The sequence below is a fragment of the Copadichromis virginalis genome, linkage group LG10, assembly GCF_057382275.1.
Source record: "Copadichromis virginalis isolate Kocher_CV1m ecotype Utaka linkage group LG10, C_Virginalis_male_GT1.1, whole genome shotgun sequence".
Lineage (NCBI taxonomy): Eukaryota > Metazoa > Chordata > Actinopteri > Cichliformes > Cichlidae > Copadichromis > Copadichromis virginalis.
In genome coordinates, this window is record NC_140627.1 from 28,695,608 (window position 1) to 28,981,886 (window position 286,279).

The 286,279-nt window shown below is 40.5% G+C and overlaps 10 protein-coding genes across 13 annotated transcripts in view; 4 read left to right on the plus strand and 6 right to left on the minus strand.

Moving 5' to 3' along the window:
• The first annotated feature begins 9,844 nt into the window (after positions 1 to 9,844).
• Positions 9,845 to 61,003, plus strand: myo7ab (myosin VIIAb). The gene is made up of 48 exons (XM_085470962.1): positions 9,845 to 9,933; positions 15,160 to 15,228; positions 17,687 to 17,800; positions 18,862 to 19,014; positions 19,506 to 19,690; positions 19,905 to 20,026; positions 20,135 to 20,277; positions 21,358 to 21,471; positions 22,207 to 22,360; positions 22,454 to 22,530; positions 22,672 to 22,791; positions 23,492 to 23,634; positions 23,725 to 23,935; positions 24,026 to 24,161; positions 29,083 to 29,189; positions 30,669 to 30,806; positions 32,593 to 32,751; positions 33,472 to 33,564; positions 34,258 to 34,352; positions 34,572 to 34,656; positions 35,058 to 35,276; positions 39,005 to 39,322; positions 42,477 to 42,686; positions 43,338 to 43,514; positions 43,600 to 43,689; positions 44,714 to 44,841; positions 45,995 to 46,121; positions 47,210 to 47,329; positions 48,492 to 48,665; positions 48,952 to 49,179; positions 49,956 to 50,126; positions 50,208 to 50,325; positions 50,425 to 50,551; positions 51,558 to 51,727; positions 51,808 to 51,998; positions 54,286 to 54,410; positions 54,498 to 54,655; positions 55,224 to 55,377; positions 55,878 to 56,033; positions 56,317 to 56,422; positions 56,711 to 56,824; positions 57,752 to 57,839; positions 57,948 to 58,054; positions 58,270 to 58,455; positions 59,352 to 59,468; positions 59,623 to 59,706; positions 60,138 to 60,257; positions 60,738 to 61,003. Exons 2-48 carry the CDS (start codon positions 15,211 to 15,213, stop codon positions 60,828 to 60,830), a joined length of 6,543 nt encoding a protein of 2,180 aa, XP_085327088.1. The 5' UTR covers positions 9,845 to 9,933; positions 15,160 to 15,210; the 3' UTR covers positions 60,831 to 61,003.
• A 2,355-nt stretch (positions 61,004 to 63,358) lies between these two features.
• On the minus strand, positions 63,359 to 80,735 carry gdpd4b (glycerophosphodiester phosphodiesterase domain containing 4b). Of its 3 annotated transcripts, XM_085470963.1 has the most exons (17): positions 80,642 to 80,735; positions 79,441 to 79,627; positions 77,719 to 77,822; positions 77,446 to 77,539; positions 75,541 to 75,600; positions 74,216 to 74,314; positions 74,012 to 74,105; positions 73,674 to 73,763; positions 73,401 to 73,546; positions 72,899 to 72,981; positions 71,213 to 71,363; positions 70,349 to 70,573; positions 70,055 to 70,212; positions 69,818 to 69,965; positions 68,769 to 68,851; positions 68,574 to 68,653; positions 63,359 to 64,361 (listed from the first exon to the last, which is right to left on the minus strand). In XM_085470963.1, the coding sequence occupies exons 2-17, from the start codon at positions 79,594 to 79,596 to the stop codon at positions 64,270 to 64,272; spliced, it is 1,863 nt and encodes a 620-aa protein (XP_085327089.1). In that variant the 5' UTR covers positions 79,597 to 79,627; positions 80,642 to 80,735; the 3' UTR covers positions 63,359 to 64,269. The 3 variants fall into 3 exon arrangements, with proteins under 3 accessions (XP_085327089.1, XP_085327090.1, XP_085327091.1); XM_085470964.1 differs by lacking the exon at positions 73,674 to 73,763 and having other exon boundaries at positions 64,199 to 64,361; positions 80,642 to 80,734; XM_085470965.1 differs by lacking the exons at positions 63,359 to 64,361; positions 68,574 to 68,653; positions 68,769 to 68,851 and adding an exon at positions 68,863 to 69,124.
• Positions 80,736 to 90,075: 9,340 nt separating this feature from the next.
• On the plus strand, positions 90,076 to 93,458 carry LOC146700738 (aquaporin-11-like). Its single transcript, XM_085470966.1, has 3 exons — positions 90,076 to 90,741; positions 91,206 to 91,322; positions 91,595 to 93,458. Exons 1-3 carry the CDS (start codon positions 90,153 to 90,155, stop codon positions 91,699 to 91,701), a joined length of 813 nt encoding a protein of 270 aa, XP_085327092.1. The 5' UTR covers positions 90,076 to 90,152; the 3' UTR covers positions 91,702 to 93,458.
• A 4,491-nt stretch (positions 93,459 to 97,949) lies between these two features.
• On the minus strand, positions 97,950 to 117,441 carry rsf1b.1 (remodeling and spacing factor 1b, tandem duplicate 1). Of its 2 annotated transcripts, XM_085470968.1 has the most exons (17): positions 117,274 to 117,441; positions 114,905 to 114,996; positions 112,200 to 112,292; positions 111,274 to 111,479; positions 111,093 to 111,184; positions 105,679 to 107,933; positions 105,315 to 105,362; positions 104,926 to 105,207; positions 104,298 to 104,402; positions 103,917 to 103,996; positions 102,884 to 102,938; positions 102,671 to 102,783; positions 101,411 to 101,478; positions 100,993 to 101,206; positions 100,675 to 100,895; positions 99,936 to 100,115; positions 97,950 to 98,677 (listed from the first exon to the last, which is right to left on the minus strand). In XM_085470968.1, the coding sequence occupies exons 1-17, from the start codon at positions 117,425 to 117,427 to the stop codon at positions 98,112 to 98,114; spliced, it is 4,824 nt and encodes a 1,607-aa protein (XP_085327094.1). In that variant the 5' UTR covers positions 117,428 to 117,441; the 3' UTR covers positions 97,950 to 98,111. The 2 variants fall into 2 exon arrangements, with proteins under 2 accessions (XP_085327094.1, XP_085327093.1); XM_085470967.1 differs by lacking the exon at positions 105,315 to 105,362.
• Positions 117,442 to 129,239: 11,798 nt separating this feature from the next.
• Positions 129,240 to 130,163, minus strand: LOC146700740 (uncharacterized). The gene has a single exon (XM_085471424.1). It carries the CDS (start codon positions 130,024 to 130,026, stop codon positions 129,388 to 129,390), a length of 639 nt encoding a protein of 212 aa, XP_085327550.1. The 5' UTR covers positions 130,027 to 130,163; the 3' UTR covers positions 129,240 to 129,387.
• A 1,172-nt stretch (positions 130,164 to 131,335) lies between these two features.
• On the minus strand, positions 131,336 to 176,142 carry LOC146700741 (F-BAR and double SH3 domains protein 2-like). Its single transcript, XM_085470970.1, has 20 exons — positions 175,916 to 176,142; positions 172,417 to 172,514; positions 167,353 to 167,398; positions 158,393 to 158,463; positions 156,355 to 156,499; positions 153,542 to 153,675; positions 150,728 to 150,782; positions 150,517 to 150,645; positions 150,313 to 150,435; positions 145,207 to 145,302; positions 140,991 to 141,107; positions 138,995 to 139,093; positions 138,552 to 138,704; positions 138,321 to 138,455; positions 136,957 to 137,040; positions 135,282 to 135,465; positions 134,974 to 135,197; positions 134,526 to 134,736; positions 134,374 to 134,438; positions 131,336 to 134,291 (listed from the first exon to the last, which is right to left on the minus strand). The coding sequence occupies exons 1-20, from the start codon at positions 175,934 to 175,936 to the stop codon at positions 134,208 to 134,210; spliced, it is 2,274 nt and encodes a 757-aa protein (XP_085327096.1). The 5' UTR covers positions 175,937 to 176,142; the 3' UTR covers positions 131,336 to 134,207.
• Positions 176,143 to 180,296: 4,154 nt separating this feature from the next.
• Positions 180,297 to 194,569, plus strand: foxred1 (FAD-dependent oxidoreductase domain containing 1). The gene is made up of 11 exons (XM_085470971.1): positions 180,297 to 180,574; positions 180,986 to 181,206; positions 181,406 to 181,516; positions 181,792 to 181,910; positions 182,263 to 182,357; positions 183,291 to 183,392; positions 188,249 to 188,325; positions 189,991 to 190,151; positions 191,537 to 191,666; positions 192,240 to 192,344; positions 192,575 to 194,569. Exons 1-11 carry the CDS (start codon positions 180,415 to 180,417, stop codon positions 192,827 to 192,829), a joined length of 1,536 nt encoding a protein of 511 aa, XP_085327097.1. The 5' UTR covers positions 180,297 to 180,414; the 3' UTR covers positions 192,830 to 194,569.
• Positions 194,570 to 198,734: 4,165 nt separating this feature from the next.
• Positions 198,735 to 202,884, plus strand: kcnj1b (potassium inwardly rectifying channel subfamily J member 1b). Its single transcript, XM_085471425.1, has 2 exons — positions 198,735 to 199,024; positions 201,077 to 202,884. Exons 1-2 carry the CDS (start codon positions 199,008 to 199,010, stop codon positions 202,230 to 202,232), a joined length of 1,173 nt encoding a protein of 390 aa, XP_085327551.1. The 5' UTR covers positions 198,735 to 199,007; the 3' UTR covers positions 202,233 to 202,884.
• A 9,483-nt stretch (positions 202,885 to 212,367) lies between these two features.
• vps37d (VPS37D subunit of ESCRT-I) lies at positions 212,368 to 261,490 on the minus strand. Its single transcript, XM_085470972.1, has 4 exons — positions 261,261 to 261,490; positions 252,157 to 252,328; positions 232,862 to 232,944; positions 212,368 to 217,198 (listed from the first exon to the last, which is right to left on the minus strand). The coding sequence occupies exons 1-4, from the start codon at positions 261,381 to 261,383 to the stop codon at positions 216,662 to 216,664; spliced, it is 915 nt and encodes a 304-aa protein (XP_085327098.1). The 5' UTR covers positions 261,384 to 261,490; the 3' UTR covers positions 212,368 to 216,661.
• A 9,537-nt stretch (positions 261,491 to 271,027) lies between these two features.
• The window catches only part of scimp (SLP adaptor and CSK interacting membrane protein), a 19,921-nt gene continuing 4,669 nt past the window's right edge, over positions 271,028 to 286,279 (minus strand). The window contains exons 3-5 of the mRNA XM_085470973.1: positions 283,724 to 283,772; positions 280,429 to 280,505; positions 271,028 to 275,122 (exon numbers count right to left, since the gene is read on the minus strand). Of these exons, the coding sequence (XP_085327099.1) occupies positions 274,410 to 275,122; positions 280,429 to 280,505; positions 283,724 to 283,772 (839 nt within the window). The 3' untranslated portion in view covers positions 271,028 to 274,409. The remainder of the gene's footprint in view (positions 275,123 to 280,428; positions 280,506 to 283,723; positions 283,773 to 286,279) is intronic.

Genomic DNA, 286,279 nt, shown 5'->3' on the forward strand with positions numbered 1-286,279 from the left:
AGAGGAGACGTCCTGCCAAACAACCTGTGCCATCGCCTTGTTCCTGGCTTTGCCTCCACAGCAGGAAAACAACTCGGACGAACTGTTGAATTCAGATGGTTTTGAATATTGAACCAACTCTGGTACAGTTTAATCTTTTCTCTGATGACATTTCTCGCGTAGATCATGTGGCCATCCGATCTGACCTTTTACCATCCAGTCGGCTTCTTGTGACAGAAAATAACAGCCTGTGTTTTTTGTTTCTCTTCAAAAGTGCAATCCAAGTTTTATAAACTTTTGGTTATTATGTTTTTCCCCTTAAAATTTGAAAAATGTAACTTATGGTTATTTTTAAGACCTTTCCTTTGAATGTAAACCATTAGTGGACTAATCTCTCAGACAAAATATCAAGCCCCACCCCTTTTTTTTCAGTGCCCTTTTCCATGACTTGAACTGTCACTCATGGCATTTAAGTGGTCACACATGTTTGTGTACAGCATCTTTATAAATGTGTCTTGCATGGGTTATTTTTCCAAGATATCCACAGCCTTGTATTGTACTGTTCAATTGTTACTCTATATATTTATTCTTTCTATCTCAGAAGTCTTGGAAATGCTAGTTTTGAGCAGTGAGCATGTCTACACTTAAATGCACCTCATGTCAGTCTGATCATGTCAGTCTGTTTGAAGCAGTTGTGTCTTGTACTACAGTGATGCATTCATAATGCCTCTAGCATCTGTGAACATTAGCAGCAGTTGTCAACAACTATTTAGGTGCTATTTATCTTCTTCTTTGTGGTCTTTTTGTTGGTTTCACTCAGAGAGAAAGTGAACGTCATGTAACATGAGACTGAATCTGAAGCGTGTTAACAGTGCAAACAGCCAGTGTTGGAGACTGTAAGTGCAGAGCAGTGTGAGATTAGACAGCCTGCCGGTTTTTATTTGCAGAGTATTTCCTCTTTATTCTGCCAATCAGTTCCATGCACTTCTCTGAAAACAGGCAAGCTCTGCAACATAAAATTGATCCTGAAGTTGGAACCTGTGACTATGGGAAGAGCAGAGGTTACTCCAGCTTTCACCACTTTATGTTTGGCTCCTGAACTTGTTTAAATAAAGGCAGGCTCTTCAGTGGTATCGATGCAGAGTTCCCTCCTAACCAACACCTACTGTGAAAAAGAGGTGTTTGGGTAAACAAAGAAGGCTTTCCCCCTCCCTCACACAGAGTGGCCTACTGCAAGGCAGTGAAGTCCCAGCTGTGGTTAATTTAGTTTGGTTAAAATGAGTTTCTCTTTGTCCAAAACAGTGTAAAGATCATTTTTGTCTATGTGCTAAAAAAAATCAGACAGCTCAGATAAATGAATTTATTGCGGAAGATTATCAGTGCCAAATGTGTGCACGGGTGTTGTGATACAGAGCTTTTATTTTTCCTGAAAAAGAAGTATCTTTTGATCTTTTGGGTATTTTCTGAATCCTTAAAGTATTTTCTAACCACCAAATATTGTTTTTCCCACACGATAAAAATTTTCAACCTTTAAGTTGCAGATGTAAATTAGAAAAAAAGCATTAAGGCAAAAACTGCATTTCATATATCGGCCACTTGGGGCTCCAAAACGAGTCATTGTGCTCTGTTAAAAATGCCCAGGTTTACAGAGTTAAAAAAGAAAGTGTGTATAGTCCAGAACACGATTTCTGTCTTCATATCGAATGAATGCGAGGTGAATGTTCAACTCACCTGTTTGGATTTGGTAATGCTTAAAATTTAGGGATGTGGTCGCTTTGTTTGCAGACAACAGCTGTAGTCAGCAGCTGTCTGACTTCACCGCCACCAAACTAAATCACTCGACCTTGTTTTTGCTCTTGGTGCCTTTTGATGCATTTTAATGGGTTATCCAAAAGCTCCCCTCCATCGTCTTTTCTAAATTCTGGCTCCAATAAAATACCATAGTCGTGGCCAAAACTCTGATGTGAAGGCTTCAAAAATGCTGAATCTACAAACTAAACCGTGTCCATTTCCATCTTTATATACAGACTATGTAAATGACCTGCATCCTTCTTAAATAAATGCAAAATTAACCAGACTTCATAAGAAACTATGCTGATGCTGAGTAACAAAATTGGCAAGGCTTCACGAAAGAAAATAGCTTGAAAGTAATTTTTTATTGTTCTTTTACTGTGCAGGAGACTAAAAATCTTTTGTTGAAATGGTTCGAGATGTGAGGATTCTGGAAATGCTTTTGCAACCTCAAATGTCAGTGTTCTGGGTCTTAAATTTTTTGCTTGGGATTTATTTTTCAGAAAACACAGCCTCTTCTCTATGAGTGAAATGTAGTTGTCAGATATGAAAGATATAAGATACAAAGATATAAGCTGGAATCAGACAAATACCCTCTTCCTGGTAAACATGTCGCTGTGACGGGCTGTAGTTTTGGTGTTTTAACCAATGAGGTTGCTTACAGACAAATCACATGGGACTCAATTAGCCCATATGGTCCCCCTCCCCCTCTCCAATCATCAGTCTGTTTACTGCAGGTTACACGAAATGCATTGCTTGTTGCCCAGCAGTGTTCCTTATCTATGATTCCTATTTCTTTGGCATTTCTTGCACAAATGTGTATGTTAAATGGGAAATGGATGACTGTGGATGTGTTTGGAAGACAAGAAATGACCAAACCAGATTCTCTCCTACTCTTATGTCTAATTCCTAAAAATGCCTGAGCTCCTCAGCGTGTCTGTAGATTCCTGGCACTTTTCAGAGGAAGTTCATTCCTACCACTTGTATACATAGGCGAGGGTAGAAACACAAATCGATCAGTAAATGAATACCCTCAGGTCTGTCTTTACTGCGACAGACTGCTCTGCTTTTCTCCAACTTGTGAATAGGACCACAAGATACTTAAGCTCCACCACTTCCTGGAGTAGTACTCCGCCCTTTTCCATCATGGCCTGAGACTGGGGGATGCTAATTTTCACCCTGTCTGTTAGCATTCATGAATGGCGTGAGTGGCAGTCAGTCTTTGTTAACCCTGCGATGGACCTGCCATCTGTCCAGAGTGTCCCTCGCTTCTCACCTAGTGAGAGCTGGGATTCGGATAATCAGTTAGGAAAAATGGATGGATAGATATGGCCCTTATTTTTTTGTTGTTGAGTATAACAGCAGATAAGTGAAGGGAGATTATTTTTCATCAACTCTGACAGGGACTGAACAGGACATTATTTTTATTCAGAAGTACAAGCTTCCCATCAGCCAACCTGGATTTTATTTCCCTCTGAGTGTCCCTTCAGGTGATGCCAGTTCTGTACTATGAGGTTTCCAATCAATGGTTCGCGGCTCCGGCTGTTTCTTTATTCATACAGAAGTGATGCAGAAATATAACGGCTAACACTGAAGTTGACAGCTGCGACACATGTGAGTATTTAGGCACTAGATTTAGCAATCATAAGAGTACGGAGTCCGAGCCCCAACTCATGTGCCAAAAAAAAAGGTGTTTTATTTTGAAGAGATGCATTGTGGGTGATGGAGTGTTTGAGTTGGACAAATGCTTTTGTTCCTCACTACATGCTCAGTTTTGTTTCTGCCTTTTGTCACCGTGTCGATCATTGTAATTGTTGCACATTGTAATCCTTTTGCCAAAAGTGTTTAATGGCTTTCACTGTTAACCACCACACAGACACACGCACACACAAACACAAGCACACACTTACACAGACCAGGCTTTGTTGGAGTGTCTGGACCTTTTTTTTGACAGTTGCTGTAAAGCGTATCAGTCTTCTGTGTAGATTTTCTGCATGGCCACGCCAAAGCAGGTTTGAAGAAACTGTTTGAATGAAGCCGAATTAGTCACAGCGGCGGCGACTTTTGTACGAATCCAAAAATGCCAGTGCATGTAGCAAAAACACTTCAGATCTGCTCGCGCCACCACGAATCACAGAGTGTTCATTTTCAGTTCTCAGAGTGCCGTAAAAACCCACTTGCTACTTTGATAAACATACTGTGTGAAGTAAAAGGCTTGTGTTGCACACTTGCATGCATGGAAACAGTAACCAGTTTTCTAATATTTTGTATTTAGTATCCAGCAGTATACAGTATGTATATAAAAGTAGCAGGAACTTATTAGTTTTTATCATGAGATCCATCTTTCTGGTGGATGCTTATATCCTAGACACTCATTTCAAGTGAATGCACTTTGTGTTCACAACCTCTAGTGATCAGCTAGAATGTGTAAAGGAATCCGATTGTTTCCCTTATTCCTTCTCCCATAATGCCTTGTGTGAGTTACAGTTAGATCCATAAGTATTCGGATCTTGTTTCTTTACTTCTGTACACCACCAAAGTGGATTTAAAATCAAGCAAACAAGGTGTGATTGAAGTGCAGACTTTAAGCTTTAGTTCAAGAGTTTTAACAACAGAATTGCATTATTTCAGAAACTTTTCTTACTCTTGGGGTTTGCTTTGAGCCATTATCCATTCGTGCAGAGACTATATCATCCTGCTACTTCTATCAGCAGTCCCATCATCAATAAACTACAGGGCCTCGATTCTTCTGGAAGTCAGACATGCCCACTGCACAGTAGTTTTACCAACACGTTTAGGATTAAAAAATATGAATGTAGCTTCTGTGATGTGATGATCACCCACTGGTTTCTGAAGTCATGTTTTGATAGGTTAAAAAAAAGAAGTAGTGACAAAAAAATGTGGGTCTGATTGAATCCTAAGTTTGGAGGTTCTTAGGATGTTTTATCTGCTTGATTTGTCATGAAAAACCACAGAACAGCTCATCAATCAACTGTTCTATTACTTTTGAGCCTCTGAAATGAGGAACTATGTATAAAAATGTCCTGAACAGTTAATACAGCCCTTTTAGTAAAGTCTGTACTTTAGTCACATCTTGATTATTTGATGTAGAAATTCACTGAGGTGGTGTAGAGAAACAAAATTACAAAATCTGTGTCATTGTCCAAGTGCCAGTCACCTGCCTCTAATAGGGGCATAAGAAACTTATGACATAGATTGATTGGGGACTTCAAGCAGTTTGCAGGTGTTTTGTGAAATTGAAAAGACTACACAATGATCAAGCACACCTTTCATACATGCAGAAAGGGAACAATCCAGAGATAAAGAAGGTTTAGGAGAGCATAGATGCAAGGCGGAGAGAGGGAAAATGAAGATGAGAGGTCAGGACTGCTGATGGTTCAGCACAAAAGAGCCTGAGTGAGCCTCATCTCTTAAGTCATCCTTCGCTTCTTCTCTGGTATGAATAAGCAGTTAAGGCTCCCAAATCTTTAAGAAGAGCGAAGACATCTGCAGTCATGATGCACACAAGGTTCAATGGAAGTAGGAATCAAGTGAAAACATGTTGGATTTAGAGCGCTTATCATTTCTAGACAGAACGACTGCTTGCGTGCTGATCTTACAGCCTCGTCAGCTTGCTGCATGAGTCTAAATTGGAGTCGAGAAGCGGCTGCACCAGATATCACGTTCATCCTAACGACAGCATCATGTAGGCCGTACCGAATTTGACACTCTGACATTTTTAATCTGAGCTCGAAGTCTTGTCCACTCAAGGAATGAGCTTGTGATTCTTGTATTTTTCTGCTGTTTATTAACTGGAGACTGGAATACCTACTGCATGGTGACTCTTCTAGAAAATGCTATGGTCTTTATAACAAGTATCTTTTATCAGTATTTTATAACCTTGTTAATTTTATATATCCACTCCCAACTACCGTGTTTACTGATAGCTAGGTATCAGAGAGCCGTGCTGTATGTTCTGTACTGTGTGCTTGTCTGTGTCTTCTTTTTCAGCGTGAGCTTTACTTTTTGTTCTGTTTTTTTTAACACTTGTTCGTTTTAATTTGGTTCTCGGTTACACTGTGGTTATTTTATAGCTAAGATCTGAAATTATTATTTTTTCTTTTGTATTTAATGTCAACTTGTGGCATGACTTTGAAATAAAACGGGAAAACTTATTCTGGGTCTGTCATAATTTTTGCAATTTTTGCAAATTTAACTCAAAGGTGAGTACTTCTTCTTTTTTCTTTTTTGTTTACAGCATTTAAAAATTCAGTTTAGTACAACAAATAGACACGGGCAGTGTTGGGGAGTAACGGAATACATGTACCGGCGTTACGTATTTACACTTACCATTTAAAAAGGTGGTATTCAGAATACAGTTACGTTGTTGAAACTGATAGATTATACAGCGGTCTTTTCCTGTTTCATATGGTAGGCTATGCCCTGTCTATTTTTGGTAATTTCACGCTGGTCTAAACCCAAACGAAACACGCATTTAGAGGCTAATAATGCCTGTGTCTCAATCTCGCAGCCCATGTCACCCCTACTTCACGCATAATGACGTGAAGAAACATTTTTTTTTAAATGATTATTCAACAAATGACCTACTAGAAAGGGGAGACGGAAGAATGTAAATATAATAATAACCACTGCAGCCAAAAAGAGTGCCTGACGAGCCCAGTTGTAAGTAAGACTCGACTGTACGCTGTGTTCGTGTTTTCCTCCGAAACAATAAGCAGCCTTTGTCTCTCGCTAGCAAAGTTGACCCAGACAAAGTAAAGCTAGTTTTCGGCTACAAACCCAACACCAAATCGTATTAGCCAGAGGTCCCTTTACCACAGCAATAGTGCATTCATGTAGTTGTAAAAAGCATGATAAAATATTAAGCAATCCAAAGTATTCACAATATGTTACTCTCATTGAGTAACGTAACGGAATACAATTGTAATTTTGTAAATTTTATAGATTTTCCGAATGATAAAGACCTCCATCACATTACACCAATTTAATTAGAAAAAAGAGGCAGATAGGAAGCCACTATAAAAACAAAACCTGCTCTGGAGAATAAAATACGAAAAAGATTACAGCCTTAAGTAAAGAAAATCTGTTGTAAAGAACGTGTGAATGCATGGGGGGATCGATGCTTGCACAAACAGAGCTGCCTTTTCATGAAAAAAGAGCAATGTCTATACTAAAAAGACCAAACTAAAGCATCGATCCTGTTCCTCTAATATCGATCCAACACAATACTGACACTGATATCTACACTACTGATACAGTGGATTATTCAGTCCTTTGAACACTGAGTCATAGTTTCTTAGTTTAGGGTCCTTTCAGACACTCTGTATCAGCTGTTGCTGATTCCTGAAATCATCACACAGCAGAAGTTTTGCTGAAATATATTTAAACTATTAAAATAAATCTAAATAAACGGTGAAGTTGTGACACATGATCATTTAAGGAGGTCTCTCTGCTAAGAAACACAAAAGTGGCCTGATATCAGCTCGGCGCACTCTGACACACTCAGGCAAACGGGGAAGAAGACAAGAAAACTTGGACCTATGTTATGAATAATTAATAACAAAATCTGTGAATAATCAATTGAACTTCACTGTGTTATATAAAAGTATAGGCTGAGCTCTCACCCGGTGCCTGATTTTTGTTCTCCATGACAGAAATTAAAAAATGAGTTTTCAGAACAGGAAATTTAAAAAGCCAGATATTTTCAGATTAAAATATGATGGAATCCCTTCATACAGTTACGTGTAACAATGTTACTCTATGTATCAGGGATGTCAAATTCATGTTACATCGTGGGCCACATACGGCCCACTTTGACCTTAAGGTGGGCGGACTAGTGAAACTCCACTTTATGCCAGTGTGCAGAAATTTAACTAAACATTTAATCCTTGAAATATCTTAATATGAGTGAATTAAGTACAATTTCAACAGTGTGCCTCTGCTACATGATGTGTAAAATGCCCACACTGGCCTGTATTTATAATCTTTTTTTTTCTTTTTTTCCTATGGTAGAAATTACCTATTTAGCATTTTCTGTCATTTAATTGTTTGTCCATCATGTACCTGTTTGGTGATGAAAATTCTGTAAATCTTAAGAAAATATAGTTCAAAGTGCAAAATCCATGTACTTCATATTTTCCAAAGCCTTCCAGTGGGCCAGATCGGAGTTTTTGCTGAGCTGATTCTGGCCCTGGACTTTGTTTGACACCCCTGCCATATATAATATATTTATTAAGAGCTGAATTAAAGCAGTGTTATTTGCATGCATGCATCTGTCATGGAGCACTGAGATTCATTACAAACCTGAAAGACCTCACCCACCACTGTGTGTTGCACCCTCGGGTTAGATGAATGGGTCTAAACAGTATACAAAGGGACACAGGGGAGGTTCTGATCATAAACAAGACACAAAAAGGCAGATAATCTACACAATTTAAAACCTGCGCATCAGACGATCTGCATTCCCTTTAAAATTCATTCCAGAACCAGAACTTGGAAATCATGACCTGGTTCACCTCCCTCTTCACCTCCTTCCCCCAGCTGATCCCTGTACAGTATGTGCCACCAACAGGCTCCACCCTCCCAGCTAATCAGGATCAGCAGCCATGAATGAGACGCAGCAAGAGAGTCTCGAGAGCCCTGTTACTGTCCCAGACATCAGACTGTGAGAGGGCTGCAAGCCACCTGCAGGAGGCTGCGACCACAACGCAACCAGAAGAGCAGAAGTCTGTTGGAAAGATCTAAGAAAACGACAGGAGCAGAGAAAACTACTTAATTCTCCAGTTTCTTCTCCAGCCCTTCTTCAGCCATCCTGTTAACTTTGGGCAGAAGACAACAGAGGATAGAAGAGAAGAATAGTGGATCTTATGAATTGTGCTGAGAGGTAAGTGGGGCAGACGAACATGGGTCGAGGCCTGAGGGCTTATTAGGCCAGAGGGCCGCTGCTCTGCTATAGCTTTAGACCAAAGCCTCTTATTGCTCACTTTGTCCTGTGCCAGCACTTAAAGCAGCCATTGTGTTTCCCTCAAAATAAATAGATCTGGCTGCACTGTGTATTTATTCCATGAAGTCTGGATGGTTTCTTCTAAATTAGATTAGAGATCACCTCTTGTCACATAGGAACGTTTTTAAGTGTCTCTTTGAGAGCAAAAACCAATGAAAGCGGCACAGAGGAACATCATTCATGCATTACAGCAGGTTAGAGAGGAGCAGTGAATACAAACGTCAAACGCTGAGAGCTTTTCAAACTCAATTATGGCAGCAGGAGGTTCTCCCATTGAAGAAGAGAGAATGGCATTTTTAATTTGATAATCCCCAAACTTATTAATTGATTGTTTCAGCTCTTTACTCAAGGTGCTCCTTTTCTAGCACATTTTGGATGGTTTTCAACCACAAGTGTAGATATTCTGAGTTGGGGGGGATTTAACAGCTGTTTCAGAGCTCAATAATTTAATTTTTATGCAAAATCAAGATGGGATACGTGAGGAAAACACCAAGAAGTTGCAAAGTTGAACCAGCGAGTCTGCCTGTGATCCAAGAGAGCAAACATATCTAACACTATTATATGAAAAAAAATAATTTTTTATTAGCAAACCAAAGGGTTGGGCCTTTACAACTTCATTGTAAAGAGTTTAAATAGCTTTAGATTTAGGTCAGTTTAAATATGAAGTTAGAAGACCAGCGGCAGACGGGTGACCTCTCTAGGGTGAACCGTACCTGTCACCCTGTGACCCAACGGTGGGTTGGATTGGGCCATGCTTGAATGCATTACCACATAAATCATTTGTGCACACATACAACACACATGAGCCTTCTCAGAGATTGCAGTCTTTAGAGAACTATATGATTGCGGTTTGTCAAATTGGCACCAATGTACACAGTTTAATCAATTTTATTGGCTCACCATATGTTTGACATATAAAAGGTAGATCCTAGAAGTAGGGAAACAGCTGAGTAAAAAGTACCTTTAGATGTTGCTGACGTGCCCCGTTTGAGTATTTTTATTGACTTTTGAGGTTCTCCTATGTTGTGTTTTGCAGACACTGAAGCACTTGACCTCATGGAAATGAGTCTCCTGAACTCTCTTGATCAATGATGAACGTTGCGCGCCCCTGTGCGCCGGAGCCTGTGAATCCCTGCCATGTGAGTCACAGCGGACGCATGTGCTGTGCAAACACTTGTTCGAATAGCTTTAGAGGCCACACACACAGATTAGCAGCCGGGGACTTAAAGATTTCTCTCAGCCGTTACATGAAAATCTCAGACCAGAGTGACTCTGGGTCTCGTAAGAAGAAGAGGTTGAAGAAATAGTTGTTAGGCAGAAAAACAGCAGGAAAGTTAATATGTTATGTGCAATTTCTATTAGTAAACTTTTTTAGATTTTGGCAAGTGGAAAAAAAAGAGAAAAAATTGCCCAGTGACAGCTGATTATAAGACTAAGACACAAACAACACCTGGCAGGTGCTTAATTATTCAATCAAGATCTGTCAGCCTTTTGTGGCCTATCAGCCGGTTTGTAGCCTCATTAACTACGACGCTAATGTTGGTTTTCTATTCAGTGCCCTGATTTCATGCAGATTAGAATATCTCAACATTGGCATTGAATTTTTAAGCGTTTTCCTCTGAAGCCACAAACATGAGCTTCGTGTTTTTAGTTTTAGTTAAATATCCTAGCATCTATCAGCAAGGCTGTGGGAAGGTGGGATGCCGCAGTACTCCCTATCACAAAAGGCAGACATCACAGGACGGTCAAACGCTCCCAAATATAGACAACAAAACTTATAAACAAAAAAACCCACATCTTTATTGGGGCAAGAGTCCAAAACTCCAGACTGCAGATGAGGGGAAAACTCACCGGCAGATAAAAAGCTCAGACAGTCAGTGTTACAGAATAAGAACACAAGCAGTTTGAGGGTTTAATTATACAAAAGGGAAGATGGGAAACATCAGGGGAACACAGCTGAAGGTAATCATGGAAGAGAAGTCGAGGGACTATCAAAAAGAAAAGTCAAGAACAAACTCGGCAGAAAATGTATAATAATAAACAAAAGAACAGATAAGAGCGTTTACATTTTTTATACACTATTGCTGATGTCATTTATTTAAGAAGTAGTGATTTTGTTTTTCACCAGCATCATGGTGAAATGATGTTATCCAGTAGTAACCAGTAGTTAAAAATGGTGCATTTTTTAAAATGAGCGATCAGCGGAGATCTATCACAACCCATAAGAGTAATACAAAAACATGATTTTTTTATTTTTTTAGCACATTAAACTCTTAGAATTGTCACACGATGCATGATGGACACACCTTTCCCCAATGATTGTTATACGCTATGCAACTTCGGCTTTTGATCTGGTAAAATATATCAACAATGAGGGTTGTTATGTTTTGTTTTGTTTGTTTCTTAAGAGGCTGTAGTTTCAAGACTGGCCTACTTTTTCATGGTTTCATGATCAATTTTCTCACCTGTTTATGAGCCTAATGTTTGCAGGTTGAACAGTTTGCAGACAAAGTTAGGGAAGGACTGCTGAGATGGTTTGGACATGTACAGAGTTGGGAGAGTGGATATGTCGGTCAAAGGATGGATTTATGGATGTAGTGAAGGAGCACATGCAGAGGGTTTGTGTGAGGCAGGGGTGAGGTGGAGGCAGATGATCTGCTGTGGTGACCCCAACAGGGAGCAAATGAAAGAAGAAGAATTTAATGATACGGATTTAAGTGGTGTTGTAAAATTTCTTGTACTCTTGTGAACAAAATCTGTTGAACTACTAAAGTATTTCATATACCTGGCTGACCTCTAAGCTCCACAGCACTTTTATCTTCTCTTTTATTTCTCCCTATAAATGATTTAGGTTCTACTTTAGGAACTTTTTGTACTTATTTTTTCCCTCCTATTTTCAGTGTTACCCCAATATATCAGTATTATGTCTCGCTCATAAATATGTTCAGGTTCTGGTGAATTGAGACAACTTTTGCGCTGTTTCTGCACAGAAATTCAAAGTCAGGCAGTTTCCTTACATGATGTTGCTTATCCTTTGCTGCTATCAGAATAAATGGGGATTACCTCCAACAGATCACATTGTGTCACAGCATCCTCTTCATAAGCAGCTCAATGCAAAAGCATGTCAGTTACATAGGTTACTGTGATAATGGTTTGGATCCTTTATTATATTATTATTACTTTTTTATTAAACAAGGCAGTGTTAGTAAGCAGGCAAAAAATATTGAATTATATATTGCTTTTTACACCCAGGAATTGCAAAGTACATTTAAACAAAGCAGCATTTTAAAAAGAAAACAGGACATAAAAGTTCACAAAATTTGACGTACAAGTCTTTTGGAGTAAAGTTACAATAGAACACAGAAAATAAAATTGGTGGTTAATATTTGTGCAAGAGTTGAAAACCTGAAAAGTAAATGTCATAAAAGCAGGACTGCTGCAAACACTTGATTAAATTGTCAGAGTAAACAGGGATGTCTTTCGCTGCCTTTTCACAGATCAACCTCAGAGGTTTTAGAAACGTAAGCGGAAAACTAAACTAAAAACTAAAACTGAGTGAGGAAAATATTTTAGCGAACTGGAATATTAGTAAAAACATAAACAGTGTGTGTACTTACAAAATTTAAATAACATAAAAATACACAAGAAATTTATTTGGTTTCTTTATTTTTTTTGTCAACATATGTCAACAGAAATCAGCCTGTTAATGCTTTTAGTGTATAAGTAGCTTTAAATGTTGTATAACTTCAGGTATTTCACAGGAAAGGAAACAAATTAATCTGGGAGTAATTTAAGTACTCTTTCATTTTGAGGTAATTTTGCAGTAAAACAAACAATTTCTTCATCTTACATTGTAAATACACTGCATTTTTCAGGACAGTTGAATAATAGAACATCCGTCACGCACAATAACATAATGAATACTAAATAAAGATGTAAAAAAAAAAAAGGGGGAAATAGTGTTTGTTCTTCTGCAAAAATAACATGAAATTGCATGTGCATTACTTAAAACAACTTGCACAGTACTTACATTTACATAACAGTCTAGTAATTTCCTTTTTCCTGTAAAAACTTCACTAAGGACCCCTTTATTCTAGTTTGCCTACTTTTCAGGAGCTATAATCACATGTAACTTCAAATAAAATGCATTGAAATTCGTCTGATTACAGTGGGATTACGCCCTTAGTTGCTGGCTGTATTATAAAGTGAGACTAATTTTTACAATGGAAGAGTCACCTTCTCCATGACATTACATCATAGTTTTCCCAAATGTACCTTTGCATTACTTACTGTACCTTATTTATTTTCTTTTTATTGTTTAATTGTATTTATATCTTTACTAAGTCCCGTTCCTGTTTTTTATTACATTTTTTCTCTTTCACTCTTAAAAAAGAGAGAAAAGGTGTTTGAATAAATACTTATAATTAAAATAAAATTTAAATAAAAACTCCAGTCCACATTGTAAAGTCAGGTGGAGAGCTAAGTGTCTGTGTTTGGGACAGTTGCCAGATTGGCACCCTGTGGTTCTGGATTAGAAGCTCTGTCTTGGTCTAAGCTGAACATATTGTGACTGGTAATTACTTGTATATCAACTCTATTGCCCTTCAGTAGCTTCACTTCACCACATGAAGCTTATTTTTTATGTGCATATAATCAGACTTTAATACAGTTTTCTTTGCAGTCTAAATAAATGTTAATAGATTTATTAGTGCTCCAATGGGTATTTAGTAGATTTAGCCCCTCCCCCGTGACATGGTTTATCTTCATCACTCATATCCTCTGGGTCATTGTGTTTCTTCTCTGGCCACACAGGCTATTTATATTACTAACGTGTTTGTTTCTCCTCAGAATGAATTAGCAGAGAAGCAGTCATCTTAGTTTTATTTCTCCATTCGCCCACCTCATTCATCCTGCCTTTATTAATTCAAACCAATCTATTTGTTTTCTAACAGCTCCAAACCTCGCCTTGTTTAATTACCTTGTGTCACTCATACTCTAGTAGTTTTTCTGTGTGTGCTATAGTCAGTACAAAATACAAACCTTTAAAGACTAACAATTCCTCTTCTATAGTTCCTTAAACAAAAAGGCCACTATAAACACGTATCCCACTATATGTAACAGCCACATCACCTTTAATATAAATGAGTACAAAAACAGTAAGACAGCCTCATGTGGAAGGAAAATCATAGCTGCAACAACTACCGGTATGCCTCGTACTTAAGCGATGGGATTAGCCCCAGGAATCCCAGTAAGCCTTTAACAGCCCCTATCAGACCCTTTAAACTCTGCACCCGCCCCCTGTTTCCTTCACTGGTTGAACCACAGGACTGTGTGTCTCGGCTCTGAAAGGACTGATGGTGATCAGACTTTTTGTTCACCTCCTCATATTAGATCTCAGACCTCTTACGGCTCCTAAAACCCATCACGAACTATAGCACGTCTCTGATCTAGTTTATTTAAGTGTGCAATACGAAATGTGTCTGGTGTACACAGTCTCTGCAACTTTTGTAGTGATTTTATGGCACACAGCTCTACCACAAATGCAGTCCATTGCCCTTTGAGATCAGTGGAGCTTTTTGAAGCTATAGACTGACATGTTTTCATTAGGAATGGGTGGAGGCTCAAACAAAGCTAAAACAGAGTCTACAATTCAACATGAATCTAAAAGAATGATAATAATGATAATACTGCTCTGTATTGGTGGGAGTTAGCCAAAAATGTTCACCATAACAGCTTTGTAGGTGATAAGAAGCTGTTTGTGTCAGGACAGCTTAGATTTGCTCCTAAATGCTCCAAATATAAATGAACGCAGTCATAACTTCAATCTTACGCACCTGTAAAAATACTGTAGATGGTTTGTAATAAATTGGGGTTGATGATGGCAGCACAGGCTGACAACAATATAAACTTAGATATCTTTTGTGTACATTGCTAATGCTGACATACTCTCGTGTTGGCAACTGTTAGTCTTCAAAAATCATCCATGTTTCAGCTCGTTTCAGACTGGGGGAAGCAGCAAATCAAAGGAAAGCTGGCTTAAAATGAGAGGAAGTGCCTATTTTGAGTAGAGTTAATAGTATAGAGGTGGAAAAAAGCATAATATATCATAATGAATTAAAAGTAGACGTTGTTTTTTCTTGGTCTCAACCCCACGTGGCAAAGAACATGAAAAACTTGTGTATCCTGTTTTTTTCCCCCCTCATCTGTTCTCTCATCTCGTTATCCAAAAAAACCTGTTGAACAGTCTTTGTTTTGGTGACTTTCCCTCAAACTGTGTGTATAAAAATGTGTAATTCATACATACGAAGTAGATGCAGTCTGTTGTCTCAAAGTTAATGTGATGTCTGTGACTGGTTTCATTTTAGAGCCCTCATATGGTGACTTCTGATGACCTGGAATCAACACGAGGCTGAACCATGGTCATTCTGCAACAGGTGGGTCCTGTACCAAATGGTTCTGAATGTCTTCCAACCTCTTTGTCCTGTCCGTGTATTAAAAGTAAGTTCTTAAGTTCGTTTCTGTACAAACGTTCTGTGGGAATTATGGATGGACATTAATGTAAAAAGTCAGGTAATATTTTTTCCTTTGCTGATATTTATTATTTTTAAACTTAGGTGGAGTTTCTGTTGGTGTCCATGTTGTAATGGGACCTGGTTAGACATTGACATCAGCAGTTTATTTGTTGTAGCAGAGAGGCACAGATTTTACTTTGAAGGAAATGAGTCTCAGTTTCTGGTTTGCATCATACTTTTTGCAGTTTCCCTACCTCTCTGCGAGTATTTGGAGAGTATTTGCACCCAAGTTGATAACAAAAAATATATTGGAGAACAAAGCAATTACAAGGAACTTTTCAATGCATTACTCGCCAAAAGATTTTTACGTAGCGACCAGTGGACCAGTGTTTTTGCCAGTGGAGAAATTTTTTTTTGCATGGATCCATAAGTCAAAAGTTTGGGTTACTATCTCAAAATTTTGAGAAAATAATTTGAAATTTCAAGTTATTTCATATCAGATGCTTTAATTGTCTGAGGTCTAAGTCTTCTTAGATGCTGACTCTACCATAATATTATTTTTTAGAGAAAGGCTAAACAGACTAGTGTTTTTAATTCTTTTTGTTTGTCATTGATTTTATTTTTTGTCTAATCGCAGAGACTCAGGAGAAGTTATTTTTGCTGAGGGTTAGAGTTGAGGTTAGGGTGATCACGCTTCAGTGCATTTGTATTATGATGGTTTCTTTTGATTTTCCACTGAGGTACAGAGCTTTCCCTAATGACTTAAGCCTCTGCCATAACCACAAACTTGATACACAGTATTCTGTGTTTGATTATTTAAGAAGGGAAAATTAAACTCAATTTTGTAAGGGCTCAGAAGTCAGTAGGTGAATATCTGAGCACGGCAGCACTTTTTTACTGTCTGTCTGAAGGATCATTTGGGATTTATTGAAGGAGGGCGGAAGGTTACTGAACTCGTTCATTTTCTTCTTCCATATTATTATTATGAGAGGCCATAATCGTTACATCAACCTTGCCAGTGCCTCTGTTCATAAAAGATCGGCTTAAAATCCAGATTGTGGCTCTACTACTTTAACACAAAAAGCATAGTTTAGGTCTCTTTAGCATCAACTCATGCAAGTAGGTCAGTTTAACCTGACATTTTAGTGTCTTATGGGAATGTTTGTTTGTTATGGTGGGCCAGCCAGCAGGTTTAATGATTTTAAATTAAATTAAAATGTAAAAAGAAACAACCGAAAATCAAATTGTGAGCAAGAATGATTTATTCAGCATGAGCTCCACAGTCCTGACACACTAAATATAGAAAAAGCTGGGCAGTTACCTCATATCAGGCCATCAATAGTTTCCCTTTCAATAACTAGATGCCAGTGCCTTTCTCCCCCGAGAGTCCTGCAGGGCACGACTCAGACACTCCTGCACCGTTTCAATCTCAGCTCAGAGCCACGGCTATGAATCTCATTCGAGTGGGAGACATCTGGATGTTGTTAAATGGAAGCAAAAATAGCATCTTTAAGGTCACAGTCTAGACTGTGGGGATGAACGCTGAGCATCGTGCTGCAGTGTTATGATGAGGTTTATACCAGCTCCCCTTCTGATTTACATCTAAATGACACCTCGTGTTTGTCATTCATTGGCAAAACACAAAATGACCTCTGTGCTGACACGTCTAAGATGATAAATGCACTTTTTTAGGGTCGGCTGTGTTCATCTCCAGGGGGCTTGCTTTTCATAGTATGTCTAATGGCACAGTCAGTGCCATGATTGGTTGACTGTTTTGTAGATTTTTAATACCTCCTGTAGCAACCTGCTCAGTCATGGTTTTTGCTAAGTGTTGGTTCCACCTCAGGAAAATTAAGCCTTATTTGTTGTTACGTAGGGTTACCTAAGTCTCAGTGTTACATCATGGCCTTCCTGGTGGATGTGGTCAAGTTTAAATCCTTTTTTCAGGCTAAATCCTCAAAAATGTAACTAGTTGGCAGCTGAAAAACTGGGTAACTGGGTGTGTGGTGCAACTGATATTTCCTGGTTATCCAACATGTATATTCAAATAGTTGAATGCAGACAAGGAGACCATAACAAATGTCATGTACAGCTAAAGCACATGCAGCTCATCAGGTTTTGCAGCTGTTACGGGGAAAAGCTGATGTTTTCTGCTCAAATTTCAAAATAACATCTAGGAATAAAAAGAGTTAAAGTATAAGTATGAGATAAGAAATTATATGATTACAAACAGTTGACATCTTTGGTTACAGATTTTTTTTAACAAGTGCTCTGAACTTCCCCAGGGAGATAAAAAAAATCATTCAGCTTCAGTTTACTCTGATATTATGATGTTATTCTATTACTTCCTGCAGTCTTTAACTAAAGTTTTGTAATCCAGGGGGACTATGTGTGGTTGGATCTTAAAACGGGCCGGGAGTTTGACGTCCCCGTGGGAGCCGTGGTCAAACTGTGTGACTCTGGACAGATCCAGGTTCTGGATGATGAAGGCCGGGTAAGTTTGCAGAAAAGCAGGAAGGACCTGAAAGCAGTACTCCAAGGTAGACTACATAAACAAGAGAAACTAGAATTTAGGTTTTTCAAATATGAAAACAAGGGAGACTGCGTAGATACTGTGATAAGGACTGAAAGTGGACTGACGCTATATACACACACAGAGTATAATCAGCGAGGACTTGATGACAGGAACTAAAGGCCAAAAAGGCCAAAAACAGAGGAAAAAAATCTGAAATTTATAAACTAAGAGCTCTAAACGCACAAGCTTAGATTCTAAATAAATCAAGAATAGTTAACAATAGACCTGAATTCAGAGTCCAAAACTCAGACTGTGTTTTGCTGTTGCACACTTGTATTGTATTAGACCATTAAACCTAATCTGCGTCCAATAATTTGTAATGCTTTTCATGGTCATGGGTTTTAAATGGTTTGAACTTTTTTGAGTATTTGCTTCATTCTTAGTTCACTTATTACTTTCGTTTTTCTTCATGTGTTCCCTTAGTATTTTGAGCCCTTGTTTCTTAGTTCGAGCTTCTGTTTGTATTAGTTTGATCCATCAGTGTCTCGCTTCATGTTCAGTGTTTCTATTTAGTTTGTGTTTTACTAAGTCTCCCATGCATTGTCTCTAGTTTTAGTTTCTGTCATTTAACTTAATTGTGTTCAGTTGCGTTTAGTTCCCCTTCTGTTTCCACTTACCTCCTTGTGTCATGTGTATTTTTAGCCTCAGTTTGCCTGTGTTCTTTGTTACGTTGTACTGTGTTCTGATCTCTTGTTTCTAGTGTGTTTCCGATATGGTTTCCTTTGGCTTTTGAACTTTGTTTTGTCTTTTTTTAAGTTTTTTTTGTTTTGTTTTTTTTGTTTTTTCATTCCCCGTCTAAACATCACTGTACCCTGAATCTGTTTAGACGACAGGTAGCATACAGATATTTTTGTCCTTTTAAAATGACACAAAACTGCCAATTAATTGTTTCCATCAAAGAAGGATGAGTCAGTGTGACTTCATGTGGCTTTTGAGGCCTTTGTTCCTCTAATCTGCTTCCTCATTCCTCACCAATGCAGGAGCACTGGATTTCCCCTCAAAATGCCACCAACATCAAACCCATGCACCCAACCTCCATACATGGGGTGGAGGACATGATCCGTCTGGGTGACCTCAATGAAGCTGGCATCCTCCGTAACCTGCTAATCCGCTATAATGAATGCGTCATCTACGTAAGTTTCCCTTTGTGGCACCAACGCAGCTGCATTTACGATCGCCTGAGGTGCAATTAGTTTCTGTAACTTCCAGGCCTTTTACTCGCGTGTTCAGCAAAGCAGTAACCACTGGCTTTGGCCCAGTTAAGGTCTTATTCAGGTTAATCTGTTTACTTGTATCTTAAGCGCCCAGCAACAGCAGCATTTACTTGTTGCTATAAATAAAACAGAACGTCCCTTCCTTGCTGTTTGACCGGAGGTTCACCAATAGAAACAGGCATTTGTACTTGTAAAACACCCAATCTTAGAAATGCTAGTAAGTCAAAGTTAAGACCACTAAATAGGAATAATAGAGACATTATTTTTATAATCATCTCATATATTTTGGAGAGCATAAAATTTTGTTTTATACCCTGTCAGTAGTGTTTGATTCACATATTTTGTCCCTGAGTTTTTGATCTATCTCATGTTTAAAACATCGACTTTCGTCTGTCTTTGGGTGTCTGCAGACGTATACAGGCTCAATACTGGTAGCAGTCAACCCTTACCAGCTGCTGCCCATCTATACTCCAGACCAGATCCGCCTCTACACCAATAAGAAGATCGGCGAGATGCCGCCGCACATATTCGCCATCGCAGACAACTGTTACTTCAACATGCAGCGGAACAACAAGGACCAGTGCTGCATCATCAGGTTTGTGCTTGATCATTTCATAAGAACTCAAAGTGATGGACGTGCGCCATTTCTAAACAGGAAAAACTCTGCAGTTAATCTGCAAGCCTCTGTTGGTTAAAAAGGCTGGTCATAGTTAGTATCCTTTGTGTGCTGCTGCTGTTTGAATAGTTTATTTGTAATGAAATCATCATGTTTATTGCATGACTGTGTCACTGTTTTCTTTATGAGGCAGCGGTGAGTCTGGAGCTGGGAAGACTGAGAGCACAAAGCTGATTCTGCAGTTCCTCGCTGCCATCAGCGGGCAGCACTCCTGGATAGAGCAGCAAGTCCTAGAAGCCACGCCTATCCTCGAAGGTAAGCATTAAACTCCAAAAAAGATCACCTTCAGTCCACGAATGGACAGTGAACATGGAAGAAAGTGTCATGGGTCACCTTCATCGTCTGGTTTGTCAATTTCTTCAGCTTTCGGCAATGCCAAGACAATTCGAAATGACAACTCCAGTCGCTTTGGGAAGTACATAGATATCCACTTCAACAAGCGAGGGGCCATTGAAGGAGCCAAAATAGAGCAGTACCTGCTGGAGAAGTCCCGCGTGTGTCGACAGGTGAGAAACCAGATCCAGATTAAATATGTTAAATCTTTCACAACTCCAACCACAATTAGTCAACATTTGTAGACAGATGGATGGTAAGCAATGATCTAGACCTGAGAATGCAGTTTGGGATGGGGCTGAGTGAAGATTGATGGCTGCTCCTGGGTAGAGGTTATCTGACAGCGAGTCTAGCAGTTGTGATCCTGCTTCTAAACCTTAGATAAATACAGTTTAATATTTTTTTACAAAATCAAAAGTCTGACATCAATGACAGACATACAGTCTCAAGTTTATATGATGACTGTTTTTACTACTAAAATAAATGACACATTAGCCAAATAATAAACAAATAGAGAAGATATTGTGCACATATTTGCAATAAATATTGAAGAATTAAATTATTAATTTAACTAAAACTGCAAGACGTTGGATGGTGATTTTGTTTGTTTGGGTTTGTGATTATTTTCAATTTATTTAAATTCAGTTTTATTAATATAGCTCCAAAGCACAGCAACCGTTGCCTAAGTTGTTGTAAGGTAGTAAGATAAAGACCCTACGATAGTAGAAAGAAAACACAAACAATCAGACAATCAGAAAAACTCCCTTTTAACAGGAGGGAGTCTCACCTGTCTTAATGTTTTACTAGTTTGTCATTTATTATTTGTTTATACAGCAGCTGCCTTCACTTTGGTGCTCACAGGAGTTGTTATATTTAATGGTAAATGGCCTGTATTTGTATAGCGCTTTTACTAGTCCTGCCTAGGGACCCCAAAGCGCTTTACACACCCAATCATCCACCCATTCACACACACATTCACACACTGGTGGAGGCAAGCTACAATCAAACTCTTCACAGCTGAATCAAAGTGTGTAATTAGTCATTTATTTATCATTAATTAAACAGGGGCAGATGAACTATTCAGTCTCCCTGCATATGTGGACATATTACATACAAAAAAAATAAATACTGGTCCAAGATTAATAATATATACTCTTTATGATACGTAAACAGTATCACGTAGATGCTGCTTACATGTGCATAGCATATTGTGTGTCGGACATACGGGGTTTGCTTCTTTCTTGCTCCTGCAGGCTCCAGATGAGAGAAACTACCATATTTTCTACTGCATGTTGAAGGGCATGGCTCCTGAAATGAAGTCAAAGCTGGGCCTGGGCCTTGCCACAGACTACTCCTACCTCACTATGGTGAGTCTCGCCAGTTAATTACTCATTTTTAGTGATAAAAATGAGTAATTAAGAAATCGATGTACCCATCATACAGCTGAGTTTAGCACTTTGAACATCACTGTGTTGTTTGTTTATAACAGGGTGGACTACTGCAGTGCTCTGCTATCTGCTCTATTAAAAATGTTTTTAATTAACCTCAATATATTTCAAACCTCTACAGTCTGAGTGTTTACTGGGCCTGGAAGGAGAGAACACACTGGTGCCTTTCAGCTTACATGTTGCTTTTAAAATCACTCTCTTGTCTTTAAAGCTCTTTATGTTCTTGCTCCAGTATGTAGTGCACCCTCTCCGGTCCTCCACAACCAAAGGATTAACAAAGTGTTATTTTAGTAAAAGAAAAAATTACCAATCATAATAAAGTATGTCTCAATTAATGCATGAGGTTACAATAAAAACAGTGAGTGGAAAAAGACTGTGCCCTTGTGTCCTGATGGTAAGATGAAGCTAAAGTACAGAAACATAAATGGTGCAGTAAATGTTGTGCACAAAGCTTCAGGGATCATAAGTAATATAATAATAATGTAAAGTTAATTTACCGTTTCCGATAAAGAGCAGCACGTAGCTGCTTCCCAGAGCATTTCACTCGGAGCTGTCAGGTGAAACCCATTAAGCCACATTGCAGTTACCTGGAGCCGCTGGCCTGGTTCTGCTCATAAACAGCAGACCTGAAGTTGGATTTCTTTTATATCACAGGGTAGCTGCACAAAGTGTGACGGTCGTAACGACCTGAGTGATTATTCCAGCATCCTGTCAGCCATGAAGGTTCTCATGTTCACCGAGACAGAAACCTGGGAGATTTCCAAGCTTCTGGCTGCCATCCTGCATATGGGAAACCTGCGATTCGAGGGTGCGTGAATACACAAATCTGAAGCATCAATCAGAAAATTTGCAAACTTTACAAACCTGTGAAGAAAACGATGTTCTGTCTTGCTTCCCTCAGCTCGTACCTATGATAATTTAGACGCCTGTGTGGTTGTGAGATCTCCTGACTTGGTGACCGCTGCGTCGCTTATGGAGGTCTGTAACTGTTCTCACACACATGATTGACACACAACCATTTTACTGTTCTTCCTTAGAAAAGAGTGGCTTTAAATCTCTTTCAAATTGATATCTGGCAGTTTTTTTGGTGATGCTTTTGTTGGTCGTTGTGAACCGTAGGTGGAGCCTAAAGATGTGATGGTGTGTTTGACGACACGAACCCTCATCACACGTGGTGAAAGTGTTGTCACCCCTCTAAGTGTGGAGCAAGGCCTGGATGTCAGGGACGCCTTTGTTAAGGTACCGATTTTGTCCTGTTTTAGAGGTAATACACGTAATCACCAAGTCTTTCACAGATCATGTTGTGATTGTCCTCCAGACAATCCAACTTCTTCTTTCTACGAGTCTGTCTTTCTGCAGACACACTCTACAGCTATAGCTGGTAACAGAGTCCTTGACTTACTCTCCAGGAGATCTGCTGTGAGCTAAAGAGCCAATTTAGCCATTACCTGCAAGTTGGAGAGCTCGTTCATGTACAACTATGCAAGACTCACTTATTCTGCAGAGCAGGCGAGAATTTAAGACCCTAGATAATATTACAAGGCATGGACATTTGTTGTCACTGTCATGATGGTTTTATGGAGCTTGGTTAGGAGAGCCTGCACAGGTGCGATACACACACAGACCTGGAAGGTGCTGGCTTACCTTAAAATGTGTCCCTCCACTTACCCCCCTATGCTGGTGGATGGGACACTGCTTGTTATTTCTACACCTTTGGTGGTAATTGTGTAACATTTTCCCATTCCTAATAACTATGAAGTATTTATGTTGGAGTGAAGTCTGGGAAAGGGTCTGTGGGAAAATATTTTTGGGAGTCTCCGAACCTTAATGACGCTAATGACGTTGCCGTACAACGAAGACAATGATGGTGATGAAGAAGCACACTTAGGAGGCGGTGAGCGAGTCTGCTTCAGCAAAGTTCATGAATTCTGTCATCCAGGGGATCTACGGGAGGTTGTTTATCTGGATAGTGGATAAGATTAATGCTGCCATATACCGACCTCCTTCCTGCGAGAGTACCATCATCCGAAGATCCATCGGTTTGCTGGACATCTTTGGCTTTGAGAACTTTATCGTCAACAGGTGAGAAGTTGTGTAAAAGAGTGTTTTTGTAGATCATTTATGCTACTTTATTAGTTTAACGCTGTCATCTTTTTTTTTTTTCCACTGTAGTTTTGAGCAGCTGTGCATCAACTTCGCCAACGAGAACTTGCAGCAATTCTTTGTCCGCCACGTCTTTAAACTGGAGCAGGAAGAATACAACCTGGAGGACATCAGCTGGCAGCACATTGAGTTCACAGACAACCAGGATGCATTGGACATGATCGCCAACAAACCCATGAACATCATCTCCCTCATAGATGAAGAGAGCAAGTTTCCCAAGGTGCAACAGATATTTAGTAGATACTTGTAAAGATAAGTCTTACTGAATTTGGCTTTGATTGATGTGCGTTTTTTTTTTTTTTCTTTTCAGGGAACTGATGCTACGATGCTGTATAAGCTCAACTCTCAGCACAAGCTCAACTCCAACTACATTCCTCCTAAAAACTGCTACGAAACCCAGTTTGGTATCCAGCACTTTGCAGGAGTGGTACATTACGAGACCAGAGGTACGTCCCTGTTCATCAGATTTTTTCTGTTTGTGTTGGTTTGTCTGATTTAAACTTATATTGAAGCAATGATTTTTATTCTCTCACTGATACGTTTAAAAATGCCAGCAGGAATCGACTGTACTGAACAGACCAGTCACAAAAGTTGCATAGACCTGACGTGTAGTTACATTTCTAGGGAGGTGCACATCAGGTTACAACGTTGATTTCCCGCTGAAGCATAAATTTCCAGTAACTCCAGACCCTAATTTGGCCTTTGAAGGTTGTTTTCCCGAGTCTTTCAATCAAGTGGGTGAAATAAACATTCTATCAAAAGGTCATTCAGAAAAGTTAGCAGCAGGCACACTGAGAGGATATTGATTCTGAAATCAACCTGTCCTGACAGGATTTTTCTTGTTTCCTCAAAACAAATGTGTTCTTCCCGAGTTATTACTTTTAAAAGGTCAGTAGGGAAAGTTACCAGCAGGCACATTAAGATCATATTGATTAAAAAATAACTTTGGTCTGAAGAAGTTTTTTCTGAGGAAGCACAGACAGTTCGGATGAGGGTCTCATGGAGGGTGTTTGGCCACAGCAGTCTTAATAGATGCTTCATCACATCTGACCAGAGCTCTCACCTCTCAGGCTCTTACAGCTGCTGGAGAAACTAATCATTATCACATACTCTGAGCTGGTCCAAAAATGAACACTTTGTTTCACAAGATTCACTCAGAATTACATTAAAGAGGATATTAAGGATAAATATCGGTTTCAATCAGAAATTCTTCATCTGCAAAAATCAAAGCAAGAATTTAGAGTTTAGATGCCAGAAGAATAGTTACAAAGAAATCATTTAAGCCAGATGTTCCGGTCTTAAGGGATATCGACACAGGAAGCGATTCACTCATCGTGCATCGTTTTGATGCTGGGAGTCGGCTCTGGTTGCCTGGTAACCATCTAACATGTCTACCAACTTGTCATAAGTTAATGTCATATCCTTCACACTCATTGGTAGTTGAGAAAAGTTTAAAAGGGCATCCACACAGGAAGTGACTAGCAGCAATGTAGCGTCCAGAGTAGGGATGGGTATCGTTTAGGTTTTATCCGATACTGGTGCCAAACCGGTACTTTTGAAACGTTGCCGGTGCTTAAACGGTGCTCGAACCGGTGCTCGAACCGGTGCTTAAAGAATGGAAAACACAAACTTGTCCAAAAACCTCTTATGTTTAGCTGTTTGTTTGTAAAAAAATAACAATGTTAGCCTTTTCTGCAGCTATAGGTCATATATGGTATCACTCTTGGCTGGAAGCAGTGATTAAACAATGGAAAAAACATACTTTGTCCAAAAACCTCTCATTTTTAGCTGTTTTCCACTTTTTCTTTGGTAATTTTAGCCTTATTGGCCAGGGTGAAGGGAGTATTTGCCATCAAACAAGAAGACAGCCGCATGTAACTACGATGGTGTTTGCTAGTTCACCTTATGTGCATTATTTTAATAACGTGATTAGCCTACTCAACATAAATTACACACGAACAACATTAAGCTACTGACCCAGAGAAGAACGGCTGCTGCTGCCGTCATCATTTCTGCTACACTGGCAGGGCTAGGGGCCAGGACTCTCCTCTTCGGGTTCTTGGGGGGATGTTGCTAACTCCGGTTCCGATAACAGGCACCACACCGGCAGTAGATGTGCCGGTGTGAGGTCTCACAGCAAGCTATCAAATACGGTGCATTTCTCGGCTTAAAAAAAACCTGCTATGCGTCACCAGGTGTTTCATCAGATTCGAGGTGTTACCTCCTTTGCACAGTATCAGCTTAAAGCACTTGTTGCAGGCTGCTGAGTTTGCATCTTTTGCTGTGGAGTACAGCCAGAATTTTGACTGCTTCGCCTTGGGCATTTTTAAGCTGTAGTTCTGCTCTAAAAGAATGTACGTACCTGGGCCCGCCTACTATCCTTGGAAAGGTAAAATGATTGGCTAGAATCCAAAGTGTATCACATCTCAGGGAAAAAAGCACTGAAATGTGCGCTGCTTTTCGGTCTGGTTACTACCGTTTATGTCAGAACCGGTGCCAACAATGGCAGGGCTACAGACGAAAGGTAAAAGCAGCATTACCTTAGAGGGGTTTACCTCTGACAAACATCTGGCAGACAGTCTTAACAGTTTTTACCTTCGTTTTGAGAACTATGATTGTTCTAGGCAGACCAGCACACTGAGGGAAAAGACCATCACTCCCCCATCTATTTGTATTGATGAGACAGGGGTAGCTAATCTTTTTAGACATACCAAAAGCAAGAGTCCTGGACCTGACAACATCTGTGGACAGGTACTGAGAACTTGTGCTGATCAGCTGAGTGGGATTTTTCACTATATCTTCTCACTTTCTTTAGAGCTACAGACAGTACCTAAAATTTGGAAACATGCGATCATTGTCCCTGTTGCTAAGGGCAGTTCTCCTAAGGAACTGAATGATTTTAGGCCTGTGGCTCTGACTTCTTTAGTGATGAAGACATTTGAGAAGATAATTAAGAAGGAGATTTTAATGCATGTTGAACACCATCTTGACCCCTTCCAGTTTGCCTATAGAGCAGGGAGAGGTGTGGAGGATGCTGTTGTCACACTCCTGCATCTCTTGTATAAGCATCTTGAGGCCCCCCACACCCATGCAAGATTATTATTTGCTGACTTTTCATCTGCATTTAATACAATTCAACCCCTCTTACTTGCTGACAGGCTTTACAATCATTTCAAGCTTGACACTAGTCTGGTCGGCTGGGTGACAGACTTTCTGACTAATAGGTCACAATGTGTGAGGGTAAATCATGTCTTTTCTGATGTGCTCTCCTCCTCTACTGGATCACCCCAGGGTTGTTGCCTCTCTCCCCTTCTGTTCATTCTGTACACAAATGAGTGTCGCAGCAATTTCACAAACAGACACATCCTGAAGTTTGCTGATGACACAGTGATCGTCAGTCTTCTAGTGGGGGACGAGTCAGGCCATGGACAGGTTGTAGATGATTTTGTGAATTGGTGCGATGAGTCCTTCCTTTCACTTAATGTGTCAAAAACTAAAGACATGATTATTGATTTTAGGAAGTCCTCTTATAGCTCATCACCCACTATCATTAAAACTGCCGATATTGGGATCGTTGAGAGTTATAAATATCTAGGTGTGGTACTTGACCATAAACTGTGTTTTGAATCTCATGCTGATGCCACTACTAAAAAAGTTCAACAAAGACTGTTCTTTTTAAGGAAAATGAGATCTTTTAACGTCTCATCTGAGATGTTGTCCTTGTTTTATAGAAGTTTTATCGAATCTGTGATGTCTTTTTGTATCGCTGCCTGGTTTGGTAACCTAACGGTGAAGAACAAGAATCGGTTGGGACTTCTGGTAAAAACTGCTAGCAAAATTTCAGGGCGCTGGCAAGATGGACTTTTGGCCATTTACAATAGAAATGTGCTTAGAAAGGCTCATTCTATTATTAATTGTGTGAACCATCCACTTCACAGTGAGTTTGAGTTGTTGCCTTCCGGCCGCCGTTTTAGAGTACCTCCGAGGAGGACTAAAAGACTCCAGGTCTCTTTTATCCCTACTGCGTCTTGTCTCCTTAATGGCAAATAATTGTCCTTGAATTTTTTATCATTATTGTTATTATTGTTTTATAGTATTGTTCTGTTTGTTCTTATCCTCCTGCTGCTAAACTAATTTCCCCTTGTGGGACAATAAAGAAATTGAATTGAATTGAATTGAATTGAATTGAATTGAATTGAATGATACCGGTACCCATCCCTAGTCCAGAAGCCACTGAAAGTCAATTACATTCAGCGACTTTAAGTGACTACGGGCACTACGGGGACCCGCCCATTGGCCTCTCAACTTCAAGACAAGACACTGAAGCCACAACACATGAGAGTGAAGGATAGTGTTGACTGACGTATGAGACCATGGTAAATACATAGGGTTACCTAGACAACCACAGCCTGGAATGTCCACTAGTGGCTGATCATCAGTTTCAACACACTCCTTAACTCAGGACCAGCCCCATTCCCAGTGTTTATTTGTCCTGTGTGGCTGGTTCCGGTGTGGATTAACTATTTTTTTAATTTTAACCTCCTAGGACCTGGCGTCCACATATGTGGACATCCCATTTTGGGTTATTTAGACCAAAATACTCAATTTTGCTCTACAAGGGCCTGATATCCACTTACGAGGACATTATATGCTACTGTTCTATCGAAATTTTAAATGAATATCCTCATACGTGGCTCTCATTTTTCTTAGAAACAAAAATCAGGTAAAAAAAAAAAATCTGGTAATTCTTTGTTTTTACATTCATTGGTTCCCAATATGCCCAAATATCAATGAGAAATGAAAAATGCATGCCGTGGAAGAGTTCGGGTCCTAGGAGGTTAAGTTTAACAACTTAACCTCACTTTGTTTAATGTCTCTAAGCTACAACATGCAGACCAGCTTTGAACAGAATTCACTAACATGTCGTTTCATCCTCAGGAAAATATCCCTTGGTTTGTTTGAGTTTGTTTGGAAATTGATGTGAATGCAAAACCTAAACTTCTCTTAAATACATGTATTGCAACTTGAGGTGACTGTTGTGATTTGGTGCTATATAAATAAAATTTAATTGAATATTGCTCATGCACGATACTGTGCTGCTGTGTGAAGTTTAGCTTGTTCCTTTAAAATCATTGCATTCTCATTTAATCTGAAAAGGTCATTCAAGCAAGTTAGCAGTTGTCACACTCACAGAAGATATTGATTAAAACGTTTCAGTTCAATTTAGTGTTGAAAACATGACCAAGATATAGTGATATTTTTTTGTAAATAAATTTCTGTGCAAAAATCAGTGCAGTAAAAATGTTGATTCAAATAAGATATAATCAGTCCTCTGTCTTGCTTTTTCTCATTACGCCCTCCTTTCAGGCTTCCTGGAGAAAAACCGAGACAGCCTCCACACTGACATCATTCAGCTCGTCCACTCGTCCAAGAATAAGTTCATCAAGCAGATCTTCCAGGCTGATGTTGCCATGGTGAGACCAACAAATGCATTAAAATCATGACACTGTATGTTGTATCTTTTTTCTGTTTTGTTATTTGGTTATTTGGGTTGGTAAATAATCGATATTCACTTTATTTATTATTTTGGCTTTGAGCTGGAAGAAATTATTACTTTCTTGGATTAATTTTCACTGCAAACTTATGAAGGCTTTTACAGCAGCGCACCTTCACGCCTCTCGAAGAGTTCAGCCTCACCGATTGTTTGTTCAGCTTGAGCTACAATGACAGAAAGAGAGCCTTTGGTCAAGAGCAGTAGGTAGAAGAAGTAAAAGACATTAAGCCTGAGCAGCTGCCTTTGTTTTACCCGGCCCCTGTCAGCAACATGAGACTGTGGCTTTCCATCACTCTCCCACTGCACAGATCTCCCACGATGTGCACATCTGCCACCCCCTGTCTTTGGTGTGGCTGCAGCTTTGCAGGGACTGTGAGTTGCCCTTGTGAGGCAAGCTTAAAGGTCCTAGCTCCCTACCTGATGACCCGATGTCCCACACCGCATCCACCTCTCTCTTTATTAATTTGTTTTAAAGATTTATAAATTGCATGATGTTTAAGCTTGTAAGTAATTAGATTAACCATGTACTTATGAAATTACAATATTGATCAAAATGATCATGAATATGTTTTTTACCATAGCCGAGCAACCCTACTTTAACACATTGCATCATTTTCAGTTTCTTTCTGAAGCGTTTTAAATCTGTAGACCGGTGTTGTTAACATCGTGCGTGTCTTCTGCCTTCCTTCGGCTTCTCTCCTAATGACAAACACCTCCTCTCACTCTGCTCTCTTTTCTCTTTCCTCTTTCTTTTCCTCCTGAAATCAGTTTCTATGTGGCTATCAGCAGCCCAGCACACCTGCTCCCAAGGTAATCACCAGCCTTTAGCCACATGTGGTCCCTCCAACCCCGTGTGTGTTCTCTTAAGCCGAGTCCGTCCAATTATCCATGACGTGCTTAGCAGCATCCCTCTGCTCCCTCTCAGCCCTTCTTTTTATTTCACAGGTGTGCCAAAAGCAGAGGGGAACATTGTGCTGATGAGGGGAAATTTGGCGTGAAGTTAATGAAAAATAATCTTTCAAACTCTCTGACACAGTAGGCAGTTCTGCATACAGACGAAAACTCCTGCATGCTTTTAAAATGTTTAAATCTAATTTTGTTTTGGCTTTACTCACAGGATCACAGTGACAACTGGTGTCAGAGATTTTGTGTTGTCTCCTCTTTTAATTGTCCGTCGTGTGCAATAGAAATAACGTGAGAGCAATCTGTGTTTGCTTTGTGGATCTTAAGAGTTTGAAGCCACTGGTTGTTTATGGTTGTAGAGGTTCAAAATTAAATTCCCATTTAGGGTGTTTTATATACCATTGTGATGTCCCATTACAGCAGCATCAATAGCATGTCTTTACCTGCAGTGCAAACATTCTGAAACTATCTGTTTTGTATGTGTTTGCGTTCGTAGGGCGTTGAGACGAGGAAGCGCTCCCCGACTCTGAGCAGTCAATTCAAACGATCTCTGGAGCTGCTGATGAGGACGCTCAGTGTGTGTCAGCCGTTCTTCGTTCGCTGTATAAAACCCAACGAACTTAAAAAACCCATGGTGAGCGTGATTTATTACTATGTATGCGCTTCTGTGTTGCGATGCCCCAGAGTACAGAGATATGTTCAGAGTAGGGTGACCATATTTTGATTTCCAAAAAAAGAGGACACTTAGCTCAGTCATGAAGAACTTGCTTAAAGAAACATATTTAACATATTTAAACGATGCCTTCTCTGTGTGGTTAATTAATTGTGAAATAAAATATGTCATATAGGCTTTTACAAGTCAACAAGTGCAAAAAAAAATAACTTAAAAACCTCTGGAATTAAATAATGGTACAGAAATAATGCCTCATCTGCATAAAAAGAATTACCAGTACTGGGTCGGTATGAGGGCTGGACTGGGACAAAAACTTGACCAGGGCATTTTGACTAGAGACCGGCCCACCAGGTATTATAGGAAAAGCCATAAAGCCTTTGAATGAAAACGAACACTGTTGTGACAGTGATGTACAGTCTTGTTGGTATATGTATGATTTCTATACATTTTACATCAGATAAGAACTTTGTTTGTAAGATTCAGATAATTATTTAATAAAAGTGAGACATTTTAAATGAGAATAAGAAAGAAAAGTATTTCCTTGTGCCCCCTCTCCCTGTTAATGCCCTACCTGCCCCCTGGCAAAACTTTGCTAGACCCGCCCCTGACACAGTTACCAGCTGTCAGCTACATAGAAAAGGATCCTGGTGTTATTTGTCTCTCAGAAACAGTTCAGAACTTCCCTTCAACTCATTCATGTCACCTAAAAGGTAAACCTGTTTCTCCATCACCTGTTTAGCTCTGATGATTCAGTAAGGACATCTCCTGGTTTCATCTTCATGTTTCCATCTCGCCACATATCCAAACCGATATCATATCACTATCAGTAACATAGCACCCACCCAGCTGTATAGAAACTCCGTCATGCTAGCTAGCACGCAGTACGAGTTATTGTAACTGACTGTAAAATGTCAGCACAACGAAAATAAACTCCACCTAAACTTGGTTTATATCTGACCCAGATAGACTGCAGGTCATAACTTCTTATGTTATGACTTATATAACTTCTTAAATCCCCCCGGACAGAATGTGAAAAGTGGACATGTCCGGGGGAAAAGAGTTGGTCACCCTAGTTCAGAGTGCAGCCACGGCATAGCACCGCCCCCTTGTGAAAACAGACTGTCTCTGTTATATAGTAAAGTTTTCTTTACTATATATATATACTATATACACTATATACTATATATATATATATATATATATATATATTAAACTTTCTCATAGTTGTGGAGTTAAATGAGAAAACTGATGATGCTAAATTAGCTTAGCATATACCCGGCATAAAAGCTTATTACAGCATGAAAACGCTGGCTCTATCTGAAGGTAAACTCATGAAAAACTCAACACTCGTAATGCTGAACATACAGTCATAAAAAGTCATAAAAAGTATTATTGCAGTAACATAAGACTATCAGTAGGACTATATTTTTGCTGGGAAAACTATCTTCCTGAAACGTAGTTAGCTGCGATAAGCTAACTAACGCTCCTGAAATTATAGAAATGGTCTAAAACACAAGCATCACAAACATTAGTTTGAAACTAAAATAAAACTGGGCCTGTAAGCTTCTAATTTCACGTATTCATAGCTTATAGCTCACCAGTGATTGTGTGACCCACTTTAGCATGATGTAGATTTAGTTTTGGTTTGAACCCCAAACCTTTATAAGCCTTCATTTGCAAATCAGGAGGCACTGCAGAAAAGGGTTAACTCACGTTTTAACACTGGATGCTTGTTTCTCCTTCTCAGCTGTTTGATCGAGAGCTGTGCGTTCGTCAGCTGCGCTACTCTGGCATGATGGAGACCATCCGGATTAGGCGGGCGGGTTATCCAATCAGATACACCTTCGCCGAATTTGTGGATCGTTACCGAGTCCTGATGCCTGGCGTCAAACCTGCTCACATACAGGTCAACATTAAAATCAGTCATCTGTTTCACTGCTTAGTCCTGACAGATTATTTTAGCTGAGATATTATCATTATTATTAAAGAATCTTTTACTTAGATTACAGAATGATGGATTTTTAGAGCATATATCCACATTAATACAGCATATAAAACACGGTGTAGAGGCTATTTGAGCTTCCAGTCTTGTATCAAATATAATTACGGTATATTTACAGCAGCATACCCTTGTTTAAAAATGTGAATATGGTTTGGAAAGTATTTGAAGCTGTCTTTAATGAATTTTGACCTTAAATTAACTTACTTAAAAAATATATTTGGATATATTTAATAGATGTTTGTTAAATTTAAAACTGACACATTGCTACATAACCTTCTTAACTCTTTCCCCCATTGAGACAACATTTGATGACCTCCCCTGTAGCGTTAATGATGAGTTTTGACATTTTTTACTATATATCAGTAAAGTTGTGGTTTGTTCTGGATTTTTCCAAGATCCCCCTGACATCAGTCATTTTGTTTTATAGGCAGGAAATCTAATATGACAGCTCAGAAAGTTCAGAGAAGAGAAACGAGGGTTACCCCAGTAGGTGTCTAAGGTCGAAAGAGTTAAACTGACTGTAATTCAACGTTTCCTTAATTCTGATGAAAATCTTAATGATAAACCTTAAAACAAAGTACAAATTCATGTCAGGAGTCATTATTTCTCATTTTTTCTTTCCAGGAGGACTTACGGGGAACCTGTCAGCAAATAGTCCAGGCCCGGCTGGGAAAACATGATGACTGGCAGATTGGAAAGACTAAAATCTTTCTAAAGGTTGGTTTCCTCATGTGAAAGTTAGCTTACTGAGGCCTTGATCCAAAGACTTCTGAATATTCGGCAGAATATTAGACAGTTTAGGCTCCTGGTGATGTAGCAAAAGGCTTTTCTGCCTTAAAAAAAGTTTTAGACCTTCTTAATGAAGCTCACTGCAGTGTCCATCTGTGTAAATGTTGAACAAGGTCTTTAGTTCATTTATCACAGGATTTCTTCTGCAGCTCAATAAACTTTTTTGATTTTGCAGGTTCTTTTTAGCATAGCAGCAAAAAGAGAAAACACAAGCATGCTCAATCAGTCAATGACATTCACTGCTGTCATCCCCAACCAGACACTTTGAGGGGGCAAACCATCCTAGCAGGTCAATTGTATGTGGTTAGGGTATACACTAGGTAGAAATGCTGTACTTCCTGGCTGTTTCTACTGTTCTTTTCTAATAAAAGCAAAATCACCAAAAACTTTGATGACCAAGAACATTTTTTACTTTAATAGCTCAAGTTTGTTCCCTCTAGACGAATTGTCTCAGTATGGGTCCCCAAGGCAAAAAACACGAGCTCCTATAAAGATAATTTCAAGTGTTTTATTTAAGTTATTAAACATAGTTTTGGCAAAAGAGCTCTACTGTGCCTTTTTGTTGCATATTATAATTTAATAACTTTTCTTTTCTTTATTTGCCACTTTGTCTCCTTTCAGGATCACCACGACATGCAGCTGGAGATAGAGAGGGACAACGCCATCACCGACAAGGTCATCCTTATCCAGAAGGCTGTGCGTGGGCTTAAAGAGAGGTAAGCGACTTGTAGGCGATTCCCAAATATCAAAAGTGTTTGTAGCTCATTGGAATAATGCTCTCTTCTTCCTTAAAGTGTAAAATTAGGTCCAGGATATATACATATCTTTGGTTTACCACAGCGTGAAGCAAAGGAGTAATGAAAAGAGATTTCTGTCTTAACCTACAAAGATAAAGGTTTGAAATCTAGTTTGTTTCCTTCTGTCACTCCTCCAAGAACAAACTTCCTCAGACTGAAGGGCGCTGTGACTGTTATTCAGAAGGTCTGGAGGGGTTACCGGTACAGAAAGAATTACCAAATTGTGAGTTGTCTACATCAACAGCCTGTTTTTCTGTAGTTTTTTATGCACTGAAATATTCTGAAAGCCTCAGTATGTATTTGTTTCTTCCAATTTTCATCTGTTCTCTCTGTTTTTTGTTTTCAAATTTGCAAGGTCGTCTTAAACCAGATTAAAACGAGACAGAGTGCAGTGGTAGCTCTTTCTTTATTTTATTCCAAGTTGCATAAAATTGAGCCTGGTCGTTTTTACAATCTTGCTTCTTGCAAATGTTAAAGACATATGAAAACATTCCTTCCCCAAGATGTAGTCATGTGCGAGCCTCAGCACACAGTGTCCAATACAAACAATTACAACACCAACAAAAAACAAATTAAATACATAACAATAATCCCTGACCTGTCAAACGCGTTCCCCTCCTTCAGATGCAGTCCGGCTTCTTGCGTCTCCAGGCCGTCTACAGGTCGAGGAAGTACTACCGAAGCTACCGGACGACTCGCCTTCGTGTGACTCTCATCCAAGCCCGTTGCCGCGGTTTCCTCATCCGGCAGGCATTTTGGCGGCGTCTTCGTGCCGTGTTGACCATCCAGGCCTACACCAGGGGCATGATAGCCAGACGCCTCTGCCAGAGGCTCAGGGCAGAGGTAAATAGTTACTACATTTACTACTGCTACCTAAATCATGTTGTAGGCGAGTCAGGAAGACGAGAACACTGGTCCTGAGGGCAGACTGACAGATGGAGGTGAAAGATAATATGGCGTCTTTATTATATTTTATCTGTGCTAGATGCAACTGAACACAAGTTTGTTACTTTGATGAAGAGACAGACGATATCATTTTCAAGTCTACCCAGTTAGCTTAGCTTAGCATAATAAGTGGAAAAAAAGGGTTCATCTGTAGCTTCTGTTCAAAAGTTACAGACTTAGTATAGATCTACATAGCTACCAGCTCCAAAAAGTGAAGCCAATGCAGAAGTGCCTTAAACCTCCATATTTTTTTTGTAATGACCAGAGCAGGGGGTCCTGTGTTTGCAAAAACCTCATAACCTCTTTTGATTTATGATCTCATTAAACCCTTTTTGATGAGTTTATGGCCTCAGTCACTAGTTTTATGCCTTGTTTAATAATGTCAATTTTGTAACTTAAGATCACATTAAGAGTCCTATTTAGTAAGGAGTGGTTATCAACACTGTGGCTGATCAGCATTTTGTATACAGTCTGTACTAACAATATCCAAATGAATCTCAGTCAGAAACATATAACTCGCTTATTAGTGCCATTTATCTTATTTAATGCTAAAATAATTTTTAAAATAACACTTTTTGATTTTGTTACCTTCAGAAAAAAACTATTTCTTTATGTTAAGCTGCTCTGGTGGCTCTGGCTTCACATTGTCATGAGAATAGCAATTATGTGAATAACTTAATTGTGACAACAGCCACTAAAGAATTAGGGAGTTGATATAAACGTCAGCGTGCCGTTACAAAAATCTTTTGATTTCATCCTTTGATAAATAAAAGGCCTCTAATCACCAATAATTTTATTTGCTACAATGAGCAAAATGATTCAATGAAGTAGCAAAATAATCCATAATTGAATCTTACCTTTTGATTTTTGTATCAGTCATGTCAGGCTTTATTTAAAAAAGCGACCACCCCACCACTGTAAGTTATTTTTTATTTCTTTTTTTGATTCAAAAGGAAATCCCTGTCATTCCAATGAAAATGTTTAATGTGTGTGTATGTGGTTTTTTTTAAATATGCTTGGTTAGGATGTAATTTATTCAGTTATAATGTAAAACCCCAACTTATTGAAAGTGTTCCTGAGATCATGCAGATATTTCCATGACAGACTCATACATATTTTTAATGAAGTGGTGCCTGAGGACCCGAAGATCATAGACATATTATTGATTTTTAGCCTTGTCCCTTGCGCAGAGATTTCTCTAGATTTTTCTCAGTCTTTTGATGATATAATGTGCATTAAAGATGAGATATTCAAAGTCTTGGCAATTTTACGTTGAGGAATTTTATTTTGAAATGCAATTCTTAGAGAACATCTGCCTATCATTACTCCCAATAAACTCTGCCTCTCTAAGAAGCTCTTTTTATAAGATAAGATAAGATAAGATAAGATAAGATAAGATAAGATAAGATAACCTTTATTAGTCCCACACGTGGGAAATTTGTTTTGTCACAGCAGGAAGTGGACAGTGCAAAAGTTATGATGCAAAAATTAGAATACAATAAGAATAAATACAGTACACAACTGTACAGAATAGAATAAAATAATATACTATATACAGTAGAATAAAATAGAATAAAAATATACAATAAGATAAAAATAGAATACGAATGCTATATACAACTGAGTAAAAATACAATGATGCCAGAAAAGATTATTGCACTTAGTGTTATTGCACATGTGTGGATGTGTGTGTTTGTTCAGTTAAAGTCTTTGTTGTGGAGTCTGACAGCAGTGGGGAGGAAAGACCTGCGAAATCTCTCCGTCCCACACCGTGGGTGCCGCAGTCTCCCACTGAAGGAGCTGCTCAGTGCTGTCACAGTCTGCTGCATGGGGTGGGAGACGTTGTCCAACAGGGATGACAGCTTAGCCGCCATTCTCCTGTCACTCACCACCTCCACTGGGTCCAGAGGGCATCCTAGAACAGAGCTGGCCCTTCGGATCACCCTGTTCAGTCTCTTCCTGTCCCCAGCAGAGATGCTGCCGCCCCAGCAGACCACACCATAAAAGATAGCAGAAGCCACCACAGAGTCATAGAAGGTCTTCAGGAGTGGGCCCTCCACCCCAAACGACCCAATCATGTTACTGACCTGTTGCCAAATAAGCTGATTAGTTGTAAAGATTTTCCTCTATATGTTTCTTTTTATTGCCACTTACTTTTCAGCCTTTTTTTCCCCCTCTCTCCAAGTTTTTTGAGACATGTTGGTCCCATCAAATTAAAAATTGCCTAATATTTTTCATTTAACAGTAAAATGTCTCATTTTAAACATTTGATTTGTTTTGTGTTTTATTGTGAATAAAATATGGGATTATGACATTTAGAAATCATTGGATTCTGTTTTTATTTACATTTTACACAGCGTCCAGCCGTCTTGGAATAAAGGTTGGACAGTTTGGTTTATCATGTGGTCAGACATAAGATGAAAATATTAGTCCTGGGTATTTAACTCTGAGTGGGGTTGTCATCTTGGTGGTGGTCCTGGAAGTTGCCAAGCCACCCTCACATCATGTGATTGGTTAGGTCACATGAGTTGCCTCTGCTGGCCTTCATTGGGTTTAGGGTAGTCACGGCTCAAAGGCCCATTCTGAGCCAGGATTTGTTAGTGTGAGTTTAAATAATTGTTTAGATCTTTTGCAAAGTTTTGTTTCACTTGTCTTTATATATTCTTACATTTATTCTTTCTGTATTAAACTCTGTTGACCTAAATTATGTCACCGTAAAACTATTTTTAACACATTATGTTACACCGATTTTATATAAAAGTCTGTAAAGCTGTTTTCATACATGCACTGCAGCTCTGAGCTGTGATAAACACGATTCGATGGATTCACATGTGAGAATGCAAATGTCCCATGTAGTCAGGTCAGTCTTTAACCTGCCGGCGCTGACATGCTGGTTCTCAGAGTATTTCCAGTTGCTCGGTGCAGACTGTTTTCCCCTGTGTGCTACATCTTTGAGAGCATAAATGTGGGTAATATCCTGACCTGAGTCTCAGGAAATTGTCCAGAATTTATGTGTGAAAACAGCTTTTGTAAACTATGGAAATGTTTGTTAGCTTTTCAACTTTTTCAGGGTAAAATTGCTATTTTTATATGATTTTTTCCCCTGAAGACTGTTAAATAAAATATTGTATTTTGTAAATGTTTGCTTAATCTCATTTTCTTATTAAATTGAATGTTCGGGGAACTGTAATATTCTCAAACATGTCTGCAGTTCAAGCGAAGAGCGTGAGGTCTCTAGGAGCACCGCAGCAGAGCGGGTGACAGACCAGAGGCGGCTGCTGCTGCGTGTTATCATGTTAAACATGTTCATGTGTCAGAGTGTTACAGTGTTGACCTCTGCACTGTTTTTATTCATTGTTGGTTATGTTAGTGTGTAGAAGTTTAGATTTATTCTTCTGTGAATAGCTCATACTTCATGTCGTGTTCAGCTTTAAACAATATTCATAATCTTTGTTGACTATTATCTAATGATAATGATTTGGTAGATTAGTGTCTACTCTAGTTTTGACTAACAGTTAATAGAGAGCAAGACAAACAATAAGATAACAGAGAAAATGTAAGCATAATGCTCCACCTTCCTCTGTGAACTCTTGTCCCTCTGTTCCTCCTCTCACCTCCCTCTACAGCTGCAGCATCGACTGGAAGCTGAGCGCCAGCGCCTGGCTGAGGAGGAGCAGCTGCGAAACCAGATGACAGTTCGGCGGGCGAAGGCTGAGGCTGAAAGGAAACACCAGGAGCGGCTCATCCAGCTGGCACAGCAGCAAGAGGACAGGGAGCGGGAGGAAAAGGAGGAGTCGAGGAGGAAGAAGGAGCTGCTGGAGCAGATGGAGAGGGAGAAGGAGCAGCCAGTCGACCACTCGGACATGGTTGACCGTATGTTTGGTTTCTTGGGGAACTCCGGGCCGCTGCCCAACCAGGATGGACAGGCACCTGCTGGTTTTGAAGTATGTATATGTGGGTTTTGTAGTCCAGAAAAGATGTCTGATTAAATCATCCATTAGCTAGGATTCCCCCCTCCGGTTTTTGAGGGGGACACATGGGGTTCTTGGGATTTTTTTCCAGGAAATGTCAAATATGTAATTTCCTTAATTTCTGGTAATCTGTGCATGCCCCTGCATGCATTTATGATGGAAATAGTATAAAGATAATATCCTTGGCCCTAAAGAGGTTGCATGAATACTTCAACTCCTTCAGAATGGAATATCAATACATGTCATTGCCAAGAGGTGTGCTGTGTCTCCTATCTCAATGTCAAGAACATGGAGACAGGCAATTACTTGAGGAGAGCTGGACAGGGCCATAGAAGGCTCAAGGCTCTTAACCCATCACTGGACCAGTATCTGCTCCTTTGTGCGAGGAGGAACAGAATGAGCACTGCCAGAGCCACAAAATGACCTCCCGCAGGCCACTGGTGTGAATGTGTTCACACATTATTACTTCTAGGCTACTACTGTCATTCATTATTATCAGGATGTGCTAAAAACTTCCTGAAAAGCCTTCAGTTAATTCAAAATGCTGCAGCAAGAGTACTGATGGGGACTAGAAAGAGAGAACATATTTCTGCTCTATTGGCTTCCCTTCATTGCCTCCCTGTTAAATCCAGAATTGAATTCAAAATCCTGCTCCTCACATACAAGGTCTTAAATAATCATCTCATCTTAATGACCTCAGTCACCTTTCTCACTCTTCAGTCACCTCTCTGCATTGAATCACGCTTGTTATTAATCTCTGTCTCTCTTCCACAACATGTCTTCTATCCTGTCTTCCTTCTCTCTCCCCAACCATTTGCGACAAATGGCCCCGCCCCTCCCTGAGCCTGGTTCTGCCGGAGGTTTCTTCCTGTTAAAAGGGAGTTTTTCCTTCCCACTGTCGCTAAAGTGGTTGCTCATTGGAGGTCATACACTGAACAAAAATATAAACGCAACACTTTTGTTACTGCTCCCATTCCCCATGGGATGGACGTAGAGACCTAAAATTCATTCCAGATACACAATATAACCATCCCTCCCAAACAGTGGTCACAAATCATTCCAAATGTGTGGTAGTGGGCACATCTGCCATATTGAGATAATCCATCCCACCTCACAGGTGTGCCACATCAGGATGCTGATCTGACATCATGAGTAGTGCACAGGTGTACCTCAGACTGCCCACAACAAAAGGCCACCCTGGAATGTGCAGTTTTGTCTCACAGCAAAATGCCACAGATGCCACAAGCAATGAGGGAGCGTGCAATTGGCATGCTGACAGCAGGAATGTCAACCAGATCTGTCACCCGTGCATTGAATGTTCATTTCTCAACCATAAGCCGTCTCCACAGGCGTTTCAGAGAATATGGCAGCACATCCAACCGGCCTCACAACCGCAGACCTTGTGTAACCACACCAGCCCAGGACCTCCACATCCAGCAGGTTCACCTCCAAGATCGTCTGAGACCAGCCACCCAGACAGCTGCTGGAACAATTGGTTTGCACAACCAAACAATTTCTGCACAAACTGTCAGAAACCGTCTCAGGGACGCTCAACTGCATGCCCGTCGTCCTCATCGGGGTCTTGACCTGACTCCAGCTCGTCGCCGTAACAGACTTGTGTGGGCAAATGCTCACATTCGATGGCGTCTGGCACGTTGGAGAGGTGTGCGCTTCACGGATGAATCATGGTTCACATTGTTCAGGGCAGATGGCAGCTGAGAATGTCCCAGTTCTTGCATGGCCAGCATACTCACCGGACATGTCACCCATTGAGCATGTTCGGGATGTGCTTGACCGGCGTATACGACAGCGTGTACCAGTTCCCACGAATATCCAACAACCTCGCACAGCCATTGAAGTGGAGTGGACCAACATTCCACAGGCCACAATTGACAATCTGATAGACTCCATGCGACGATGTGTTGCACTGCATGAGGCAAATGGTGGTCACACCAGATACTGACCGGTTCTGGGTCCCCAGACCCCCAATAGCGCAAAAAACTGCACATTCCAGGGTGGCCTTTTGTTGTGGGCAGTCTGAGGTACACCTGTGCACTACTCATGATGTCAGATCAGCATCCTGATGTGGCACACCTGTGAGGTGGGATGGATTATCTCAATATAGCAGATGTGCCCACTACCACACATTTGGACTGATTTGTGACCACTGTTTGGGAGGGATGGTTATATTGTGTATCTGGAATGAATTTTAGGTCTCTACGTCCATCCCATGGGGAATGGGAGCAGTAACAAAGGTGTTGCGTTTATATTTTTGTTGAGTGTATGATTGTTGGGTTTTTTCTCTGTATGTATTATTGTAGGGTCTACCTTACAATATAAAGCACCTTGAGGCGACTGTTGTTGTGATTTGGCGCTGTATAAATAAAACTGAATTGAATTGAATGTCTGACCAAAAAAATCTGAAAAAACTTTATGAGAGTGGTCTGAGTGCTGACTTCCTTTATTGGGCCCTGTGCTGACTGCCTGGCATCATAGCGCCTGACTGACATTTACCATAGAAAGCCAAAATTGGCAGGACCAACACTGGCACCCCGTGCGTTTCACAGATGAGATTCACTTTGAGCACGTGTGACAGACGTGAAAAGGTCCAATCATGTTGCCTGCAACATCATTCACAAATGACAGTGGCTCAATGGTGGTCTGGTAAGGCATATCCACAGAGGGATGCACAGACCTCTACAGGCTAGGCAACAGGACCCTGACTGCTGTTCGGTATCAGGATGTAATCCTTGGACCCATGTCAGACCCTATGCTGGTGTAGTGGGTCCTGGGTTCCTCCTGGTCCACGGAAATGCTCCGGCTCATGTGGTAAAAGTATGCAGGCAGTTCCCGGAGTCCAATAGTAAACCTCTGAGACATTCTGTTTCTGTCCAGTCGACACCACCAGGTTCCACCTCAGACTTAGTGATGCCATGGTCCTAGTCTACACTGAGGGTTTTAGTACTATTTAGATGTAGGAAGTGAATGGTTTGTTTGGTCCTCACCAAGAACAGTGTTCAGTGTTTTGGTCTCTGGTTTTTGGCTGATTTAAATGTTTCACTCTCCTTTCAGCTCTTCTGTTTTTTGTCTCCTAGAAATTTCTCTCACATATCATTTTGTTTCTCAGGATTTGGAAAACACGCCTTGTGGTGAGGAAGCTGAAGAGGAGGTTTTGAGCGAGGCTCCCCCGTTACCTGACGAGGAAGAGGAGGATTTGTCAGAGTATAAATTCTCCAAGTTTGCAGCCACCTACTTCCAGGGTGTCTCCATCCACACCTACATCAGACGGCCACTGAAACAACCTCTGCTTTTCCACGAGGACGAAGGAGACCAGCTGGTGAGGCTGACCTTCGATCTCAATCCCAAAGCCTTTTACAGCCCCCGATCATCTATTTAAGTTATTCGTATTATGTGTTAATGGACTCAGCAGATTTACACACGTACCGGCTGCTGAGCCGATTACGAATATGTTTTGGGCGAAAAAACCAAGTTAAACTGTCACGCTTTTTGTCCTTTTTCTGGAAAAAGAAGAGAACACAACCATATCACCAAAAATGTTGGTTTTTCAGTTTAGTTTTGGTATGAATAAATTGTTAATTTTCTTATTATAACACATAACACAATCCAATCATCTTAGAAAGTTCTTACTGAGACGGCAAAACAGTCACACCTACACAAAGGGACCTTGTAACTCCTCGTTAGCAGAAAGTCAGAGTTCAGACATGTGAATGATCAACTAAAATCCTCTGGGCTTCAAACACTGGCCTACTAAAATGTTTACAATGCTTTACTCTTGACTGCTAGTGGTGCTACAATATAGGCTGTAACCTACAGAAAAAGAGTCTCAAAGCTGGTGATTTTTTATTTATTTTTATAAATCAGAGATAATGCTGTAGAATAATTTTGAAATCACTCTAACGTGTATAATGAAAAATCAGGTGATTTCAAAAAAGTTTTTCTTATTTGCCATATTTGACCTGTCCTCCAGGCGGCTTTAGCTGTATGGATCACTGTGTTGAGGTTCATGGGCGACCTCCCGGAACCCAAATGCCCGATGGTCATCAACGACGGCAGCGAGAAGATCCCCGTCATGACAAAGATCTATGAAACCCTCGGCAAGAGGACCTTCAAGCGAGAGCTGCAGGAGCTGCAGGTGGAGGGAGAGGTGAGAGGATGCTGGGGATTGTATGAGTCGTTACAGATTGTCAGGTCAGAGCCTCCAAAATGTCATCTCCTGTTTGTACCTACAGAACAGCTCCATAGACAGCCAGAAGAGGAACAGCGTCAGGCATAAACTCGTGTCACTCACTCTGAAGAGGAAGTCCAAGATCACTGAGGAGGTGAGAAACACATCACTTCTTTTCAGCTGATCTAAGTAAATAATTTATTTAACATGTCCCATGTTTTCCACTTTTAATCATAGGGTGACGTGATAACAGTATATAACCAAACCTTAAAAGAGTGTTAACTTAAACAAAAGAAATGGGAGAACCTGGACAAAAATGGCGGTGCAGTCAGTACCGTCAGTGGTGACTCCAGTTTGGTGGCTGTTCTATGGGGTGTGTATATGTGTCCCATATTATATGTGTTGTACCGAGTCAATCAACTGAAAGGGAATGAACAGTTATGCCTATAACTTCTGCTCCCTGAAGGAGAGGAACGGGGTACAACACAAGATTGCCCCGCTATGCCCCGCCCCAACTTGGCTTGGTGAAGACTGCTATCGAACTGAGGGATCATTGTGATGATGGGCTATATGTGCAGATGAGCCTGTGTGCATGTCATCACAGTCATCACAGGTCATCTGCCTTAAAGCTGCTAATAGAGATTTCTTCAGCCAGGACATGCAGAGGTGTGATATCCCATCTTATTTGTGTTGTACCTCATTCCTTTCCTTCGGGGAACAGAAGTTATAGGCATAACTGTTTGGGGTTTTTTCAAGCACTGGGACACTTGGACACCGGGAAACTGAAGGTGGCACACCGGTGCAGTGTTGCACTGTTGCCTCACCTTGAACAGATCCTACATTTGCTGTAATGTTTGCATATTTTCCCTGTACCTACATAGATAATGTCTGACTTGATAACATAGAGATCCAAAGACAAGCCTGTTAGGTTACCTGGTGGTTCTCAGTTGGATGTGAGGGCCCATGTTTTTTCTCTTCGTTAGCCTTGTGATGGATCAGTAACCAGTCCAGGGTGTACCCCACCTCTTAACCACAACAGCTGGGGTAGACTTCTTGTTGGGAAGTTTTTTACCACTATAGCCCAAAGAGTGAAAAAAAAATCCAAACGTTTCTTGGATTCTGCAAATTTAAGCTCAAAACCTTCAAATTAATGCTTTTCTCTGTAACGCTGATGGCAGGTCACCAGGCGGCTGACAGAGGGGGACTACAGTCTCCAGGGAAACAGCATGCTGGAGGACCGACCCACCTCCAACCTGGAGAAACTTCACTTCATCATCGGCAACGGCATCTTGCGGCCCACCCTCAGGTGACCCATGAGTGTCATCGGCACTAAATAGAGGCTGCTCCTAGAAGCAGCAGTGAGGGATGAAGATGTTGCTTGCGGCAGCATGACGATGCTTTATCGATGTTTTTGGACCAAGCAAATGACGCACTGATGTTTTTGCTCTCTGGAGTTGATGAAAAACTTCAAGATTTATTCTGATTGTAGATTTTGTCTTGAAGATGACACTGAATTGAAATGAATAGGTTTGTTGAAATCAGATGGCTTTTTCGGCTAAATTCAAGTGTGGAGAGCGTTACTCCTGTGAGTGTGGAGCTTGAATAGTTAGTGTGGAGAGAGGTTTACTTTCATACCATGATTATTAAAAGTATGTCTTATTAAGTTAAAGCTATTGAGATGATTCTGGCTTGTGCATTTACTACAACCGTTCAGAACAGTCAAAATTAAAGGTCTCATAATCTGCAGACATATACTCCTCCTGTCTGCTTCACAGAGAGTCACTTTCCACTGTATGGTTTTGTAAACTATTAGAGACTCTAATTCACATCTTAGAGGAAGCCCACATATGAGATGCTGCAACACAGTTTAAGAAACTTAAAGGAAAAGAAAAATAAATTTCTCACAAAGACGGAACACAAATAAGGCAAAAACAGAAAATCTCCTGTAACTCAGCAATTAATAACTAATGCTATAAACGGTAATATTTAAACAAAATGGGATGATTAGTTAAAAAGGGAAGATAATTTGGAAACCAAAGTAAAATTAATTAAAATTATTAACAGAAAGAATTTTTAATATTGGAGAAACAGAGAAATGATTCAGATTCAGCACAAAACCTGGTCACTCTCCATTTTTTGTTGGGTCTTAGAAACTGCCAGAGGAGTCCTGCCTCAGCATCTGTTGAGCTCGGGTTCACTGGGCTTTAGCAATTTAAAGACACAGTGTTAAATAGAAACCATTTTATGCTGTTGGCATAGCAGACCTGGAGTATGTTCTGTATGGAATATTTGGCGATAGATCACCTCGCTGCAGGAACACAGTCCCTACATCCAGATGCTGCGCAATCCTCTTTGGAAAGTTTTTTTAAATGGGGTCTAATTTGATTTAGCTGTGGTGACTGTCTCGTGTATTGAAGAAGGCCTCTGATCTGTTTGTTGAATGTTGTCCTCTGCCTCAGAGACGAGATCTATTGTCAGATCTGCAAGCAGCTCAGCCAGAACCCGTCCAAAAGCAGCCACGCTCGCGGATGGATCCTGCTGTCCCTCTGCGTGGGCTGCTTCGCCCCCTCCGAGAAGTTCGTCAAAGTAAGAAACGTATTTCTGATGGGAAACTTGATGATAAAACCTCACGGTTAACTGGTGAAAATTGCAACTCATTTAAAAACTGAAATGGGAAAAAAATAACCACAATTGTAACTGCAGTGTCACCATTTTTGCACTTTTACACGCTCAGTTTTTCACTTGTATCTTCACGTTACTGATATTTGCCCACCACTGCCTGTTTAAAGTGTTTTGTGGTACTCACTGTTTCGGCCCTATGCCGCCTGCAGTACCATTATTTTCATCCATGTAATTGTACTGCACATGAAAGGTCAGGAACAAAAAGAAAATTCATTTAATAATAATATATTACAGATGATTTAAATTTGACCATAAAATAAAGAAATAATGGTAAACTGCAATAAATAAGCATGTCAACAGAAATTTACAAAAAAAAAACACGACCGGGTTTCAAATGTGGCTGATGTTTCTAATCAGCCACCTAACAATGTTTCTTCCTTTTTACTAATGTTGGTCAGCCAGCTAATCCAAAGCAGACATGTGTAAAAGATAAAGTCATATACACTACGAACAAAGATATAATCTTTTGTTTTCCGGCAGTGGATTTCAGTCCAGGAGAGCAGATGGGACAGATCTATAACTCGATCCACTCGCATTCAGTCAGTAAACAGTAGTCTGTCCGTCTCCACCATCACCATCAGCAGGTCTGATGGCTGAGAATCAGTTTAAGTCCTCAAAGAAGTAAAAGCTTAAAATAAAGTAGTCAAAGGGAGAATCTCAAAGATTTCATCTGCAGTTTGATCATTGCAAGAATTCATTTAAAAAAAAAACATAGCAAAAGTTTTCTGGTCTGACTCAAAACAAAATATTACATCTGAAAATCACGTTTAGCTTTAGAAACTTTTAATTAACTTTTTTTCCTGACTGATTTGAGTAAAATTGAGTTATGAGTTTGATTTCATTTATGTAAACAGAATAAATATGCTGTGTGTCAGTGCCTTTGGTATGTCTTTGGTATGTCACACCTTTAACCTTTAAACTGCTCAGGGCTGTAAACGGCCTTTATGTCAGTAATACGATGAATATTTCTCTTCTCTCTGCTCTTTTATCAGTATCTACGGACATTTTTGAAAAACGGTCCTCCGGGTTATGCTCCCTACTGCGAGGAGAGGTTGAGGAGGACGTTTGTCAACCGCACTCGGATGCAGCCGCCGTCTTGGTTGGAACTGCAGGTGCCAAAAATCTTTCTGCTCTGTGTCGTCAAGTCCAGTGAATCCAGTTTGTCAAGTGTCTCATCTTTTAACTGGAAGCATTTGCAACAGTAAATTGATGGGATTATCAGCGTTTGTTGTTCTGTTTGTGGTTTTTAGGAATTTGCAAAGCATGTAGCTAATGCTGTCACTGTTATCACTGAGTAACAGTTACAAAGCTCACTGTGTGCTGAGGGAGTGTCCAGTTTAGCTAAAATCTGTATTAAATAATAACTGTTTGTTGAAATACATCTATAACTATATAACTGTAATAAATATCAGCATTAAATATTAGAAACTAGAATTAGCTGAAAATAACTGAGAGCTTATTATAATAAATATTTTCATATCATTCCACTGGTTTTCATACTTTGGTTTGAAAACGGAGATGATTTTAAGATAGTTTTTATACTGTTTTTCAGGTGTTTAAAATGTTACATTACATACATGAAGAAACATCTAGAAAGCCTGACGATGTTTTACATCAAATTACCGTAAACTGTAAAACTTTACAAAAAACAGCTAAATGTAGCTAGTTTATTAAAATTCAGTGTTCTTTACTATATTTATTCTCTCTTAAATTCTCATTAAAACATCAACCCGTGTGATCCGGAAGAAGCCATTGGTCCTTCTTTAATTTTAAATTTATTTATCAAAGTTTGGATCAAGAGGACTGTAGCAGCAACCTTCTGACCTTCTTTGTCAGTTTCTGACTCGTGTTTCTCAGGAGGCAGCTCGCTCTTTCTCCTCTTCAGTAACCACAATGAGGCAGACATCAAAAATAAAGGATAAAAGTTTATTTATTCCACACAAAACCAATAATTACAAAACAAAATAACCACAATCAAACATCACAAATTAAAGACCTCAACAAAAAATTTAAATCTGTAATGACTGATCAAAAACTGAAATTAAATTTGAATTTTTTATACTTTGTTATACTTTTTCATCTCTTCTTTTTGTGGTTTTCTACAGGTTAATTATCTTTAATATCAATAATGGTTTTTTTTTTACAGGTGGTTGGATGGTAGAGGTTGTAATATTTATATTTTGAAGTGAGCCTATAACACCACAATGCTGTATAGCTGTAGGACATCTGAACTGTTGCCTGTCTGAACATGAGTCTCATTGTTTTTCCCTCCAGGCCACAAAGTCTAAGAAGCCCATCATGCTCCCCGTGACATTCATGGACGGCACCACAAAGACACTCCTCGCAGATTCGGCTACCACAGCCAGCGAGCTGTGCAACGCACTGGCGGACAAAATCAGCCTGAAAGATCGCTTTGGCTTCTCGCTGTACATAGCTCTGTTTGACAAGGTAAAACACAGGCTCTACTGACAGCGAGGTTGTAACAGTTAACTATAACTAAGACGTTTGTCAGAAAACGTGCTTTGGTGCTCATCTGGGACGTCTGCACGACATTAGTGTGTATTATGAATTTCCTAAATCTAACATGGAAGACAAACTTAAGTGAAATGATCAAACTAATACTTGGAACCAACTGAAACTAAATTTAAATAAACAATATTTTTTAAAATGAAAACATTTAGTCAGTTTGTTCAGATCTCATGGAGTTATTTAACTGCAAGTATGTGTTCATCAGGTGTCGTCTTTGGGCAGCGGTAACGATCACGTCATGGACGCCATCTCGCAGTGTGAGCAGTACGCAAAGGAGCAGGGCGCCCAGGAGAGGAATGCTCCCTGGAGGCTGTTCTTCAGGAAGGAGATCTTCAGCCCCTGGCACAACCCTGCCGAGGACTACGTTGCCACAAACCTCATTTATCAGCAGATCGTCCGGGGGGTGAAATTCGGAGAGTACCGCTGTGAGAGGGTGAGCCTCTGAGCTGTGTGCAACTCTGCATGCTTTGTGTGAAAGAGGGTGAGATACTGAACGTTGAGTTCGCCCCATATGGATCCACTGGAGTATGACTGTGTGAATATTACATTAAACCCACTTGAATGGGAGAATGAGTCTTGTAGTAAGAAAGGTTTCTGAGCATTTAAATAGAGTAGAAAAGCACTTTATAAACACCATTATGTAATGTACGGTTGTAACGACAGTAGTATCACCCCCTGGTTTCTGGAATTTGCACTTTAAAGCCTCAAGGTTTGCATTTTGTTATAACAATATAAGACAAGGCCTTGAGTGTATCAGCGAGACAAGACTGAGATGGTCTGGACATGTACAGAGGAGGGATAGTGGATATTGGACAAAGGATGGAGCTGCCAGACTGAAGACAAAGAGGATGGGGGACATGCAGAGGGCTGCCGTGACAGAAGAGCTTGAGCTAGTTTTGCAGCTTTTTGATCTACTCATCCTTCTTTGTTCTTCCAGTTTTATTATCCGATCGTAGGGTCGTCATCCAGTGCCGGATAGGGCACCAGTCTTCTGCAGGGCCAATGCAGAGTAACAGACAACTACTTCGTATTTACAAAATATACAGAATGGAGGGGTAGCTCTAGACTTTTGCACAGTACTGTATATTGATCAGCCCATCTGGTTCTCCTGATATGATCTTATCTACTTGAAAGAAGAGTTGATGGCAGGTTTCAGGTGTTGGGCTTGCTTTCTCCTGACCATTGCTTCACCCTGTGTCTGTCTTGAAGGAGGAGGACTTGGCAGAACTGGCCTCTCAGCAGTACTACGTGGATTACGGCTCCGAGGTCCTCCAGGATCGTCTGCTCAGCCTCATTCCGTCCTACATCCCCGACAGAGAAATCACCTCCACTAAGACTGCAGAGAAGTGGGTTCAGCTCATCATCAGCGCCCATAAAAAGGTACCTTCTGGTCAAGTGATGAAAACCAGTCTTAATTTTGTGCTGTTTTCTGGGAGAATCTAACTAGAGCTCACTGTGCAGGGAGTACAAATGAAAAGGAGGGTAAACACGCAGAAGGTGAAGGAGGATGTGGTGGATTTTGCTCGTTTAAAGTGGCCTTTACTCTTCTCACGCTTCTACGAGGCCTTCAAATTCTCTGGTTGGTAAAACACTGTACCTCTTTCTAAACTACTAAATGCTTTGTTCCCATCAGTGGTTGTGGATATTTTTTAATGGATGTGACCACATCTGCTCACAGGGCCTAGCCTGCCCAAGAATGACGTTATCGTAGCGGTGAACTGGACCGGCGTTTACTTTGTGGATGAACAGGAGCAGGTCCTTCTCGAGCTCTCTTTCCCAGAGATCATGGCTGTGTCCAGCAGCAGGTATGACAAACAGCCACAAATGCACCAAATGACAGGCAACCAAAATAAAGTACAAAGTATATTTGAGTTGTACAAAGTTAATAAGTGAATTAATTGCTGCTGGTTTCTTGGCATTTATATTGACCTTAAAGGTTCTCTACAAACAAACAATCGATTTGTTTGTCTTAACATCAGGAAAATCTTGGTTATTAATGGCATCTTCCCACAACAACTTCTAAATCTGAAGCTGAAGAAATCTGATTATATAGAGTCTATAAGAAAACAGCCTAATGGCTGTCTTGTGTTGCTTTATGACCTCAGAAAAACCTTCCCTGATGAGTTCATGGTCTTAATCGTTGCTTTCACCTCTGGTTGAACAGAGCATGATGTGTATTTTGTAAACATCCCATTTAGATAAAATGGGAGAATAGGTCATAGTATGAATTGGAGTAGGTCTAGCTTGTGATTGACAAGTTGCTAGCCATGTAAGCTATGTAAGCCTGAAGTATAAGAAGGGTTTCTGATTTGTCATATCTGGTTTAAAATGACATTCAAGCATCATCTAAATTAAATCTGTTTTATTTCATCCCAAAACAAGATGTGGAAAATTCAAGGTGTTCAATCAGTTCTGTCATGGGGACTCAAATCACTGAATACTAGCACATGCTAGCAGGCATGCTATATTTTAGCTAACATTAGCCAGAATAAACAGGGTTTGCTCCTCAACCTAGCTAGCTAAATTCAGTTTTGCTAATTCTCAAGCCACACTATTTTGGATGCAACCAAGATAATCAGAGATGGTATCATTCTTTAATACTTCTTTAATACGTTAAAAAGATATTTACATACATAACGTTTAATTTCAAACAAGACTTTCTTCACTTCTGTGCTGATACAAATGATTGTAAGCATTACTTAATAAATATATTTTTATCATTTTTAAGTTTTTAGGGATCTTCTGCTTGTCAGAATTGCATCTTGTCCATATTTTGAACTATCATGGTTAAAGCAAAGTTTAACTTTGCAGAGGGGGTAAACTCCAGGGACAGAGCTTCACTCTGGCCACCATCAAAGGAGACGAGTATACGTTCACCTCCAACAATGCAGAGGACATCCGCGACCTGGTGGTCTCCTTCCTCGAGGGTCTAAGGAAGAGGTCCAAATATGTGGTGGGCCTGCTAGACTGCCTGAACCCACGTGAGATTCACTGATGAATTAGAAATAAAAAGGTGTTTTTAGGAGCAGAATGGTCAATCTGTTTGTCATCTCCCCGGCAGTAGGGGTAGATTCCAACTTCCTGAGTTTTGCTAAAGGAGATCTGATCATCTTGGACGAACATGACGGAGAGCATGTGATGAACTCTGGCTGGGCACACGGCGTCAATGACAGAACCAAACAGAGAGGGGACTTCCCTGCTGACTGTGTCTATGTGCTACCTACTATCACCCGACCACAGTATGATATAGTGGTGAGTGCAGTCAGAAAAATAATCTCTGTCTTCCAGATTCTGCTGGAATGTTTTTTTTTTTAATCCAGCAGGTTGTTTTTACAGGACAGAACTAGAAGTCTAACCAGTTCTTCCAGTGTAAGTGATTTCAGGATGTCCCTGTGCAACAGTGTGTAGATATACCTGGTTATTGTAGCTAAGGCATTTGAATTATCCATGTGTGCAGCAGCAAATTTCTGTCAGGCTTGAAGGTGTCAGGGGCTTCTTTAATGTTTGGTACTTTCTCAATCCATCCATCCATTCTCTTCCACATATCCAATTTAGGGCCCCGGGGGCGCTGGGGCCTCTCCCAGCTGTCTTAGGGCGAGAAGCAAGGTACACAGCCATGCTGCCACTCTGTCGCATGGCTAACACATAGAAACAGGTTGAACCTTGGTGGTTCCTGGATTGTTCCTGAACATCATGACCGGTTTTCTCTCATTTTTGAGGGTGACAGTTTGGGTCTTCTTCTAGAACTTGGCAACATGGTTACATATCCGAATAACTTGGACCTAGAGCAGGGCGATATGACCAAAAGCATTTATCACGATATGCATTAGAAAATTTGCGATAACGACATAACTGACGATATAATTGACACTAGACAAAATACTTTACAACTCCACAACTTTTATTAGTGCAAAAAAACCCAACAATGTAGTTTCACTTAAACAAACAGCTGTTTTTTATGTGCATTAAAGTTATATAAAAATTTAACAGTGCAAATGCAAATTCCTTGCTGACAGTTTAACCAAAAGGCATTTCCAGTGGAAATTGGCCGACATATCCTCAGGATAACCATGTATAATATCCACAAAACTTAAAAAGAGGTTATATAGACAATACGGTAATATTATGTTGAAGCACAGTACGTATCACTCCACGAGGCTCTTGCCTACAGTAGCCGTAATGCTCCAACAATCCATCAAGCGGTGCGGCTTCGTAGCTTAGCAAAGTCGTACTAAAACATTTGACAGATTTACGAGCGCCATGTACGACATAAAATCGTTTTGAGGTCAGTAAACACAACCAGAATTCATACATAAGGCACACGGGATTATAAGGGGCTCTGTCGACTTTCAGAAAAATCAAAGGATTTATTTTAAGTGTGCCGTATTTTCCAAACAACACGGTAATAACGACGGCCCGCTTGCATACTCTACCAAAAATAGTGCTTTGTTGTGAAGTTGCAGCATTTTTACAAACCAATTCTGGTTCATCCGTTTCATTCAACAATCTGCTTTCGCCCTTCTTATTCTCCGTTGCCGCCATGCTTTTTCCGGCATGTGCGTATGAAAACAGAGGCACTGCACATGCGCGTTTTACCCATATTCTATTGCGATATTTTATTTTCTTATCGTTGCCCAACATGATACCGGTATTACTGTGAACGGTATTATATAGCCCAGCCCTACTTGTACCTACATACAATTATGTGAACTGATGGTTTTGGAAACTGCAGTTGTTCAGGAATGGCTCCAAGAGGCCTTCCCAACTTGTGTAAACCTGAAATTCTCTTGAAGTTACTTGAAGTTTCCTATTGTAAGTATTGGCCAATGCAATGAGTGCTGTCAAACAAATCCTTTAAAATAAAAATGACCATGACGGTTAAACTGTGTAAATGCTGATCTGACCTGTCAACACTCCAGCTTTGCTATTTTTTTTTTAATTAATGTCAACCAAACTGCCAGTCATCTACTAATTAAAATTTACACACAAAAAATCCTCACTGCACATATATTTTCAACACGTGTGAAAACAACCTGATTAAAGCACCATGTGAGCAGCTGCTGTCTCTCCAATTGTTAGCTATTAGCTGTCCACCTTTTTTTTTTAGCAGTTTTTCTCCCAATTAACAAAAAACACAAAAATAAATATATGCTAGTCTCTCTGTGCAGCCAGCTGTGTTTAATGGCTGTCTACAAAGTGTCAAACACTAAAATATTACAGAAATATTGAATTTGCACATTGTATTATCATCAAAAGCACATCACTAGTTTTCTGCTTGGTATACTGTAACAGAAAAAAGTGCTTTAACCACACACTAAAAGCAAAAAACTCATGGATTCTGAAAGGAAGGTTTTGACAGAGATGTGGTTGTTGAACTCCAGGTATTGGCTGCTCATTAAAAGGAAAATTAACTTCCCAAAAGAATTTTTTCTTCCTAGAAAATGCTCTGAAATATGTTGATGTACTTTGCTGAATTAACCAGTTGGAAGGGTCAAATGCGAAAAAAATCCAATCTTCCTCCTGTTTTACTGTCTCTCAGGCTCTCGTCATCATGACTCCTGATCAGAGGCGCGAGTCTATCGGTTTGTCCCAGATTAACCTTTCGGACCAAGAGGATAAATCTAAGGCCTACACTCTGGAGGAGTTTTCCTACGACTACTTCAGGTAACTAAGTCTAATGTGAGGCTGTTTTAAGTACAAATGATGTTAAAAAAAAATGTGTGAAAGTTTCTTCGAACCACTGTTCTTCAGGCCTCCTCCAAAGAGTACTCTGAGCAGGGTGGTGATCTCGAAAGCTCGAGGGAAGGAGCATCTGTGGAGCTGCACCCGCGAGCCTCTCAAACAGCCTCTATTGAAGAAAGTCCTGGCTCACGACGAGCTCTCCCAGGAGGCCTGCCTTGCCTTCATAGATATCCTTTAGGAGAGAGCGTGATTGATCATATGTTTGGCTTTCTCGTTTGCGTTTTTCCTCTGGTGCTTTTGTTACATCAGAGCAGGTAATTAACTTTCCCAAGGGACCATATGAGAAAGTGGAGGTGTTGTGAAGGGCTCAGTTCAGTTCTGATAAATATTAATTTTGTTTCTTTATAAACTGCTACTGGTAAGAATGGATGTTACAGGCATCCAAGCCTGCAGTTACGCCTGTCGACCAAACCCCCCATGAAAGTTACTCACTGTTGTTTGTGATTTTGATGGGAATCATAAGCTGGTCTTGACTGCTCCATCGCTAGCAAAGGTTTAGCTGTTTTTGTAGCGATTGAAACTGTAATATTTAATCTGCTCTATACAAAGAAAACATGCTTTTTAATGCTGGTAGGTTAGTAATTTTAACATGAGTTTATAGAGATGAACTCTGTTTTTTGGAGCCAGCCAAGTGGCCATCAGAGGAAGTTTGCTGCTTGGTTATTTCCAGTCAGCCATACTGCCTGACCTGTACCAGCCTGTCGTTATGTGAATGGTCCTTAACTGTGTTTGCACCTGTGATGAAGTATATGGGCGACTACCCGTCCAAACGAGTGCGTTCTGTCAACGAGCTCACCGATCAGATATTCGAAGGAGCCCTGAAGGCCGAGCCGCTCAAAGACGAAATCTTCTGCCAGATTCTCAAACAGCTAACAGACAATCACATTAAGTAAGTCCAAGAAAAAAACAGTCTTTTCTTCTATCTCTTCTTCTATAATCAATATTTTAGCTCAGTGTTCACAGTTTAAGCTGTGAGTGTTCACTTTGATCACTCTCAAAGCATCTCTTACATCTGTAACATGCACCTTCCTGGTAACCCCAGCGGTTCTTTCACAGTCTCTGCAGCACCCTTAGAGTCTTTTTTGCCACTTGAAATTCATTAAATTCACACAAGCAAACAAAACTGTATTCATTGTCCACACAGAGACTGGTGTTTAACATTTTCGCCTGCTGTACCGTCACCAGAAACAAAATCCCTGCACACTTATAAATATGCCTGGTAGCAGCAAGAAAATAATGATATAAGCATGATGGAATATGAGCATGCATAGAAAATTTCTGACTTCTAGATGTTTCTCACTAAAGGACACTTTCTTTCCTGTGCCACAAAGCCAAAATCCTGACCCTCAGTTTGTGCACTGTTTACCTTGTCATGGTGTTTGTGTGCAGGTACAGTGAGGAGAAGGGCTGGGAGCTGCTGTGGCTCTGCACTGGTTTGTTTCCTCCCAGTAACATCCTGCTGCCTCACGTCCAGAAGTTTCTGCAAGCCAAGAAACACTATCCTCTGGCTCCAGACTGCATGCAGCGGCTGCAGAAAGCCTTACGGTAACACAAACGCACACAGTTGTTGTTAACGCCTGTTAAAACTTCTTCACTACTGCTTTTTACAGGTTTAAGTCTCACACCACTTTTTTTTTTAGCTCAGTTGAGAAGCACCTGCAAGCAGCCTCTAGTTTCCAGCTAGTTCATACAGCTCAGTTACAGAAACTATAGTGCATATTACCCCAGTGTGTGATTAAATGGTTGCTTTAAATTAAAATTTTTACCCCTAGTAATTTTTTTTTATTATATTTTATTCATTATTCATCCTCACTGCCCTTTGTGCTAGAAATGGATCAAGGAAGTACCCTCCTCACCTGGTGGAGGTGGAGGCCATCCAGCACAAGACGACTCAAATCTTCCACAAAGTTTACTTCCCTGACGATTCAGACGAGGTCAGTTACGACTAACATTCAAAAAGTACATTGTTATGTGGTATTTTACAACTGTGCATTTTGTACACTAAGGGGAAAAAACTGTAATTTGAGACGTGCCACCTCTTTAAATAAACAGTGAACTTGCATCGTTCACATTTTTCTGCACATGTACTAAATATTCTGCTTATACAACAACAACAACAATCTTTATTTATAGAGCACATTTAAAAGCCTTGGGCATACCAAAGTGCTTTACATAATAGCAATACATTATAGCTTGACTTTGGTTTATGTTTGTGTTCACAGGTGTTTGAGGTGGAGTCGAGCACGAAAGCCAAAGACTTCTGCCACAACATCTCCGGACGTCTGATGCTCAAATCCTCCGAGGGCTTCAGTCTCTTCGTCAAGATCACTGACAAGGTGACGCCTTCATCCGCAGCCCGATCGTACAAACGTATTCACTACAAGCTCAGCTCAGGGGCAGCAAATAGACAGATTAGACAAAAAAAGCCATAGTTTTCTGTTTCTATGCTGATGACTTTTCTTTTCCTGTTGTGCTGTTTGTAGTTGTTGCTCTCTCTGCTGTCATATTTCTGGTAGAACTTTGGTTCTCTACCAAGAATTTGTTGTTTCAGATTCATAAAAAGTAACATTTTTAGTCATTTTTCATTAATTTAGAGTCAGTTTGTTTTTATGTTGCATCCTATTTTCACTGGTTTGACCCTCTTCCTGTTTTGTGGTAATTGTGAGTCTTCTCTTGGTTGTTTTGGGTCTCGTTGCAGATGTTTGATTTGTGTGTTATTTTGTATTTGTTAATCATTCTTTTTGTGTGTTTGTAGTCATGTTATTTACTTATTCAGTGGTTCTGGATTTTTAAGTTCTTCTACCACCTCTCTGTAATCAGTTAATTGATTTCTTGTTAGTCCGTGACTTCCTGGTTCCTTTTGTGTTTATATTTTGTTTTTTGTTTGCATGATAAGTTTTCATCTTCAGTGGTGTGGATTTGTTTCTGGAAATCATTCTGAGGTGGTTTTCAGTCTGAGGTCATTTTGCTTTTCTCTCGCTGGTTTTGCAGCTCTCAGTACTCGTTTGTTCTTTGGGTGGGGGGTATTCATAGGTTGTCCTTTACTGCTCAGTTTGCTTGTAATTATTTTTATTTAACTTATTTTTTTTTGCTTTACTTTCATCTGTACAGACTTTGCCTGTACGTGTGATTAGTTTACATGTAGTCGTAACTTTTTACTTTGAATAATAGCTTTATTTTTGAGGAAAAAGGGATCATGCCTACCATTGAAGCCATTCAACATGGATCTTCTTTACACAATTAAATCCTTCACTTACTTCCAGGTCATCAGCGTGCCTGACGGCGACTTCTTCTTTGACTTTGTGAGGCACCTGACTGACTGGATCAAGAAAGCCAGACATGTAAAAGATGGTAAAGCCCATCAGATCAGATTCAGATTGAAGCTCAGATTATCTTTGATCTTCTCGCTGATTCTTCTTTCTTTACCAGTTTGTCTTTTCACCTTTGTGCTGTGTGCAGGTGTAGTGCCTTCTCTGACCTACCAGGTGTTCTTCATGAAGAAGCTGTGGACTAATACACTTCCTGGAAAGGACTCCATGGCTGATTCCATCTTCCACTACTACCAGGTTAGTCCCTCTGCAGTATCAGTATATCTGGTTACTCTTACTTGATTAAATGTTGAGATAAAACATTTTAAACTTGCCTGATGTAGAATGGATGGTGTAGACTAAACTCTGAATCATGCTCTCTGTCTCTATCTTCCCTCCAGCTGTGCAAAGCTTCAAAAAAGAAAATCTGTGTGTGGTATCGGTTTCTTACCAGCTGTTGTCTTTTTCTGCAGGAGCTGCCGAAGTATCTGCGTGGCTACCACAAGTGCTCAAAGGAGGAGGTGCACCAGCTGGCAGCGCTGATCTACAGGGTGAAGTTTGAGGAGGATAAATCCCACTTCCACAATATTTCCAAGATCCTGAAGGAGCTCGTCCCCCAGGACCAGATCAGACATTTGTCGCCCGACGACTGGAAGCGGGTGAGCACGCGCAGATTTAAAAATGGTAAAAAACTGAATGTCTGGATGCAGGAATGGCCTCAGGCTAATGATGACTATGTTCAAAAATAATTTCCTCTTCAGTTTGTTGCCACAGATGCAGAATTCAAAACATCAGATTTGGATTTAATCCTCGGGTGTTCATTCATTCATAACCTTTCCTCGGTGATCACAGTTCTTTCTCTAGTTACATATTTAAGATGTTTTCATGCTTTCGTTCAAAAATCCAGAAATAAGGTCTGGCGATTGGTGCTTTTTGGCTCCTATGCTAGACAGTTAAAGTTTTAACCAACAAGTAAAAAACACTAAAGTTACATTGAACTTGTCGTGGAAATCTAGTGAGACAAAAACTTTTAATCGCACATTAAAACTTCTAGGTAACTCAGATGTTTTATGCAGGAGCTTTTATTGCAAAAGAGCCGACCTCGTGTGTTTTTATAGGATCCTTTGAAGCACCGGATTCAGAAAAATGTTATTTTTAGAGGCCTGAAAAAGGAGTCTCGGCCTGAGCCATGCTGCTAAATACACGTTCCTTAATCAGTCGTAGGTACTTAAGTTTCAAATGAGTTAAAATGATCTATCAAACTGAAACAAACTAAAAGTTGTGTGCTGATTGTACTGATTAAAAAGAACTCGAGACAATCACCAGGCGATATGCAGAGATTTAAATCTGTAGCAGCACGTCAGCTTGTCTCTCTGACGTCATCCCAAACCCCAAAAAGAGGCTTTATTGTTTTCAGAGCTCTCTGGGAGTTCGAAAACATTAAAATCCAAAACATATCCCACAGCTGCTTGCTACTTTTACAGGTAATCACTTACAAGTCTGTGTGCAAAAAGAGTGAATGAGTGTTTCATCTTCCTGTTGTTTTGTGTCTCAGTCGATCGTGTCACTGTTCAACAAGCACTCAGGGAAGACTCGGGAAGAAGCCAAACTCTCCTTCCTCAAAATCATTTACAAGTGGCCCACGTTTGGTTCGGCCTTCTTCGAAGTCAAGGTAAAGACGCTAGAGACTCGTTAGTTTATGAAAGCTTGGAACTTCTGCATTCACTGTTTCCTGCTCTATTTTATCTACTTTCACTTTTAAAAAAGCTGCACAACACTGGGACAAACTTTGCATTTTTGGTTTTTCTGTTTTGCTTTTTCTGCAGCAAACAACTGATCCTAATTACCCAGAAACCCTCCTGATAGCAATCAACAAACATGGAGTCAGTCTGATTGATCCCAAGTCTAAGGTGGAACACGTTTATCTTTGATATTTAAATCGATCTGTATTGATAGAGCGCTTTGCTACTCTGTTCCCTCCCCTCACTCCCAACTGGTCACAGCAGATAGATGCACCTCCCTGAGCCTGTTTTCCTCCAGAGGTTTCTTCCTGTTAAAACAGAGGTTTTCCTTCCCACTGTTACCAAGTCCTTGCTCATAGGGGCTTTTCTGATTGTTGGTGCCTTTTTCTATTACTGTAGTTTCTCTCTGTATTATTGTATTGTATTTACCTTACAATATAAAGCACGTTGAGGCAGCTGTTCCTTTGAATTAAATATCTGAGCACTCAAAGCACTTTTTTTTCGCAATTAGTTTTTGATTTAAACCTGCAAATATTTGTTTGTATGTGAAGTTTAGCACTGCATTATTCTCTTATCCGGCTTATCAAAATTTCCTGTAGGACATCCTCATCACTCACCCTTTCACCAAGATCTCCAACTGGAGCAGCGGCAACACGTACTTTCACATCACCATTGGAAACCTGGTGCGAGGCAGCAAGCTGCTGTGTGAAACGTCCCTGGTGAGCTCTTAAGTTTTTGTAACATGAAACAAAGAGTGTGAGCATTTAGCTTTCCAAACAAAGCTGCTTTTAATGTGATTATGCACAGCCTGAGCAGTGAAAGCAGCGTGCCAGCAGATTTAATTGTCAGTCTTTTCTGTAGACTCTCTCGTTTATCACGTGTTCCACCAACAAGATTACACGCTCTGCAGGAAGCAAAATCTTTGCGTTCACATTTGAATCAGTCATTTATTTCATGTGTAATCAAGTTTTTTTTGAGTGTGGTGTCTGAAACGATTTTGCATGGTTACCTGTGCTCTCTTTTTAACTTCAAACTTGATTACAGCTCAGAGAAAAGGGGTGAAGTAACAGTTCTAACGTCACAGGAAAACTTATGAGAAAATCAAATCAGTGATCTTGTGTGAATAATAATAGATCCTTATACAGTGAAAAGAGCCGCACATCCCACAAAGCAATCATTAATGTATTCTCATCCATCAGGGCTACAAAATGGACGACCTCCTGACCTCTTACATCAGCCAGATGCTGACGACGATGACCAAACAGCGAACGTCCCGGGGCAACAGCAAGTGAGCAGAAGGCTGGAAAGTCATTGATCCCATTTGATCGAAGCTGGACACAAACACCCACACGGCAGAATGTAAAAAACGCGCTAATGGCTGACTGTGACGCTCTAATGTTTTCACACTATAACATCGGTCCTGTCTTAAAACTCACCCGCTGCCTTTAAATGACTTTTTCCTGAAGCTGGACTTTGTGTAATTGCAGTGATTAGCAGTGACGTTTATTCTCTGTGCTGTAAAGTGTGACACGTTCAACTTTCAATGAAACCACTTTTCACATGTCTTGACTGAAGTGTGCAAAAAGATTTTTATACTATTAACATCTGCACTGAAACAGCTGGGCCTGTATTTATAAAGTGTCACTAAGTAGGAACTTGGTCCTACATAGGCTGAAAGTGATGAATGCAACTGTTCTTGTTTGACTGTGTTAGGGGAGCACAGTTAAATGTCTTGTTTGGCGTCATCGATGAACCGATCCTTAAAACACTACATTAAAAATCTGGAGCCAGTCATTTTTAGTGTTTCTGTTAGAAAAGAAATAGCAGTTAGATCATTTTCTGTCCTATTAATCTCCATCTTAACATGCCGGTTTCAAATCTGAAGAAGCATCCTGGTCACTTTTCCATAAAGTCTCAAAGAAATCTTGCTATGTTGGACCTGGTGATATTTACGCAGAGAGGTATGCACGAGATTTATGCGTGCACACTTCTTGTGTCAAATCAACAGTTTTTATTTTTCAGATCTTTGAATTGCTTCTACTTTATAGATCATATTCTTGATTATAATTCATTAAGAATATAAAATGGCATAAAAGTTCAACTAGAATCCTAAAGGCATGAACAAACTCCCATTTATACAATTTAGACTCATTCTTTAGAAACTGATCTAAGGAGCTTGGAAAGAAAAGCATCTGGACTTTAAGTTTCTCCAGATGCTTTTCTTTCCAAGCTCCTCAAACTACAATGACCTGGATGACTGAGAACCTTCACAGACATTTAAAAAATGATCCAATATAAGAAAATTTCCCAGTCTCACCGTCTGTTTTCCATTGAAAAATTCAAGGATCGTAATATACTTCCTAAATTCACTTCAGTTCATTTAGATAAACAACTCTCACCTCAAATCGCTTTATATTGTAAGGTACAGACCCTTCAATAATACTACAATAATGATATTTCTCACAGAAAAACTGCCAAATTTTACCTCTGCATCTCTAGTTTGGTCATGACAATATTTTTCTGATGACGTTAGGGGCGTTTCCAAACCTTTTCTGAGCAGAATTTTCTCTGGAGCTACTTTTTTTATCTGCATATTCAAAATTTGAAAAGGTGTTCCGCCTCAGAGCGTCTGTGTTGGCTCAAAAGAAAATGCCACTAACCTCATCACAAAAATATGTTTTTAGGCAGACTAATAACATTAGAAATCTGATATTTACACAACTCACAAGTTTGTAGACTTAATACTTGCCAGGTCTCTCTCGGAAATGAGATTTTTAATCTCAATGAGATTTTTTTTAGATAAATAAAGGACTAATAAATATCAATGATGACTCTACTTGAACCTTTGGAACCCCACCGGACTGATTGCAGGTCAAGTCAAAATGATGCTGCATTATTTTTGAATTAATGGATTAATTTGTGCCGTTATTGTACCCAAATCTTTATAATCCCAAGAGATTCTGTGATGCTTCATTCATCCCTGACTTTTAACTATGGCTATCTGAAGCAACATCTCCCCATAACATTAGTCGTCTGGTTCTTTTTGTTTATTTAACTTGTAGGTAGTGTTCTTATTTATGCTTACAGTTGTCCCAAGGTTATTAAATCAACGTTATGACATTTTAAAAAAAAAAATTGTACATTTCAGATGTGTTCCTTTTTTCTTCTTCTTTGATTTGATCGATTTGTTACACTTTGCCAATTTTCACAGTCAACCTCAACCACATCAGGAACAATCTCCAAACCTGTGAACACTATCTGGACTTGAACATAGCACTGATGTGGAGGAAATACGAGTAATGTTGCTTTTACTTCATCGTTAGCATCCCATGTGTGTGCCACAAAGTTCAAGCACTCTTTGTATCCAGTAGGGATTTTTTTTTCAGTGTCTCCATGTGTACTGTAGCTGGTAAATGATTCGTATTTGTCTCTTCCTTTTTTAATATATGAATTTAGTATTAATTTGTAAATCATAACAGAGTTATGTTTGTTCTGGATGATGTTTATGAAGCAGAAATTATTTCATCCATATGACCACATATCTTATGTTGTAGAAATAATAAATAACATTTTCCAAAGAGTCCTGTGTGGTTGCAACATGAGATTTTAGATGCCAGAGAATTTTTCCTGCATGATCAAAGACATCCAAGTACCAGCTGTAAATTAACTTTCATTCTGATATTTACTTGTAAGCTATATCCTTACAATCATGTATAAATTGCAACATTTTAATTAAAAGTAATCTCTTACAAATACAAATAGGTATACTCAAAGATTGAGCTTTTTACAGAAAGCTATTTGAATGCAAAAATGATCTTATTTGTGATGTTTAATTTAAAAATGTGTGCATACATTATCAGTATTTATTCAGGTTCTAACATACACATTTTAAATAATCAAATGTGTTAAAATGGTTGTTTGTGAAATGTAACAGGCAATTATAAGCACTCAAAATCATACCATACACCTGTGACACTTCTGAAACAAAATTTTCTCCATAATATTTTAGCGCTTCTTAACAATGTATATTCTACTCAGTTAATGCTCATTACCTGTAAATTAGTTAAGTCCAAGTTTTTATAATGTGGTCCTATTTGGCTCATTTTCAGCTCCACAGTTTAGTTGTTGTTGTAGTTACTCTGTTAAAACATCTCATATGCCGTTTTAGCTTCATCCCATTTAAGCCAACTGTCTTCTGACTGGCTTCCTAAGACAAACAGAAGGTTTGAACAGCAGGTGGGCTTACCTTTTGTGTCCTAGAATCTAGATAACCAAATTAGTATCGATGATTGTTTCTGCCACTGAAAAAAAGTTAGCATGTTGAGCTAACCGCTCTGGAGTCTGAGCTTTTGGCTTACATTACTAGCGCGCCTGATTATTTGACACTGTTTAATACAGCTCAATATAAAGAGTTTCTCATTAATTTAAATAGAGGAATATAAAATCAGGTTGACTAAAACGGCCCCTGTGGGAAAGGTTTAACAAGTGCCATCTAATAAGACACTGGATTTTTGTTAGCTTTAGCCAGAGCCAGGCTAGCTGTTCCCTTGTGTTTCCAGTTATTGTGCTAAGCTAAACTAAGCTGCTAGCTGTTGCTAATCATTTTAAGTCTAACGTAAAATTATTTAAAACGCTAAACCAGATAAATCAAGAGTGAAGCATTGTTTCAGACACTTTAATTCATTAAGACAGTTTTTCGAGGTTGGCAGTGTGTGATTGGGCTTCGAAGGCTCAGCAGACATAGTGCTCTGTTACAGCCGCCAGGCTGGGCATCCTTTCCGCTGCTGAGTTCCCACTGGAGACCGACCAGATATCACTCAGCTCTGAGAGAGAAGATATAGTCAGAAGAAAGAAAAATTAGCTGTCCATAAGTCAAAATGTTGGGTTTTTAGCCCCATAAAGCCTGGACCAGAAAAATCCTTCTGGAAACTCCCATTTGCATATATGAATTTTCAGTTTTTAAGTTAAGTTGCTACATATGGCAATTTTATGCACTTATATCCTCATAAGACGAGTCCTATTCATTTATATCCGCTGTAATGAACATTTGTTTTTGGTCTATATCTTTTGACTTAATTGAGCTACCCTAATAAGTCCTGATGATGTGCTCTATAGAGGACATGCTGGTTTTTCCAATGATATCTCATGTTTTTGGGTGCCCTCTTTTAGCTTCAAAGAGGCAGGTTCTCAGGATATGATACACATATTGTGGCAGTGGGAATTGATTTATCTGCAGTTTGTTTGTTTAAACTGTGTTTTTTAGCCCTAAAAAAAACTTTTTCATATTGATATCTCCCATATTTACGTTATGAGAGCTCCAAAAAATCCTGGAAAAACATGAATAATATAAAAATGAGTCCAACCTAGCCTTGTGTTCTTGGAATACTTTCTTAGTATGAAGTAGGGCTGCCACAAACGATTATTTTGATAGTCGACTAGTCACCGATTATTTTTACGATTAGTCGACTAATCAGATCATCATCCATCGGACGTAAAACTACAGCTTATTGCACCAGCAGCATCTGCTCTTATATAACTATCATTAGCTTACAGCTTTAAGTGTTTAAGGTCTGTGCTAACTAAAAATAAAGACAAGATGATAGTTTATTAAATTTTAATGAAATTTGCAGATTGTTTCGGTGAAGTTTAATAAACTCCTTGCTATCTAAAATATAACAGGACACCGGAGTATATTCTGGAGCATCTCACACTTCTGATAATCAGCTGTCTGCTTGACGTTTATTCAGCTGTGTAAAAACTATAACTTTAATCTCAGACAAACTGATTTACTCAGGAACAAATAAAATACTAAAAAAAAAAGCCAAACAATAACATTTTAAGTTATCTAAGTGACTCATATATATTTAACCTGAGTAGCGAAAGACGGCGGTTGGTTTGAAAACGATTTGCGGGGAGTCCGGTGTTCTCACGGTGCTAGTGAGCCTAGCCCCCGGCTCGCTAACGAGCTAGTGGGTAACAGATGTCTCCGAAAACGTCGGAGCGCTTTTGAAAATATGTGGTGTCCTGATAAACTGAGCAGATATTTGAGGTTTACACAGCTACATTCTCGCCTGAAAATATGTTAAACGTTTATTTTGTGACCCAGAAAGAATAATAAGAGTAACATTAAAACTAACTAGCTGCCGCCATAAAAAGTAAATATTTTAGATAATGTTGACAAATGTAAGACAATCCTAAATAAGTGGTTACAAAGAGACATCACAATTTTTGGAAGAATATTATTAACCAAAATGGATAGTTTATCTAGATTTATATATCCAGCTTACTCTCTATCAATATCGAATAAAGTTATTAAAACAATTAATAGCTTGAATTTTAATTTTATTTGGAGGAATAAGTGCCATTATATATCTAAAGATGATTTGGTTAAACCATACATTGAAGGCGGTGGAAACGCAATTGATTTTGACATAATGAATGGTGTTTTGAAACTTAAATGGTTAAAATCCTTCCTAAATAATCCACACTCCATTTGGTTTTTTATACCAAGTAAGGTCTTTAACACACTAGGGGGTATCGACTTTCTCCTAAAGTGTGACTTTGGAATTACTAAGCTACCTGCTAAACTCTCTGAATTCCATAAACAGGTCCTTCTTTATTGGAAAATGTTATTTAAACATAATTTCACTCCACATAATAGCCCAATTTGGAACAATAGATATATACTGATGAACAGAAAATCTATTTTTATTCAAGATTGGTTATCAAAAGGTGTTTGGGCAATTGCCCATTTTGTAGATGAGGAAGGACATGTTCTAGGACATCAAGATTTTTGCCAAAAGTTTAATATCCAATGTTCTAAAAGTAAATTTAATCGGGTTATAAAATCCATTCCATTGTCACTTAAAAACATAGTTGTAAATGATATAATATATTCTGACATCTCCCCCAAGTTAAGGCAATTATATATAGATGGTATTCGATTTTGTGATGTTAAATGCAACAATAAGTTTCTTAGATCTTCATTAAGGAGTCTTTATTCTCCAAATTTACTTAGACGTAATTACATATTAAAAGATTTCCAAAGGGAAGAAATTGAAAAAAATAAGAACTGATTATATCACCTTCCCTATCCCTCCTAAAGGGAAAGAAGTCCAATTTAAAATCTTGAATAAAATTTACCCGACAAATAGACTCCTTAGTGATAGATTCAAAATAGAAACGGGTAATTGTGTATTTTGTGAAACAGAAGAGGAGGATTTGGACCATCTATTCTTTTTGTGCAATTTTATACAAATATTTTGGTTGGATTTTCATACCTGGCTTTATTCCAGTGGGATTCAAATTACCCCATTTACCTTAAATATGATAATGTTTGGAGTGTTTTTGAAAGAAAAGATAGCTAATTATGGTGTTAATGTGTTATTAATCTTGTGTAAGTATTTTATACATAAATGTCGCTTTTTTAAGATTAAACCAACACTGGCTCACTGGAAAAACGACCTAAACCTGTTGGTTAAATCTTTGACTTTAGTTAAAAAGAAAAAGGCTGCTTTTTTTGTTTCCTTTGTAGAAGATTTTGATTTAGTGAGTTAATAATCTGTTAATTTATGTGACCCCATCTTTATATTTTATTTTCACTATATATGAAAGTTGCTAATATGTAAGAAATGTTTATTCTCTGAATCTGTAATATATGGTGCATTTTGTTTGTATGTTTATATTACTAATAAAAAAAAAAAATTAAAATTAAAAAAAACTAGCTGCCGCCATTGTTGGAGACTGCGCTGGGCCGCGCTATGAATTCTGGGACACAGCTGCTTCTTCTTCTTCTTCGGGGTTTAACGGTAGCTGGCATCCTTGTACATGCAATGCTGCCATCTTCTGTTTCAGTCCGTTATTACACTCTTAAATCCTGCCACTTATTCCTGCGTCTTTTGTGATCTTACAAAGCTTCAAACGACGCGTCGACTATTAAATCAGTCGTCGACGATTTTGATAGTCGACGTAATCGCGACTAGTCGACAAATCGTGGCAGCCCTAGTATGAAGGTAAAAGTTTGTGTGGCTTCATTAAATATACTAAAGTTGTCATAAAAAAAAAAAACCAATCAGCTGATTCTGAGGGGTTCAGATGGGAGGTACTGATTGACTTCATATAGAATGAAAGATGCTATAGAAAAGGTCATGGAGTTATTAAAGGGTGTATTAAACTATAAAATTAACTATAAATTAAAAATGTAAAAGTAGTTTTCTATAATTTAAGGTGGCATCTTAGATGTTTTGGTTTTTCTGACCAAAAGTTCAAACACCCCCATGAAAAAAATTTAAATCCTCATTTTTTTCCACAAGCTGGAAACATTATACACACACACTTGGTTGTGTTTTTTTCTTTTTTCTTTTTGCTTGTTAACATTTTCAGTCCTCTAATTCAGTCCTCAGAGTGAAACATCAAACCAGCTCCTTAAACTACAGGAGGTAGATGAGAAATAATCACAAATCACACTAATTCCATCACATTGTATTAACACAGGACTCCCCAAAAATGTTTTGCAACTGTGAAAAACAATTGTTGATTTATAATCATTGCATTTGCATTGCAAATAAGATGTTAGACCTGTTTGTTTTGCACTGATTACAGTGTACGTCTACTTCCTCATCTCATAATTAAACCTTTGTGAAAACCTATACTGTAAGAAAATAAATCAGTTTAAGTCTGTAAACAACCTTATAATGGCAATTTCCCAATATATACTATATTACATTTTCTACATGTATAAATACAAAGTGCATAGTTCATGACAAATTCATTTTTTATTGAGAAATTTAACCAATCTGATGGTTATATTTCCATTTAGTTGATTCTTTATTTGATGTATTTATGGGGTTTTAAACACCAGATTCTTTATATAAGTACAGAAAAAAAAAATCATTGTTTACTCTCAATGGGGTGATTTTAATTTAGCCTAGAGATGAAAATGTCTGTGTGCATCACATATCTAGACTCCAGTTTTCTTCTAGTTTTTTTTTTTTTTTTTTTTTTTTAAGTCTGACGTTTATTTTATGGTAAGTTACCCTTTTTAAATTTGCTGTAAGTGCCACCTTCCAACTTGATCCTGCTGCCCGTGCAGAAGGCCAGTTCTCTCTCTCTCCATCTGAAAACACATTTTCAGCTTGATAGAGAGCGAAACATCGCGATTACATCAGAATACAGGTTGGATGTATTGGATGCGAGGTAGGTGTGTGTGCGTGTGTGTGTGTGTTTTCCACCTGTGGAAGAAGAAGATAAGGAGGATCAGCACAAAGGACATCAGATCAGTAAGAATCCACATCAGTTTGTACTCATCGGGACTCTGAGAAGCAGATCAGAAGAGACCGTATGGAAGTGAACAGGTGAATATTAATATCTTTCACACATGAAACAATAATAAAAAGGTAACAGATAAAACCACAGTTCATTTTATCATTCCTTTTATCATCTTGATAATTACTGCAAATTCCTGTGATTAAATATGGTTTAAAAGCTTCCCTGATAAAGCTTGTAGCACTCATTTCTACCACAAGATGGTGCTGCAAGTTAAAGTAACCAAGCACTTAATCGACCAGGAGGCCTGCCGGCTGTAGTACTATAAAAAGAAATATCAAGAGTTAATCAAAGCCGAGAACACACTTGAAAAGATTTCAACACCTCTCTGGTAAAGAATTGCCCAATGATATGTAACAATGTGTATTATAACATAATTTAGCATGCTACAGATGTGTTTTAGTGCTTTAGATGACTAAATGATGTATTAAAACAGATATAAGAAACAAATGTAACAACAAAAGCAAGCAAAACTTTATTTATGTAGCACAAGCTCACGATATACACGGTGTACGTTGTGTTTTTACAGATAAAAAACATAAAACACTCAACCGCAGGATACTTTAAAACACGCATGCATGAACAATTATTAGAACCTAAAAATTGCAATCGATTAAACAAGCAGGAATAGGGTAAAATAATAATTAAAACCAGAAACTGGACTACTGAAGGTTAAATAGGAGTTACTATGAGTTTGGTTTAATCCCTGATTATACTGGATGACTGATGTGATTTGGTAGGTTGCTTCAGCAGCTTGGACCATAAAAGGTAAAGCCCCACTACATGATACTACAACCGCACCTCATCCAAACTACCTCAAAATTGGTACCCTTACTCCCCACTCCTAACTATATGGTATCATCACTAGGTCAGGTGTTTCAAAATAAAAGCATCTGCAGTAAGAAAGAGAGAGAACAGGTTGATGTCAGACATGAAGCGCATTGCTTGAACTTACCATGATAAACAAAGGGGAACTGATGGTGCTGAGCAGCTGGGGGGCGTTAGTGGTGACTGAATGCACTCCAGCACACCAGGCTAGAGAGTAGAGCCACGGCTGGCTGATCACATACAAGTTTGTGGTGATGTTTACTGCAGTGTACTCCCTACACACAGGAGAGGAGAAAGTCATGAATATTTCTAAACTAAGGAGGAGGACAGTATAGACACACACACACACACACACTTGTGTTACCTGATGAGCTCAGCAGACATGGAAGTGTAGTCCAGGTTGAGTTTGACGATGTGGTTACTCTGGAGCTCCTCTAGAGGGAGCCGACTGCCTGAAGTCTGCTGGAGCTCAGGATCGAGTTCCTGGACCAGAGCTCTGAGATTTGATGGCAGCCAAAGCACCTAGATATGGCACGCAAGCAGTGTTACCTACTACTCACTCACAGTAACTGCACTCTTTACTCTTTTCAAACAGTAAAATGCTAAATTACAACATTTCACAGTGGAGTCTGGTGATAGAGAAATAAATAAGCCTCACCTGTGAGGAATGGATGGATGATTCGTTCTGGATGACCTCGAGCGTGCGCTGGATCCAGGTGTCTCTGAAAGGGTGATCTCTGGGTGGCCGATAGAGGTCGAAGATCACGAGTTTGCCTGTCTGAGCTGCCAGCTGGAGGAAGGCCTGCAGGCTACAGACCGACTGGTTTCCAGCTCGCTGTCGGTCGTCTGCGTTCAGAGAGCCAGCCGTGCCAAATGGGTTGTGCTGCAGGGGGTGACCATCAATAACCAATCAATACAGTGATTTCATATGACATGTGATATGCTTTTCATTGGCCAGCTGATTTTTTTTTCCCCCATTTTTGGCTGTTGTCATGAGGAATTCATTTGTGTCCAAACATGCTCAACTCCCTCCTGTAGTTATAGTAACACTCTTAAACCTCGAATATAGTAAACAAACAATCTTTTTTTTTCTTTTTTAGCATTTCATTACATCCGTACATCCATTTTCTGCCACTTATTCTAGTCTGGGCCAGGGTTCTCTCTCCCCAGCTACCTCCTCCCGCTCTAACCCTCTTCTGGGACGCATTTCCAGGCCAACCAAGTGATGCAATCTCTCCAACATGCCCTGAGTTTGCCCCAGTGTGTCAGGTAGACATGCTCAAAACACTTCAAATGGCTTATTTGAATAGAAAAGATTAGCAGCTGTGCTCTGAGCCCATCTACGGCAAACAGCAGGTAAAAGAATATCAGAGAGGTTATTAGCTGACCCCTCAAACATGCAGTGAATAAAATCAATAATTCTTCCTTACTTTTTTAGAGCTTTTTTTCTTTGGTTACATTTTTCAAACATCAGAGAATAGCTATGACTATCATGGGAAAGGTCATTAAATGGCAGACTCACAGACAGGAACCAGTCCCCAGCGTTCAGGCTCTCCAGCTCGTTCCAGGTAAACCTGGCAGCTGGAGTATTGGTCCGGTTTGGGAAAACTTCATGGATGTTGGTCGTCCGCTGCAGAGTGTAGTCATGCATCAGAAAAGGCACTCCATCAAAACTACAAGGACAGGACAACAGTATGAGACTCTAAATGGGGCAGGGAGCTTTTCAGAAACAGAAAAGTCAGCTTGCCTGAAAAGTTATTGTATTTAAAGTTTAATAGGATTCACTGAGACCTGGCTAAGTGCTTGGTCTTCAGTGAGCATGTATGTAGAGAGCTACTGGCTCAAATGCTCAAATTCTTTTATCAATACTTTACATTCACGATTACACAAACTTGGGGAATTTAAAATGCCAATGAATTCCTCAAAAAGTCGATTATCATTAGATTTATTGGATACTTTGATTCTTATTCTTTATACTCGACTTTAATAAACAATATTTTTTGTAAATGTAAGGGATAACACTCATAACAGTAGTTTATTAATGAGTGACGTCCAAATCAATTAAAAAAAGTTGCCTAAAGGTTCTTTATGTTGTAAGGTAAAGACCAATAATACATAGAAAACCCCAACAATCAGATGACCCCCTACGAGCAAGCACTTTGGCGACGGTGGGAAGGAAAAGCTCCCTTTTAACAGGAAGAAACCTCCGGCAGAACCAGGCTCAGTCAGGAGCAACCGTTGGCAGTATCTCTTTGGATCTCATATTGAATGTACCAGTGAAAATATACCAGATTTGGAATCTACTTCAGATCTTTTATCTCCCTAAAAGGACGAGAACAGCTCTCACCCATGATACTGCGTATCAGTCAACTGTCCAATTGCAAAAATGGAGGACTGCGTTTCAAAATGGATCTAAGCATTAAACAGTCTTGAATGGTTTTAAATCTGAGCTGGTTTAGAGAAGCAAAACTACAAAAAATGTCACTGGATCTGACTGTATTTTACACATAATTAAATACCATGTGGTAGAAAAGTGTCCGCCACAAAAAGAACCAAAAGTAATAGAGCCAACGCTGCAGGAATCAGAAATGTTATACTATTAGATAAAGAAGACTGTGGTTCATTGTTGCAGCTGTTGCAATTAGAAGTTCACATTTTGTAACGTTAATCTGAAATCAGATCAGTCATCAGCAGAAAAAACACCACAATTAACAGGAAGTGAAACAAGATGGCAAGACATCCACAAATGTTTGGTCACATGATCAATCGAGACAGTCGTTGGCCACGCCCACTGTTGATTCTGCAGCATCTGCGTATTTGGTTGCAGTTTTAAAGCCACGTTTGTTTCTATAGGACATTTTAAATAACCCCAGCTGACCGAAGTGCTGAACAAGTTATTCAAAATATACACTTTACATAACAGTTACTAAATGAGCAATAAATACAGAACAAAAATCACACAGAACAAAGTCAATAAGACGCCGTTTGCATAATAAAGCCCAGGGTGCTCTGCTCAGAGTTTTGAAAGTGTTTTACAATAACTGAGACTGTGCAGTGATTATGTGAAAAAGTAAGCTGCTGACATGTGATTGCTTTGTCACTTTGCAGCATGTTTTCTAAATACTGTTTAGGCTGCATTGCACTGGGCTCTCAGGGCCATTGTACCATAATTGAACACATATGCTTTCGCAGAGAGCTCCTCGCTGACCTGATGGTGACATCCGTCTCCAGACTGTCACACCCAGCCTCCACCGCCTTCTCAAAGGACATCAGGGTGTTTTCTGGAGCGAGCTGCAGAATGAGATCAACAGAGAACAGCAACTTGCAGTAGCAGTCAGTGCATGCGGGGGACTTTCTCTCAGCTCTGAACAAAACACACGAAGGATGTGAGCTTCCCTTTGTTTTTGTGTCAGTTCAGGGCCTGAGCGGTGCCCAAGAACATATTTCACATTACACTCATTTATGTTGTGTCACATTCAGGCTTAAAACTCTTTTACAGACCAAAAGGTTTTACAACAGCATGTAAAAAATCCTTTCCTCTCATGAACAGTAACTGTTTGTTTAAGAAAAGAAAATCAAAATCTGCTTATTTCTGTTACAAAGAAAGAAAAATTCTCTGTTTTACTTTGTCACATGTGACACTAGGACAATTGAAATACTGCTGCTCTCTCACTTTAGTGTACAGGACTGTGTACTGTGTTTTTGCTCACCATAGGGGCTCCTCTGTGGCCAATGAGAGCCGGTGCAGGGCCCAGGGTTCCCTTCTCTTTGATACAAGGAGAATACAACCCGAGGGGAATCAAGTAGAGGGACAACAGGACGGTCAGGTACACGGCCATGATCAGGCCTCGCCGTACTAAAACACAAACACACAATATAAAGCATAAACACGAAGAGAAAGAAATTAAAAACAACTGCTCCTAACTAATAAATGAAGGAATCTGTGTGTGTGTGTGTGTTTTTCCCCTCAGTATTTTTCTAACCTGCTTCACAGTTCGTGGATGTATAGGTGAGAAGAAAGTGTTGTGAGGTCGTTTGGATGAGTTGGAAAATCCCAGTAAGACCATCAGTTCCTGAAATACTCAAAGTCACTTAAGCACCTTTACATGCCTAAATGCACTGAGTTGCTCTAATGTAATTGGTTAGTTGATCAGTTGTACCTAAGAAAGTGTCTGCTGAGTGTATTTTGCCCATATTGTGCTTTTCTTGTGTTTCTTGAAAACTTATTTTTCAATTTACTTTAAATATGAGTTTTTATGTTTATCATCTTTTCATATATCAGAATAAAACCAAATATTTTAAAAGCATGTCTGAGACTCACCCGTGCTTTTCATGCGAAAGAAATGCAAAGCAACAGGCCAAGCCAGTGATGTCATCAGTAAGACTCCGCCCACATGTAAGAAAGGTGCTGTTACCTGGTCATGAACAAGAGGGGAAAAAAAAAATCTAGTTAAATCTAACACGAGAAGTGGAAATCATAGACACACAGAAAAAGTTACGTTAAGGAGGAGAAGAAGAGCGTCACCTGGAAGGACAGCAGCAGCGTCCTCCATTCTTTACTCCACAGGTTGGACAAGACGGCCATGGCGATGACGGAGACCGTCAGGCTCACCAGGATCCCGATCTGCAAAAAACAGTGTCAACGTGTAGAAACATGAAAAATGTTTCATATGGATAGAAAACATCTTCATTTGGCGACACTGACTAGAATTGATTCATTCTGGTGATTTTTTTCTTTAGCATCCAGTGAATAAAACATCCTAATAAGCTCAGAGAAAAGAATTAGCAGGTCAATTTTAAGGATGATGTCTGGGTGAATATAAGGAGAACAACAAACATGGATAGTATAGTTTTCCACTGTGTGTTTTTCTATCCAAGTATGTTTTTACTGCACTAGCAGTGTGTTTTTTCAGATGGTTTTTCATGGTGGATTAGAATCTGATGGTGTTTTCCACTGGTTTTGAAAAGGTCCCAAACACCACTATGGTCAAATGCAGCCTAAACCATGACCGAGCATCCACTGTGTTTTAAATATAGCTGAAGACACTCGCTGTTGTCTCTCTATCCTGACCTCCTCTGTACTTACTGACGATTTGAAGCAAAAATGTATCTCCATCAGACCTGTTGCCACTAATTTTCAGTCCAGCTCTTGTGTAATGTGGCATATCTCAGCCTTTTTAACCTTCCTTAAGAACGGCTTCGTTACGGCCATCTTTCCACTGAGACTTTTTCTGATAGACTTCAATGAGCAGTCGATGAATCAACCGAAGGTCCAGATTTCTCTCTCTCTTTTTCCTACTTCTTAAGGAAAAGACTTTCAGACACGGAAACTATTTTATCTTTGGAATTTTTCATAGATCCAGGTAAAGTAATGGGGACACAAATAATATGCTTTTGCCACAGGCTGCTAGTAACAAAGTGTTGAAAGATATCATTTAAAATCGGTTCTTTTATGTGTAGATACTAGATCATCCCCATATGTTAGGTGATTTTACTGTGCTTGAATGATTCATAGGTCCATGTTAAGTGGCTTAACAAAAAATAAATGAAATCCCTGTGAAAATGTCAGGTCAGCCAGCGTTCAAAGAAGAATTTTGAAAGACCTTCAGAAAGCCTGAAGAACTATTGCCTATGACCACTTTAGTAAAATTAACAGAGAAAATAAAGAAAAGTCCCTTTAAGACTGACAGTAATTATCCACCATAATTACTGTGCAGAAATTCATGTCTGAGCTCAGAATTGTATTTGAAGTCTGCAAACAAAAATCTATGAAAAAGCTGCTGACCAGTTCCAGTGACACTGCATTGACCCGACATTCCATAAAAACTATGAGACACATCACTGAGTTACCTTGTGGCTCCAGTGTAAATAAAGCTTCTGGCCCTCTGACAGCAAGCACACAGCCAGCAGCTGCAGAGACAGAAAAGTACAGACAAAATAAAGAGATGATGAGACTTTCTGGGCAAAGCCTGAGCTAGTCTGAGGAAAAGTTCAAAGTCTATGTGAGATATAGTTAATAAATGCATTCACCAAAGGGCTTGCATTTCTGTACTGGCTTTAAAATTCCCATAATAAAACTGACTTTTGTGCTCAGACAAGCCTGTTTTGCGCTCTTTGTGTTCTGGTTCTGCACTATTTTTATCATTAACTGTAACGTTCCTGTAGCACACGAAACAGGAAAGGACATAAGATAACAACATAACATAGTGGGCATGGTTATGGGTTAAAAGATGAGCACATAAAACTCCTCTTGCACACAGGAACGTCACATGAATGCATAAGGGCGGCGCTTGGCAAAGTTTAAAGCAGCCAGAGCAGAGTTTATATAAAAACCTGACCTCTCATTGCCTTTGTAAAACTGCTTTCACACTTATGATCTGGCCAGGTTCTCATGAGCTCGTCGATTTAGTAAACACACAAACAGTGAATCTTGTTTCTTTTAAATTTACAAACACCCACTTAAATTTTGAAACTAACATGTATTTCATCTGCAGATGAAGAAAGTGTTACATCAGTTTGGAGTTATATGTTGGAACCATTTACACACTTGCTTTCTAATCTACCACTTCACAGCAGCTGTCTCGAGCAGCTTTATGTTGTATGATAAAGACCCTGCAGAAGCCCTTTATGGTTACAGTGGGGAGGAGCTCCCTGCTAACAGGAGGAGGTCTCCGGCAAAACCAGGGACTGATTGTTGGGTAAGAAAAAAGAAAGGCAAGTTGCATGACATAACTAGACTACCTCACGGAAAGACTGATAACCACAGTTTCACTGGCCTGTGGCCGATTTATGACTGATTTCATGAGCGTGCCTTTGGACTGCAGGAGGAAGCTGGTCTACCTGGAGAATTCAAAGTACTGGGAAAATATGCAAATCCCAAACAGGAGCGATTAATGACCTCAGAAGCGTGCAGAAATGTTGATAGGTGTATTTTTGTACTACGAACAGGGCTTACTGGCAGGCTTACTGGTTCCCATGTTTCCACTCTTAATGACTAACAGCCTCCCAGCTTTTCCTGCATATTTATGAGAGCAATAATAAATTGATCTCTTGCATAACTCTGCAGCAAAGCAAAGGTGTCAAAATGTCAAAGTAGCCCAGAAATGAGTGAAAACACCAGCATAAAACTGCTGCGGGGCTGCAGATCAATCGATTTCCCATGAATCCACTTATGGTGGGGGGAGGGTATGATTTGTGGGAGAGAGATAGGGTAGGATGGTTAAGGGCATGGCATCAGCTGGGGTGAGTGGTACACCCAGAGTGCTAATTATTCTCTCTCCCTGTATAGTCGGTGCAGGGCCTGAGGATGAGGAAGTGAACAGAATGTGAATGTTTCAAATCTGGGCGGCTGCTGGCGCGAACAATTGCAGTTACAAGTTACAAGATAATTTCAGTGATGGTGGATTAAATATATACAATATTTAAGTGTTTGCTTTCATTTTTCGGGTTTTAAACAATCGATCAGTTGCTTCAAATTTGTGTTTGAAAGGAAATTACTAAAAGTGATTGAGGTTCCTATTTTAATGCTGTTGTATCAATAAAATATGAAAGAGAACTTAAATGAACAATCTGTGGTTAAAAAAAAAAAAAAAGACTTTTTTCTAAAAAAAACTTTCCAAAAACACTACAAAATAAGACAAAAAAAGCAACAGTAAAAAGTTGACACCACTTGGATAAATTATCCAGTCAGCTAAAAAGACAAGTAGAAGAAATCGAGATGAGAGATGAAAAGCCAATGCAGCGTTTGTGTCTCACCACAAGCACTGTGACGTAGGTGAAGAAGACCACAGCGACAGCCAGCAGCACCACAGACCACGGGAACCAGAAGCCCAGGTTCCCGAAGTTAAACCTTCAGCCAAATGAGAGGAAGCACAACAGACATGAAGGCAGAAAAACGTTTGTTACATGTTCAGTCAACAAAGACATATGAACGTAAATTTAGCACCAATGATTCCTGCAGCAGATTAATGTGAACAGCTCTATGTTTACCTACGACAGTACTATAAGTGCAGGAGTCGCTCCACCCACCAGTCAAAGTCATTGTAGTCATTCTTGGCTTGTCCCCAGAAGTAGAGGAACAGCAGCGTCAAGCAGAAAGCCGCCACAAGCACAGCAAAGCTAGCACCCTCCAACTGATGACAGAGGAGACAAAACAATGAGAGAAATTTGTTTTTGTTATTCCCCGAGTTAAATCCAGCCCCCCGCACTGTTTACTGCTCTGTTTCCGTGGCATTTTAAGACTTCCTCTGAGTTTTACAGAGACAGAGGAGCTCCAACCGACAGCTCTGTTCAGCATCAGCACAATAAAAAAGCGAAATGAAGTTGTTTAACTGTAATGTCTGAAAATTATTTCTCATTTGGTGACTTTTACAGTTGTAGAAATGCAAATACTGAAATCAATAACTGCAGAAAACAAAACAAAGAATCAACATCACCCTTACCTCATTTCCTTTTATTGATTTGTTTCATCTTCCTCCAACTGTAGCTGACTTATATTCTCCCACAACGATTTATTAGTGTTTTTTTCCTGTTTGCTGTTTGGTTTGACGATAAAATTCATGTTGCTGACCACATGTGTCTCTAAATTTAATTATTCAGCATTTTTTTTCAGCATATTTTGAGTGCTTTTACTCCTCTCTTTCCAAACACAGCATCTCAACTTTAGATGGCTTTAGAAAAAGAATTGGGTGCACAGGTTTCAATTTTTGAGTGTGTTCCTCTAACCCACAGAGTCAAAAGTATATATACCAGCTCAAACATAGACTCCTACTAATATTTGGTTAAATGTCCATTAGCAAGTTGTACCTCGACTAGATCCTTTTGATATCCATCAACAAGTTTCTGGCACAATTTTGGGTAAATATTTGACAACTCTTTTGAGTTCATTTGAATTTGTTGCACAGACCTGGCTTTTAGACATAGTCCACAAAATTTCAAAAGGGTTGAGGTCGGGTCTCTGGGAAGGCTGTTCCATCCGGCTTTATCCCTTCCAAAAATAGTTTTGTTGTGCGTTTGGGATCAATGTCCTGTTGGTTGTTGATTTGAAGTGAAAGTGAAGAATTTGGAGGTTCACTATTCCAACCACTGCACAGTCCCTTCTTCCAGATCTCATATTTTCTTGCAGCTCCCTATTATTTTGAGTATTCATCAATCCATTGAGTGCTGTCAAACAAATCCTTTTTATGCTCACAACTACCAACTGTAGTCAATCATGATCACCAATTAGAAGTTAATAGGGCTTAAAGGACACTGTTGAACCTTCAGGACCACTTATTCAAATATGTGAGTGTATGTATATATTTGAGCCTTTGTGGATTAAGAGAGCTTTTTTCCCTAAACCTGAATTTTCTATTTACTCCGGTTATCTTTGTCTAATATTAAAATTTGATGATCTGAAACATGTAAGGGTGCAAACATGCAAAACAAAAAATAAGAGAACAGGAAGGAGGTACATGCTTTTTCAGAGCACTGAATGACTCAAGAAAGGAAAGGGGGCCACAGAGACGACTTATGTATAGGGCCTAGAGTTCTGTGCTGATTTCTTATATTCAATCTTTAAAAAATAAATTCCAAAACATTCAGTTTCCCTGGACTTTAAATTTGGTAGGAACACTAGAACTTAAAATAAAAAAAACCCAAAACACTGAAACTCCTGTAAACTTAACCACAGTATGATTCATTAATTCCAATGATAATAAACAGATGACTTTGGCTGGAGCAGAAGTGGCTCTTGTGTTGCTGCTTCCTGACCTTGTTGCAGCAGCAGCCCTCAGGCTGACTCCTCTTGTAGTGTTTCCACTGGCAGCCGTACAAACCAGCCAAACATGACACGAAAGGCTGGTGCTCATAACGTTGCAGCAACTTCACACGAAGGCTACGAAACCACTGCGACAATGTAGACGCCATGGCTCATACACACACTGCCACAGCCTCCATCCTGCTCCAACGCACACAGAAATAAGAAAAATCGACTAAGACAACCAGACAAATTCAAATCCAAGCTAAAACATCAGAAAAGAGGCAAATCAAGTAAAACAGGTATAAAACAGAGGCTAAAAGGGTCTTAAGTTTGCATTGAAATTGTCCAATAGCTACTAAAGCATCACTTTTAGGGTATATTGTGGCATACAATGTGTGCAAGCTAAACCTGAGCTATTATTTACTGTCTTTTTGTTTTGTGGTTTTTTTTTTGTTTTTTTTTTAATAGGATAACACTGAGAAACCGTCTAACTCCTCTGGGCTCAGCTCCCAGAAAGCTAAAGTTACACAGCTCACTGGTCGGTTTTGTCCATCACTGGCAGGCTTCTTCACATATGATACTCAAATGGGTCATTATCACTACAGGAGAACAAAGAAAGTCTCACTAGTTGTGTTTCCCCCCTTTAAGACAGATTTACTTATAGTGCGCTTGTGTATTGACTGAAATAAAGTGAAGACAGATGAAACTGATTCAAGTATTTAAAAAAAGAAACAATTGTTTCCTGATTTCAGCATCACTGGCATTTCATGGCAGATTGTCATGGGTCCACTTCCTGGAAATCATAAAACATGACATGACAAAATATCCACCAGTCATCACGAAACTAAAGACAACCAACCTGGGATTATGGTGCTAAATCTTGCAAACTTTTAATCAGACTCAAATCTCACTTTTTTGATTCACTTAACACTTTCCTTCGTGTGTTGTATCGTGGCCGAATTAAAGATTTAGACTATTTCATCATAAAAAGTGCTAAATGAGTAAAACACACTAAGCGCGTTCGCAAACCAGCATGAAAATATTAAAATTGTACATTTATTTAACGCACTCTGGTGATGAACGCTCCATAAAACAAAGAACGGCACCTGAGGACCTGTTCAGAGCTCAAGCGAGCAGCGGATCGTTACAAAAACACCGTGCAGCTTCCACTTCAGCCTGTTTTTTGTTATGTCGTAAGGACAGATCTCCTACCTCCAGGCCGGTTCTCCCTCCGGGTAAACGGCAGAGAAGAAGCCGCAGTGTGCAGTCGTCCGGAGCAGATGGCCTCGGAAAACGGGTCAAGTCAGCGGGAATTACTAACACGGGGACCAGGGGAAAGGCCCTGCCTTCAAAAATACAGGCACACACGTCTGCAGTAGGATTTTACCGGTTTTATACAATCTTGTGCATTATTTTTTCGCCATTTAGCTTTTATTTACACTCCATAGCGAGATTTTATATGTATCGAGAATATTTAGTAAATATTTGCAAGTATGAGGCAACAGAGCGGCTTTATTTTGAAATTAACACGGAAATGAGAAGATTGTAACTGTTCCTCTGCTTTACTGCTGTTGATGTCCTGCACCTCTGTGTCATCCACCGCCACCTGTTGCCGCAGTCGTGGAAAGACACTGCGACCATCATCATCGTCGTCGTCATCCCAAGGAAAGCTTGGTTTGCAGGCGGGCTTTAAAATACACGGGTCCCATAAGCGAATAGATAAAGAAATAAATGAATGAACTATTTCTAAACATTTATTTGGGCAGTTATTGTAAAGGAACTCAATTCTATTTTGCGTCAAATCACAACAACAGTCGCCTCAAGGCGCTTAATATTGTGAGGACCCAACAGTAACACAGAGAAAACAGGAAACCCCATCAATCAGACAACCCGCTGTGACCAAGCACTTAGGCGAAAGTGGGAAGAAACCTCCAGCAGAATCAGGTGAGACTGGTTGGGGTTGAGGGGAGGAACACAGGACAAAGACATGCTGTGGAAGAGAGCCATAGTTTCATAATAACTCATAATAAAATGCAGAGAGGTGTATAAACACATAGTGAGTGAAAACGGGTGACAGGAGAAACACCCAGTGCATCATGGGAAGTCCCTAGCAGTCTAAGCCCATTGCAGCATAAGTGAGGATTTGGGGTCACCTGATGCACCCCCAACTATAAGCTTTGTCAAAAAGTAAAGTTTTAAGCCTAGCCTTAAAAGTAGAGATGTGTCTGTTCTAGGACCCACAAGCAAACCAGCAGTCTGAGAGCGAAGTGTCCTAATGGGGTGATACAGTACTACAAGGTCATTAAGATAAGACGGCACCTGATGATTCAAGAACTTGTATGTGAGGATCAGGATTTTCAATTCTATTTTGGATTTAACTGGAAACCAATGAAGAGAAGCCGATATAGGAGAAATATGCTCTCTCTTTCTAGTCCCTGTCAGTGCTCTTGCTGCAGCATTTTGGACCAACTGAAAGCTTTTCAGGGAGTTTTTAGGGCATCCTGATAATAACAAATTACAGTAGTCCAGCCTAGAAGTCATAAATGCATGAAATAGTTTTTTAGTGTCACTCTGCATAGAAGTGAAAATGTATGCTGTGACTTCTAATGATACTGCCTAAGAGACACATGTATAAATCTTTAATTTCACAGGTCACTGAAAGATCAATCCGAGTCCATCCCAGGCTACTCCGGCTAGCAATGTTACTGGTATGAAAACATCTACTATCCACTATAATTTAGGTGATTCATCCAGTTTCATGTCAGCGATGGGGGTCTCAAGAAAGACAAACCCACTATTTATTGTTTAAGTATTTTATACATAAAACTGTACAAATAATCAGCTTGTTTTACATTATATGAAAAAAAAATGAGGAAACCATGATAAATGTTGTAAAGACTCACCTTTCAGCGCACTCACTCACTTCACCAAATTCACCTTGTTTCTTTTCCTCACACTTGATTGGGTCTGGTGCTTGCCCTTAATTGCACTCACCTGTCACACATTATATAAGGACTGCACTCACCTACAGCTCACTTTCACTCCTCCTTTCCCACATGGGTGTCAGCTGAGGTGAGTTTTTGTTTGGGTCTCCTCAGTTCACGTATTATTCTAATTTAATGAATGACTTACATCAAATTTTGTTTCTTTTCAGAGTTAGCAGTCCATGTGTGTCCTTCAATACTGATTATTCAGTTAAATGAGAAACCTGTAAGTGATTGATGACTTCATTCTCATTCTGATCAGATGAGCCCATGATGGTAACAAGCTCCCGCTTCCTCTGAACCACCTCCTCCTTACAATAAACGACAAAATATTAACAAACAGAAGAAAAATTTAGGTGAGCATGTTTTTTTCCTTTCCAATATCAATGAACAGTCTTGGAATATCTGTATAGCTGGTCATCTGTTTGCAAACCTGTAGAAATTCAATTATATTGATTTTGCATACGTTCATAGCAGTTGCTTTAAGGTGCTTTAGTTTTATTAAGTGAACAATAGATGATCTTTGAGCAGCAAGTTCAGTGAGGGTCAGGATCTGCTCCATCTGGAGGTGAAGGTAAAGAAGAGGAAAAGAGCACAGACCTCACGAGAGAGAGAAGAGAAAAATTTAATGACAAATAGATGGCATAAAAACACTAGGGGAGTGACAAGAGGAGAGTCCTTCAGCAGCACAACTAAGGGGTGAATGCATTCTGAATACGAGAGCAGAAAAGGGGAAAAAAATCATCCTGAATCATCCGGATTCATTTTTTCCTAATGACACAGTTAACAGTCTGTACAGAGTTTTCATCGGATTGCAGTGCACCCCCGAGTCTGGTCATGCTTTCCATCTCATGCTCTTCCGCCCCCTGAATGGCTAATGTGTCATCTCTCCGGTCCAGACAGGAACTCTGCTTTCTGAATATCAAGTGAAGTTAAAGCCCAAACAAAGTGATTCCTTCACTAACATCTACAGGGTGGGCCATTTATATGGATACACCGTAATAACATGGGAATGGTTGGTGATATTAAAGTCCTGTTTGTGGCACATTAGTATATGTGAGGGGGCAAACTCCTCAAGATGGGTGGTGACCATGGTGGCCATTTAGAAGTCGGCCATCTTGGATACAACTTTTGTTTTTTCAATAGGAAGAGGGCCATGTGACACATCAAACTTATTGGTAATGTCACAAGAAAAACAATGGTGTGCTTGGTTTCAACGTAACTTTATTCTTTCATGAGTTATTTACAAGCTTCTGACCACTTATAAAATGTGTTCAATGTGCTGCCCATTGTGTTGGATTGTCAATGCAACCCTCTTCTCCCACTCTTCACACACTGATAGCAACACCGCAGGAGAAATGCCAGCACAGGCATCCAGTATCCGTAGTTTCAGGTGCCAAAGATAAAAGTCTAAGGGGGTCAGATCGGGGGAGCTTGGGGGCCATTCAACTGGCCCACGACCACCAATCCACTTTCCAGGAAACTGTTCATCTAGGAATGCTCGGACCTGGCACCCATAATGTGGTGGTGCACCATCTTGCTGGAAAAACTCAGGGAACGTGCCAGCTTCAGTGCATAAAGAGGGAAACACATCATCATGTAGCAATTTCAAATATCCAGTGGCCTTGAAGTTTCCATTGATGAAGAATGGACCCACTATTGTCGTACCCCATATACCACACCAAACCATCACTTTTGTTGGTCCAACAGTCTTGGAGGGATCCATCCAATGTGGGTTAGTGTCAGACCAATAGTGGTGGTTTTGTTTGTTAACGTCACCATTCACATAAAAGTTTGCCTCATCACTGAACAAAATCTTCTGCGTGAACTGAGGGTCCTGTTCCAATTTTTGTTTTGCCCGTTCTGCAAATTCTGTGGCCGATCTGGGTCATCCTCGTTGAGATGCTGCAGTAGCTGGAGTTTGTAAGGGTGCCATTTGTGAGTAGCTAATATCCGCCGAAGGGATGTTCGACTAATGCCACTCTCCAGTGACATGCAGCGAGTGCTACGCTGTGGGCTCTTGCTGAATGAAGCTAGGACAGCCACTGATGTTTCTTCATTAGTGACAGTTTTCTTGCGTCCACATTTGGCAAATCCAACACTGAACCAGTTTCACGGAACTTAGCAAGCAGTTTGCTAACTGTAGCATGGGAGATGGGTGGTCTCGTAGGGTGTCTTGCATTGAAATCTGCTGCAATGACCCGGTTACTGCGTTCACCAGATATCAACACAATTTTGATCCGCTCCTCACGTGTTAACCTCTTCGACATGTCAATGGCTGTGAACAAAGAGAAACTTGTAAATAACTCATGAAAGAATAAAGTTACGTTGAAACCAAGCACACCATTGTTTTTCTTGTGACATTACCAATAAGTTTGATGTGTCACATGGCCCTCTTCCTATTGGAAAAAAAACAAAAGTTGTATCCAAGATGGCCGACTTCTAAATGGTCACCATGGTCACCACCCATCTTGAGGAGTTTGCCCCCTCACATATACTCATGTGCCACAAACAGGACTTTAATATCACCAACCATTCCCATGTTATTACGGTGTATCCATATAAATGGCCCACCCTGTACACCCGCAGATAGAGCTTTGTTTACATGAACCTCTTAAAGCAGATAAATAGCTGCTTTTACACCATAAACAGAATAAATGTCTAGTAGTTCATCTTGTTTTGCTTGAACTTTTATTCCCACTGGGTGGGCAGACTCCCACTGCAGCTGCCGGACAGACTTTGTAAATATTAACAAATTCTGCACAAATAGGAAATGCCAAGTCAGGCAGATCACAAGCAGCAGCATGTGAAGGACAATGGTAGAAATAGTCTAGTTCAATTTAACATAAAGAAAATGTAAGAGTGTAAAGCAGCTTGAGTTCAGCCTTTATATAATGTAAAGCGGAGGTTGATGAGATGTTACTTAGCAGATTTTTTTTTTAAGTCAAAGTTCATTTTCTTTCCATCGCTGAAATGCTAATCAAACAGTAATTAATGGATGGAATAGCTCATTTTACATTCCAGACCAAAGCAGCAGCGGCCCAACTAATCCCACCATGGTAATAGCACTTCTGTACTGCAGGCCTGAGCTTTTACAGACATCATGTGAGGGAGCGACACGTGAGGATGCAAATGTCAAATGCAGGGAAACTGGTCATTAAAGTCTATTTGATGTCCAACACTGCAAACTTCCTCCAGGCATTCATTGTTGCTGCCCATCAAACTAAAATACGTTCAGTTGTTTGGATCTCTTGATCGGATGAGTTACGGGTTTTTGGATCATACCACAGCATCTCAATTAAAAATCAGTCCTAACCTTAAGCCCCAAAAGGTTGATTCTGATATAAAATAAAATAAAATGCATTTTCAAAACCATTAAGAACCAGTTAGAAAAATGGTAAGGACAAAAAATATAATTAGACAATTAAAAAAAAAAATCATGTATAAAACAATCTGCATGTATAAACAATAAAATGATCTTATGGATCGCAGGGAGTCACGTATAACATTTAATATGCAAAATGGAAACAGATTTCCAGCTACTAGTCAGGAGTCCAGCAGAACCAGATGAAATCAGGTAATTGGTGCTTTGTTCAGTTTAACATGAGCTGCAGTAATCTAGTGTCAGTAATCTAATCTGTGTCTTAACAGAAAAGAATAACTGCATATTGTCTGCATAGTAATGTAAGAAATGCATACAAAGAATGTGTCCAGAAATTCATCCCCGAGGGTCACTGATGAGGCTATCCATTTATTAATATGATTTCTGAAATATTTGATAAATATGATGAAACGTCTTTTTAAAGAAGTGTCAGAGAAACCAATCCAACTCCAGTCTGTCAGAGTGAATGGTATGATCAATGATTTGACTGGAATATATATGAAAATGTGTTTTTGCCCTCAACCACTCCAAGTAACTGATGGGCCACAGCTTTTGAGGATTTTAAAAATTATTAGAAGTTTGGAAATGGGCCTGTAGTCAATGCTTTTTCTTTTAAGTTAACAGATGACAGTGGCTGTTTTTAAGTAATCTGGCATGCACCCAGATGATAGATAATAACTCCGCATCCCTGGTTGAAATGTATTTTTGATGCACCATTAGAAAATGTATACTTCAGGCAACTTGCATGCCTTTGGACTCTAAAGACACTGCAGCACCCGAAGGGAACTTCTGATATTAATTTTCTCACATTATTGAATGCATATAGAAAATTGTATCACACTGTGTGTAGGCTTTTCTTGCACAGAAAGACAAATACTTGGCATGTTGAATAAACCTACATAAATGATCATCAACACCAGACCCTGTCGATGGTGTTAAACAGGAACTGATGGTTGTGCCTATTATTGCTAATCAAGCTAGAGAAACGGGATATTCTTGCATCTTTTAAGTCAGTTGAACGAGGTTAATAACTACTTTGTGTGCTGGTAGCCCACATGGAGGTTTTTTCCATCTAGGTTCAGCTTTTCTGCTCTCTCATCTATGATGACAAATATGATCATTGATCCAAGGTAAAAGAACGACTGGAGCAAATTTGGATTTTAAGGAGGCCACATTATCAAGAGCTGCACAATTAGAAGAATTAGATTAAATGTAAGATCAGATGAAAGCAGATTTCAGAACTTTGAGAATTCAGAGCGGGATTTAGGAGGCTGCTGATAAACAAACTAATTCTTTAAAAATTGTTGGGTGGACAAAGTTCCACAAGGGGGCAGCAATCCCCAGCCAAATCTGCTTAATACAAAAAAATAAGGAAATAGTTTAGAGTAAAAGATTTATTGGACAAAGATCTGCAGTTAAGAAGGCCAATAACTGTTAAACTGTCAGGCTGTGATTTACAGGGCACAGGAATGAAATTATTAGGTCCGGAAGTAGAAATGTGATCATTTTGCCCTTATTACAGGGATTGGTAAAATTGGTATCTGAAGAATGAGGTTAGTGAGTTACTAATTAGAATAATGGGCAATGATTATGGCTGAGCATTATGGTTGTGGACACAGGAGGCCTGTAAAGGGAGCTAGTACAGAAAACCGAAGTACAGCTCACCACATGAGCTGGAGAAAGGATAGAGGGATGTAGACAGACGGTATATTATTACTGTCTGTCTGAATTATTACTTATTATGCAAATCTTACATCTCAATGTCAGTGTACTCCATTTTTATATTGCATTAGCGTAACTGCAGCCACCTGGAGCAATTATCCAGTGTTTTTGGGAACACTGGGGGCAAATATTGATAATGTATACTTTATTTATTGATCCCGTGGGGAAATTCCTCTCTGCATTTAACCCATTCACTCCTTGAAGCAGAAATAAGCACAGCTGGATAGAATTATTACTTAAATCTCATCTATGCAAGTCTTACATAGACATGGTCAAGAGGACCTACTGAAATTCAATCTAAGCATCAGAATGGGGCAGAAAGGTGACTACACGTGGCAGGCTGGTCTGAGTATTTCAGAACCTGCTGATATGCTTGGCATTTATCCAGTGAGTGGCAGCTCTCTGGGCAATGGCCAGACCACTTTGAGCCAATAGAAAGACAACAGTCTGAATGCACAACATGTAGAACCTTGAAGCAGAGGGGCTACAGCGGCAGAAGACCACGCCAGCAGAAAGAAAAGCTCAAAGGCAAGTTCACCGACACTGGACAAAAAATGTTGCCTGATCTGATGGGCCTCCATTTCTGCTGTGACTTTTGGATGGTAGGATCAGAACTGACCTGTTTGGATGGGGAACAGGAGATTAACATCGTGCATGAATCTGTGTGTGTTTCAAAGAACGTTGCTGAGTCTATGTCAGGCACTAGCGTGGTATACCAACTAAAGTGGCCAGTTAATATAGGTCAAAGGATGCTGTGCAAACAGAAAACCAGTTTTCATGACTGTTGAAAACTTCTCTCTTACACAGTAACACCATATCCATAAAACATGGAACTCCCCCCTCTACATGTAGAGGATCACCACCACTGCACCCTGGATATTAGCACAGGGTGTATGAAAGGTGCTCCAATGCCTTTCTCCTGCTACAGTTCATGTGCACACACCTGCATGATGTTTAAAACCTGTCAGAACAGGTTTTCAATGAACTGTCTGATTTCCGATGCCTCTGCCTGAACTTCTCACTGGTAGCGAGGTCAAATGTTAAGCCCTTCAAAATATTTACCTCCCCATTCCTGATTTGACTTTTCAAAATAAAGCATGGGTTCCTATGGGACACTAAAAATAACTCGAGGCCAAACAGGAAAATTAATAGTCAGCAGGTCTGGGGTGCACCCCACCTTTAACTGTGTCAGCTGAAGTAACTCCACCCTGCCTGTTAGTGGATGAAATCATGCCTGTTTTTTGTTTTGTTATTTGTTATTTAACACTTTGTAGACAGAAATGGAACCAAGCGCTATAAGGAACAGACCAGTTCGTAGTTACAGAGGACTATGAGTGCCAACATGAACAAATACATTGTTAATTAAATGTATCAATTAAAACTGGAAATATTTAATTAAATTGAATCATAATTATATATTTAATCAATTTCCCATTGTAATTTGACGCATTTTATTAAATATGTAATTATACGTTTATTTAATTCGTTTTGGCACTCGGGGCCCTCCAAAGTGGTGGACATTTAATGTCATTATTAATCCAAAAATTCTGACTTGCAAAAGTCCATCTAAAGGCCAACAAAGAGACCGTTCCCACTCACATTCACGTCTAGGGCCAATTTAGAATCACCAGTTAAGCTAACATTCGTGTCTTTGGGCTGTTGAAGGAAGCCAGAGCAGTGTGTGAGTATAGTTAACTAAAACTAAATCTGCTGCTGGTAATTTGACTCATTTTTCTGGTTTTGTACAAAACCTCGCCACATATTGGAAAAGCATTTCTTACAGAAAGAGCATGGAACTATGTGCCTTTACAGGCATGTGTGGTGTGATCAGCAGGAACATGAACTGCATAGAAAGTTACAGCAGCAAAAGAAGAGGACTGTCCCCACGTTTGAGCTTTGAATGGGAGAAATGGTGACTGCATCATATCTAAAGAGAGACTCGGTGAAAACAGACTCGATACAGAGATCAGTCATGTTTTACAATGTTTATAATTAATATTCTGTGTTTTTGTGCTTTTACCCCATTTATTTTATTTTATTTTTTTGCATTTACATTACATTATACAGATTTTAATGCTGTCACAGGTATGTGCCGGTTTTCCTTTGTTTAGATTTTTTTTTTTTTTTTTTTAAAGAATAATACAGTAAATTAGAACTGCGTGTTGTAAAACATCGAATTACAAACTGAAAGAGAAAGTGCCCTCAGGCTGACTCTTGTAACCGGTTTGATAAGGATGCTTGCTGTGAGTAATCCCGCCAATCACTGCAGCTCCCCATTTATTGCCCACTTTTAGTAGTTGGCCTTTAAAGTCACTGTGGATTTATCTATTTCTTTTTACCACGAAAACATATTACACCTCTATGGAGTTTTTTTTCATGCTTATATTCTGACTGAACATGTGGAACAAAGCGGTGTCTCGCTGGCACTTAAGTATTTTGACTCTAAATACTTTTAATTATCAGGCATTCAAATCCCCACTTTTATTTTGAAGGCGGTCTCAATCCGTGCGCCTTGACGCAGCAGCGTGGATCAAGTAGACTTTACTCTGACAGATAAGTCCTGAAAGTTGCCCCCGTCACGAGGAGCGGCTTATGCATTGAGGTCAGACCGTGTGGGGCAGTGAAGAGCCGGGAGATGACCTACCTGTGGGTTTCCGTAGCGGTGCTGGGGGTTTCGGTGCTCCTCAGCGAGCTGATCCGCTCCGCAGCGCGTGTGTTCCCGAGAGATTACCGGATTTACCTTCTGGAGGCGGCGTCCACATTCCAGCTCTGCTGCTGCACGCATGAACTCAAACTGCTGGGAGACTCGGCCCACCTGGAGCTCAGTTACGGCCTGGCTCTCACCTACACGGTGACTCTTGTCCACTTGGTAACTTTCCAGGACGCGACCTGTAACCCCACCGCGGCTCTAGAGAGTGTGTGCCGCGGGACCCGCAGCTTAAGAGCGGCCGGCGTCCTCATTATGCTCCAATTCGCAGCTGCCGTCGCCTCGCAGTCTTATGTCGCCTCCGTGTGGTCGCAGGGTCTCTCCGACATTCACCTGCAGCACCAGAGCACTGACTTCAGGTGCTTCGATCCCCTAGGCGGGACGCTGCTGGAGGCCGCGGTGGTGGAGCTGGCCTGCGCCTTCGTTTTCCAGGCTGCCTGCATGCACGTCCACAAACTGGACGAAAGACTCCAGGTGCACTTCATCGCTGCTGTTGTAACGGCAGCAGTTTATGCAGGTGTGTTAATGAGGGGCACTTCCTACTCTTCACAAGTCTAAACAAGTAAATGAAACCCCCTTTAAATAGAAAGGGTCACAGTTTGTGCCCCGTACACCGCACAGACCCGGAAAACTTTTTTTTTTTCTTTTTTTTTCTTTTTTTTTTTAATGTTAAGAACAATCCTGCACATGAATACTGGCAATCACCCTGCCATGGTTTCTGTCAGAAACATTGTACTGTCCTGGGAACCACAACATAGACCCACAAGAAATCAAGATCTAAACGGCACAACTAAAATACTGATCACAATCCTACTAAATCCAGAATTTAAACCATCCTGTCAGCCTTTGTTCTTGCAAAAGTGCAATTATTAAATGCAGCAAGCATGCATATTTACCCTCCTCAGCATGTGGGTTAAAAGTGTAGATGGTTCCATGCCCATAAAGTAAATTAATTATTCTTCCATCTTTTGTTTTGTGCAGGTGGAGAGATTTCCGGAGCCGTTTTCAACCCAGTATTGGCCTTCTCAGTTCAGTTCCCCTGCAGCGGCCACACCTACCTGGAGTACTGTTTTGTGTACTGGCTGGGACCAGTTTTAGGTAAGCAGCAGACTGGAGTCCACTCTTTATGATCTCATGTCCACTTTTAGATGTGAGTGTGGTATTTGTTGTCTTTTCTAACTCTCGGCAAATAAGATAACTGACTAAGCGCTCAGGACCGACCTGCTCTACAAGCTACTCCATGGTTCGATTAGGATGACTGTCCTCTAAATAAAGAAGCTTGGCCTGTCATTTAAATGCACGACTCATACCTGACATATGTCTGCTTGTTGTTACCAAAATAACTTCCTGTGTCTAACGTGTGTGTGCAGGCGTGGTGAGCTGCATCCTGCTGTTTGAGAAGATCATCCCTTTCCTGTTTGGTGGGAGTACCGTTGGGCTGGACGTTCCTGCCATCCAGAAAAAGAAGACCCAGTAGGTGCGAGGGGGAAAAGCCGTGCCTGTTTTATTCCTCATGTCTTAACGGATAACAGCAGCACAGCCAGCTTTTGTTTTTCTTTTGTTATTAATGCTGCACTGCAGGGTTGCCTCACCTTCAAAATGTCTGTGAACACATAAAAAAACAATACACACTGTAATGTGTGGGTACTGTCAGGGTAAAACGCACTTTTACTGTCACTGAACAGCAAATGTCAGCTAAGCAAATACACTGTTAGAAAGCTGGCAGCTAATCAGAACACAAAAGTGGCTTCAGTTTCTCACTAAAAGATGACAAATGTGCTTCATACAGAGGCTCAAACCTGCTTTTAAAACACTATTTTAAATGTTAAAAATAACATATGCATTCTGTGGCTTAAGGTTGACCTAAAATCTTAATTCTTCTTTCTTCATGTGCAATTAAATGTTAGCTATAATACCACTGCAGCTACCAAAAAGCATAAATTTTCTAGTTGCCCTACATTTAACAGGAAAACAGCCCTGGATATGCACGGTTAGTGCCATTTTTATCAATAGTTATTTTCATGAATCTTAGTCTTAAGATTTAAGCACAAATATTTAAAGTATTGCCAAAAAATAACGTGAAAATTGTCATAAGCACAACAACGATGAATGTATGCACTATTAAGCTGAATGTATATTTGTGCTTATGTCATCGCACATGTGACAAAGCTGAAGAACAACAGAAGCGCACAGATTTTAAAAATACGGACAGAGCACAAGCAGCTAAGTGGTTAACATGCAAACAAGTAGGTGTGATGGTGCACCTACTAAAATGTATCTTTTTCTCTATGAAGTCTGGTAGATTCATGACTTTAATTATTTATGCTGCTCCCTTATTTCCCATGAGCGTCACCACAGCGGATGGATCCGGCTTGCACGACCCTTCCATTTATTTTGGTTTGGCACGCCATTAGGAGTACAATAGCCTGGGTCTGTTCTGGATTGCGGGAGCCACATTCCAAGCTTTTCTTAAGCTTGATATCACTGATATCAGGACATGTTTTCAGAGGTGTGAAGAAAGATCCCCGGTTCGAGACCAGAAGAAGACTCCAATCCATTTGAGGTTGTGCCTGGAAGGTTATTCTGTGTATGGATCAGCTGTGGCAATCTCTCGTTAATAAGAGAGCAGCAGAAAGAATTTAAGACACATGCAGCCACGTACAATCTCCAAATGCCATAAAACAACATTATAAAAGTGTTTAATTCACTCTTATTGCCAAACTGGGTGTTGTTGGAGAAAAGGACTGCAGATGTTTGGTTTTATTAACCATGTTTTCAAAGCCTTAAACCTTCAGATGTCTTGCTTTTCTACTTCATGTAGCATGTTAAAGAAAACTGGACCTCAGTTGTAGGACATGCTAATGGTGATGGTTGGTTTTGGGTGACTAAACCTTTGATCTTTTATTGGTTTAATCTCACGTTTGGCTCGTTAACGCGTCTGTCTGGTAGTTTACTGTATTTAAAGGTTCAGGTGCTAGAATTATACTGTATGTGGTGCTGGTGGGACTTTGGTGTTTTATTTTTGGGGCACAACACTGAATCTGAAGTTTCTGTGCGTAAAGACAATTGATCTTAAAAAACTTCTACAGTGCCAGTTTCTGATTGTAAAACTGGGATAATTATTTTAAATAAGAATGTGGTTAAAAACATTTGTCTGTGAACAAAATGTATAGTGGTTTTCTATAATGTTGTAATTTAAATGCAGTATTTTGATTAAAAATATGTCTGAAAAATGTTAAATGCTGTGTTTTTATTGGAAGGTGGCAGGGAAGTTTCCATGCAGACATTCGTGGGTCCTCGGATGAGGAATTGTAGTCATTTAGATCCAATTTGAGGATAAATACAAAGACTAGCCAAACAAAATCTGCCTAGAATGTGTGTAGTGTAGTTTATATATCATACATACAGTAAATGTGTCATTTGGGGTCTTTTCATCAGTGAAACACACAACCAAGTGACGGTTAATCTCCTCTCTCTGAGGTTTGGATTATCAGAAACAGAGATCCAATAAAATCCCCCCACCCCCCCAACCATGGCTCACATGGTGCTGGTTACACAACACGACCTTTGTGTCCTTTCCTCCGCCGCCGCCTCCTCTTCCTCAGGCGTCTCACACTCTCCAAACAAATGCCCAACACCAGCGTCTCCGTTTTTCCTCAGCGTGGATCATCGTCAGTGCAGAACAGATGACAAACATGTGACCTTCGGCCCCTCAGCCTGTTAAACGAATGCACGGCGTTCCTTTAGACCTGCTGCTTGGTTGACAGAGCGGCACGTGCTCGATGGTTTGTAAACAAGCTTCCTCCTACTGACGTGGTTACAGATTATCTCACAGTGTGCCGTTTTAGAAGAGTGGTGCTAAAGTTCACAGCCGCAACAAACTCCTCTGACCCTCACTCTCATGACACGAGAGATTATTTTATCTCAGCAGCGTTTACGATGGTGACGAGCAGCTTTATGTGGCTCTGAGCTTTAAGTGGACTTTCATGCTTTATTATGTAAGAGATACGAGGATCTGTGTGTCTGGCTGCTATTGATCCGGTGATCTTTTGGTCGGCAAGTGAATGCATAAACACAAACCAGACCACCAAATATTTGCAGCTGTGCAGTCTAATACTGGGGATCTTCAGAGAGCTCCCAAACTCTCTGATAAAGAACTTCTGAATTTTGGGAGAAGTTGTGAAGTATCTGTACGCTCATCTGTGCTGATTCAGAAGCCTTTCCTGTTTAAGAGAAAGTGACTTAAGCTGGAGATGGAATAATTAGTAATAATAATAACTATAATAATACATTTTATTTGAAGGCGCCTTTCAAAATCCCAAGGTCACCTCGCAAAAAAAGACAAAAGGAGCAATAGTCATAAAATACATAAAATAGTCAATAGTGTGACAGTCATGTGAAGGATCTGAACTGCTTTTATATTATGGGCCTATTAGAAGCGTCAACACAACAGATTTAACAAAGCTGTTTTTAAACCTTGGTCGTCTGCACTTTAGGACCAGAAACCTCCAGGTCGGGGCTTTTAATTTTCCCCAAAGTCAGCGGTAAAACCCACAGTGAGACAATTTATGTCACTGTGACCTACGTCTGTGGAAAAGGCATCCTGAAGAGCTGACCCTAACCCCTTTATATATTAATGTTTATTTAAGCTAAACAATAAAATGTCAGATGTAGCAAAAATGACAGAAATTAAAGCTCATATATGCAAATTTATATTTAATTACTTTTTTAAAATTTCCACAAGGTTCGATAAACACTCCAGGGTTAGACTGCTTTATTATACATTGTGCTTTATTGCAGTTATTTAATGTTTTCAGGGAGTCTCTTCTTCCTTAATTCAGTTTTTAATGTTTTTCTATGGTGGGCTCAGTATTTATGTGTTTGTGAGGCAGGGAGGTCAAGGGCTTTTTGGTACATGTTCATGTCTTGTTGGCAGCTCAAACAACAAAGGGTGCAACTGCAACTCGTTTCTAGCCTGTTTTTATTTTCTTATGTATCATTTATGTATTTTAAGCGTTATAAGGGTCAGCTGTTTGTGCATGTTTTGCATTTGTAAAACGAGCACAGTCGACATCAGGCTTAAAACCCATTTTATTATGACAAATGTACAAGATCGGATTCATAAGAAATAACAGTAAAGTTAACCAAAAAAAAAAAAATAAAATGTAGGGAGCGGACAAAACGTCACCAACCAGTCTACAAGGATCTATACACAGTGGACAGGGTGTCTTTCCTCCCAGATTCATCATGAGGTAAATAGGAAACTTAACACTTCAGTCATTGGCACAGACCTCCTCTTTCTCTTTATTAAGCTTTTATTTCTCTCCATCCCTATGCAGGTCTCGCTACGGGTTATTTCATAACCATGAGATACACATTTATACATTCTCCTTATCTCTGTGGAGAATATAAACAGGGTTACACACAGCACACAGACACTCCTTTGCTCCGTCTCGACCCACCAGGACACGCACCTCTGTTACGTCTGTAGAACCGGGTTTCTATATTCTGCCCAGCTAATCTAAAAGCTAAATATCGTGTATAGACGCCTATGCTGTACAAGCAGCACGTATAGGTTTTTGTCTTGGAAGTCATTTTGGCCGTGGCCAGTATCAAAACGGTATGATAAATAGTGGTTTATCCTCTGAAGACCATGCTGAGACTAATTTACAAAATATTTTACAAACAGGCTTCACTCCCTCTCAGTCCTTGATTATTTTCCACGGCGACGTCCCGTTCTTCCCCCTCGAGCTTTAGCAAGTCAGCGCATGCTTACCCCGTATGCAGTTTCACTGCAAATTAACACGCCTACTTCACGAGTCCCTCAGCACAAATGCACCAGGTCAGGAGATCCTGAAAGCATGCCAGAGGGTTTTTTTTTTTGCGATTTTCTTACAAAAACTGTTGTGCCAATATTACTTCCCTACAAAAGAAAACTATAAGAAACTCATGCAATCCCAAAGAATTGCTCGATATATTTTTCCATGGTTAAAAAAATGCCTCTAAATATATTACAGCAAAAACTACAGATATACACACAGACTGGTTCCAGCAGAGGTCAGTGAAGTCATTGGTTTGCCTTTTCCCCCCCCCCGTTCCCCTGCAACCCGACACATCGCTTTAAAACAGTTTGGTTTTCATGATCCTGATCTGATCCGAACCTGAGCTCAGGATTATGGAAACGGCTCATGTCAGAGGAAACAGGAAGATCCAGGGGAGTGGAATAAGAGAGAAAACAGGCTTTCAGAGCCGAGTGTTGTTTATAACGAAGGAGTATTATGTCTACATTAAAAAATATATATATTCAAAGGATGTTTTTAAAAAGTCAAACCAGGGAGTTATTTTGCTTCAACTAGGTGATCTTTTTCTGGATATTTTAACCCCATTCTTTAATGTAAACCCTAACACTCCTTCATCCATTTAAAGATACTAAAAATCTAAAGACCTGCAGGCATCTCCACCCACAAAGAAAATAAGACACTTTACATTATTTCCTCAAAGAGACAACAAATAAATGTTTAGATATACAAAAAAAAAATAGATTTACTGAAACCATGAATCACATGAAAGCGATGAGAAGAGGCTAGTCTGGATCAGGAGGGAAGGAGAGTTTCACCTTTTGATTTGGTTTCTCCAAACAAACTATAACCTGAAAGTTCAACCTCTGATGCTGATGGCAGTGCGCGTGTAGTTAAAATAATTATATATGTATACAATATACAAAAGCTACTCTAACATTCAACGACAAAAAATTAGGTTCAAGGGGGGGACGAACGAAGGTTGGTCACATATATACATTCACACCTTCATACGATGAAAAGGAGGGGGGTATATTTGACTGATTAACATTGACAAAAAAAAGGGGGGGGGCGTGGTTTAATAACAAAATACACACCGGATATGATCAGAAAGAACCAATAACTTATCAAATACATCCCTCACATGAAGCAGTAGCTCATGTTAGCGCAGCACAAAGCCTAAAAACCGAAAATCCACCTGTAGCTCCTCTAAAGCTCCACCTGCAACAAACGGGCCATAAAGGGTTAATTAGTGAGCTTGAAAGAGCTTTAAAAATGCCCACAGGTGGATTTGACTGAAAATATCATGTTTAGGAAATTAAACATACATTGTTTTAAAAGTATTAACGAACAAAAACCTCTAAATTAGTGCCGCACCACGACTGCCCCGGCTTTCGTCGATTGTAACGTTGGAAGCATGTTTGTTAACGTTAAAAAAAACATCTGGTGCTAAAAGCTGCTGTGAAAGGTCAGCCTGCCAGCTGGTTAATTAAAGCAGACTAACAAGCTAAACCCGCTTTCTTGTAGCTCATCGCGCCGTGTTTGTGCAGAGCTAAACGGCCGCGTCTATCATCTCATCTAACCCTGCCCGGTGAAGTGCGTTTCAATCAACATGATTGCATTTCTTTAAAAAGCCATAAAATGATAAACAGATGTCCAGAACTTGGTGCCAATTATGGAATGATTTGTTTTGTTTTTTTAAAAGTTATTCAGCTTTCAAACAGACTAACTTTTCCCCCAGTTTCAGAGCCAAAAGTGATCAAAACCAAAACTGAAAACAGGACAACGATGACGACAACCGGGGGGGGGGGGGGGGGAACGGTGCTTCGGCGGGTCAACTGGTTATTTCCAGACAAATGAGGAATGGTATGTTGGTGGACTTATTGGCTGCAGGATCCCATGGGGACAGCGTCACATTGGAGGGGTGGGGTCCAGGCTTCCAGGTGACATGAGAAAAATGGACATGGAGGAGGAGTTGTTGGCATGGGAGGGAATAATAAAGTTAAGCAATATAAAAATACAATACCACCAAAAAAAAAAAAAAGAACAAAGAAAAAGAAACCAAACAAACAGTACACCACTTTTGTTTTTACAATTGTTCATTATTGCAGACGTAGTCCACGAGGTCTGTGACTCCTAACAGGTCGTCTTCGTCATCGTCCTGTGCCGCAATGTCCTGCCCCACCAGCCCGTTTGGTGCTATGGCAGCAGCCGGTGTGGCACTGATGCTTTTGGGCGGCTCCAGATGTGGGATAATGCCTGGAGCGGTGATGGTAGCGATGGTGGCAGCGGGCCGGTTGATGATACCCTCGAGGCTCTTTATGGGGCTTTGCCCGTTGGCGGGCGGCAGCTCTACCAGGCCACAGTCCAATGCATTTGTTCCCTTTGACTCCTCCTCTGCTTTCTTCTCCTTCGGCTTCTCCTCCTGCTGCTCCTCGTCATCGTCGTCATCTGAGTCGATGCGGTTCACTCGTTTACGGATGGGTCGATCCTCCTCGGAAGATTCGTCCGAGTCCTCGTCGGAGTCGTCATCTTCCGACGCTCTCCTGCGTTTTAGCGCTAGGCGTCTGCGTCGCTGCCGGGAATCTTCCTCCGATGAGATTCTATTCGACCTCCAATCCCTCGAATCTTCCTCGGAGTCTCTGGAGAAACTCGCTGGGAAGAGAAAACAAGAGTCACATTTAGTCTTGCTGTCATCAATCATGTTCACGTCAACATTGCCTCATTTACGCGTTTTGTTTTTCAATCAGTTAAAACTCAGCAACTTAAAACTGATGCAAATAATGAAATAAGACTGTGTGTGTGTGTGTGTGTGTGTGTGTGTGTGTGTCAGTCAAACAGTCAGAATTTAAATAAAATCAATTGAGGAAGAGTTTGAAACAGCTTCATCTCTAAAAGACTGCATTAAACCAACACTTTTCTGCTGTCGCTGTCCATGGTGCTGAAAGTGAATGCACTTTGTCAGGGTTAAAAATGAAGTTTCTCACATGACATCAAGAGCTCATTGCTTGACAGTTGTCTGCCATCTCACAGGGTGAAATTGGATGCGAAGACTGTTTTGCACCGAAAAAAGCACCAACAATTGCTTTGGTTTCTAGGAGATTGCTGGGGTTGCCTGCAGTTTTTAAACACCTCACCCATAAAAGGTCATTCACCAAATCAACAATGAGGCCACATAGGAGTTTCAAATTGATACTATTAAAAAACTAAACTACCAAAAATCTTGGATGAGTTAAAATCTCAGAGAGGTCAGAGGTCAACTTAAAAAAAAGAAAAAGACTTTTTAAAATTGATACCATAGGTGTGGCTACAAGGAGACTGAGGTGTACTACTCCTGGTCACCAGTAAAAGCTCGCCTTCGCAGTAAAAGTTATGCAACTTTCTCAGTTTATGATTTGGGTCATACTTTTGAGTTTCACTACAGCTCAGAGAGCAGCTCCGTTTGTAAGTCCATCACCTCTACTAACAGTAAATGTGCAAGCATCCAAAGCAATTACACGGAAGTTTTCCCTCGTGAATGGCAGGTGTGCCGGATGGTCATGAACCAGTCTCTAAGCTGGTGTGATTTATGTGGTGACTCTGGTCTTAACTATTTTAAGATCAAAGAGATGTCATGGGTACAGGAGGAGTTAATAAAGCTTAGATACTGCAATCTGCTGAATATTATCAAAACTGGATGAAAAAGTTCTTTTTTAGAAAGACACCAAACTTTTGTATTTGTTTTAAAGGATTTGTTATTAATACAGACCCAATGAGTTTGAAAGTTTGATTTTTATTCTTACCTTTAACTGTAAGTCACAAAATATTTTAAGATAAATTAGTGGAAACCAAAGTTGCTCTCCACACTTTTAACTCATCTGATTAATTACTAATCTAAATAGATTAATCAATCACTCAAGTGTTTCTGACTGACCGTCGCTGTCGGAGCTTTCCTGCTGACGTCTGGGTTTCGTTTTGGCCTGGTTGGTTTCGGCCTGAGAGCCTTCAGACTCGGACGTCTCGCAGTAGTTAACCTGCTTCTTCTGGCTTCGCCTCGACCGCCGGCGGCTCATATCCAGATCACTGTCGCTGTACTCACTGGAGCCTTCGGTCACTGCACAGAAACGCACAAAAAACAACAAAGAAGCGGTTAAAAATCAGAGGATGACCTGCAGCAGGAATATTCTTAGAAACTAATTTTAAATGACATTGTGCTCAGACATTTAAACTGTAATTCTGACTTGCTTGTGTACCCAGACGCATCCCCTTTTTAACCTGCTCTGTTTCTGTAGTTCATCCTAAGGAGGCTCACCATCAAGAGCAGGGTTAATGCTGGGTCTCTTTCCTGCACCAGCACTTGTCTTTTCTCTTAACTTTCTTTGCAGTTTTGTGTACTAGTTACTAGTTGAGCTTATCATTAGTCTTGTTTATAGTTTTACCGGGGGCTCCAACCTCAAATATTTGTGTTAGGTCTCTGCGAGTAATTTCTGGGTTTAAGTACTGTAATAGCAGCGTTTCAGAAGCGATCTAAGGTCTGAAGCTTCTGGTTATAAGCAAAGATGCTCTGTGGGGCAGACAACTCAACTACAACTTGCACCTTTTAACCTGTAGTCATCTCTTTATTTCAGGTTTTAGAGAATAAGTAAAAAGAGTATAACGTAAAACAGATATACCTATTTCATCCTCATCGTCATCATCCGTCTCGTCCTCCTCATCATCCGAGTACCCTCTCGGTCGCCGCCGCTTTCTGGAGCTCCGTCTGCATGTCAGCAGTCTGCTCCGCGAAGACTTTCGATGCCTACCGCTACCGTTGCTGCCAAAGTCGCTGTTGTTGGAGTCGGCCTCCGATTCAGCTTCCGTGTCGTTGTCCGTCACAACAAACTCTTCTTCTGAGCTGCATCCGAGCAAACAAGCGAACGCAGAGAGAGTTCAGCGTCTGGTGAACAAAACTGACAGATTTATGAGATTGGAAACCAAAAGTCAAACTGTACCTTTCACTGAGGCGAAACTCTTCCTCGCTCTCCTCCTCGTCCACGGTGCTGTCGCTGTCCAGGTCGTTGAGTCGCCGGCGTTTTTTCCTGCGCTGGCTGGCGCTGGGTCGCGGCGGCTGGCCGTTCTCCTTGCCCTCCTCGGCTTGTAGGATGGTAGAAATATCCTTCCCTCTGTGCCCTGTGATGTTGGCCATATCTTTACCCCGACCCGCTCCTGCAAAAACACCTCAGTTATATTAAAAACTTCACATCTTTCACATTTGAACCGCTTCTTGTGTAAATATGACAAGTTGCTACATTCTTCTGCATTACAAACAAGACGGATACAACATGTTAAATGAGCTTCAGATTTTGGGTTGATCTTCAGAGCCAGAAATATTTTCAGCAAAGTACACAGTACAGTTTCTTCTCCTCCTACCTCCACCCTCTGCTTCTTTGATGTCTTCTTCGATAGCCTCCTCGATGGCCTCGTCAAACTCATCAAATCTGCAAAGTTTACATCAACACAGACAAGAATATTTTTTGCTGCCTGGAGAATTTAAATGCGTCTCTGCCAATAATAACACAATCACCTGTCCAACTGCCGACTGACTCCAAGGGTGTTTCCACACCTGCAGCGTTTAGTCCGTTTAAATCAAACTGTGGTTTGGCAATCGCACTCAGGTGCTGACCAAAACAACCGCACGGAGAGTTTTTAGAGGGGGTGGGATTAATGCAGTTTCAAATGAAGTCAACACAATTGTTTATGGTGCAAACCTGATCCGACTGCGATCCGAACCAACTACTAGGTGCGACTAGGAGTACATTACAAGTTTGAGTTTAAAAAAAGAAAAGAAAAGAAAAATAAAAACTACTACAGAGCTGCAAAGGCCTTTACAGGTTAGCAACGAGCTTTGAAATGAACCTAAATTCTCCGTTTTCTTGAGTACCCCAGAACACAGCACCTTCCTGTTCCTGTTTACTTTTGTTGGTCGAGCCCAGACACTCCTGGCCAATAAGCAGACTGAACATTAACGTAGAATTTTCTCTGTGTGAAAACAAACCAAATCAAAGGAAAAAGCTAGAAGTTTACAAACTGATTTGGGCCAGAGTAAACCGACTATAGGTGTGAAAACACCCTAAATGGCTCACAGCAAAAGAGATGTGATAACATTTATCTCACACAGATGCACATTCAGCCCCCCCCATGTCGACCAGGGTCTGTTTTCAGTAAACAAAACCTTTTACGATTTTTTATTTTCTAGATACTGGAAATAATAGGTAATCTTTTTATGATTTATTTAGGGTAAAAAACAAACAAACAAACAAACAAACAAACAAAACAACCCCCCCCCCCAAAGAAAACATCTGGCAGGCAGATGTAACTCCCCACACTGTGGCAGATCGAGCTTATGTAGCTGCCATCGCCAGTGGGTGAATGACTGAATGTAGTGTGAAGCGCTTTGGGGTCCTTAGAGACTAGAAAAGCGCTATACAAATGCAGGCCATTTACCATTTATCCAACAGACCCAGGCCATCAACTGTTTGTGGAGTAGGCAAGATTTTCTTATGATGACTACGGCTCTATAGAAATTATATATTATCCGTGATTGGCTACTAGCTACAAACACTGATGTCATCAACATCAACTGATATGGACTGGTTGCCTGAACATGCAGCAAAATAGTATGTCTCGTACCTGTAGCTGATGGTTTTCTTCGCCCTCGTTGACCTCCGACCCCAGCTCTTACTCTTCTTTGTTTCTTTCTTCTCTTTGATAATGATCTCTGGTTTTTCCTCCTCGACCTCAACCTGGAAAGAGTTCAGCGTCACTTACATTCACAAACATCAGCAGCAGTCAATGTTTTTTTCTGTTTTTATTTAAGACCCCATGACCTCACTAAGTACTCACAGAGGGCGCGATGATGTTCTCGACACTGATTCCAACATAAATCAGACGCTCTTTCCTGGAGAAGAAAAACACAGTAAGATGATCACACAAAAAAGTTAATCCGAGTGTCCTCTGTTTGTCAAATAGTGCAAACTTGTAAAAGCTTTGCAGTGCTTAGTTAAAGAGCTGCAATTTCAGAGTAAAAGCTGGAATACACATCTACAGAAAGTGGACAGGATTTTCATAACACTACATAACACTGAGATCTTTTCCAGCACAGGAAATAAAATGGTTTTTGAGAGTACTGCACCTTCAAGGCAACACCATGGGTGTGCACTATTCTTGTGCACAGCTGTATAATACCACCAGGGGGCAGTGTCAAAAATGTACAGAGAAACATGCCTGTGGGATATTCTTGTTTTAGTTTCTAAATGTTAAAACCAATGAAAAATTTTACTCTGCAGCAGCTCTGTGACATTTTTGTGAATTGCTTTCCCTTTATGGTGAACTCTACTGCTGCTTACTTCCTGTCAAGCCCACTTATCAACCAACCAATCACCATTTGACTTACAAATGGTTCCTGTCACGTTACGTCACTGTAGGTAAAAAGTAGGTTGCGTTCACAAAATCCTTCTTCCTCAACTGAACGGGAAACCACTGCAACAAGCTCCAAATGAAGCCAGGTGAAAAACTAACAGTTAACAGGTGCAGGCTTTTTTTTCCCCCTTGCTTTCTGGAAAGACCTGTTACACCACTGCTGAAGTCCAGAGAGATTTCAAATCAGAGAGTGGAAATAGAACAAAAATTGATTAAATTTTACTTTCAAATTGTATTGTATTTATATTTGTCCATCTCCACTCAATTCTGTGGGAAGATACTGTTGCTACGTCTGTGCCACAGCGGAAACGCAGACCGTCTAAAGGACTGTTTACCTTCCTTAAAAATATGTATGTAATGTGGAATGGTTCAAAGTCATACCCAAACTGGGAACCACTGGCTTCAAAGTAAAACAAACTGTTAAATTCAACAGCAGCTGAAACACAAACTGTCTCACCTCCTCTCAGCCCGCTCCTTCTTCTTCAAAGCAGCGTCGAGGTTTTGGAGCTGCTCTTCGAGTTTGTCGCAGAGCTGCTTCTACAGAGGGGGGCGAGTGATACATTTGAACTTTAGTTAATCCAGTAGCTCTCAAACTGCACTTCAGCGTCATGATATCAAACACCACACAAGTTTTAAAGCCATCATTAAGACTTCTTAAAAAAAAAAAAACGTGAAAAACAGCATCAGTGGACTCTTGTTGCATTATTTTAATCTACATTAAAAACACATTTACTTGTGGTTTACGCTGTCTTTTTCCTCCCGGTCGTTGACGCCCCACAGATGTAGAAACACTGAGCTAACTATACATTTAATTTTGAGTGCACTGACTGGTACGTACATGCTGACAGGGTGGACAGAACCACTCTCCATCGGGGATGATCATGAGCGGAGGCCTCAGACAGGCTGTGTGGTAGCCGCTGTCACACGAATCGCACAGCAGGATCTGAGAAAGAGATACAGGCAGATCGTAACACAACAAAAGCATTTCTCTCAACAAAGAAAGAAGAGTGCAAAGTTAGCACAACCCATAGAATCAAACTACAGTAATGAGGAAATAAATCAGTGGCTGTTTTTTCCTGCTTGCCAAAAGTGACGATGCTACTCTATGTGAGATCACTGTCGGTTAGGAGGCGTTTTTCTGCTTCAGACTTTAACGAAGAACTCCCCAGCTGCCCTAGTTTCCTCTCATATTTGTACTGATATTAAATGTTGGGCTATATTTACATCTAACAAAAATAAATAAATTTAAAAAAAGCGTTGTTCTGCCTTCTCCCCACTAGGAGGAGCCTCAGGACTTGTTTCTTTTCCAACCTCACGGCTAAAAACTGCCCCCTGATTCAATAACACCCTTAAAGTCTCATTGTTAAAACCTTTCTGGATAATATTCCAGTCTCTCCTTGCTGTTATAATTTGAGTCTCTTTTCAATATAAATATATGCGGGTGAGATTTTACAGATGTTACCCACCAGCTCTGGGTGATTTGAAAGACCGCAGTGTTTGCAAGGGTCGTCATTGGGAGGTAGATCTTCGTCGGATGAGGTCGAGGAGTCCGAGCTTCGTCTTTCTCGGTTACGGTTCCGCCTCTTTCTTGTACGCTCAACCTTGTAGTCTTCATCGCTGTCGTCTTCCTCCTCGCTCTCGTCTTCTTCGCTGGACTCCTCGTCGCTGTTTTCGTCCTCGTCTTCCTCGTCTTTCTTTCTGCGGCGCGTCCGAGTGTTGGACCACCGAACCCTTCGCCTCTTTCTCGCCTAAAACAAGCAGTAATGAAAATGTTAACGGAGGAAAAATAGAGCTGTGCAATCTGGAAAATGACCAGTCTGTACATAAAAGATGGACAAAGCCATGGCTGCAGTACCTTAAGCCTCCATTCTTTCTGGTGGCCAGCAGAGGGCGACTCCACTGGCTGCAAAAAAAGGTTATTCCCAAGTTTAAGGACTGCAGGACCTTCATGGCCCACCAGGTAGAAACCACTACTACAGAAATCTACAGGAAAGACATTTCAAGTCTTAATATTTTTTCTTATGGTCATCAATTTAAATTCCCCAATAAAAGTCAAAAAGGCTGATGAAGCAGGTTACACCTTAGGGTGGGCTTAACTCCTGACTATCATGAGTGTCCCTCAGTTTCTCATTCACCTCTAAGTTTCAGATGTGGAATAATGTCACAGTGTCTATGTCCATCTTTTGTATACAGTGCATGGAATGAATGCATGGTCTTACCTTGGGTTTGGTTTGGCCTTCCTGATCCGTCTTTTTCTCTCTTGGCTTCTTCTTAACGACCTTCACCACCTCCTCTTCCTTGTCCTCCTCGTCTTCACACTTTTCCTTCTCACCCTTCTCCTCGTCGCGCTTCTGAGGCGCCTGCGACTTCTCCTGCTTCTTGTCCTGGATCTGTACTGCCTTTGGCGTCGGCCTAGAGATCCTCGGTGATCTTCGCAGGGATCTCCCCACGTTTGTGTCAGACTCTGAGTCCCCCTGTCGCTCCTCCCGCTGGAGCTCAACTTTCCTTCGGTTGACTGGGCGCTTGTTTTTCCGGCAGACATCCTCCTCCTGAACATCTGCTGGAGCTTCACTGCCATTCGCCACATCTTTTTTCGCTTGAGAGTCCACATCCTCGCTTTTGCCCTTACTCTCCTCAGTTTTTGAGAGTTCATCTGCTGTGGAGTCCTCTTTGCAGTTTGAAAGCTTTTCTTTATCAGTGTCCTTTTCACTTTCCCTGTCAGCATCCTTTTTATTATCTGATGATGGATGCTCTGCCTCGATTGCGCTGGGGTTTTTCTCAGAATCCTTCTCTTGTTCAGTCTCAGGTTTTTCATCTGAGGTATCCGTCTTCTCAACAGGGCTGGGCGTTTTATCCTGCCCTTCAGATGGCTGCTCTGCTGGCTTTTGTGCGACAGAGTTCATGTCAGCTTTGTCATCTTTTTGTGGTTTTGTCACATCGAGTTTTGCGCCCTGTGCCTCTGCAGCCACAGGCCCAGACACAGAGTCGCTTATCTTGGAAGCATCACGTACCGTACCATCTTCACAGTTGACAGTTTTCTTTATGTCTTCTGGTTTTTCTGTCTTTGTCTCACAGACTGTGGGAGCCATCTCTGCATCTTTGATGCCATCGTGCTTCTCTGCAGCTTTACATGAGTCTGACTTGTCGACCTTTTCGATAACAGGCTGGTCCACACTCTCCTTAGTGTTGGCTGTTTCCTCCGCTTTCTCACTTGTTTTTTTAGTGACAGACTTTGATTCCGAGGTTTCAGAGTCTACAGATTTCTCTGGTGTGTCTGCAGATTGTGTCTCTGTTGTCTTACAGCTTTCAGGCTTCTCTTCCAGAGCAAAGCTATCAGTTTTCTCTACATTACCCTCAGATGATCCAGTCTCTTTAGAGTCACTCGTATCTGTTTGCTTGTGCGTTATATTTTCGGGCGCCTCGGCTTCTTTAGTCTGACTCGACTCGGACGTGTCCATGTCTGTGCAGTCTAGCTTTTCCTCTGGTTGTTTTGAAACTTTTGATTCGGCTTCTTTGGATTCAACTTCATGATTTAAGTTTAGGTTCCCTGACTCATCAGCAGTTAATATTTTATGACTTTCCTTTAATGTTGTCTTGTTCACCTTACAAGACTCCTCTGTGTCTGCTGGTTTGGATTCTTTCATTTCTTCGTGCTCTTCGTGATTAGAGGATTTCTCTGCTGCATTATTTATCTCTTTAGATAAAGGTGTCGGTTCTGTCGGGGGCAGCGAAGACTCGCATGTTTCACTTTTTTCCGTTTCCTTTTCATCTTGAGTTTTCTTCTCCAAATCCACTTGGTGTGAGGTGACTCCCTGTGGCTCGTCCTTTTTAACCTCCTCGTTGGTGGTCGGAGCGTCGTTCTCTTTAATGTCGACAGATTTCTCCACAGCTTCTGTTACTCGCTCTGGTGACCCTTTTTCTGATTGGGTAACTTCACCATTAATATGATCATTTATACTCAACGCTTTCTTTGATTGGTCAGGAGTCGAGTTGTCTTTTGCAGCCTCCTTCAGATTAGAAAGAGATGGATTTTGCACTATAACGGCATTATTTTTATCAAAGTCTTCACTGAACTTCATTCCCCTTTTTTTCAAAGGGATCTTGGCCTGCTGGTCATTCTTCATGGCTTGCTGCATTTCCTCTGCACTGGACTTCTTCGGTTCCTCCCCTTTTTCCTCCTTTACTGATGTACACAACGTCTCAGAGGCCGGTGTTTGTTCACTTGAGTTAGATTTAGTGTCCACAACTTCCATCGGCTCTTCTTTGATGTTCTGGGCTTTTTTACTGACATTTTCTGAGTCGAGCTCTGCCTCCGCTTTACCTTCAATGACACCATTTAGCGCAGATTTTGCGTCTGAATTTTCAGATTTCGTGTTCTGTGTTACTTTTTCAATGCTCTCCGGCTTTGGAGAGACTGACTTGGTGGAGTCTTTGCTGTCTTCATCTGATGTATCTTCAGTCTTTCTGGTCTCACCTGTAACAAAATACAAAAAAAAAAGGAGAACAAAAAGATTAAATGGCTATTAGGAGCTCTGATGTACTTAAATACTCAAAGTAAGTAGAATAATGTCGATTAATATGAGGTTTATTTTGACAGAGTTCATACACATTTTTCAGGGTCAAATTCAAGCACTTTTTAAACTTTTAAGGTCCATTTTCAAGCTTTTCCAGCACATTACCTAAAAAAAAGAATGCATGTTTCACTTTGCATCACCTCAGTAAGACCATGTAAATATTAAAACAAATCATCTTAAGTCGAGTTAAATGAACTTTTTCCCGTTTGTTAAAACAGAGAAAAATGCACCACACAAAATAAATACCAAAAAAGGGAAATTGTTGCTTTATATGCATATAGTGTAACTCAAAAAACACATTTCTCTTAAAAATTACAATGTGCAACGCGAACAAATCAACTTGTTAGAGATATTCATCTCCACTTGGGAAAAAAAACAACCACCCCACAAAACAAGAAAACTGCCCCAAACACCACAATAATACACAGCAAGGCTAAATTAAGTCTTCTCATCAGATATTGATGCTTCTTTCCTATATGACACAAAAATAGGAGACAGATGTTTGTTTGTTTGTTTGTAACTAGTTAAGCACCCACACCCCCAAAAATGGGGGCAAAAGGGAGGAGATTGTGTTTAATCGGTTATAACAAGACGTCAAAAATATAAGTCCTGACATAAGTAGTGTCTGCAGAAACCTCTGAATCTCAGCTAAAAGCTCGTGTAAACCATTTCTACAACCACCAAACAAAGCAAAGACACCAAACAGTTAAAAGAGCAGTTACGTCACCATGAATCTGTGGACAGGTAATATCCATATTTTGATTTATGATTTTCTGGAGTTAAATGTGAACCAAAGTATATTTTCAAAGGTGTTATATGCTTTAAAATACTTTTAAATAAATTAGGTGAGTGAAATAAAAAAAACAAAATTTTTCTATGTTTGAGTCACAGTAACTTATTTACACCTCTGATGACATCTCACAAGTGTTAGTTGTATTTTGATACCCAGACTGTTTACACAGAGTTTGTTATAGCAGAGAAATACTTCATTTATTTTGGTCATTTCATTTCCAAGCAGAAAGCTCAGAAAACTCCTGGGAGCCTAAGAGGTTAAAGTTAATTCCCAATAAAACTAACTGAGATGTTTGACTACATTGCTGTCTGTATTATTGTTAAAGTCCTAAATGATCATTTTAAAGTGTTTGTGCTAATAACATCATGTACAGTGAGACAGGCAGAAAGAACAGCACTGACTGGGAGAGGCTTTGAACAGATGACATACTCAGTTCAATTCAACATATAAGACTTTGCACAAAAAAAGCCTGGAGCCTATCCCAGCTACCACAGGCGAGAGGCAGGGTACACCCTGGACAGGCCAGTCTGTCGCAGGGCTAAATTATTTTACTGCGTTAAATCCTTGTGGAGTATAAGATTTCCTTGTTTACATTTATACTTGTCATCCAAGTTATGAAAACAAGAAAACTGCTTATGTCTAAACTAGCAAGATGCCAAACCCTGAGGTGCTCCCAGTTCATTCATTAGTGTTAGACAAGGTGCTCAGTACTGCTGTATGAGTGTGTGTGTGGCTGGATGAATAAGACTTGTAGTAAAAGCTTTGAGTGATTAATTAAAGTAAGTGCCAGTCTGTTTATCATTTACTATAAATAAAGCTTTACTCTGGTTGTGACACCTCTTTTCTGCCTCTACAGTCTGAAGCAATATTTCAAGCCATCACATCATTTGGAATTTCATTAAATTTCTTTATCATTGTGCACATGTGAAATGTATCAACATAGATAATCTAGTGTTAAAGACACAATGGTGTCAGTAGATTGCACATTAAAGTCAACAGAGTTTTGTTTTCTGACTTCTCCCATTTAAGCACATAATCCCAACTACGGTGGCCACTGTAGGACAAAGAACTCTGGCTTCAATTAATCTAAGTGCGAGTAGACTGGTGTCCTCATCCATTTACTCTGTGGGACGTAAAACTATGTGAAAATCCGATACAAGTCAAGTAGTCAGCAGAACTCACTTCTGACAGCGATACTGAGGTGAGTTGTTGAGATTATCCTGAACTTCTGTTGGTACGCGCTGCTGTTTTTGCCATTGTTAGCCTCGGTTAGCTGCTGTTAGCCACTGGATCTAACATTGCTGGAATCAGATACTTAGCAAATAAAGTGTAAGGTGCGGTTTATAGGACACTCCAGCCTGACATTAGCTGACATAACGTTAGCATTTAACCAGTTGCTGTTGTTGTTTAACCACCTCATTGTCAAACGACCAGAGACGGGAGGCTCACAGGTCTAATCTGCTGATAGCTGTGACAATATCAGGAATAAGCGAGCATGTTTTGTTTTAAAGCCCTGATTTCAGTTCAGGAGATGAGTTTGAGCTTTTACTCAGATGCTGGCCTCCTTCTCAGGTGATAATACATATCTATGCTTACGAGTTTTCTTCCTCTTCACCTTTGGTGTACTACGCATGTGGCCAGTCTCTAGTAACAAACATAAAACGTTAACAGCAAAACAGCCACTGTATTCAAGATGGCACGTCAAGATGGTGGCCTCCACAAACCATACTTTTAGTAGATTAATTCCAAATTTATATATTTATATAGATAATGATGATTATATAATTATATAGATAATAAGACACATCTATGAAGGAGAAAAGTATATACACCAGCATTAAATTAGAAACAAGTGCACATGGGCACCACGCCACCAAGCCTCTGTCAGTGCGCCCCAGGGTGGCTGTGGCTACAATGTAGCTTGCCATCACCAGTGTGTGAATGGATGGATGACTGAATGTGTAAAGCGCTTTGGGGTCCTTAGGGACTAGTAAAGCGCTAAACAAACAAACAAACAAGGGGGGGGGAGCTGCTAAGGGGGTATGAAAATTATGATCCAACTGGCACAAGAGAGGTCAACTGAAGTGTGATAATCACTGCTCTGAGCGTGCGCTATGCCAGCAGCTCATGTTGATCAAAGATATTATTATTCAAATATTCAGGTGTAGGTTCCTAATGAAGTCTAAACATTTCTGCAACAATCTGAACTAAAAATGCAATCCAGAGAAAATTGTAACTGCTGGTTTTTATACTGAAAAACTCTTACCTTCAGGCTTCGTTTCCTGTTCTTTTTTCAACAGCGCAGGATCAATCTGCGTCTTCAGCAGAGCCACAACCTCGGCCAAATCGTTTCTATCTCTGCAAGGAGAGAGACGAACACATATTTAAAAACATAAAAACAAACAAACGTTTATTTCACACCTGCAGGACGTTTCTGTCCGTTTTACCTGACGATGCACTTCCACGATGACCCGTCCAAGTCATCCTGCTCCTCCACATAAACGCGCACGTTGTTGTCCTGGTCCAGTTGAAACCAGTACATCTGTCCGTCTTTGTCCCGGCCGATTGGCTGCAGGCGCATTTTATCTGGGTCCTCATCGTTGATGGCGGTTTTGAACTTGACGTTGTCGTCAAACTGACACTCACACAAATACTGCAGAAAAAAGAAAGGCCCAATAAAGGAAAGTTTATTCAAACACAAACAAAGTCAAAGTACCTCATAGAGGCACAGAATTATATTTTTAAAAGATTTTAGAGCAGAAACTTGAATATTCGTGGTTCAGCTGAAGGTGCAAAACCTCAGCCTGTGTGAAAGGGAAAATACACCATTATTTAACATTTACATGGACTGAATCACTTAAGTTACGTTGACAGTTTGATACTGCGTCACTATGTATTAACCCAACCAGGTCTTATAAAGGCTACCACCCTTCTACTTCTGGGTCACTTCATTCGCTCAGGGACTTCTTACAGAAAGTTTGACTATGTGGCCACAGTCTGCATTCTGCCCCAACCAGAACCTTCAACAGGTGGAGAACTGGTGAAGCTACACTGGGAAGAACCAGTACTTCGACTCGAGCTAGACAAAAGGCAATCTTTTTTAGCTGCTTCCTCCCACCCCTGGTTTATTTTACAAAGCAACAAGTGGAGATTAAGTTAAAATACATGTTTGCCTACATCTTTAAATCTGACTTCTTGAGAACTTTGCTCTATTTGCAGCTGTCCCACTCGTCTATGTTTGGGTGATACCTGCAGCATGTACACAGGTGTGTAAAAGCGGGCCAGTGGAGGAGAAAATGTTCATTTATAATATCTAATAGGGGAGAGGAAACCGGACGGCCATCCTGACATCCACCAACAACAAAAAACTCACTTTAAGTATCCCCGTCTTGCACTCCACCGTCAACTCCTTGTATCCTTTTTGCTCGAGTTCCCACGCCCAGGTTGTGTTGAACTCCTGACATACCTGCAAGGGAAACAAGTAACACAACAAAGTGGCATTAAAATACATCACATGCTTAACCTTTATTTTCAGAAAAAAGTCAAACTGGAGACATTAGTCAATTAATAGAGGGTACACAGTTACTTCTTGAGTACAAAAAGTAAAAAATAAATAAGAGCCTCCGTTTAGATGACTTAAAGTGTCATGTTTCTGAGACAGTAGAAAAAAAAAAGATGATATTTCAGGCTCTCAAGTCTTAATATAACAATGGTTACATTTTTTGGTCAGAGAAATAAACACAAAGCAAGAGTGAGAGGCTGAGGTTGGCCAGTCAAAACTGTTACTTCTATTCTGATTATTTAAAACATAAATTTTACATATAAACATTGCCGTAATGTGTGTCATGCCCATTTCTTTTATTTCACAGTGTTTTTGTGCTTATGTGTTTTTGCATGTTTGTGTTTAACTGTTCTTTATTGTTATAGCAAACAATAACAGAGGCGACCACCTTAGAGCATCACATGCTGGTTTACTGGGACCATTTGTCTCCTCTCCCTCATTTTTTCTAAATTGTTAACCGTCCCTGTACTTTTTTTTTTTTTTTTTTTAAATCTACTAAAAAACATTATCTTAAAAGCAGACCCGGGCATTGTACATCCTGTGGGGCACATTCGGCCTTTTGGCTGTCCCTGACCAGCCAGTGTGAAATTAGGATTCAAAGATAAGTATCCATCAAAGAATGGCTTACTGTTTTTTGCAGTTTTGTGGGAAAGGACAACACATTTTTACTGCTTTGATTTTGAAGGTGACTGATCATTTATTTTTACATTCTCATGTGTGAGTAAGCAAATGCAGCATCACTGTAAATACACTCTAATAAAAGATTTTTTTAATCAACAACACTGACTTTTGAAGTCGGAGGTCAAGCTGTGAGTTTAGTCTGTGGACAGCAGACTGGTGGGTTTAAGGACTGCAGTTTCAATCACCATTATGAGACTAAACACCCAGAAATACAAGAAGTTTTCAGAAGAAGCATTTGAGAATGTGTCCAATCCAGCTGAACCATAACAAGACTGATTGAGGTGAGGACACTGCAGGAAATCTGGAACTCCAGTTTAAAAACAAAACAGACTATTGTGACTTTTTTCTCCTTGACTGTGGATGAGAGTTGTGCTGTCTGTCTACACAGGATCTTTCTATATGTGGTAAGCAACAGACTTAAGATCACAGAGGAACTGGCAGCAGTGCACTCAGTGAAAGGGACTGTGACTTCTTCACAGAGGTAAACGGTTGCTTGGAAGGGCTATGGCTGAAATGGGACAAACTGGCAGGTGTTCCAGCCAATGGCTGCTCAAATCTGACAGGAAAATGTTTGGCCTTCTGAAGTGGATGTAATATAACGAGAAATAAATGAAACCATAAATGAAACTGGTATCTTTGTAACTGGTAGACAGCAGGTGCCGAAAACTTTCTACACATAAGGAGACCTTCTCAAAAGATGTTGGTTCTCTTTGAATTTGCCTTCATATGTGAACAATCGTTCTCAGTAATGAAGTTTAATCCAGACACAGATGGTCTCTCAGTCACAGTCACCTGCCCACATTTACACCTCAGACACTGCACCTGACTTTAAAGCACTTGTTAAAGCCAAAAAAAAAAAAAAAAAAAAAATCAACAAAAACCAACAACTCAATTTTCTCTCAATTAACAAGAAGAAAACAAAACAAAAAAACTGAATACCTGCAGAAGATGTAATTGGAGCAAAAATAGCAACAGCACTTTGCATAATTTATAATATAACATATTTATAATTTTGCAAAAACATGCACATTTTGTTCTCAATTGTTGATTAAATTATGACTTTACTATGCCTGCTTCACATTTTCATTGTCTAACAGTGACATCTACATCTCACTAACATTGAGCACCTTATTGGTGTGGGCTCCACAACAGCCACAGTTTCTCCTGCGGCCCCTTGCAAAAATTACGAGCCCACCCTGCTACCCTGATGCTACCTGCTGACATCACCCCCTGAGTACCTTTTTCTACTCTGAGCGCAGGGATTACTGCCGTTTATTCATGCAAACAGCTTCGGCTCCTAGAGTGGTTACTGCAGGATGGGTCTCTCTGATAAAACAGACCTGTCCATCAGATTATTAAACTGGGTTTTATTTTCCAAATTTGTCAACCTAGTCCCAGTTTAGTAGATCCCAAAGTTGATATGCTGCAACGTTAAAGTTTTGTTTTTGTTTTTGTTTTTAAATAACCAGATGATCTCTATAAAACCAGACATCTGCTTAACCATGTGGGAAGTATTTTCTATTAAAAAGCACGTTTTTGGAAAGCTGTTTGTTTACAAAAAAAATAAATAAATAAATGTAAAAAAAATTTTTAAAAAAAGGCGGGGGGTTGGATGTCTGGCTAATCTTAATGGCCGTGAAAGTACAGAAAGAAAATGGTCTGAAAGAACATTTCAGCTTCCTGAAAGAAGCCCTTTTAGGTACTCTGGATGGAGTAGGAGCTGTCTGAATATGGCGCTATTTATTTTAAATGTTAAATAAATATTCTAGATTGTCCTGTGCCAAAACACTGTGGCGGTACTTCTTTTTCTTTTGTGCTGCGTGTCAACCGCTTACCTTGACGAGATACTTCTCCCATCTGTCTGCAGACACCGATTTGCCGATCTTCCTCAGCAACTTAACGTGAAGATCAACCAGCAGCTTTGGAACTGCGGAAACAATAAAACAGAGAAACCCGTTAGCGTCCGAAAGGCATTTTAGGTGTGATGCTACAACTGTTGAGGAGAGTGTAAAACAGCCGTAAAGCAAGTAACACTGTCAGGTAACAGCATCAGCTGCTGTGACTGGAGATGAAATTTATTGCATCGTGGGAAAAGCTGATCAAAAAAAAACCAGAGTGCAGACAAAAACAGCCAGGCAACAATGTATGCAATGTCTATGTAACGCTATTGGGCTTTTCATGCTAAATATGGCCCTTTTGACAATTTCTAACATGTGAATGCAGAAGAAAAAAACTGATTCTTGTATGTTTTTCTTACTGAACTTCTGCCCATTTTATTGATATTAACTTCATCTTTTCATCTTCGTTTACATTTTTTAAAAGCTCACATTTAATTAATTAAATACATTTTTTATTTTATAACATTATTTTGCAATGAAAGTGTTTCCCCTCTGTAATATTTACATCAAACCAAGTCTGAGAGATGCTCGCTCTGATTGATGCTCATGAACAGTTTTAATTGACAACAAAAGAATCATTTATCAGAGCATCTGCAGCAAACCATCTAAACCAAAAACAAAGCAAAAAGCCTTTGACTTAACATAAAATGTAGGACGAAGTCAAAAATGCGCAGATAAATAGGATTAATATTTGACATACTTCATTTTCATCTCCTACTTTCTTTATAGGGGTCACCACAGGAGCCCAACTGCCTCCATCTCACCTAATCCTTAGCATCCTCACTAACCACACTGAACATCTGCACATCCTCCTTCACTGCATCAGTGAACCTTCTCTGTGGTCTTCCTGTTTAATTACTGCCTGGAAACTCCCTCTTCCACATCCTTCGTCAAGTATATCCACTATCCCTTCTGTGCACATATCCAAACCATCTCAGGTGTGCCTCTCCTCTGATGTACTCATTCCTAATCCTGCCCATCCTGCTCACTTTTCGCACCTTCAGCTTTGCTTCCTGTCTTTCTGTTAGTGCATAGATCATAGCACGTCTCACTACCGCCTTGTAAACATTCTCTTTCACTCTTGCTGCTATCCTTCGCTGTGCGGGAGTCAGTGTCAACACATTACAGAGCCTTATTTATCTTTGTTTTTCCCATAAAACAAGTTTATTCTTTACACATGCCCGCCTTTTTCTGTTTACCAACATGCACTGGAAGGCCTCTAGGAGAAATACAACACACTGTATCCTTATAACAACATATATTGTTCCCTCGATTTGAAAAAGTATATACTTTTTAAGTATATATATTTTTAAAAAGTCTAATTTTAATCAAATAAAAGCATTGAGCTTGAAACTGTCAATAATTAATGGGAATATCGAACGTAGAAAAAATGTGTCCGTGGTGTCCTTTTAAAACACACGAGGTGATGGCACATGCTAATTAATACACACTCAATCAGGAACACTTTCAGATGAGGACGCGCATGCGCTAATCGACGCAACGGGATAAGAAAAACAGTCAAGTCGACCACAATTAGCAGCGAGAGCGGAAGAAGAGAACAATTTCTTAATTACCGTGAAATTCTTAAACACCGTTTTCTATGATGTGGTTATCGCTAAGAGTTTGGAAACAATAAAAGTCACAGTTAATTTAATTTCACATCAAAATCGCGCATATAGTTCCGCAGTAACCAGCAAAACTATTGCGTTTCTAAGGCTTTAAGTTATTTTATTTTGAAAGCGCCTACGCATTTGTCCTCTGTTTTTGTGTGGCTTGACGGTAGCTGCGCGAAGCACCACAAGGCAAAATATTTTAAGTGTAAATAAAGTGCACAAATCCGTGCTCGTTTCACACACTGACACCTTCGGAGACCACTTAATTGAATCCACGCCGCGCTGCGTGAGCTATCTCCACGTTCACCGCCTCGCGAGCACTGTCACGGCCGCATGTTTGTGTGCGTGTTGTGTTGTTTTACGTTACAACGGCAGATAAAGGCTGCTTGGAAAAAAATTAAGCCCAATTCAAAAGCTAAAAAAGTGACAGAAAACCTCGAATAATTCGGCCCGTTTGCAGCTGAATAACGATCAGAATGAGCACAGACGTGTTTTCTACCTCGAATGGCAGCTTCAGGGCGGAGTTAAGTTATATTTAAGTGAAGGAGAATGTTAAAAAACCAACACAATAACACACAGCCAGCTAACATTAGCTGCTACGTGCTAGCTCGCTACCATTATCATTAATGCAGCGGTGAAGTCTCTCCTCCTCCTCCTCCTCCCCGTGAGCAGCGGGACCTTTTACTACCCTACCTGAGGATGTGTCCTGCAGATACCTCTCCAGCTGAGGAAAGGTGAGCTCCGGCAAGTCCAACAACGCTCCGTAGCGCTCAAGAAAAGAGCAAATCACAGCGTAATTTGGACACAAACCGGGGGAAGAACTCGCCGTTGCCGCCGAAGCAGCCATCTTTTCCACACCAGTGCAAGCCAGCCGGAATTAAATGCATGAGTTCCGAGTGTTACCAAAATAAGACACTGGGCTTGTAACCTGTCCTGAAAAGACAGCTTTTTCCATCTGCATTAATATTTATTTATTTACAGTTGCACTTCCTCTGTGTCAAATCAGAAAAAAGTTGCTTGAATTGCATTGGCTATTTAACACATGTCATTTATGCAACAGAATCACGTATTTAAAGGTGTACATCAGATTATTAATGGTTAATTCTACAGTTGCAGAACATTTGTATCCCACCCCTGAATTTGAAAGCAGTCCATGCACAGAAAAATAAAAACATACATTTAAAAAAAAAATTATACTCGTCCAGAGACAAAATGTAAATCTATTTTTTTAAGTTGGTCCAAAATATGATTTAAAATACAAAAAAGTTCTTGAGGACTCCCAAAAGTTGTAGGCCAAATATATCATTTTTATATAAGTTATTCATTTTTACATTGTTTTTTTTTTTTTTTTTTTTTTAAATTTTGTCGATATTTGTTTCTTATATGTGTGCTAACATGCAAAATAATCATGAATGCTTTTTTAAACTCACAACTCACAATCTATTGTCCTTTGCAATAGTTTGAATGGTGTATGTATGTATGGTGTATTTGAGCAAAGATTAGGCCTAAGTTGTCCTCCAATTCTAGAATGAGGCTAATTTATGCAATTTATTTTCTACCAGGCAGCAGATTTTACCGTGGTGGTCCTTGTGTAATGTAAGGTATAGTACTAAATAGTCCAACAAATCCATATCAGTTTCATGCTCTGTATTGTAACTGTAATGTCTTTAGTGATCTTCAGTTAATTCTGGTTTAAGCATTTTAAGAGAAACATTTTTACAAAGCATAAAGTCGTGTGAAAAAAAAGGATTCGGCCCATTCCTCATTAATTAATGTTTTGTTAGTTTTTTGCTATTTTCCAAATCATTAAACAAATTTTCTTTGCTGGTCAAAAATAACCCGAGTGAATACAAAATGCAAGAGCACACTTCAGTTATGCAGCAGGACAAATATGCAAAACACGAGCAAGTCCACCTCTGAATGGCTAGAAAAAAAATACAATTAAATAAAATTTAAAAAGGAAGGTTTTTGAGCGCTTTTATTGAATGTCCGGACTTAAATCAGACTGAAACACTTTGTCGTATCATTAAACAGGCCGTTCATGCTCAAAAATCCTCCAATGTGGCTGCAATACAACGATTCTGCAAAGAAGAACCGGACAAAATTCATCCACAGCAATGTGAAAGACTGATTGCCAGTTATTACAAACACTTAACTGCAGTTCTTTTATTCCAAGGGTGGCAAAACCAGTTATTAGGCTTAATGGGCACACAGGGTCATGTTTGGATCACTGAAACCCCGTACCTGTCTCACAAGACAGGCATCAGCATCCTTCAATTTGCTTTTTTTTTTCTTTGGAGTTCTCTGAATAACACTCAGTCTGGACCAGTGTACCTTCAGCGACCCTGTCACGGACAAATTGCCCCAGACAGCACATTACCAGAGCATTTTCTAACTTTGTTACAGGCAGTTTGACTCCTAGCCAGAGAAGAGTCAGCTGCTAATCAAAAGTGTGCATGCACATCCAGACCCTGCACCCTCATGGCAAGCATGACTGATTGTAGCCGGGGGAGTAAGTACAGATACTTTCTATTTCTATTTATCTACTAATCTCTGTCTTTTCTCCATCTCCCTTTTGGAAGTAATGTTCCACAAAAAAATCCTTATCTTGCAAATGCATTTAAAGATGCTGGCTTTAAATATCGGGGTGATATTTAGTCAAACATCTCCGGTGTTTCGTACAGATCCTAACTTTTAGTGTGATTTAAAACAGAGCTGCACGCACTCAGTACATCAGGTTACTGGACACACAAGAGAAACCCAGGACGAAAGCCCCCATGAAACAGAGAAACAGGAAAATGTTCTAATACTATTAATTATTATAATTATGATTATTATGTTATTATTATTATTGTCTCTTGGTCAATATTTACAGTTTCCCAAAACACCAAAAGGAACAACAAAATGCTCAGAATTACAATAAAATGAAAATAAAAATGCAAAGATAAAAGGTGAAGGATCTAACCCTTCCTCTTCCACCTCATCTTTCTTAAATGTTCTTACCTGTCATTACAAATGACTTCTATCAACGGATGTGGTCATTTACAGCAAAAGATCTTGGCTATACAGCTTAAAAGAACAATTTTTTGGTATTTTTGTTACCATCAAGATTTTGGAATTGTTCTCTGAACCTGAGCTAATTTTGTGTTTATAAAATAACTACAGTAGACAAAGAAAAAAAAGGGAACAGGGGAGGAATCACAGCTGGAGGATGAGCCTGGTATGAAAAAGGAGAACACTTATTTGAGCAGCCAGCTATCCCACATACTGATTTGACTGTGTCCAAGCCCAGTGTCCACTGAGTGCTGTGAGGAACGCTGCAAACTGTTTAATGATATTTCTCCACCAACTACATCCAAACTAAACGATGCAGAGATGAACGTCATGGATTTTCTTGGTAGCTCTGTGTTCTGACTCTTGTGACGTCATCGACTTTGGTTCATTCTGATGAAGCTGTTGAACATTCTGCTGGGGAAAAATGTCACTGGTGACTTTTAAACTTTTACAGGTGAAGCATTTTCCACAAATTCCATAATTCAAGCTTTGAATGAATTATAGTGACAGAAAGAGGCCACAAGATGGCGCCATTTGTCACTTAGTAGATACCACCTGTTGGCTGTTTGGTTTAAGTTCACACCTCTCCATGAGTGTTTTATATAAAGTTTAAAGTATTCCTCATGATTTATTTTTCCTTTCTGGCTGAATAAAATAAATTAACTTAAGGAAACTAGGGTGAGTCTTTCATCAGTAATTGGTTATTTAAAACACTTTACTACCTAAAGTGCATTTTTGCTGCTTTACATGTTTGCTGAACTGCTTCATGGGCTAAAAACCTTTTGATTACTTAGATGCTGACTCTATTGTTCAAATCAGATCTATACTTTATGTTTTCCATTTGGCTTTCCTGGATTGACACGTTTGAAAATAAAAGCATTCAGTGTGTCAAAATGTGTCGTGTAAGTGTAGAAAACTTCTGTTGTAGGGAAACAGGATAAAATGACTGTGTTTGGGGCTTGAGGATAAATCTGATCTAAAAATGAACTTGTGGAAGTCAGAACAAGATACAAGCTTGAGTGCAATACTCTGGTAAAACTTCATAATGGGGGTATTTAGGCCCCACATCTCGGATGTTATCTACACTCAGAATATCTTTTAGTATATTATTTGGGAACTTGGTTTGGTCTTGGAATAAGTAGTTAATCATAGATATCGATGACATGCTGTTGTTGAAACACTCTCTGTACCTGCAGTTTGGTTTTTCCAAAAATGTAACAAACAAAACAAGGCCACACATGTTGATGGCTGATTTCAACTCCACTTAACACAGTGACCAACGCAACCTCAGTCACACACTGCTGGTGACCAGCATGAGGAGGAGGTGCCAGGCTGTTGTGGCTGTGTATGGTTCTTCCACATGTTACTGAGGCTCCTACTTTTTCATGGCCACAACCCATATTTTCCTTACAAATGTGACACCATTTGAGGGGAAATAAACAGGCTTTCCAGCAGTATAAGATTTATTGCCAAGAAGCATGTTTACAACAAAGAGAAAAAAATGACCAAGCACTAACTGTCTCACTTTTTGTGCTCAGTTAATGTTTGTAAAAATTAGACATTGTCACAATCTGGCCAAAGCAGACTGTAGGGGTTGACAAAAAAAGACCCAAAACGCAGACTCCAAGGAACAGGGAACAAAACTTGAATGTTAACAAAAGGTGAGCCGTTTAATGAGGCTGGTAAAAGGTAAAAACAAAGGACAAGGCAAACCGAAGCAAAATTAACATAAACCTAAACTGGGAGAACTAAACAAAGAACATGGAAAAACCTAGAAACATGGTATGGAGAACATGCCGTGAACGACAGACGACCTGACAAAGAATGAACAGAAACACACAGACTAAATACACACAAGGGTGATTAGGGGGAGTGAAAACACACGGGGAAAACAGCTGACACTAGACTGACATGAGGAGACAAAGGAAGCAGATCTGACTACACTGACATAGGACACAGACTTTCAAAATAAAACAGGAAACATGCGACGCAGACATGACAATAGACACTTGACATAAGACATACAGCTTGAACACATAAAGGGCAAAGGGAGACTAAAACACAGCTGTAGAAGACACAAGGGGAATTGAAATAAACAAATGAGCTCAGATAACCTAAAGAACTTAAACATAACATCCAAATAAACTAAACCTCAAAACGCTGGGTCAATAGACCCAGGAACGTGACAGACATGAAGTCACTCAGTTTTATGATAAGGGGTGATATTATGTAAAGGTGAAGCAAGCATTAGGTCTCCCTGCAACCCTACAGATGGGAGGAAGCCCATGTTGCACAGGCTAGGAGAGGTACCAGGGAGGTTAGACTAGATGGCATGCTTCTGATACTCACTAATATCTAATGAAACGTGTGGGAGAGATACGAACTACTTACTCCAATGCAAGATTTAGCCTTCTTCAAGGTTTAGTGTGATAATAAAAGGCCGCTGGGGATCATTTCTGCTGTATGGCAGCACACATGGTGTCCAAAGTTTTCCAAAATTGGACAAACTGCAGAATGCCTGAATATGTATTTATTAAAAGTGCAGTCATTTTTCACTGTTTCACTTCAGAAGCATACATCTTTGCACAGATGATGTTTATATGTTGATTATTACTGACTTAGTGGATTAAAATGTGAACAAAAGCACATTTTAAAGAGTTTATATGCTAAAAAATAAATAAATAAATTAGGTGAAGGAAAAGATCTACTTACTTTTTCTGTGTTCCAGCCTCAGTAACTTTCACACAGTAACATCTGGTGTAATATTTACACCTCTGATGGAATCTCACAAGTGTTAGCCTTGTTTTGATACCACGATTGTTTACAGTTTGTAATTGCAGAGAAATACTCCATTTATTTTGGACATGTCATTTTTGAGCAGGAAGCTCAGAAAGCCCTTTGGGGCTTAACAGGTTAATTAGGTGTCTGATAATAATAATAATAATGGATACTTTATTGATCCCCATGGGGAAATTACTTGTTTTTCTGCATTTGACCCATTCACTCAGTGAAGCAGTGGGCAGCCCACTAAGCAGGCGCCCGGGGAGCAGTGTGTAGGGACGGTACCTTGCTCAGGGGTACCTCAGGGTAGCCGTTAAGTGGATTCGAACCGCCGACCTTCCGATCATGGGGCGACCACTTTACCTACTGAGCTATCCCTGATATTTATTTATGCTAATTTATAGTTAAGTTAATGAAAGAAAAATGAAAGCTTAGTCTACTGTTAGCATATTTATTTGAAAGGGCATTGTGTTACTTTGTGTTACTTTGTTTACATAATTCATCAGTGCAACATTTTCTGTAAACTCAGTAAAGGTCTGGATGTAGTGCAGTAACCACCAGAGGGAGCAGCATGTGTAGATTTGAAATGTCAAATTTCCAAATGTTGCTCTGGATGGGACACGCTATTGTTTTTCACTTTTTCCTTCTGAGTATTTGTTTCCTGGGTTTGTTCCTGCTGCTTTTATTAGAGATGGATTTCTTTCGATGCCTTCTACTGGAACATCAACCACCTCCTCATCTTCCTCTTCCTCGTCATTCTGACGGTTGTCCCCGTCAATATCATGTGGCAGCCGATTAATAAATTGACCCAGAACACAGAGGTTTTCTTCAATCAATAGACCGCACAACAGAACGATTTGCAGCAGTGTAAAATGGAGTTCATCGACCCCTACACCAACATCATTTTGTCGTCCGTCTCCTCTCTCCATTTTCTTTTAGGATAAAACAGTCTGCTACATAGACTGGAGGAAACTGGTCGGTACAGCTGTCAAAAGTTAGCTGACTGGTTTCAAACTTTTAAAATGTCCTTGAAAAGGCTTTTAAATCTCTTTAGCAAACTGTTTAAAAACACGGAGCAAATGTGGACTAATTGCTACTGAGTGCTGTGAGGAACGCTGCGAACTGTTTAATGATAATTCTCCAACGTCATAGATTTTCTTGGTAGTTTTGTGTTCTGAGTCTTGTGATGGTATTTCTTTTGATGTATCTGTATTCTATAATGCTTTGGTGCGACTGGATCTTTTTGCATGTCTGCTCCACACGCCGCTGAGTCTATCTCAGGAAATTGGCGGGAGGGGAGCATTCGCGCACAGCGTTGACTAATGGTGCTTACAGTCTACAGACAGCGTTTCCCAGCATGCACTGCTGGAATCAGACTTCTCTGCTTCTGCACATGTAAATAAAGAATAAGAAGATGAAGGCATGCCGCGGAGCCTCCAGTCAGGTCGCTGCTGTCTCTGAAGAGTACTTGGCAGCATGTGCAACATCCATGAAGAATATCTAATCATTTACAATCTCACACTGAGATAAACTTCTGCTGTGTTTGCTGTGCTTGTTTTAAAGAGGATGTTGACCTCATAATACATGCGAACATGACAAAACATTCAGGCAGACATAACAAGTGTTTGTTCCGAGTGTGCCCCTGTCTGTTCATCAGAGAATCCATACAGGAGAGAAACTGCACTGTTGCCTCACTTGATGCAAATGTAGATATTACCTGAGATATTGTAGAGATAAAAAAGTAAACAGCTCATTTATGGTCCACTGTGCACAGGTCAAATGAGAAGAGAGACCATGTCTTCAGCTCGGTGTGCCAGGGAGCCAAGGGTGCCTGCTTCTTCTGACAACCGACCTTATTGTGCTCAGTTTTTTAAATTAATGCTAATGGAGAATATTTCTTCCTAGCTACTGCATGTTTTTCAGTTATGATAAAACAGCTCAACAGTTCAGATTATTTCCTTTGCGACTATCTACAGTGACCAGCAGAGGTTTAGCAGTCTTTCAGTCACTAAGTCCCCAGGGCTGAGGGCACAAATTAAAAAAGGTCTGGACCACCACCATGGTTCAGCACCTCAGTAATGTATGGAGGGGAAAAGAGCTCCAACTAGAAAGAACCATTTGTGGTTGTGCACTCTGAGTCTACTCCTGAAGCCTGCAGAGCTCAGCATTTTTCTGAATCCTGTTTTCTGCCTCACACATCCATCGCCTCTCTCCTTTTCTGCACCATGCACATTTTGTAGCAGTTTTGCTCAGAGCTGAGGGTGAAGTTGCACTGTGATGATAACTGCTCCAAGTTAGAGGAAGAGACAACAGTGTTTCTAGATTGCAACACCCTTAGCTAGCAGACCTTGTGATATTCATATCAACTTGTGCATTCTTTCCATTACTGATTAAAAAAATTTCACCCACTTTTCAGTGAAGCACTTTTGATGTTGTTGGATATTTTTAGGCTGCTTTGCAGAAGATGCAGCATTTTTAATATCCACCTGCAGAGTTTTCAAGTCAGGTCACTCCAAAATATCCTGCTTGTGTTCCTTAAAGTAGATCATGGTGCTTTTTTTTAAATTTGCAAAATCATACAAAACGTACTCAATTGAAAACTGATACAGTTTTGTGTTTCGTTTAAATCACAGATGCTACATTAGACATGGTTATTTGTTCTGTCTCTTAACCATTTAAAAAATTATGGGACATATTTTTCCAACAGAATTGAGAAGATGGCATTGTGAATTTTGATTCCTTTGCATGTAGCAGCTGTCTTTGGAGAAACTGTTAATTCACTTCACTGGATTGTGTTGATATGGTTTTAAGGAAATGCTTGAGACAAAAATGGATGCATATATTTAAGAGATGCTGTTCATGTTTTTAAGACCTAAAGTGCACTGGTTAAACTATTTTTTCATGTTTCTTCATGACATAATTATGTCAGAAGGACATCTACTCATCCATCTATCCATATCTTGCTGCTTATCTGGGTTTGGGTTGCAGGGACAGAAGGTCCAAGCAGAAACATAAAGACCTTACTCACATCTCCTTCTTCCAGCAAAATCTCAAATTACATCACTGACAACACGGCTGATGTATTGAAGTGATGCTCCTTTTTCTTCATTATAACACTGAAGCCTTTGTGAAGCTGAAACAATAACCAAGGTGAGAAGTCTCATTTGTGTAAACATTTAGAAATGAACTCTTTACAAAAGCTCAAACAAGTTATTTCATTACATGTGCCTTAGCACAGCGGTTCCCAACCTTTTTTGCGCCACGCACCGGTTTATGCCCGACAATATTTTCACGGACAAGCCTTTAAGGTGTCGCGGATAAATACAACAAAATAAAACTAGTACCGGTACCGAAAAAAAGAAGATTTATTCATAACACACGTGAAAAGACCCAGGAAAACTGAGTTAACGATAAAAACGATAACAAAATAACGCTGAAAACTGATAAAAACACTGAAAACCACACATTTCATACCTGAGCCTCAACTCTCGCGGCCCGGTACCAAACGACTCACGGACCGGTACCGGTCCGAGAGTTGGGGACCGCTGCCTTAGCATGTCTGACACTCAGCACTGCATAACTGAACTGTATTGAAAGTGAACATTCCCACAAGATTTAACATGTTTTGCATAAAATACAAGCTGCATCAGAAAAACAATGCAATTTTAAATGTATCCAGTTTAAAGTTCAATAATTTTCCGCTTCATTGCCATAAAAATATCCCAAATGACCTCACCTAATGACATTACTCACCCACTCCATCCTCCCCTCTTTTTTCTCTCAATTACCTCCTATAAGGTCTGTGTGTAAGGAAAACAAGGAATACTGTGGCAGTGAAGTTGTAATATGCACTCATGCCAGTAGCAGTTTATGAAGAAATAAAATTAATACTGATTAGAACTGAGTTCAGCTTATTAGTTTGAGCCTCCACACCAGTCTCAGTTTTTCGTGTGACCCACTGGGAAAACGAATAGTCCACCCTGGTATGGTTTGCAGACAGTGAATATTTGTTATTAATCTTGTACACCGTATAAATGCCTCACATTTTAATCAGGCTTCCTGTAGAAACAAGATGCTGCTGCGTCTCTGCTCACATGGAGAGGCAGAGGTTGAGGTTGTGTGTGAGAAATATATTACTATGAATTACTAGGCTAACAATTACACCAAACTGCCAGGCTTGACAGCATCTGAAAAGTAAAATGAGCATAAAATGAGCAGCTTACCCAACCCAACCCAAGTTAAATAGTATCCCACAAGTAGCTCATTTTACTTTTGCTCCCCCAACTTATTTAATCAACCAGCCACAGTGTGGAGCTGACATTCCAGTCAAGCTTAATCAAACAATTAAGCTCTCTCTTTCATAGATATAAATAACTGCTGCTAGCTATGATGTTTAAGGAGTGAATAGTGAACTTCTTTTAATGGTGTGTTTAATAAATTTTATTTAATAACTTGTGACCTTTGAGTCCCTTCCTTGCAAGAATTATGGCCAATGACGGAAATGTATGTATTACATTTAAGATTGGAAAACAATGTCAATGCCACAAACGTGAGTTGTCATATACATCTGTGAGTTAATCTGCACAACCGTGTGCACATGTGCTCTGTGCATGTACATACACAAAGAATTGACCTTCGTTACTTAAATTTGTAGCATTGCCTCTGTGCTGACTGATGGTGCTCAGTGGCTTTTGCTTCTTGCTTTTAAATCAGATGTCACTCTCAACATACATGTAAACACAAGCTACAGCAGCAAAGCAGTCTTAGCTGAGGAAACAAAGATACATTTCCTCATTTAATGTAAAATATTGTGGTGATGTTATGTTATATTAGGCAGGCAGCTGCCCAAATTACACTGTGACAATCAAAAGTATATCTATTTTGAACGCCTCAGCTGGAAAAAATTCAAAATGGTTTATAAAGTTGGCCACAGGTCTGTATGTAAATGGGAGTTAAAACATTGCTTCATATTTGGATATGTATGATGTTAGTGTTTCTAAAAGACTACTATTTTAATAAACACATTTTTTAAACTAAAAATAGACATTATTAAATTTTATACTTTTAACTACTGAATTGAACATAATATGAAATGATGTGTTTCCACTGTGGGAATGATGGATCCAATGACAAATAACTTTCAGATTAGTAAAGCTATATTTTTAATTTTTCTAGTTTTCCATTTCTATTTAGATGATTTAGATTTAGATTTAAAATGAACAGGATCATAACAAAATAACACCACTGCAAGTGTAAAAAAAATATGTTGAAATCAAATGGTATGTTATTTGAAATCAATATGAAACAATGACACATGCATTTTATCCAATTTTTTTTAGTTATTTAATTTTTCCCAATTGTCCAAATTAGTCTGTGATTGGCCTTATTGTCCAACAAATCATATTTATATACAAATATATGTGACTCTCAAATATGATTTAAATGGATCATTCCTCACTTGATGACGAATTATCCATTTAAATGTTTGCAGAGTCCTAAACTTGATGCCAGTGAACTTATCAGCAGTTGGTTTTAAAAAAAAAGCCCAAAAAAATCCCCTATGAGCAAGCACTTGGCGACGGTGGGGAGGAAAAACTCCCTTTTAACGGGTAGAAACCTCCGACAGAACCAGGCTCAGGCAGGGGTGGCCATCTGTCGCTGCCGAGTGGGCTTAAAATGTTCACTGTCCATACTATATCTATATATATCTTACTATTAAAAAAAATTATATTGTTAGGGTTCCTTTACAATGTCAGAAGGAGGGAGGCACTAAGGCACCGCCTTCCGCCCCTCGACGCCCTCGCGGTGCCCCCTCCTTCTGACAGGAACTTCCTACACACCAGGTATGAATGATGCCTGAGTGGACATACAAAACTCACAAGTTCCTGGCTCTCACGGCTCCTATGCAGAGGGTTAGTCGAAGAAGGAGGGGCATCGCGAGGGGCGTCGGGGGACGGGGGACTGTGCCTCACTGCCCTCCCCTTCTCCAAGAAACCCGTCTTCAACCGAGTCGAGAGAGCCGGGAACTTGTGAGGTGTGCATGTCCTGGTGAGCCTCCACCTTTTATAGGTGGGTGCAGCCTCGACTGTACAGAGACAGACCAGACCAGCTGCACCACACAGACACTTCAAACCTCATCTGAGGACAAAAAACATATACATACATATATATATATATATATATATATCTTACTATTAAAAAAATAATAAAGTTAGGGTTCCTTTACAATGTCAGAAGGAGGGAGGCACTAAGGCACCGCCTTCCGCCCCTCGACGCCCTCGCGGTGCCCCCTCCTTCTGACAGGAACTTCCTACACACCAGGTATGAATGATGCCTGAGTGGACATACAAAACTCACAAGTTCCTGGCTCTCACGGCTCCTATGCAGAGGGTTAGTCGAAGAAGGAGGGGCATCGCGAGGGGCGTCGGGAGATCTGAGGACAAAAAACAGAGGCTAAAAACTTAAGGTTATCTATGTAACCCCAGTTCTCTGAGTAGCATGAGTGAGTGTCTCACTATGGGAACGCCTCCTGCGTGACCTTATCAGAAGGTCAAATACCATTACGCCAGCCCTTACAGGCTGGCTAGGTGACGCCCATGTCAGGACGGGCCAGTGCCTCCCTATATAATAGGCTGACATAGCGTCACATGTCATTCAAAACAAGCCCACCTCTTCCTCGCTTCCATAGCAAGGAGGGCGGTCTGGTGAGACACTCACTCATGCTACTCAGAGAACCGGGGTTATATACATAACCTTAAGTTCTCTTTCATAGCATTCGTTTCGTGTTTCACTATGGGAGAAATAATGACTCCCGGATTGCCAGACATGCCTGTTAAGAAGACAACTGTCCCCAACAGCACTTCACAGGGGAGAGGCCCCCACCCGGGAAGAACCTGCACTGAGGACTGAACGCGCTAGGTTAGGTGCTGTCACATCTAACCTGTAAAACCTAGCAAATGTATGAGGTGAAGTCTAGCATGCAGCTGCACACACCTCCTGAATAGAAACTCCCCTAAAGAGAGCCCATGAGGTCGCCAGACCTCTAGTGGAATGTGCACGTAAGCCAGCAAGGGGCTGAAGGCCCCTGCTAGTATAGGCCAGGGCAATTGCTCCTACAATCCAATGGGAGAGGCGCTGTTTAGACACAGGCTTTCCCATATGTGGTTTAGCCCAGGACACAAACAGCCGGTCACTTCGTCTGACACTCTGGGTTCGGTCCATGTAAATGCGCAGAGCACGGACTGGACATAAGGTATGCAGCCGCTGTTGCTCCTCTGAGGAGAAAGGCGGTGGGCAAAAGGCCGGCAGTTCTATAGGTGAACATGTGCCGACAACCTTCGGGACAAAGGCAGGGTTGAGCTGCATACTGACCCTCGTATTATCCGAGGAGAACTGAATGCATGACTGATGCACTGAGAGAGCGTGGATCTCTCCCACACGTTTAGCAGAAGCTAAAGCAATTAATAGAGCCGTCTTCAAGGACAGAAATTTTAACTCAACCTGTTCCAGGGGTTCAAATTGGCAAAAGGAGAGCGCAGCCAACACTGTGGGAAGGTCCCACGATGGAGCCAACGGCCTAGACGTAGGCAATTTACGCCGTGCACCCTTCATGAAACGGCATATTAAGGGATGTTGGCCAACAGTCTTTCCCTCAAAACCAATATGGCAGGCTGAAATTGCTGCCAAATACACCTTGATGGTGGAGAAGGCTTTACCCCTATTAATCAGGGCCTGAAGAAATGACAGAATCACAGCCACAGAGCACTGAAAAGGGATGGCCTGTGATTCTAAGCACCAGATTTAAAAAAAAAACGAAAAATCTCAGTTTTCAGAAATACCCGTGTACGTGTGGACGTAGTCTACAATGTATCATTGTTTTTAAAAAGGCTCCAGTTCACTTTCCACAATGCTACGCGAAAACGGCGTCAAATGTATACGCTTTGGAGAGCGTTTTCAAAACGCTGCGCTTTCCTTGACCGAAAACGCTGTCTCAGTGTGGAAAGAAGGCCAAAACGGAGAGAAAAAGATGCGTTTTCAAACGAAAACGCATCTGAGTGATGAGTCATGATAGCATTACAGGCTGTTCACTTTTAAGTGTAGTAATTAGAAATATTGCAAAATAAAATACACACAAATATACTGTAAGAAAAGGCTTTTATTTTTTAGTATATGCTGAATTATCAGTTTCAAAGCTACTCTACCAGAGTTTCACTAAAAAATGAAACAAAGGATAAGTTTTAACCCTTTCATGCATGAATTATGACAACCTCTCAGCGAATAGCTTCTCTAAAATCAATAGAAACCCAACATTAAGTTCAGCTGAAGGTCAAACTGCAACAAAAAACTCTTTAATCAACAGTTTACGTTAAAAACGGCTTCTTTTTTTGGAAAAAAAACAAACAAAAACGAACAGAAATCCCAGTACAGTACAGTTCCTTTGTATCGTGCTGCTGCCACCTGCTGCTCTGGGGTGGGAACAACAACACTTTGGATTTGCGTTCGTTTTCAGCAACAAATGAGTTTTACTTTTGAGGCTGCAGTTTTTAGTTATGTTTATTTGTTGGATCCCATCAGTTTTTCTTCGAAGAGCCGAAAGACTTTCAGTTACTTATGATAAACTTTTTGTCTTATACAAACAGATAAATACAGAAAAGAAAGAAGAAAGCAAAGCTTGTATTCTATTTGATTTTCAAGATATTGAACTTTATTTTTTCTATTTCACCGAGTTCTTTTTTCCATGTACTTTTTGTCCAATAATTTTTTTAAATAATCAGATTAATGTTTATTTTAAAATTAAGAATTATTTATATTTTTTATATTTGCTATATACTGAGCTGAAACATCCTGTGTAGTCATGTAACACATTTTAAAATAATATATTTTAAACAGGTGGATGCAGGAATTAAGAGTTAAAACAGAGTCTTGTTCCATTTAAGCTATCTTTATTTCACATTTATTTGTACACAATAAATACAGTTAAACATCCATGGGTGTGTAAATACGACGCCTGGCAGCCTCCGCATAGCCGACGCTGTAAAACGTGGGAGTTTTTACGTCCTTTAAGAAAATGAATTTCAGATTCTGACTTGATGCATAATCGAGACCAGTAAACAGGTTAACAAAAAATTCTCTAATGGAAAAGAAACTTTAGTTATTCTTTTAATACAACAGGGTAAATGCAAACTTCAAAAATAAGTTTGATGTCATTCAGATCTCAAGGAGATCAACGAGAACGCAGCGTCACGGCTGACGGATACCTCTTTTCCTCTGATCAGATTCAGCTACAGTTTAATTGTTTTTGTTTTCTTAAAATCCTAATTCTAAAAACAAAAAAGGGGAAAAAAGCTGTGCCATTACTTGCACAGATATCCATCTCTAAGCTCTCCGTAAACTATCAATACGATCGATAAGTCATATCTCAATCAAAGACACTACAATGGCTATTTACGGCTAAATAACAGGAAGTATTGATACCAATACGGCTGGTAAACAAACATCAAACAGGAAATATTGAACAAAACATCCACAATACTGAAAAGGAATAAGAAGACATCAGAAAGTGCTTCACTATAGATTTTAAACTGGACAGCTAGCAGCTCAGGATGGTTTCCTCCTTAAAAATAAAAGGCATCTTTAAACTGCACATGCTCAGTGTAAACTGTCCTCCCCAACAGCAACTGTTACTGGCATCATTAGTGTCGTAAAAACAGTTTTTTTCTGTATTATGCAACATAAAAACAAAAGAGTTAGACTGTGTGTTTGTGTGTTTAAGTGCTATGTTTCCCACTTTAAACTTTTCCTAAACATTAGAAGGGGAAAAAAAGATAAGGGATCCAAAACAATCACAGGTAAAAATTGCCACTTTTCCCTTGTTTGTGTAACCGCGAGCGGTCACGTGTGTCGGCGGAGAGGACCAGCCTCTTTTCGAGACTTTTGGTTTGCTCACAAGTGCAGCTCTGTTGCATAGACGTGAATCTGATGGTGGTAACAAAGAGCTATGACGTGAGACACAACGGGGGCGAAATCATAACTATAACATAAAAAATTCTTTCTTCAATCCATAAACGAGGAGAAATTCTGCAGCTAAGGCATCCATAACACGATCAGTTAGAAGTGATGTTTTCCGACGAGCTGAAGGAAGAACTTATGTTTTCTTGCAGAGACTTTAATGTGAAACCAGAGCCAGGAGGCAGTTTATCTTAAACATAATCGACTAATGAAGCCAAAAAAGAAGTGAAAACATGTGCAATACCCGTGTGGAGCACGGGCAGCCTAAAGATCGCTCAGGTGAAAACAGAGAATTGATTTATGGTTTGCTGATGATGTAATTAGCGATAATCAGACTATTTTTGCTGATTACTGCTCACAATTTCTTTGTATTTTGACTTCAAACAACATTTTTTTTTTGCGATTAAGTGTCAACAGAGATACAGAAAAGTGGTTACACCTAAAAAGCAAGGTCACTGAAGGCAGCGGTGTGGTTGTACAATGGTGCTGTAACCTTGTCCTGTCACCAGGGGGCGACGTCAAAATATCTGCTGTTGTCTTGTTGGCCCTTGGCTTACGGTGCATTCCAGATTGAGTCGGAAGTCGGAATTCCTGAGCTCCCAGTAGTAATTTTCATCAACTAGTATTTCCTTCTTGGAAAGTCAGAGCAGCCTCAACAATCCAAGATGGTGACAGAGAACATAAACATAATCTGCTCTGTCACTCACCTGTATTTGTGAGTCATGATATGAGTCACACGCTAAGCACTTACCACATTCTATCAATGAACGTGCTGCAGCTAAAATAAATCCCATCTTACTTTGCTTTTCTGACTTTCCTGCTGGAATGCACAAACTCGGGAATGACGTCACTGCCAAAAAGGACCACAGACATCAGAACATTGACACAGCTGCCAGGTTGGAAAAGTGAAGCAACAAAAAAAATCTGTACTCTATTTACAGGCCACCAGGGGGCGACCCCTGCGTCTGCAAAAGACTTCTGGTCCTATAGAGGTCTCTGGGACCTCTGTGAACAGTTCCCTGATGTGTTCAAGGGTTCAGTTTCTCATTTCAGAACACAGCTGAAATTATCAAGACTCACTGAAGGGGTGTGAAATGTGTCTAAATCTAGGGAACAGAGGCCTGATCGACGATATGTTCTGCAGACTCGTGTCTTTGTTCGTAAACAGAAAAATGAAGGTAAAACACAAACGCTTCCTTCAGTTTGACCTCTCAAAGGTCAAGGTCAGTCCAGTCTAACATGTTTTACTTTAACATGAAACGCTGCTTTGACCGAGTCTCAAACAACAGAAAATCCAGGGTCTGCTCATCAGCTAACGACTCTGTTTTATGCTGTCGGTGTGTTAAATATCATGAAACGCCTCATTCAGTCAGCTGCATGTTCTTTAGAACCAAACTGGCTGCTCGAACTGATGAATGATACCACACTGAGCTCTCTGCAAGGGAACGAATGAGCTCGACTCCCTAAAATATCAGCCAGCGAGTCCAAACACACTGATTTTTACTAACGGATAAAATGATGTTAACTTTTCTATCAACTTCTTTTGCTCGTTATCACCTTATTAACTGTTCGGGGGTGAGAATGAAGCCTTGTACAAACTCTGGGTAAAGTAGTGTTGAGAAACAAGAACACTGAACGGGAAGTTAAAAGAAAAAGGCGCAGCGGTGTTCCTTCTCCGAGTGGGGGGGCTTCTTCCGTCTCCAGGCGTCTTCAGGAGTTTTTAAGTTTCCTTGGGTTTCCTTTGGGAGTGTTTTTACGAGTCCCTGCTCGAGGGGGTGCCGCCTTCACACCAGTGTGATCTCAACCTCCTCTCGCCGCTTCACCTGCCCGCGAGGATGCTGCTTCGGGGGCGGAGGTGCGGCACGTACCTGTAAAAATCCACCGGCTCAGTTAAAATGAAGATAAAAAAAGTCTGCTGCCGTTTACGTCACCACAGAAGGTTTTACTCACGGGTCGGATGGTGCCACCGCCGCTCTCCGGGTATTTGGGGGGTTGGGGGGAGCTTTGTGCTGGACCTGAAGAGGGAAGAAAAGGCAGATTATTATTCACACCGGCCTTTTTTCTTACAGATAACCACTCACAGACAAACCAGAGATTCTTACTGTGAAAGGGGCTTTTGTGTGGAGCCGGCGGCGGTCTGTGGTGTCCGTTGTGATAGGAGGGTGGTCGGCCAATGGGAGAGGCTGTGGCGCTGCAGGGACTCGACACTGGAGAGGACACGGTGGGGGTCTGAAGGGGGCTGCTGTGGAGAGGTCCCGGCTGGAAGGGACCACGAGGGGAGCGCTCGCACTGAGAGAGTGTGGACGGGGAAGCCTTCAACACAAACAGTGGACAGGTGTGCAAACTTTAATATTTTATATAAAATAAGAAGAAATAAATTATTTAACAACACAGGACTTAGTGTCATAAATAAGTTGCTACAGTAGATTCGTACTGCGCTGATGTAGAGGCAGCTGATCCAGGGGGGGGACACAGTGTGTGTGCGTTCAACCAGAAGAACTTTAATTGTGTAGAACATGAAATTTAGCGGCTAAGTCAGCGTGAGCCTACCTGTGCGCTGCCGTCTCTTTGCCCATCTCCATTCTCGCTGGCCACGGTGAGATCCTCCACAAGAACTGCGGGGAACACACCAACAACGCCGTTAAACTCGCCCTCCCAGAAGCCATCGTCCTCGTGGGTCTCTCTGCTGAGGATGCGGATGATGGCGCCTTCTGGGAACGACAGCTCATCTTCCGTTTGTCCCGCATAGTCGTACAAAGCCTTTGCGAATGAAACTGCAACACAGACAGTGGCAACGAGGGTATTAAACAAAGCAGGAAATCAAAACTCCGATATTATCTGGTGGAGGCGGATCTCACCACTGGAGTCTCCGTTGACGGAGCCGGTTGGGAGTTCGGTTTCAGGTTCGGTGGAGTTGCTGGAGGAATGGGATCGGGCGTCCAGCGCGGCCAGCGACTGCAGCATGCTCAGCAGGCTGTTGGAGGAGGGCAGCTGCAGGTATTTCTCCGGGACGTAGCCCACCTGTCCGCTACGGTTTCTGGCCTGGAAACACAGACAATGCACACAGACGATGACAACAGCCAAAAATGTTTCAACAGGAAAACTCCTACTGAGAAAAAATAAAGTCAGATGTAAAGAGTAGGGCTGTAACAATATCACTGCATCGTCGCCAGAATTTAATAACAGCCACAAAGAGAATAATAGGAGAGCTTTTGTTCTCTCTTCCTGAATTAACGAGAAATCTAAAATCCTAAACAAGCCTCTGCTGAATTCATGAAGCTTGATTTCATGAACACCGGTGGCCTCCCCTCCCGCTGCTTACTTATTTTCATTCAGATTGAAAACACTCAGAGGTATTGGGATCTCTTTTGGGGCATGCTGTGGGGAATCACAGCACTAAAACAGATCTATATAAATGATATTGCTCACATTTTTATGTATGATTATATTCATTAAAATAAATACCCCATTAAAACACTATATCTGTATATGAAAAGATAATCACCTAAGTAAATATACATAAAATATTGGCTCAACACGTGGAACATTTGCACAATGGCTCACAGGAAAGCCAGACTTATACAATAAACAAAAGTAAAACAGCAACAATGCACAATGTTCCTTCAGGGAAATGATCTGAAAACAACCACACACAAAGTACACAATGACTACACACCAGCAGCTCTGCAGAGGCGTTTATAAAAGAATGACTTCACACAATGATGGGAGCATCCACAGCTGACATTTCTACATTTAAGTATACACCACTGACCACCCGAAAAATGTCCTCAAAGACTTCTCAAATTTTCTCCCAAAGGTCCAGGAGCAACTTTGTAACAGTCTGTGACAAACAAAGTGAAAATGATAACTAAGTAGCTGGGAGATCATGAAATTAACATTTTATATCCATGACCAGGTCACTCCGCAGATCTAAAACTGATCAAGAGTCCACGAACCGCTGTTAAAAAGCAGAAGCTGACAAACTGTGATCGAACCGGAGCGCTGCTGAGGCAGGATTGGATCACCATCAATCAGGATTTGGCCCAGATTTTCAGTAGCTGCACTTAAGGTATGAATTTAAAAACTGCCTCATTCATGAATTATTGCATTCACAAACTTGGGTGCCATGCCCGCCCACCTGCCTGCCCGGCTGGGTGACGAGAATCTCCCATCAGCCCTTTACGGCTGTGAGGCCAAAAAAAGAAGCAGAGAACTGTGTATTTGTACATTTTTTGATTTGTCTTTATGTTCAGCAGAGCTTCTACCACCCAGGCCAACCTGACCTGCCTCAATGCACCGCACGCATTTTAGTTGAATTATTCTAATTCCTGAAGCCACATCAGACCAACTGATCCCAGAGAAACACTAAAACGTCCAGTAGATAGTCTGTACCGGTGCGAGTTCTTATATAAACTGAAACTAAATGTTTGTCAAACAGTCTAAGAGCCAGAGAGTGAACTAATACACAAAACAACCAACCCTCAAACAGGAGAGTGCTTCTGCTACACAACTGTGTTTGTGTTATTATTGTACCTTGACCCAGTCCTCCATGTCGCCATCATCGATGACCTCCAAGATTTCCTGCTCCTCGATGGTCAGCTCGTCCGGCTGAGAAGCCTGCAGACAGACAAACACGTTAATTCAAATTAAAGCTGCGATGTAACAGTTTAACCATCTTCATTTCACCCGTGATGTATATTTTTCAAATACCGCCACACTGGTGAACGGACAAAAATGCTCACTGTGGCTTCAATAACATCAGCCAGAACGCTGAAGAAAACACTGAGACCATGCCTGCATTAATACCACACTTTACTCAGGACTCAGTTAATATAAAACAACTGATACTCCAAAGCAGCACAAAACTCAGACTTACAGTAGAATTTCTGTACAAATTCAGAGAGCAGGTGTTTTAAACCTGGACACAGAATCATTAGTGCCACAAAGTTTGGGAAAGTAAATCTAAATGGGGGTTAAACACGACTGGAACTGATTAAAAACAGCCAAAACAAAAAGTGGCTTTACTTCAAAATCAGAATTATAATTGGTGACATGTTAAAGATCCACGTCCAATCCAAATATTTAAATCATGTGTGGAGAGGTTAACCGTATTTACATCTTAATAGATTTTATGACAACATCCATCCAGCAGGGATGGAGGAAATCCCAGCCAGCTTTGTAGGCTAACACAGTGAGCATCCACATTATAATGCACCACACAGACGGCAGACTTCAACCACACTTTCAGAAAATATAACAGGAATGAGTCTCCAGCTGTCTGCGTCAGTAACAGAAGCTTTAATCTAACAAGTTTGTATTTTAATGAAGGAGGAACCTGGAGAGAACCACAGAGGCACAGGAGAACATGACAAGACACTTAAAAAGATTTAAATATTAATCATATAATTACCAGAAAATATGGTTAAACCTACAGAATCTTAAAAATACTTCTCCTTTCACTTCCAGCCGTTTTATGTATTCTGCATGAAAATGAGGTTTACAGAGGACAGAAAGTGTAACTCTGCAAGTCACTGTTCTTCTAAAAACACATTTTTTGTGGCTCCTGAATCTTCATCCATCAATATCCAGCTACGCCAGCTTCCTGCATTTTCTAATAATGACTGCTTCTGTAACTCCCAACACGCACTCCCCGTGCCTCGAGCTCGAGGCATGGCCGGCCTCTACACGTATTTTAACGAGTTATGAATACAGAAAGCGCAGAGATGCTGCAACAGCAATCAAACAGTGTTTTTTTCCAGAGCAGCGACACTGATTGTTTAGAAGACTAAACTCAAGACTCGACTCGCTGCAAACACATGAGGCTTTGTAGATGTCACCATTTCTCTGGACACTGACCGACTCATCGGCTACGACCCTGCTTAAGCGTGTGTCGTTACCTTGTAGGAGTAGAGCACTTTGCAGGTGAGTGGATAGTTTTTCAAGGTGCTGGAGGGGCTGGAGCTGCTGTCATCCAACACTTCACCGCTGTCCTCCATCTCCTCTTCATCCTCTCGCTCCAAATCTGCTGTTACCTACGGATGTTAGACCGACATCTGCGTTTAGGGCACAAATCTACAGCGCATATACTTCAAAACTACAGCACTGTGGAATTGGAGTTTTCATCTTACGGAGAGTGAAGGATCGTGGGTACTGAGGTTGTTCCAGCGCTCGTTCTCCAGCTCCTCCATCACCTGGTTCATCGCACTCTTCAGCCACGTTTCAACCGGGACTCCCGCCTCCCTTAGCAGGTCCAGCCGGGCCTCGGCTTTCGCTTTCACCGTCTAGCAGCAAAAAAAAAATAAAGGTGAGTTAAAGACCACCAGACTTTCACAACCCACTGACAAGCCCCCCACCCCCCAAAGAATAAAGAAAACACAATGAGATTAGTATGAAAATAAAATAAATACTTAGTGTGTTTTAAACACCTCTGCTCTCTTCTAACAGAACATTAATCCTTTAAATCTGTCACTTCACCTTTCAAACCAGCAGGTGGCGCACTGGGGCAACTTTAAATAAGGAGAAACTGATTCAGAAGATGGAGAAATCGCTGATCTAGAAGTTCAAAGGTTACCTCTGCCCTCCGGAGACTCTGTCTGGCCACCTCCATCTTGATCTCCAGCTCGCTGTTGTTTGGCTCCGAAGCTTCCTGGGTCCCGTACTCCTCCAGGGCCTGAAAACAAAACAATTACAACTATTGTGGTGACGTATACAAAGGAACACATGGAATAGATGGAAACGGTCCAACAATAAAGCGATCAACATAACCAGGGACATCTGGAAACAGGTCGCTGCACGAGCTGTGCTCACTTATCTTAAACAAGCTTTCGCAATAAACCAGTGAGACGGAGCTCTTATCAATTTTATCCTTTCATGCCACAGTAAAATATGGAGAAGTTTATGATGCCGAGGTTTATTATTATCATCCAGCTGACCGGCTTCGCTGCATTAAAGGCCAAATTCCAGTTTAATGGAAAAAAGTGACACATCAGTGCATTTTGTACACTTCCTGCAAAGATTTTCCAGGGATTGTGTGAGTAAGGGGTGACAAACCACATCAGAATAACTCCAAACCCAAACACAGACATAACACGCACGTTTAGATTCAGAGACTTAAACTTCCCACAGGATTTCCTTCTCTTTGCAGAACGTCACACTCATCATGTTCAAAGGGTCATTTTGACTCCTCTGGAATTGTAAAAACTGTTAAATTAAAATCCCATGATCATCATATTTCATGACTTTTCCTTATATGGGTTTATTCATTATATAGTGAAAGCAAAAGCAACAAAAATGACCACCACTCATACCTTTAACTGCTGAGGATATCATTTTGATAGGCATAGAAATTTATGTCAATGGCAATTTTATTTATAGACCACATTTCATTACATGCAAAATGTGCTTAAACAGAAGAGGCTCAAGGCAGTGAGAAAAAATAAAATAAAATTTAAAATAGAGATTGCAAATGGATTTTGATTAGAAGGCTGCAGTAACATGAGCCAGAGCTACCTAGACATGACTGATGGGTAAATATATTGCCTCAACTGCTGCTGTTGCAGGATGGGGGCAGGTCTAGCATTACATTTTTTCTCAATATGAAAACATGGACCAGCTAATTTTAACATATTTTTAAATCCACAGATTCTCCAAAAAAGCTACAGGATCTATTTTTAATAATAGAGGGCTCAACAAGTAATCTGTAGCTCTAAAACTAGCAGATTTTTACCTAAAAGAGAATTTAAACATCAACTTTGTGGGACCTTTTTTTTAAAGGTGTTTTATGTTTAAAACCTGAACTTGCCAATTTCTTTGCTTCGCTTTATGAATCTAACAAAACACAGAAAAGTTGTTTCTGTTGCTACGCTGGCACTGACCGGATTGTAACAGATGGACTTTCAGGACGTTTCTGTGTCGAACAGCCATCCAGTCAAATCGTCTCTTACACAACAAGAAAAGAACATGCTTATGTCATTACAATAAAGAAAACCTATCTCCTATGTGTGTCTGATGTTTTAAATATAACATCTTATTTGACTGACTGATTGATTCGATTTGAACTAATTTGGTTACTGGATCGCTGTGAATAACGATCACACGCTTTACTCGGAGCACAAGGACCAGTGTTACCTGCTGTGTTTTCAAATATCCACACCGTGCTTTAATCATTTACATACACCATGTGTAACTTAATTCACTGCACGGTGTCTGGACTGTTACACCATGTCAGCATTATAAACCCTTTCTTAGTCGTCTCATGAACAACATGGTTATATTTGTTTCTATTTTCTTCTAATCAATAAAAATATAATTAAACAATTTCAGCCCTCCCCCCCCTGCTGCATTTTATGACCCATTTGCACCACATGCATACAGAACAGAATATTGACACCCTATGTACTTATTGTTTTATTGTAATATAAGGAACTAATTGTATTACAGGGAGAAGTTGTGCACTGGATATGTGCACATTGAAAATAAAGTACTTCAGTAAACACACAGACTGACATGGTTACACCATCTTTGTCCTGATGCCTGCAGAAACTGTCTGTGTTTGATGAGGTTCTCACCTTCTGAGTGTGGATGATGCTCTTGTATTCTCGGGCCACGCGGCTCGCCCATTTCCTCGCTTCCTTATCCAGAGTGTGCTCCTCTGCCGTCCCGCTCTCTTTCTGCAGTTGCACCACCTACAGCGAAGGCAAACACACCAGCGTATAACAAAGAATGTTTTTACTAATAAGTAAGTATTATCATTCAGACAGTTTTTGAAGTGTTTTATTCTTCAGTGAATTTTAAATATTTTTTAAATCCCAGTCATCACTGAAATGTAAGTTACAGCTTTTTCCCCAATGATACAGATATAGGCTTTAAACTAACTGCCCTGATTTGCTCCAGGATGGCTGGTGAGTTTCAAGACTTCTGACGAGCCAGGTTTATATTTGTTGACTTTAAGGTGTGACGGTCTTCAGTTTTTATTTTCTTCTAAACCCCGACAAAATGAGTTAAGCCATTTCCACATGACATCAGCTGTGTGTCTGAATATGGAGGGGAGAGGCTGGGTGGAGGGAGTGTGGGGGTCAGTGCACTCTGGTGAGGCCCGCTCACAATGCCTCCTTTTCACAGATGGGCTGTTCACAGGGCCCGGCCTACCTCCTGCCCCTCCCTCCCTCCCAAACTCAGCTCTATTCCTTACCGGATCCCTCCGTCTGGTGCAAGTGGTATGAAGGGTGGGTGCAGGGGTGGGTGCAGAGGCAGGGGAGGCTCTCCACCACTAATGTTTTCTTTAGGAACAGGCTGCTGCTTGTTTGACTTCCAATGAAAACAACACCAGCGTTTGCAGTTTGAACAAATTGTCTAGTGTTGTCCGGCGGGGCAGAGGAGAAAAGGAGCGGCGGAGCTGGGCGGCAGAATCGGACTCTTTTACATCCACGAACGGGAGTCGTAACACATCGCTTGGCAGACCTGCGGCGTCACCTTACAGCCTGATAGGAAAATATTTTTGGACCAAAGCCGACATTTACATTAATTTTTATAGTGGGCAAAGAATCCAATAAAAGCCAAATGTGGCTGTAAAATTATTTAAAATAGACTTAAGGCCACAAGGAGACACTGTGGGCTTCATGAGCAGGTGCACCTGAATTGCACCCATGTCTGCAATGGGACTCGTAAAGGAGTTTAGGATGTGTATTTTATATACGCATATCTACTTTTATCACCTAAAGTGCAGCTCCCAGGGCAGATTTTGACCACAGCAGAGGTTTCAGACCTGAACTGGCACTGAAAAACGATCCAGGCAGTCAAGTTGAACTGAGAAATCCATAAAGCTGAGAGCGTAACAGATGCAAAACAGTCGGAGGGAAGCAAAGAAGGAAGGAAGGAAGAATTTAGCAACTCTGGAAAGTTATCTCAGCAGCATCATTTCACCAGCCATATTGTGGCAATCATGAGGTGAACAGCAGCATTTGATTTTCTGTAAACTTCTTACCTAACTTTAAAGGCTTGTTACAAGTTACATGACCTGTTGCACAGGGCTATCATGTAGAAAGGGAGGTTCACACCTGCGGGTGTTTTATAAAATAAAAATCCTGGGTCATTCCACACACACATGACCCCACATGACCCCGTTACAATCAGCTGAATATATATGTGTAATAACCTTAGTACATTTTTATGAATTATAGGCGCAGAAAGTGCATAGTGGTGGGTTGAAATGTAAAACTTTTTCAACTGCGCTTTTGAAGATTCATAATTTTATAAGTACAGGAGATATCTATGTGAAATTAACAGGGCTGGAAAAACACATTAAAGCTCTGGTAAAAAACAAACAAACAAAAAAAAACTGCAAACAATCAACTTTAACCCACATGGCACAATCTAAAGCCAAAATCTTGTTTCCTTTAATCAACTTTGAGTTGTTTCAAGTAGTTTCAAACAGAAATCCTGCACCAATTTAATCTCTATGATGTGGAGAAACAGAAGCAAACATCAGTGCTGCCGGATGTTTTGTGTGTTTTCTATTAATTCACCGGCAAATACAGCATTTTGAGTAAAACTCTCAAAGCTCTTAACACGTGTGCTACCAAGTGAGTGCAAATGAAACTTCTCCATATTTATACCAGGATTATCTTCTAGCTGGCATCTGTCAGATATCAGTTAGGTAGATTTTGCCTGATGCTGCCGGATGGATTTTGATGGCCTCTAAAATGACTGAAATAGACCAGGTAATCGCAGATAAAGAAGACTGCAGATACTCTGTCTCTTTTCATAACCTTATGGCTCAAGATGAATAAACAACAAGTGTTTGGACTTCTAAAACGAGGCGAAACTCTTTGATTTAAAGCACAAGACAAAACGAGAGCTTGGAAGCAAAAGTAAATGGAAAACAGTGACAGTCTTTTCCAGATTACTGTGTCTGTATCTTGTCTTATAATCACAGGTCATTTAGCAGTGAGGACAATGAGCTGAGACAATCTTTAAAGCACACGTTTATCTGTTTACACTTCCTGGAAGTGTGAAGTTCAGAGGAATAAGTGCGTGGTGTGCATTAACAATAAAAATGGAAAATGTCATTATATTGTGCAGATATTCCTCTGTGTTTAGGACAGCAACTAGTTAAGATATGCTTTTTAAAAGGTGTGTGTGTGTGTGTGTGTGTGTGTGTGTGTGTGTGTGTGTGTGTGCTGAAGTGCAAATTAAAAGTAGAGGTTGTGCATTTATTTAGGAAGATAAACAGTCTGATAAAGTCGGAACAAACACGAGCTGGAAATAGTCCCACGGTGAGGAAATGAGACGACACATCTGTAAATAAAAACTAAAAATGGGAAATAATCTAAGTTCCTGTGCAGGGCGAGGAGTACAGTACAAAGTCAAGAGTTCACTGTTCTGCCTTCAGGCTCATAGTTCAGACTAACAAAGATAAAGACCAATCACGCAGGACTTATTATGTTTCCTGCTTTGACTTCTTACCCAGACTGTTCCATAATGTGTGTGCAGCACTTTTGTGATTAAAATATATTTAAATTAGTCGTTTATTTCAGTGCAGACAGATTATTGACACTCAAACAATGGAGCTACTTTGTCTGTTATTTACAAATTTTTAGAAAATTAGAAAAATTTGAACATTTTTTCCTGCTTGTGTATCAATTTAGAGGAAAAGTCATCCCCCAGCTTCTCAAGCTTCATACTCCAGTGATCATGAATGTCTAAAAACAAAAAATCTTTTCTGCATCTGGTATTGTTGAGATGTTTAACTCTGGACCAAAAAGGTGGATCTGCTCTGCCTAAAGCCGCTTTGAGCATCAAGGTCCTGAGCCGAGTCCAGTCCGGGCTTTTGTGGCCACGGCCAGCTCAGCTTTCAGGATGCCCGTGAGCTGCTTGTTCCACTCGTCTGATTTTGTATTGATTGTTGTCTAAACAAATTAAACTGTCATCTGTTGAGCTTTGTTCCACTTCTCAACAATCTCCTCTGATCTGTTTTCATTACAGCATTTTATCTGTGGTTTCCAACCTGTGCAGTTCAAACCTGAAGGATCCACATTTCACTTCACTTTTCTGTAGAAATTGATTTTCCAGTAAACTGATTAACACCTCCTGCCAACTAAATTAGTCAAACACGAACCTTATTTTATGCTACAAAATTTGTATTAAAAGCAACCCAAACACTTTGAGATTTGGATTTTAATCCATCCATCCATCCATTCACTTCCGCTTATCCTTTTCAGGGTCGCGGGGGGCACTGGAGCCTATCCCAGCTGTCATGGGGCGAGAGGCGGGGTACACCCTGGACAGGTCGCCAGTCTGTCGCAGGGCTAACACACAGAGACAGACAACCATTCACACTCACATTTACTCGCACATTCACACCTAGTGACAATTTGGATTATCCAATTAACCTATCCCCACAAGCTGCATGTCTTTGGACGGTGGGAGGAAGCCGGAGTACCCGGAGGGAACCCACGCAAACACGGGGAGAACATGCAAACTCTACACAGAAAGACCCCGGCCTGATGGTGGAATTGAACTCAGGACCTTCTTGCTGTGCGGCAACAGTGCTAACCACCGTGCCACCGTGCTGCCCTTGGATTTTAATCGTTTCAACAATTATTCTTCAAGTTTTACTTGAACATTTTAGAGAAATCATGTTAAGTTCTAGATTTTTAAGGTTGGGGATTTTATTCCTTGCATAATAAATACGAGTTTATCTTCTCCAATAATCACTAAAAGCAATCGCATGTGATATTTTATGCATTTAATAATGAATAAAAAGAGAAAAACATCAGTATTTACCGTGTCTGAGTCGACAGGCTGGAACATCAAGTCTGGTGCTTGCTGGAACGCCATGTTCTTCTGCACAAACAGCTGCTGGTGAAACTCCTGCAGAACCTGCATGTGTTTCAAGGGAACAGACAAAAATATACATATATACTTATTTAAGGTTTATCACAAGCTTACAAATCAGCCCATGTCTAAACCTGCATAATTAACACTTAGTAAAGCCTTTAGGGTTCAGGCTTGCTCCCTATTTAGTTTTAATTTCTTGTTCTATTTAAAATTAACTTTTAAAAAAAAGACCTCCAGCTGAATGAATTGTGGCCAGTGATCCGTGTAGCTTAGGGCCACATTTATAGTTTTTTATTTTCCAGTACTCCATCAGTTTATTTCTGCTGTATTAAGTTATTTGATTTGCTTATAAAATGAACCCAAATCAGCTTTTTATTATTTTACACAAGTCAAACGAAAGAAAACGCCAATAACAATTAAGAGAATGACCATAAAGCCGTTTCTGGTTACTATCAGCTGATCTGAATGCTGATGACCACTCTGGTGTTTGTGGTCACAGCCTGACATTAAAAACGTATCACAGGCTCGAGTTCACCGCCTGCCTATTTTCACACAGACTATTTTTAACTCTCCAGCTGCTGAAAGCTTAAAGAGACAGTAAACAAATTACATAACATATCACTGTAAGTAACACAGGTGAAGGTACAAACAGTTTTAATTCTAATTTCAGGTTTTTTCTAAAGCCAGCTAAAGCAGCCGGGGACTGGACCACCACTTGGACCACAAAGCTCTCTGCCCACCCGAGGGAGGACGAAGTACCTGTGTGGATATTTTAAGCTGAACTCATGGGGCACAGCTATCAGCTGTTCTGGAAAAAAAAAAAACCTCCCCAGTACTGGTCCCAGACTGGTAACTTTGGTCTTCTGAATTGTACTTAAGTTTGGCCCCTCATCAAGAACCAGTTGCCTTGGGGAGACCATACCAGGGGACAGCATAGCTTCTCCTCCTCAACTGTGATCATTCACAGAAAGGAAAGGAGCCAGTGTAGGTGGTTTGACTGGCATCTGAAATAGGAGGCCTCCAGAATGTCTCCTAGACGAGCTGGTAAGGGCAGACCAAACACACACTGGACACATTGGGACACATTATGTATCTCGTGGTATCCCAGTATTCGCTGCCTGTCTGTTGTCAGACGCGTTTGTGTGACCATAAATACCACTTAAGTGGGAAAAGGAACTTCTGGACATCTCTGCTTGGACTGCTGACTCAAGTGTCAAAAAATGATTTGATAGAGGAACTTGTATCGGAAAAAAGAGGAGCAGGGTATTGATCCCTGATGATTTACCCGTCAGTCTACAGTCATACCTTTACCTATGGCTAAAATCTGACACAAATGAGCATCTTCTGAAGGATGTCTGAGCTCTGCCTTAGAAACATGATGAACAGCTGAGTTATTTGGAAAGCTACTCGTTTACACCGAAAGGCACCAGAGTGGCGGCTCACTGTTCTCCAGGAAGAGCAGGAGTAGGTGGCTGGGGAGGGGGACGTCTGGGCATCTGCTTAGATTGCTGCCCCATGACCGGACTCAGATAAGCAGGAGAAAATAGATGGAAGGAAATCAGGTTTAGTAATATCAGTTTTATATTCTTTAAATCAAAATCTCTGATGTATCGTGACAAATATTTCATATTAAGGTCTTTATCTACTTTTATCTTTATCTCCACACAGTAACATTACATTATATTTTCTCATATCAGTATGAGATTACAACAACAGCTTTTTTTGGCCCCCAAACTCCAGATAAACAGGAAAAAGGAGCATTTGGACAGTCATTTGTCACAGTTTGGGTCAAATCTGGACAGAGCAGGCGGTGTATACACAACATTCTCAGTTTACTACTGAACTGAAACTAAAGAGGAGAAAGAACTGGAGTATAAAAAATGAAACATTAATGCACTGTTGGGAGCAAACTGTGATAATAGCAATCTAAGTTCAACAATTGTATTTATCTGAGAGGCATTACTTTCCTCCCATCAGACCCGTAGAATACAATTTAAACTCACTTTAAACATGCTGTTGTGCAACCCCTGCTTTAAAATACCAAGCTTAGATTCTTCTGTGAAATGTCAAACCAAACTCCAGACTAACTTTTCAGTCTAAACTGGAAAAAAAAACCTTTTAGACCCAAATGAAGTCCTTCCTGGATGAACAAGCAATTTTGGAAGTGTTCCAATCTGGCACTAAAACTCACTGCAGCACTGAGTCCGCTCTGTTAAGACTTTTTAAATTACATTTTTTAGCAGCTGACTCGGGTGACTGTGTGCTGCTTGTGTTTTTGGACTTAACACCTGCCTTGGGCCATGGACACACCATGGACCATGAGATCTTTATCTATAGGTTGGTGTGGTGGGTGGGCATCACTGGCTAAGCTCTCTGGTGGTTTACGTCCTACCTCTCTGACAGAAGTTTCTGTGTCAGCACGGATGATTTTACCTCCACCTTTACTCCCATCCCTGGGGTGGGGGGCCACAAGGCTGAATTCTTGGACCTCTACTTTTCTCTCTGTACCTGCTGCCTCTTATTATTTTTCAGAAACACGGCATTTCTTTTCCTTGTTACAAGGATGACTGTCAAGTTTATTTCCCAGTAAAGCACATTGCTGTGTTCCCTGTTCAGCCTCACCTTGACCTCCTTATTGACATTGAGATGGACCATCATTACATATTTGGGTGATGATACCCAGTGGTAAAATACTGTCAAAATTAAGACGCTTCTCTTTAAATGCAATCTTAAAACAGTAACGCTTGCTCTTATAATAATCTCCTCCCACTGCTGCAATATGCTTCTTATTGGAATAAGCCAGGTCTCCTTTGCTGACCTACAGACGCTCGATTTGTAACAGGTACAAGTAAAGAAGAGCACATCACGCCAACTTTGGCTTCCCTTTACTAGCTTAAGGTTAATTTAAAAATACACTTACATTATTTTTAATAGTTTTTCCCCATTAAAATGGGGAAAAACTATTAAAAATGAGATGTTGACTGTGACCTTACCTCTCTCTTTAAGCAGTCCTTTATTGTTAACGTCTACATCTCTTATGTATCTTTTACTCTCTGGCCTGTGTTTGTCTTTCATGTTTGGTTTTATTGTGTGGCCCTGTTGTTTTAAAGTGCTTTATAAATAAAATTGGATCCTATGGTATATTTAGACCACAGAACTCAAAACAAACAATAAAACATTCATGAGAGTTTCGTCCAGTCAAATCAGAACGTCACTTTACGCAGAGCACACATAAGATCTGTTTCTGTGTTGACACAGGAAGCACATGGGCTGTAATGTGAGCCCTGCCGAAAACCGCTGCACCCACCGCTTCCCTCACTCTTCCCTCTGATTTGTTCAGATTCAGGCCTGAGCAGCAACAAGATGCCCCTCTGAAGGTGACCTGAGAGGCCAACGGGAGCAGCGTGTAACCAAGGAGCGGCAACGTAACTCAACCCATTTAAATTAATTAGCAGTTGGTGAGGCGCTCGACTTCAGCTCTTCTAAGGTTCGCAAAGCAAGTTACTGAATTTTTAGAGCCCTCCAAAAGTGATCAAAAGAAGGACTGATCCACATTTACAATAACAGACCTAATGACTACAGCACTGCACTGGGATCAACAATAGGACTGCATGAACATAAAAAACTGGGCCATCAGAGAAAGGTCAAAAACATAGATGGTATCTGAGAGATGGACTCAAAGTGAGCTTTTGCCCTCTGCCATGTTACATTTCTGTAGCCAGAAGTTACCAAATTCGGATGAGAGGGTGGATTGCTATCATGCATATATATGTATATATATGTACTGCTAAGTGGCAGATTAAAAACTATAGAAGTATAGACTTCTTGGATGGTCTGTGTTAGGGTTAAACATCAATCAAACCAGTCACAACACAGTCAACTCCAGTCTCTACATGGATGGCTTATGGAATAAAGTCATCCCTCCCAGAGTTCTTAGAAAAGGAGAAACTATCCCTAAAGGCCAAACTACTTTATATACTAGGCTGTAAACATGCTTATAAGTGTACGGGGACTGACTCATTTACTTTGAGACTGACTCCAACAACCTTGTGACATGACTGGTGAGCTTCTCAGTGTGTCAACAGTAGGCATAACCAGTGCCAGTGTTTATTTTACTCCTACATCATAAGTGTCATTATTGCAAAGCTGTATCAAACACAGCTTGTTCAAGCATAACTATGCATATTTTTGAAAAAACTGTTTTGGTTTTGCCAAAATTACGTTTGTGTCCAAAGTAAATTTTGAATTTTAGGACCAGATGCAGTAAACACCTTACAGCATAAACTGACTGACAAAAATATTTTTACACAGAAAGCCAAGTGGTTTAACAAAACCCAGTCTATTATACACAAAAAAGTGCTGCACATGTTCCAGCTTTATTCCTGGAAAATGTGGTGGACACAGTTTATAATATAGTCTGACTCATCTTTCATTTAATATCAGTCTGTAGTCCTTAGCGGTAACTTTAAACCTTACTCTAATGACATACAACCAGAGCGGCCAGGCCTTTCAAACAACAGCTGAAGTTACAGAAAAACAAAACAAACATGCAGCTGCACACATGAAGATACGTTGATATCTTTGGTACAAGCATTTATTTCAGGATAAAATTAAAAATGTATTTATTTACAGTGTGATTTTCTGGTCTTACTGACCCACTACAAGCCACAGTCACCCTTTTTTCTGACACAGCGCTTTATCTTAACTAACGCTGGGTTGTGGGAAGGCTGGAGTCTATCCCAGCCGTCACAGGGTGAGATGCGGGGTTACACCCTGGACAGGCTGACAGTCCAGTACAGTCCAGTCGAGTTTTTGCAAACCACTTGGAGTCTACCTAAAAAACGCATGCTTAGCTGTTACATCTGACTCACTCTCACATTCACACCTACAACCACAGTGTTACGGTTAATCACAGCACCACCATGTTCTCTTACTCCACATTCAGCTTTAAGGTTAAGCAGGTTAATTAACTACAAACGGGTCTCTGTACCTGACTATTTGGTACAGACATGGGTGTGAGGTGGTGGATGTCCTGCAGGCTTTAAGACTCACCCCATTTGAGCTGTTGAGGATCTGGTTGAAGATGTTGTGGACAGCCTGGTAGGCTTCTAGCTCTGTCTGACACAGTGACACCAGGTAATCCTTTACCTGCTCGTAGATCCTCCCATCTAAAATCTGTATACAGTGATAGAAAGGTGTGTTTAGATTTACACCACGTCTCCTTTCACCCACCAATTCAGATGTATATATGCTCACCTTGATGCAGTCAATGAGGTCTGTGTTGTAGTAGCGCTGCTGGTGCGCATTCGCGGCTGCAAGCATGAGAAGGTAGTCGTTTCTGGCGTGCGTGGCTTTGGAGTTGCACTCGCTCCGCTTTGCTTTCAGCTAGAAGAGGAAGAAACGTTTAAACAGCTCATACAACAAAAACACCACTAAACGTTGGGCTCGTGGACTCAAGATCTTATACCTTTACGCTGGCCCTCTGAAGACTGGATCTGGACTGGAAGAGACTCAGCTTTGACCTGCAGAGAAGATACAAAATCATTTCTCTTTGGTTTTTAACATGAGCATCAATGTTTTGCCTTTTCCAGTTTAACCAAGTAATCAAATTTAGGCTGACAACATAAAAAAGGAGCCTCAGTTGGATGTGCAATTACAATAAGTACAAGAATGTACCAAAAGGTGTCAATACCTCACATGGAGGAGAGGTCAAGTTCAGGGACAGTTATTTAAGGTGAGCCCAACAACTGCCCATGTAGAAACATCTATCAATCAAACAGGCCACGCCCCTAAATCCAATAGCCAGGTACTCACAAAACAAATAAATAATTAAAACAAAATAAAACTCATTCTCTGTGCTGTTAGGAAAAGGAAAAATACCCACAGAGGCAAAAACTGCGAATGGCACTTTACATTAGTTAGCCATCAAGTGTGTAGATAAGCTGAGGTTGCAGTAAAGTAATTAATGAAACAGAAGAGTGTTGATAAACTACGAAACGAGCCTGACTCTAGAAGGAGATTATACTCTGTGGTCATGGATGAGAGGCCTTTCGTTTTATAATTTTATCAAATCTGCTTCATGTCTGCTTGAGAGACACAGGAGCAGCTCATGAACTATAGCGTTGTATCTTATTTGTCTCATTATGACAAATTAAAACCTACATTAGAAGGACGTAAAAATCGAAAGACAGCAGAACAATCAAAACAATGGAATCTGTGTAATGACCATTAACACTACTACAGTGACACATTTAATACCCACGTTACTCTGCTGGAAGCGGATTGTTTACAAAATTAACATATGTGCATTTTGAACATGATATTTCCTTTTAATTTTAATGCTTGTTTAATGTTTGATGGTAATTACCTTTGTCCACCTATAGTAAATCAAAAATTAAAATCCGTGCTCTTGTTTAATCAGGTAACTCAGTCAGATGACTTTTATCTAATGCAGTTTGAGCCTCAATATTTATTTCCAAATAATTATTGGAATTTTAACCTCATGGCACACCTGCAGTAATGTCGAAAACTACAAGAGATTCCCTTCCACAGTGTGACCACGAACAAAGATATCACTATAGTCATTTCACATTGCTTCTTTTTTTCCTCTGATTTATAGTTTGAACCCAACTTTAGACATATTGTAAACAAGAAACACATCATTATCACCTGTTTAACTCCTGGAGAATAACACGATATATATACAAATAACCAGGTCTCTCATTTGATTTTTATGCATGCGCAGGGTGGATGAAACGACGGCAGGAAGAAGAGTAAATAATCGTTTCCACTGCTGAATGTTTAAACCAAGCTGCTATCATAATGCCTTTAAGATAATAAGAGATCCACTTTGATAAAAAAAATAAATCTGAGCAAAGGCTGGAACTGATTACAGACCTGCTGCTTCCAATTTAAACCCTGACGATGTGCAATAACAGCTGCATGAGTGTAAACAATTGTGAGCAGAGCAGTTTGTGTGAAATTATTAAACTTTAGTCTTCTCTTCTTACTGGAGTATTTCATTCTGCAGATTTTCAAAAGGCAAACCTCAGAGGAGTCATCTGAGAATGTGTGCATGTGTGGACACAACAGACCAGAAAAACACAGCATTTATAGTATTATTTGTAAGTGGTGGCCCAGCTATCAATCCTCTCCGACAGCCTGGTAATAAACTTTCCTGATGAGCAGAAAAATGTCTGCTATGTGGTGAGTCAAAGTGCCAGCTGTTCATGTCGTGCCAGGCCAAAGTGCCTCCATCGAGTCATGCAAAGAGCCTGAGAGCTGCTTGTTTGATAAAACTAAAAAATTTTGTTTTTTTAGAATTTTCTTCTCTCAACTAAAATTGATTTTCGTTGGAACTTTTGATCCACTCAGAGCAAAATAATGTGCTCAGATCTGAATTTAAGAGCTGATTTGTGACATCTGATTTGGAAACTATTTCTGTTAACTTAAACCTCGGAAATTTCTCTTGTTTTCAGTGAAATAGGAGAGATTATGTCGAAGTTTTGCAAGTTTTTAATACGAAGGAGTTTTCAGTGACAGAAGGAAGGCAAATCAATTAATTTACAGAAGAACCCCAGTACATACAAGTTATAATTGTTTGCTGTGCTTTTCAGCAAAACTGGAGTTTGTTCTAATTAACTGATCTGCAAACAGGCGTCAACAACATCACCGTCATATTATTAATCAGTTTATTTCCAGTCCAGCATGGCAGTCTGCTTTTTCTGACTCCCTTTGAGTGACTTCAAGACACTTTTCAATTTAGTCACGGAGAAATAATTGTAAAAATACACAAGAGGTTTTTATTTCTGATCTGACTGAGAAACTGAGAAACTCCACACATATTGGCTCACAGGTTGTGAAAAAAAGCGGACAGCCCATGACGATACCTCTTTCTGACTCTTAGGATCACTGTAATTTACCAAATGCACTTTATTTCATTCAGTGTGATCTAAAATTAGACACTGAGTCCATAAACTTGTCAGGAAAGTGCTTACAGAGGTCACAGACCAAAGGGACATTTTCCCGTAGCCATGTGTGGATCAAACGTTACAGTTAGAAGTGCTGCCAATGAGAGAGAGAGGTGAAAGTTTTTCAAAATAAATGACAGAAAGTCATGAATCTGTCTGATTTTTGGTACAGAAAAGAAGATAGATACCATTTTACCATTACTACCCTGAGCTACTGAGGACATTTTCCACAAACAAATACTTATCATTAAACTGTAGGGTTTTTACTTTAGAATAGTCTAACAAAGAGAGTAGAGTAATTTGGATCATACTTTGCGTCCAGCTCTGCCTTCTCTCGGACTGCCTGCGCCATCGTCTCGGCCTCCTGGTACTTCTTCCTGCTCTTGGTCAGCTCCTTCACCGACTCCTGCAGCTCAGCTTGGACCACAGTCAGCTGCTCAATACACTGATGACATCAAATTGGAGACATCGAGAACAAAAAACAAAACAAATAAGGGCTTTTACATCTACATGCAACCACTGAGAAATATGCAAATACCCTTCAGGCATATCTATACAACACATGGAGTGAGTAATGACATCATGGCACACGCTACATACAGGAGCTTTGATGGAAACTCCCAAAAAGGTGAGGCCCAACAAGAGCAGCACTGTAGGCTGCAGGCATTGGAACGTGGCCATTAGAAACCAGAACGTGGCACAGAGGCGTCAGACATTACGATGAGGAAAAAAACTCCAGACGTGCAGAGCTAACTGCAGAGCTGATAGCAACTCTAAATGATAATAGGAGACAGTATTGTGAACTCTGCCCTTCAAAGGCTGACTGTTTATTACACCGTTTACAAGAACCTGCACTTTCCACTGGGTAGTAACACTGACCTGAAGACGAGGAAGATGTGACTATGTCTACTCTGCAACGTCATCGTTGTGATGGATTTTTACCAGAAAGTGACGCTGCGTTCCAGGAGCACCATAACGGCAAGCCTGTCTGAAGTTATGAAGTTTCTTTTTTAGTGACTCGCCTGCTCAGATGTTTGCTCCCTCCTGTGAGCACTCTTTTCCCATTAACCTTCATTTTGTATGTCTTGAACAGTCCTCCTTTCAGTACATACACCCTCTCGTCTCAAAAACTGCCTGACTTTCAAAATAAACTTTAACTAGGAATACATAAAGTTATGTGAAAATACAAAGTTTTGTGTATCAGAGCACAACAAAAATTAAGAAAATCATCTGGTCCTTACCAAGTCCTAATAAATTAGGTAATTACAAGCTCAGATGAATAATAACACATGACATATTCCACTGTCATTTATTTAAAAAGATCTAAACACACCCTTACCTCCTCTGTGCGAATTAAGAGGGTAAGTAGTAGCCAGGTGCTACTTAATCAACTGTGATCACCTCAATTAAAGCAGAAGTTTTTGCAAGTTTTCAGGTCTGAAGCTTTCAGGTGTGTAATAACACAAAGCCCCAAACTTACCAGGAGTCAGTGTTCCAGCAAAATCACCACAAGGTCAGACTATCAGCACAAACACCTCAAACCAACTGTCAGCACAGCAGTTAAGGGGTCATGATCTGGGCTTGTTTTGCAGCCACAGGAACTGGGCACTTTCCAGAACTCCTCCGTATAACAAAGTACTCTAGATTTAGAGCTGTTCAATAGCTGAAGCTTGGCTGAATTTAAATCATGCAGCAGGACAATGATTATGAGCACAGAAGTAAATCTACAATCGAATGGCTTAATAAGAAATTAATCATAATGTTGGAATGGCCCATCAAAGTCCAGACCTCAACTTGACTGAAAAACTGTGGTGGGAGCTTAATAGAGCTGCACATAAATGAATGCCTGCAAATCCCAACTTTTCAAGCAGAGAGGGTTAAAATTCCCCTATAATGTGAGAGACTGAATAATTCAGAAAACAATTACTTCAAGTTATAGATCCACCTTTAGCAGCTACCGAATCACGCAGTGTACTTAGTTTTTCTACACACTTCATAAGCATGTTGACTTAGTGTTTACACAACGACACAGTTCAATATGATTATTTTATATTATGTTTTCTTTCAGTTTGGGCTGGACTGACATGGTCACCATATGGGCAAACCCATGTGTGTCTTAAACCACATCTGTGTGGTCCTGTGTGTAGCCACAGGTTCAGCCACTGGTAACTGATAATTACCGATGCCTGCTCCTTATCAGAAACTTTCACATAATGCAAACAGTCTGACAGATTCTGTTGAAGTCGGCCATGGTTCTCTCAGAAGTGGAATTTAGCTTGTAGCACCACAACCTAATGTTGGCGTCAGCCAACTTCTCCAGACACTTGGGCTGAGGGCTGTTGAAGCCAAACGTTAGGAAGCTTTAGGTGTTATGTTGTCCTTTGATTTGCCCATAAAAGAAAGGGATTCATTTTCCATCTTATCAACCTTACTGATGTTAAACAGGGCCTTTCATGTGTCACAATTAAATAACCCCCACCATGCAGAAAGTACATAAACAAACTGGGGTTAACATCATATTTTTAAACTATTTTTCAGGATAATTAGTACTATATAGCAATTTAACAACTTTATCACAACATTTTTTTCCCATTTTGTGCTGCAATCATAACTGATGCACACTATCTGGGGATGACAGCACTACACGAAATGGAAAAAAGGGCAGATAAAAATGACATCAGGGAAAACTGCAGTCGAGCAGTCTGTGACTTCATCATTGTTTTACAGAAACAGGCAAGTATGAAAAGCAGAACTTTATCATTAGTGTGTGGGCATGTCACACCATTTGTGTGTTGTGTGTTAAAAATAATAAAAGCCACTTTGTTCCTGTTGGTGTGCATGAAATAGGAAGCCAGCCGACTTGACTTCAGCTTCCACTGTTACAATTTTCAGGTGGTTGTTTGAGGACAGAAGGCGTCTTCGGATTTAGTTCACGAGAGCCATTAACATCTGGTTAAACAGCATCATTTAGTGTCTGAAGGTCTAAACAGTAACCAATGTGAGCATCATGCTTCTAAAACCATCAACTTCCCTTTTTCACTTTGGGGAAACAAGATAAACACCCTGCATTGCATCAGTACAGCAGTGCACGTCAATGTAAGGACAGAAGTGAGACCTGCAATACCTTCCTAAGCTGCTGCTCCTTCTGCAGTCGTGCTGTCTTGGCTGCGTCGGCCACCTGGACTTTGTAGTTGTCGCAGGTGCTTATTCTGGACTGCGTTGCCTGGACCATACCCTCCAAATAGGCCCTCCAAACACAATACATGTTCCTAAAAACAAACAAACGCAGATTGATGCAGTGAGACATTTTTCGCCATAACGAATGGTAAGTGAGTAACTAAACAGCTAGAGATGCACTATTAAACAAAATAGGATATGGTCTGACGTCCCATCGGGCTATTGCGTGAACTCAAATGTATGACGACCCTGCAAACAAGCAAACAATCCAAAATTCTCCCTGATTTGAACCAACAATGATAAATGTGTGAGTAAATACGGGCAACAACCTGTATACAGGAAGGATGGAAAGTCTAGGCTTCATTATTTACTAACATAATTATTTAAGACTAGATGTTTAGTCTGTTTGTGATTAATGAGAAATGTATGTTATAAATTCCCACAGGCCAAAATGACGTCCATGCCCGATATAATCAGCTCACTGTTATGTGACATTTGACAAGCTGGATTTCAGTGTTTCAGACGCCCAGCTGTTTTAACCACCACCCAAATACATTTTTTCTTTCTTTTTTTTTTTTTTTTTTTCAATCACCCGAGATAACATCGTCATTGACTTATTGTCGAACAATACCCTTGCTTTTACTTTGAAAGTTCAGCCGCTGCTATCAAGCTGTTGGAATGCTGGTTAGGTCACTGCTGTGGTGGTCCTCCGTCAAATAAAGGAGGAACAACTTTAACTACAACCTGAAGCAGGTGGAGAGCTCGTGATATATCTGATACCCTGAGCTCAGAGCAGAATAAACTACTGCAAAAATGAAACATATTTAGTGTTTTTTCTGTATCTTCTCTCAGAGTTATGAAGTAGAGTAAAGACAGTTTAGCAATCTAAACCAAAGGGATGGAAATAGGAGTCTGAGGCTGGCTCTTAAAGCTGGATCAAGTATCAGTGACAATGGTCAGATCTATTTAATTCAACTCTATGCTGTTCTTTGTTTTATGTGCTGAGTAAAGGATGGAGGAAGCACAGCATGGCAACCTGCAGGTATTTCCTACCTGCTCCAACAAATTTTATTTCTCTTTTTTAAATTTTAACTGCAAACTGTGGTCGAAGTGAGCTGACACGACGTAAAAGATCTGGTGACAACAATGCTTTGGTTTGCCTTCTCTCCCTAGTTTACTTTCACTGTCATTGTGTTCGGCCAGGTAGAAGTTATCTCTAGACTATATTCTAGACAACGTCATAAAAGGGAAAAAAAATGTCCTATTCTGATTGCACAGAGTTAGTGTTTCCACTGATGACTTGAGATCAAAGGGTTAATGTCAGAGGTAGAATCCAGGAAGACCTTGGCGTGTTGTAACACTTGTTGTAATGCTTTTATTGCGCTTACTGTATGACAACATGTTGTCACCTCAGTTAATGCTATTTCCTTTCAGCTGTGTCTGTCAGCTTCACACCCAACGCATGAATGTGAGAAAGTTCAGGAAAGGGAGAAACCGTGTGACCGTAAATGACAGCAGTGTGCAGCAGCCTGATGACTCTCTCTCTCTCTCTGTTTATTAATTTTATATAGTTGGATGTATTGTTCAGTCATATCTTATTTTACCAAGTTAGGAAAGCCATTTTACGTTGCATTACATGTAAAGGAGTGATTCACAACTTAGCACTAGTTTTAGATCAAATACCCAAAGCGAGGCGCTGGTATCGTTGCAGAAAGGGAAAAAGTTGTACTTGTGCATGTCTATAATAATAATAATGAGACCAGAAAAGATTAAATTCAAGAGAAATTATTGTCATAGTATGAGATGAACGTGCCATGTTTTATCTTTTCTTGATGTGATTGAGAGTGCACAAAATTTTAACAAGGACCCCTCACCACAGCTTAACCCCCCCAACCCCACACACACAAAAACAACAACAATAAACAAAATCAATAAACAATAAACAGTCCAAAGCAGCATCTGTGTGTTTTGGAGAAGGAATTTACCTGTGGTCTGACGGTTCTTCTGTCTCTGGCCATTCTCTCTTTAAATACTGATTTGCCAGCTTCTGCAGGGCCTGCAAAAGAGGAAGTGAAAAACAAAAGCAGCGGTGACCTTTCACCTTTGACACCACTCCACATTTCACACGTCTCTTCTTCACAGAAGATGCACTCAGAGGACTGTGACCCTCCCTGACCTTGTCCTATAAACCAGCGGGTGGGCAGAGCACGAAGAGACAAACTCTACTCTACCCTTCAGGCACAGATAGAGTAAACTCAATAAAAACAGCTGTGATAAAAGTAAGCCATATGAAACTGTCCACATTCACTATAAAGTATGTTCTCTATGGAATGACTTCACAGTGCATGGACTCGTTCACCTGTCAGCCAGAGCCTTGTTTGGATGCTGGCTCACTTGCTGGTTTTTATGCTGACGTGGGCTCTTTTTTTTTTAGCAGAAAAATGTAATTTATTTAGACCACATTCAGCCCTGGAGATATATTAGGTTCCTCCACCTCAGCCAATGGTGAGGTTAACCTTTGAAGGGCCAAAATAGCAGGACAGGGTGAGAGCAGGAGAAGACTGAGTATGTTTGGTATGTCAGAGAGGTGCGCTAACCTGAATAAACTGACGAAAAGCAAACATGAATATCTTTAGTAGGGCTGCCACAAACGATTATTTTGATAGTCGACTAGTCACCGATTATTTTTGCAATTAGTCGACTAATCAGATCATCATCCATTAGACTTAAAACTACAGCTTATTGCACCAGCAGCATCTGCTCTTATATAACTATCATTAGCTCACAGCTTTAAGTGTTTAAGGTCTGTGCTAACTAAAAATAAAGACAAGATGATAGTTTATTGAATTTTAATGAAATTTGCAGATTGTTTCGGTGAAGATTAATAAACTCCTTGCTATCTAAAATATAACAGGACACTGGAGTATATTCTGGAGCATCTCACACTTCTGATAATCAGCTGTCTGCTTGATGTTTATTCAGCTGTGTAAAAACTATAACTTTAATCTCAGACAAACTGATTTACTCAGGAACAAATAAAATACTAAAAAAAAAAAGCCAAACAATAACATTTTAAGTTATCTAAGTGACTCATATATATTTAACCTGAGTAGCGAAAGGGCGGTGGGTTTGAAAACGATTTGCGGGGAGTCCGGTGTTCTCACGGCGCTAGTGAGCCTAGCCCCCGGCTCGCTAATGAGCTAGTGGGTAACAGATGTCTCCGAAAACGTCGGAGCGCTTTTGAAAATATGTGGTGTCCTGATAAACTGAGCAGATATTTGAGGTTTACACAGCTACATTCTCGCCTGAAAATATGTTAAACGTTTATTTTGTGACCCATAAAGAATAATAAGAGTAACATTAAAACTAACTAGCTACCGCCATTGTTGGAAACTGCGCTGGGCCGCGCTATGAATTCTGGGACACAGCTGCTTCTTCTTCTTCTTCTTCTTCTTCTTCTTCTTCGGGGTTTAACGGTAGCTGACATCCTTGTACATGCAATGCTGCCATCTTCTGTTTCAGTCCGTTATTACACTCTTAAATCCTGCCACTTATTCCTGCGTCTTTTGTGATCGTACAAAGTTTCAAACGACGCGTCGACTATTAAATCAGTCGTCGACGATTTTGATAGTCGACGTAATCGTGACTAGTCGACAAATCGTGGCAGCCCTAATCTTTAGCAGCAGACATATAATGTTGGAGCGACAGTATTCGTATTAAAAATAATCAACGCTTTAAATAAAAAGGCTGGAGTATTAGTATTAGTTATTTATCCTACAAACATATCTGTGTGATGAGAATCTGCAGGCGAGTAGCAGCCTGAGCTACACTGAAAACTGGCATTTAAGTGAAATATGAAGGAAATTCAGCATATCCAGGTCACCTTATCTGGCTTCCCTTAACCTAACATCATGAATCAGGCTAAGTGGTCACATGTAGGTGGCTATCAACTGAATAACTCAATGCAATGTTTCCCAATTTGGCTACAAGCGAGTTAAGATGGAAAAGGCGCTTTTGGCAGCAGAAACATGGATATGTCTACTGGGCTTATATTTATTTTATTGTATTCTTTTAAACAAACAAAGATAAAACTGTAATTTTAGAAAAATATTTGGCAGTATAACACATAATACAGGCTGAAAGCAGCACAGCTGCTGCAGACAAAGCAGCAGTATGACTTAGAGGGAAAGCGTATTATTAAAAATGTTGTCTAAATGTGTGTAAGCCTTAATCAGTAAGGCTGGAAAAGTGTTTGACTGTGTAAGTTAGCAGTCTTATCACAGCTCTGTCATTAAAGGCAATGGATAATCTGATGTATAATTACAATTTTTATTTTGTTAAATTAATGTTTACACGACTGTAAGATCATTTCAATCTTCCAGCTCGGTAGCATTTAACAGTCTGACACAGAGTAAAGAATAGAAAACAACATTAAAACACAGGCTTAGACTGCTTCCAAATTTAATTTAAGAGCTATGAGGCTTATAGAATAAAACTGTTTTCAAACTGCAGCCAAGAGGAGTATGAGAGGAATAAAAGAAGAAGAAGAATTCATGTTTCATGCTGATGCTCATCAGGGAAAGAACCTCTCACTATCTGCACACAGTGGTCTGAGAGATCTTCCTGGATTGGATCGATATTTTCCAGAGATTTTATTGGTCAGTAGTAGGTGGTTTTGTACCTGCTGACCTCTAATCCTGAACACAACCTGTTCCACAGCAGGTTAGGTCTGCAACAGAGCTTATCATGGCGATCTAACATGGAAAAAAGTGAGCTGCTTTCTGAAAACTGAGGGTTACACCTGAAGCAACCTTCACTAAGCCCCAATTCTTGCCTTGTACTCCAAGGCTTCGGTTTTGTCCCATGTAGGTAAACACTTGTGTGGAGAGCAGAAAAGGGAACACATTTCCCAAATTACAACCTGGGAAACAAATCTAATCTCACCCTGGACACAAATGAAAACCCAAATCTTGTCTGTTGTCTCCAGATAACAGCCTCAGGTAGCCTGTTAGTGGTGTGCTTGAAGCATTTGCTACTGTTTTCAAATGGTATGTGCAGACATTTATCTCATACAGCAATATATGAATCCCACAAAAGTAAAATAAATACCTAAAATTTATTTGTATTAATTTCATGCCAGAATCAAACTCATTATATTCAATATAGTGATGCATGTGAGAACACCAGGAGAAAAAAAAAGCAGCAAAACTTCATTTATAGATCAGTTATAATAGTAATAACAGATTGGCTTCACTTCATTTAAACATCTTATTTTGTGAGGATTACCGGGCTTAAACTGGGGAACAATACCACCAGAACAGAATTTAGAGTGGATAGATCTGGGTGCAGACAAACTGACTTTCCACTTCATGTCAACATTTTCTTTTTATTTAACTCGTGCCTATCAAGAATGTGAGCCCGTCTATCCTCTCTCTGTCCACTGTGAAAAGACAGGCCCTGTCATGCGCTCCTGAGGCAGGCTAGGCCAGGACTCTGAACCCACTGGTCTTGGTGATCTTGGTGCCAAAGCTTCAAAGGCACTACAGACCAGGCCATTGTGAGCTGCAGATAGAAAGATTCGCCTACTGAGCTAGCATCGCAGACACGCCTGAATGGTGTGATGGGAAAAAGGACAGGGGAGGAGGAGGAGGGATGTGAGGATGGCAGAGGAAGAGCCACACAGAGGGGGACATTTAAATCACACCGTGTGGTCTGAATAGCAATCGGCTAATGGCTATAGCAGCTTGCAGGTGTAAGGGACCAAGAAAAAGGCGCATAAAGAAAAGAGATTTGGTAGAAAAAACTGGAAAGAGGGGGGTGTTACCAAAAGGAACAAGAAATCCAGAGACACTCTGACCCACTTTGATTCAACCATTGGCAGCGGGTCTCTAACTGATCACATAACTGAGAGGCAGCCCAACCCAGGCACACAGAACACCTTTGAACCTAATGCAGCACTCAATGAAGACATTTACTTCATTTCAGGCCTGCAACGAAAGATTAATGAGTCTGCCAAATTTACAATACATATACGAGACGATATTATTAAGTGTGTTTAGTCAACTTATTTTTCTTCTGTTTAAGGCTCATTTTTGACATGTAAAGAAGCAAAAGAGCCAACATAGAAACTTCATATGATGTTTAAACAGGTCACAAAACGTTGGACTTTTGATTACGGATGTTTTGTGCTGTGGTATTTTCTGGTATCAGTTAATCTAGGGATCATTTTCCCCATTAATTGGTTAATCCTTTAGCCTGTAAAACATCTGAAAATTTGAAAAACAGCTTATCAGATCATCTCAGAGCTCAAGGAAACGATTTCTACTTATCAAATACTCAAATAAAGGAAAATATGATGGCGTCAGTTGTCTTATTTGCCAAGTTTTGGCTGATAAATAACATAAAACTGAGAAAAATCAGATCATGCATATAGTTAGTGAAGAACAACTGATTATCATTTTGGAAACACGGACGCCATAATTTACTCCCCTACAAACAGACTGGGTTTGATTACTGTTCTCCTGTTTATGGCTCAAAGTAACATTTCATTAAGCGTCTGATCCTTTAAATCTTTGAATACAGCAAAAAATAAATGCCCGATTCCCACGCAGACATTAATCCAACCTCTTTTTTCTGTCTGATCAAACACTTAAAGCCCAAGACATTTAGCTTACTGCCATAATATTTACAAATATCAGACAAAAAAAACCCCTGAACTTTGCACACCTGAGAATCTGGAACAACTAAGTTTTTAAAAACCCAGGTGATTCATTATTAATCAAAATACTTTCTCACAGTTATCTTATAAAAGACCACCTGATGTGCTCTCATCTGACAAAGATCTGTCAAGGTCTCGTGTTTATTAAACATGCGAGGATAAAATGTTTGAAACGTTGTGGCATGCATATCCAATAAAACACACATGCACCGGGTTACTGAAGCTCATCTGCAGCCTGAGCTCAACTCTCAGCTGGATACTCACACGTTTCTATTTGAATGTCCTCTCTGCATTTGTGTCAACAGGGATTTTTATTTAAAAGCTTTACTTCCTCTTAGTCTACCTACAGATCAGCTGATAAGTACCTTTAAATATTAATATCACATGCACATAATTTTAACAGCCTATGAGGCTATAAGCCCAAATTCATTTTGTGATGTTATAGATGAATTTATAATTGGAGACACATTAATCTATTGTTGTTCAGTGGTTTTGAAGTTTGCTATTTTCTTGGTATAGGAAAATGTATTTTATGTGAGGTGACGTTTCCTCTTTTACAATCTGTAAAGAACAATATATTTGAATGTGTGTGTGTTTTGTCCACATGACGGGTATTGAAGCTGTCTAATTCAGTGTGGCCCATACACACCTAGTACATTTAAACCTGGTTTATTAAGTCAGGCTTATTTAACAGCTTATTTCAAATACTCGTCTCTCTCAAAGAAGTTTAAATAAATATTTCTCTTAGTTCACCACAAAAATATTCACCTTCACACTACCCCGGTCCTGTTGTCATGCCTCTTACAATCAAGTTCCTCCACAAAAGTCCCTTTTTACTTCTGCATTGTTAAAAAATTGTGTGAAGCCAATCGAGCAACTATTATGTACCCACACTGGAAGTTTTGACAGCATCAATGGAGGAAATTGGTCCATAGACCTGCATTAACAATAGGGCTGCCACGATTAGTCGACTAGTCACGATTATGTCGACTATTAAAATCGTCGACGACTAATTTAATAGTCGACGCATCGTTTGAAGCTTTGTAAGATCACAAAGGACGCAGGAATGAGTAGTAGGATTTAAGGGTGTAATAACGGACTGAAACAGAAGATGGCAGCACTGCATGTACAAGGATGCCAGCTGCCGTTAAACCCCGAAGAAGAAGAAGCTGTGTCCCAGAATTCATAGCGCAGCTGTCAACAATGGCGGCAGCTAGTTAGTTTTAACTTTACTCTTATTATTCTTTCTGGGTCACAAAATAAACGTTTAACATATTTTCAGGCGAGAATGTAGCTGTGTAAACCTCAAATATCTGCTCAGTTTATCAAGACACCACATATTTTCAAAAGCTCTCCGACGTTTTCGGAGACGTCTGTTACCCACTAGCTCGTTAGCTAGGCGGGGGCAAGGCTAACTAGAGCCGTGAGAACACCGGACTCCCGGCAAATCGTTTTCAAACCCACCACTGTCTTTCGCTACTCAGGTTAGACTTGATATATAAGTCACTTAGATAACTTAAAATGTTATTGTTTGGCTTTCTTTAGTATTTTATTTGTTCCTGAGTAAATCGGTTTGGCTAAGATTAAAGTTATAGTTTTTGCACAGCTAAATAAACTTCAAGCAGCCAGCTGATCATCAGAAGTTTGAGACGCTGGATAATATACTCCGGTGTCCTGTTATATTTTAGAAAGCAAGGAGTTTATTAAACTTCACCGAAACAATCTGCAAATTTCATTAAAAATTAATAAACTACCATCTTGTCTTTATTTTTAGTTAGCACAAACACTTCAAGCTGTAAGCTAATGATAGTTATATAAGACCAGATGCTGCTGGTGCAATAAGCTGTACGCTGTACGTCCAATGGATGATGATCTGATTAGTCGACTAATCGCAAAAATAATCGGTGACTAGTCGACTATCAAAATAATCGTTTGTGGCAGCCCTAATTAACAACAACAACAACAAAAAAAACCCACACAAATCAAAACTTCAAACTTTAAAGTCCAACCAATCATTGATTAATCTGGCAATAAATAAATAATTAAATAAAATCAAGCATTTATGTGCCTCAGCCAATCTGACCGGATTAAAGAATCTGCAGAGGATCCCAGTAAGTTATACTTGTAATACCTGTATTCCATTTAAAATCTTAAAGGCTGGGTAAATTACACATTTTCAGCATTACTAGACAAAAATAGGTCTTCCACTTGCGAGTGAATGTGTATAAAAGCCAAAGGTCAAGATTCACTCATTTGTACGCACATTAATTAAGGGGAGAGCTACAGGTAGGGTTGACTGATTATGGGAAAAATCTAAATCCAAATAATAAAGATTAAATGTAACTTTCTTTTCTTTTCTTTTTTTTTGGGTCAACACAAAAATCGAGCATTAAACATTGTGATCTCAGTACTCACACCTTCTGATAGTCTCCTTGAGGATCACAAATAGGATACAGGAGACAAGGGGGTGAAACTGGCCAACAGCCAGTTAGAATGCGCTTGACTCTGTGCCAAGGACACCAACACAGCTCACACTTAAGTTATACAAAGACTGATATTGTGTAACACTGACCCCAGTACCCTGTAGCCCCGCAGTACTCCCAAAAGGATTGCCTGGGGAACCTCACAGATCCATAAAACGCATGCAAACTGTACAGTCAAACTCCTATGACCCCTCCAGGAGTTCTGCAAAGGCAATGAGCGGGATTCACATATTTCAATTAACTGAACAGCCTTGGCTGCAAGAGTGTTTTTTCCTTCTACAGAGTTTGACATAACTGATGGCCAGTAAAAAAAAATAGTTTTTTGGGTCAGTGATGATGTTTCCACTAAATGCAATTATGTGAGACAAACAGCTAGATGAATGCTATTTTTCTGGCTGTCAATGCTGTCATTTAAATCAAAGGAAGCATTTCAGGTAATAAAAATCACGTTCTTATTGTCATGGTCAATGACTCCGGTCATGCAGCATTTCACTTTCATTTGAGACTGTAAAACATATTTAAGAGCATGTGTGAATAAAATTATTCACACATGCCCACACATATTATTTAAAAAAACTTATTAGCCTGTTTATCTATAGGAAAAAGCTGCTATCACAGCTGAAGTGAAGATGTTACTTTCATAGATTAATGAGGATCTGCAGCTTCTCATCTCTGACATACAGCGAGCAGCAAAGATGCAACAGCACAACTACAACAACGAACCCAGTTGGAGTGACAGAAAACACTTTTCTAGAGTCTACAACAGCTGTGGTCACAACCAAAACCTCTGTTAATAAAAAGCCAGTGGGGTTCTTAATAAAACCAACTTTTCAATGGAGTTTAAGGGAAAAGAAAAACAGTCTTTGGTTAGATTGCCACGATCACTTTCATTGGCATTTCCCTTGTAATTTTTCCAGGCTAACAGTGTCCATCCTCTCTGCAAGTCAAAAAAAGGGGCACGGAGTATTCATTTCAAAGCTTGATCAGCTTATTTTACCCAACAGTGTATGAAGTAAAAGAAATTAGCTTCTTAAACAAAAGGCTAGTAAAGTTGACATAAAATACTGACACTGCACTGTCTAGTGGAATGTTAACCAAAGCTCTGTAAGGACGATAAGCTCTTGAGCATGACAGAACAATCAAGAACAGATATATACACACTGCAGAAAAGCATTCATTTTCTCTTCTTCTGCTGATGTTCTTTCCCTTCAGCTACCAGCTGGGCTTATAAAACAGATTAATCCTGTTTCCGTTTGTTTGACTTTTCACAATAAACCTCTTGAGCACCAGACACACATGGGCAAACACACATGTAAGGTTGCTGGTTAGATAACTACAGATGAGTCCCCTCTTTTCACAGAGCTGGTGGACATTCCTCACAGGGCTGCAAGACCTGAACAGAGAGGGGATTTTCAAACATTCGACTGGCGTCTCTAGGAAGCTGCAGGCAAAAACAACAGAGCAAGGAGGAAACGAGCCAGCGGATGGCTGGTGGATGCCGTTCTTCTCTCTGTTGTGGTGTTTTTTTCTGCGGCTGGTTTCCATTCATGAGCTATCTGGCCACATGAGAACTAAAAGCTTTCTTAGGGCCACATCCTCAACCTCACTGTCATATGGTGTGTTTGGTGGGCTGCATCGTAACAAATAAACATATTTTTAGCAACAGAAATGACAAGGCAGCACAGCAGCGATGCTAACGAGCATCAGTAGTGGCGTGAAGAAGACGACAAAGAGATTTACTTACCTGGGCGTAGTCCCGCTCTATAGCTGCCCTCTTTTGGCTGAAAGTCCTAAAGAGAAGAAAAGGGAGTACATTTGTAAAACAGCACAGCACAATTATGGATAAGACAACATACAACAAATCTACTGTTTGCATCCATAAATAAAACCAGGATTGCAAAGACAATATGAGTTGTGTTTACTTGAACTTCAGATTTTCTTGCCAGTCTATACAGATTTCCAGTCAAAATGATCTTTCACTGTCATCTAATAACACACAGACATACATTGCTTTCATAGCATGGTCAGAATGACACTTTGAGGTATATGCCTTCTTCTTGTTGAGTGTATGTACCTGTCCTTGTGGCAAAATGTTCTGGAGAGACCTACTACAGTGGGAATTACCACAAAGTATTATTGGATTTTGGATATACAAAAGAAAGAATCAGCATGGCCAATATGTTGGCTGATATTAGCTATACGCCTATATATTGGTATTATATTGGTATCCTTTCCACTAGTAAGCACTCGGTTTGGCTTGACTCGGTTTCAGTCATTTTCCATTACTACTGAGTACCACCTCAAGGTGGATGGGGTCGTCATAGCAACTAGGGCTGCCACGATTTGTCGACTAGTCACGATTACGTCGACTATCAAAATCGTCGACGACTGATTTAATAGTCGACGTGTCGTTTGAAGCTTTGTAAGATCGCAAAAGACGCAGGAATAAGTGGCAGGATTTAAGAGTGTAATAACGGACTGAAACAGAAGATGGCAGCACAGCATGTACAAGGATGCCAGCTGCCGTTAAACCCCGAAGAAGAAGAAGCAGCTGTGTCCCAGAATTCATGGCGCGGCCCAGCTTAGTTTCCAACAATGGCGGTAGCTAGTTAGTTTTAATATTACTCTTATTATTCTTTCTGGGTCACAAAATAAACGTTTAACATATTTTCAGGCGAGAATGTAGCTGTGTAAACCTCAAATATCGGCTCAGTTTATCAGGACACCACATATTTTCAAAAGCGCTCCGACGTTTTCGGAGACGTCTGTTACCCACTAGCTCGATAGCTAGCCGGGGGCTAGGTCACTAGCGCCGTGAGAACACCGGACTCCCGGCAAATTGTTTTCAAACCCACCGCCGTCTTTCGCGACTCAGGTTAAATATATATGAGTCACTTAGATAAATTAAAAATGTTGTTGTTTGGCTTTTTTTTTTTTTTTTTTGTATTTTATTTGTTCCTGAGTAAATCGGTTTGGCTGAGATTAAAGTTATAGTTTTTACACAGCTGAATAAACATCAAGCAGACAGCTGATGTTTATTTGATGTGTGAGATGCTGGAGAATATACTCCGGTGTCCTGTTATATTTTAGATAGCAAGGAGTTTATTAAACTTTACCGAAACAATCTGCAAATTTCATTAAAATTGAATAAACTATCATCTTGTCTTTATTTTTAGTTAGCACCTTAAAAGCTTAAAGCTGTAAGCTAATGATAGTTATATAAGAGCAGATGCTGCTGGTGCAATAAGCTGTAGTTTTACGTCCAGTGGATGATGATCTGATTAGTCGACTAATCGCATAAATAATCGGTGACTAGTCGACTATCAAAATAATCGTTTGTGGCAGCCCTAATAGCAACGCAGCCAAAAGTCACAACAATGGAGGACGGCAAAGCGATGGTGTACTTGCTGCTCGTTCTAAGCCTTTTTGCCAGATCGGGCGACAACAGAACGCATGCCACCGATTGGCTAGTCAGTGGCGTCACACGATGAGTCATGAGAGCGTCCTACTTTTGCAGAACACAGACTCTCTTAATATTGCACCTTAAAATCTAGAAACAATAATGTAAACATCACGTAACTTCTACTGTTGTAAGACACGTTTCTACTAGATATATCAGACAAGTTCACTCGAAAACCAAAAAAAAAAAAAAAAGTCCAACTAGACCTGCTAATTTTAGCCACACTAACATTAGCAGACATGCAATATTTGTACACATCTGCAATTGAATGAGTTGACTGATTTCTTTCTTCAGTTTAATCGACCAGTCTCCTGTTCAAGACAAAGTGGCAACACTTGACAATAAAGGTCCAAGAAATCATTAAGAATCTGCTGATGTAAACATATCCCACGTATCCCACACAAACCTATCCCATCTAGCATTTTTCAGGTATTTTATACCCGCATTACTAAAGTTGGGTACAGGAACCTGGTATTAGGGAGGTATTACAGACTAAAGCACTGATAATTTTTGACCTCAGTACTGAAAAATGATTGTGGATATGGTGAACTTTGTCATCCATGTGTGAAAGCAACATTCTTTTGTGATACTACACAAGAAATGGTAACATAATTGCCTGAGAAGTCATTAAACCTATATAAAGATAACAGTGGCAATAACATCAGAAACCACCAGAATCTGAAAACATACTGTGATTAAAAAAAACACTCTTAAAACCAAATGACCACGCTTCCTGATTATTCTTAAGCTTTTATTACTCCCCCCATTCCACGCCATCCCCTTAGCTGCCGCCCTCTTTCTGTGATAATTAACATGGATGTTTCTAATGACACCATCTAGAAGCCCTACATTTGTATCCTACATATCAGAGGCGCCGCTCTTTTTTTATTGCCATTTCAATTATGGTTTTCTGTGAGATGCTCGTGGAAAACCAGCACTTTTTACTCACAATAACAGGAAGTTAATCACAATTCAACTTAAGTTTATGCAAAGTCTAAGAAAAGAAGAGAGGTCAGTGCCCTGGGAAAAATTCGAGTGAAGCAAAATCATCATTAAGTCGTTAAACATGTCGAGACTTGACTTCCATGCTCCACCCTGCCTCCAAACAATCTGCTGTACTTCCTGGGAGCTTCCCTCTCTTCCTCTTCACTGCATTTCCAAGGCTCCCTTTATCTACTGACCCCCACACTTACTTCCTGCCATTTTCCCAACCAGAGCTTTTGCTGACAGCCAGACGTAATTTCAAGTTTGCTGAATCATTTCTTGTCAGTGATTGAGGAGCGACCCTTAAAAAAATCTGTACCAGCAGAGTTTCACATTGTTCCTGGCTGAGTAAAGTTGCTCACCCTCCCAGAGCGAATGGATCAGGGTAGTCAGAACATCTGGCAGCTCTCTGTGACCTTGACTTCCAGCTGTTTGGAGGTCCACAGCTCCACCACCAACCACAGACAGGAAGCGGGGAGCCAGTAGGCTGTCAAATCTAAGGCTCATGATACAACCACAACCTTTGGCTTTTAACTTTTAAAATGCCTACGCATCTGAACACAGAGCTCTCTGTGTCACTATTTGTTTACTTGGCCCGATCCTCAGTTTTATAGACTAATCCACTTTGACTTTTGGATTTGGTTTCTTTAAAAAAGTGAAAAACAACCTTCAAATAGCCTCAGAAAAACGTAAGAAGAAATAATTGGTTTAATTTCTACTTTAAGGTGTGTAAAACGAAAACATGAGAATGATACTACAGAATAAAATCACATCATATTGTCATTTTGTAGGTAGATAATGTGCCATTATCAAGAGATTAAATAAAAAAGAAAGAGAAGATTAACAAAAACTAGTCTTTGGCTATAAATTGATTTAAATTAGTTGCAGCTTTTGGCAGAGCTAAAATGTGCTTAAATGTGTTCTGAGGGCTCAAAAAAGATGAAAAAAAGGCAAATAAGAAAAGCAACACATTTTGGCCCACCCCTCTGTGCTTCAAGAGACTGTAATTTCTAAAATGTTCATAGTATAAAAAGAAAACTTGCATCCCACAAAAAGGTCATTGTTCAGAATAAATCTGCTGATTCTGAGGAGCTTTGACTGACTTTTTATGGACACTTATTCATTCACATATTTACAACAGCACATGCCTGAATCGGCACTGAGTAATGGCTTACAGTTATGTGTTTTTGCTGTAGCCCGTACATGAAGCCAGAAGTTTGCTAACTTAGCTAAGCACAAAGCTTCACTTTGTCCAAACATAACAACAAACAGTCTAATTTTAATGCTTATATACACCAGCTTTGACTAACCAATCGTGCGTGCCAGGAACAACTATAAGGAAAAATAAAAAAATACAATGCAAATTTGTGTTTTTAATTTAGTGCTTGAACTTGTGGTGGTAGAAGGAATCTCAGGGCATAAGAGGGACTACCAATACCAGCTGTAGAGCAAGAATGGGAGACCTGCTGGAGAAGCAGCTAAGAAGCTGAGGACCTGAGGAGTGCCATAACAGCAAATGAGCCAGATGTTAAAGAAAAAAGAGATGGGAAAGGTCACAGCAAGCTGTTTAGCCGCGACTAAACTCCCTACAATTTTTTGTTAAGTAAACGTTGAACAAATGAATTGGAGAATCATCCACATGGTGGACAATTAAGATAAACTCCATGAATTGTGATACACATAGCAGGAAAACCTGTGTCCTTGTTTCAAATATCAAGACTCTTCAGTGAGAAAATGATGTGTTTTTTGAGTATATGGTACTATATATCCCCAGACATACTTGAGCAGCCTGGTCAAATAAAGTCTGTGTGTGCAAAACACTCCTATTTCACTATTTCATACAAACTCATTTTATTTCAGTGCAGTGAGTCTTTTAGTTTCCCTCCTGTGTTGTCATTTTCATAGAGAAATATGGAGCAGAGAGCAGAGGAGAAGCTACAACCAAAGCCAAAGATTTTGACCCTTAAATACTGGAATTTAAACACACCCTAAAACTCAGGCAAGGATGTTAGAAGCTCTGTTCCCAGCAGCAGCTCTCTCGTGAATAATGCAATAGCTTCCAATTAGCAAATCATAATAAAATACCTCTTTTTCAACTGAGTGCTGTCACTTGCTGTGATCATGTTTACTGAATTTTTTGTGCTGTTTCTAAGGTTGATGGAAAAGAGCATGAGGTGTTTGGTTAATGCTTGATCTCCAACTACTAGATTAAAAGATTCATGGCCATGTTCATGGAAATGCTCTAATTACTTTTAGAAGACGAACAGCTTTGCATATGAGGACCAGTCTGAAACTGTTTTACCTCTTCAGAAAAATCATCTTGGCATTTAATAGGTACCCTGTGATGCACCTGTGTTTGCTTACCTCAGGTCTTCGAGCAGGTCACACTCTGTCTGGTGTTTGATCTGTAATCTGCTCATCTGCTCAGCATGAATGTGTTTCAACTCCTGGGTGACCCGGACCTGAACAGGGGAACAGAATAAGGCTCATTAGAAACACCTTAAAGCTGTCTTCTTCTTCTTCTTAACCTCATACAGGTAGACCAAGGAGATTTCATCCTGCACAATCACAACAGGAGCACCTCTAGAGGGTAGATTCAGCTTAACTCATTCACTGCCAGCCATTGGCAGTGAATGAGTTAAACCCATTGACTCATTCACTGCAATTGACGGCTATAGACGTCAATGGCAGTGAATGAGTTAATTATGAGCTGATTCAGCTTAGCTCATAATTGGCATTACTGGAAGTGATAACCATCATTATCAAGCAGTACCTGCAACCAGGTGAGAATTGGTCTCTCTGGGTTTCTAATTGGATGTGAATCAAAAGACCAAGAGTCTCATTACTGACCACAAGGAGTGTTTTGAACTTGTCGTATGAATACATATGAAATGAACTTATTAATATCAACTGATTTAGAGGTTTTGTCTCATTATTTTGGTCAATTTTCCACTTTTTTATTACAACTCAAAAGTGAAAATCTGTTAAAAAAACAAAACAAATCAAAAATCAAATATGATCATTTTATTTTAACATTGTATGATGTTCAAAACAATATGCCCAGCCAAAATACAAGAAAGCAACAACAAGAAACCTGAAGCAAGATCAATGGGTTAGCAACACACGTTTGCTTAAAGTCAGCGTTTTCGGAGAGCTCTTCTTACCTGGCCAGGTCACCATGACAACTGAAAGCATAACCTACTCCGTAAGAGGTTATGTTCAGAGTTTTGGTGTAAAACCTTTTTTTTTATTTTGGGGGTGGGTGTTTAGCTTACAGCATGTTCTCAGTGTGTTATAGATTCTCTGTTGCAGGACTGCATGCAACCTGTTGAGCTGTATCTTACTAACAACACATGGAGGAATGCAGTTCTGTAAAGTTGCAGCATAAAAATGTATCGCACAGTCACTGGAATCTGCATGCATCCACTTGGTTATGCAGAAAATGAATGTTTTCATGCTTGGTTCTAATCTGCTGCAGGTCTATTTTACACAGCTGGACACATTTGTGCAACATTTCTTTCCTGATTCATTACAGCTTTATTTTTTTGTGGCGTATTGTCTTAGATCCCTATCACCAGCTCCTCTGATAATGTTTGACTGATGTAGGTGGAGAAAGTTAAACCACCATTGTGACGCCAATTACTTTCGCCCAGGGGTGTCGGTTTTGTCGAACCAGATAATGCATAATAAAGCCTGGCCATGTCGAATCTGATGTGTTTTCCAAGCTTCTAAAACACAGGCAAAAACCAAAATTTTGAAATAACCACTTCATCCTCTCACCATCAGTGCACTTCTGGATATTTAGCTGACATCTTAGGAAAAATATATATGTTCTTAACTCAAAATATAGTGTGTTTCATTCCCATCCCACATAATTCACACGATCCATCACCCCGTTTTCATTTTATAACAAAAACAAATAACTGAAAATATCATAAGTAAGTTTAATAACACGATGCTTAACACATCTTGCAATTTAATTATAAAGAAATGACTTACTGAGAGCTAGTAAAAGGTGGAGAAATTAGTTAACTATTCCAGTCATCAGGCCGAAAAGCAATCAGATATTCTGATGATCTATTTTTGTTTAGTCTGCGAGCAAAGAGAGAATAAAATGAGCAATCTAATGATACAATGTATGCTTTAAGGCATTTCTGATGGATATTTTTGATTTTTTTAATGCTTTATGGACCAAAGTACCACACAAAGGTAGCGTACTGATCAATAAAGAAATCAATGTTGTGTCTTTAGTCTAAGATAATTCTTTAGATAAACTTTTAGCTAACTAAGAGTCCAAGGAACACAAGATAGAAAGCAAAGCCTCATTAGTGTCTTGTTTGTCCAAAAATGTCAAAACAATCTGCTAATAACACAATTACAAGCAGAATTAAATTTGTTTTATTATACATTTTGTGGCTGTGTGAGAATAAATCATTGTTATTAATTAATATCTTCTTACAGATATGATTCAGTATCTTTAGGTTGATCCTTGGGCGCGAAACTATTAAGTACAATAAAAGGGAGAGCAGGCAGTGCCTTTATTCCTTCATGAGCGAGTACAGAGGCCAGGAACCTCAGCTAAAATAACATAAACTAGATAAAAAGTCGTCAAAGATGCTTTACCTTAATAAACAATTTGCAAAAACATAGAAAAAATCCAAAATAATCAACACTGCTGCCACTGTAAATTATATTTTCAAGCTATCAGTATGTTAAACGGACTGCTTGTGTAACAGTTAAAAAGTTTTTCCCTAGGGCATCAGCAGGAAAAACACAGATTTTTACAATTACATCACCCTTCATGGGGGTCATGCAAAATGTCCAAACACATTAAAAAAATCTTTAAACGCTCCATAAAGCTCCAAATACAAAACAAAAATTAACCAAAACCTAACAGCTTTATATTTACAAAATGTCCTGTGGTTAAAAAAACTGCCCTGCTGTTGAGTCTTGTTATTGAAATATGATCCCACAAGAACATTTTTTCGCATAGAGGCCGACTTTGCAGAGATTTGTTTGCTTTCATGCTTATTTCTGTAATAAAACACTTAGAACTAATCTATACTTTAACACCTACTGAGCTGTTTTAAGCTTTAAATACACCATTTTAAGCCAACGAGTGCTTTTCTTCCGCACACAGACTTTTTGTTAGAGAGAAAAAAATTCCACAAAACTCCGTACTAGTATCTGTCAACTGACTCTCCCGGAGCTACAGGAATATTTGCATCACAGTTCTTAACTTGACTTGTAAGTTTTACAATAAGGTTAGTCCTCTTCTTAAAATCGGCACACATAAAAGCACAACTTGTATCTGCGTTGGATAAAATGAGGACCTTCTTCCAGCTTTTCACCCCCCCAACTCTGCTCCTCTTAACTAGCGGGTGGCAGCGGGACAGGAGGGAGCCAAAGTGGCATTTACTTGAACTTAAGCGTTGCTTAGCTGGATCAGTTTTGAGCCGATGTAAAACAAAATCTCCGTAATATTATTTATTTAAACAAAATAAACTTTTTCTAAGATGTGCGCACTTTTGCGGATGCATTTATTAATTTTAGCTGTCACTTTAGTAGGACTCTTTCTCCGTTCGAGAGGGAACGGGGCACGTTAACGGGGCTATTCTCCCTTAAAAAAGTGGCACATGGGAGTCTTTTAAAATAAGTTTTCCTCTTGTGGTGGTATTTATAGAGGTAATGAAAGCAAAATCGACGTATAAGCAAACAAACAAGGACATATTTGGAGAATAAAAGGGGAGTTTCTTCATTTAAACCGGGCGAAGAGCAACAAAGCATAAATTTCCAACCATTAAATATGCACCAGTCCGTCGAAGTAACGTTAGCTCAGGGGGCTACAACGGCAAAAACTCACCTTTCTCGGCGGAGGCTGCATCCTTGTTCCTTGACATAAAAACTACGAAAGAGAAGGCGAAAGTATGTCTGAAAAAAAAGTCTATCCAAACGCTACGACCAAATGATAACGGAAGAAGAATATTTCAGCAGGCTCAAGCGGCCATGGCGAGTCCAGCAAGTAGTAAGTTGAGTCCCGTTGAAAACACTGTGGCCCCAGGGCGCAGAAAACACTGCAGCGAATCAAACCCTGCGCAATTAAGACACACTTCCCGACAAACTTTCGAAATAAGAGCCCGGTTCTGGGAAACATAGAGGCTACTTCCGTGCAGAATCTCGAAAATAAAAGCACGCTCGGTCAAAGTGTGGTTTTGAACAGATATTCTAAGGTTTTATGTAAGTTATTTTGTAACGAATTAACACATGCCTAACACATAAGGCGCGTTATACATGGGAACATGATATTTTTGTATAGATAGATAGATAGATAGATAGATAGATAGATAGATAGATAGATAGATAGATAGATAGATAGATAGATAGATAGATAGATAGATAGATAGATAGGGGTATCTATCCATTTATCTATCTAGTTATTCGTGCTTGTGCTATAAAAAAATTTCTGCAATAAATAATTCTTAAAAATAATACTACAGTTTGTACTCTAACTATTATTATACTTAATAATAAGATTACAAGCATATAATTATATATTTGTGTAGCAACTAGAGATGGCACGATACCACTTTTTAATGTCCAATACCGATTCCGATATCATAAATTTGGATATCTGCCGATACAGATATAAATCCGATATAGCGTATTTTGTAATCAATAAAACAGTTTTTTATAGATATCTTGCTGCATTTTGTATAAGTTCATACTCAAGTTTTAAAAAACAAGAGACTGAAGCTATTCTGTTATACCTGTATGCAAAAAATACACTCCACCCAAAACATTTTATGGTTTAGCAACACTGATCAATCTTATAAATTTAAACCTACACCATCCTCCCTATTCTGGTATTTTAAAGAGTACTTAGTGGAAATATTAAACAACCTAACTAATAGGGTTGCCGACTCCCAGCAAAAATATTAGGGAACCACCCCCGCCCTTAATCGATGTAATCAACTTTAATTTAATGCAAGTGTAAAACAAATCCACAGAAATCAATTATTTTTCTACAATATTTAAATAGATTCAACATCTTTCTTCAACAGAATTGCAGACTGCACAGATGGTACCTTCCCAAAGGAAAAAGTACTATAGCTTACTAGGGTGTATATTAGACTTATTAGTTACTATATACAATAATGGATTTCTATACATTTAATCAGATGACCACTTTTGTTGTAATATTCAGATAATTATTTATTCAAAGTTTTTGACTGACATAACAAAGAAGAATATTTCTTTGTGCCCCCCTCTCCCTGTTAATGGCCTACCTGGCCCCCAACAAAGCTTTACTAGATCCGCCCCTGCACAGTTACCAGCTGTCAGCTACTTAGAAAAGGATCCTGGTGTTATTTGTCTCTCAGAAACAGTTCATAACTTCCCTTCAACTCATTCATGTCACCTAAAAGGTAAACCTGTTTCTCCATCACCTGCTCAGCTCTGATGATTTAGTAAGGATCTTTCATCTTCATGTTTCCCTCTCACCACATATCCAAACGGATATCATCACCAGCAGCTTTTACAGCTGTGGCTCCAGCAAACCTCAGCTGTTACTAGAAAGTAATATTAAATACATTCTAACAACAGCTTATCACGCTTAAACGTGCTGCTGTTGTTTATCCACTGGTCAAAGTGGGCGATAAACAAACAAGAAAGACGGGACTTGCGGCAGAAAAGCCGATCAGCTTATCATTGATCAGTTTCATGTTTGAAGTAATAACAGGAGAGGAAGGGAGAGAGAATGAGCGAAGTAGATGCAACCTCGCAGCAAAGACAGAATAACTCCAGCTTTGTGTCTAATCGCTTCCTTTTCACCTCAATATGGAACTCTGATGGCCAGTCCAGCTGTGGCTCAATATCTCAGTTGTTAAGCTTAACGTGGAAATACTATGCAAACATTCAGGGATGAACTTACACACTTGCTTTACTTCTATGGGATAGTTTTCGCCGAGATGAAATGCAGCGGTTAGGAAGCATGTGGCCAGGCTCCAAATGCTCCAACAGCCCGCTGACAGGTCTGGCAGACAACAGCTCTATCACGTGACAAATACTGCTCTGATGCGCTGAGCTGGGTTATGCTAAGTAGTGCGTTTTGTGAGGTGATTTTGTGATACTTCAGATCGGATTACATTTTTTTCTTTTTTTTCTCTCCGATATCTGATCCAGTAATTTAGGTCAGTATCGGATCGATACCGGATCGGTCCATCTCTAGTAGCAACAGCTGGTTTGAAGGCTCTAGAGAACTGTCTTTGTAAACTGACATTTCTTTGTAATAGCAAGGAATTAAATTTCACTTTAACTGAACTTTTCCGGTAAGGAGCTGAATTAAGGGTTCAAAAGCCAGACATTTTCCATAACGGCCTGTAAATTAGGTTTAGTATCTCTGATACTAAGAATATGGTTTCATTTAACAAGCAGCCAAAAAGCAGATTAAAGCAGAGAAGGAAAACAGTGTTGGCTTAAGGGGGGTGTCTAATTACAAAATATTCTAAAAGAATTCATGAGGAAGATAATGTTTCCATTGTTAGTCTAATTAATTTCAAGTAAAACTTTTGATAAGCTTTAATATGCTGCAAAGATATTCGCATATCCCAAAATTTGTCTTGCAGCCAATAAAAAAGATATAAGAATGCGCTCCAAGGAGAAGAAATGGATCCACTCCCCTTTCTGATTGGTCCTCTTCACTCACGTGGCAAGCCACTGCCTCTTTGACGATGAAGATCGCGCCTGCAGGATCATAAGTGCGATTTCCTGTGAAGTTTTCAAAATAAAATCATGTTTTCATGCACCACGTTTTGTAGGAGCAGCTTCAGTAATCTATGAATTTTAAAATAAGAACGAATATATAAATATATAAAAACAAATGTGGAGTAATATTTAAAAGTGATAATGTTTTAAAAAATCCACAAAAACGAAGCAAAACTTGGTATAGAAATAAAATGTGTAAGAAATATATGTTTTAAAAGCCCTCCAGCTCCTGAGTGTGAGACATTTTTTTTAAACATACACATTTTGTATTTAAAATTCTTTACCAACATACTGCGCATCAGGCTGGATTATTACCATCAATGTAGACTTTAACATAATTAAAATGTATTTAAAAAATTAAATACTGTATAGGCATGGAATGCTTCACATTAAAATTTATTTTAAGACAAAATGAGATGTGTTTCTTTCATTGAAACAGGTGTATGCCTAAATAAATTTGATAAATCTATTCAGTTATTTAGTAAATATTTTCTTTATGATTTTACATTTTTCTACACAAAAAAGCTGAAAACATAAGATTTGAAAGTTTACTGATTAAATGTATCTTAACAGTGATGACCCCAGCATGTATTTCTGAGAATCGCATTTAAGCGGTCAGTTAATTAATAGATTGATCAGAACACGATTATGCCATTGTACATTTTATATTTTACATTTTTGTGTTTTGGATCACTGACTGAATCAAAAAATTACATAAAAAATATTTCATAAGTTCTTATTAACTATCAGCAGGGGATAATTAGCTGGCATAAAAGCTATATAAAGTTTGTATATTCATGTGTGCATGGGTTCATTTAAACACTGGACACAGGAAAATGTCAGCATCATGCACATTTCCTGGATTCAGTGACTTTTTCTGCTGCAGTGTGTGGATATCAGCATCAGTTTGCTGTGGAAACGCCCTCTTTAAATAGACATCGGTTCATATTCATCTTGAATTTATTCAGTTAAATTATATTCCTTTGGACCTCCAAAATATATCACACTTTATGCCTGTGTTGTGGAGCTAAACAATGAAGCCAAGAAGAAAAAAAAAGGGTCTGCTACTGTTATTTTTTGCATCCTTTGCAAAATACATCTTGTTTCTTTTGTATATGGGGTGAAATCTGGACATATATATCTACACACATACACAAATAAAAAGTACAAATCAGATTCTCCAGTTGTGGGACAGTTTGGAAGATATGAAATTAATCCGTGTGATTTTTTTAAAAGGGGGGCAAAATAAAAGTTTTTAAAGCTATTGCACTGCCCTTACTTTAAGTACAATTCAACTTCGAGCGCTTTTTATTGTTAATGGTTGCTTAGGTGCGGATTTCTGGCTTCTGAAGTGTCAGAAAAGGTGAATGCATCACTGCTTCACACACTAATCCGCTAAATGGTCCAGATTGGTTCTTTTATTTTGAAGGACGCTTAAGTGAAACCGGTCGTGCTGCGTGTTTTTGTTAGCAGCGCTGCAAGGTTAGACCGTTAGTGCTGTTGTGATGGAGGAAGAATGAAAGTTTGCTCACGCTGCTCTTGTTTTGGTTTGCATCGTGTTTCACTTTAGCTAGCCGATTAGCTTACTGAAGCCCAGCCATGTCTGCCATGTGGCGGCGGCTGCAGGTGAAGGTGGGGCCGGCTCGTGGATTACTCACCTCCACACAGGTTACACGTCGATCCACATGGCTGAACGGACATCTGTCTCTGTGTCAAAGCTTTAGCATAGGCACATCTCTACGAAATGACTTCTTCAAAGGTGGGAGTAACCAGGACGACTGTTGTGCAACTCAGCAAACCAGCTTACATTTAAAAATACTAAAATTATCCAATGGTTTGTGTTTCTATAAATATGTGCAACTTTTAGGATCCTGCTAAACAGTTTTAATAAGCTACTAGAAGCCTGTCTGCAATTCGGTTGCATACAGTGTTTCAAATAACAACTTTTATAGTTCTTTGCACTAAACTACTAAACGATTTGGCCGAAAATTCAAAAGGAACAACCATGCATGTTAATTTGCGTTAAAGTGTTTGTAATTTATAAACTGTTTTATATGCCGTATTTGAGAGTGATAGCTAAAGTACCAGGAATCATTTTAATTTCTTAGCTGAAGGTAAACATTTGCAAGTAACCTTGAGAGAGTGTAAAGTTTGGGGTTTTGTGGCTCAGATCTGGAGACCCATATGGAAGCTATGCGGAAGAAGGCGATGGACGCGCTTCCTGGGAGCAGCTGGACTCCTCTGGAAATCAACCCCAACCTTCCTCCAGAGAGGGCGGATATCGTGATCGTGGGAGGCGGGGTGGTGGGCTGGTCCATCGCCTACTGGCTGAAACAGAAGGAGATGGTGCGCGGAGGGGTGCGGGTCCTGGTTGTGGAAAAGGACCCAACGGTGAGGGACTGAGAGATAATGAGTGTAGACTAGCAGTGTCACTTTATTCCTTTCAAAAAATTGCATGATTTAAATCTATTCAAAGTGTCAGGAGAAAGGATCATACTGTGCTCATGAGTCATGTCCTCACTGCTGTTCAAACTAATCCTCTGCCTTTTCCTCCTCATATTCATAAACTGCTCCCCCTGACTGTTCGCAGTACTCCCAGGCCTCCACAGTGCTATCTGCTGGGGGGATCCGACAGCAGTTCTCCCTGCCGGAGAACATCCACCTCTCCCTGGCCTCTGCCGACTTCATAAGGAACATCAATGTAGGTCACTGGAAATGAACAATGAGGCTTTTAATCATTAAATGTGACAGAACATGTGCTTTGTTAATATGTGAACACTTTATAGCCATGTCAGATGAGATCAAAGAGGACCTATTATACTTTTTTCTGTCATACAGTGCTGTGAAAAAATTCCCCCCCTTCCTGATTTTTCCTGTATGTCTCAGATCATCAAACAAATTTTGATATTAAATACAAAATGCAGTTAAATGTTTTATTTAAAGAGTGCAAACTGTCACACCTCTGAATCCCGTCAGGAGCATCTCGGTGTGTTGAACGAAGACCCCATAGACCTGCAGTTTAACCACTCGGGATACCTCTTCCTGGCCAGTGAGGCGGTGGCTCACATCATGGAGGAGAACTACAGCACCCAAAGGTATCAGGCTCAAGAAACCAGTGCTCATACCACAGTAAAAACCCACAGTGTGTAACGTGAAGGGCCGTGAACGGTCATTTGCCATTATTAATTTTCAGAGTTGCAGTTAATTTTAAAAATGTCCTGATATATTTACATTTTGGAAAGAAACTGAACTCATAAAACAGCCATAGGGTTTATAAATTATACATTTTTCCATTTTCTGTCCTAGAGGATTTCTGTAAGGTGCTAGAATGAATCAATAAAAACACTAAGGACATTTTTCATCTTATTCTGTGATTAGTTACATATTAGTTGCTAAGTTTGTGAGTTTTTGGGATATCAGGAAGCTAAAATTTAACTCACATTTCAGGTACGCTGGAGCCAAAGTGTCTCTTCTGTCTCCGACACAACTGAAGGAGAAGTTTCCGTGGGTAAACACAGAGGGTGTGGTTCTTGCTTCATACGGTGAGTGCAAATAAAATGTGAACTGAAGGTCTGTAATGATTATCAGCAGCCACACCAGACAAGGTCAAGAAATGTTAGCTTCTCATCACTGATCATGATTGAATGCAGCTGTTATTTTATTTTTTCTGGCATAAAAAGAATTTGTTTGGTAGCACTGATGATACTCAGAACAATTGGAAAGCCTATTTTTAAACAACAAGTCTAAGATCATTTCATAAGTAAGTCCAAGTTATTCAGATGTGTCACCACTTTACCAAGATCTGGAAAAACCAAACAGGCTCGAACGTGCTACAAACCAGAAACTGTTAGAACACAAACGCCACTGTCCATAGTAGAGGAAGTTTTACGCCACCGTGGACTGAAAGGGTGCTGACCAAGAAAGAAGCTCCTGCTTGAAACCGGACACCTTCAAGCTCAACTGAAATTTGAAATTCACCTTCTAGAGAAAAGTTTTATGGTCAGATAAAACAAAGGTTAGGCTATCTGGCCACATCTATGAAGGAGTAAAGGCGACGTATTCAAACCAAAGAACAATGTACCAACTGTGAAGCACGGTGGTGGTAGCATCACTTGGGGCTGTGTTGCTGCCAGTGGTGCTGTTTTATTACACCAACCGGATGGAATAATGAAGAACTACCTCCAAATTTTTCAACTTGAACTCAAATCAACAGTTTGATGGTTGAAACTTGGACACTGTTGGATGTTCAAACAGGAAAATGATTCCAAACATACTTCACATCTGGTTTTGGGATGGATAAAGCAGAAAACCAGAAATGTTATATTTCAAGTGGCTAATGGTGTTTATCAAATGAATTATTTAAAAGAGAAAATGTGCCAGTTTTAGTACTTTTATCCAGTTGTTCATGATTTCCTTGTAATATTCAGTAATCGTGCGCACCATTGTGAATGTCTGTCTGATCTTCTGTCATGCAGGGCTGGAGAATGAGGGCTGGTTTGACCCATGGACTCTGCTGAACGCCTTTAAGAGGAAGGCCATCTCCATGGGAGCCATTCAGTGCTGTGGGGAAGTCACAGGTTCGTTACAGCGTCCTGACAACTAAACAAACAAACACACACACACACAGGGGAAATACGTCTGCTAAGAACTTGTTATAATCCTATTCAGTGCTTAAGATTTATAGTTTTTGTATAAACCGAATGTTTGTTTTTGAATTATTTTGGACAAATCAGGGTTTTCATTTGTGCGACATCAGTCTTTTAAATTTGGAAAATATAAGAATAGCTATAAAATTAATAAGAATCTTCACTTTTACAGAGCTTAAATTAAACAGGGTGGAAGCACTGCCCGTGGAGCAGCTGTAAGAGTGTATTTTAGGTGTTTCTAATTTAAAAAAAAAATTAATCAGTATTAATAATATTGTTGCCATAGGCATGTAGCTTGGGACACAACCCAGTCATTTTCATTTATACTAGCAGTGTTGGGAAGGTTACTTTTAAAATGTATTCCATTACAGATTACAGAATACATGCCCCAAAATGTATTCTGTAACGTATTCCGTTACGTTACTCAATGAGAGTAACGTATTCTGAATACTTTGGATTACTTAATATATTATCATGCTGTTTACAACTACGTGAATGTACTATTGCTGTGATTTATTACTATTACTGAAGGTCCGCGGCTCCGAACTGTAGTAAAGGGACCTCTGACTAATACGCAGGGTTCTGTGTCGGGCTCATAGCCAAAAAAATAGCTTTACTTTGTTGTGTGGGTCAACTCTGCTCTACAGAGAGAGGCGTTGAAAGGCTGCTCCAACTGAACTTATTGTTTCGGAGGAAAACACAACACAGTGTACAATTGAGTCTTAATAGCTTACTTACAACTGGGCTCGTCAGGCACTCTTCTTGGCTGCAGTGGTTATTAAGTGTGCCTATGCCAAGAGGCACACTTATTACTATTCGTCAGATTTATTATTCTTATTCTTATTATTTTCCTTTTTCCGCCTAAAATTTCGCCGTGTAACTCATGACTTTTGGTGTTTATTAATTCTATAGTTTTTTAAATATGAATATTTTAATGCAAGTTTTTGCCCATTGAAATGAATGGGAAGGCTTCATTTGTGGTGTGTTGGCTCCATCTTTTGGTCCCACTGAAACAAATTTCAAACTTCATTTGTGGTGTGTTGGCTCTCTCTAGTGGTATGCCGGGAGTGGTACGGCCTGTCTACCCTTATTTGGATTACCGTAATGACGACAATATCAACGGCGCGCACAGCGTCGCTGCTTTCAGTAACCATTGGAATTTTTAAGGTTGCGCGAACCATTGAATAGTTACGGTAACTGCAAGGGTGTATGCTTAGTGGAAAACTCCATATCCCACAATTCATAGCACACCTCTGCCGAGTAAAACAATGGCGGCTACCTCTTCGTTTTATATATTGCTTTTATTAGTGTTTGTAGGTCACAAAATAAACTTTTAAGATATTTTCAGGCGAGAATGTAGCTGTGTAAACTTCAAATATCTGCTCGTTTTATCAAGACATCCCATAGTAGCAACAGTTCTCTTACGATGTTGCTGCTAGCCGGCTAGCTAGCGCGGCTAGCGCGGCTTCGCTCAAAAGCACCCGGGCTTGGCTTTCAGTGAGGCGACTCACACTCGTTTCGTTTCAGTTACAATAACTCGTACTGCGCGCTAGCTAGCACGATGGAGTTTCTATACAGCTGTGTGCGTGCTAAGTTACTGATGTTGAACTTTATTTTATTCATAAGGGTTAGTTCTTAGAGTTGCCAACCGTTCCGTACAAACGGAATCGTCCCGCATTCAGAGAAAATATTATGCGTTTCGTATTGAGCTGAAAAAGAAACGCAGTTTGTCCCGGACTTCAGGTAGAATGGAAAAAGACACAAAGCTGGATTTATTCTGTCGTTATGCTGCAGAGCGGAGTCTTCCTATCATTCTCTCGCCTGTTGCAACTTCAAATATGAAACTGATCAATGATCGGCTTTTCTCTCTTGTTTGTTTATCGCGCTAAACAACAGCAGCGCGTTTAAGCTTGATCAGCTGTTGTTAGAATTCATTTGATTTTAATTTATAGTATCAGCTGATGTTTGCTGGAGCCACAGCTGTAAAAACGGCTGGTCGAAACCAGGAGATGTCCTTACTGAATCATCAGAGCTGAACTGGTGATGGAGAAACAGGTTTACCTTTTAGGTGACATGAATGAGTTGAAGGGAAGTTATGAACTGTTTCTGAGAGACAAATAACACCAGGATCCTTTTCTAAGCAGCTGACAGCTGGTAACTGGGGCACAAAGATATACTTTTCTTTCTTACTCTCATATAAAATATTTAGCTTTTATTAAATAGTTATCTGAATCTTACAACCAAAGTTTGTATAATAATACACAAGACTGGCTGTAGACCATTGTTATTCATTCAGAACACTGTGTAAAAATAACAAAAACAAAAAGTGAATGCAAAAGTGCATAAATATTTATTTTACGTGTTTGATGTATGTGGCGGGGCGTGGTCTGCAGTGCCGCTGCAGGGGAGGTGGACCCACCTGAGCGGCATCTGCAATCACGTCTCTCGGGCGTAAAGTCTATGCTCTCTCGGCTGTTTTTTGGGTGTGTGTTGGGCTGTGAGTTGAAAAGCTACAGCCCTCTGTGTGGGTACACCAACCATGTGTGAAAATTGGTCCATAACGTAATGCTTCAAAGCGTGTTCATGCAAACATTGTTGGGTCTGCTGTGGTACAATGGGACTTCTGCTCATGAACCTGTGTGCACAGCGTCTTCAAATCGGGGCTGTACGAAGTCACCTCATCTTTACACAAAACTGTAAGCTGTCATTTGTGAGGCGTGAGCAGTGTTTGTTTCTACCATAGTTCATGGTGGAGAATGGCTGCTCTGCTGAGTTTTGTTCTCTGTAGCCGTATGAATGGCAAACTACACTGATTAGCAGCGGCATAGGCACACTTAAAATTTCTTCTGAAATTTTCGCTTTCTAGTTATTATATTTACATGCTTCCAGCTCCCGTCTTTGCTCGATGACAGCTCGTACTTTTCCTTTTTCTCCCTCCCTCGCTCACAGACACATAACGGGTATGGCAGTCCATTCTCCCTGCAGCACGGACTACACTGCCTATGATGCTACATTCTTTAGAGCTATACCTGTAGCATTCTGCCTATTAGCTTAGCACAGCAACAACAAAAAGGCGCTCTCTCACCGAGGAAACACGCAGAGAGAGAGCGTCACCCTGTAACCATGGCAACCGTAACGCTGCCGCCTGGAACAACAGAACATAGCTGTCAAACAAAACCCAAACAGTCCTGACCGGCGACAATATGAAACAGGGAAGTACCGCCGTGTAATCCATTTATTTCAACAAAGTAACTGTATTCTGAATACCACCTTTTTCAACGGTAACAGTAACGGAATACAGTTACTCATATTTTGTATTTTAAATACGTAAAGGCGGTACATGTATTCCGTTACTCCCCAACACTGTATACTAGCACTCTTAACAAAACAAACAGACCACAAAATCAACAGCAACCGGTCCGTTCTCTTTCCATTAATAGGGATTCACTGTCCTCGACTCACCTTGTTCTAGCATAAGTGAGACGAGTCTAAAAACTCACTATTCACCATTATGAAGTGGTGGATTTAAAAAAAAAAACAAAAACACAATCTTTTCCTAAAGCTCAGTGGGTAGTTTTTAGTGCCTAAACAGAACCAGGGGGGTGACAAAGGGGGAACAAAGTGATCCCACTGGGAAGTGAAACGCTGTCTCCTTGCTTTTAAATCTGGAGCGTATTCCCCCCCTCAAAAAAATAAATAAATAAGAAAAACAAAACAAAAAAACCCTCCAGCTGCTTAGCACAGGCTTTGTAGGTCTCTAAACCAGGACGTTTATCCCTTGGTGACTGATGTTGCCACAGCTGGAGCCTCAAGGCACCAAAGGACACCTTGTGTGTTACACAGAGATTGAGGTTGTGTTTTACAAAACTGTTATGTTACACAGGCATCTGTATAAAAAGAATTCACTCGTATCACATATTCACACAGAGCAGACCAATAAAATCAGAGGTTTTCTCTGTCTTAAGAAGAGAGGAAGTCTCTGACTCTGCTGACCTGATTTCCTCAGGCAGTTTTCTTCATGGCTTTAGAGAAATATTAATCTTACATCATTCGTTGGATGAGAGGACTGATAGAACAAGTGGAGGGACAAGATTAGGATGTAGAAATTTAAACTTTGCTTTAAAACTGTAGTTACTCACCATTTTTTGTAGTTTTAAAACATAAATAAAGTAATATGTTTATGATAGATAAGCTATGAGGCGGTAAATAAGCAATTAAAATCATCTCTATGTGCATCGTTAAAGTCATATACATATTAATGAATGATCCAACAATGTATTCTCTTTTATTCTATATAATTTAACTTTAAATGTATTTTAACGCTGTCAGCGTTAATCTCGTTAAAATGACGTTAACGCCATAAGCGCGTTAATGTGGCAAATTTCCGTTAGTGAGTTCCCATTGGCTCCACATGCCACCCTTCTTTTAATTGATTGATTGAAAAAAATGATTTTTATTTTGAAAATCTGGTGTTATTTGGCAGCCCTGAAATAATTTAGCTGATTTAAAAAAAAGAAAGAAAAACATATCTCAGAAAACAACAACTAGTTGTTTGGCAACTCCGGGCTTCCGTACATGAGTATTTCAGTTCCTACATTCGCCTAAATAGCAAAAGGTTGGATCCCAATAGGAGACAAAAGTCCCCCGTGTTTTGTCTCAGGAAAGGTGTGAAAATCTGCCAAATCAAATATCTGCTGTGGTGACCCGTTGTGAATAAGGGAGCAGCTGAAAGTAACTTCTTCTTTTTCTTTGTGTTGAAAATTGGTTTTAATGTGTTTCTCACACAGAATTTAAATATACGACAAGCGTGATAACGACAACTGATGGAGAAAAGCTGGATCTGAGGAGAATAAAGTCAGTCAAAGTAAGTGGAACTGCAAGTGCTGAATGTCTGTGAGATTAGCGAAGCGTATAAAGCTGTTTATTTATTATTCTGTGTGATCGCTAACATGTTAGAGAAGTCTCTGACTTGTACCTCCCTCGGTTTGGTTCACTTATGTTAATGTTTACTAAGCTTTAGAGGGGAATTCTCAGTTGCTGTGACACTTGTGCAGTGCAGTGTCTTCAACTGCTCAAGTAAAACTTTATTGTATCATTAAATATACTAAAATTATTGCGTACAAAAGCTCTGCTGATTCTCAATGAATGTGTGAAGTCTGAATAACAACAGATGGATGGCATGTTCTTCAAATCCCTTCAGACCATATATCAACTGCAATTTCTTCCCAGGTGACCTCGTCCTGTTTAATGTGTCCCACACCGCCTGATTACTGGCACTAAGTACCTCATAAATTTGTCTTGTGGTGCTTTTAATACCTTTTTTTTTTTTAGAGCACTAAATCCAGGAGGGATTGTGGAGTGCAGGCAGGAAGGAGTCAGAAAGGGAAGCCATAAAACTTGTGAGCTGCATTACGTCGTTAGAAATGTGTCTTAGGACGACTAAACTGTCTGACATCTGTCCAGATGAGGAAATATTACCATCAGCATAGAGATCCTTCACTGCACAATATATTACCAAAGGATTATTATAATCTGTAGACTAATCAGTCATTAACCAACGTTTCCTGCATGTTCACTGAAGAAACCTGGAAACATATTTCCCAGAGGTCATCAAGTAGCTCTCTGCAGTTTTCTGTTACCTCAGGTGAAGGTCTTGCTCTTCCCTTAAACAATACTGCTTTGCAACAATCAGCCATTTTAAAAACTCTTCACAGCTATTGCTATTGGTGTTCTCTTGAGCAGCTGAAACAGTGCTGTCCTTTCTGGGATATTATTTTAAATAATTAGTACGGTTGTATGTTGTTTATGGAATTTTGATCTCAATTTGACAAATATTGTGTGCTAAAAAAGGATTTCTTTAACCGGCCAACCTTTACATTAGAATTATTTTGATCTGTGAAATATGCTGAGCTACTCTGCTAAGAGTCCAAGAATGAAAATATGGAATTCAAGCTCCAGCTGACTGATTGGCACGAAATACTTCTGTTAAAACTGTGCACTGAATCAGAAAAAGCACAAACGTGCATGATGGGTAGAGGAGGTAAAAGTACATAATTCTGTACTTGTCTCTCCCTGTGAAATACGGCAGCTGGACCTTTAGCTATCAACTTGAAGCAACATGTTAGATCTTTATGCACGCTTGTTTTGTGTGTGGCTAGCGAGATGCTGAAGTACAGCGACTTATGGACACCTGCAGTCATGCCGGTGTTGTGCCAAAAAATAAATAAATAAAAACACCGTCCCATTTTAACCTCTTTAACTATGCCACACAGTTTTTCCCCCTCTTTCATCTCTTTTTATGCCACATCTCCTGGTGATTAATACACGTGCAGGGCTGCCTTTCATGTGTTCCTGCTCAGACTCAAATCGGTTTGATGTTTGAAGGCTCACAGTGCCGTGAAAAAATAACTCCTCTCAAGTACGTCAAACCAAAATTAATGGGCCTGTTTTGAAAATGTAAAAGTAAAAAGTTTGTACTTCTTTTTTTTTTCCCACCTCTGATGATGGGATGTCTGCTTGTGTCGAGCAGGTGCAGATGCCACACAGCCTGGAGTACCAGCCAGTGGAGTGCGCTATTGTGGTGAATGCAGCAGGAGCCTTTTCTGGTAAACTGACCGAGATGCTGGGAATTGGCTTTGGCCCCAAGCAGTCCATCGCTGGAATCCCACTGCCTGTTGAGCCACGGAAAAGGTAGGCTATTGACTCGAGGGGCTGCTAGAGTTTTCTTTGAAAGGCAGCGCCTCATACAGCGAACCGCATCAATACCAGACAGCTTTTTTCAGACTCTGCACCCCGAAAATTGAAAAACCAACTTCATGCCGCTGCCTGTCAGTGTCTACCATCTGCAGTCTTTTCATTTTACTCTTGCTCTGCATCATTTAGACTACAGATAAAAATGAATCTAAGTAGGATACAAGCGAGTCAGTCACATAACTTTAGTCGGCATGACCTGGACTGTTTGAGTATGTATGCCATCAGACTCAAGCATTCTGTGTAAATGGTGGCTTTAGATTTAGGTAGAGCCATTGCACCCCTACTGCCAGTCCCAAACTTGGATAAATGGGTGTGTTTAATACGAAAGGACATTCACCATTAAATCAAAAAATGAGATTTCCATACCAAATCGGTCTGAGCTCGGCTTGACAAAGACCACCTCCATTGGCTTTGGCTAACAGAGTGCTGATGGAAACTGTGCTACTGTTAGCTGAGAACAAAGGATGCTCGGGATAGGGTGAGATGTAGGGAGATGATTTGCTGTGCTGAATCTTAAAGGGAGCAGTCGAAAGAAGAAAAATGTAAAGAGGGAAAGTTCGGATACTTTATAATACAGCCTGCACCCCTGATACTGCTGTACAATTATAATGTAAGGAGACGTTAGGTTTCTCTATAATTGTAAATATACAACACAGTGCAGACCGTATTATAAAAAAGCCTACCTACCTCATTTATACATTGCAATCTAAAAAAAGGAGGTTAGGCTAGTCTATAATATAACGTGTATCCTTAATAATATTGTGTAATTACAACTAAAGAAGGAAAGGTTAGTATAGTCTATAATATAGCCCACACCCTTAAAAATTCGATGTCATTAAAACAAGAGACGGATTTTTTTGATACTTTTTTCTTCTATTTCTTCTAAAACTCCCAAATGTTGCTTCCTTGCTTTCCTGCACCCACATTTTAAGTAATCATTGGGGCATGGTATTTTTAGGTATTGAAGGTTACCTGGCATGAATTCAGAAAAGCCACATGTTAAATTAAACTTTCACCTTAAGCTGTGGGCTGTGTTTTGAAAAGCTACCCATTTTTCTGCCTTATTTAAACCTCCACTAAATCTTTCCTCGTGCCGCCTTGAACGGCTGTCAAACCATCACATAAACATTTTATAAGACAGAGTTTTGAGCTCTCTGGATAATTCTTTGTAGACACTTTTCCACGCAGAACAGAGTAAATGTCTGATCACGTTCATGCCAGAGAAACCTCACTTACATCTTGGCATGAAATGAAATATCAGCTGATATAATATCATACTGGATGTACGACTCTGAGCTGTTTACTTCGTCACTGTTTTTCAGGTATGTGTATGTGGTCCGCTGTCCTGATGGTCCCGGTCTAGACACTCCTTTCTTAATCGATTACTCAGGAGTTTACGTCAGGAGAGAGGGGTTAGGTGGGAACTACATCACCGGGGCCTCGCCAGAGGAGGTTGGTTTTTATCTCTGAGCTGTTTCTCCAAAAGTTGATTCTGTTCATCTGGACGTAGCGTTTTGTGGGAGAAACATTTCGTCACTCTTCCAAGTGACTTCTTCAGTCTCAGCTGACTGCAGGTTTTCCCAATCTTATAAACTAATGACTGAAACCAGCCCACTGAAGGAACAATGGGCTGGGAGGTCAGTTACTTAATCGTAATTATGCAAATTCTCATGACCATTGATCAACAACCACTGGTCAATGGCCATGAGTACCATTCACAGAGAGTTGGGGAATGGCTGCAATCACAGCGTTGTAAGACGGCGACAGATGTACCCTTAGGCCCCCTCCTCGATTCAGAGATGGTCTTTCCCTTTTCACGTAAATGGCCTCCTTGACTCCGCGCTCACACCAGCGTTTCTCCCTGGAGGAACTCAAATGCTACGTCCAGATGAACAGAATCAACTTTTGGAGATTTACTTTCCTGGATGATTGAGAATGCATCAAGACGTCTGAGCTGTTTCCTTATGTTAACATTCAACAGCTGAGCAAATCATGTCGTTGTTTGCACTGGTTGTGTGTCCTCAGGCGGCAGAGCCAGACGCCAGTAATCTAGAGGTGGAGCACAGTTTCTTTGAGGAGAATGTCTGGCCTCATTTGGCCTTTCGAGTTCCTGCTTTCGAGAAACTTAAGGTACAGTTGGGAAAGTGTGGTCACCCACGTCATGGTTACTGCCAGCATTATTATCAGCCAGAACTGGTTTTATTTTGAAGCTTGCAGATTAATTTTATTGTATCCATATTTTAAGTGAGTTAAATTTAAAAACTTGGTACAGAAATGGGCTTTTCCAAAACAAAACAATGATTATGATCTCTCTTTATCACTTACAATAACATAATTTGTCCTCACATTCTTCCCCTCAGGTGACCAGTGCCTGGGCAGGTTTCTATGACTACAACACCTTTGACCAGAACGCCATCATCGGTACGCACCCCCTGATCAACAACATGTACTTCGCCACGGGCTTCAGCGGCCATGGCCTGCAGCACTCGCCTGCGGTGGGTCGCGCTGTGGCGGAGCTGATTCTGGACGGAAACTATAAAACGCTGGACCTGAGCGGCTTCAGTTTCAACCGGATTCTGACGCAGGAACCAAAGCTGGAGAGGAACATCGTGTAGCTGAGCCGAACCCTGAAATCATATCTTTCACATCCTGCCGAAGCCAAATTATTATAACCTAAGTCTTATTTTTGTAGCTGGAAACATAACTTTAATGACACAAATTGATTTATAAGATCTGGGTAGTATAATTTCTACAATCCAGATAAGCAAAAGCAAAACCTCAGTGATTTAAGAAAAGGCCCGAATACGGCACATTTCCAGCCTTCAGGAGCTGCGGGAATAATGTCTCCTGACCATTTGGGACTGCAAAGAGGTCAGAGTGGACAGATGTCTCAGGTTATTATTAGACATCCTGCCAGGTAGTGACAAAATAATGAAAGGGCCTTTTAAAAGATTCGTCTTTAAAGATTTTAACACAGTTCTCACAACAGCAGGTTCAGAGAACATTTATTTGGTTCTTTAAATAAGATTTTTCATAGTGTGATCTCTCTGATGTGTCACTGAAAGACATAAATGAGTCCCGTATCTTAAAGGTATTTATATGTTGCTTTTTCTGATGTGTAGCTGACGTGTGATTTAGTTATTAAAATTAAATTATTTGGCTGTCACAGCCTCAAATCTTCACTACACAATTATCACAGCCAAATGGTGATGATAGCTGATATTGTTAATCAATTTTACAACTTTCTGTTGTAGTTTATAATCTGATAATAAGGAAAAAATGTATGTATTAGTGATCCCACTTTTTCAATTTTAAAAATTACAACAACAAAAAACAAATAAATTAGGGTATTAATGGATGTTACCAAAAATAATGAGTCAGTATGCCCTAAATTTTACTTTTTCAGCCTGGATTTTGATACATTTCTTTATTATATTTAAAGATTTTGAATTTTTTCCAATTCTCAGGCACACAAATTTTCAGAAAACACTATTTAAGATCTTAAAGACATTAAACACAAAAAAGGCAAACAGTAAAACTGTTGCTCAGACTATGTTATAAACCATAATAGTAAAAGTGTCATATTTAATATAACAACCCTGGAAATGACTTCCTACAAGATTTTGCTTCAGATTCAGAGCACCTACTCTGCTCGGGGTCTTTCATTTTGAAACTGACTGGCTCCTCTGTGCATTTCAATTTGGTAAACTATCAAGCGTTGAATTGAGTGGGCACCGTCAGCCGGTCACGTGGCCACGCCCCGCTTATTGCTGTGATGAGACCAAAGGTGTGGTGAACTGAATTATCCTTTAATTTGGACTTTTTCCGTGCATATAGAACATGTTTTAAATCAAGAGTTTAATTCTTTTAAATGATCATTTGATTTCATTTAATAATGAACCTTACTGGCAGCACCAGTATCTTTTATTAGTCTGATTTCAGAGGCAATAATGTTCCTTTCTAAAGAAATCAGCAGGAGGAACCACTGAGAATAAAGTGGAACTAAGAGATGCTTCTTCATTAGAAGACAAAAAATATGCATGGAGGTGAGCCAGCAGCTGACTCACTCCTGATACAGAGTAACAGGAATAACTTCTGCTTTCCAGATTTCCACTGAACTCGGCTGTTTGGTACCGTTACGCAGTCGGAACGTGCAAATTTAGAGTGAAACATCATCAGATGCATATGTGCTGTCCCATGCAACGGTTTAACTGTGGTACTTTTAACAGCTTTGTATACTTTTTGTGTATTTTTCTAATTTGATCAATATACTGTAATTGTGTTGTATTGATCAGTGTAATTACATTTTTATCAGTAAGACAATTTTTCAAGAAAAACGTGGAGTTGTTGCCTGACTTCCTGTTTCCTTCATTTGTTGCCGCTGCTCCTCTTTTAAATCTCCAGAAGGAATAGGCATAAAAAAGGTGCAGTGACTCATTTAACTTTAGAAAGAAGAAAAGCTAATTTTCCAAATAACTAATTAGTGACAGGATCATCGGATTATCCTGTGTAAGCTGAACTTTGCAGTTTCCATGTCTTAAAAAACATCATTAAAAAAATGTCTTTGACAATCATCTGCTTACTGAAAGTGAAAAACTATATCTGTCATACACTTAAATGTGTAAACATATATAAGGTGGTGTTATCTGCTTTCTCTCAGTATGATTTACTGTCAGAATGTTTACTCTGTATTGAATTTGTGTGATTAAAAAGCGCATAAAAGGCGGCACAGCAGGTGGTCAGTACGATCCTAAATATACAGATACTGAACCTTTTCAAAATAAGACCTTATATGTAGACACTCTCAAAGCATTTCATTTCTTAAAAACATCCGCCTTACTTTCTTATCGAGCACTGCAAACAAAACAATAGTCTTTTATGCAGGAGTTCCTGGTGTTTTACACAAAACATGCAGCAGATGGCGCCATTTCAGTGGGTAATTTTAAGCTTGGAGCGTCATCGCTTCTGACATGTTTCATGCAAACTCTGTATAGATTTAGAACCCAGAGCTAGGTGATTAATTCAAGTCAGTACCACAGCTGCCACTTGTATATTTTGCCTGTGATTATCATGCGAGTTAATATTTCTTCGGGGCACACATGTAGGCAGCAGGAGCTGCGGTCTGGATGCCAGATCGGAGTCTGAACGTTTCAAAACAGACTTTTCATTTTTCATACCAAGACTGGATCTGTTTATTCTAAATATATTCAAAAATTAACCTTTCAAACTGGAAAATGTCACACTGGTGTGGATGATAAAAAAAAAAGAATACTGCTGTAAGGTCAGGGGAAAGAATTAACTGGCTACAATAATGCTTTTTAGGAAGAAGGATGTACACCACAGTGATGAGGTGCATAAGAAGGGGAAAAGGCGAAAACTGGCCCTAGTAGGTCTAAGGGACAACCCCCACTACCTTGGACTCTTTATCTTGTGGTTTTAGAACTGAAGAAACTGAAGATGAGGTGAACCATTTGTTGTTTTCAATTAGTGGTAGAGATAGTGATAGAGAGATCACTTACGTAAATACAATAATGGTAAATGGCCTGTATTTGTATAGTGCTTTACTAGTCCCTAAGGACCTCAAAGCGCTTTACAGATTCAGTCATCCACCTATTCACACACACATTCACACACTGGTGATGGCAAGCTACATTGTAGCCACAGCTGCTCCGGGGCGGCTGTGGCTACAATGTAGCTTGCCATCACGTAAAACATGTAAAATGTATTTTTTGGTGTGTCATAAAAATGATACAATATCTTTCCCCATTGGACCATGTTGTGAATTTGATCAAAAGTGACACTAATTATTAAGAAACGTGCTGGTGAAGTGCCCTGATTGACTTCAGGGCTCCACTGTTCCCACATAGTAGTCCATCTATAATTTTTAAATTACAGAAAACTCTACAAGTTTAGGTTAATTTATCACACCTAAGTCAGGCACCAGATCGTTCAGGATGGCACAGCTGTTCCCTCTTTTAAAAACAGTGAAGAGGACTGCCAGGTGCTGCAGAAGAAGTACGAGCAGCACACAGCGACAAGTTTGGGACTAATTGCACCTGCAAGTGTTGCCTTCCATCGCTGAAAAACAATTTTGCATTATTTGTGGTTTCGCCTTGCAACTTCAGAGGAGTTTATGAACCACCCTGCTCCCCACAGACCAGACACCTCCGCATCCTCCACATCTCAGCTTCCTGCCGCTCAATGCAGCAAACCAGCAAAGAATGAATCATTTTGCACGGCAGAGTCAGTCACCGGCAAAACCCCACCAACAGGTTCCTTCACTGCCTCTGAGGTAAGTATGAAAGCAGAGCTACGACAAAAGCCCCTCTGCCAAAGTTACCGGAAAGCAATTCATAAACTGCCTTGAAAGTGGATCATGTTTTCATCACAGAGATGGTAATGAGTGAGCTGTCAGGCTGAACTTAACCCCCTCCGTCATCAAATCAGCTCAGGGTACACACGATTAAAACCATTGGGGTTTATTTTACAGTTAAGGGATGTTGAGAAAGCTGCTCATTAAATCTGTCATAATTTATGTGGAAAGCCAAAGCAGACACAGAACCCAGTATAAATAAATTAAATGGTTTATTTGGATTGTCTGTGCTCCTTTCCATTCTGATTGGTCTGGTCTGTCTTGTTTTGGTTCCTTTCAACTGAATTAAATTAAATTTTATGTTATTTATTTCGTGCCAAATCACAATACCAGTCACCCCAAGGCACTTTATATTTTAAGCTAAAGACCCAACAATAATACAGAGAAAAGAGAGAAAAAACCTCAACAATTAGATGACCCCCTATGAGCAAACACTTTGGTGACAGTGGGAAGGAAAAGCTCCCTTTTAACAGGAAGAAACCTCCAGCTGATCCACGCTCAAGGAGAGGCAGCTATCTACAATGTGACCATCAACACTCCCAGGCTCCAACCTTCGCTAGCTCGCTGTGCACCCAACCCCAGTGCCTGTCCTGGAGGGTGGTGAACAGGGTCCACGGCTCCATCCAGGCCTGGCCATTAGACACTGCCTTAAATGCTCTCCTCCTAGTTCTGGCTCCAAGAGGAAACCGCGGTTTCCCACTTCCAAGCAATGTTGTCCCGCACTTGGATGTGTCCAGGTTTTCCAGGCAAATCCGAGTAGGAGGACGCCCCAGGGTAGGGCCTAAACCTGCTGGAGAGATTATATATATCTCAGGATCTCCATGGAGGAACTGTAAAGTGTTGTTTTCCTCCTTAGCCTGTGGCAGTTGAAGGCCACAAGGCTGAAACCTTTGCATTGAAAAAATAAGTGTCACGTCTTTTCTTTGAATTTTGTGTCTTTTTGCTGCTTCCTTACCTTTGAACTCGTCATCATTGGATTTACCTGATTTGCACAGGTGGGCATACTGGGAACGAACTTTTGTGTCTTTGACCTCGGCCTGGATAAGCGATTTGGATTGAACTCTTTCTGCTTCCTCTTCCCCCCTCTTCATGCAAAGATCCACTTTGTATCACATTTAGAGTGAAAAATGGTGTAAAAATAAAAATAAAACCTATAAAAATAAAGTATTTTCTCTGAACAGTTGTAGTTGACGTGCTCTGACTTTGTTGGTCACAGCAGTTTCTTGGAGTCCTGCTGGGAGAATGTGATGATTGTTAATGGTCTGCACTTATATATCACCTTTTAACCTCAGCTTGCTTCATAGTGTTTCACATTCACACAGTTCTCCTTTTGTATGAATCAACGTTCATTAGTGAGATGTGGAGGACTAAACCAGGGTGTGCTCCTCTTGCCGTTTCCATTCTTTTTGCACAGCTAACTCAGTCGAGGGTCGTATTTCCCTCATACCGAGCATACAGACATGCTTTTTCTAACTCTTGGCAAGAAACTTAATGAGCTTATTTCCCCAAATGCTGAACTTTGCCTTCAATGAACCTGCAGAGTGTGATGTGCAGATGTGTTCTGCCAGCACGTTTAGAAATGCACAGCGCCTGGAGCTAAACACACTTGGGTGTGAGATGACTTTCTTTAAATTACGCTGCTACAGGAGCCTGTAAGATTCTATCTGAATTGCAGACCCTCTGCATCCACTTCCTTCTCCCTTTACTTACATGCAGCTGTGGCATTTATATTCATCACTGCTGGGGTTGGGGTGGGCTTATCAATTCAGCATCACAGATCATGGTAATCTGCTCCACAGATATGAAAATGGTCCTCCTGCAGCCAGCAGAATATTGCAGACACTCTTGCCCTGCAGCTCTTCATTCTGATGTAAATGGGAGGCAGCCTTGCAGGTTCAAAGAGGGGGAGGGGAACCAGGGGAAATGCAACTGAGGGAATTCTTTGTGAGGCCTGACGTAAATCTCAAATGTTCTCAGGGCTGAAAACAAAACAGCATGAGTGCTTGCACCGGTCACTGAGGCCTCTTCAATAGACGCACCTTCAGCCACACAAAGGCGTCGAGGCCTTTTACACCAAACTTCCCGAACATTCCCCCCTCCTCGTGCTGGTCCCCAAATCTACACTGTCAAAAGCTGCTGCAGCCGAGGCGAGCCCACTCCCGATGAAGCCCGAGGTTGTGTTATTAAACTTTTTTGATGGGTTGAAGAAGAGAGTCCTTCTGTCGGTCTCAGAGGACTGACGGCCACTGGGAGCTCCCTGGCTGGCTCTTCTGAGTGTATGGAGCCAGTGTACATGGTGGCATGTGGCTGGGATTAGGAAATTTCACTGTGGATTAAAATCTTTCCAACGCCTCCATGGCCACTTGCTGAAAGAAAGGAGTCTGAAGGTCCTGCAGAGATCCAGTGAGCACTTTGGGCCCATGGTCTCACGGAGCAGGTATGTCCCAACAAAACTTTTCTATTTTTCTACAAAACTGAAGATCTAAAGCTTTACTTATTTTACACACACATATATATATATATATTATCCATAGTGTTTTTAGGGCGACTGTAGCTGCTTGGAAGAAAATTACCTCCGTTTTCAGTCATTCACCTCCATGAATGACTGAAAAAAAAAAAACAGTTGTTAAAACGGTTAAATGTTGAACAAATAGCTCTTAAGATACAACCTGTGGTTATTTTCAATCTGGGGTAAACTTCAGTCCAAAAATATGTAACTTTTAAAGTTTTGGGTCCTTTTTGCAATCTATTCAGTACGTCTTATGCAACACTCAAAGTGGACCACGCGGTACACGCTGCACGGTACATACTCTGCTATTTAACGACCATTCAGATCAGTTAATAAGTACAATGTATTTGTGCATACATAGGTTATGTATTATCTTGGAAATACTTCTATTCTAATGATAAGAAAGGAAATTCTCTACCTGTTATACCCTCGATCTCTAAATTTTAGTCCCCCTTTTCTGTCTTGTTCTGACATTTGTTTACTGGTTGAGGCTGTATGGTCAAGGTTGAACGAGCCTGGTGCAGGTTTTACATGTTTTATAAGAAGACCAGAACAATGCATCTGTGAGTGGTCTTTTTTTCTACTGAAGAAAACATTGGGGGGCCAAAATGTAATTTACAGTGCAAGAAATGAGTCTGGGTCACCTTACTTGACAGGAATCTATACATTTTCTTTTTACAATTTAAAAAAAAAATACTATAATATCTCATATTTGAGCACAAAGCCTTAATTAACAAAACTGGCTAAAACTGTATGATCATATTGCTCATATATTTCTGCTCAAAACCTGTTTTTTTTTATTGCTCTATTTGTAAATCTTCATAAACAAAACTAAAATCCATAAGATGCATTACACTTTTATTTAAAAAAAGGTTCAGTAGTTTGCTGTGCATCATAGTTTTTTTTAAACAGTTAAAGGTGTAAATGTGGATTTGTGGAGGGACTATTCTCAGTTACAAATTCCTGTAATTAGTATTTACAGCAGCAGGGCATGTGTATGTGTGATTAAATCTAAATTAAATGTAGTGTGTGTGTTTGTGGTAATAAACTGAGTGGTTAATTGATGTTTCTAATAGATTTATAATGATAATGGAGCTCCGTGTCACACGGGAATGAGCAACAGGCCAGCGCAGAAAATACTTGTTAATCAAAATCGAATCATTATTTGTTTTAGTCTTTAAATTAGATTTTCTTGGTAGTTAGACATGCATGGAAACACAGATCACTAGTGTAACACACTGACTTTTGCCCTGTTTGTCTATGTGGACATTAAATCTGTCAAATGTTTTTTTTAATATTATCTGTGTAAGGTCTCAGCTAACTTTCTCCTCATTCTAACGATAACGTTAAACGATAGTACACTCAGTTTCTGTCCCAGCGGAACAGTGAACGTGAATCTACTTTCTTGGTCTAATTATTTTACCTTAAAGTAACTGTGTGTACCTTTTAGTACAGTACCATTTCTTCTAGATTTTAGGTGCAATATCAGGAAAGAGTCTTTGTTTGGTCAAATACAAAACATTTAATGCTTAGATTTTAAGATTTTACACTCTGACAAGTTTCATTCTGTATCTGCTTTGTAGTTGTGGGAGCTTTGAGCCATCAGTAAGATGAAAAAAAGCATATTATAAAATAAGGGGCAGCATGTACCTGATTTTGCAAATTTTTAAACTAGTTCATTTAAATACAAGTCTGACCTTTTAAGGTACAAAAGACAATACTAAAAACAACCCCTGACAAACGTAAAACAAAGGTAATAAAAGTAGAATTATCAAACAGTAGAATAAAGGTACTAAAGGTGGAATTATCTGAAAGAAGACTAAAGGTACTAAAGGTCATAGCGGTAATAAAGGTAGAAATATGTAAACTGAGAGGGTTTTTTTCTGAATGTGTAGGTGTTGCATGTGTGATTTTGCAAGCATTAACTTCCCTAGAGGAGAGTTTGTACTCTCTAATACTTAACTGTATTTGTTCCTCCAGCTCCAGGATGTTCCAGCTGCTCCAGGGTCACAACCAGCCAGCTGGACAACGAAACCACAGAACCCGCCTGGTCACCAAAGACGGGCACTGCAACATTGAGTTCGGGAACATCGAGTACAGTAACCAGTTTGCGTACCTGGTAGACTTCTGGACCACCTTTGTGGAGATTCGCTGGCGGTTTGTTCTCCTTTTGTTTGTGGCTGTGTTCACAGGCAGCTGGTTCATTTTCAGCCTGCTGTGGTACTGGATTGCAAAGAGCAACGGGGATCTCGCTGGACAGAACCGCACTGAAGGACACATCCAGTGTATAGACAACGTTAACGGGCTCACAACGGCATTCCTGTACTCGTTAGAGACCCAGACCACCATTGGGTATGGAGGCAGAGCACTGACTGGCCACTGTGCTGGCACGGTGGCTCTAATTGTCATCCAGTCTCTAGTTGGGGTTTTTATCAACTGCTTCATGTGTGGTATCATCCTAGCTAAAATCTCCTTACCAAAGAAAAGGGCAAAGACTGTGACCTTCAGCCACACAGCTGTCATCTGCTTGAAGAAAGGAAGTCTGTGTCTCCTGATCAGAGTGGCCAACCTTCGAAAGACCTTACTAATCGGAAGCCAGATCTATGGGAAGTTGCTGAGGACAACGACCACACCGGATGGCGAGACCATCATCCTGGAGCAGGTGGATATTGACTTCATGGTTGATGCTGGCAAGGATAACTTGTTTTTTGTTTGCCCCTTGACCCTGTACCATGTGATTAACAGATCGAGTCCTTTCTTTGATCTGTCGGTTGACACCCTTCCTCAGCAGGACTTTGAATTGGTGGTCTTTTTGGATGGGACAGCCGAGTCCACCAGCTCCTCCTGTCAGGTCCGAACTTCCTACATCCCACAGGAGATCCAGTGGGGATACAGCTTTCTGCCGATTATCTCCCGCACCAAGACAGGAAAGTACCATGTGGATTTTTCTAACTTTTCCAAGAGCGTCCGGGTCACCACTCCACACTGTGTCCACTGCTTTGAGGCCGACGTAGACCAGAGAAACCACAACAACCACAGCCAAGAAAATCACAATAACCAGCTAAAGAGGGGGATTGATAACCCGGGCTTTCAGGTGATTGACATACATGACTCTGTGGATGTCACTACAATGTGAGCTGGTAGAAAAGGAGCCTACGCTTTCATTGAAACTGTGAATCAGAATGTGGGAAGTAAAGTGGTAAAAGCTGGCGCCTATCACTTCCTTTGAACCAGTTTCACTCTAAGTCAGACTGCACCGGCGAATAAATATTTGGTCACGGTGAACCATTCAGCATCTGAATTGTTGTCAGCTCTTTTTCCTTAAACAGAACGAACATCCACAGCTGTTAAACTGTTTGAAAAAAAATCAGACAGAGTGGGAGTTGCTCATTGCAATCAAACCTCTGTTGGGACTTTGAATAGGTAACGTCAGAAAGATGGATTGTAGCTCTGACGCACAGAAAATGAAAGGGGGTAAAAGAGCAGATGCACAGTGGGTACTTCTTGAGAAGATTAGGACCTGAGCCTGTTATAATGAAAAGTGTGTGCCTTAAAGGCTGCAGGAGGAAATAAAAGGTAGTGCCTTTTGAGTTTGCATATTATTTCTATTACAACACTAACTTTGTGGTGTTTTTTGTCATTTTGACAGATTCTGTATGCCTGAATAATTAGGAAACTGGGATTTTAACTGTGACCAGTCTACATTTTGTAGATCATCCTGTGTAACGCTGTACGCTAACTTCTCAGGGAAAGTAACATCCTTAGTTGGAATAAAAGCTTTTTCACAATTCACTGACTTACATTTGATTTTATTGCACAATTTGTACTTTACACATTGAATATTTCATCAGAGTGTGCTATAAACAGAACTGAAATATACCACAAAGATGTAGATAATATAACTTCAAATTGACTGATTTATGCGAAATGGGTGTATCATGTAGTAGATGCATTGTGCAGTACTGTGCATGCAGAGATAGGACAACCCTTAGTAGTTTGGGAGCTGGTGATCGGACTCCCAGGACCTTTGCCCCTGAGTGCCACCCCAATCCACAGTTGAAGGAGGCCTTATACCCTCCTATGAGTGACGGGTCCACAGGAGAAGCAAGCTAACGTAGTTCTGGTACCCGACTGGGGCGTCTCCCATGTGAGGTCTTTCATATAGCCAGGAGGAGGCCCGCTGGGCAGACCCAGGACATGCTGGAAAGGTCTTGGCTGGCTCTGGAACACCTCAGTGTCCCCCGAGAAGAGTGTCGACTGCCTCCCCCTTCACAACCCAGACCCATGTAAGTGCCAGAAACTGGATGGATATAGGATGTCTATCATTTGCTGACAAAAAATTAAAGCTTTTTTGTATTGCAACAGCTTTTGATAGTCATTCTGCATTAGTATTAGTATTAGTATAGTATTAGCTTGAGTATAAAGGATTATTTCCCAGATTTCATGAAACATAAATGAAATGTAAAACATAAGAGGCAATGAGGACTCATCCTGATGACTCTGTATAAGATGTTCGTCACATAGTCATGTTCTCCTAAATTGATGTCTGTTTTCAACAATACATAAAGATGCCAAAAAAGCTGAGACAGCTGGCCGAACCACCAAAGAAGATCAGACCACGGCTAGGATCAGTGCCATCTTACATTACAAAGAATTCATTCAGCAATAAAGACGGTTTTTTGTTGTTTTTTTCTCTCCCAACTGTCCCAGTTCTGCCAGCAGTCTCTCATATTCTCAGGGATGTTTGAAAAGGTTCATACAACAAACTTTTGATGTTCACACTTTTCCCCAATGCCCCACAGTGTACTGATGGCAGAAGACAGAACCGACAAAACAACATCTGATAACATTCATCCACCGTTTCGGGGTGGATTGATGGACCTTGTTATGGCAGCACCGCGTCTCTGCAGGTGTTCCAACAGCAAGGCAGGCTGTTCATTTAAGACCGGCATTCGACATTTTTGTCAGTGAGGAAGTGACAGACTTCTGAAATGGCTTTCATCCCATTTGGATTTACAGAGTTTACTGGGCTTCATCTGCATAACAATGAGCAGAACTGCTGAAAGAGATCGGCACAGTGAGTCTGAAGCAGCTGAATAGAAAAAATTAAGTAGACAGAGATGAGAGAGCTGAGTGGAAGGTGCAGAAGCTTTTGTTAATCTGGTAGAGGCCTGATTCGTTTATAACGACGCACTTTATCCCCCAGTGCCATGGAGATGGAATAATTACACAAAAGCACTGCTTTCCTTGGTTACTGTTGCTATGTTTGTCTAGTTCTTATTTAGAGGATGTTGTTTTAAAGTTCTGGTCACAGAACTTTGAAGTTCTAGAACTTCTGAGACCTACATAAGGCTTTAAGACCAGACCTGGGTATTGTACAGCTACATCCTGCCCTTTGGTTGTCCCTGACACTGAATCTGACTTTAATGCACTTGTTCAAGGCCAAATAGGCTACATTTCTCTAACCGAACAAGAAAAAAAGAAGTGAAGACCTGCAGAAGCAATTAAACTACAGACAAAATAGTAACAGCACTTGTATAAAGTTAAAAGTCTATTAAAATTTGCAAAACGTGGACAATTTTTTTGCAATTGTTGATTAAATAGTGATAAAATTTTGGCATTTTTAACAATAGCTGTTTCACATTTTCATCATTGCCTAATTGTAACATTTATTCTTACCAGTCTCATCTCATTGGCGCCGTCCTCCACAACAGTCTCAGTTCCTACAAGCTTAGGAAGTCATGCAAAGACATTCAAATATAACCTGTAAAATCACAAAGTTATGTAACACAAAATGCTAATGTTATCAATGGGCTGTTAGCTTGTTAGCATCAGCTTAACATACATTTGGCTAACTGTTGCTGGAGTTCTTATGCAAGTTGGAGGGTGGATTTAAAAATGTAATTAGGAGGTTAAGTATTTCATTATATATTTTCTCATTAATCTTTGGTTTTTTAAATGATGTATAAGAATTAAGAACATGCAGCTGTTCCCAAGAGTACTTTGATGCCTAATTATTTTTGATAGGTCATATTTATACAGTAGGAGGCGGGGCTTAACTGACATCAGACTAGTAAGAAAAAAATGCATTGAGAAAGCAGTGAAGTTATAAAAACTTTATATAGGGATTTTCTCAAGAAAATGACATGAAAATTTAATACCAGAATGTAGCCTTTGAAAAAGTGGGAGGTCAATGTTGAGCTCTATGGAAATCTATGGCAAAACCTTTTAAAATAACTTTTTCTTTTCTATTCATTTGATAAATTATGGTTTTATTTAGTGTGTGGGTCGTTATTTTAGTAGTTAACACATGCACCTAATATTTTGAGAGTACGGTAGTGATGTTATTTATATGAATTATCACAAATTTACATTCAAGACTGGCTACAATGTGCAGATGTGACCCATTTTTCTACAACCATAAGTAATGCTCGCTTTATTCATCTTTTGTCCTGATTTATTTCTTTTAAAATTTGCATTTTTTTTCTAATTATGCTATAATTTGCTGTGATGCAAAACAATAGATCCAATATTCCACCATCAATCTGGATTCTGTTAGCACAAAAGAATTCAATGTTCTGACTGTAGTCAATGAAGCACAACAAAAGAAATTCAAGAAACTGTAATTAAACAGTAATAAAGTGAAGGACAGATTCACTCCGAATGTTAAATGTATTTTATTGTCAACTCCTCTGGATTCATGTGGGAAGCAAATGGAATTCATTTCACATGTAAACATGTTGTTTAAGGTCACTTGGATGTTGGAGTGTTGGCAGGAAACACACTGTAGCAACAAGAGATGTCATCCCACTGAAATTCTTCAATAGTATGTCAGCACGATCGTATTAGTAGATTTCTTATGTAAAGCTCAGCATGCACAAGAACTTTCCCAGCAGCCTTTATTTCACTGGATGAAATGAAAAAAACTGGGTCGGAGAAAAAATATGGATGGTTGAGCCTTTACTAAAGAACATTTAGTTATTTAATTATGTTTAAATCAACAGAAGCCTCATAATTAAACTGTTTAAGTCAAGATGACCCACATTTGGACAGTCACGATACTGATTTGATAAAAAGGCTCAGTATTCTTGTTAAACTCAGAAATCTGATTTCCAACCATGTTTGTAAGCTTTTTAAAAAAAGAATTAATGAAAGAGTTGACTTCTGTATTAATTTCTGTTGTAGACATAGATGTATTTCCACCGATTGAGAGACTCTCATATGGTCAGTAAATACAGCTCATAAACAGTAAAGAGACCAGGAAGCCCCATCATCTGATGCTTTTGAACTGTGGGAGGAAACAGAATGAGCAACTTGCACTCCGACACCTTAGTCAGTCTACTCGCTATGTGATCAGTGCCAACCACTGAGCAAGTGTGCTTCCTTTTAATTAACTATTTAAGAAATAATTAATTAGTGAAGCTGATGGAGCTGCCTTTCATTTAGGACCTATTTCTGCGTTTTAATTACAGCTGTGATTTAATTTCGCCACCTTCAGTTTCCAACAAAACTGAGAGCAGAGCTACATGTTCATAATTTGAAACTATCTGTTGGCTCTCCTGAAAAACATTGTCAGTGAAGTTTTCATTTCATCACCTATGACTATGGAGGGCCAGGAGAGTCACGCCTAATCCTCCACACAAGCCCTTTTGTTTGTAAAATAAAAGAATATACTATGAAATTAATCAATTTCCTGGGAAGCTTTTTTTTTTTTTTTTAGAAATTACTATACAATAAATTTGGATTGGTACTGAAATATGCCACAAGGACGGACAAATTGGACATCCTTGTGACATCTGGATTATTGTCATTGTCAGCATGGCTTACAGCACCTTTAATCTCTTTTAAAACAAATAAAAGCAGCTGCAAAAGGGGACCCCAGCAGCTTTAGTAACACATCACAGACAAACAGTCTTTACCTACTCAACCTGTTATCTAAACCCCACATCAGGTTTTTTCACAATCTTGCCAATCAAAGGCAGTGGCATTTCATCAGGGCAAGCAAAACAGGCCCTGCTTGCCCTTCCATAAAGCTGCTATTTGCATTGTCGTTTGTATTACTGTCATCTTGTAGCTATTGTCCCTGGAAGCCCAGACAGTGGGGATGGAGTGTGTGTGTGTTTTGTGTGCATATAGACCAAAACCTTTTATTCTGCAAATTCTTTATTTGGACGCAGCCTCAAGTGGCCATAAAAGGAACTGCAGTGTTTAATACTTTGCGGTGGATTCATTTTTCAGCCCGTGGTTGGCACACTGCTGGAATGAATGGCAGCGTAGGTTATCTACATTTATCAATTACTTGTTCATCATAACACTGCTAAAAGGCAGACACTTTCCAAGGTAACCATGGTTACCATGCTCACCATGTTATTCCACTGTTTCAGTATGCAAACACAAAGCTAAAGCCATGGGAAACATCCACTTTTTGTCTGCATTTAAACTTGATGGTGGTGCTACATGAAAGTTAGGAGATCAAAAGGGGAATTGAATCTCTAAACCAGGAGAAAACTTCATAGTGAACCTCGTGAAGCAGTCAGGGACCGCTAAAATTCAGGATTTCACTTCAGGGGACTTGAATTTATGTATAACTATTAGCGCCCCCCCTGCAAGTCATCAACCTAATTATTTCAGTCTGGACCAAAAATGCTGGATCAGCCAGCAAACATACCGATCCCCAGAGTGAGAGTGGCTAATGTGCTAAAAATACTGATTAAACAAAGTTTAAATATGACCTAAGTGACACTCTCTCCAAAAAAAGATGCAGGAGTCATGAGTGGAGCAGCTGCTTCTGCTTTAGAAGCTGTCCTCGAGGGCTGGTGTGCTAAATCCAGATGTCACAACTGCAGTGAAGAGATTGTGATATCTCAGTGTCAGGTGGAGGAAAATGATGCACAGAGCTTTTATGCTATCATTCCTAAAATTATGCCTTCACCAAACAAATTCAACAGGGATGTTGCTCACTGTGTTTCAGCAAATCAGATGTGCAGACAGCCTCTCTCAGTCGACCAGCTGTACTGCCAGCAAAAATATTCATCACATACATGTTTCAGCAGCTCCTCAACTGAACAGAGAGGCTGTGTATGGCCTAATGTATTTGATGTAAATAATTTATGACTTTCCTCAGCTTTGCCATAAAGACTGATTTAAAAGCGAACTATAATGCATCATTGTTTGGTTTGAGGCATTAGTTTATTCGTTTTTTTGCCCGGCAGTTAACAGAAAGATTTATGAATGCCCGTATTTCCTCTCCCAGGTGGACCAGTGATATAAACCAGTGACCTTTCAGTCACACACCTGCTGGCACTAAGATAGGTGCCTTTATTCTTTTGAACTAATGGGGAGCAGAGTCTCTCATTTTATAGATTGCCTTCCCTGCAAAGGAATTACGCTTAGATCTTCATGGTCATCAGGGCGAGATTGAAACTGCTCAGTGAGGTGAATTTAGTTTTAAAATAAAACTTAAAAATTTAGTAGCTGTTTGATTTGGAAACACTTAACAACAGCTTCTGCAAATGCAGACGGTTAAAGCTTTTCTGAGTCAATTATCCAGGTCCTATAATACATCCATGTGCTCCCTCTGGAGGACTTCACCCAGGAACACAATGGGTTCATATGTGGTTTTGGCTTATCACACTGGAACCGTTTCTAAAGCAAAATGTTTAGTCTAACAGGTCCCTGTATGTTGTTTTTGCATCCAACTTCCTTCCCGCCTCAGCTGCTCTGCTCAGTATGACGTTATTTCCGTAAAAAAACTAAAACGAGGGCTGAAGGTACAGCTGCTTCTGAAACATGGTGTGGTGCATTTGGTGGAACTTTAAACTTTACGGGCAGTTTGAATGTTTTTGCAGACCTTGCAAATTTTTGTAACCTGGTGTCGAAAAAGCACCGAGTGGGAGGTCGCTGCAACTGATGGAAAGATCAGACTTTGAAAAGTTTTCTGGGTTATGAAACCTGTTGTTTAGAAAAATATATTTTAATGAGTCGCACAGGTATTAATAGTTATTCTGCTGTGTGACCAACACCGCAGCTTTGGTTAGCAGGATCAGCTCTGAGCCTAGTTTAATCCCAGGATACAAGCATTTCTTCTGAGACCATCCTCCTCCATTGTACTACAAGTTAAGGTGTAGATGTATTATCATCAACCAAAGTGGGTGCCTCAAATCTGCCTTCTTTTTAATGGCCACAAAGGGGGGACTCCTCTGGTTGCACAAAGACTGGTCCTGTATATATCTTTTGGGAAAACAGCCCTCAGCTCTAATCTCGCTCATTTTAGGTCAAAATAATTAAAACATTAAGCACATTTTATAAAATTTCAGACATGCCTTGGTTTGAAAACTCCAATATGGCGACAGCAAAATTGCTTGGATTAACCGATGGGTAATACCACCATAGCTATGTTCATTTTTTTATACTGTTCATTATGGTGATGTTAAGTGGCTATGTCAATACATACATCTAAGATGAACACGTGTGGAATCCACTATCCTGGTATCTTACAAACCAGGTGCTTTTTAACCTGAACTATTACCTTGTACTGTTCTAAAACAGGATGTTTTGGTACCAAACCCTTAAGAGAGAGAAAGTGAAACCTGATGTTTATATGGCATTTCAAACTAACTGTTTAGCGGGAGAATTGTTCTTTTCACTTAAAAACAGTTTGGCTTTTATTACCTCAGGACCCTTCAACTGTGGCCACGTGTGGGGTTCTGACCTACATGTTGGGAACCACTGTCACTCTACTACTTCCCAGTTGGGTTTTTGTTTCGTTTATTTTTAGTCATTTTTTGAATGTTTTTCCCGTTTCCTCTGTGCAGCTCTGAGGTATACTTGACTTCTCCTGTGTGCTTGTAACCTACTTAACTTTCTGTGAACAACTCAAAGTAAGTACTCACTTCCAACTGTAAGAAAGAGTCTGGATTTCAAGTTTCCGCATCCATGCAAGAAATTTCTGTTTAACATAACGTTGAAACGTCACAGCTCCATCCATCATGCAGGGGACTGAAACGTTTCCATCTTTGACAAGCTGCTGCGACTTGAAAGCTTCCAGAGAGGCTGGAAAATATAAAATTGTGTCTTTAGATCGTTCGGCTCAATTATTTTGGGTTGGAAAGTAGCTGTCACAGCAAATTAAAGCCATGTGGTGTGCTCCACAAAACCTGCTCTGGAGATTTTACGAAGCAAGCTCGGACTCAAATGACAAAACGTATTTACAGAAATGGCACAGCTTTTCTCCCAGACTCGGGACTTTTAATGGCATGTTGCCCTTTACCATGAATATAATGATTCAGTATCTGAATCATCATCTGTTTCCCTGCTGTGGGAGTTGACATGCTTTGTTGTGTATTCCCACAGTTTAAATATGAGGCTTCTGCTGTCATTTTATTTTGAAAAGTAAAAGACCCTCAGAAATCACTCAAAGGATGAAGTTATTTTTAAAGCACACTCTTATTGTTTCTCCTCAGTAAGGTGACATTCACAGCTTTCAGCTCTTTGAGTGCTTCTGACAGCCACGTGGATCCAGTCACACATACTGTACTGTACCATAAGCTGATGCAGGCATGTAAATGACTCAACTTGGATATTATTAGCTCATCTTCACTCACTGTGGCGCTGATCAGCTTTGACGTCACTCATAATCATCTGGTGCAAGCGCCTGCAGCCACAGCTCCTCCACCGCGGATGCTGCGATGCAAATCATCTGAAATGTTTTGAGGCCGTTTGGCTCATAATTTAAATTATAAAGAGACATTCATTTATCTGTTTTATTACTCTCTTTTTTTGTTGTTTTTTTTGGGAAAGGCTGCTGGGATGAGTCCGAGTTAGAAAAGAGACACACAATAACCAAACAAACAAAAAGCACGGGCTCAGAAACAACAAAACAAGCACTTTACATCGTTTTTGAGGATTCTCCAAACACATTAAGCAGCCAGTCTTACACAAATCATCAGCATGAATAAAATCCCAGTGAATTTGGAGGGTTGAGGGGATTCAGACAGAGAGGGGAAAAAAAAGAAAAAAAAAAAGGGGGGGGGGGGGGGGCCTCTAAGCCTCTGAAGCCCCAGAATCTTACTGCAACTATGGGATGTGCTTGGAGGTGATTTGGTATCGTTGCTCTGGTTATGGATGGGGGGAGGGATCTGGTAAAGCAGTGGTTCTCAAACTTTTTATGGCATGCCCATCTTAAAAATGCCCACGGCCCCATGTCACAAGCTACAGCGGACAACTTCAAATGTTGAGTTTTTCACCCTTTAAAAGTGAAAAATATTAATTGTTGGTGTTTTGTATTATGTAATTTGTCGGTAGAATCACACTGGGGAAAAAAAAATTAAAGGTGAAAGTCTACAGAAATGTAAAAAAACAAAAAACAAAACAAAAAATGTGAAAGTTTGTATTCTGAAACAACAGAAAACATGAAAAACTGCAATTAGAAACATAAAAATAAGAAACGCCCCCCAAACCAAAATTATGTGTGTCCAGAAACTCAAGTAGAAATCTGAATATCAGAATAAACTCTATACTACTATACTTCTATTTTCTCTACAAAAATCATCCTGATTTAGTTTCATTCCATACGTCCCCTCTGGACATCCACGCCCCACAGCTTGAGAACCACTGCCGTAGAAAGGGACCCTTGGGTCCATCTGTGCTAAAGCTCAACAAGCAGCACCACTTTGCCCCGCCCCCCAAAAAAGACCCTGAGTGGACACACAACTGCATGTTTGTTGAAGCCAGCGCCCAGTTACATCAGCAGTTTATGCTCAGATGTTTTTCAGATGTTAATTTTCTGTAAATGTTGCAGCTAAAGGAAGGTTTCAACAATTCAGGCTTTTTCCATATTCTTAGTTCTGCAGGAGAAACCGCAGAGAGGGATTAAACCATCTCCTTTACACTGATCATAGAGACATTTGATTAATATCTCAACTTGAAACGAAAGCATATCAGCATATTAAAAAGTAATTAAAAAAGTTTCTAATTATTAAGGAATTTGTGATTTATTATTTTTATTTGTGCACATTAACAGGATACTTTGTCATTTAAGTTGGTGTGGCCCAAGGCATGAAGTCACATGTGGAAAAAAAATAAAAAAGAAGTAATGGAAAGACGAGGTGCGATTCATCCAATCAACAATCAAAACAGAATCCTGGTTTTAGGTGGGTCCATCTTTTAAATATTTATGTTTTTCTGTTTTCAGATCGTTCTGGATGTTTGAACACCTGAACACAGACTTTAAAATAAAAATCTGAGTTATTCCCACGATTTTTATCTTTCAACAACAACAACAACAACAACATAAGACCCGTGAACACGTGAGGTTAAAACAGAGTGACTGCTCGTGTTTTTCTCCGACTTCTCGTCTGTTGTATTTACTTTATTGTTTTCCCAACAATAAATAAAAACACAAACAGCATAAAAAACAAACAGAAACACAGACACATGGAAACAACAAACAGACACACATTAGTTCATAAAAGGCAAACATTAAAATGAAAAGGCAGGTTCATTTAGATCAGATGTAATGCGCCATCTGCAAGTTGCCTTTTAATAGCAGGAATACAAAAGCAAACCTTTTAAACCATTTAAAAAACAAACAAACTAAGATCTCAGGATACAAAAGGTGTTTGCACTCTTAAATCAATGACTGGTATTTTTTACCCAGACATTTTGAGTCTAATGGTGTGTTCAGAGTAAGTGCAAAGCGAGGTTTTGCCTCATGAATGAAGTCACTTTAGCACTTTTTATTATTTTTTTTATGTGGACAATGTGGCCACTAGCAGCAAGCAAGACAACTACTTTTATCCAGACTGCAGCAGATACAGATCCCTCCCTTTTTTCTGTATATATAAAAGAGAATCTCCAGATGCTCACAAACGATTAGATTTTCCTCCTTTTCTGATCACTTGTGGCATCAGGAGAGCACATGGGAGGGGTCGAACAAATAGGGTTAAAATTTGCTTTAATGGACAGTGTTTAAGATTACAGTCCTCATCTTTGAGGGTTAAAGTACCGCAGAACTGACGCTGGCTCACTTGTTTACACTTTCGCCATCATAAAGATCTGCTAAGTTTTAAGGGGCCTTCAAACAGGAAGGGCTGCTTGCAAGGGTGCGGTCCAGGCTCCGGTTGCATGTACCACCTCCTCATGTCAACCAACAGTATCCTTTACTCTTATTAGTACTTGCTTCAATTTGCCTTGACTGCAAAGCCTAGAAAAGCTTTGATCTGGTATCTCTAAGTTTAAGTGGCTTTTTATGATTTCTGGTCGCAGTGACGTTGCTGCTAGTCGCTTCCTGGGTGGACGCCCCTCGAGAACCAGCGGGCAAATCCTGTTGTACAGCAAGGGTGGCGACGCTTACACATCTAGTTGATTAATCGCTAGCATGCCCGTTACAAACATACAAGAACGTATTTTCGCCTCTCTGAGCGCTACAGGGTGCAAACTTTGCTTTGCGTTTACCCCAAACACACCACAACATTCCTGCTTCTCTGTAGTGAGATAAAACCGTTTTCAGATCTTAGGAGTCGACTTTTTTGAACTGAATGCTAGCGGACAGAAATGATGTGCAAAAAAACAAAAAATAATGTAAAAGATGTAAAAAACAAAAACAAAACACACAACCTTTAACCCTCAAGCAACCAAGCTCTTAACTACATGGGAACACATTTTGTACGGCTCTGTCCAAGTTTGTGGGGTTTTCTTGACCTGTGATGAAATTTTCTAATAATTAATAATAATTATGGTTTTAAATCACTTTTATCCACTTACAAAAATGCAAGTCACTAGTAGTAGCCACAACAAAAAGAGAGGAAGAAAAAAAAAAAGTGGAGATTAAAAGTGAAAAATTCTAACAAATAACATTGCAAAACAGAACTCTACATCATCTTTGCAGCACCAGTTCCAATAAAGAACAATGAAAAGTTGCAGAAGTAGATGGACGAACTTGTTTTCCCACACATGTATAAATACACAGCACTCGGTCACTTGAAGGTTAAAGAACTCAGAGCCTTGGAATCCATTCACACTTCTAGTGCAAAGTGTATATAACGACTCTTCCCATACTGTGACACGCTGCATGTAACTGGGCGCCGGGCTGTAAAAAGGCATTTTCATGTACTTCGTCAGGCTTTAGTAAGCACGTACTTATGAGTTATTCATCAGCGAAATGTATGTTGAAGAGCAGAGTCATTACAACTACAATGCAAAGCTTTTCCCTCCTTTAAAAATGATGCAAAATGGCGTGATGAGAAAATGAAGAAGGAAACCTCCTCTCATTTTACTGAGGGCTCGCATTCTCATAGAGATCAAGTCTGCCTCACTCTGCAGCTCAGTTTGACGGAGAGAGAGGAAAAAAAAACCAAAACAACAACAACAACAAAAATGAAAACAGCGGGCTGCTTTGAAAAGGAGAAGCAGCTCCTCATTTAGCACGGTAAACAAGAAGCTTTGAAGTCAGCCATTTAAAATAGGATTTACATGAATAAATAAATCGCTCACTGATGTGAGGCAGAAGGCTTTGGGTAATCGTCTGTGATTCTAACACACATGACACTGCAAATAACACTGCGAGGTTCAAGTCTGGGAATTATTAATAAATACCACCTGCTCCGGTCTGCGCTGCGCCTTTGTTCAAACTTTGCTCGGCGGTCGCGAAGAATGAAAGTCGCTTTATTCGATGAGGCGACGGATGACGAGAGTTTATATTAAACGCCACTTTATTGATGTCATCGTTCACGTCGGTGACGGAGCGTCTCCGTCTGTCCTCGGCTGTACAAATTAACGACGACATACTCGTCCGTCTCGCCCGGCTTGTAGATGTGCTTCGCAACTCTGTGCTTCACCTCGATCTCTTTGAAATATATTAAAATAACAGTTAAAACTCTCACTAGGGACCGGGTTGGATAGCGTTTCAAGTGTCAGATCTCCAGTAACGAAAAGCTGCTGTTTTTAGTGGCAGCTTGATTAAATAAACATGAGCCGAGCAGCATAAAGTATGAAATATTAATTAAATGTATGTGACACATTTAATTAAAAGCTGCAGGCTACTGTACTTCACCAGCGACTCTAAAACGCTCGGGGTGATTTAACGAGGCAAAAAACAGCACCGACTCCACGCTGGAGCGTTGCAGAGGTGAGAGAACGGCCTGTCGTATAAATATGTTTGTTTATAAGCGAAATTCACGAGTGGCCCGGATCACTGGGGATAAAAACACTCATCTGAGCTGAACTTGAACAAGTCTGGCAGGTAAATACGAGACTATAACAACATGATGCTAACACAGCTTTCATGAAACTGTACTGGACTGTATGCCTGTGTAGTTTTACTGGTGTTGTTTGCAAGCTTCAGCCCGAATCAGAGTTTAAAATATCGAATATCACACTTTAACTGGTGCCCGTGTTCTTCCTGCAGGTCTCTATCCACGATCGCCCTCTGCTCTGCTGCTGGCTCTATTTTTCAGACATTTCTTTTACAGAAAGTTGAAAAGACGACATAATTTGCAGGCCAAGCAGGAAGTTCATGTCGCCGTATGTGCCTCAACAACCAAAAACGCCAGAAAAATAAGATTTGTAACAGAGAAAAGCTCATGTTTTATTGAGCAACATAATCTTAGGCTATAAAAGATTTAACACCACGCTATCACCGCTAAAGCTCGCTGGGTGTTTGGTGCCCTTCCACAGAATCCACGAGTGGACTATTCACTGGCATCTTTTATGTTGTGGAACAAAACGAGGAGAAAGTGTAAAGCTCACGTAAAACACGCGCCTTAATTTGAGCTACAAAGAACCGGAAGTGCAAAGTCATTTCCAGGTTTAAGACTCGTTGCTACGGCTGTGAAGGGGAGAAGCACCTATCATCCACCTTTCAACACAGCTTGTTGATGGCACAGTATTAATTTTTATAATTGTTTTAGGCTCGCCGATTTCAATCTAGCAATTTCTTGCAAACTTTTGCAGTTGCTCAAGTGACTTGGGTAGATCTCCAAGTCGTCAAGGCCTGTGAAAATTGTTATCCCAGCAGGTGGGAGAAAAACAAATATACCACCTAACACGCTTAAAAAAAACCCAGAAAACAAATTATTGTTAGTTTTTTCTTTAAAACAGAGTTAGGCTACTTATGTCTCACAGGGTTAGAAAGTTTGGCACAAAAAAATCAAAGTACGAGAAGTTTTGGATAAGAACCTGAAAATGTTTGAGTGTGAAGCTAAAACTTTGAACAAACGCCGAAGTTTTCATTTCAGCCCCCATCAAATCAAGTTTTCCTCCAGCTGAATCTGCAGCCGGCTCCTCTTTCTGCTTTTGTTGTTCTTTAATAAAAAAAGGCTTAATGAGAGATTTGTTTACCAGCTATCACAGCCCATCCCTAGCCCCCCCCTGCCTCGCTCCCTCTGCTCGCCTTCCCTCGATGTGTTACGTTTGAGTGTCATGGATGGAGAACAGAAACGGACGTCTGCAGCGCTGCCCGTCTCTCGATCAGTCTTTGCTTACATGATTGTGACAGCCACCGTTTGCTTCCAACGTCTCGGAAGACCTCTCGGCTTTTCATCCTCCCCTTGCTCCTCCTCCTCCGGCTTATCGGTACGGCGGTTCGGGCTGTTGAGGGTTCGGCCTGTAAAGCTGCTGCACTCGCACGGGCCGCCCGTTAGCCGGCCAGCCTCCCGATAGCTGTCCGATAACCCTGAGGCCCACCGCGTGGCCGTGTCCTGGAAGTGGGGCGCTGGGGCTGAGGATGTGGGTCTGTCCCAGCTGGGGCTCAGTGGTGGGGGCGCTACTTTGAAGGCATGGCGCCGAGGCGGGCGGGGAAACAGGGTAATGAGGGAGTAGAATGGCAGGCGTGAGGCCATAGCGCACTTGGAACACTCTAAGAGGTCCCTGCGCTAAAAAGCCGTTCGGCCGCTGAGGCTCCTGCAGCTTTTCCGAGTCCTTTACCTCCGGGGCTTTGCACTCCTCCGCTCTCTTGGTTTTCCCCTGCTGCTTCCTGGCCTGAGCGAGCTCTTGCATCTTCTCTGCCTGAGCCCTGCGGATGTGATACGTCTTCCTGGAGCTTTGAAAGGAGTCCAAGAACTCGTCCAGGCTTACGTTTCCCCCCATGAACTTCTCCAGGAGCTCCTGTGAAGCAGGGTAGACAAATAAAGCGGCATTAGCAGACAGGACGTCACACTAAGCAGAGCGGGACTCGTTCAAACAAGCTCAATCTGATCAGGGATGTTTACCGGTGAACTTTGTCCGACACAATATTTCACTGCAACTAAATTTAATACTACTACACATGTCCTACAACTATTACTTCTGGCAAAGCTTCAAAGACTGTGTGTGTGTTCTCAGCACCATACAAGCATCGTCTGGCTGAACCGAGCACTGACAATAGAAGTTTTATTTATGGAGTAATCACTGAATTAATCACAGTCAGGTTTTGGGTTTTTTTTACACATACCGGAAACCAAAACTCAGATTTATTCCACAATACTTACGTAGCTTCTTTAGAGTTCACCAAATTAAGTTTAAAACTTAACGATTAAAAGCAAGCTTACCCACTTTCTTTGCAAGCCTGGAGTTACTCCCGTTTGGTTTCCACACACCCACACACACACAGAATTAACTGACTCAAATCTTTGCTAAAATTGACACTTCCTCCTTTCAAGTTGTTGAGCTCATTCGGCTGTGCAGCTGACAGTGTTTGATGTGCAAACTGAAAGCGTGCGCACACAATCCACTGTCAAACCACGCTCGGTTGTTTGTAGGTGTTTATTGTCTCCTGAGAGCACAAAAAAAAAAAAAAAAAAAATATCACACAAAGCAGACGCCACTGTCTAAGAAAAGCTAGAGAAAATATTCGACTTTCGTGCATGTAATCTAGGACATAATACGTTTTTCAGGTGCTTAAAGACGTTCAGATACCTCTGGTACGCCGTCCTGCTCCATGCAGCTTTGAGCGTTTAAAGTTGATGTAAATACGGATACTGTACATTTGTTAGACTTCTCTGTCACACACGCACACGTCCTTTAACTGCATTTTCATAGAAGCGGTATAAAGGTGGAGGTCATTTCCATGGTCACGTATACAAATAATCAGGTTCTAAATGGGATTTTAATTAAACACGTCCATGGCAAAAGCTACAAATGAGCAGTGAGGAGTGTGGTCAGATGATAGTGAAGATCAGTGTGATCAGTGTGAAACTAGAGTTAAACTCACAGCTTGGTGAGGACTGAACAGTGAACTTCTGTTTTCAGGGACTGATTACTAATTTTTGGCTACATGTCTTTATTCTTTGACTCTACGAGAGTGGCTCGGTATGATCCAAAGATCAAAATAATCCTTGTGTATCTTACAAAGCTCCTCATAAATCCCCTGTTTTCTTTTAATTGGCTTTAAAACCGTGAACTAATTAACAAACAAACAAACAAACAAACCGCAAAAAAAAAAACCCTGGAATTAAATAATAATAGAAATCGTCACATCTGAAGATCTGAATCTGGTAAGTGTTTCGCTTTTTTTGCTTGAAAACTAAATTTGTTAATAAATTTGTTGCCAGATTTCGCTGTCAGGTGGCTGATGGATATTTTCAGGTCTAAATGTGTCCTCTGATGTCCCCTATAACCTGATTTCTACCACTGACCTGGTTTCTGCCACATGTGTCAAAGCACAGAGTGATGCAGAGAGCACAGGGTGACTAACTGGACATCAACCAGCAATAAAACCTTCAATAAAACCTGATTTTTGATTCAAAACCTGCAATCTTTATTATCAGGTATTTGCATGTTCTTCTTTATTTGCTGGTATGTTGTGCATTAAAAAAATTAAAAATTGGACTAAGAAAATAAAGTAGTACAATTATGTACTGCTATGATGGTCCTGGTGTTTATAGCCTTTAATTGCCAATTTAATTGTTGTTCGTATAATTATTTTATCCTTAATACTGTGATATATTTGTTGTCTAGTTCCTCTTTTATTTGTTGGTTTTGTCATACTTTAATGTTAGATATTTGTCTATCGGTTAATTTTATTTTGAAGGCTCTTTTTCTTGTCTCATATTGTCTTTATGTCCTGCTTTTATTTCTTTCCCTCCTTTATCGATATCCTGGTTTTTCCTAAATGGTTTGCATTAACCTGCTAGGACCTGGCGTCCACATATGCGGACATCACATTTTGGGTTGTCTAGACCAAAATACAAAGTTTTGCTCTACAAGGGCCTGATATGCACCTACGAGGACATTATACTACCACTGTTCTATCAAAATTTAAAACAAATGTCCTCATATGTGGATGTAATTTTTTTCAGAAACAAAAATCAGGTTTAAAAACAAAAACACAAACAAAAACAAAACAAAACAAAAAAACAAAGGTAATTCTTTGTTTTTACATTCATGAGCCCCTAATCAGCCAAAATAGAAAAGAGACATTAAAAACGCACGCCATGAAAGAGTTCGGGTCTTAGGAGGTTAAGAATGGGAAGAAGTGGAGTCACCAGTGAACTGATGGACAGATGAGGCTGATGTTATTCTAATTAACTCTAACTTTAAACTTTTCAAGATTTAAAATGTTCAATTTGAAAGTGACCAAGCTGAATAATTTCATTTTCATTTTTTGATCACTATATTGTCATGCTCTGTAGTACGCCATGGCTGATAGGCCTAAAGTAGCAGAATAAAGCAGATTTATTCACAAAATCCTTGTCTCGTCTTTAAAAAACTCCCAAAAAGAAACAAAACTAAATCTGATTAATAATAATAAATAAAACTGAAGGTACTTTGGAGCAAATTGTGTATTATAAGACATTAATATCATTTTAGTAATAAAATAGTATTTTTGAATGATGTGCATCAGGGTTTTCTATGCTTTGTTCATTTTATTTCTTTCTTTTAACTTTTAAGTTTTTTGCGGACTTAAAATAAACCCCTACACTTCTGTGAAGTACTTTGTTAAGAAATGTACGGTGTAAATAAAGTTTATTTTATTATTGCTATTTGACTGGATAAAAGTGAAGACAGTAAGGGATTATTTTAATCATTATAATCATAAAATAGCATAGGTTTTGATTTTATTCTAACTTGCCACTTGCCGTCACTGTATTAAAATGTTTTGCTGTTAGAGATGCAGCATTGACTGCTGCAGAAGTCTTCACTTTTAGAGTCTCTGCACAAAATATTTGAAATAGAAGATGTAAAAGCAGAAAGAAACTGAAGCATGGAGGCAACGTTTAAAGAAATATTCCTGTATGAAATATAACTGGGTCATAATTGACCCCCAGTTGGTGATTTGAGTTGCTAGAGCAGCTTGGTCACGTGAGGGTTAAAAATGGGTCATAAACACTGTATTTAATTTATTATTTTCACAGTGATTTTCTCAGTGGGTCAGAAGAGTTTGATACACAGGCGCATGAATTTGTGACAGTGAGGGGTTAAATCACAAAAACAGCTGTTAAAGCGGATGTTTATACTCCTGCAGAGTACCCTCCATTAACAGTCACCGTCATGTGACTGGTGGATTTTTGGGTTTATTACATTTCCTCCCGCTGTGTCTTCCCCCCACTGTGACTTGTGAGAGGTTCTCCATCTGGCGTGGACACCGTGAAACAAACAGAGCCCCGGTCCCCAAGAATACGTTGGCCTTTCTGACAATAAACAACAGCTGCTACAGGCAGAGTGCTTTTAATTTCATCCGGAGTGAGCAAACTATACGTGACATTTTAGTTTAATGTTCATACTGAGCAGCACACGTCCAGAAACCAAAGTCAGGACAGGAAGAAGAGCCACGACTTTGACTAACACGCAAGTCAAACATCACGTATGAGTGCATACTTATCTACAATAAAGCCTGGCATCTTTCCTGGTGTTCCCAGCTTCTTAGCCGTTGAACACTAACAACGGATGATTTCTAACCACATGAACAGCCTCCATGGCCACAGTTATATAAAATCAAGCACCTAGCCTTACAGATTGCTTCTACAAACATTTGTGAAAGAATGGTTCGCTCTCAGGAGCTCAGTGAATTCAAGCGTGCTATCGTGCTAGGATGCTACCTGTGCGACAAGTCCAGTCATAAAATGTATTCGCTAGTGAATATTCCACAGTCACATGTTAGTGGTTTTATAACAAAGTCAAAGCGATTGGAAATGACAGCAACTCAGCCACGAGGTGGTAGGCCATGTAAAAGTCGGAGGATCAGTGGATGCTCAGGCACATAGCGCACAGAGGTCGCCGACTTTGTGCAGAGCCGTTATCTACAGACCTCCAAACTTCACGAGGCCTTCAGATTAGCTCAAAAACTGAACGTAGAGAGATTCATGGAATGTGTTTCCATGGACGAGCAGCTGCTTCCAAGCCTTACATCAGCAAGAGCAATCCAAAGCATCAGAAGCAGTGGTGTAAAGCACATCGCAACTGGACTCTAGAGCAGCGGAGACGCGTTCTCTGGAAAGACAAATCGTACTTCTGTCTGGCAGTCTGATGCACGAGTCTGGGTTTGACGGTTGGGTTTCAGGAGTTGGGCCTGGAACCTTAGATCCAATGAATAGAACTCATGCGTCCAACTTAGTGGGAACAATTTGAGGATGGCCGCTTACTCTTCCCACCTGACTGTGCAGCAATGCACAAACCAAGGTCCACAAAGACATGGTTGAGGAAGTTTGGTGTGGAACACCTTGACTGGCCTGCACAGAGTCCTGACCTCAACCCAACAGAACACCTCTAGGACAAATTAGAGGGAAGACTGTGAGCCAGGCCTTCTAGTCCAACATCAGTGTCTGATCTTACAAATATTCTCAAACACACTCCAAAACCTTGCACAAAGCCTTTCCAGAAGAGTTGAAGCCATCATAGTTGCAGTTGGTCGACATCATAGACGTGCAAAGGCAGACAAGGCTTGTATACATTTTTATGTGAATTTTGTTTAGTCTTCTTTTGAGCACCTGTCGGACCCCCAACATAGCTGAGCCAGCGCTTCTCCCTTTCTTGCTCTTACTTTTCTCAGGTGCGACTAACTTGCTGCCGTTTGTTTTATATGAAAGTGACAATCACGTATTCTTAATGGTCTCAGCCCAGTAGTTTGCACCTTCACGAAGGTGCCCCTTGTTTGTGGCACACATTTCAATCCAACATCTGTACCTGTGACAGGAATTATGGTTTGTTTTTTAAGTACAGATGGTGTGGTAAGACATGGAAACCTACAAACATTTGCCACTAGTAGTCATTGGGCCAATGATAAGGGTTAGCTGGAATTCAAATCCTACGAATTTGCTCACTTTTCTCCTTTTTCCTGTCTAAAATGTTTGCCACACTGAGTTTTAGTTTAATGTAATAACCTTGGTGCCACATCTCCTTATAGAATGCACAGTTTTTGGTTGTTATCATGTATTAGTCTTTATAACAGCACAATACTGCTTAGGTAATTTTTATTTCTCATTTGTTTTAGTAAAAAATAATAACCTTGGTCTGTATGACAAAGACTAAACATGACAAGAACCAATGTTTCCCTCTGGGCTTTTGTCTGACAGCTTTTACACTTTGCCAGCAGGCCTTTAGGAAAATGGAGCTGTGAACTAGCATTGTCAACTTGAAAGAAAAATCCCAAACCAGTGTGCGCTGTGTTCCCTCAGCTCAGCAAGTAAAACAAGGTTAGCTCGGAGGCTGACAGGTGATTTAATCTATGCGAGCGTGGAAGCCAAACACACGTTTGGGTTTTGTTTCCTTCATCAGATATCCATCTTCATGTCGGTACCTGACGAGGAATCTTCCCTATATGGAAGAATGTTTGACTTAAGGCGACAAAATAAGAAGATGATGCTGTGCAGAGTCTTCGAGGGCTGGGATCCGTTTGTCATGGTGGCCAAGAAAAAAAAAAGCTTTGAGAAGTTTTAAGGCCACAGAGAGACTAGTGTGAATTAATCTGAGAGATGATGTTGGGAAACAGCTGTATCTGATGTCAGCTCTCCTGACGAACGACCATGAAAATCAAGATGGCTTCCCACTGAACCGACCGCTCTGTGAGGGCTTAATCTGAAATGAGATCCACACAGATAGCCGTGGAGACATAAAACAGCTTCATGTGTATGGATTCGAGCCCAGTAAACTGTACAACTTTTATTAAATGCCGACTTGAATATTTTTACAAATTCTTTCATGTGTCGCCAAATAGTTTAAAATCCCGTCAGCTGAAGCTGTTCTGAGGCTGTTTGTAAAGCAGCAGACCGGGATGTTTACCAATGTGTCTGCTCTCAGGTGTGCTTTCTCATTCAGTGAGGCTGCTTGGTTTGTGCCGGGTGTTGCTTAATCAATCAGCGAGCAGCCGATCCAATGACTGAGTCGTGCTGGTATTGATTGCAGCCACACGAGATGGGGGAGGGAGGCGTGCTGGGCGGATCAATCTGAGCCGGGTGCAGACGTGTGGGTTTGAAGGTGGGGATGAGACTCCCTCAGAGTCCTGATTGAGGCCAGAGGAGCGTGCAGGATTTAAACAGGACCGCTGTGTTATCGTGGCACGTTGTGTATGTGCTGCACACCGCCATGACAAAGATAAATGTCAAAACATCGCTGCTGATGCTTTATTTCAGCAAAGGCCTTCCTCCAGTCTACTTATAAGTGTTTTATGTTTACACAGAGCACACTTTGGATACTCCAAGCACTCATAGTTTATACAGGATTGTGCAAATGTTTAGGCGCTACAAGTAAAGTAAGATCTTTAAAAGAAAAGACCAATACCAGTCATATAATCAAAGATTTGGTCATTAATTTCACACTAAGTGAAGGGGAAAGGAAAAACAAGCCTCCAACTAAACAGCAACCAGAAGAGCTAGAAAACCTTTTTTTTTTTAAATCAGTTTGACTCTGTTTGGTGAAATAAGATGAGAATCCAAATACACTGCTCAAAAAAATTAAGGAACACTTTGAAAACATCACGTCGCAATTAAAAAAATAAAAATCACGCTGATATCTACACTGATACGTACTCGATAATGTATTAGGAAGGAAAGGATGCCATATTGTTTGATGGAAATGAAACATGATTAAAAAGTGTTCCTTTAAGTTTCTTTGAGCAGTGCATATGAAGTTGTTGAAAAGCCTTCCACACTAACAGGAGCCAGCTGATGTGTTTTGGGCATGTCGTACCAAGAGGAAACCCGGGGTAAACCCGGGCTAAACTGGAGAGATTATGTCTCTTGGCTGGTTTGGGAATACCTCCGAAGTGCTGGAGGAAGAGGTCTGGGCCTTTCTGCTGGGACTGCTGCCCACACAGCCCAGACCCAGATATGAATCAGAAAATGCACGCATGGCTGGTTTTATGGTGTATTACTGTATTAGAATAAATTTCTATAATGCATGAGATTATCACTGGTATACCAGTGCAGCTGGTAACTCATACCTCAAACTAATCCTTATTTACCTCATACTGTACTTTGATGCAGCTTCTCACTCTTTACCATACTATATTATTCTACGTATTCAAGCTATATCCTCCATCTAAAATGAGCCACTTTAGCTCTCTTTTCCTCTGCCTCTATGTAAACTGTCTGCCGATTGTCCAGCTATTTCTTCCCCATTCGAATTGTGTGCGTAAAGCAGAAAAAGCCTGTCAGTTTAATTCCAGTTGGGCTTTAAAAAATGACCGATGTGCTGTTGATAAACACTGCCTGTGAAAAATCCTCCACTAATCCACGATGAGCCGGCCAGGCAGGCGAGAGAAGTACGACTCCAAAAATCTACCCAGCACATGCACGGCACTGTCCACTGTTTAGTAATCATCTTAAATTGGACAGTCATGAAGATGGGATGAGCTGAACGTGCTCACTGGGCTGTGGATATTTGTCATGCCAGTGGATGATGGGAATTACACAGTACAGGCCTACGTGCAGGTATTATTTACTACAGTGATGAGCTCATCCTGATCATCCATTCACAGCCTGGTTTATTCCTGCAGAACAAATCAAAGGCACTGGCTAAATTATATTCTAGTGCAGCGGTCCCCAACCCCCGGGCCTCAGACCGTTACTGGTCCGTGAGTCGTTTGGTACCGGGCCGCGAGAGTTTAGGCTCAGGTGTGAAATGTATAGTTTTCAGCATTATTTTGTTATCGTTTTTATCGTTAACTCGGTTTTCCTGGGTCTTTTCACGTGTGTTATGAATAAATTTTCTTTTTTTTGGTACCGGTACTAGTTTTATTTTGATGTATTTATCCGCGACACCTTAAAGGCCGGTCCGTGAAAATATTGACGGGCATAAACCGGTCCGTGGCGCAAATAAGGTTGGGGATCGCTGTTCTAGTGGACAGTCAATTACAGACAGTTGTGGCTGTGGAGTGTCCTGAGCTGCTGTGATCAGACTGTCCAAAATCATTGTTGTCAGTCTCATTTCTGCGGCTCATGCAGGTGTGTGTGGTTTGTTTGGATGTGGCGAATCTTTTAAACTAAAGTTTTTACTTACAAATATTTATCAAGTTTAATTTACAAGACAGCCCATTTCTCCTTTTAAAGTCAACAGGCAGCTGTTTGGGATCACCCCACCAACACAGAGGGAATTTAGAGTTATTTGGAAACTATTTACATTTTAGTGAGTCATAGGATTTGGCCACGCACAGTAAGGAATTAAGTAGGAAGGAGCATCAACTTTTTGGCAATTAAGGAGATTGATCCCTTATGTTTGGAACAGACGTACACTCACTGGTCACTTCATTAGGTATATCTCTTCATTGCTCATGCAAATATCTAATCAGCCAATAACATGGCGACCTGCTCAAGTTTAAACTGAACATCAGAAAGGTTATTGGTGATTGGCTGATTTACTGGGACTTTCTGTGCAGGGAAAGGCAACATGAACTCATAAACACTTGAGTAACTGCATCTCTGAATGCACAACATGTCAAAACTTGCAGATGGGTTACAGCAGCAGAAGACCACACGAGTGCCACTGCTGTCAGTGAAGAACAGAAAGCTGATGCTGCAGTTCACACAGGCTCACTAGAACTGGAGGAGACAGAACACTGGGGATATTTTATTGACACACGTTCTGCCCTTCAGTATCAGTTGACCATTGTTTAAAAACCACAGCCTACTCGAGTACTACTGCTGAACACGTCCAACCTTTTAACCACAGTGTTCCCATCTTCGATGGCTGCTTCCAGCAGGATAGCATGCCATGTGATAAAGCTCAGATCATCTCACATTGGTTTCTTAACATCATAATTAGTTGTCTGTACTCAAATGGACTCCACAGTCACAAGAGCTCAATCCAATAGAGCACCTCTGGGATGTAGGGGAACAGGAGATTCACATCATGGATGTGCAGCTGACAAATCTGTACGATGCTATCGTGTCCATGTGGACCAAAATCTGAGAAATGTTACCAGCACCTTGTTGAATCTAAGGCTACGTTCACACTGCAGGTCTTGATGCTCAATTCCGATTTTTTGATCAAATCCGATTTTTTTTGTCTGCTTGTTCACACTACAAATAAAATGTGACAGCAAACGCGCTCTAGTGTGAACGCTCAAAGCGGCCTGCGTGCGCAAAAGAAGACGTCACACACAGCGCGCTCTGTTTAGACCCAGACCAAACAATATTGTTTGACTAATGGCCGTTAATATAAAGACTTCGGACTTTACGTTTCCCAATTTTTGCTTTAAGTCATTTTGTTATTTACATAATAATGTAAATAACCTAATAATGATCCTTATTGCTGTTGTAGAGGAGCGGTGCTTCAAAGGATAGCTGCAGATTTCTGTCAGAATCTGCAGATTATACAGTACAAATAAAATGTTCATGTTTCTCCAACATTGTCTTCCCAACAGTTTCACTGATATCTACACTGGATGGCCAGGAAGCGTTCGTGATGTCTTCTCCGGCGCTGATAATTGGCGTCTGTCTCATGTCAGTGACGTAAAAGACGGATTTAATGCGACATGACCGTTCAAACAGCAGTCGCTTTCTAAAACATCGGATATGTATCGGATTCAGTACCACATACGAAAGTGACCCAGATCGGATTTGAAAATATCGGATTTGTGCCGTTCACACTGTCATACCATGATCAGATATGGGTCGCATAGGGTCAAAAAAAAAAAAATCGGATTTGATGCGCTTTCGCCTGCAGTGTGAACGTAGCCTTAATTAAGGCAATTCTGAAGACAACACGTTACTATCACATGCTTCTTTTCCACTAGCAGTGTTTGAGTTTTGGATGTTTTCCATTACAATTTAGTGCCTGTCACTACCCGATCCGTACCGGAAACCCGATCGGTACCCCGCATGCGCAAATCTTACGTCACTTCCTCTCTTTGCGACATTCAATATATTTGAATGATGCGGTTAGCGCCCAGTTAGCTCCTAGCATTTCTCAACAGCTCTGCCTCCTTTTCGACTGCCCGGGACATTTAAACAATGGATAATCCGTATACAAAGAAATTCATGCTTTTCTCCTCAACAGAGAGCATCCCCCGATTGAGCAACAGCGCCGTAAAATAAGAAGAATGGCGCCTAATTACAGAGTTAATAATGCAGACTTTGTAATATCTCACGTGTAGATTCATCAGCCAGATGAAGTGTTTACTGACAATTGACAGTGATAGCGCACATCATCATCACTATTCCAACAATCCTCTCCTCACAGACAAGCATAAACACACTCGACTATCGCTAAATCAGATTTAACACACGTTTGTAATGACGATAAATCAGTTTATAATAGGGTTTATTCGCTCGGTCAGCAGGTGGCGGTATCCTCGTACACTGGGGAGTACACTGCCATTAAACGAACAGAAGAAGAAGAAAACATCTGCACATGCGCGGTACGGATCGGGTAGACCCGATTTGTACGGTCAGACTTTACACATGCGCAGTAAGGATCGGAGAGTCCTGATCCGTAACTTTCTTTTTATTTTTCGTTTTTGTCTACATTGTACTGAAATGCTTCATTATTGCAAACATTTTAAGATATACTTGTTATTCTTAACATCTTAACAGATACTCTGACCCATAACTATCGTAAAACGCTACGACCGGAAGTAGAAACCTTTCGCGCATGCGGGGTACCGATCGGGTTTCCGGTACGGATCGGGTAGTGACAGTGCCACCTCGATGTGGGTGGCCCAAAAGTCCTGTGATGTAATTTTTATGCGACACAAACAACACGACAAGGGTTGACATTGAGGTGATTGGAAAAGATGCTAAAGGTGTACCCAGTAAAGTGGCCAGTGATCATACATGATAGGTTTAGGTGTATATTTGTGATGGACTGAGGTGAGACAGACCTGTACGTCTCCTGCAGACATGTCTTAATGTCATGGTCCTGGGCCATGTTGGCCCAGTGTTCTTAGTTTCCTTGTATGTTTGTATTTTATTCCATGCTTCCCCTGCCCATTATGTCTAAGTTCTCCCCGTGCTCTCTCTTCCCCCTGTGTGCCCTCTATGTATTTATGAGCCCTCGTCCCCTTTCGTGTTTATTCCATGTCTCCCCTGCCTGTTACGTTGGTGTTCTACTCGTGCTCTCTCTCCTCCTGTACTTCCTGTTTCACCTCTCCCGTCAGTGTTCAGTTCACCCCGCCCTGTCTCGTTATGATTATCAGTGTCACCTGTGTTCCCCGTGTGTTCCCACTTCCCTCGTTAACCCTCTGTGTATTTCTGTCTGCGTCTCCCTCTGTTCAGTGTGACGTCGTCCCTCTTGCTGTGTGGATCTCCCTGTGTGTCTCTCTGTGAGTTCTTAGTTTGTGGTTTCCCAGTTTAGTTTAAGTTTATATGTTTGTTCTGCCAGCAAATAAAGCTGAGTTTTGAGTTCATTCCCTCGTGCCTGTGAGTCCTGCATTTTGGGTCCTACTCCTGCCTGCCGCACAGCCGAGTCCTGACAGTACGACGTCACCAGACATGGACCCAGCAGGCTCCTCCCGGGAAAGCGATTTGGCCCGCATCTTCGGCCTGTGGGAGCGAGTTTCCCACGCCTCGGACATTAAAGCCGTGTCCATTGGGATAAACGCCATCGAGGCTATTCTCAAAGGGAATCCCCATCTCCACGAGCTCTCAGGATTTTCGGGCCTACTGTCCAATCTGCAGAAAGCCAAGGAGACAGTACAAATTCGCGAGCTCGTCATACCGCAACAGCGACCGCCACAATCGGGAAACGTTTCCACGCTGCTGCCACTGGACTCCTCTCCATCCACCCTCCACTCTGACTGTCACTCACCCGCTGCTTTTCTCGCAGCAATGTGGTCGGAGGATGAGGAGCCGGCCGCGATCTCTCCGTCGTTGCCGGTTTCCTCCATCACCGCACCTCCGGCTTCCCGAAGAAAACGGCATTCACGCCGCCGACGCGCCACCCCACAGCCGGACATTCGGCCTTCTAATTCACCTGCTGTGGTGAGTGAGAACTCTGTGTCTTTTCCAGACATTATGACTGTTCATTCAGGGGCTGTGTTTTGTGTGGCGGAAGTCAATGCGAGCTGCTTATCGCCTGCGCAGCCCTTCACAGCTCCGTTAGCTCCCTCGCAGCCCTTCACAGCTCCGTTAGCTCCCTCGCAGCCCTTCACAGCTCCGTTAGCTCCCTCGCCGCCACCCTCAGTTCAGTTAGCTCCCTCGCAGCCACCCTCAGTTCAGTTAGCTCCCTCGCAGCCACCCTCAGTTCAGTTAGCTCCCTCGCAGCCACCCTCAGTTCAGTTAGCTCCCTCGCAGCCACCCTCAGTTCAGTTAGCTCCCTCGCAGCCACCCTCAGTTCAGTCTCCTGTGTCCCCGCTAGCTCAGCCATTAACTCCACCACAAGCTCCATTTTCACCTCTACCATCGCTTCAGTCATCAGTTCGGTCTGCCACTCAGTCACCCTTAGCTCCATCATCCACACTACCACCTGTTTCTCTTCCACCACAACCGTCACTACACCCAGCCACTCAGGCTGCTACTCAGTCAGTCATTCAACCCATAGCCCTGCCGTTACCATACCCTGTAGCTGAGCCACTAGCCGTCCGACCCACAGCCACTTCAGCCACTCCTTCACCCGTTACACCTCCACTACAACCATCACTGCAGTCTCCAGTGTCCCCAGTGCAGTCTCCAGTGTCCCCAGTGCAGTCTCCAGTGTCCCCAGTGCAGCATCCCTTAGCACAGTCATCCACTCAATCACCAGCTCCACTTTCCCCTCAACTATCACTACCACCTCTAGCTCAGTCTCCTGTGCACTCACCTCTGGTTCATTCTCCTGTGAAGTCATCTACTCCACTGCCTACTCCACTCTCACCACCTCCGTTACAACAGACATCAGTTCAGTCCCCTGTGCCAGTGCAGACGCCCTCAGTTCAGTCCCCCGTGCAGTTATCTACTTCACCACCATCAGTAGCTCAGCTCCCACTCTCATCCGCCTCTCCAGTAGCTCAGCTCGCACCTGAACCATTGGCCCAGTCCCCGATAGCAATACGGTCTTCTGTTCGGCTTAACATTCAGCCAGGGGTCCCAAACCTCTCTGGCTCTACATCAGCTCCTGCTGGAAGCTCGGATGAGCTCATCCAGGACTCCGTGGCTCCCACGCCGCCATCTACCTCGTCCGCTGGGGGTTCCAGTGAGCCCGGCCAGCACCTCCTCGTCTCCGCTGGAGGGTCCGAGGGGCCCGTTCAGCCTCCTGTCTCCGCTGGAGGGTCCGAGGGGCCCGTTCAGCCTCCTGTCTCCGCTGGAGGGTCCGAGGGGCCCGTTCAGCCTCCTGTCTCCGCTGGAGGGTCCGAGGGGCCCGTTCAGCCTCACGCCGCATCAGCTGGAGGGCCCGAGGAGCCTGTCCAGCCGCCATCTGCGACCGCTTCGTCATCGCCTGGGCCAGCCTCTGCCTGTGCTCCTGCTACGCCTGGTCCGGCCTCAGAGCCTTCGTCTGCTGCAGCCTCCTCAGAGCCTTCGTCTGCTGCAGCCTCCTCAGAGCCTTCGTCTGCTGCAGCGTCCTCAGAGCCTTCGTCTGCTGCAGCCGCCTCAGCCTGTGCTTCGCCTGCTGCAGCCGCCTCAGCCTGTGCTTCGCCTGCTGCAGCCGCCTCAGCCTGTGCTTCGCCTGCTGCAGCCGCCTCAGCCTGTGCTTCGCCTGGTCCCGTCTCGACTGGTCCTGTGCCCACCGGGCCTCGGCCAGTACGCCTGACACTGGAGGGCCGCCGCCGCTGCCTTCCGCGCGGCCGGCCCCCTGAACTGCACCGTCATCGCCTGAGTGGCCGCCGTCGCCTTCCGCACGGCCGGCCCCCGGACCCTCTTCTCCTGGGTGGCCGCCGTCGCCTTCCGCACGGTCGGCCCCCGGACCTGCGCTGTCATCGTCGCCGCCGCCTCCCGCGCGGTCGGCCTCCTGAACTGCTCCGTCGTCTCCTTCACCGCCGCCGTTGCCTTGCGCACGGCCGGCCTCCTGAACTGTTTCCACGTCTCCGCCGTTGCCTTCCGCATGGTCGGCCCCCTGAACTGCTCTGTGTTTGGGTTATTTTCTTGGGCTCCGGTGTTTACTGTGCTCTTCTTTTGTTTTCTGTTCCGGGCCCTCCGTCCTGGGCCCCCGCCGCCCGCCCTGGGTTGTTTTCTGTTTGGTTTTGTTTTTTTGTGTTTGGGCTGTCTGGAGCCAGCCCTTGAGGGGGGGGTACTGTCATGGTCCTGGGCCATGTTGGCCCAGTGTTCTTAGTTTCCTTGTATGTTTGTATTTTATTCCATGCTTCCCCTGCCCATTATGTCTAAGTTCTCCCCGTGCTCTCTCTTCCCCCTGTGTGCCCTCTATGTATTTATGAGCCCTCGTCCCCTTTCGTGTTTATTCCATGTCTCCCCTGCCTGTTACGTTGGTGTTCTACTCGTGCTCTCTCTCCTCCTGTACTTCCTGTTTCACCTCTCCCGTCAGTGTTCAGTTCACCCCGCCCTGTCTCGTTATGATTATCAGTGTCACCTGTGTTCCCCGTGTGTTCCCACTTCCCTCGTTAACCCTCTGTGTATTTCTGTCTGCGTCTCCCTCTGTTCAGTGTGACGTCGTCCCTCTTGCTGTGTGGATCTCCCTGTGTGTCTCTCTGTGAGTTCTTAGTTTGTGGTTTCCCAGTTTAGTTTAAGTTTATATGTTTGTTCTGCCAGCAAATAAAGCTGAGTTTTGAGTTCATTCCCTCGTGCCTGTGAGTCCTGCATTTTGGGTCCTACTCCTGCCTGCCGCACAGCCGAGTCCTGACACTTAATCCTTAACTTAAAAAAAAAATCTCTGCAAATCTCCAGAAAGGGATCGAGACAACGCCTGTTTTGCAGTGGCATGGACTGCATATTCTAGTCTATGACAGTCAGGTTAGGATAAACAAGAGGGTCGGGAGAAAAGTCTGGAAAGATAAAAACATTTTCTGTCTTTCCTTAATCGCTTTCTGAAGCCTCACATTAATCTTCACATTGATCTATGTTGAGCTAAATTCTGTCTTTTCTCATCTAGGATATTGTGCTTCTTCCCTCCTTTCTGCCTGCAGCTAAATGGATTTGAGCCCTGTCTTCAGAATTCAATGGTGCAAGGACACTTGGTAGCTATTGCAGAAAAAGGGCAATTAACAGAGAGGCAGCAGTTTGAATGCAGTGCTGACTAAACACGTGTACGTGGGGGCATCGCTGCTGAGGCTGCTTTGGTGAAGTGGGTAGAGCTCACTGTATGTACAGCATGCCTCGTGGCTTTCGAGATCAGACTGTACAGAAGAGGGTGGGCTGTCAGCTAGACTAAAGGCTTTTGAGAGGCAGCCGCAAGAGTGCTGCCAACGTGATGAAAGACTGTTTGATTCTCTGCAAGAACAAGAGAAACCAGCTCAGTTTTCACAGCTTTTGAGCGTCTGTGTGTTTTTACCTCTGAATGCTCCTCTGCACGTGCCACCTCTTCCTGCAGGAGGTTCTGCGCCGTCTGCAGGCTGTGCTTCTGCACATGAGCCTCTGCAACGACAAAGAGAAACAACATGGATGCATGAAGATTACTTTAAAGGGAGCTGGAAAAGAAGAAAAAAAAAGATCCAGAAACCAAGAAACCACAGTAGAGAAAATTATTTTCCAAATCACAAAGAGCCTTTAGGGTATGTGCTGACGAGGAGACGTTGGTGATGGGGTGGGCGTTTTCTGGCTAGTAAAAAGGGGAAACAGGGGCTGTAAATATTCTACTTTGAGCTATTTTGGGAAACCGGTTGCAGTTTGGTTTGACCACGAGGTCAGGCTGATCCGGGGGCTCATTCTTGCCAGTCTCTCATTTTCTCATTTGCATTTACTATTGACAAGTACATAAATGATTTAAGTCTCTGTCAATATGATAAAAACAAATGCAGGAAACTCTTAAATAAAAAGACGAAGACAGCAGCTCACAGAATCGTAAGAACTGCATCACAAATAAATGCAAATGCCACCAAAGGATTTAAACCGGCTCACATCAGCATCGCATCTAAGCGGCGACGTGATGGCTGACAAGATTATGTTTCGACATTTTAACGTGTCAGCAAACTGTCAGAGGCTGATGAATGCTCAACACTCCTTTAATGTTAAAAATCTAATAATAACGCTCTAATTTAATGGTTTGACATCTGGAAAAATCTCAACAATGACGAAGTCAGATGATCGGGACAGGTTGTAGGCCTAAATCACTAATATGGACTTCAAGGTGAAGGCGAGTGTCTAATGAACCACAGTGGTGCCACGCTCACGTCGTGCACCCGTTTGAAAGGCAGAGATGGGAAAAGATTACCATGTTTACAACCTTAAAAATGAAAGGAGACAGTGCTGTGATGACACAGCAGCACTGCGCAACAGTCATGCGAGTGAAACTATCACGAACACCAGACTGGTGGGTGGAAGGATGACGTCTGCTTCCTTTTTTCGGACAGAGAGCAAAGAGAGACAAGTTGCTCCTCAAGGGAAAGATTCATTATGCTCGCTGTTCTTCTGTACGGGTTAGGGTCACCTCTGCTGGCACTAGCCATCGGTTTGGTATTGTTCTGGGGGTTTGTCGACCACTTGGATTTTTGTAACCTGGCACATACTGCCACGGTTCTGGGTCGGTTCGACCCAGCATTCTGTGTTTATTATATTTTTGGTTTATTCTTGAATGATCGTTTTGTTACCTTTGTGATTTGTTGGTTATTATTTGAATTCCATGTTTCTGTTTATTCACGTTTAAGGATTTGTTCTTCGGTTGTGTCTCACGTTTAGTTTAGTTAAGGTTCCATGTGTTATATTCTGTCTGTCTCTCAGTGTCGAGTCTGCGTCTTTGTGTAGTGATTTCTTGTTTCCTGTTTTATTGTGAAGGTCTGCGTCTCATGTGAGTGTGTTCTGTTTACCTCCCTTGTCTTGTCTCGTTAATTACTCCCAGCTGTGTCCCCCACCTGTGTGTAATCTACCTGTGTTTCTCTGAGTGTATTTAAGTCGTGTCTTCTGTCATTATAGTCGCTGGTTCGTCTGTGTGTTCTCTGTCGTCATTCTCCGCCGCTCATCTGCCTTCATGTCCATGTCCTGGTTTGTGTTCACTAGTTTAGTTGTTCTCAGTTTAGATAGCCTTCTGTTCCATTTGCCCATTTTTACTTTCTGTTTAATAAACCACCCTCACACCTTTACAAGTGCCTGCGTTCGGATCCTCCTTTATTTCTTCCACGCGGCTCATCTCACTCGCCGTGACACATTGTGCTGCTGCCGCTGAATATACAAAAGGTATGGTTGGTTCAGTTTTTGCTGCCATTTTAAATCATCTATCAGCACAGAAGCTCTGATATTTAGATTTAAAGATTATACAGCGGGAAACGTTGCAACAGTTTGAAAACTCCATAATTCATAATCCAGTGCTGGTATAAATGGTACACAGCTGTGGTGACGTCGCCGTTGACTTCCAAAGACCAGCATGGTGGTTATACTGGAGCCAGTAGTCTGCATATATTCAAGACCAAATGTACAACTGTTACATTTGGTTGACATTACCAGTTTTTTTTTTGTGCACATAAAAAACGAATAACAAAGTTATAAAGTTTAACAAAGTGATTAAAAACCAGCGGTGCTTTTTCTGCATTTCCATTTTGGTGTTTTCACCTCACATCAAGTCAGAGGCGGCTCTGAGAGGCTCTCAGAGGCGGCTACCCAACTAATGGGCAAACATCTTGTGACCAACAAGCTACTTGCCAACCAGCACGCCCCCAGGATTCTTCCTTTCTGATTAAAGACTAAGAAACTCATGAAGAAAGCTTTTCCCACTGACGGCAGTCTTTTTCCATCCAGATGACTGGTTCCTTGGTGGCCATTGAAAAATAAATAAATAAATAAATAAAATAAAAATGCAGCTTTACAGCGCTGTTTATGACTTGAACAAATGCCATGCTTGTCCACATTACAAACAGGAAACCAGAGAATCAGTACATCATCACAATCACCTTAAACGTTTCTCAGTTTGGAGTTCATAAAGCAGCATCTATTGCTTTGCTGAACTCCCCCCAAAGACTCCTTCACCCATTTCTTCTCTCTGTCCCAAAGGTTGACACTAAATCTGAAAAAACGGCTGCAGAATGAAATAAAACTGAAGGAACTGATCTCAATGAATTTTAGGTGATTTTAAGTGACTTGGATGTAGTTACTCCAGGCTTTTAATGTTTTGCATGAATATTATCACTGTTGTTTCTGGAATAAAAGTCGTGATTAAAAATGAATAACTTAGTAAGCAACACTGAAGGTCATAAATTTGATAGTTGCTGTATTTCATTTTTACTGCCTGTACTTAAGTGGTGTATAGATTTAAATGTGGACATACATCCTACTAATTTATAATATTTATGACTGTACTACTGTCTTTGTTGACCAGGACACTCTTGTAAAACATTCAAGTCTTTTTTCTTGGTTAACAAGAAAACCTACTCATAAATCTCTCAGTGCCCCCGTTTCTCTTTTAATGTCTCTTGTGTTATTGAAGGGCTACACAGTTGTGTGGTTTGTTTGCCTTGAGCTTCCAAAAACTACAACATATTCTGCACAGTGTTGTCCATAAAATCTTCTTATTTCCTCCAGTTTCCAACTTTTGGCTGGCAAAGCTCACATTTTCCTTCTGTGATGGACACTTATGAGCTAAAGTTACTCAGAGGTTAAAAGGAAATGTGCATGCAGACGCTTTAAAACCAGCTACTGGTTACTGATTGTAGTTTGTGCCAAATGATTCCCCCTGCCTCTGAACAGCAGGGGTTGTGACACAGACGGAGGTAATTCAGGAATTTGGGAGTGTAGCTGCCAAAATCTGCATAAAACGACACTCCTCGCAGTCAAAACTGAACACACAGAACTGATACACTTATTTTTAGATTTGGCGCGACTCTCACTTGCCAGAGGATGTCATTATCTTTGAAGCCGATTGTGAATAAAACTCCTTAAATCTCCTGGAAATCAAAGAAAAAAACGAGAGGCTCATAACTGTAGCACTTGCCTCAGAATAATCATTTCTCTTTGGCATCAAAGCCATTTGCATGTCTATGAGCCTAGTGTAAACAAGGACTGCAAACAGCTAATCTGCCGCACTTCTAACGGTGCCAATTTGCCCAAATGAAAACAAAATGAGGTTCAGATCGCATCCCACAGACAAACTCCTCGTTTTATTTGAAGATGCCTTTAGTAATAAACACAAAAATGTCTAAAAACTCTCAAATTAGAGGTTTCCATTTGAGTTTTGATTTAATATAATTTGATTATGTAATTAAAAAAGAGAAAGTATCCCTAATGGTACACCCAACTGCCGGCCATCATCACAAACTGGTACAGCGTGCAAACATAAATATGCATGTAGTGCTGCTCTCGCAGCATGTGTTCACCTCCTGGGGATCACAGTCGGTCGTCACTGCGAACAAACTGACCCAGCTGACTGCAAAGTGTCTTGTCCCTCCGAGAGACGATATGACAGCCACGCTAATCCCCCCCCCCACACAAGTCAGACCGGGTTCAGTCGAAACCAAGGGGCAAATAAAGGTCACAGTAATAACTCTGAGCCCCTCGGGAAAATCCTACCCCCCATCTAGTTGTATTGGGGGGGGAGGGAGTAGTAGACAATGCGTTCAAGGCAGTCGCTTCCCCTTCGCTTGCTCTTACTGAATGTCAGCACCCAAGCAGTGAAGTCAGTCACGCATCTTTAAATGCGATAATCATCGTTACTGGGATTCTGATATGAAAAGCTTCATCAGAGCTAAGCTGGCACTATTAGCTGATTCCAGGTCTAAACACTCCTTGAGTTCCCAAAAGCAAACACATGGTGAGGCACTTCTGATGGTTAGAAATAGTCCAAATGGGCACAGAGAGATGCCATCATATGGCAGGAAGACGACGCCGGAAACTTCAGGCCAAGAGGACGTCTGAGCCAATCGACAATGAGGTTAGTCAGTAACTGTTTTTCGGCATGTTTTTGGATTATTCACAGTGAAAAGGTCCAGATTCTAAACCTAGTTGGCCCGAGAGCAACTATTTTCTTTTTAGGCTGAAGATGTCCTACTGAAGTATGAAGTACGCTTGAGTCTTAAACTGTTTGAACATCACCGGAGATACTTGGACCTGAAAACGGGGTCTTTACTCCATCGCTTAACAGACGGATACTACCGTCACCTCCCCATTAATAATCTATCACGCCACGCTACGTTCTAGTGCTCGCAAACATCCGCTCAGGTGTAGTGAAAAGCAGGCATGGCCCTGCAGCTGACCCCACGCTGCAGATGCTGGGAGATGGGGGTGCAATGAGAGGTGACAGCCAAGCAAACAAATGCTCTTAGAGCAGCTGTATGTGGCCTACATTCAGGAGCTAATGGGGGGGGCGGGAGTGGACCTGGAGGCTGCTGTCAGCTGTACTAACGAGTGAATGCTATCGACGATGGGAGTCGCACTTCCTGCCTGGGAGCTGATCTGAGACAATGAGGCGCTGAAGCAGTCGCACTGTGACTCTTTTTCCCAAGCCTCCCTTTTTTTTGCCCTCCTGTGGACGCTTCACACTAAAAGCAAACAGAATCCGTCTATCTACTATTCATCTTGTGTGATGCCGCAAACAATTTTCAGTAAAATTAAGTCCCTCCGAAATCGACATCATGCCATCTGTTAGTAGATGTCTCCAAATTTCTTCCAGCTAAAATGGCGATAAGGCAGAGATACGAATCATACCTCTGTCAGTGCACAGCTCAATTATGAAACGCCACTTTGCAGGAATTTCAGTGTCATCTGTGGATGCTGCTTCATCTGAGATAAATCAAACTGCTGAAAGGGACGTTTAGGAGTGCAGGCTGAAAGTGAAAATCATTTTACTCCTACTCCCACTCACAAACCTGAAAGCAATTTAACATGTAAGAGCCCTAGAGGTCAGGCTGGTTAATAGAGGGAAGCGCAGAGGTGAACATCTTCTTCCCAAAGCTAAAAAGAAAAAAAGAAAGGAGCAGTATGTTTAACTCAGAAATGATGTCGTTTTAGCTTCTACTCTTCACTCATAACACCGCGTGATGAGCATTTAGAGCAAGACTGTCCTTAACCGCGCTGTCAGGACAATCTATGGGAAAATCCAAGCTGATGGGCTTTTAAGACCCAGCGTGAAGCAAATGCAGATTGCAAATTTGTATCCATTTGCATCGCCTGGCATGGGTTCACCTCAGTACAGATGCTGTATGTAACCATGTGAATACAGCAGTGTGTATTTGCTGTGACTGCTCTGCTATAGTAACTCTTAATCCTCTGTCTACTTCTACTTCTCTCATTTCCAGCTCCATATTTTAATTCTTGGATTCTAGTAGATCATGATTCAGAGTTCAAAATAATCCTTGTCTGTCTTATTCCTGGACTTCAGTTCATCCTGTCTGAAACAAGCCGTCTTGTTTGTTTTGGCACAAGAAGCCTGAGGCGCGAGGGGCTGATCCACAGGAAGGAAGCGGAGGTGGAAATACTTAAAACGCAGGTGAGTTATGAGGGCGAGGCAGACAATCAAAGGAGGGAGCAGAAAAAAGCAGGAAGTAAAAGACTCAAAAGACTTTAAAAATGATCTCCTTGAAGTTATTCGCGGTCCCTTTGATCAATTTAAAAACCCAACCCTCATTTTTAATCACTCTGTGTTTTGATTTCTTTACTTCAACACTGCGACTGTGCTCTACTGAAACTGTTTCTGGAAACGTGAAGCTGCCTTTACCCTTTATACTTCAGCCAATATTTGCAAATTGAATTTCATTTCATTTTTTAATATGTCTGAAGGTGTAATAAGCACTAAATTTTAAAAAAAATTATTTTAACGTTCAGGCTTTGAAAAGGTTCACTTCTTTTATTTTTTTCCTGCATGCTCAGTGGTAGTTCACACTTTGTGCAGCACACTGTGCTCCATCTGGAATTTAATGTTACGTAAATCAAGTTTTGCTTCCTAATTAGACTAAACACAGCAGAAAGTGAGATAAACCTTTAAACTAAACATTTCTTTCTTAGCAGAGTCTCTAGTTGAACCGTAAACACAGTTCAGCAGGTCACCAAAACATTTTAAATCCTCCTCTGGGAACAGGCGAGTGAACAGAGGGCTGGGCTCACAGATGGACGGACCGGCATGACCTCGCTTTGGCGTTTTGCTGTTAAAGGGTCAGTTCACAAAGATTACACTTCCCCTCTTCTTCAAAGGAAGAAATACACATTCAAGGCAATTTTGGTTTCATTTATTAAGGAGATAGAATTTAAAATTTTTCCTTGGAGTCATTTTCTGTGGTGTCAGGATTAAACTTCCTTCACTTCCACTGTATCGGGGAGGCGACTGAAATCTCAGACAGTCTACTTATAGACAAAAAGGAATAAGCACACTTTTCACTAAGGATAAAACTACTTGGTGATTAAAGTTGAAGAAAATTCATTTTCGCCAATGCTGAGTTGTGATTAAGATTTTAAGATTTCAGATTTCATTTATAACATTAGCCTTTAATTTTCCACGTCTCCTTGTGCATTGCGATATTCTGCAGTGAACCGAGGCTAACAGAGCTAAAGTTGGCAGCTTTATGGCTGCAGAGGCCTTGAGGCAGACACTTCATGGCCCAAGTGACGAAAGCAACAAAGCTGATGTTGGAATTTGTCTCGTTAACGCCATTATGCATAAAAATGATTGAAAACTACGATTATTACATCAAATAATTTCTGAATATGTGCGGGCAAGATAAATACAAACAAGAGCCTTTAAAATAAGGACTGTTGCTTGAGGGTTAATCGCTAACTGAGGACGCAATCAGTCATTAATTAAAATGCCTAAAAATATCTGATTCCAGTTCTAATTTGTTAATAATTTGTTCTTTTTCCGTTAAGCAAGTTAGACGGTTGGAATTTTAAACTGCCGGCCAGACAAGGGGAGGAAAAAAAAAAAAAAAAGCATTTTTATAGTGAGCTTTGAATCTGGAAAAAATGTTAACGGGCAATTTTAACTGATGTGATTTGGATTTAGTTTGAAAGCTGAACAAGACTGTGTAATAGAGCCATGTCTGCTGCTTGTGGCAAAATGGTCCATTTCAAAATTACTAAATCTAAACAAACATGATATTTAAAATATGTTGTGCAGAAACAAAAAAAGAAAATTGAAAATATCAATGAAATAAAAACAAAAAAGTTTATCCTCTTATCAATGGGCCAAATCCTGTAAAATAAACTATGGGAAGTTGTAGGAGAGGTGGTTTGATGAATTAATGGTCAAAGATATAAATGACTCCTGGTCGCATGAAGGTTAACATTTAACTGAATCTTCTGTTCTCAGCATCATATTTCATCTCCACACAGTGTCACGGCTCCGTCTGCACACGCAGCACTGAACACGTTTTAAAAAAAAAATCACCGTTTTATTTATTTATATTCGGTCTGGACTGGTCTGCAGTTCAACAGCCAAAACAAATTACCCAGATCGACTCGACTCGTCAGGCACCGATGCCCCTTAAAGCTCCGACTACACGGACGCCCACGGAGTCGGGGCAGGTTTGCAGTCAGCATTAAAATCCTCTACACTGATCTGAGATGATGTGCAGTCAAAACCAGCATCGTGTTGTTATCGGCCTGGTGCTGCGGGAACACTGATCGGTGTGACAGTTACCGTGAAGGCAAAGAAACAAGCTCTCAGCAAACAGCTGATGTCAACATGTTAACAGACCCCGCTGAGGCACCGCCGAGCACTGAGGTACATTAAACAGAGTTAAATCTTTCCCGTAAAGTGGAGGAAGAAGCTGAAATCAGTAGGATTAGAGGATTAGTAAGCTAACTTCAAGTTCGACCTTCAGTATAATGAAGGTGGTTAATTTTTCACTGTGTTATCTTATACTGCAGACCTAACCTGCTAGGAGGACACTTTTAACGAACGCCCGAGGCGAATCAGGAGAGAAGAAGGATAACTGCTGCCCAGGCGAAAACCAGTGATGATCCTTTATGTGTCAGGAGTATGAGAACAGCTGAGATACTGTGTCTCTGTGTCTTTCAAACCCCAACACAAGCTACCACCCCTGGGATCGGGTCCCTCGGTGCAAACAGAGCAATACAGTGTACGCTGTTGAGTGCAAGTAGGACTTCTGTGAATTATAACAACCTCTGGCTAAGCATCAGGCCAGGACTCTATTTACACCCACAGGCTCTTTACAGTCATTGTGTGCACATCCTGGACAGAAATGCTGGTTTGAGTAGGCAGTCAATGTAGGGCTGGGCGATATGACCCAAAATTCATATCTCGATATTTTTTAGCTGCATGGCGATATAAGATATATATCTCAATTTTTTTTTTTTAAAAAGCCATAAGTTAAGAACAAAAAGAGAGTTCTTAGTCACACTGTGTCCCAGATGTCACACGGGCATTTTCTTTACATACAGCGTAGATGTACATGAAGAAATTACTCATAAATAAATTATCAGCATTTATTAAATAATCATGGTCCATAAATAAAAGAAAACAATGTTGTTTTTGTGCATAACAAAAAGCTCACAATTGTGCAGTCAAAATGTAAACTAATAGAAGCTGAGCATAATAACAAAGAGACAGATTTCACAGCTGCACCACGTCTCTGAACAGGTGCCATTTGTGGTCCTTATACACACACAGTACGGTAATATTACGTTGAAGCACAGTACGTATCACTCCGCGAGGCGGCTCCATCAAGCGGTGCAGCTCCTTAGCTTAGCAAAGTCATATTAAAACATTTTTTGACAGATTGCTGAGCGCTGTGTACCACATAAAATCGGTTCGCGGTCAGTAAGCACAACCAGAATTCATACATAAGACGCACTGTCAAGTTTTTCAGAAAATGAAAGGATTTTAGGCCGTGCAGCCCCTTCGGGCTGCATGTCGTTAGCGCGGTTAGCTCGCTAACACGTTGACGCCGTCCAGCCCCACGCACGGGGCGATCCGCGGTAACTCGCTAACGGAGATTTTCCGCTTTCATCTTGTCATTGCCTGCAGGTGAAGCTATGGGGGAGGCGGAGTTGTGTTCAGTGAAGGAGAGGCGAGGCCGAGTAACGTTTCGTAGAGACAAAAGTGGACGAAAGAGAGGCAAACCTGCGGCTCCACAACGTAACATAGACTATATCGATATAAACGATATTGTCACATCTTATATCTCGTATGAAAATATATCGATATTTTTAAAAAACTCGATATATCGCCCAGCCCTAAGTCAATGTAATAACCATTCAACCGCCATTGCCCAAACCTCTGTGAATAGCACTCACAGCCACTGATCAATAGTCGTGACAGTTTCCATATTACCGATCGTGAAACTGACTCATCGCACATGGTTAGTCGGTGGTGCTAGTTTCGGTCGTTCTGCAGCTGTGCCATCTATAAGGTCGCGCTCAGCTGAGACTGAGAAGGTCACACAGATGAGTGATGGAACATTTCTCCAACTGAAAACGTTCAGATTAACAGAATTAAACAGATTAACAGATCTTAAGAGCAGCTATACATCTTTGAAGTCCACGGGCTGGGTGCGTGTATAGTTTGTGAAGTCAATTCTCTGCAGACAAGTGTGCAGTCACAAAAAGCACTGCTGCAGTGCAGGTCCCCGCTGTGATCGGCAGGCAGAAACATCCTTAACGCTGCACATGAAAATGAGAGATCAGTTTTATCTCTCCTCACCTTGAAACTTGTTTTCACTCTCTGAAAGAGACGATCAGACATTTAACCTAGACTTCACACTTCTCTCTGACACTCTTTACGTCTACAGCAGAGTGTGACACAAAAGGATGCCTTCAAGGAGACACCGCAAGTTTGCATCGTTAGCAACACCAGTATGATATAACGCATCGCGGCAACCAAAAGTCAGAAAGTCCCTTCTCTTGCTGCACAAGCACAGTGATCTGTGGTAGGTCCTGGGCTCTGGTATTGTGGGTGCGATTAGCATCTTCTATTTTGGTCGACGAAGTGCACCAGGGCAAAGTGCAAAAGACCCGTGGGCTCTGAAAGAGCAGTGAGTCAAAAAGCCCACCTGCTCCTCTAACCTACCCATCGGACACATGTAGAGGTGTGTGTGGGGGGCGGGAGTGAACCTGGAGGTGTGTGTGCAGTCGGAAGATCATGATTCTGCCCTTTTCTGCTTCATATTTTTAATCTTGGGCGTCTAACAGAGTAGCTTAGTATGATTCACAGTACAAAACAATCCTAATTTGATTTATAATAAGCACCAGTGCAGCTATGTCACCATCTGAAACAAGCTGCTTTACCTACACTTTAAGTCAGTCCGCTCAACTGAAAGATCAGACTGATCTTTATGCAGATTGATCTTTATTTTAAATTCATGCCATAAACGCAATCTTTGATTCTAAGCACTGTAAATCATTTTTTGGAGAATCAAAAGTGATTATACGTGATTTTGCCAATCAATCAATCACATATTTGGTATGGTTAATGATGATTTAAACACATCGAGTAGTTGAAAAGTGCTGGATTCATATTTGAGGGATTGTTCTCAGATCGATTTTAAAGCAACTCCATCACAGAGACTTCTGTGAGACTGTCAGGGCTGATTTAATGTCCATGCATGTGCGTGTATATATGTAACTGCTATTGATGTTAAATGAATATTATCATCATCCTATTTATGCAGTTTTCTTATTTAAATAAATGAATAAAACCCAGTGAACCATGCTAAAAATAAATAAATAAATTTGTTCATAGTTCCGGTGTGCATGCCGAAAAGCGATACGTTAGCTCGGCCGATCAGTGAACTGGGAATGCAGTGAACCGATTTACTCTGTATGACCAACAGAAATGGCTTTTATTAGAGTCTATTTATGCCTTTAAGCACGACACGTTCGCACACTGCACGCCTGTCCTGCTGATAATGTCCTCTCGGGTCGAAGGCTGCGGAATATCAATGAGTACGACTAATGGAGCAGCAGCTGGAAACACAAACATGTGGAAGTCAACGCTCCACAAGAGCTAATGCGATCTTTTTCCCCTCGAAGGTTGCTAAATTTGCTGCACTGACACAAGAAATCAAGTTAAGAAACGCAGCTCAAGATGTCGGGGAAGTGATCTGTCGCCGATCACACACAAATAGGTCACGGTATTGCAGATGGGGCCCTTGCAGGACTTGCATGTATCAGAGGATTGAAAATTAACTAGCAAGTCAGCAGCAGTGAATTAGACCGCCTGCAGCACATCAGCCTTGTGTTTGTCCTCTCTAATGCAACAAACTGCTACACAAGTGTGATAACAGCTTCACAGCTTCTTCTAAAAATGCTCAAAACAGAAACTAGCACTTTGCTGAAAGCCAAAGAAACAAGATTTGAAGTGTAAAGATGATTTTCCCATCTGCTGCTGTGGCCCTTCGATCACGTCTTTTCCCTGCCCCTTCACTCTCTGCTCTTTGAGTTTTTGAGGGTTAACGATGTTTCTCCAGCCTCCACGGTCAGCACAGCTCATGGGATTAAACTTGGCTTTAAGACCGCTCTCTAATGCTGGAGCCCGACAAGTTGAAGACCTCCGCTCGCAGCTTCATATTCAATCTATTTTTCGATTTTGCCCATTTCGAACACTCCTGCTGCTGTGCACTTGCTTTCTTGTTACAATGATACAGATGCCTTTTTTTTTTAATAAATACAAACCCAACAGGAATCAGATCCACCTGCAGACAGACAATCTAAAACTGCATTTGATGGCCTGCAAGGACAAAATAGGTTTTTAAATCACTTTTGTTGAATAGGCCCAAAATGTCTGTCAGATGAGCCAACTCTGACTCCTACTGTCTGCAGACTCACTGTGCTTATGTGCCTAGTCACCCCACAAAGGTCCAATCTGTGCCAGCAAAAACCCCACCAGCAAAAAGGTCCAATCATATAGACCTCTATGAGAAACTGACCCATCAGCTTTCATGATTCATGACCTCAGTAACCTTCCTTATGAGCATTCGTGGGCTTGGTCACTAGTTTCTAATTTTAGTGAAGACAAGATGATGTTTGCTTTGATTTGTCCCCACTAGTGTCACCATTATACATCCAAAAATCACCAGCTCACTGTGGTGGACACAATGTGGTGGTGCTGAATTTTCCCAGAAGCCTTAGTGGCCCAAAGCAAAGTGTCTTGGATAAGAGGCCAGACTGAACACGTTTGAAGAAAAAAAGAAAAAAAGAATAAAAAACCCTATGAACAAATAACCTAGGGGCCAGATCCTGGGACAGGATACCAAGGTCCATGGGTCGGTGCCTGGTGACGGGTTTTAGCTCCTATTTCTGGGGTCCTGGGTGTTTGAGATGATTTCTGTTTTGAAATTAGTGGCATTTGTTCCCTCGTCATTTCCTGCTCTACTTTGAAGGTTAGTTTTCTCTTATGTCTAATCTAACTTTTCCCTCCTTTGTGACCGTCTGCTCCGCCCTCATTTGTTCTCCAACTGTGGTTGATCGTCTGTACCTGTGATTTGCTCCCACTTGTCTTTTGTTGACAGTTAGATTCCCTCATTGTGTTTGCTGTTTGTTTTGTGCATTGGAAAAGGGAGGTCTGCATATCTCTGCTCAAAGTGCTGCCCCTGTGAAAATCGATATGCACATTAAGTTATATCTGAGCTGCTAAAGAAAGTGTTTAAACACCACCCGGTCAGTACAGGGCAAGTGGTGAAGCAGCCAACAACGGTCACACCGATAGCCTGGATTAAATACTCACACGTGCAGCCCTCGAGCTGAAAGCGGAGGTAGAAACATGCACCCAAGTTGAGTGCAACACGCTCAGCATCTTCACTTTGCTCTGCATCTCCTCTGACACCACTTCACTCACTCTGAATCTCTAAAATATGCAACAGACACTGAGCCAACACACACAGTCAAAAAGTGAATGATATCAGAAGGCCAAGTGCCTCATAAATGTCTAAATCCACACGCAGAGAAACCCGAAGAAACGTTCAGCTCTTTTAAATCATTCAAACCCACAAGTGACTTGTTGACTTTCAGTCAGAGGGTGTAATCCTTTTTATTTAAATCAGAGTATGGAAAGTCCCGAACAAAAAGCTTGGTTAGGCACTTTGTTCTCCAGCAGCAGAGGTGCTGGATAGTCTCAGTCAGCTGGGTCCACAAAGGAAGGGAACATAAAAGCCCCGTCTCACAGTTCCCATTCATTTAGATCTGCTATGATAGCAACAAGAAAGCCAATAATCCCATTTTAATGACCACACCCAGCTACAAGTATGAAACAAGACACAGCAAGTACAGTCCTGTCTAATGCTGACCTCTGATTGTCCTGAACATGTGGGTGTAAAGAGAACTTATTGAGAGGCCACTGCTTTTATAAATTGCTTTATGACAGGATATTAATATCTGCACTTTCATTCTTATTACTCTGTAAAATTTAAAAAACGTAAAAAAGCGATCGGCACGTGGATATAAAAGAAAGGTGCAGTCAGGTCGCTGTTAGTAAACCACAGAATTCAAACAGCTGAAAACATTCAATGGCCTCAAACGATCCGCAACGATCCGACTACCTACAACGGTTTGATTAAACTGGTGCCAGCAACCGTTCCGCTCGCAGCGCTGACAAGCGGCGTTACAAAGCTGCCATGCCTCATTTTCATGTTTTCAGCTATGGCAAAAGTTTTGATCTCTCTTCAAAATCAAACCTCATATGAAGTCTACATAGTTTATAGCTTTAACAGTGGGTAAAATGGTTCCCAGTTGCAACAGGCAAGGACTATGAGATCATCCATCGCTTTCCAGAGGGCCATTTTGTCCTCATGTGCTCCTCATTTACTATTGCTACAAGTCAAGATTTGGCACCTTACACAACATATTTCCAGTTTGCAGTAATTAAGGTGGCAGATCTACTGTGAAACCAATCAGTAATCATTAAAATAATGGGCCCTTGATTCCAGAAAGGGACAAAAGCAGCTTCTAACCATTTATACTTGCATACTGCCAATGTTCGCAACAGAAATCACTGAAAAATAAAGAAATATACACACAAATGTTCCCACCAACTACTGACAGACTGTCCCCTCCATAGAGACACCAAAAATGTTAGATTTGTGTTTTTTTATATACACTTTGCTTCCACGGTCCTGAAATGAAACTAGTACAGTCTTTACAGTTGGTTTCTCTCCTCTGCTCCTGGTTTCACCACGTTTCTCATGTGAAGACTGTGCATTACTTTTGTTTGTTTTTTTAAACATGTGCACTAGTTTAATTTCAGGATTGTGTTTCAGGGTTGAGTCTCTAATGTGTTTTGTCCTCGTTTACAGTTTCTCTCCTCTGCTCTCGGTTTTATCGCCGTCTTTCTGTCTTTATCACGCAAGTCAAGATAACATATTACATGTGTACCGTTTATACTCTTTGTGTACTAGTTTAACTTCACCGCAATACAAGAGTCTCTCCTGTGCTCTCGATTTCACCGCATGTCTGTTTCACTCTGTGCTTCTAGTCAGTAGAGGCAAGCAGGAAGCAGAGACAACCGACATAAAGACAAGGTTATTTTAAATGAAGACAGCTCGTTGTGTTACTGTAGGAGAGAGTGTTTCTCAAAATGAACCATGGGCCCCACCAGCAAACTGTTGAGCCACTGCAGGTCAGTTGAGGCCAACTGGATGAAAACTATAAGGTGAAACAAGAGTTTGGTGACGTTTGGCAATTGCAACAACCTGTATTTAATGTGAATTTCAACTTAGACTATTTAAATTTAAAAATCATTGGGTCTGAATTCTTTAGGCATCTATAAAAAAGGAGAACTACTGCTCTAAGAGCAATAAAGTCTTCCATATATGGGTTAAACCACATAAATCAATGGGGGGGTGACTCTTGCTCAGCTTTGAATTTGAAAAAAGAGCAGCTGATAGGCAAAAGATACCCCACCCCCAACTCCCTAGCTGAGGCCCACCGCAAAGCTGTCAACCCAGGGGAAAACCACTGAAAGGTTAATTAAATATGCACTCGATGGCTACATACATGATACCACTCTATAAGACTGGAGCTAATGTGCCTCGGGCAAACATCAGCCTCCTCAAAAGCTGACGACCCACACAGAAGAAGAAAACAGCATTGTTCTTGTGTTTCAATGTAGAGCAGTATGGAGCAATAAGGACAAATGTAGCTCTTGTCAAACGTCCACGTTATTGTACCCATAATTCAATCTTTCCCTGCTGTGATACCCAAGCAAAGCTTTTAATGCCTCATTTGAAAAACCGAGAAAACAAAGGCAGGGCGAAGGGAACATCACTACCAGGTAGCGTTTCCTTGCAGTAATTATTTTCTCATTAACAAAAGACTATGAGGATACTGAAAGAACGATGCAGTTAATCGAGCAAATTTGTGACATGAAACTAGCGGCATCCAGACTGTAAAATGTAAAAAAAATTTAAGTATTATGAGATTCAGCCCAAGAAGCCTCTTCCCCGACCCCCAAACAAAGAGAATTGATAACACAGCCGATCGACAGTTTCAGAGATTTGTTCCCCTCAGATGCAATCGATAATCCAGGAAATTGGAAATGCTATCAGCTGATGTTTGAGCTTGATTTCAATGTGACTTGACTGAGAAATCCAAAGTTTGAAATGCTGTTCAGTACAGTTACCTGCCTCAGCTGGACTTCCTCTGCTTTGCTAATAGGCTGTCCAAGAATCCTTTTCAAAGTAAAATATAGCAAAGATACCACTTCTTTTCACGCGTGCGCCTGTAACTGTGGACCGACTTCCAACTAAAAACAACTTACAGTTACAGCGGCTTCCATATATCGTGACCGATTGAAGCTGCTGTCATTTTAAGTATCTGTAAATAGCAAACAGACCTTTTCGGCTCAGGTGTTCATATGGAGGTGCGAGCGACTGAAGCACTGACCTTTAGAGTAGTTGACAACTCCCTCCATCTCCTGAGCCACAAGAAATTCATCATGGAAAACACGCTCAGAAAAACTGGCCACAAATGTGTTTTTTAATAATTTGGTGGGTTTTTAGTTTGGGGAAAAATAAAGGTTTGTGTGAAAATGGCTACTAAAGTTGTGAGTAAATGGGTATGGAAGGAGGAGGCAGCCAAGGGGTCTGTGTTTACGCCCATGATCCACATTATTTATATTTCACATCATATTTTATACATCCATCCAACCTTTGCTGCTTATCTGGGTTGCAGAGGGTGGCAGTCGCCAACTCTTACGTACATTGAATGCATCCAAGTGTCCGTTTAAAGTTTCTTTATGTGGCATCTAAATATGAGAAGTCAGTGGCGCCACAGCTGTAGCGATCACATCAGAAGATAGTCTCTAGTTACATGCCTGCCTGTCTGTGCACAGATACAGTAGCAGAAATCGAGTAACAGAAATCAAAACTAAGGCGGAGTTCGAACGCGGTTGCGGTCCAGACAGAGTGCTGAGTACTTGTTAAATAATGCATTAATGTCTTATTGTTGGGCCTCAAGGTCAGAGGTTCTCAGTCTGAAAAGTGAGTCTAACACATGAGTGGCTCAACCTCTAAATATCTGCAAGTTTCCCAGTGACCTGTTTAAGGTTGGGTTCACGTATACTGATTAATATGTAATTTTAACCTATATTGGTAAACCCAAAAGGAAATTCTATAACAGAAATGTGTTAACCTAACCAAGCCTTGTGGTTTCCTTTGGCTTGAATTGTTTGTTAAATGAAGGGGTTAAAGCTGTATTACTTCTACTGACCAGCAGGGGGCAACTCCTCCGGCTACAAAAGGCAGTGGTAAACTGACCCTCTGCACACTTGATCTATGATGTTAACACAGTAACAGCTTGAGGCTGCACAATGGGACCTCAGTAACCAATGGATGATGTAGAGTAGTGGTCTCTAGTAGCCGTAATTTCTCTCTTTCCCTCTCTTTCATGGTGACTACTTTTAAATTTGAAACAGGGCTGTTGATTGAGTGTGAGCAGCCATCTATAAGTACCCCATCAGTACTGTGTACCTTGTCAATGTTTACTAGTTAAACACTACCCAGTTTGTGCAAAGTCACACCAACACTAGTTTCTATTTGGGCTAATTTGTGTTTTCAGTGCAACTGGAGACTGGTCCAGAGATTAGTTTTCACCTCCACACCTGTCACACACACAGGTAACTTTTATGTTTACAAATATTGCCGTTTAAAGAGGTCCAACTAGTAAATCTTACTGGTCTGGTTAGGCAGTTAAGTTGGCGTGATCTGCGAACATTAATCCCAGCTTTGGAGTCTCTTTTGGCAACATAGTCCTCTTTTGTGTCACATTCCAGCGATCTCAAGTTTCTCTTCATTTATTTCCCCCCGCTCATTAGTGTTGTTCCTCCTTTTCTCTAGAAACCTGATGGTTGTCATAAAAGAACATCTTCAACAAATATTTCTGAACAAGCCACAATATGTTCATGTTTTTAGTGGGTTTCCATCCCATGGAAGTCAGAGCTCTTGGTTTCTAGTGTAACAGGAGAAGGCAGCAGTGGAAAACAATGCCAATAATATTTGTGAGAAACTGAAGCAGAAACACTCAAGGCCTCAGCTCCACCCGGGGACTACAACTACAGCTCACCCAGGCCAGCGTTCCCTACACCAAACTGCAGGATGTATTAAACAATACAGCTGTCTGCCTTGATCCACTCCGACGTTTGTCTCCGCTACGATTATTCGCCTCATTCATCCCCCCCCCCCACACACACACACACTCCTCCAGCACCAAATGAGAATCAGATGTTTTGGAGAGGAAGTACGGACCCCCGCCCATCCTGCTTTGCAGGGGAGGTGGGATAGCATCTGTGTAATAACGTGAACACATTGACAGGAAGTTGAAAATTCCACCCAAGTTCCAACTTCAACCGCTGGCCGGCAGCTGTGTCAGAAACCACGCACTAGACCTGATCCATACAAACTCACACATTAGGTTTACAAATAAGCAGCAGCAGCCGCCATTACCTATGGAAACTCATGCAGCAGGATTTATTTTATCAACTGTTCTTGGAGGAATGTCTAAACTCGTTCACGAGGCTTAAAAATTTAGGAGCATGGCTTAGAGGACATCCTCTGCTGCTGCCGCGCCGTCAAAAGCATGACTTCCCTAAACAAAGACAAGGCCCCTTTCACCCCACAAATTCCTTGACAACTGCTGCAAGCTTCCTGCTGGCATTTGATATGCTCCATTTCGTTCCCATGACCGAACTCCAGTCACGCCGAGGTGGTTGAAGGCTCGTCTCGCTGACACTCTGAAGCGTTGCTGCACTCCCGACGTGAAACTTCCATCATCTCATCCTCTGAACCAGCGAGGGTGTCGCATCAAGTCAAACGTGATTTACATTTAGTTTTGCTTTCTGTGTCTCAAAGTGTGCAACAGCGAGTGTGTGTTTCTTAGTGCAATCACATGGGGAAGAGACAACGAGGAGCCGCTGTGGGTTATCGTGTGTAATTAGTTTAAACCTTAAGTGGTTGGGATGAAACCTTTCCTTTGGATTTGAGGAATTTTTTCTTTTGGTTGAACCTTTTGAAATCTCTGAGGCTATCATCAGAAAAATGAAAAATTCAGTGCTGCACTCTCACTTAGAAAGCCCATATTTACTCACCCGGTTTTGGACTCTGAACCAGTGACCCTGTCATCACAACCACACTCGTCTTGACTTATGTCTTGACAGTGATTCTGCGCTGGCACCCCATCCACCCAAAAAAAAAAAGAAAGAAAGAAAAACCCAAAACTGGCCTTCCCCCCTCCCCGTCTTTGTGTCCTCGGCGGTGGGGGCAAACTTACCAAGCTGACTCTGTTTTTCCCAGCATGTGGTTGCCAGGTTGGACAGTTCCCGGTATTTCTCCGCCAGTTGGAGCTTGCCGTTATTAAGGCGAGGTCGCCGAGCGAGGCTCTCCTCGGCCAAACTCCGGTTAGAGGTCAGCAGCATCTCCCTGTCAAACTGGAGCTCCTGAAACTGTGAGGGGAAAGAAAAACAATTGGTGTTAAATTAGCTGACATTTTTCCCTCGTACATGCAAAGACTCTCGTGACAACCGGCTCATGAACAGCTGTGCAGCCACAGTGCTGCACAGAACAGTGAAAGTATTTGGGCAATGACACATCTCTTGCAATTTTGCCTCCGACTTTGACTGTGGTGTGTATAAACCATCAAAACGCTAATTGCAGACTTTGTGCTGTAATTCAAGAAAGAACTGCATCACCTGCATTAGGAATTACAGACATTTTTATACATAGCGCCTCATTTTCAGAGGCTCAGAAGCAAGTGGACAAAAAATTTAACTAGAAGGATGTTTTTAACACTTCAGTGAGAGAAACTGATTGTGGACCTTAAAAATGATACACCTATTATCTCAAGTGTTCTTGACAACACACTAAATATTGTGAAGGTTTTTTTCTTAGAAATTTAAATAATAATTCTGTGATCATCCACTTTGTCTTCTGTGATTCCTTCTAAATAACTAGATTATTTGGGCTCTTCAGTCTCCTGATGGCCACCTTCACATATATTCACATCCCTTTGGCGCTCCTGTTGCAATTTCAGCTCCTGAAATCGACTTAATTTGTCATGAATTAACAGAATGGGGGGACTGGTCTTCTGTGGCCATGATGCTGCTTATCAGTTATTAGTCTGACTACTTCTGAGTCCCTGAAAATGATGGCCGGTGCATAAAAATGCCTCAAATTCCTAAACAGTTAAAGTGATGCATTTCAGTCACATGTTCATTATTTCACCACAATATTGTTACACTGTCTCTCATTAAAAAGAAAACATGATATTTTTCTAATGTTCATGTTTTTCTGGGTTTTTTTAAATTGAACAGTGTATATTGTTTTTCTTCCTCTACAGTTTCTTTGTGCTATGAGGGAAAAGCGAGGATCAGCCACTCACACTATCACTAATCGCAAGCACAACGAATGGCTACCAGCAAAAACTGCTGTGTAAAGAAAGAGGAACATAAAAGAAAGCTAACGCCAAGGTTTAAAAGAAAACAAAAAAACATCAAGTGTGATAACTATAAAATGCTGTTGTTTGCAGCCGTAATGTTGATAAAGGAGTAAGATCTGGGTAAATGGGGAGGAGGAGTGGTAAATGTGATATTGTCACTGGAGCATGAGACCACCATAAATTATTAAAATCAAAGCCACTCCCTTTAAGTCTGGTCCCAGCAATAGCAGCTGGCGTCTCAAACACAGACACAATGCCACTTTGTGAGTTTCACAAAGTTAAAAGAGTCAGTTTCACACATTCCCGCCACTTTCTTTTTGCTCAATTGCTCACTTTCAGCGGTCAGCCTCTTTGGGCCTGAAGCCCTCTGCATTGAGTCCATGCTGCACGGTGCATCTGTCTCGCATTTTCCGGGTCATCAAAAGGATGGATGAGTCTCAAAAAAATTTGCAGAATTTGCCCTGAGGTCGAAAGAAGGATGACTGTCTGAGCTGCTGAAAAACAGGATGTCAGATCTTCTTTTCATTCATTCTCAGAAATCAAAAGATAATACAGATCAACTCACACTCACACTCCAATAAAGCTCCTTTCTTTCCTTAAACAAGAATCCAAACGGACGCATTTCCTGCCTCGGCTGGTCCGCCCAGTTTACCAAACAACAACTGCTGCAGTCTTCAGCGAGGGAGTGCTTTCTGTATTCCGATGCATAGGCTGGCGGTGTTTACCGCCCAAGACAAATGACACTTCAGAGTCAGGAACTCTGCACTGGAGAAGACGAGGCGACGCATTGTTGTTTTCTTCTGCCACGTAAACTGCAATAAAAAAGGTGTTCCTGTTGTCTTAAACGAGGCTCAAGCCGCCAATTTAACAACTCAGTCTGTGAAGAAATTGAAGGCCTTAAAAGTCTTTTCCATTAAAGAATTCTTCACGCAACACCGAGTATGTACCTGCAAGAAAGGAAGCAGTGTTGCGCTGACAGTCTCCTGTCACGGAGCCAGCTTGTATGATTATGAAGACTTTCATAAACGAGATAGAAAAATATTTTTATAAAAACAATAATGGATCAAACGACAGTGTGTAATGTGGCGTCGCCCCCCTGCAGATTTTGTGAACCCACTGCGAGTTTCGCCCACTCTTCTCAGAGCTTTATATCTTCTTCTAGCTCATTGTTTGGCTGTCTTGCATGAAACTGTTTTGACTCTGACTTATCTCACAGCGGGCGTTTTTTTTTTTCTTCTTGGTCACAGCAGGCAGCTGTACTAATCTCCACATGTAGGAGAAAAATATCAAATGACGCTGCTTGATTTTTTTTTTTTTAAAAATCACCGTTATTTTCTCATTTATTCATTAACTTCACAAATGTCATGCATTTAATAAACCGTAAAAAAAAAACAAAAAAAAAAAAAACTGCTTTTAGTGACGTCACTCCTGCAACGTGCTGACGAACAAACAAACTGCAATCGTTGCTGCGGCAACCCCAAAGTAATCTTGCGCGAGGTTACACGATGCCGTCTGCAAAATTTGTAACACAAACTGCAAAGCTGGTCTTGACAGCACATCAGACACCTGATCAAACAAAATCTAACCAAAAGGTGAAGAGTGTACTGCGTTTCACAGCCTGAAAAGTGAATCCATGAATGAACATGATGCAGCTAGTGAAACATTGGCATCTTCTTCTTCAGGCTGTCAGATTACATCTCTGAGCTGGCTGGGGAACACCTCAGTATTCCCTCTGATAAAGCTGGAGGAGGTGGCTGGGGGCGGGAGGTCTGAACTTAAATAAAATACTAAATACTAAAGGGTACTAGCATTGAATTCCAGGTACTAGCATCAGTTCAAGCATTAACCCAACCATACCCAGTGCAGGTCCGGATTGTATCCCAGTATCCCAAAAAGTGATGATGCAGTGAATTATGGTTCAATCCCAACAGTAACATCTCCTCAACAAATGAGAAACCAGTGTGTGTTTGGTGTAAACAGATAAAGGGGATAACGTTACATCTATCTGCCTCGCTCCTACTCAGATGACTGCATGGGCATTAAGAGTCATGTAAAATCATAGCTAAAGTCCTGATTTTATCACCCAACAAAAGCATTTTATAAAAAAATAAAATAAAATTCTCAGTTATATTAATGCGTTAAATGGAAGTTTGAAGCTACATGGTGGCAGCTACACTGATGCTTCGCGGTTGATGGCACTTTAGAGGTCTACACCAGCAATGCAGCATTATCGTCATACCAACTTTCTGAGGAAGAGGAGCTGAAACTAAGCTTTTAGATTAAACAATAAAGCTTTCAAACCAGCACTAGCAGCACTCTCCAAAATACCCTGAAGAATGTGTAAATGATAAGTACACGAGATATTAAAAAGCCCTCCTTTTATTTACAAAGGAGGGCTCTAAAGCGTTTGAATTTTTAAATACAATTGTACACCTCTGTTTTTAACCTCTGACTCATGTACTGACAGTGAAGCTTTTCCTTTACTAAGACTTTATCATGTGGGATTTGTGGTTTGATTTAAGGGGAAATGCAAAGATTTCTGTCGAACAACAATGCAGACTCTCTGCAGACCACCCGAGTTTAATGACGTTCCACTGAAGGCCCACTCTGAGCCAGGAAAACCCTCAATAGCCTTTAAAAAGGCAAAATGGAGATTAAAATTCAAACCTTCTCTCATCAAAGAACTAGGAGGATTCTCAGGGAGAGCAGTTCACCTTGAGCAAGTCATCCAGTCTGCACCAAAATGTAATGGGTTACTCCTTCACCCAAACACCACCTCCTCACCAATTTTCATGAAATTTTGTCAAGCAAATTTTGAGTAATTTTACTCAAAGACAAAGAAGGTAAATGAATCTATTGGATGCCAGCGCTCAGTACTTGACAGCTTCCACGACATAAACCCACCCCCCATGTTTAATGTACCGCTCTCATCCCCTCCCCCAAGTCTTCAGCTAGTTGTGATTCTCATGTTCACACAGAATCACTGGGAAGATGACCTAGATCTGAAGTTTAGCGGTTACGTGAGGTCTGTCTCTACCTGGTTTCCCCTCCGAGGATGATTTTTACCAGTCTGCAAGATTAAAGAGCCCAGCAAAGTGGAAAGATCTCCAGACACCAAAAAACTACATCCGAATATGAAGTAATGAAGCGCAACTGAAAATACAACACAGCATGAAGCTTGTTGTGTGGCTGATTATAAATAGAGTGGTCAGGTATCCCATTTCATGTGGGACTGAGTGGTATTTTTATCCTGTGTCCTCTTGTTTAAAGTGAACATTTCTCATGCATAACTAAAATAACTGCTGTAAATGGGAAAAGGTGTTCTGAGTCTTTGCACGGGACCATAAAGACTCAATGCCATATCTTTAACATTATATTATTTGGACAGATCAAACTACCCCTAAGACAGGCTTAAAATGTGTTTCTATACAATCTTCTATACAATCTTTACACCAGCTGAGATATTACATTAACTGAGATATGACTCTAAAGAATTTGTTTAAGCAGTTTCCTCTGAACTAACCACTAAAGACTGGCTCAGGTTCACACTTTAAGGCTTCAACAGATGATGCATGGCAGTAAAATAAAATGTCAGACTGATTATTTATGTTTGTTTTCTTTTAATGATTCGATTATTTAAGTTCTGTGTCATGAAAGTGTCTAAATCACCATGGCAACTCGTGCTGAACACCCAACCTGGTTAGGAGCAGGTTGCATTGCAAGTCTTGGCTGAACGCGTCACGCTTTTTACTGATTCTTTTATTTATAACATGATTTAAGTGTAATACGGATAATCTGCTGGGCAAATATGTTTTATATGTGCAAGCTGCTAAGTTGTACCTGAGTAAACCCGCTGGATAAAATGCAAAATCCGTAACATTATCACAGGATTGTGTTTGTGTTAATTTTGTGATGTAGAAAATGTATGAACAGTCTTTATAGTCGGTTCTAATCTGCTGCGAGGTCCCTTTTACACTTCTGAACTGCAGCTACAAGAACACATAGACACACAGTGAAAATACCTGTGTAATCATTCAAATTAATTTCACTTTGATCTGCCAGGAAACAAAAGCTATTTCCATGACTCCTCTATTAGGTTATGAGACAGTAACATTCAATGCTTAAATGTGTCCAGTCCCAAGTTTCAGAGCTCTAATGTGCAGCTGTCATCTTAGAAATAAAACAGCAGCACTGATAAAAATCAGCATTAACATAGAAAACTTGATTTCTTTGTTTATTTTATCACTCTGGGTGCTAAATCACCAGATTAATGACCTTCTGCAGCATTAATAGCTTGTCTCATTTTCTATGTTGTTGCTTTTCACTGTTACATTTTTCATGTTCTTTACAGATTTTTAAATCACCATCATAATCTGATAACATCTCTCGCGGGGATCATTTTCTGAGGAAGAAGAGTCATGTGATGCATGACACACCCCTTTTTATGTGAGCGTACACAGACCCTGAAGCAGAAAGTCCAGCTAGAGCCAGCTAAAGCAAAGAAAGCCTGGCTTTGTTGAACTATGTTGGCAGCATACCCCTCAGGTTCCACGTAAACACCACCTTCGCCCCACATTTAGTCTGAAGAGTGATTCAGATACCATTCCTCACTGATAAGGGTTAATGAAACAGCAAGCAGTGATTACGGCATGTGTAGGCTACAGTTTATGTTTTGACATTTTATCAGCTTTCCAGTGGGTCGCTGTGTTGTTGTCACATCGTGTGAGCGATTTCTGATGTTCCCACAAGCTGTGCGCTCCGAACATCTTTGCAGTCGTTTCTCCTTTATGTCATACAGTCGGACACACGTGGGTCTTGTTCAACCTACCAACATCGGTGCTCTAATTCCTGCTGAATATGTCAGAAACTGTTAAGCATCCTGCAGTAATGCATTACACAGCTGGTATTCAAACACGTATCACAACAAAACAAAAGCAGGAACAAAAGAGGAATGAATGGCTCTCACAGATGTCAACCTGACTGGTAGACTGGTAGCTGCTCTTTTTTTTTTTCAACCAATTTAAGCTCCGCATTATTATTGTTATTAACTAATCCCATACATCAGTGAAGCAGCAACGTTCAGAGCTTAAAAACCAAGCCAACCCCAAAAATACCCCGAACAGCAGTTCCTCTAATGTCCACTTGAGGCTGCTCCCAAAGTGACCCTACTCTCATAGAGCCCTCCCAAAGTCAAACTGTCTAACAGCGCATCAGAAATAAGACCTGTTGCACGAGTCTAGTTTCATTATACCAACTTGCTCAAAACTCCAGGTTTTAATTATATCTACGACACAGAGCCAGGGTCGTTTCTAATGATGTGACTCTCATGCTTCTGTCTCAGTAATACTGTGTTTTATGCTGCTACAATGCAGAGGGTTGCAAACAAAATGCAAAATAATTGCATTTCTTAATTATTTAGCTCCATCGATTTAAGCACACTTGCAGTGTTTGAGGATGACTAATCCACAATGGTTACATTTCAGTGAACACGCTGTTGTTGTTACTCTACCCGTGGCTGTGAAAAAGCACTGCAATTCTATAGCTGCTGAATCCCAACTGAGAGCCTTTTCTGTTTGAGCAACCCCAAGGCAAAACTCATCCGAATGGGGCCCAAGAAAAAGACGTCTGGTTACAACTGGTGTAGATCTGTCTGCAAGTGTCTGATTCATTAGATCCTAATGCATCAGCCTGATCTCACAGAAAAACACACAAAAACCCCAAACAACTGGGCTATGGATGCACACTCTCCATGGCAACCACTGGCTTTAACCCAACCAATGCTCTTTTTCTAAACTAAACTGATTAGTGTTTAATCCCTAAAATAAACCAAGCTGCCTTCCGCCACCAAGTCTCCAAACCTTGCTTTCCTTACACCTGGTCCCTGCACCTAACCCTAATCTACCTACCTTTCATCACATGAGCCAGCTCTTTCCCGTTAAAGCCCCACTTTCACCCCCATCTCTCTCGCTGCCTTCTAACACGGCTTCCCCATTTCCGCTTCCTTTGTCTTCAGCCAACAGTAACACAGCTTCCACTGGCACCCTGTTGGACAGCAGCACCAGCGGTTGTTAACCCAGGCCTCAATCCGGTACAGAAATCTAATTTTTGACAATCTGCATGTTTGTAACCCTATCCATTTATCCGGGCTTGGGACCAGCTCTAGGAGTAGTATTTAGTCTGTTAAACCTAAGAGATAGGTGTGTTTAGGCATTAAGATCCAGTTTCTTTTATATTCTAAACTAAAATGAGCAGCTTGGTCATCTCTAAACCTAGATGGTTTGATATCCTAAACGTTACTAGTGTGTAAGGCCTAAACTGAACAGCTTTAATAGCCATGTGAATCATCGAATGGTTGGCTTGGGTCAGAGCAATGAAAATTTTGTCTTCAGAGGGTAACTGTGTTTTGTCCATGGTGAATTTACATTACAATGCACCAAATAAGCATCCACCCCAGGCAGTGGACTTCAAAGGAGTGTAACAGCAGTTTTAGCTGTTCCGTAACAACTACAGAGTTTATTTTTATTTAAGTCTTTAACCCTAACAGAGTAGTTTTCAGTGAGAATTAAAAGCATGTTTTATTTGATAATTCATTTTTCCATATATTAATAGTGTTAAACTCTGACATGTGGGACTCAAATGGTGGTCTCTGATGTGAGCTGTAAATGATTCACTAAACCAACCAAACCACCCAGCCTCCGAGTGTGGACTTTTTTGACCTTTAGGGGAAAATGTTAATGTCATGTAGATGGACACAAATCATTGCATACCAGACTGATCAGATGTCTTAAAAAATAATGTTGGAAAATGTATGTTCAGAAACACAGGTCAATACATTACAGGTCACGAGTATTTCAGGAATTGGTGCGAAACTGTGTTGAATATGCGGATTTCTTGAAAGCTTGGGTAAGATAAGACGCGCTAGCTAGGTGTACATGAGGTTTACCATAACTAAGTGATGGAAAGATGAGTATGAGCGTGCGTCTGTGTGTGAGTGTCAGAGAGAGAGAGAGAGAGAGAGATGTGGTGTCGCTTGACACCACAAAAATCACCATGCAACCCCCCTGGAAATGCGCCTCTCTAAAGTGCAGAGTGGTTACTCCCTTTAGAAAATGTCCAATTTATATTTACCACGGTTCCACGCAAATTTACAAAAACCTACAAACACGACTTCGGGCGTTTTCTAAAGATTGGCTACCACTCCTCAATTCGGCTTGAATGCAATACACCAAGATGCAGTTTACTGCAGTAACACAACTCTTTAATGAAGTACTGCCGCTTAACTTACAATTGTGTCTCTTGAGCGAAAAGATTAAGCATATCCAGTTTTAAAAGTGGGAATTTTACTCGGATGTGTAACGTTATGTACATTAAAATATCGCCGAGCTTAATAGCATGTAATTACTTTAGTTTTTCTCTTAAAGTCATCTTCCACTTCGAGTTTAACCCCACATACAAATGAAAAAAATCTGCAATGCGAGATTTCTCAAAGGGAATTCGGAGCGAGGACTCAAGCCACATGACGGCGCGTATGTGGGGGGGCTTCAAGACCACGATACGAAGCTTTCTGTCCAGTGAGAAGGTTTACAGACTGAAATAAACCACTTGTACGAACCAAACACAGAGATATCCCAGAGTTTTACATTCGCTTCAGTAATTAATCATTCACCGCAAATATTAATAGCGCGGAGTTTAATGAGAACGAATTGGAAATCCGACCGCTCGCCACGCAGACAATCGATGAGCCGTGCACTGAAAGCTGGGCTGTTTCACACACCGCACACCAAATATGAGGACCACAAACAGCAGAATATTCAGCAATGACCACAAACAAACCCCCAAAAACTGTGCTAAAAAATAGGAGGTACTGCTAACGAAGCGCCAACACAGAGCAAATTACTCTCGGCACTTTGGTTCTTGGGGGGAGCACGGAGGATCCCTACCTTCTCATTGAGGCGAATGATTTGATCCATTTTGTCGTCGTTTTGTAAAAGCTCCCTCAGCTCACTCGCGCTTAAAGCCCTGTAGCCGTCAGGACAAGTGCTGGCCTCCTTCAAGTTGGACATTTTATTCCTTGAAATTGCGGCTGAACACGGCTGGGAAACATAAAGTCCGCACAGCGGTTACATCTCTGCTCACATTGGAATGCGCTACAGCGACCGTCCCGCACACAGCGTCTACCAGACAGCCGTCACGCTTCCTGTCAATTCCTTCAAAATAAAACACCTCCACCGCACTGACATCAGGGGCGTTTACAAGGGGTGGCACAAGGGACCTCCAAAGAAAATTAGATTAATTTTGGTAGACCAGCTTAATCATTAATCAGATTAAACATGAACTAATTTAACAACACATAAGTAGTAGGGGTGCAACGATACACAAAATTCACAGTTCGGTTCAATACTTTGGTGTCACGGTTTGATATTTTTTCTATACAAAAAAATGTTCATGCCTTTTTAATTTGTCATTTATTAAAATTATAAATATATATTTTAACTCAAAAGTACAGTTTTTAAATTTAATGTTGCTGAAACAACAAAATAATAAAAAATAAATAAATCTATCTGATTGAGAAATCACTCATCTTTGGAAAAGAGAAATGGCTCTTTCCAAAATAAAAGCTATACCCTTCTTCTGGGCTATATTCTCAGCAGCACATTAAACATATCAAGTCCCCATAATGAGAATCATGTGCTAACGGCTGTCTCGGCAGCCTAGGTGGAGTAGTCGAACGCAGATCCACTGAGCGCTCAACACAGACAGCGTCGTCAGAAGAAAAGTTGATAAAATAAATTTTAAAAAAATTGTATTGTTCGATACATATGCGTACCGAACCAAAAGCATTGTATGAGCGGTTCAATATCGATACGAGTATTGTTGCACCCCTAATAAGTAGGTCCTATAGGAAGTCTCCACTATAAGGCACATCAAAAGGAGACCAGAGTTCATATGCTGTAGCACGAGTGTTCTGTAAGAAAAGGAGGAAGTGTGGCAGAATTTTGGCATTAGATGGCATAAAAGATGGACGTAGCATCACACACTTGTTATAACGTCTCGTTATGGAGCCTGAAGCTGAGAGTTTTTACCACTGTTGAGCCCACCCTCGATAATCCTCCTTTCTGACTTGTAGAATGAACCAAAGGAACATAATGAACTTTGTGCTCTACTGAATATGACTCATTTTCGCAACCAGATGAGTCGCCTCATGCTGGCCATTAAAAAGAATGCATGTTTAATTCACTTCCGTGCTGGCTTTTGCTTTTTTGAGAGCTGGAGGCTATGTCCATCTTTTACTCCATCCATGTTTCAGCCCTATTATCAGCTCAGGTGTGGTTGCTCGGGTAAAATCCTTAATAGTATTTCAGCTCATTTTTGTTCGAGTGGTCTGAAAGAGAACTAGACTCCTGCACCTCTTGTGAGCTTTTAGGCTTTAGAGGATTTATCCATGACAGGAGACTCTGTGGAGCAGAATCCAGCAGCATAAACAATATTAGAGGAAAAAGCTCAGATAAGACGGATTTATAGCAGTGGTGTTTCACCTGGGAGAGTGGGATGGATGTGGTTTGAATAGATTTCTGCCTGTTGCACCTTAAACTAGAGTTTGTTTACCAGAGTGTGCAGTCTCCCAAAGCCAAACAGCACACCTGGCATGCACAGATACCGTAAAAAGCACACATTCAGAATACAATACAATCAATACAAAAACAATCAATTAACCCTTGAAATAATTGAAAGTAGAATCGTAATGAAATAATGAGGGCATTAAAGCTACACTTTGGCACACAGCCTGAATATCAGGCAGCTGAAGGCCACCTTATCACTTTGTTCCAAAAGACACAAGCACTGCACGTAGAAACATGGCCTCCTCCTCATTCATTTTAATGAACCCTCTGCATTGGAGCAGCAGAGCGCTGCAGACGCAAAGGGCTCTGTTAGAAAATAAAATGAAAAGCAGAGTGTTGCTGCAAAGAAAGCTGGCTCAAGTTTTGCAACATGAGAACATCCAGAAACACTTTATCTAGTCCACTCAGCACTTTGCCAAAAAACATTTGCACATTTAGAAGCATAAACCATTTCATTGGTTATTGATTAAACGTTTTAATAATTTTCACTTGGTTGTGTTTCCCAGGAGCTGGTATACAGACTATATTAATATATACTTTTTAAATGTAAAACAACCTTTAACCTCAATTTGATATGTTTTTCTTCCAAAATTGTGTCTTATTTATCTGTGTGAAACTTGCGTGTTTAGCTCTGATTTAACTTCCGTTTCAGACCTTTCAACATAAAAGCTACTCGTTTATGGACGACAATGACAAACTTCATATAAAATACAAACACGTCTCTGACCAGATCATTAAACTTGGGTTTCATATATTTAATCAGATCTATTTATGATTTATAAATCTATGTCAAAGCTTTTAGTAAAGGATTTATATCACACTACAAATTAGATGTGAGCAGATGAATTTTTAACGTCACAGCTATAACATCTGCTTTGAAAGGACAAGTGAAAAATAAATAATATCAACTCAAAACAGTGTGATAAAGATATAAAATGTATCTGTAGATTAGAAATTAAAATTATTTACAAACACTACACATTAATAAACACTAATACCTATATGGGAGCTTATAGCATGCAAAAGCAGTGTTAGTCCAGGTGTTTTAAATAATTGTAGTTGTAAGAGTCTAAAACAAAATGTGATTTTACAGGAAAGACTTGCATCTTGCATTTGGCCTTTATACAGAAGCTTTTTTTCTGCATTTGTTTTACTCCCTTCATAAACTGTTTGTGCCACCACATCCTTTAAGATCCTGTAAACATCTGAGACAACAAGTCTGTGTGTTGTTTGCGGTTTCATTGCAGATAAACTTGTTTCGTGGTTTCAGCTGCATAAAAACTTGAAGGTTAAACAAGGTTAAAATTACTTACTCTTTAAAAAAAACTATGAAGCCCAAAAAGTAAGTCTGCGTTGTTTGGTAATTACTGTAATCACTGTCTTATAGACATTTTAATTTGTCACTTTAATAACTGTGTGTAAACCATTTAGTAGTGTGTTATAGATCATATGTGAGTCACTTTTAAAGCGAGGCTTTAAATCATCAGGAAGAGCTGACAGTTTGATCTAAAAATGCTTTTCAACCTTTAAGGGACCGAACCCTTTACTTACTAAAATCACAAACCAGGGTCGTTTGAGGTTAAAGTAAGTATTTCACCCAGGAAGTACAAAGCCCTACGATAGTACTGTATGTTAAAATAAACAGCCTATCAGAGGGCTATGTGCTTCCTGAAAGGCTAGAAAAATGCTATGCTCACCACTGCCCCTAGAGGCTGAAGAAAAATGGCGCATGTGATTAGTGCAGCACAGGCATGGTGAGTGAGGCTATCAAGAAGCTCTTTGTACCTCTGCAAGCTCGTGAAAAATAAAGGTCTTTCAATACTTTTACAAACCTATCCTTAGTGCCTGGATTGTGATGTTTTAAGTTACTTGTTTTACAGTACTCTGCAAAGTCTGGAGCCATCTCTCATTTCCCTAATTTCTTCATATTTTGCTAGGAGAGTTCAGTGATTCATTGAAACATCTGCAAACATACATAGAATAAATTTCTTAATCCAAAAATAGAGTTTTTACAATTCTAACGTGCTTTAAAGTCAATATTTGATATGTCCACTTATATTCTGCAGCACAGTCTGAACTCTCATAGTCACGTAGTGTTCAGGAATAGTTCTCCAGGCTTCTTGAAAGACATTAAAAGCTCTTCTTTGTATATTGGCTGCCTTTGTTCTGTTCTCTGTCAAAATGATCCCACACTGGTGACCTCAACAATAATGTTGAGGTCTGGGCTCCGGGGATGCCAGTCAATGCTGAAAAATAGAGTCGATGCCACTCTGAAGCTTTCCAGATCCACAGTAGATCAAAATCGGATGGTACTTTTCCGTATTCATATTTCCATCAATACTGATGAGCTGTCCAACGGCACTGTCTGAAATCCAGCCCTAAACCTTGACAGAGCCTCTTCCTTGTTTTCCAGATGTTTTCCAGTAGTTTAGGTCTGTTAGCCATGACAAAACAGGAGAAATTACAACAAAATTGAAGAGTCACAGCTGAACCCAGCACTCCTGACAGCTACGGTAGCTGGCTGCCACTCTTTGCATGGTGAGTTTCACTATCTTCCTTTTGGATAAAGTTTTGTGGTCCCAAAGTAGAGAACAACAAACTTTAAATAGAGTTTTGTTCCAGCAGCGATCAGTCAAATAAAGAAATCATAGTTGTGCGGCATAATGCTATGTGGCCTCTCTGTTATTTTATTTAATGATGTGTTTTCAGTCTATTGTATTATGTTTATCTTATTGAAAATGTGCATGTGTGGATGGATGACCCTCTGCTGCAGACCAAATCTACCTGGCTGGCTCATCATCGTCAAGCTCTCCTGCATGGATGCACTGATTATGATCCTTCTGAGAGAAACAATAACTGCTTTCTGTCTGTGGCTGCCTTGTCTTCGACACATTTTCTTAAAACCACAAAAAAAAAGCGCATGAGCTTTGTCCACTGAAACCAAAGTTTATGCGTAAAACCGCTGTTTGGCAACAAATGGCGCAACAGTCAGCAAAAGTGGTGACGCTAAGCTTGCTGCAGCCAACTGTAATGTCAGAAAGCAAAGTGAAACCAAACTCATTTCCTGACTCATCAATATCAAAGTGCTGTCAGAGTGGTCAAACTGAGGGCTTTTCTGTGTGTGTGTGTGTGTGTGGGGGGGGGGGGGTTACATCAAAATTGCATAAAATGCAAAGAATAAGACAGTGAATAAGAACTCAGCGTAAAGAAAACTGCATTTAAACCTGTTGTTTGAGGTACTGTGTCAAAATAAAAGCACTCATGACTGCTGCTGGCATTTTACGACTTGTGATATTTAATCAAAATAAAAATGCTCACTGATCAGGGTTCATGTAGCATGTTGCAGAGGTATCTGGGTGACATTAAACCACTTAACATGAGTACATGATTCATAGTGTACTCAAACTATGAATCATGCCCCTCCAATGAGTCACAAGAGGAATCTGAGGGGTCCTAATATGCAAGAAAGAAGAAAATATATGAAAAATACATAGATTCGGTTAATTGTGTAATCATTTATAAAGGTTCTCATATAAATCGTAGTTGTTATTAATCTCTGTCTCTCTTCCACAGCATGTCTTTTATCCTGTCTTCCTTCTCTCACCCCAACTGATCACAGCAGATGGCCCGGCCCCTCCCTGAGCCTGGTTCTGCCGGAGGTTTCTTCCTGTTAAAAAGGAGTTTTTCCTTCCCACTGTCGCCGAAGTGCTTGGTCATAGGGGGTCATATGATTGTTGGGTCTTCTCTTTATGTATTATTGTAGGGTCTACCTTACAATATAAAGCACCTTGAGGCAACTGTTGTTGTGATTTGGCGCTGTATAAATAAAATTGAATTGAATTGAACTGAATAAAAAAAAACATAAAGTCTAGTTGATGTTAATAAGTTAATAAGCTAATTACCTTCAGCTGACCAAGTCCTTTATAATTCCAACCAAGTAACTTTGTCATTGGAGTCTCATCATTGAGCTTTAGAAGTGTGTTTATTGTGTGTTTAATTAGCTCACAGCTGTGTTGCAAAGGCCTGTTAGAGGCCTGCTAAATTCTATGTTTCTGCTTTACTTTTCATCTACATAGAGACAGAACATAAAAGGAGAGGGGTTGGAGAAGAGCAAGCAAACTAATTGGACCTCCTATTAAATCCTGAGAATATGTTACAGTTCCTTGAGTCCAGCTAAAGTTCCTTCACCTGCTGACAAACACCTGTGGGTTCTAAAAACACTTCAGGGACAGTTTTTGTGAACTGAACATAATACATCATCGAAAGAACAGACTGGAAAACTGTCTGCATGAGGAAACTCGTCGCAAAAGGTGCTGAATCCTTATTATGAACTTATTTTCTTTAAAGTATAATAAATTGCATTTACATTAATATATATATTGGTATGGTGCAAGAGTCATAAAAACGTATTCAATGGTCAATGGTAACTTTATTGTCCCTGACGGGAAATTGATTTGCAGTATGTCCATACAAACAAACAAACAGACAACCAACACATCACATACACTCACCATTCATTCCTTGCATTGGAAAAATTAAACAAAAGCTAAGGGTCACAATAATTAAAGAATTTAATTCAGTGATGAAACGATACTGTACTATCCAAAAGTGTTGAGCCATCCCTCATTTCTTTATGTTTTGCTATGGAAAGTAGATGCAATGCTTACTTTAAATATGCAAATGCATATAAATGTTGAGGTCTGGGCTTTTGGGGAGGCCAATCCAGAACTGGTAGTGTTTCATTGTAGGTTTTTCTTTCCAGGTATGTTTTTACTGCTTTGACAGTGTGTTTGGAACTGCTGCCATGCAGTAATATAAAGTCTTTTGCGATTCGATGGTGGGTCAAAATTTGATGCTCATTTTTGACAAGATCGCCATCAGCAGTGGTTGAACGGAATGACAGAGCCTCCACCGTGCTTTACAGAAGGCTGTAGACATTCACTGTTGTAGCTCTCTCCTCCTCTGTACTTACTGATGATGTTTATATTGAAATATTTCAAATTTGGGTTCAAGACTTCTGCATAGAACTGTGTGTTTTATTTTGCCTGACTCACTGCACCATCTTGTGGAACAAACTGGTATTACTGGAAAGTACAGCTTGGCTTTAGCTCACCTTCAGTGAATGTCTCTCAACACAGTGCAAAGATATTTTGGACGTGCAGCCACAGATGTCATTTGTTCACAGTCTGTTGAGAGCTTTAGTTAAATTTGCAAAGTTTCAAACTGCTTTAAGCTCAGACCGTGGACGGAGAGATGAACTACGCCTTCGGTGAGATGACTTGACTCTCACTGTGTCCCCTGTTCCTGTGCTTTGTACAGAAAATAGCCAAATTGTGTAATAGTGGCTTGTTTTACTCATAATAACACCCCAAATCACACAAACACTGAAGTAATCATGGCACACATCACTGATTTTAACTTAAGTGCTAAAAATCTGAGCTTGAACAAAAGTTGTGTGCAAATTATTCATTTAAATAAACAGGAAAGCAAAATGGGGCAAAAAGCTACAAAACAAAGTAAACTTCCACCTTGTGCTACATTCCTTTAAAACGATGTAAAGCCATGCTGTTTCCAGGTCCTGACGCCTGGCTTTCACACTTCCCTCCTGCTGATCCTGATTTTCATGTCATTAGCTGAGGTCCGAGTCCTGCAGCCAGTGGATGCTCTCCAGGGCCTCTATAAGCTGACTGAAGCTACACTTCAGGGCCTTCGGCCATTTTTTTTTATGGTTGTCAGAGTATCAGTGTTTAACCTTAGCTTTGCTTGCCTGCTTTTCGTTCAGCTTATGTTTCTGGCTAGCTTGATTTTCATTGTTAACCTGATTGATTTGCCCTTTTTTGCCTTCTGTTACTGTAACCTGGGGAAGTTTATAGGGAATTGAGGTGTAGGCTTGTAATCTTTCTGTTAATCGGTTGTTATGTGAAATGAGGTGAAATGGAGGACCCAATGTGCAGACTCCAGGAGGCATACGTGAACTCAAACTCAGCTTTATTGCTGGATGAGAGGCCGAACAGAAAACTAAACAAACTGAAAATACAGATAAGAAACTGGCAGGCAGCTGGCCAGACCACACAGCATAGGGTGATGGCAATCCCAACACAGACAAAGGAAAACACAGGGCTTAAATATACAGAGGGAGCAATCAGGGAATGAGAGACAGGAGGGAAACACAGCTGGGATAAATCAGGGCTGACGAGACCAAGGAAGCAAAACCAGAGACATAAGACACAGACCTTCAAAGTAAAACAGGAAACATGACGCCGACTTGACACAGGGAGACATCAGACAGGGGAGACAGCAACTATGGATCACAGACAGAAAACCAGAAGACTAAAAGTCTAACAAAACCCACACAGACAACCTACACTTAGAATAATCCAATAACCCATAAAACAAAGAAAGCTAGAATATAATGAAATAAACATAATCAAAGAACCAAAAACACAGAACACTGGGTCAACAACCCAGGCACCCTAACACAAATCAAATCAAAATGTATTTCTATAGCACATTTTAAAAACAACAGTGTTGACCAAAGTGCTTCACAATCAGCCAAAAAGAGAATGAAAAGATAAAACAAACCATTAACAAACAAAACAGACCAACAAACAACACAGGTAACAAACATAAAAAAACAAGCCGGATGATAGTCAAACCAGTTTTATTCAAAAGTCAAAGTTAAAAAGTGAGTTTTAAGACGTGATTTAAAAGACTGAATAGACTCGGAAGTACAAATATCAACAGGAAGGTTATTCCAGAGTCTGCATTTGCAAAGGCACGATCACCTCTGGACTTCAGCCGAGACCACGACTAGAAGATCTTAGTGCGTTTTTGGGGTTATACAAATAGAGGAGTTCAGTTAGATAGCTAGGTGCCAAGTTTAAAATTTTAAAAGCAAGAAAGAGGATTTTAAAATCAATGTGATATTTGACAGGGAGCCGATGCAAGTTAGCTAAAACTGGAGTGATGTGATCATACATTCTAGTACCAGTTAAAAGGTGTGCAGCAGCGTTTTGCTGCGAATGACAGAGAGAAGAGTGGCTGAGGCCCAAGTAGAGAGAGTTGCAGTAGTCCAGTCTAGTGGTGATAAATGCATGAATAAGTTTTTCAAGGTCATTCCTCTGAATGACTTTGAAAAATGTAAAAATCTTGGCAATAAAGCTTTTCAAACAGACCCAAACAGCCTCCTCGTGTTCCCACATCTAGTTTTATGTTACTTCCTTCAGCCCTATATCTTTTTGGGTTGTAAGGAAATTATATTTACAGTCAATTAGGTGCTAAGGCAAACCTCCCCACAGGGGGCAGTGTGGCTACAGGGGGAGAAGCATACACCAGAATTCCTACAGACTTTCTCCAATCCTCAGCAGGCATTAGTTATCCAAAAGTCTGGGTTAAAGGGAACCAGCATGCACAGTATGACACCATCTGTAAAAGTAACTCTAATTAAACTTACAGTTTCACTTTGACCACTGCGTTGATCATGTGTCTGTTACTTACAAGTTATTTTGTTGATGTCAGTTAAAATGCCACCACTGCTGCTGTTTCCCTGTGCTGTATAACTCTAAGCCAACAATAGCTCAGTATTGTCATCTTTTTTTCATCAAAACTTCTTTGCGGGGTTTTTTTTTTTGGTCTTCAAATGTATTTATTTCATGTTCAAGTGAGTATTTAAAGCAGCAAACCACAGCGTGTGTGTAACAGTGTGGCTTACCATTTTGGTTATTTTAAATAGTTTTTTGATAAAACTGAAGCTTCGTAGCACAAAATAATGATAAAAACTCAGTCATTACAGATCATATCGGATATAACATTGAGTCCATTTTGTACATTTTAGTCATTCTAAGTTTTAGAAAGGAGGATTACTCAGGGCATTGGCTGACAGGTTTGTTAGTCAGTGAGGGTTCAGTTTAAAAGTTAGAGCCACAGCTTGCTCGGTCGTCACATCCAGTTTCAAAACAGCAAGATTATAAAGTCAAAAACACCTGAGATTTCATAATAGGCCTTGACAGACCAGACCCCACGCAGAAGGTGGTTGAGACCACAAAGTTTTTAAAGGAGTGTTTATGAAGCAGTTCTCGAGGCAGGAATGTGTGCAAAGAAGTGACATTTATTAACAAAAATCTTATTAACAAATGACAATGAATTAAAGACAAAAGGCAACCTCAGAGCAATCTACAAGATGAATCAACATAAGCAGAAAGAGCTCTCGACGAGGATGGAGAGCAATCTACCACCTCCTCTCATTGTTTCTCATGTCTCTCCAGCCTCACCTGCACCTCTTGCCACCTGCACAGGTAAAGAAGCTGGTAACTTCCTAATCTGTGATGAGTCACCCAAAATATGTGACATCGGGGGTTAGGTGTGGACATGATGTGGACATCGGGTCAGCTGGAGGCGCAGTCGAAAGATTGTAGCGGTCCCAGATCAGATGTACACACTGGAACTCTTTCCCATGTTGCTTGTCTGTGTTTATTGTGTTATGGTGTGTTGATACCTGTGCATTCCTGTATTATCCTTTTGTGTTGCACATTTCAATGTTTTTTTTCCTCGCTACCTGGCCTGACCTGTCTCCCCAATGTGATGTTTGTATTGTATGTATGGTCGGCAAGGTCTGTCACCTCGGTTGTGGGCAAAAGACCTGCAACTGACAAATAAAGGCTATCTCATCTCATCATCATCTCATATAAATACACATAAGGTTATAACCCTGGTTCCTGCTGACATACAGCTTAAATATGGGTAGGTATTACACAGTCATGTGGGACTCTAAGCAGTCCTGTGAGATACTGAGTAAATCTTTACTGCTTCCACATGAATCAAATGGTAAATGGAGTTATACAGCACGTTTCTACTGTAACTGGGCACTCAAAGTGCTTTTTTTGCTACCTCATTCACCCAATCACACACATGCTTTTTCTGTACCCAAACACCTTGTCTAACATTCACACACTCACATCCCATTGGATGTATCAGGGGAAACTCCAGTTAATAGACAGCCAAGAGAGTGAGCACCTCTACAAAAGCAGAAGATTTGGCAGTTTGTTGATCTGGAGCATTTAGATATGTGTTAACATAACGCCATGATATTCCCAGAAGTAAACGTCCCAGGAAATTCAGCCAGGGTCACACGGTGCAATGCTCAATGAAACCGCAAAAACCCAGTGCCAGATCTCGGGCGACAGATAGCATGTTAAATGTTGAAGTTCATGACAGTACAGTACTATAACAGCATCTTTACAGGTCTACCTAAAAAATCAGTCAGACAACTACAGCTCATTCAGAACTCTGCTGCTCGAGTCCTCACTAAGACCAAATAAGTGGACCACATCAGTCCAGCTCTGAGGTCTTTACACTGGCTGCCTGTCCGTCAGAGGATAGACTTTAAAGTTCTGATGCTGGTCTATAAAGCTCTGAATGGTTTAGGACCAAAATACATCAGTGACCTCCTGACCCAGTATGAACCTTCCAGATCCCTCAGGTCATCTGGATCCGGTCTTTTATCAGTTCCCAGAGTCAGAACCAAACATGGAGAAGCTGCATTCAGCTTTTATGCTCCATATATCTGGAACAAACTCCCAGAAAGCCTCAGATCAGCTGAAACACTCAGTTTATTTAAATCCAGGTTGAAGACTCACCTGTTCTCAGCTGCATTTGAATAAAGCACCAAATCCGCACTGTTTTACTTTTAAGCTTAAATTTCAAAACGTACATTTTAACTACTGATTTTATCTACTGTTCCTTTTTTTTCTCATGTTAAATCATGCTTTTTATTTGTTTTTGTTTTTTAATGTCTCTGTAAAGCACTTTTGAACCGCCTTGCTGTTGAATTGTGCTATATAAATAAACTTGCCTTGCCTTGCCTACAGTTTGAAAAAGACTGAACAAGTATGGTTTGTTCAAAAAGTTGCCAGAAGAAAGTCTCTTCTGTCTAAATTAAACATGGTGGCATGGATTACGGTTACAAAGTTTCAAGAACAATGTCCTTGCAAATGTAAGGACATTGTGCAAAAGTACATCTGGCAAAAACCAACACACTATAGTAACTGTGAAGCACGGTGGTGGAGGGATGATGATTTGGGCTTGTTTCACAGTCACAGGACACCTTTCAGTCTCCCATGAACTCCTCTGTGTGCCAAAGTATTTTCCAAAGTATTCTAGAGTCAAATGTGAGGCCATCTGTCCAGCAGTTAAAGCGTGGCCCAAATTCGCTGACTCAGCAGAACAATGATCCCAAACACAGCAGTAAATCTACAACATCATGGTGAATAAAAGAAAAGAATTAAAGTGCAGACCTGACCCCGACTGAAATGCTGTGGCGCATCCTCAAGAGAGCTGTACGTAAACAAAAGACGTGAAGCAACGTTTTTTCACAACCATGACAAAGTCATACACAAAACAGTTACTCTGAGTTATTGCTGCTGAAGGTGGATCTATAAGCTACTGAATCACAAATCAATCCTTAGTTTTTCACAGGACTGTATAGATACTGTGCATACATATAACCAACCACTGTAATCACTGCCCCTGTGCCCCACTCACTCACTGCCCGGGATCTGATCATGCAAACATGTCATCACTGCCCACTTATTAACCACTCAAACGGACCAACTGATATACAAAAGTAAACAAACCCACCATATGATCGATAGTCAGACGCCTCACTGATAATGTTTGGGATCTGGACAGGGGGAGACCCCCTTTACACTGATATTTAGTTTAGAAAAGAAGCAAAAATCCCCCCAAAAATTACATATTAATCTTATATCAATGTTCATGTGTATAAATAAATCAACAAACACATAAAGAAAGAAAAACATCTCAGGCTGTTGCAGTTACAGACTTTCAGATTTCATGTCTTATGTTTAGTTAGAATCAAATTTGAAGCTCCAATAGTTTTTTGTGTTTCATACAGCAAAAACCTTACTTACACTGTTGATCTAGTTGATTCAGCTCATTAAAAAAGTACCAAATCTCGCCAAACTGAGCATAACGAAAGCCACCAGCAACATAGTCTGTTCCTTCTCAAAAACCATGGGAATGATCTACACATGATATATGCAAAAGCTTCATGTTTAAAACTAAAGAGTTTCTTCTGACATTTAAGTCAGAAGAAGACAAAGAAATATAGTTTGATTGCTTTCATGTGTAGTTTGCAAATCCAGATATCATCCTAATCTGGGACCCTGTGCAAGTCACTGCTTGTTAATGTATTCAGTAAAAAAACAAACAATTCCAACATTCAGATGAAAAACAGAATTTTTTCGATATATTAAAAAGAATCACCGTCTTAAAGATCAAACCAGTTGTCTCGACACCACTCGGCAGATTTCAGTGTCTTCAGTACTTCAATTATTTTCTTTTTTTCAATGAATGTTATTAAAAAAATACAAAAAGACAAGAGAAATCTTCAGTAAGGATAATCTCTGCTCAGCAGAATTCAAAACTGTCTCCATCTCGTTGTGTTGGGTTTTATCCCACATCATCATAGTCCTCCTCATCGTCTTCTTCACCCCCGATGTCATCATAGTCTTCCGTGGAGGTGTTGTCTCCTGCTTGATCTTCCTTGTCCATCTTCACATAGTCCGGTTGATTGTCCACGCTCTCCACATAGTCGTTCTCCTCAGCCAGGTTCTCGTAGCTTTGGGCCTCCAAAACACTACCGCTCATGCTGTTGACGACTGGAGGAGGAGGAAACATTATGTCTCCCTCCATCTTGACGTAGTCAGCCTGGAGTTCTGTGCTCTCCTCGTAGTCGTGGATGCTTTCCTCGTGGTTGCTTACATTCTGCTCACAGTTGCCATCCTCGTAGTCGTGGATGCTCTGGCACTCCTCAGCCAGGTTCTCGTAGCTTTGGGCCTCCAAAACACTACCGCTCATGCTGTTGAAGATTGGAGGAGGAGGAAACATGATGTCTCCCTCCATCTTGATGTAGTCAGCCTGGAGTTCTGTGCTCTCCTCATAGTCGTGGATGCTTTCCTCGTGGTTGTTTACATTCTCCTCACAGTTGCCATCCTCGTAGTCGTGGATGCTTTCCTCGTGGTTGCTTACATTCTCCTCACAGTTGCCATCCTCGTAGTCGTGGATGCTTTCCTCGTGGTTGCTTACATTCTGCTCACAGTTGCCATCCTCGTAGTCATGGATGCTCTGGCTCTCCTCAGCCAGGTTCTCGTAGCTTTGGGCTTCTGAAACAGCAAATTCCATATTTAAGGTTAATTTTATTGTTGCAGTGCATATAGGTAGCTGGTCAGTAGAAGATTGTTACAGATAGATTTGGCACTTGGCAACAGTGGGGAGGAAGAACGTTCCTTTAACAGGACGAGACCCTCAACAAAAAAATACTCAGGGAGGGGCTGTGGGAAGCAATGGGGGTGAGGGGAAAGAGAGGACAGAAAAGAAGAGCACAGAGAGACCAAAAACAAGGAAAGAAAAAGAATAAAAGTTACCCTACAGTGATGGCAGAAGAAACACAACGGGGTGGAGAAGAGATGGTCAGTGCATTGTTGCACATCTCCCAGCAGCATGAGGCTATACCTAAGGCCCCAGTCACACTGGGAAAAATATGCTATTCCTCAGTGATTGCTGGGTGGTTGCTGGAGGTTGCTGACAGTCGCTGTAAAATTGTTAGCTTCAGCCCTAGTCATGCAGGCCTAGACTGGACTGGTCAGTGACTCATTGGAAACTAGAGGTCACAAGGGGGGAAAGTATGTTACCAAACCAGCTGATGAGCAGTTTCTGGAAGTTGCTAAGTGGAATTATTTGCAAAGAGTTATACAGTGGTGTACTGGAAACCTCCCACCAGCAGGCTACCACAGTTGCATGGAAGACCTGCATGCAAATACGCACAAACTCCTCACCAAACAGTAGTAAAATGTTGAAAAGCACAATAAATACTGAAAACAAAGACTATTAGCCTTCAAGGTAAAATTATTTTTTGCTGCAGTAAATATAGCTACAACCTTCAGCAACCAACCTCCAATCAGGAAATACGTATTTTCCCCTAGCAACCAGAGGATACCAACTGATCTCCAGGCCTGTGTGAGTGACGACTAAGGGATGGTTTAGGGACACCTGATTCAGCTCTAACTGTAAACTTTATCAAAAAGGAAAGTTTTAAGCCAAGCAGGGAGCTGCATCCACAGGAGAGGGGCCTGATAGCTCAGGACTCTGACTCCCATTCTATTTTTAAAGACTTGAGTAACCAAAAGTATCACTGCAGTCTGAGAGTAAAGTGCTCTGGTTGGATAATATGATATTTAATATATGTTTATTTTGTACTATGCATATGGGAAGAAGAGTTTAAATTCAGTTCTGGATTAAACAGGGAACCAGTGAGTCAGTCTTTGTCTGATCGATCGTGTTAGAAGTTAGTTACTAGATGAGTTTAACATGGCAGTGCAGCAGTAAGAACTCGCCTGAAGATGGCATGAAGATTAAACCTTCATGCCTCAGATTGAATATTTAGAAAACGTACAGTGTTGCTATGAAGTTTAAACAAAAGGCAAATATTTATGTTGAATGGAAAACAAACAAACAAAATGACCACGTAGTTGAATATTCAGGGGTTACTCTTAGATTTCAAAAGCACATCAAGAATATGAACAAATAAACCAAAATACAAGCTGACTACTTTTGGACATATTAAAAACTCACTGAGGAAGCTACGTGGGTTTAATGTAATGAGGCTTTCTTATCTCTCATGCTGGCAAGTGAGACACTTTTGAAAGCATTTTGATAATTTGATAAAGAAGGTTTAAAGCAGGAAACTCCAAAGGTCCTTGGACGCTGGGACTTGCAAACATGGACAGTATAACTGAGGCTTACGAGTAAGAAGAAGGGATTATTCAAGATGTGCTCAGTGGCTAACAATCACACATGTACCGTTCCAGAATCAGATCAGATATCCAGGCGCTGTTGTCCCTGCATAATCATTATTAATATTAGTCTAGGATCAACAATCCAATTGACCAATCATGATGTCAAAGCTTTGTAAAGTAGGGAAAATGTTGTTGTTGTTTTAATAATAAAAAATAAATAAATTGTTGTCTACATAGACCTTTCTTCTGGAGCAAACAGTAAGGATTTCAGGTGTTATTTTTATTCATTTATGCATTATAATGAATATATTACAAAGTTTAGCTTGCTGTTAGCTTGCTGTTAGCTTGCTCGTGATACCTTTCAATTGCATTAGCTAACTTCTTGGTTAATGCAAACTGAGTTCTCCAAACAGTTGACCAGTCTATGGCAGTGTTGATTCGGGACCAACATTTATTATAATAATGCAGGAAAACCACTAACACAAAGATATCAGATCATACATAAAATCCAATTTCAACACTCCTTTATCAACCAATAACTGCCAGAGTGACTACATCCATCTTATCTACTACCTATGGTTTTATTTAGTGAAGCCCTTCTAGTTGAATATGAACAAAGCTGGGCAAAGTTACTGACAGCCTCAGCAAAATGTTTGACTAGTTTGTTTGGTTTTGTGGCTAAAAACCAAAACTATGAGTTTCCATCGACTCCTTATGGAAGCTTGTTTCCACCACTGGAAAAAACAAAACAGAACATAACATAGATTTTTGGGTTTTAATCTTGAAATTTAGGCTCACTAAACAAAATAACCTCAACTTCTGACTTGCTAATGCCAAAAAAGGACTTTTTCAGTGGTGGAAACAAGCTTGCATAAAACATTAACTAAGCTAGTAAAGTCTGTCACGATGAATGCTTTATCATCAAGGTAAGGAAGCTCCACTAAGTTGATTCTGTTCATCTGAACGCAGCATCTTCAATCCCAGTACTATGGGCAGGAACATGGGTGCACCATGGATTCCTTAGTTTCGCTCAGTGTAGCTAACTTGTAAATGGAAAAAGTAGAAAATAGGGCTCTGTTATTCTCTCCTGGAACACCACTGAGCCATTAGTTCAGGTATGTGGACAACACCTGGCTGAAAACCAAACCTCAGCACATATCAGGATTCACTGATTTCATTAACTTGGTGGACAAACATATCAAGTTCTCCAGAGCAGAGTAAAAAAATGACAGGCTAGTTTTCTTAGATGGTGATCTTTCCATCAGCAATGGGGGACATTTGAAAGTCTGTGTGTACCATAAACCAACAATACTGATCAGTATTTAAAGTTTGAGTCTCATCATCTACTGGAGGACAAACTGCGTGTCATCAGGATGTTACAACATCATCTTCACAGACTTAGCAACCAGAAAAACAGAAGGGTTCATCTTTCACCATCCTACACTGCTGTGATTGCAGTCATTCCCTAACTCTCTGTGAATGGTACTGATGACCAATGATGAGCAAGTCATGAGCAACGGTAATGACGACTGGCATACCAACAGTAGCGGTTTTTGATACGGGCGACACGGGCGGTTTCCCGGGGCGGCATTGTGGTGGAGGGCAGCATCACGGGCATCGGCAAAAAAACCAAAATTGCCTATCCCAGCTGTCATAGGGCGAGAGGCGGGGTACACCCTGGACAGGTCGCCAGTCTGTCGCAGGGCCAACACACACAGGGACAGACAACCATTCGCACACACATTCACTCGCACATTCACATCTAGTGGTAATTTATCCAATTAACCTATCCCCAAGCTGCATGTCTTTGGACGGTGGGAGGAAGCCGGAGTACCCGGAGGAAACCCACGCAAACTCCACACAGAAAGACCCTGGCCTGATGGTGGAATTGAACTCAGGACCTTCTTGCTGTGCGGCAACAGTGCTAAACACCGTGCCACCGTGAGCATCTAATAACCAACTCGCAAAATAAATTAAAATAAAAACATACAACAAACACGAAAACACCAGACATTATGATACAGACTTATAATTTGCACCGATGTTTTTTCGAAATTCTATACGCGAAAAGTGAGCGCGAGAGCCCTCGGTGCGCCTGCTCGCTGCTGAAGTCAAAGTAAACTTTATTGTCATCTCCACTACATACAGTCCAGCATATAGAGAGACGAGACGACGAGGCTCCAGTTACAGCAGTGCAAGAAAATAAACAATAAATATAAGAAGAGTAAGAAAATAAATCTACACTTTAGGACTCGGGGTAAAGGGATCAATAACAAGGGGAGTGTTCGCCCGGGGCACCAAACAGGCTAGGACCGCCACTGCATACCAATCATAATGAAACCGACCTCACAGCCCATCGTTAGTCAAAGGTGCTAGTTTTGTTCGTTATGAAAATTTTTATAAGGTTGGGGAAACCTGCAGTTAGCCAAGACTGAAGAAGTCACTCTTCTGCTGAAAACGCTGCATTCAGATCAACAGAATCAACTTTCTCAGCTTGTTTAAAGAGAAAACTTTCTGTTGACCCCTCAGTTTTTTTCTTAAGTGCAATTCTTGTTAATACTTTAATACTAGTAATACTTAAATATTACTACTTGTAAACTGCTGATGTCACATAAATGACCCGATGACTTATGGGACTGTATACGTGATGTTTATGTGTTCTAGGCTTTAGTGCTATACGGCAGTTACAGTTATCCGGTGTTGATTAGCCATTTTTGTGTTAGTGTATAACATTACTGCAGCTGTATGTGTTCTGTGTTTTATGTGGTTAGCGGAGCTGTGATTAAGACGGCTGTTTCTGTGCACCACCTCTTGCTGCTGTTGTGGGTGAAGGGGCATTCTTAATAAACAGCTGTGCTTCCTGTAGCTTAGCATTACAGCTAAGGCAGGCATAGCAAGTCAAAATAGAAGTCTTTCTCTCTTCCTTGCCTGAGCTTGTCATATTATTGATGTTTGTCAGCTGCTGGCTGGGCTAAACATCTTGAGGTTACTACTTGTTTTGTCAAGTTCACCAGTTTGACTTTACATTTTTAAAACTCATAAATGTTTTCTGTTATTCAGTTCAGCTCAGTTCAATTTCACAGCAACAGCCGCCTGAAAGGGTTATCAAGAAGGTAAAGATGGTCCCTGATCGAACCCTTTATCAAAAAACAACGCTTTAACCCTTATCTTAAAGGTAGCGTCTCTCAAATCCAAACTGGGAGCTGAGGTCTTAAAGGTGAAGGCTCTGACTCCTATTCTACTTTTAATAAGTCTGAATTTAAAAATGAGAAGGAGCAGACTGCTGTGTATCCTTCCACAGTTTGTGGTACAGTTACAATTACATCAAGCCAAAAATACTCTTCGTTTTGGTCTGACTTGTAAAATAAGGAGCACTTTCCTTGTTTGGCCCAAATCCTTGACAAAACAGACATCATAAACACTTCTTAGTAAGTTTGAAACCTTAGCTTGGATCAGAATATGTGGTGCTGTCTTGGATCTGAATCTTGTGCATAAAACTGTCACTGCCATGTAAACTGGTGAACACGCGCTGCCCTTTAGTTTGTGGTTTATGGTCAAATGGCAGACTGGATGAGGCTTTAATTTCAAAGATCTGAAAGTGAGAGAAGGAAGCGTGGTTTCATAAGAGGAGGGGCAATCTGTAGGAGCCACTGAGAGATATAATAAAGTCTTGCCTGCCATGAGAAACTGTGTCCGCGGAGGTAGAGGTGGAGTGCCCGTTTCAATGTTTCTCTGCTGGTATTTGTTGCTCCTGCAAATTTGCAGACAAGAGAAAATGTCAAGCGAAAAAATCTACATTAAAGAATGTAAAGTCTGCAATGTCTGAATCTGGATGTGAGCACACAGTAGTGTAAGGTCTGCAGAGCTTACTTTGGTACAACAGACATGTTTAAGCTACATGGTCCCTTAAATATATATATGGAGTATATGGAAAATATGGGGAAACATAAATGTTTAAATGCATCATTTGTTTAAATGAATATTGATTATGATAATAATAATATTAATATTAATAATGTATATGGGATGACTTGTACGGACTGAAATGTGGCAACAGAGAGAAAGCTGAGTGAATAACATAAAGAACTAGAAATTATAAATGAAACTCAAAACACAAAATGCCCAACACAGTCTGATGGTAGTTCATGAAGTCACAACTTTTAATTCCTGCTTTTGGACATGAACTTTCCACTGAACATGATTTTCCATCTGTCTGTGGAAAAGCCAGCTGCTGCTGCTTTAAAAGATCCTTCACGATTTGTGGTACAGTTGCTGTTAAAGAGCCAATAGAATTCTTTGTTTTGGACTTATTTGTGAATTAACAGCACTTTTCTGGTTTGGCCCAAATCTGATTTGTATCCATGTGAACAAAATTATACTTTTTTTTCACTTGCACAAATTTTGTAGGTTGGAGGGATAGGTAGCGGAGCAAGCCAATTGGCTGTGCACACTAGAGACCCAACTTTGAATACTGCATGTCACAGACTTTCACACTCATTTAATTTTTAAATCTATTATTAAGTGAAAAAACTATCCATTTTTAAATTTTAGCCATTAAAACTGCTGAGATTTAGCACATAACTGTTTTTAACTTACTTATATAACCAACTTTCTTACCTTTGCCTATTAAACCTATTTGGTTAGGTTTAGAAAAGAATCAGTGTTTGGGTTAAAATATAATGTTTAACACAATAGTACTTTTAAAGCTCTGGTTCCTTGTTTTTTGCACATTTTCTTGGTTTGGATACATGATGCAGACATGAATTATACTTTCTACTGAAATATATCAGTTACAAAGTCTTGCTGTCATTTTAAGTTTTGTGGTAAGAGTGAGCTGCTAGTTCAGTGTTACATTTGGTCACAAGTTTGTAACATTATCAACTGGTTACACTGCTGTGGTCGTAAAATATACAGACACACAGAGACTTTTTGGAAGCCTTACAGAAAAAAGTTTCCAAATAGTACAACATAAATGTCATATACTGCATGTTATGCTAACACTCCTATGCTGATCAATATGTGGACTTCCAACTAATGCACAGTACACAGTGTAATAGTTACACATCCTCTAGGGTGAAAATAACAAAGTTTTACTGTTTAGAGTAAAATGTCAATCATATATATTAAATCGCTGTAATTTTCTGGATATTTATAATTGTGTTATTTGTATATATTACCATTATTTCTTATATTTTGTAATTTAGTTCAGTCTGCTACTGTTCTCATTGTCTTGGAGCAACTATAACCCCATAATTCCCTTGGGGTTTGATAAAGTATTCTGATTCTGACCTCTGGTTTTCTCCCTATATCTCCTGCCCCATGGCTCTATTGGGTGTCACCAGTGAGTCCTTTCCTGTGGACATGGACAGTGTAGCACAGTATGCCCACTGTCACCAATTTGGGTTTTAAAATGGATAGGGATTTTAGATTTGACAGTCAAGTCAGAGCAGCAGTGAAATCCAGCTTATTTCATCTGAGGCAACTGGTCAAAACCCATCCTGTCAAAAGATAAATTCAGAACAGTAATGTATGCTTTTATTACAACTGAGCTGGATTACTGTAACTCGTTGTACCTTGGTATTAGAGAGTCATCCTTGACATGAAAAATTACAGGTAACCATGGAAATCTGCTAGCAACCAAAACAATCACTGGGAGGTTTTTGGTTTCAGTGACATGTTTGCAATCAATTTCACCCAGTGACAGCCAGAAACCTCAAAGAACCACTGCTAACCGGTTGGAGAAGGCACACACTTCCCTAGCAACCGTTGACTGTATCATGTCTAGTATGAATGACAACTCTCAAGTAATGTTTGCATGTAAGCGCAATTGAAATCTATCAGTTACAAGCTCAATAAAAAAAACCCAAGAAATTCATCTCTATGAACACAAAAATACTGTTTTTTGTTTTGTTTTTTGGGGGGGTTTTTTTTGGGGGGGGGGGGGGTGTCTTACATTACTGGCTTTTACAGTGCTGTGCTTGGAAAGTAACCAAACCACATAGAGATTTTTTTGCAACTTTGTAAAAATGTAACAGAACACCATAAATGTGACATATAAACTTTTAAAGTCTAAATGTAACATATGCTGACATATTTTGTAGCCCTATGGCAGCTGGGATAGGCTCTGCCCCCCGCGACCCTAACAAGGATAAGAGGAAGAGAATGTGTGGATGGTACTGCAGTGGGGAACTGGTTACTTTTTGTATGTTACTATTACGCTACATGAATGGTTACGCAGATGTCAGGGAACAGGGAAAATGATTTTGATACTATACTTGCCCAGCCAAGTTTTTTCATCCCCAAAAAAAACTACATTTATAATGTATCATATTTTTATACTGGTTACATCCTGGATGTGTCAGAACATCACAGCCCACAGAGTGAATGGTGGAAGTAGTTTAGCTAATACACTATTTTTAGCATGTTTGCTGTATGTATTATCATATTTGCTTGTGATTTTTTTCCAAGGAATATTAAAACAGCTGTATTTCAGTAAGAACTCATGTCTGAAAGTTTGTTTTTGCTATAGACTGTATATATACTGTGTGGTTGTTACAAATGCAGCTTACAGTTAGCATTATAGCTAGCTATGCAGAGTCAATTTAAACACACAATATATAACAATTTGTGCTAATAAAGTTGGTTTAAAATTAGTTTTGCTTGTTGAAAACACCATCAGCTGTGTTGGGAATTTCATGATTCAGCACTGAAGCCCTTTTTCTGGTTAGTTTAGCTTAGCATTGCAAATGAAAATGGGAGAAATAGCTCCCCGTTTGATAAAAACACTGCTTAATAATAAATACAATAAACATAGAAGCGACATAGACTTCTCACTGAAGCATAAGTCAGACAATAGCAATAAAAACAACAAGTCTGATTCTTTAAATGTAAACCTGCGCCTGTTTTTAGTATAGTACAATCCATTGTGTACATTCACTGTTATATGATAAGTATACATTTATGCATTACTCAGTTTTGAAGTTGAATTCGTTTTTCACAGTGGGGATTTTGTGTTGGCCTGTTGGGGGGGAAAAAAGAAAACACAGTTAATTCAAAGTCAATTAGGAAAAAAGATCAATATATTTGCACCTAAAGGCCATTTAAATGGATTTATTCACAGCTCAGCAAGAACAGATTTGGATTGTGTTGCTACAAACAAAGGAGAAAAATAAATGCAAATATGATATAAGAGTATTTAAATAGGATAAAATGGGGAAAAAAGTACTTTTAAGTATGTTTAAAGCATCTAAACAAACCATATTTAAATGCATAAATGAATAAACAAACAACTCTGCTGTTTTCAAATGCACAGTGTTCTTTTATCTCCACATGCTGTTACCTATGATTAGTGTCTGTGTTGTATTTTATTAGCTCTTTATACATGTGCATACGCTCAACCAGCACGAAGCCCCGCTTTGTGGTGATGCAGCCCAGTTTCCCCACAGGGATCATTAAAGTTTCATCTAAGCTAATCAGATCCAGAGGGCACCCCCTAATAATAGTAATTCATACAATTATAATAGTTGTTCTTCTGGCTTGCAACAAACCCTTAAAGTAAGTAGTTTAGCTTCTAGTGTGTCATGGTTTGGTTTCTCTTCCCTTTCCGGCTTATGATTTGTGGTGAACACGTGCATGTGTTGGTTTAGCAGTGAGTTTTTAAAAAAAGAGGTAGTTGAGTTAAAAATGAAACTGGTGTCTGACGGTCATTTCAGTTTGCTTTAACTTATTTTGCACCTAAGGGTATAGTAAATAAGTGGAATGAACCAATCCTGTGTGTCAGGTGTCCAGATTTCTGTTTAATGATGCTGGTCGCCAACAGCTTGAAACCCATCACGGAAAAAAACAACATGAAAGGATTCATAAAATAATGGAGGACATTTGATGCAAAGATGTCATTATTTTTTCTTCTTGTCAAGATAACATTTACCTCCTATAAGATCTTATAACCACTCTGATCTGTCTTGAGGGGCCCCATAAAACTGCTGAGAACAAAAAAAGTTATCTCTGCAGTACAATGTCAGGTCACAGGACTTAGCATTAGGTGGACCGTTTAGTGACACTGAACTTGCAAAACTAGATTTAGATACTATGAAGCTACTTTCTCTGATTTCTGGGGGGTTTAGGCTTTAGAATTTAAACAATATTGCATTTTGACACTTATAATAACGTAACAGCTTAGTTACTTTTACAATGATGTGTACAAAAACCATGCAGTATACTGAAAATGAGACGCACGGGGGGAAAGGGATAACACACCTGTGAAAGCAATCAGCATGGTCCAAACGGCACGAAACATAACTGACACAGGAAACGAAACAACGCTAAACACAGGGACAAGAAGCTCACAGCAGCCACAGAGGCAGAGGAACAGGTGCTAACAAAAGATGAGACAGTGAAACACAGAGGAAACTTCTTTTTTCAGATGCTCCCTTAGAGGTCATGACCGCAGATCATCTGCCTCCATCTCACCCTATCCCTAACATCCTCACCCCATGCCCTCCTTCACTACATCCATGAATCTCATCTGTGGGCTTCCTCTTTGACTCCTGCCTGGCAAACCTCACATCACAGCAGGTCATGTAAACTGCCTCTTTCAATCTTGCTGATCACCTCATATCACAAATAAAAGACAAAATATCACTAGAAACCACAAAGAACTAGAAAAGACAAAGAAACCAATAGTTTGTCTAGCTCTTTGACTACTGTCCATCTGTCCAAGATTTTCCCCAGCGTCAAACCCCCTGACACCTGCTTTTAGTGGAGCTAAATAAACATTTCATACACTCTAGTGATTTCTGTTTAAAAAAAAAATTTCTGTATGTTTCTGGTTTCATCATTTCTTTTTTGCAAAACATTTTGTAACGTCTCCTTTCCTGCTTCTGCTCAGTTCGTCCTGACTGTATCTGAATATATAGCCCTGTCCTTCCCCTTAGTCTTTGTTACAGGGAGGACTTGTTGGTTTCTGCCTGTACATTTTTTGTACTTTGTGTTAGACTTTTCAGCATGAATAAAGGTTTGCTGTTATTTGTGGAAGGTCCTGCCTTTGGATCTCTCGCCTCAACACTGATGCAATGCATTTCCAATGGCAAAGTCTCAACGCTGCCCTCATGTTCTGCGTGATTCTGGTGAGTCAAGCCTGAAGATGAGTGGCTTCAACTCTTAACTTCCACAAATCTGACTGCAGCTTTCTCTGGAAGGAGCTACGTTTTTCTGAACCGGGTGTTTATTCATAAAGCCTAAAAATCCCAGACTTGCTTTACAGTCTGTACAGTACATGAGTCATGACCTGGATAAAGAAAAACCTTCCTTCACTGAGAAGCAACTTTATGAATGTCTCTGACATAACAGACAGGCACACAACATGACCTAATGTACAGAGTGTACATTTCAAACTCATTTTATTCTCACCCACAGGAGATGGTTGCAATGCCAGATCTTCAGAAATGAATTATTTAAAAAGAAAAAACAAGCCAGTCAAATAAAATAAAAATAAAAAAAACAGTCAAATAAAATACCAAACCATGA

Excerpts from the sequence above, each read along its gene's own strand:
- myo7ab (XM_085470962.1), top strand. Across the intron at positions 21,472-22,206 it reads ACTACTCCTACCTCACTATG|GGTAGCTGCACAAAGTGTGA; the intron begins GTGAGTCTCGCC and ends TTTATATCACAG. Across the intron at positions 32,752-33,471 it reads TCAAACCTGCTCACATACAG|GAGGACTTACGGGGAACCTG; the intron begins GTCAACATTAAA and ends TTTTCTTTCCAG.
- gdpd4b (XM_085470963.1), bottom strand. The coding sequence starts at position 79,596 with ATGGCGTCTACATTGTCGCAGTGGTTTCGTAGCCTTCGTGTGAAGTTG. Across the intron at positions 72,982-73,400 it reads GCCACAGAGGAGCCCCTATG|CTCGCTCCAGAAAACACCCT; the intron begins GTGAGCAAAAAC and ends CTCATTCTGCAG. Across the intron at positions 69,966-70,054 it reads ATGTCTGCTGAGCTCATCAG|GGAGTACACTGCAGTAAACA; the intron begins GTAACACAAGTG and ends TCCTGTGTGTAG.
- LOC146700738 (XM_085470966.1), top strand. The coding sequence starts at position 90,153 with ATGACCTACCTGTGGGTTTCCGTAGCGGTGCTGGGGGTTTCGGTGCTC. Across the intron at positions 90,742-91,205 it reads AACGGCAGCAGTTTATGCAG|GTGGAGAGATTTCCGGAGCC; the intron begins GTGTGTTAATGA and ends TGTTTTGTGCAG. Across the intron at positions 91,323-91,594 it reads CTGGCTGGGACCAGTTTTAG|GCGTGGTGAGCTGCATCCTG; the intron begins GTAAGCAGCAGA and ends GTGTGTGTGCAG.
- rsf1b.1 (XM_085470968.1), bottom strand. The coding sequence starts at position 117,427 with ATGGCTGCTTCGGCGGCAACGGCGAGTTCTTCCCCCGGTTTGTGTCCA. Across the intron at positions 100,896-100,992 it reads GAGTTTCGCCTCAGTGAAAG|CTCAGAAGAAGAGTTTGTTG; the intron begins GTACAGTTTGAC and ends GCTCGGATGCAG. Across the intron at positions 98,678-99,935 it reads GGAAAGCTCCGACAGCGACG|CGAGTTTCTCCAGAGACTCC; the intron begins GTCAGTCAGAAA and ends TTCTCTTCCCAG.
- LOC146700740 (XM_085471424.1), bottom strand. The coding sequence starts at position 130,026 with ATGAAGGGTGCACGGCGTAAATTGCCTACGTCTAGGCCGTTGGCTCCA.
- LOC146700741 (XM_085470970.1), bottom strand. The coding sequence starts at position 175,936 with ATGCAGCCTCCGCCGAGAAAG. Across the intron at positions 172,515-175,915 it reads TGCAGCCTCCGCCGAGAAAG|GTCCGGGTCACCCAGGAGTT; the intron begins GTGAGTTTTTGC and ends TCCCCTGTTCAG. Across the intron at positions 135,198-135,281 it reads CGTCAACGGAGACTCCAGTG|TTTCATTCGCAAAGGCTTTG; the intron begins GTGAGATCCGCC and ends TCTGTGTTGCAG.
- foxred1 (XM_085470971.1), top strand. The coding sequence starts at position 180,415 with ATGTCTGCCATGTGGCGGCGGCTGCAGGTGAAGGTGGGGCCGGCTCGT. Across the intron at positions 181,911-182,262 it reads GAGAACTACAGCACCCAAAG|GTACGCTGGAGCCAAAGTGT; the intron begins GTATCAGGCTCA and ends CTCACATTTCAG. Across the intron at positions 192,345-192,574 it reads CTGCTTTCGAGAAACTTAAG|GTGACCAGTGCCTGGGCAGG; the intron begins GTACAGTTGGGA and ends TCTTCCCCTCAG.
- vps37d (XM_085470972.1), bottom strand. The coding sequence starts at position 261,383 with ATGTCCAACTTGAAGGAGGCCAGCACTTGTCCTGACGGCTACAGGGCT. Across the intron at positions 252,329-261,260 it reads TCATTCGCCTCAATGAGAAG|TTTCAGGAGCTCCAGTTTGA; the intron begins GTAGGGATCCTC and ends TTCCCCTCACAG. Across the intron at positions 217,199-232,861 it reads GTGCAGAGGAGCATTCAGAG|GAGCTCCTGGAGAAGTTCAT; the intron begins GTAAAAACACAC and ends CCTGCTTCACAG.